The sequence below is a fragment of the Pituophis catenifer genome, unplaced genomic scaffold (assembly GCF_029215685.1).
Source record: "Pituophis catenifer annectens isolate HBS135680 unplaced genomic scaffold, rPitCat1.0.hap2 SCAF_4, whole genome shotgun sequence".
NCBI lineage: Eukaryota > Metazoa > Chordata > Lepidosauria > Squamata > Colubridae > Pituophis > Pituophis catenifer.
Window position 1 is genome coordinate 11,545,687 of NW_027256884.1, and position 288,358 is coordinate 11,834,044.

Genomic DNA, 288,358 nt, shown 5'->3' on the forward strand with positions numbered 1-288,358 from the left:
ATTCTTTGGCTTTGTGGACTTATTTTGGTTTATCAGACGGAGGAGAAAAACCTCCCTTTGTGAGTAAAGTTTTTGGCAGGCAGCTACTGTGTTGCTGCCAATTCTGTTATCTCAAAGGAATTCCTGACTGCTGGTTTTATTAACGCCTGGCTGTGTGCGTGTGTGAGATGGGGACAGAACAGCACCAAAGAATTGAGGCCTTTGAACTCTGGTGCTGGAGAAGACTCCTGCGAGTCCCTTGGACTGCAAGGTGATCAAACTGGTCAGTCCTAATGGTGGCCAACCCTGACTGCTCTTTAGAAGGTCAGATCCTGAAGATGAAACTCAAATATTTTGGCCACCTAATGAAAATTCACCTTGTTGAATATGCAAGTAGGAATGAGTCTTACATCAGCCATCACTCATTGGGAGGGAGACGAAGGACACACAGTGCCTGTACACAGACAGAATCAGACCAGGCCCTGATAACTAGAAATACTAATTCACAATTAACTCACTTCCCCACACTATACTCAAGCCAGGAGGATGAACACAATAACTTTGATGAGGAAACAAGAGTCCAGCGAAGGGTCTCCGAGGAACTGGGAGTCTGACCAGCAAATAATCCAAACTGCAGAACCAGTCAGGCCTCTGGAAAGGTTCGAGGTGGTTCCACAGGCGGAGGTGGGAGCAACAGAAGGTTTGCCTGCTCAGACCGCCGCCGCCGAGTCGAATGAGCTGCGCAGATCAGGGCACACCCACATACTTATGTGACTACGTCTCGTAACACATTTTGATGGAATAACTCTCATCCAGAAGGGAGGGGTGTTGAATATGCAAGTAGGAGTGAGTCTTATATCAGCCATCACTCATTGGTTCATTTTCCCCAGCAGGAAAATGAACGAGCATCAGTGGTTGACAGGCTGGACAGCCCCCGGTAAAAGGAGCTGCAGCCTCGGGCAGCCCTCAGTTCGTAGTTATTTTGTTGTTGTTCCTGTTGCCTGAAATAAACGGTTGTTTTACTTCACTACAATTGTCCTGCCTCTCTGTTCATGTCCAGACTTAACATTGGGGAAGACTGAGGGAAAAAAAAGAAGGGGACGACAGAGAATGAGGTGGCTGGATGGAGTCACTGAAGCAGTAGGCGTGAGCTTAAATGGACTCCAGAGGATGGTAGAGAACAGGAAGGCCTGGAGGAACATTGTCCATGGGGTCGCGATGGGTCGGACATGACTTCGCAACTAACAACAACAATGGCCTTCAGCTCAGTTGTTAAAGCAATGAAGAAGGAAGATAGAAGTCCCTTCTTTTTCTTCAATATGGAAGTCCTAATGGCCTTGGTAAGAGGAGAGGAAAACTGTCCAAAGCTCTAGTTGCTAATTGTTTCTTTTCTTCTTCTTCAGGTGGTAATTGATGATGATGATGATGATGATAACAGAGGGCAAAAGTGCAAAAATGAACCAAATTTGAATTGAATAGCACAGAGCTGGTGGCATTCTTCTATTTTCCAAGAGTAATATTTGATTGGGCCATACTTAATAGAATCACAAGTCAAGCATCTGAGTTGTTGGAGCGTGATGCAAACGTACCTTAGTAGCTAAGCAGGCAAGGCAATGCTGAACTGACATTTAGTGAAAATCGTAGATTTATCTACTCTTGTTATCATTTTAATTAAGCAAGTTTCAGCTGAGTGAATATGAATGGGGAGAAAATTGAGTAAATCTTTTGTCAAAGGACAGATTTACTACCAGGAAAAAAGCAGATATGAATAATCAGGATAACAAGAAGGTAGTTAAAATCCTGTTTGATGAGTTATTTAATAGCCATTGACTCCATGGCATTAGTCATCAAGAATTCTACTCATTTCATAAGAGGGAGGGGGAAATATCCTTTAGGAGCACATGCCTTTATAAGGATTGTGTATGGACTATTAAGTCTTATATTGAAGTACTTCAGGATCCACCACTTCCTACCTTGCCTCAAGAAAAAAAAAACCCTGTTGCAATGGAAAAGTGTTCATGAGTTCTCTTCTAAGAAATTAAGAAAGATAAACTGGGAAAAGAACAAGAAAGTACTATAGTTATGTTCTCCGTGTGCTCAAAGAAGAAGAAGAAAAATCTACCTTACCCAGCTAGCTACTTACCAACCAATCAAACTTCTAATTCTTCTGGCTTTGATTCTGGAACTTCCTTTCCAGAATTCATTGCCATCACCCTGAGAGTCTATAAAACCATAGACAATGGGTGGACTTTTTTTACAAGGCAATTATATGTGTTTTTAATTCAGGGTAGTTTTGCTGAATTGCCATTAAAATTCACCTTCTGAAACCTCCCCAAAAAAAGCATGATAAGAAATGGCACATGTTCCAGATATAATAGACATGACATTGATTGATTCATATGCTTAATATATAATCTGAGTTTGAATTTTTATACAGACAAGAAATGCTTTGAAAAGTTCTGGACTGAGCTCAGATTATTTTATTCATTCTCTCTCTCTCTCTCTCTCTCTCTCTCTCTCTCTCTCTCTCTCTCTCACACACACACACACACACACACACACAAATATAGAGAAAGGAGGGAGGAAGGAAGGAAGGAAGGAGTGAGTTTCGGTCATTCAAAGCACGAGAGAGTACCGCTGCTATCTGCACATAAAGGGGAAAAAATGTTATGTTTGAATGGAGTACAATTAACTCCAGTATCATTCTTCTTGTTCTTATTAGTGCACCACAAAAGTGCACCACATAATAAATCCTTGTCATAATTTATTGAAGCAGATGGCACACACATTTTAGGCAGCCACACACTAATGACCGTGCCACTTTTTTTTCATTCTTCTGGTGTCTTAAGATCATATAATTGTAATACATTTTCTTTAAACTATGAGCCTGAAAATTAAAGCACCTACTCCATCAGCTTGGCTGAAAGATTTAATGTACAATAGTTGTAAATTCTGGATAGGTTCATCATTTCTCTAAAACATTGGCATATTTTTTTTTCGCCTGGAGGTTCTGTCCAGTTCCTTCTGTAGTGTCAGAGGCAAACTCAAAAGATTGCAATAATTATTCCTCATTATTCTTCTTATCAATGATGGTCCTAGTCTCTCTTGTCTTTTTCTCCCCCTCTTCCTTGATTGATTGATTGATATTGATTTATTGATTTATTTATTTAAATTTATTCTTTTATTTAAATTTTGTTATCATCTGCTTCAAACCACACACTAATGACTGTGTCACTTTTTGTTTCATTCCTCTGGTGTTTTCAGATCATACTGTATAACTCTAATACATTTTCTTTAAACGATGAATCTGAAAATTAAGGCATCGACTCAATCAGATTGTTTGAAAGATTTAATGTACAATAGCTATAAATCCTGGGTAGGTTCATCATTTCTCTAAATCATAAACAAGACATATTATTTCCTGAAGTTTCTGTCCAGTTCCTTCTGTGGTGTCAGAAGCAAATGCAAAGGATTGCAACAATTATTCCTCATTATTCCTCTTATCAATAGTGTTTCTAGTTTCTTCTGTCTTTTCCCCCTCTTCCTTGTCTTCTTTCTTTCTTTCTTTCTTTCTTTCTTTCTTTCTTTCTTTCTTTCTTTCTTTCTTTCTTCCTTCCTTCCTTCTTTCCTTCCATCCTTTCTTCCTCCCTCCCTCCCTCCCAACTTATTTTTTAATCAAAGGCTTATTTTTTAATCAAACTGGATCTAATATTTAATGTGTTGCCTGTCCTCCAGAAACAATTTGCAAATACCGAAATGGAATGAAATGCATTTAAAATGCAAAACTTTTTTTTACTTACCTGTTAAAACTGAAGAAAGTGAATTTCACTAGGGGAAAAAAAAAGCCTTAACATTATAGAATCAGCAGGCAAGAAAGACAACAGATTCTGCCAGCTCTCATTAAAACAAGAATAGCAGAAATGCTTTAGAAAATATTATGCTTTTCACTTGCTGGCAGAATTCAGCAGTGCATTCCAAATGAGAATATTATAACCATTCCGAGTAAGAAAAAGGTTTCTAATCTTTTACCTAACAGAATAAAATTGGTAATGAAGCAGAACCAGATGTTAAATACATGGTAGACAAGGAGATTTGGGCTGGAATCTGCCTGCAGGAAGACCTGCTGGGGGAGGGAGGAAATGAGAGGATTAAAAATTCAAAATGGTGGCCCAGAACCATGCAACTGAAATGGCCATGTTGACATTTTTGTCTCTTCTCTGCAGACCACCCATGTCTTCATCCAAACTATTTAAGAGCTGTGGTGGCACAGTGGTTAGAGTGCAATATTACAGGCTACTTCTGCTGACTGCCGGCTGTCTGGAATTTGGCTGTTTGAATCTCACCAGGCTCAAGGTTGACTCAGCCGTCCATCCTTCCGAGGTCGGTAAAATGAGGACCCAGATTGTTGGGGGGCAATAGGCTGACTCTGTAAGCCACTTAGAGAGGTCTGTAAAGCACTGTAAAGTGGTAAATAAGTATACCACTTACATAAGTGGTATATAAGTGGTATATAAGTGCTATTGCTATTAAGACAAAAAAAGACACTTATAATATTTATAAAGGAGGTCCTGATTTCATGAAGTATGGTCATATATGATGATGGAACCTCTTGAGATACCATAATGCAAGATATTATATGGCGAGAAGGAAGGGGAACCCCTAGGGGTGGAGTAAAAAGGGGGAATCAGCCTAGAATCCCTGTGTAGCCACATATGAAATAAGACCAACAATTCAGTGATGCAGTGGATGTAATGTGCTGGTGCCTGGAGGCTGTGAGGGTCTGGATGGGAGTCAACAGGCTCAGACTTAACTCAGACAAGACCGAGTGGCTGTGGGTATTGCCTCCTAAAGACTATGTTGATTGTCCATCCTTGGTTCTGGGGGGGGGGAGAAATTGTCCCCCTCAGAATGGGCTCGCAATTTGGGTGTCCTCCTAGACTCACGGCTAAGATTAGAGCAACATCTGACAGCTGTGGCTAGGGGTACCTTTGCACAAGTTCGCCTGGTGCACCAATTGCGACCCTACTTGGATCGGGAAGCTCTTCTCACAGTCACTCGCGCCCTTGTCACCTCACGGTTAGATTATTGCAACATGCTCTACATGGGGCTACCCTTGAAAAGTGTTCGGAGACTACAGTTGGTCCAGAATGTAGCCACGCGAGCTATCGTGGGTGCACCTAGATACACCCACATTGCACCAATTCTCCGCGAGCTGCACTGGCTCCCTATTGGTCTCCGGTCACAATTCAAAGTGTTGGTTATTACCTTTAAAGCCCTACATGGCTCAGGGCCAGGGACAGGTTATCTTTGAGACCGCCTTCTATCACATAGCTCCCAGTGACCGGTAAGATCCCACAGAGTTGGTCTCCTCCAACTCGGGTCCTGTCAGCTAAACAATGCCGGCTGGCAGGCCTGAGGGGGAGGGCCCGCCAGCCTCTTTGGCTGTCCCAGTTCTCTGGAACCTGTTACCTCCTGAGGTCTGTACCACTCCCACCCTATTGGCCTTCCAAAAAGTGGTGAAGACCTGGCTTTTCCGGCAGGCCTGGGGCTGTTGATCTCGCTGTTGCGATCTTGTGAGATCCGGCCATAAATGGTGTTAATGGGTTTTAATGTTTTAATTTTTAAATGTTTTTATAATGATTTTTTTAAAATGTATTGTAAGCCGCCTTGAGTCTCTGGAGAAAGGCGGCATATAAATTAAACTAATAAATAATCAATAATAAAAACTATTCCCTCTCTTTCTTTTAAAGAATAGCAATTAAAGTATAAAGCGGGCAAGAGATGATGGATGGATGTTTCCTTTCTTCTGTCGCTGCTTTGAGTTGTCGTTCCTTCACTCTCCCACTCTACTCTTTTTTTTTCTTTTCTCTCTTTTTTAGGAAGGTGACAGGATTAGCAGTTAGATAGGAAAGAAAGAAAAAGCCTTTTAATATAGGGTGACATGATTAAAAGCTAGAATAAGTGATAGAAATAAAGGGAATATTAACATATACATTTGTATTTGATAAAGAGAAAGTAATAGTGAGAAATAGGTGGAATACTTGAATAAGGATAGATTGTAATCTAACATAGATGTGTATGGCTATTAGAGATACATAGGTTGATTGAATGTAATAATGATGTTTGATTTGATCAATTTCATTCGTATTGGAATGTATGGTGCCCAGGTGCCACTCTGTTCACGCATTGATTTGACATTTTTATCAGTGGTGGTATTCAGCCGGTTCTATCAGGTTCGAGCGAACCTGTAGCGGCAGCTGTGGGAGGCTCTGCCCACCCGCCTGGACGTCATCACGCCCTGTTTTTGATGCTCTGCGCATGCACGGAAGGCATACACACTCACATTTGTGAACTGGTAGTGAAGGTAAGTGAATACCACCCCTGATTTTTATTTTAATTTTTTTTTAAAAAAGACCAACTATTCTTGAGTGCTGTTGACCTTTATTTAACCCGAACCAGAAGCTTACCCTTAGTTGAGAATGTTCTTGCGCACAGGCTTTTAGCAATAAATCAGCTTGAAGGCGCATGCGCTACTGGTTGGCTGAGGAAAAGATCGCACAGGTGAATTGACTGCTTTTGAACTCGGCTGGGGTCAGAGTGCCAGGGTATCTGGCACATATCTCACAAGAAGTTGAGGACGGAAAGAATCTATTTAACAATGATGAATGCGGATATGGATGCTGTTGAGACTGAAAATCAAGTAGAATTAGAAGAAAAAACATGACTGATCAATCAGGTTTTGGAAGTGCAGCATACACTTGAAGATCTGTCTGCAAAAGTAGACGTCGTTAAAGAAGAAAATTTGAAATTGAAATCAGAAAATCATATTCTTGGACAATATATAGAAAACCTCATGTCTGCCTCTAGTGTTTTTCAGACTACTGACACAAAAGGCAAAAGAAAGTAAGGCGCTGCTCGCCAAGCAATACCATTGTACTGATGCTGCTTTTGTTTGATTTTAAATTACATAAGGCTACATCATACTCTAGTTTGTATCATCATTGAAGTTATGAAAATTTAATGTTAGTTCTAGACATTTTGATTTTTTTTAATGAATTGGACAGTACAAGTCTGTAATGTCAGCTTTCAACAACATAGGATAGAGAAAATATATTTATTACTACCACAGTCTGAATATAAGTGCTTTTGAAAATCAGTTCTGCTTTTATGGTTAGTATCATACATGGCCAAGTACTGTAATTATCATGGTTTTTATAGTATTACTATTTGCTAGCAACATAATACAGTGTTGTGCAGAGTGATATGAAAATACTTATTTGGAATGAATTATTTGCATGACTTCTGTTAGTTTTCAAAAAAGTTGTACATTCTCCATCTCTTCTGCATCCTCCGGGAAAATCTATGCTAATTCTTCCAGATGAAGACATTGTCACTGCATTCTTTTTATTTACCAGCTGAGCTCTCATTTCTGGACTATCAGACTTTCCGTAGCTTGCCAAGAATCCTTATCAGTAAGCTAAACTGCGCATGTCATCCACCCACATTCCTTCACACCACTTTCCTTTCTTCTCCTGCCAAGAAAAGGTCCGGCTGAGAAATAGCCAGCACAAACTTTTGCAAAAATGTAACAATTTTTTTAGATAGTTAGATTTTTTATTTTCTTTATAACAAATAAATGAGTTTTCTTAGAAGATATATCTTTGGGTTTTGTTTTCTTAAAGTATGCTGGCAAGGAAAAGTCTTGATCCACTCCTCTTAATCAAGGTGCGATTATCCCAAAGCAGAATGGGATTAATCAGCGCCCTGACAGACATAATTTAGCTTGTTGAGTGGTGGAAGTTAATTCTTTTAAATGAGAGTGTATAATGTATTGCTTGCAAAATTGTAAAGAGGAAAAAGAGCACTCTATAGCTTGATATACCACTCTGGAATTAATAAATTATAATTTTAAAAATGTCAAAAAAGAAAAAGAAAAGAAGAAGCAATAAATCAGCTTAATTGAACCTTCACATGTGGACCTTGTCTTTTGCTCCTGACACATATTCAACCATGCAAGGTATACTTAAGATCCAAAATATACTCCTTAGTTCTCTTTAATTCTCCTAGTTAAATGATGTTGTATGATGTTAGGTAGTTGTTATTATCCCACAATCTTGACTTTCTGGTGTTTTTCTTTTGATTTCCCATTTAATGTTCCAAAATTGGTCATGTTGCTATGTTTGTACGCCACCCAGAGTCATGCTACATGAGATGGGTGGCCACATCCACTGGCAAACAAATTAATTAGATAGTTAATTAATCACCCTAAGTTGCTTTCACAGTGTGCATTACTATAAATGTCCATGACTTTATTTAGCTCTATTGCTACATTATGAGAGTCGAGAAGTAATAAGCTATGATAAAAGATAAAGTTCTGGATCTCTGCATTCTCCTATATCCTGTTGAGAGTGGTCTCTTGCTGATTTTATAGCTGTATTCACAGAAAACAAATAGAACTTCCCACAAGGAGGAATGAAACCCACTGAGTTTTTATGAGCAAAGCTCCCTTTGTGAAATTATACAATCTTTTAGCAGGTAGGAAGACTAAATGAGGAAGGACAACCTCATAGTTCACAGGAACTGAAGTCACATCCATGTTTCCCTGGTTAGAAGGTTGATAGCTGAATATCAAATGAGAAAAGCAATATTTGTTTGGTACTTCAACACTTTTTTTCCCCTTAATGTTTTCAAAACAAGAGAGGTTTCTACTCATCCAATTCTTCTTCTTCTTCTTCTTCTTCTTCTTCTTCTTCTTCTTCTTCTTCTTCTTCTTCTTCTTCTTCTTCTTCTTCTTCTTCTTCTTCTTCTTCTTCTTCTTCTTCTTCTTTTTTTTTTTGCAACAGGACAGGACACTTATGTCCAAAGTGTTTGGAAAAGGTAAAGGGTAAAGGTAGAGGTTCCCCTTGCACATATGTCTTAGTCGTTCCCGACTCTAGGGGGCGGTGCTCATCTCCATTTCAAAGCCAAGCAGACAGTGCTGTCCGAAGACGTCTCCATGGTCATGTGGCTGGCATGACTAATTGCCAAAGGTGCACAGAACGCTGTTACCTTCCTATCAAAGGTGGTCCCTATTTTTCTACTTGCATTTTTACATGCTTTTGAATGTAGGTTGGCAGAAGCTGGGACAAGTAACAGGGGCTCACCCCATTATGTGGCACTAGGGATTTGAACCGCTGAACTGCCGACCTTTCGTTTTGAAAGAGTGGGACTTTAAAAGCACCAATGCACTAGAACTCATATAAACTCCCTTTTTACCACCCAGTAATCCCTTAATTTGGGGGTAGAGTCTGGGCGACTGGATGGAGCCGAGCATTTACTGGCCAGATGCCCTTCCTGACACCACAGTGGGGTTCACAGCCATTTTTTTTGTATGAGGAGAGAAAAATCTACTGCTATCTAGAATTGAACTCTCAACTTTCCTAGTGAGAGGAGAGCATCTTCACCACTAGACCACAAGGACTCACATCGACACAACATACCCAGATGCAGTTCCCCATCCCCTTGCTTAATAATCACTCATAGGCATAATCATACATATAATGTTTGCATCATAACAAGGTGATAAGATGTAAGAAATATAACATTGCTCCCGAGCAGACCTTCTGTTGTGATTCTGACCCCCGAGCCCGTCTTATCGGAGGGAGAAGACTCCGAAGGTGAAGGAGAGGAGTTGGCCAGGCCTCCCTCTCCAGAACTCTCCTCTCTGGCAATGCCTCAGGTGTCTCCCGAGGGAGAAGAAATTGGCCAGGAGCCAGGTATCTCCAAACAGTTGCAGTCGGACAGTGACAGAGATAAACCTTGGCCAGCATCGGAGAGACAAGTGCACGCAGCAGAAAAGGAGGCATGCCAGAGATTAAGCTGAGTCACTGGACCACACCCCACAGGGGATAAAAGGGGGTGTGGTGGCCATTCAGGCTCTGTGGAGGACAAAACTAAACAACTAGTGAGTCGCATGGTATCTCTGAAACTACGTTATCTGCCTGCCTTGGATTTAATACGGACTGGACTTGACAATTCTTTGACTTTGTGTATTTGTTTTGGTTTATCTGACGGAGGAGGAACACCTCCCTCTGTGAGTAAAGTTCTTGGCAAGCAGCTACTGGGTTGCTGCCAATCCTGTTATCGAAGGAATTTATTGTCTGCAAGTTTTATTTAACCCCTGGCTGACTGTTTGTGTCCGTGTGTGAGATGGGGACAGAACACCTTCTTTTAACTCAGAATAATTTTGCCATTACAAGATAAACAATCTGCTCCTGTCCATAAGGAAAGCCTCTCCTTCCCCGTTTCCTGCTTTCCTTTTTCCCAGATGGTCTTTGATGGGTCCATGTAGTCTTGTCCATCTGGCAACACATGTAATGATTACCTTCAATGGGCTCTGCCTTTTCATACCAAGGCACATCCGGATTCTGCATGCAAAACTTACTCTGATTCAAAGGGAACGAATGGCTCTAGCTTAGCTGCTAAACTGACAGCTGAATTAAACGCTGCTTCATTTGGTCATATTAGTTATATTGTTCTACAGGCAATAACCATTTGTTACTCTCTAGAGCATACATTCAAGTTTTCACTGTGAAACAGCCTTTCATGGTTTTTTGGAAAGTTATGTGAGAAACTATTTTCGCCTCCTCTTCTTTCTCCTCTTTTCATCTCTCTTCTGCTGCCTCCTCCTCTTTTTTTTTTCCTCTAAAGTTGAAGGCTATCTTTAGAATACATTAAGAATTCACTTAGGAACTAACAAAGCCAAAACCTGAATTACAGCTGAGCCTCTAGAATTACATTTTAGTAAAGTATTTTTCAATGTAATCAATGTTAATCGGTACTTGTAATAAAGAAAGCAGAGTTAAAATGATATCTGTCTGTCTATTATCTATCTGTCTGTCTGTCTATTTTCTATCATCTAACTATATCTATCTATCATCTATCTATCATCTATCATCTATCTATCTATCTCTATCATCTATCTATCTGTCATCTACCTACCTACCTATCTCTATCTATCTATCTATTTATCTATCTGTCTTCCTATCTATCATCTATCTATCTATCTATCTATCTATCTATCTATCTATCTATCCATCTATCTATCTCTATCATCTATCTATCTGTCATCTACCTACCTATCTCTATCTATCTATCTATCTATCTTCCTATCTATCATCAATCTATCTATCTATCTATCTATCTATCTATCTATCTATCTATCCATCCATCCATCCATCCATCCATCTATCTATCGATCATCTATCTATTATCTATCTATCTATCTATCTATCTATCTATCTATCTATCTATCTATCATCTATCTATCTATCATCTACCTACCTACCTATCATCTATCATCTATCATCTATCATCTGTCTGTCTGTCTATCATCTATCTATCTATCTATCTATCTATCTATCTATCTATCTATCTATCTATCATCTATCTATCTATCATCTACCTACCTACCATCTACCATCTGTCTATCTGTCTATCTATCTATCTATCTATCTATCTATCTATCTATTATCTATCTATTATCTATCTATCTGTCTATCTGACTGTCTGACTGTCTGACTGTCTGTCTATCATCTATCATCTATCATCTATCATTTATCATCTATCTGTCTGTCTGTCTATCATCTATCATCTGTCTATCATCTATCTATCATCTATCTGTCTGTCTATCTGTCTGTCTAGCTATCATCTATCTAACTATCATCTATCTATCTATCTATCTATCTATCTATCTATCTATCTATCTACCTACCTACCTACCTACCTACCTACCTACCTACCTACCTACCTACCATCTCAATGTGTGTATATGTATCTCCATCTCTAGTTGGAGAATATTCCTTCAGTAAAGATAACTGTAAATCCTTTGGTCATAAAAATCCTGCTGCAAAGAAGTTAACGAGGCCTGCCCAACTTATGTGCCTTCAAGTTGAACATAGTTCACCATCCGTGTATGATAACCTGAGAGGTCCTGACATCTTTGTTATCTTAGCAGTTGATTTGATGCCAGACCATCAGATGTCCTGCAAAAGAAGGGCTTTTTGAGGAGAAAATTTCAATATTATTTATAAACCTCAATCTTAGATTTAGCAGACCTTCTATTGCTAAATAGAACAATTTATTGCTGAATAGAACAATTTAACAGACCTTCTTCTATTGCTAAATAGAACAACCCACCCCAAGGAATTCTACCAAGCTTTTTAAAAATAATCTCTTTCAAAATATTTTGCATGTACAAAAATCTCTCTCTCGACTTTCATTTTCATTTATTTAAATTCACTAATTTACTATACCTGGACTCTTATTTAAAGATCTCTCTCCCTCCCTCCCTCTCTCTCTCTCTCTCTCTCTCTCTCTCTCTCTCTCTCTCTCTCTCTCCCTCCCTCCCTCCCTCCCTCTCCCTCTCCCTCTCCCTCTCCCTCTCCCTCTCCCTCTCCCTCTCCCTCTCCCTCCCTCTCTCTCTCTCTCTCTCTCTCTCTTCTATCTATCTCTTTAAATGAGATATATGCTTGAGCATCTGAAATTAGATTCAGTTCAAAGAGTAACAGAATGATCTGACTGGAATACCATATAAGACTTTGCAAATTATACATTGCTTCTGCTCTAGTAATATGCTATTTTCCATGCAGTATTGCTAATTTCTAGCAATACAAAGGGAGGAAAGGAGAAAACTGACTCTTTCTTATAACTAACCATGCATCTGTACTGAACACAGAAACACACACTGTATATCTCTATATTTTTAAATTTGGGGGCACTCCCAAAAATGCTTCCTATCTGCTTCTTCATAGGATTGGGTTGTACTGTAATTACTTGACTCAGCCCAGCAGTAAGACGTTCCCAAATTAAAAAAAGCAGTAAGACGTTCCCAAATTAAAAAAAATCGAAGAAGTCTCATTTCTGTTCTTGAGATTCATCTGCCATGCTAAGAATAATCCGATGATAGGCAGAATCTCTGTGGGGGTTTTTTTTAGAACAAACTAAAGAATAGAACACTGACTTCAAGAAATCAGTGATAAATCATGAGGATGGAAAATGTGCTTTTGTGGATGACAGTCTATATTTTTCCATCCTGTTAATATTATGCATTCATGGAATTGTTCAGAGGGGATGGAGAGAGAGACAGGGATGGAAGGAAGGGAGGGAAAGAAGGAGAGAGGGAAGGAAGGAAGGAAGGAAGGAAGGAGGGAGGGAGGGAGGGAGGGAGGGAAGGAAGGAAGGAGGGAAGGAAGGAGGGAAGGAAGGAAGGAGGGAGGGAAAGAAGGAGGGAAGGAGGGAAGGAGGGAAGGAGGGAAGGAAGGAAGGAAGGAAGGGGGGGAGGGAGGGAAGGAAGGAAGGAGGGAGGGAGGGAGGGAGGGAGGGAAGGAAGGAGGGAGGGAGGGAGGAAGGGAGGGAAGGAAGGAAGGCCAAAATAAAATTGGTAAAACATTGTTTTTTTTCCCCTAATGAAGGAAGATCCTTAGGTAAGAGCTAGTTCAAAGAACATGTCTCTACCCCCCCCACCTCTCTAGAAGCTACCCCCCTCCTAGAAGTATGAAACATTTTGAGAAATATTTAAAAAAGGCAGGATAAAATATTTCCCCTAAAAAAGAAATAAAAATCTTAAGAGAAACAGAAACTCAAAGCCTCAGATCCCAGCCCCTCCCAAATGAAACTGAGCTGGGGCAGCTTTAGAAATACAGATTTGGTAACCCACTACTCCCTGCAGCAAGGTAGGATTAACCCACTACCATCTAGCAGCAGAGCTCACCACATGGCACAATCTCCTAAGGACATTGCATCACCCTCCAAACTTCAACCAAACTTAGCTCAGACAACCTACAGAGCCAGCTATGACCCCCTACAACAGCCAATAGAACACATGTTCTTGCACAGGAACAGGAAGCTCAAGTGCAAAGCCCAAGAGAAGGTATAAAAGCCACCCATTCTCAACTCCATGTGGTCAGCTACCCAGAACCCATGTGGTTCTGCTTCATCATTAAACCATCTTTCCAATCAGCCTTCACGTTTTCAGTGTCTTCCACCCAGCTTGGAACTGAACCAGATGGATATTTCTTCCAACACTCTGAAGAATACTAAATGAGTCCTAACTTTTAACTATTCAATCTTCATCTTGCAGAAAGTAAAAACTCTGAGTAGACCTTCCCAATATGAAAAGCCCAATCAGGACAGTACTTAAGTTTCACCAAGGCCAGATGTCATGTTATCTTCGGACTGTACAATCATAATTAGTATGCAAAAAAAAAAAAGAAGTAGATGCTGAGATAGATTTATCTCAGTAAAGCACATCATGAAGGATGTTGCAAATAACAACCAAAAGATTTATATTTCCAAATTGATTTGCCCCGATTGGTTTAAAGCACCACCAAAGGCTAACATCCCAAATACCAAGGCATCCTCTATTCCTTTTTTATCACGGTCCCAAAAGGGGAGGGGGAAATAGGAAATTTCATAGAACTCATTCAGGTTATCTTGCAGGATTATTGCATTAAGCAGTTGTTTGGGTAGGTTATGCATAATATATGCCACTATGCATTTTCCATTCAGAGTATTTGTTTAAAACCATAGATCATTACTAAGACTTTCAAGGTTGCTTTCATAGGCATTTCTATAAAAGTGCAATAAAAATGTAAATAAACCTGCTTGTTCAGCAACACATTTCAATTAAAAAATACAGCATCATAAAAGTCCACCTCCAGACTTCTAAAATAGATAGTAATGGTGGCAAAGGACAGAAGTTGATTGCCCATTCTTTTCCCATTCTGCAGGAACTACTTTTTTATAACCGGTGTTTTCATCTTGATTTCAAGGGACATAAATCTTTACATGATCAGGAGACAGTAATAAAATGCCTACTCCTCAACCTCCACCCTCAATTATTCTATCAAAGATATTAATTTTCGGCTTTGATTTTTTTTATAGACCAAAATCCGCACAGGCATCATTCTTCTTGTCCTTGTTTATATACAGTTGAATATTCAATCAGTTAAGAATTTTTTTAAAAAAAATGCAGACCAAAAAGTTATGGAAGTTATGGATGTTGCTTGACTATGAGGAACCATGAAGGAGAATATCAGGCTAAGAAGCCTTTGAGGACAAGGACATTGAGAAGAAGATGATGATGTTATCCATTCAGTCATGTCCAACTCTTAGTGATTCTATGGGCCAGATATCTCCACATCTTCCGATCTTGATTTCTTCATTGAGTTGTTTTGTGTCCTCTCAATTCCTGGCAAATAGATGGAGGTAGTGACAGATTTTATTTTCCTGGGCTCCAAGATGGGGACCGCACATGGGGACTACATCCAAGAAATTAAAAGACACTTGCTCCTGGGGAGGAAAGCTATGGCAAATCTAGACAGCATTCTAAAAAGCAGAGACATCACCCTGCCAACAAAAGTGTGTATAGTCAAGGCTATGGTTTTCCCAGTTGCAATGTATGGCTGTGAAAGCTGGACCATAAGGAAGGCTGAGAGTCAAAGAATTGAGGCCTTTGAACTCTGGTGCTGGAGAAGACTCCTGCGAGTCCCTTGGACTGCAAGGTGATCAAACCGGTCAGTCCTAGAGGAGAACAACCGTGACTGCTCATTAGAAGGTCAGATCCAGAAGAAGAAACTCAAATATTTTGGCCACCTGATGAGAAGGAAGGACTCCCTGGAGAAGAGCCTAATGCTGGGAACGATTGAGGGCAAAAGAAGAAGAGGATGACAGAGAACGAGGTGGCTGGATGGAGTCACTGAAGCAGTAGGCGTGAGCTTAAATGGACTCCAGAGGATGGTAGAGGACAGGAAGCCCTGGAGTAATGTTGTCCATGGAGTCGCGATGGGTCGGACACGACTTCGCAACTAACAACAACAAAGTTGGCTGGTGTCAGATTTGATAGCATCCAGCTACCATGTTATTTGGCAGCCTTGTTTCCTTTTACTGGTTACTCTTCCAAACATAATTGCTTTCTCCATGGAATCCCCCTTCATGACATGGCCAAAGTAAGGGAGACACAGTTTCATAATTTTGCCTTCTAGTGGCACATCTAATGTCATGTGCTCCAGCATTGCTTGTTAGTCAACTTTGCTGTCCAAAGGATATGTAGGAGACTTCTCCAGAACCACAGCTCAAATGAGTTGAATTTCTTCCAGTCTTGCTTTTTTAAGGTCCAACTTTCACAAGGTAGCTATGGAGAACACAATAGAGCAAACTAACATACATTTGCTTGCCAATGATGATGTCTTTGCTTTTCCATATTTGGTTCACGTTCATCATTGCTGAATGACTCAGTGCAATCTAATGTTTTATTTCTGTGCTGTATTCATCCTTTGAGCTATCTGCGATCCTAATTCAGAAAATAATGCTCTCCAACAGATATTGATAGTCACATAGATTGTGGTTAAAGCAGAAATGATTAAGATGCTGGTTGAAGAGATATAAATATACATGTTTGATAAAATAACTGAAAATTAGAGATGAGATTTAGGGATTTATCATGTATGGTAGAGAATAATTTGGTTTATTATTTTTATAAGAAATGAATGATTGTAACATTGTAAAATTAATTGATTTGTATTAAGATGTTGGATATTGAAACAGTTGATAAGGGAAAATGTTAGTGATTATATTAAGGGAATATAAGGAAATACTAGGAATTATACTATATGAGATTTTAAAGGGGGTTAACATAGAGATGAAGGGAAAAATTGAATTTGGTTAAGATTAGAGGCTAGGACAAAGGGTAATATTGGTTTAAAAAAAATAGAGAGAACAAACACTATGGCAAAAGGAGAATATATAAACTGTAAATTTAATTGAAATGACTAAAAATAGTCTAAATTTGTGACCGGCCAATACTCTGTTCAGAAAAAATACATTATATGTTTGTTTGTCTGTTTGTGTTAAAAAATAAAATAAAAAAAAAAACTTCTTTTTTTAAAAAAAGATATTGATAGTCACATAGATAGGCATGATCTTCAAATATGAGGGCCAAAGGTTCTAATCATTAGGGGTTTAATGATTAACACCAACTTTACTTTGAAGGCAGTTGACAATCAATATAAATCTTTCAAGATAGGCAATATATGGTCCATGAACGTTGAGTTCATTAATTGCCTACACATTGCTTGCACCAATAGTATCTTCCAGTACTTTTTTTTATTGGTAAATCCACATACCATAAGGACTGAAGATGATGATGCCAGAATTGATACAGCCATTATGTAGCCATTATGTTGATGTAGTGAAATTTCTACTGTTATTAACATGGGGTTGTTTTCTGAAGAGTTAATATGGTTTGTCAAGTTGGACCCAGAGATGGACACATTGCAGGATGGTAAGTTGCTGATTTTTGGGGGGTTTGTTTTAATGTAACGGAAAGCCATTTCTTTAAATAGTCTTTATTCTTTGCATTTTTTCTTGTTATCTTTTTCTTAGCTTATATTATTTTTTTTTTAATCATTGGATTTATAACTTTCATAAAAATTATTAAAGAGTGGGTCTGGACACTATTCCTACAAAAAAAAAAAAAAAAAAACTTCATTTCTCAAGTTCTCCCTCTTCCTGAAGAATGAAAACAAGGGCTGATGCCCAACAAATATTATTTTAGATGATAATATTATATTGATGCAATCTTGCATTCTTTTCCTCATCGGTTGCTGTGAGTAACTTTCAAACTGGCCCTATAGACCTAGTCATGCAACAACACTGGGTTGTTGTTTTTTTTGCTGAAACCAGTGAAAAATCAAAGCTCCTTTGAGGTTACCTAATGTTCAATTTGTCCGCCACACTGAAATAAAGGTATTAAATAAACGAACAGTCTATAGCCGTGATGGCGAACCTATGGCACGTGTGCCACAGGTGGCACACGGAGCCATATCTGTGGGCACGCGAGTATTGCCCTAGCTCAGCTCCAGCACACATGCACGCACTGGCCAGCTGATTTTTGGGCCTTCCGGAAGTCGGGAAACGGTCTGTTTCCAGTCTCTGGAGGGCCTCCGGGGAGGGAAGGCCGTTTTTGGCCTCCCCAGGCTCCTAGAAAGCCTCTTGAGCCTGGGGAGGGCGAAAAACAGGCCTACTGGGCCCACCATGCCATCATGTGCCAAAAGCAGGGGAAGTCGTGTGCGCATGCATGGTGGGGCAAGACGCATTAAATTATGGGTGTGAGCACGCACGCACACGACCCCTCCCCTGCTCTCCCCCCCCACTTTTGGCATGCGATGGCAAAAAGGTTAGCCATCACTGATCTATAGACTGGTGATAATCTCATGCCCACATCTTTCTAAATGCCTCACATTCTAACATAATATAAATAGCATTGCAGCCATGGGAAAGGAATTCATAGCAGAGGAGAACAACCATCTCTCCATAATATGAGCCACGGTGGTGCAGTGGTTAGAGTGCAGTACTGCAGGCCACTTCTGCTGATTGATGGCTGCCTGCAATTTGGCAGTTCAAATCTCACCAGGCTCAAGGTTGACTCAGCCTTCCATCCTTCCAAGGTGGGTAAAATGAGGAGCCAGATTGTTTGGGGCAATACACTGTCAGCTTAGGGAGGACTGTAAAGCCCTGTGAAGCATATATAAGTCTAAGTTATTGCTACATAGTACATTGCTAAATGTTTATGGAGATTATCAGTCATCTAGGTCATGTTTGTCCCAAAGGCGCTTTTTCAAGAGGCAAATGGACTTTCTGAAGAATCTTCTTGGAGAACTGAAACGTCTTCAAAGAAAAACCAGAAAGTTCAGTTGCCTCTTGAAAAAGCACTTCTCTCCATATAGGTTGTCCGGAAAGACATGAAAGGAGAAGCAGGTAGAATTAAGCCAATGACAGGGAAGGCAGCCCTGAAGACTACAGAAATGTCCAGGTACTTGGAACGCATACAAAAGCTGTGATGTATTGAGAAATGTATCGGAGAAAAACGTTTGGAGAAAATGTATCGGAGAAATGTATCGGAGAAAAGCCTGAAGTTTGGCTAATGGGATTTAATCCACATACATTAGCCTGGGAATTTGTTTGTTTGTTTCTAAATTGAGGATAACTGAAGATGACTGAGACACAAGACAGAGTCTTGAATATATTTCTCATTGTATTTCCCTGTATTAGGATTAAAACGGAATATTTTTGCTTTGAGCTTCTCTAACAGTTTAAGCTCTCGAGTCTCTTTTTGACTTCTGCTGAGACACCTACTCTTCAGAGTATATCCGGTGGAGCAGATCGTGCTGACAAAGCTAATGTACACCACATCATTGATTTTAGATGCCACTTCAGAGAAACCTAATTTTAACAAATGATTTCTAGTGTAAAAAAAAAAGAGTGTGCAAGTTCCACCATCCCGTTGACACATTTCTCTTGATAAATTGATCACAGCCTCACCCAACAAAACATACACGAGCTCAAGAACCGAAACTACAGTATGTCCTCTAGGGATCATTTTGGGAATCACTCCGTAGCAGCATTCATAGTTTTTCGACATACATGGACCCCTTCAATTCCAAAATATGTTGTTATGCTAGTCCTGAACCATAATTTCTTTCACCCACCATTGCTCAGATCTACCGCTTTTAGAGGACCAAATCCAAGCCTTCTCAAGGTCCTCCAGCTATCTGGAATACCTGTGTAGAATTTGGCCATGGTTATGTTGAGCACTTAATTTCCACAGTACAGTCTTATGTCGAAGTATATTACCCATATAGTATGGCTATATTACTTTTATCCTTATCATCAATTGCACTACGTTCTCTATTGGTATCATTATGATCATTTTTATTACCCTTTGTTATTGTGATTATTATTATTATTTTCTTCTTTTCAATGTACACTAAGAGTGTATGTACCGGAGACAAATTCCTTGTGTGTCTAATCACACTTAGCCAATAAATATTCTATTCTATTCTATTCTATTCTATTCTATTCTATTCTATTCTATTCTATTCTATTCTATTCTATTCTATTCTATTCTATTCTATTCTATTCTATTCCATCCCATCCCATCCCATCCCATCCCATCCCATCCCATCCCATCCCATCCTGTTCTATTTCATTCTATGCTCTGCTCTGCTCTGCTCCGCTCCATTCCATTCTGTGATTATGCATCATCAGAAAAAATGTGGGTCTGAGAACTAATCCTAAAGGGACCATAGTTTGTAATCTCATGCCTACTGTAAAGTCAACAACTTGATGCAAGCCAGTAAGAATAACTCAACTGAGTCAAGAATGGAACTGAGACACTTATTTTTCCTTTCTTTTTCTTGTAAGACCACATATGCCAGAATCCCTGGCAGGTCAATTATAGCATCATTTGAGCATTATAGCTGGCGTGAGTTAGAAGTGATGCTTAAGGATCAGGCACTACCCAACGTTTGGCATCAAGAATAATTGAGATGTGGCTCAGAGGTGGGATCCACATAATTTACCTACCGGTTTGGCCAGCACCAAAAATGTGAGCGTGTGTGTGCGCCCGGCCGAAAAAAATGTGCCTAAATAGGGCAGCATAGAGCTGGAGTGGGGGGGCGGGGGGTGGGGGGCACGGGGGCACAGGGGTGTGGGTGCGGGGGGCAGGGGGGCAGGCCCTCCCATGATTTCCGCTACCGATTCCTCTGAACAGATCCAAACCGGCTGAATACCACCTCTGATGTGGCTTCATAAAACCCATCTAATAACAAAGTAGGATAGCCAGAGGGGAACAGAAGATACTTTGAAATCTACAAAGAAATCTCTGAATCAGTTGCAACTGATAGGCAAGGATTTCTGACTCTTCCCCCCCCAAAAAAAAAACAAACAAACAATAAAAATAGTTATGAATCATGTTCAAATCTATGGGAAATTGCTTTGAGCCATATATTGTAGCAGTAAATGGCTCTGCAGGGCCTAACTGCTATGAATATAACAGTATAGAATCCGACACCAAATAAGGGTTTCATTCAAATTTGGTCTCTATTTTATTTTATTGATCAAATTTAGATGCCTGCCATCTCATTCACAATGACTTTAATTCAAGGAACCCTATTTTCCTTTGACTTTCTTTAAACAAATCTTTCTATGGGTAGAAATTGCAAACATTGAATGTTTGCTTTTTCAGTATCACAGACATATTCATGTACAAATAACCTTGGATTCTGTATTTGCTCTTGTTTGCATAAAGCAAATATATTATTATTATAATAAGTAGCAGGAGTAGAATTATTTTTCTATGCATGTAAAAAGAAATGGAAGTATTATTATTTTTTTAATGCGTAGTAGAATACACAGGAGTTTTCTTTACATTCTTAAAATCAATTCCAAGGCTGGATAATATTTTAATCTGAGTGTTTGACTTTCAAATGCACTTTAGTTAATGTTACCTGCAAAAAACAAAAACAAAATTTTTAAAAAAATCCTATTTGGTCTCTTTGTTGTGGATTTCAGTGTACACTGAATAGCTCTGAAGCAGCTCTTTGGCTTATATTATTGTATTTTCACAGTAGCCCTTTTGCAAAATCTTTACCATTGACCCCAAAAGATACTGTTGTCTATTATGCAGCGTGCTTCTTTCCATCATATTTTTCTTCTGGTTTGCAAAAAAAAAAAAAAAAAAAACCCACCTGTTTTTCATCACCACCTTCTCTGCATAATTCTACCATCTGGATTTTGGATTCCAGAAAGAGCCTTTGTTTCTGGATTCTATGCTCAGACTTCATGCTCTCTGATTCTGATGTGATGTCTCTTCTCGCCCTCTGACTGCCATTCATCTGACTTGCTTCCAAAAGGTTTGTGTTGTGTTCCTAGAACAGAGGTGGGCAACTATGGCTCTTTTATGACTTGTGGACTTCAATTCCCAGAATTCCTGAGCTAACATGGCTCAGGAATTCTGGGAGTTGAAGTCCACAAGTCATAAAAGGGCTGTAATTGCCCACCCCTGTCCTAGAAGGATGGGGTGGAAGGGAAAAAGCAAACATCTAACACCGTGATGGTGAACCTATGGCACGCGGGTCAGAGGTGGCGCACAGAGCCCTCTCTCTGGGCACGTGCGCCGTCACCAGTTGCTCTTCTGGTTTCCAGCACTGGCCAGCTGGTCTTCACGGGCGCCGGAGTACCAGAAAATGGCCAAAAATATGGCCAAAAAACAGGCCATTTTGGGGCCAAAAACTGCCTGAAAACTGCCCGAAAAAATGACCTGAAAATGGTCTGAAAAACAGCTTGAAAACAGCCAAATAACAGGCATGCACACCGGCTAGCTGGTCTTCAGGTTTCCAGGGCACTGGCACGCAGAGATCAAATGTGGGTTTCAGCAGGTTCTGACAGTTCTGGCGAACCGGTAGTGGAAATTTTGAGTAGTTCGGAGAACCGGTAGTAAAAATTCTGACTGGCTCCACCCCCATCTATTCTCTGCCTTCTGAGTCCCAACTGATCCGGAGGAAATGGGGATTTTGCAGTAACCTTCCCCTGCCATGCCCACCAAGCCACACCCACCAAGCCATGCCACGCCCACCAAGCCACACCCACAGAACCAGTAGTAAAAAAATTTGAAACCCACCACTGGCACACATGCACACACATGCACGTGCATTCCAGTTTGGGCACTTGGTGCCGAAAAGGTTCGCCATCACTGATCTAACAGATTCGTATCCTGGATATTTCTGTCAAAATCTGTTTTTTCCCCCCTTTTTTTTCTTACCACTCAGAGCCCCTTTTGTGAGAGCCAAAATTCCTTTTTTTATGACCTTGTAATTCCTTGATTTGGGCTAGAGTTGGGGGTGACTGGATGGAACTGAGCATTTACTGCCAGGATGCCCTTCCTGACACCAAAGCAGAGTTCACAGCAGATTTGTTTTCTCTTTGTCCCCTGAAAGGAAAATATTTGCAGCACTCTAGGATTGAAATCTCAACTTTCCATATGAGAGGTGAGCACCTTCAACATTAGGTCACCACGCTGCTCCTAAATTATATTAATAAATGAATGTTGTTGTTGTTGTTGTTAGTTGCGAAGTCATATCCGACCCATCACGGCCCCATGGACAATGTTCCTCCAGGTCTTCCTGTTTTCCACCATCCTCTGGAGTCTATTTAAGCTCATGCATACTGCTTCAGTGACTCCATCCAGCCACCTCATTCTCTGTCGTCTCATTCTTGTTTATTGTTTATCATAGCAATCCTTCCTAACATTGATAAATGTAGTTTTAACTGGGATTAGAATTTTTGTTTTATGAGCTTTTGGACTCATGCTGGAGCCCATCTTCAGGGAACTTCTCTCTAGCTTTTTGTGTTGTGGCCTGACAGAGATCAGCGGAGCTGGTGGCAGACTCAGACAGTGAGGAGGTTGGGGAGGAACATGGGCCAGTTCTGGAGTCTGGGAAAGGCTCTGATGAATGCTCTGTGTCAGAGGCAGAGATGGGACTTGGACCGTCCAACAGTTATCAGCTTCCTTCGGAGTTGGATATCAGTGGGGCAGAAGAACAGCTGGAGCCTGTTCCCGATGTGCGCATGTGCAGAGCTGCCAGGAAAAGAGAACAGCTAAAGAACAAGGGCCGACTCAGGAGTAAAGGAACAGTTGGACAGTGAATGGCCCCTCCTGTAGGGAATAAAGAGCAGCAAAAGGGGAGGGGAATTTGCAGGAGAAAATTAGTTCAATTAATTAGGGTGAAGATCTGCTCCTGACTTCTTGCCAAGTAATTGTTGCTCCAGCGTGGCGTTTGGAAGATATCAGCCTGGCAGCTCTCCAAGCCTGATAAAGGTCTGTAGTTGTGAAATCTCATGAAAGACTGTTTGCTGGGACTTTTCTGGAGAGGAATTTTCCTTTAACCTAAATAAAAGATGTTTTATCGGGACGAGGAGTTGGCTTCATGCTCTTGGGAAGCCTAGGTCAGAACATTCTGGCTAGAGAGAATTTCCTTGAAGATGGGCTCCAGCATGTGTCCAAAAGCTCAGAAGACAAAACCTCTGGTCCCAGATTGGATCCTGCAACAAGAATTATGCCAGTGCCACATGGGAAAATACTGTGGGATTATTTTACTTCTTTTAATGCATTTAGTGAATATAATGCATTTCATTTTAAAATATTTTTTAAAGTCTAATTTAATTCTTGGCCTTTTCTAATTTTAGAACAACCCTTAAAGGACGATGTAGGAATGGTAATTTTGTTCTATGCAAACCTACAAAAATGAGGACATCTTACTTGCGAGTAGGAACTGAACGTATATTGAACTAAATCACCAATGATGACTCTACATGTCAAGTTGCTCTATGCTTTTCTACATATGTTCTTTGCAGTTTCCTTAATTTGTTTTTGTTTTGAATTTCAAAGAAAAAAATAAAAAAAACTTCTAAGCAGTAAAGATATCCCTACAATCACAGATGATTCATTGGTGTGGAATTAGATTGATGGTTTTATCATGCAAGTTTATGTTCTCCTTACAATGACTAAAACATTTATTTTTGTCCTGAAACCCAGGGCCAATCAACAGCCCGCTTCCCTGAGCCCTAAAATGCAAGTTTATTTCCCATTTGCTTTTCATTAATTTATGGCATTCAAATTATGGATAGATCACAGAATTCACACCAAGCTACCAATTATAACTGAGGACAAAATGAAAAGGCTGAAAGATCCAAACCATTTGGACACGAATGTTTTATTTAATTAGCAAATTAGTCTGGATGGGGAAAGACAAGCCAAAAAAGGACTTCACATTAGCCAAAATTTTATTCCTGCTCCAGTTGAAAATACCCTTGAAATCAGATTCTCCCCCCCCCCAAAGTAGCAGTGGAAATCAACATCATTTTGGTACCTTAATAAGAAAGTTCAACCATGCTTAGGATATAATACAGCCAAGAGTTACACCCATTTATGATCCAGGGCATTGAGTGACCACAAAGATGATTTCTGCCTCTCATTCGTATACAAAGCAGAATTTTACAAAGGCAACATGACTCATTGACATATATTTTTTTTTTCATACATGCAAAGCAGATGCTCTGCTGGCAGGGCACATCATTCTGGCAAAACATCTGGGCTTCCGTCCTCTTGTATATGAATGTTTCATTCCTTACAGCCAAAACAGATATCACATAGCAGCCTTACGCAATAGCTCCCCAAAGTTGTTTTTTAATTTATTTTTAAATTAAAGATCAGATATAAAAAAAGCTATCAACTCAATCAGAAGAGAGATGGGCTTCTAAAAACTTTTCTTACATGCTAATTCTTGCCACTGCAAGCCTTTTTCTTGCTTTCAATCTGTCCACATTTTGCCACTGGTGGAGAAAGCAATTTGGAAGTGTGTATCTTAAACCATGTTAGACATTCTTTCTCCAAATATTCAAGCCAATCCCTTTGAGTGGCACTTATTTTTTTTTTTAAAAAAAGCAAGATGGCTGGTTCTCCCATTGAAAAATTGGGTCAGTCTTTAGGTTCAATCATCATCAGCAATCGGAGAGTAATTCAAATTAAATTGAATCACAGCACAGTAAAGATGGCTTCTGAAAACACAAAAGGCATTAGAACCTCCGTATCTCTCTTACTGCACACTAGTGGTGGGTTGTTACTGGTTCGCCTCAGTTTGGGCGAACCGGTAGCTCTGCCCACCCGCCTGGACGTCATCAAATACAATCTGCACGCGCGAGAGAAATGGTAGCAAAGGTAAGTGAAACCCATCCCTGCTGCACATCTAGGTCCCAGTGAGTCTCTTCCTTGAAATTGCTCAATGATATCTCTTAGATAATGCAACGGTGGACAAACTGCCATTTTTTCCATCTTCTACATAAATCTCACATGCAGGAGAAGTTCAAAAGCTTTGAAAGAAAGAAGGTTTCACATGCTTGAGCAGGGTAGATTTGGGGTCGTATTCCTTTGGCTCTCCTTTATGGCATCGAACCTCAATTGTCTGAAGGTTCACTCTTCAGTCTGAACCAAATTTGCTCTGCAACACTCGATAGAAACACAATTCCATCCAAGCCATTTAGTGGAAGGACCAGTCATTGATTAGGAAAACAACCATGGTTTAATATGTCGAATTGTTTTCAATGACGAAAAAGAACTGTGCCTTTGTACTTTCTTACAAGAGGAAACAAAACTAGGATTTTGTCCCATCTCATCATTGTCTGTGTCAGTAGCAAAGTGCTAAAATGTTTGAAGATAAGGCTTTAAGCGAAAAAGAATGCAAATAAATAAAATACAACTTTTTAAGAAAAAAGCTATGTTTTTACAAAGTGACAGTGTGCTATGATGGAGTTAAAATATCTAGTGCTATGAAAACCACCCATTTCTTAAGAAAATTTGGTCTTTTGCTTGGTTTCTTTTGAATAGCCAATAGATCAGTAACTGAATTTCTTCCTTTTCACATACACAGATTGGCTACTAAAACAAATTTCCCCCCCTTGTTATACCATAAAGCAGTATCTACTGATAGGAAAAGGCATTGAATCCTCATTTCGTTCTCTTCATTTTAATGTCTGTGAGTTGTGATCAACAGAAGACTGAGGGTATCTATTGACCTTGTTGCTTGACAAAATTTTCTTTCTTGTTTGGCAGAAAAATCCTGCTTAGAAGTCAATAAAATCCATTACAGATCGTGTCATGGCTGCTTTATGACTACGACGCAGGCCCCAGCTCTTCCAATATTTAGAGATGCCATCTGCAGAGAAGAAATAAATGTTAAGTTTAAGTTCCAAAGTGAAGATGAAATGCTAATGGTTTGTGATCCTGTATGTACTTCTGAGGAGTTTGAATTGACCATTCATAATTCAGGAACTTTGTAAAAGTTGATAAAATATTAGCACAATTCATAAGCAGTAGTCAAATTTATCATATCCAGAATTTCCACATGGATATTAAAGCATGACAAGCTTATTTAAACCAACCTTCCTTCCTTCCTTCCTTCCTTCCTTCCTTCCTTCCTTCCTTCCTTCCTTCCTTCCTTCCTTCCCTCCCTCCCTCCCTCCCTCCCTCCCTCCCTCCCTCCCTCCCTCCCTCCTTCCTTCCTTCCTTCCTTCCTTCCTTCCTTCCTTCCTTCCTTCCTTCCTTCTGTTCTGCCCCAGCTACGGACCCCAAAGAACGCAGCACACACAAAGTCTGTACAAACCTTAGTTTGCTAAATTAAATCAGTCTTTTTCAAACAAAGGCTGTTAATTAACTTTCTTAACAGCCTACAAGAATACAAAGAATAAATAATCATAATCGTACTATGGTTGGCAGAAGCAATTTGCAGGAAACTGATAGGAGAATTAAGATCAAGACGTGAATGAAAGTGAATGAAGTTGTTCCCTGCAAATTACCTCAGTTGTCGTTCTTCCTTAAATAAGCTAAGGGAGTGGCCAATTAGCCCCAAGCCTTACTCTCGAGGAGATCTCCTCCTGAGGAGCCATTCCTGCCTTTTGGCAGCTCTGTGCGCCCGTGCATCGAGAAGAGGCTCCTCCTCTTCTTCCTCTTCACTTATAGGAGTTTCTGGAGGTTCTGAAGGCCCTGGCTGAATCCCCGCCTCTGGCACCACATCTTCTCCAGCCTCCTCATTGTCTGACTCAAGTGCCAGGCTGCTGGCACAGTACCACACCAGCCTCCTTGCTGTCGGAATCAGCTACTAGCTGCACAGGCTGCTGATGGGCCACAATACCTTCCTTCCTTCCTTCCTTCCTTCCTTCCTTCCTTCCTTCCTTCCTTCCTTCCTTCCTTCCTTCCTTCCTTCCTCCCTCCCTCCCTCCCTCCCTCCCTCCCTGCATTACTATTACTATTAATCTTCTCATCATTGCTATCACCCATCTCCTCCCACTTATGACTGCATGACTGCAACTTGTTGCTGTATCCTTACGATTTATATTGATTGTTTCCTAGTATGATTTGATTGCTTATTTGTACCCTATGACTATCATCAAGTGCTGTACCTTATGATTCTTAACAAATGTATCTTTTCTTTTCATGTACACTGACAGCATATGCACCAAAGACAAATTCCTTGTGTGTCCAATCCCACTTGGCCAATAAATAAATAATTCTAATTCTAATTAAGAAGGAACTCTGAGCTTCATCAACTCTTTTTCTATAAAACTAGACAAGAGCTGGAATTTTAAGTAAGAGAGATGAGAAAAGTCACCATTGTACCTGACAAAAGTTCAACACAAACTAAAAAGAACAACACAAGTTTCCAACCAAAGATCTGATAACAATAATAGGGTTCCACGACTGGGAAGATCAATGACTAACCCATTATTTCATAAAATGTTTTCTTGATCATCTAGGAACAAAATATTGGCTTTTGTTTAATATGACGTTTAAGAAGTTGTAGAGCAGGGGTGTCAAGCTCGAATTCATTGAGGGCCGCATCAGGGTTGTGTTTGACCTCGGGGGCCAAGTTAGTGTGGCCGGAGTGGGTGTGGTCAGCTCGACATCACTCATGTCAGGGGTACTCCTCCCAGACTCTGTTTTCGCTGTCAGAGCGCTGAAGGAGGCCACCATGACCAAACATGGAGCCTGGGCGGGATGTGCTCGGCCCTCCCAAGTTCTGTTTTTGCTGGCAAGGGTACCATGGGCCGGTCCTTCACTGTTTCCAGAGTGGCCCTCTGGGCCAGATCCAGTGGTGGGATTCAGCCAGTTCGCACAACTTCGGGAGAACCGGTTGCTAACTTTCTGAGCAGTTTGGCAAACTGGTTGTTGGAAGAAATCATTAGGGCAGAGAACCGGTTGTTAAATTCCTTGAATCCCACCACTGGCCAGATCTAAGCACATCGCGGCCCGAATCCAGCCCACGGGCTTTGAGTTTGACACCCTTGTTGTAGAGTAAATCATTGCTATAATTGCAGTGCTATGAAGCCTCAGCTATCCATGATCTCTCCAAACCTGCTATCAGTTGCATGCAAAGCACACAGTGAGGGATACCTGTGTCCATTCGTTGGTCTGTGGATCATAGGACTCCATTGTATTTAGGTACGTCTGGCCATCATAGCCACCCACCGCATACAGCTTATCGCCAAGGATGCAAACGCCCACAGCATCACGAGGCATGCTCAACGGGGCCACCATTGTCCAGGTATCAGTTTTGGGGTCATACCTACGCAACAAAAGACAAAGTATACCAGATGAGAACACATTTAGGAATCAAGATGACTTTTAACACCGTACATCTTTCTGTCCTAGAGGTCCAATAGTTTCCTTGGGGACATATTTCCAAAATCAGCCTGTTTTGCCATAGAAGGTAAATGGATGATAGTGCAGTGTTCCAGTATCTCATAGGCTGTGACAAAGAAGAGGGAATCAACCTATTTTCAAAACACCAGAAGGCAAGACAAGAAGCAATGGGTGGAAACTAACCAAGGAGAGAAGCAACTTAGAGCTAAGGAGAAATTCCCTGACAGTTGGAACAATTAATCAGTGGAACAACTTGCCTGCAGAAGTTGTGAATGCTCCAACGCTCCAACAATTTTTAAGAAGACGTTGCATAACCTTTTGTCTGAAGTGGTGTAGGGTTTCCTGCCTAAGCAGGAGGTTGGAGTAGAAGACCTCCAAGGTCCCTTCCAACTCTCTAATTAATTCTAATTCTGATTCTGATTCTGATTCTGATTCTGATTCTGATTCTGATTCTGATTCTGATTCTAATTCTAATTCTAATTCTAATTCTAATAATTCTAATTCTAATTCTAATTCTAATTCTAATAATTCTAATTCTATATCATGATCTAATTATTTTCTTCACTAAAATACTGTTATTGCCTTCAGAGAATTCTTTTCATTCATTTGGGTGCTTAATAATGTGGCTATTTTCTTCTTAGACCAAGCTGAAATATGCTTTGAGTATTCAGATACCTTGCAGTGTGAAGTCGAAACATATATTTGAAGCATTAATGCTGGAGCGATGTAATGCATAAATGTTAAGATATGTGTGTATACCTTAACTGCTTAGTTGGTTTCTTGGTCCATTCTGAACAATGTGATTAGAATATAAGGCAATTGTCGGCATTCCAGAAAATCCCCAACTCCAAGTAAAGACTCTGAAGCAAGCATTTTTCAAAGTTCTATTTACTAGAATAGGTAAACTGGCACATCTGGGAAAACCCGAATCTGAGAGGTCCAGGTTTTCCCTCAGTAAATCAAAACCCCAAAAACCATCCCCTCACTCCTCAGTTGATCACATGGTCCAATCAACCACCATCCCATCTCGAGACCTCACTCCGACCACTCCTTCTCCAGATGCAGGATCGCCCTGACCTTGACCGACAGGAAGAATGCTATTATGTCTACCCCTCTACCAAATCCCTCCTTCTACTGTCCCACACATGAGAAGGTGGCAGCATGGAAGCTTCCGGCCTAATATGGCTTCCAAAGCTGACAGCAATAGTTAATAGTGTAACCATTTCAGTTTTCCGTTAGGTAAAATATCTTTTTTAAAAAACAAAAAAACGATTGGGGTTGGATTTAATTTTATTAGTTAAAGCCAAGTAAAACATCCCTTCCTTCTTAATTGTATTATATCTTAAGAGAATATTGAACAGGGTTGCAAAACTGTCAATATATTTCAATTCAAAATACATATTTTTCTTACACTTCGCAGCAATTATTATACTCCGGCTGAGGTTAAAAGGCTTTAGGCGATGGAAAGCCGAAAAGCTTTTTTTCCTACCTTCAGCTCAGCACTAGCAAATTGATTTCTTTTTGTATGCAAAAACTTTATGGTATCCCCTGTTTCACCTTGGGGCACATCATGTTATTACGAAGATTAAGTACAGGGCCATTTTTTTTTTAAGGAGATGAAATAAAGCTATAAAATGAAGGCAGCTTTTCAGTGTGCATGCTCATTTCTTTCTAGGTCTGTCTGGGGTAGTTTTAAGTATTCTATTACTCCCCTGCTACTCCTTTAGAAAACAAAAACAAAGAAAAACGAAATACAATTTCTATTCATTATGGCCGTGTTTTGTTTTCTGTGCAGTGATGGGCATTCATCCAGATTCTTTGAGTGGAAAAAAAAAAGAAGACAATTCTGCAGCGAATACTATACTGAAGTTTATTGTCATAAAGCCTGTAAAAATAAAGCTTACGCTTGCTAGGTATGCTTGTAAAATAAAACACATTTATCCACACAAATCCATCATCCACAGGCCCTCAATTGTCTTGAATCTATGATTTTTCCCCAGGTTTGAAGATAATAAGTGCTTATGTAGAGTCATGGGGAAGCAGATTAAGGTTGAATCTATGTAGTACTTGATAGTACTTACCAAGTATTATTTAGCACTTGGTAACTTCAAGGATTGATTGGGAAGTCAGACAAATATCCCAGATGAAGACAATGCAAGCTACTCTGTTGTCTTTGCCCAAGCACCAGTGGTGGGTTGCTACCAGTTCGCCCCAGTTTGGGCAAACCAGTAGCGGCAGTGGTGGGAAGCTCCGCCCACCCACCTAGACATCATAAAAAATGCTCTGTGCATGCCAATAGTGAACTGGTAGCACCGGGATTTGAAACCCACTACTGCCAAGCACCTACCCATGATGTAATCAAGAATTCAGTTCAAGGGAGATTGAAACATTGCAACATTTTTTTAATTCGGAATATAAGACAACAAAGACAGAGAAAAGAAGTGAGTTGAGGAGAGAGAAGGAGAGAAAATACCCAATTTTTATCATTTAATCTTGAACTCCCAAACTGAATTGAAAATCAATTTCTCTATCTCCAAAACCCATGATTTTTTTGTGGTGATAAGAACATTTCAAATCAATGGCTTTGTTTGCCTTCAGACCCATTGAAAGTAAACTCATAGAAGATGGGATACCTCTCAACATAATCCAAGAGTCTGGAGCAATGGTTAGAGGCAGGGGCATCATGGCCTCCGACAGCATAGAGAAAACCATCACAGGTGGCCACTCCAACTCCTCCTCTTCTTTTGCACATTGGAGCACACATGTTCCATTTATTGGTGTGAGGATCGTAATACTCCATAGAACTCAAGCAAGAACTTCCGTCTCGGCCACCAACTGAGTATAACCTAAAATAAACAGCATAGAATTGTTAAGCATGAAAAAAACCTCTCAGTCTTAGTCTTCTCCTACATTACCCTGATTGTATTCAGATCTGTATTCTGGAAAGGTCAGTGTATAGTGTACAGACACTCTTTAATATATTTTGGACACTAAAGCACATAATCTGCTGACGGATCTCTCCATAGAAAGTATGTAGTCTCATTTTTATACCCAATTTATATAGCCACCCATTGTGCATGTGAGTATACACACATAAAAATATATACATATATATATTTAAATTGTATCTCATATGTCATCAACTTCATGTTGTAAATGCCGAGGCATGTTTGGCATATCATATGTCATTAAAATTGTTGAACTTTTTTTCATTCTCCTTCAAATTTTATTTAAAAACTGAATTTCATTCAAGGCATCAAATACTTTATTTATTGCAGTTCTCCTAGGTGATATTTGAGTTTTTGCGATTATTTTATTATTTTTTTTTAAAAAAATAGTTTTTATTGAACATTTTCCAAGTTTAAAAATCACAAGTAAAACAACAATAAGAAAAATAAAAAAATAAAAAATACAAATACAAATACAAACAAATAAAATAGACAAACAATGCAACAATACAGTATAATTCTACAGCTTTTCATATCAGCATGTAAGTTCTCTCTTTATAATTCACTATTCAATATTGGTCTTCTCATAAAATACAATTATATATTTGATGACGAATGCGATTTCATTGAAACGTCGCTACTACCCTTTTAAGGATATGTTTACAATTACACGGGAAGAAACCCGAGATATTAACTGTACACACACACACATATATATACATATTCGTCATCTTCAGGCTGGTGTTTTCGGCTTCGTGCTTCTAGGAGCATTGCTCCTAGAAGGACATTGCTCCTAGAAGCACGAAGCCGAAAACACCAGCCTGAAGATGACTAATGAGACTTCGTCAAAACGTTGCCAAGACACCTCCAATTTTACGCAGGAGAAAACCCGAATAACCAAAGACCTACATACAAATACCCGCGAAAACCTGAGAAAACATATATATATATATATATATATATATATATATATATATATATATATATATATATATATATATATATATATATATATATATATATATATATTATCTTTCCATTATAGTTATTGGTTTTGAACATTTATTTATTATTTGGACTTCTATTCTCTACACTTGTACAGTCTACTCCAAATTTTATAATAATCCAACTCTTCTCTTTCTTTTAACTCCATTGTCATCCTGTCCATGTCAGCACATTCAAGTATCTTCTTAATTAGCATTTCATCTGAGGGGGTAGTTTTTTGTTTCTAGTTTTGTGCGAAAACGATCCTAGCAATGATTATTTTAATTATAAGGAGTTTGTGAATGTTTCCAAACTTGCAAATATCTCTTCATATTGGAGAGTATCTTTGATTCCTGTTCTTCAGTCAAATCTAAATGAAAATATCTTGAGACACACTCTCTCATCATCTCATCCTCTTTTAATGATCCCATAATCCCTTGCAGGGTGGAGTCTGGGCAACTGAATGAAGCTGAGTGTTTACTGGCCGGATATCTTTCCTGTCGCCTACATGGAGTTTTTTTTTTTCCAGCAGATATATTCTCAGTGTGACAAGAGAGAGAAATATCAGCCTCTACCTAGGATCGAACCCACAGCCTCCGGATTGTGAGGCGAGAGCTCCACCTCTAGGCCACCACACCACTCTTGAGACACACTCTCTAATGGGGCTTTTTCAAATCAAGATCAGGTTAAAGTCCAGGAAGATTGAAGGACAGTGGTAAGATATTTACAGGAGAGAATTGTAACCACACTATCTATCAACTTTAAAAAAATACAATACATTCAGAAACAACACATAGCTAAGGTTGCAGATGTATAATTGGCTTCATCCTCCTTGACCAAATTGATTTCTCTAAGAAGAAGAAAAATACCCTTGATTTAGCCTCTGGTAGATTCTTGGCTGATGTTTTGATAAGCTCAAGGTCTGAAAGTATTTACAAAAGGTGAAGGAACTTGTCCAGGATTTACACTGACAGAAGGACAGGACCAGAATTTTCCCTGAGCTATTACTTCAACCTTTGAAACTGACCTTTCTCTTTTCCCTAGTCGTACTATAACATATTCACTATTCATCACTGATGGGTATTTACAGTAATCTGGCTAATCTTGATGTTCTACCAACAACAGTTAATGAAGGGCCTTCCTATTCAAGATGAGATCAGCCTGGTGCAGAAGCTGTAACGTAATCAGCAGAGATTGTCATTGGGAGCTGTCCATGGTACCAAACCTGGCACCAAAAATTAGCCCATCCCTCCTTATTTCTATGCCTAGCAGAGAAATATTTGGAAATTTAGGTGGGGGGGAAAATGAACCAAAAAGATCACAAAATATTATCCAGTCATGACAATTTTTTTTTTAAATTGGCAATACTTAAAACATAATAGAATGTTCCCATGCTACAGAGCAATTAACTTTATATTTCAAATGTTGATAGTTTAATTTGATAGTTGATAGTTACCTGGCCCTATCTTTTATTGCAGAGTTAAAATTTTAAACATTAAAATAAAATTAAGGGGAAAAAAGCAGAGCAAAGCAAAACATAATATTATATTACAGTTAGTGGTGAGGTCATCAATGGGCGACCAGAATTTTACAGACAGCGTAACAGAATTTTGCTCTATTCCATCAGCCAAGTTATGTTGGCTGGCGACACCCAGGGGGAGGGCCTTCTCTGTGGGAGCCCCAGCCCTGTGGAATGAACTGCCCCCGGAAGTGCGTAAGATCTCCGACCTCCAGGTATTTCGCTGTGCACTCAAGACCCTGTTGTTCCGCCAGGCCGGGCTATCAACATAATAATTTTAAATTGGGTGTTTTAAATTTCTGGGGTTTTAAATTGAGCTGAATTATTTAATAATTTTAAATTATTTTAATTGATGTTTGTCTTGTGCTTTTAATAGGCCGTACACCGCCCTGAGTCCTTCGGGAGAAGGGTGGTATAGAAATAAAATTATTCTATTCTATTCTATTCTATTCTATTCTATTCTATTCTATTCTATTCTATTCTATTCTATTCTATTCTATTCTATTCTATTCTATTCTATTCTATTCTATTCTATTCTATTTCATTCCATTCCATTCCATTCCATTCCATTCCATTCCATTCCATTCCATTCCATTTTATTCTATTCTATTCTATTCTATTCTATTCTATTCTATTCTATTCTATTCTATTCTAAGAAATTGTATCATACTGATCTGACAGAAACAGCTGTATGTAAAAGAGATCAAAATTTCCTGGATATTTTATCAGGTAAGGAGTCATATAATGAGTTCGTCAATCCCGATAGAAGGAACAATATAAGAGGACACAAGCTGGGGCTTCAGGGGGCCCTGGTCTACAGCGATAAAAACCTCACTCATTTTATATATTGACTCTCTAGAACTGTTATAAGAAATTTAATTGCTTGTTTTATATTGTCGTTTATATAGGAAATATGATGTTAAATAAATCAATCTGATATACCCCAAGCACAGGAAAAAAAAATGAAATAATATCTATAGTAGTTCTTATTGTACAAGATATGTTGGTGTAAGAAAGTGGAATACTTTAATTCACAATGCATTTATTTATATAAGTTAATTTATGATATATTGTAACTGTTCAGTCTCTTAGAATGCTAAAATAATTGATATATTTCAACTATCAAGGAACATCATGTTCACCTCTGCAGAGTTAGACCTAATGCAAGAATAGCCACACCATAAATATTGTGTCACCAAAAGAGAGTTAATGAAAAATGCATCTGTTTTAGGTAATATAACTATTGAAGCATGGCATTCTAAATGCAGCTAACAAATTATATTATCTTTGCTGGCCACAAATTATGCAAACTGGCATTCCAATATACTGATAGAAGTAGATATATAAGATGATTTATGTGGGATTTGTTTAAGAGATATATGAACTGTCATCCAGAACTTTAAGATAAGAAAACAATAGTAAAATGGAGTTATATGTGGCTATTAGATGTGATTCAGTTCTTTCTAAGCATATATAGTAGTGGCCAAAATTGTGGAAACCTTTTGAGAAAAGTGTATTTTTGAGGTTTGATGGCTAATAACACCATTATTATTATTTTTTTTGGAGTTTCAAGATAATCATATTCCTCTGCTGGAATGGCCTGGGAATAGTCCAGACCTTAACCCAATTGAAAATCTATGGAGCTGACTCAAGAAACTTGTTAGTCAGAAGTGACCCAGCAATAAAACCCAGTTAAAGAAGCAATCATTCAATCTTGGTTTCACATTATAATAGCCGCAGAACTAAAAGACTTGGTTCACTCCATGGGAAGACATTGTAAGGCCATAATTTATGCTAAAGGTTACTCAACTAAGGATTAACTGACATGGTGATAATTTTTGTATATCTCGTTTTTTCTATGGTGATAATTTTTGTATATCTCGTTTTTTCTAGTGTTTCACTTTTCTTCTTTATACTGTAACTGCTATTCTAATAGCAAACCGTTCATAAAAATGATTGCATTACATTCTTGATTAAATTATCTTTCCATTGATATATAATTTTATGGTACTACTCCAAAACAAAGTGGTCTTATTAGCTAGTTTTAGAAAATACACTTTTCCCAAGGTTTCCACAATTTTGGCCACTACTGTATGTATGTTGTCAGGATAATGACAATCAGCAAGAGGTGTAAATCATTACTGTAAATGATGACTACATTTGCCTTCACAATGGTGGGCTCTTAAAAATATGCACTTAGTAATAAATATTTCTGTACCTAAAAAACTTTACTTCATAAACAGAGCCACTTTGGTCTAATGGTTAAGGCACCAGTCTAGAAACTGGGAGACTGTGAGTTCTAGTCCCACCTTGGCATGAAACTCATCTGGATGACCTTGGGTCGGTCACTCTCTCTCACCCCAGCTCATTTCACAGGATTGTTGTTGTGGGGAAAACAAGATGTTGAAGGGATTACTAGATATGTTCGCCATCTTGGGTTGTTTATAAAAAACAATAACAATAAAGGCAGGATATAAATAAAGCAGCAAATAAATAAATAATCAGAGGGAGAGAGGAATACCAGCGTGACGCATAAAATGATGGTGAATGCAGAGGATCAAAAGATCAATCCTTTTCCTTCGGTTCTGGAACTGTCTCTTTGCAGGAGGAACCAAAGCAACTGGAGATAGATCCAATGAAGTATTTTATTTTATTGGTCTATAGTATACAAACTGCATTATGGGGCTCTTACATTATACTGATTATGGGGCTCCTTGCCAAAAAAAAAAAAAAAAAAACCCTGAAAAAAAAAGCTCCAATAAACCAAGGTTACAAGTTTTATGCCTACAATTTGTTTTTGTTACATAGTAAAGAGGAAGAAAACATTTTAAATCACGGTATGACCTCCAAACCTGAATGGCTTTGACAAAACAATTGGGGGTGACCTTACAAAATCCTCCCGCATACATTCCATATAATTTCTTTCCTGCGAGATGCTAAAAATCAGTTCTATAAACAAGAGCAGTTCTTTTATCCATATATTTCCTCCTTTTACACCATCCTGTTCACATGCTAAAGAAGGACAAAGATCTTTTTTCCCCCTATTCCTGAATCTATTCCAAGGTTGTGTATATGTGATTTTACTACAGTCCTGCTTTCACCCAAGGTATAAACCATCTCCAAGCAGGGAATAAAATTCTAGTTACAATAAATGAAGCCTCAGCAAATGAAATCTCCACCCTGTAAAGATTCCTTTAGCAAAATTCTGGTCTTATTACACAACCTATGCAGCCAAGAAATTAAAAGATGCTTGCTCCTGGGGAGAAAATCTATGGCAAATCTAGACAGCATGCTAAAAAGCAGAGACATCACCCTGCCAACAATAGTGCATATAGTCAAGGTTATGGTTTTCCCAGTTGCAATGTATGGCTGTGAAAGTTGAACCATAAGAAAGGCTGAGCGCCAAAGAATTGAGGCCTTTGAACTCTGGTGCTGGAGAAGGCTCCTGCGAGTCCCTTGGATTGAAAGGCAATCAAACTGGCCAGTCTTAGAGGAGATCAACCCTGATTGCTCTTTAGAAGGCCAGATCCTGAAGATGAAACTCAAATACTTTGGCCACCTAATGAGAAGAAGGACTCACTGGAGAAGAACCTAATGGTGGGAAAGATTGAGGGCAAAAGAAGAAGGGGACGGCAGAGAATGAGGTGGCTGGATGGAATCATTGAAGAAGTCGGTGTAAGTTTAAGTGGACTCCAGAGGATGGTAGAGGACAGGAAGGCCTGGAGGAACGTTGTCCATGGGGTTGCTATGGGATTCATGGGGTTACTATGGGGTCCATGAGGTCAGACGTGACTTCGCAACTAACAACAATAATTTGTGTAATAACCGTGCAGCGAGCATACCAAAAGGTAAATGGCTCAACGGATTATTTTCTTACCTCACTCAGATAGGCGTACTTATTCGCGGCATTTTTGTCCGTCTCGTTTCACGAGACATAATTAATTAACTGAGGACATTGTATGTGATTTTCATTATATCCTCACCATATTGATCATTAAGGGAAAAAAATAGTATCCTCTATGTTCATTCAGGAATTATTAATCAACGGTTTTCTTCAGAAACTCTAAGCATACACTTCTCTGGAAACTGCAGCAGCCTTTGAATTAATTTTCCTTGAATGTTTCTTTCTTTCTTTTTTTTTTTTATCATTCCATTGAAATAGTGGAACACAGGTCTATAACGTGGCGAGGCATATCCATAATGAATTTCAGGACTTATCTTTGCTTTTCGAAGAATCGGAGTTGGACAAACAAAAACTTTTACCTACTTTAATATCTATCTGGTTTAATATTTGTTACATTTAAGTGCAAGTCTCTGTAGTGTTCTGAATATATTCAGTCTTCAATTAATTATTTCTGGTTGGGGGGGGAATGGCCAAACTGGCACATTTTGAGAGAAAAAAATGGAACATTTTTCTCATTCGTTCATCTCATTTTATACACAATTAATCACGGTGACATCTTGACAGGATGAAAGGATACAACAGACCTAGCCATGTTGACTTAGATTCTATTGAACACAATGTGATTTATTTCCTGGACCCTACAATGATGACAACTTAGCTAAGAAAAGATTTTATGCTGATGGATAAAGGGAATATTAAAATATGATAGATTAAAGATATTTCTCATTCTGTAAAACAAACGACCAGCCCCCCAAAAAACCAGTATTTAAAACAACCCAAAAACAGATTTCCAATTATTTTATTTATTGTTGTTATTGCTATGTAAGAAGCTCTATGTACAATGATTTGCAAGTTTTACTTCTACACAGAATGTTTAGACCTTCCTTCTTTCTTCCTCCCTCCCTCCTTCCATCCCTCCTTCCTTCCTCTTTCTTTTTTTCCTTCCTTCCTTCCTCCCTCCCTCCCCCTTCCTTCCTTCCTTTCTCTTTCTTTCTTCCTTCCTTCCTTCTTCTTTCTTTCTTTCTTTCTTTCTTTCTTTCTTTCTTTCTTTCTTTCTTTCTTTCTTTCTTTCTTTCTTTCTTTCTTTCTTTCTTTCTTTCTTTCTTTCTTTCTTTCTTTCTTTCTTTGCTAAATATACACAGACCAATGTCTGTGCTCCTATACAGATCACCAATAAAGCTTTTTGGGAGCTTTACAATTACGAGAATAGGTGTCGAAAGATCAGGCTCACATACTGAATTATGAATGAAGTCCAGATGACTCAGTGGGAAATAAATGTCAACTCAACTTTCAGCACGTTATGTATTTAAACCTCACATTTAAAGAAAAAGGCAAGTCTTCAGGAAGCCAAATTCATCCAGGAGCAATGAATGAGGGCCATATGTGTTTTTTAAAATATACCCGATAGCTGGTTTTCTTAGTACAGCTAAAAAATCTACAGTGATTTCTGCTTATGGTTTTTGACCACAGGGTAACCATATGTGGCTGCATGTGATCTCTGATAAAAAAAAAACCTGAAATGGGAGGAGTTCAAACTTACGCGCATGCTCGAAGATGGCGGTGCTGGGTGAGCTCCCGATCTGATGATGGGGGCTATTTGGCCTTTTCGAGGGGTGTAGGGGCGCTAAATCCTCTTGCGACCCCGAGCCCCAGTGAGGAGAGCCCCTGCCCAACCTGGGGAGGATTTTTGCTCCCCTTTTGACATCATGGTTGGAGCGAGGGGCTAGCGGTTTGGGAGAGGCCCTGAAGGGTGCTTGGGACGCCGAGGACGCCGCGGAGCGCCGCAGGGTTGGTAGCGGCGGCGGCGGCGGCGGCGGCGACGCTGTGAGACCTTCCTGGGCGCTGTGGGACTGCCTGGAGCCCCGCGAGGTTGTGGCGGCGGTGAGGGCGCCGTAAACAACTGAGGGCGCCGAAGAACAGCTGAGGGCGCCGAGAAAGCATCGGCGGTGATGGCGGCGGCAGCAGCAGCAGCGGGAATGGCGGTAGCAGCGATGGTGGGAGCAGCTTGGCGTGGCCGCAAAGAGTCATCTAGCTGCGGTCCTTGTTTTTTCCATCATTTTTTCCATCGGAGAAGAGGGGCTGGAGGGGGCGGTGGCTCCGGCGGTGGTATGAACTGCCGTGGGGCGATGCCCCCCCCCTCCTCCCCCCTCCCCCCCCCACTCAAAGCAGCAGAACCAAGGCGGTGCTGGCGGTGGAGGCCAGTTGGCGGCGCTGGTTCCCCCCCCCCATGCATCTGTTATGGTGCTGGGGTGGGGGGTGACACTGGCTCCGGTGCGACGTCTGCCACAGAATGCTGCAGTGGTGGCTTGCTGAGAGTGGAGAGGAGAAGCCGAAGTGAGGGGGCCTGGACTTACAGATCGGCAGAGGAGGAGATGTTACCCTCCTCTGGGGATATTGTTTCCCCCCCCCCTCCTTCCCCCTGCCTTCCCCCCCCCCTTTTTCATGGGGGGTGGGGCTTACGAACTACTATGCTCTGGACATCCTGGCCCCCCCCCCCCCACTATGTTCCACTCATGCCCTCGCTGGTAGGAGAGACTGAACACCATTTGAAAGAACTGAGGGATTTTTGTATCCCAACGGGGAGGATAGAACATTGTTCCCGTTAACCCTTGTAACGGGACCGGCCATCGTGAGAGGATGGTTGGCTATTAGCCTCTGTTGGAGAAAAAGAACATTGGACCTTCTCCCTGTCGTGAGAGGACAGTGGAGTCCAGCTCTACAAATGGACATTTTTGTGATCTGTATGTTCAGTCACCCCTTTGGACTATGATAGACCCCCGGACTGGCCTTTTTCCCATCTTGGTTCGGTTGATGCTCCAAAAAGCCGACCTTCTTGCGCTGCGAGACTCCCCCCTCTCGCAGGCCTGGCCCTCCACATTATCGAGGGCCTATCTTGATGACGGGCTTTGGAACCCCGAGAGATGGCATGTAGCGAAGAGGGGGTTGAGGGGTTTTTTAGGAAAATTTTTTAAAAAAATTTTAAGGGGACCCGGGAGGGAGGGGGGGGGTTGTAAAAGCGGACCTGGGGGGGTCCAGATAGCAACCGAGCGGGATGATGGGTCGATTAGTTGCAGCAGGAGGGTCGTGAAAGGAAATTCAACCGGGAAGCAGGGGGATGACAGGAAGGGCTGTGAAATTGAAATAATGAGTGGGAGGGGCAGGTATGACGGACGCAGGGGGCCATATCAAGTGTCGGGGGTGCGCATACGCTGTTTACGAGCGATTGCGCACTCCGGCCCCCGATGCGTGACTCGTGTCCTGGGTTGTGTAGAGTCTCAGGCCCTGGGTCCGCGGCTGATGTTGTGTAATGCCAGGTCGGTGGTTAATAAAGCCCCCCTCATTTGTGACCTTATTTCGGAGGGGGGTGCGGACCTGGCAGGTATCACGGAGACCTGGTTGGGCCAGGAGGGGGGGGTCCCCCTCGTTGAGATGTGCCCGCCAGGTTTCCGTGCATTTCATCAGCCAAGGGCCCAGGGGAGGGGTGGGGGAGTGGCGGTGATTATTAGGGAAAGTCTTTGTCCGAGGGAGACCACTGTTCCTCAGATAGCCGGATGTGAGTCCCTCTGTGTAAAGTGGGGCCGTGGGGTGCAGATGGGCTTGCTGACTACGTACCTGGCTCCCTGCCACGTGGCAGCGACCCTGCCCGAGCTACTCGACGTCATTGCCGGGGTGGCGGTTGATACCCCCAGACTTATTGTCATGGGGGATTTCAACCTTCCATCCGCGGGTGAGGCGTCAGAGGTGGCTCGGGAGTTCATGGCTTCCATGACGGCCATGGACCTGACCCAGTTAGTTCAAGGCCCCACTCACATAGGGGGACACACTCTGGACCTGATTTTTGTCTCTGGTCAGTGGTTGAATGATCTTGGTAGAGGGGACCTAGATATTAAACCCTTGTCATGGACAGATCATTCGCTCCTCCAACTAGACTTTCCTACCGCCGCCCCCCGCCGCAGGGAGACGGAGCCAACTAGATGGTTCCGTCCCAGGCGCCTGATGGAACCCGAAAGGTTCCTGACGGAGCTTGGGCCGTGTCCTGAGACCCTAGCACACGACTCGACTGAAGAGCTGGTGGCCGCCTGGGAAAGGGCGGCCGCTGGAGCTTTGGACCGCGTCGTGCCTTTGCGGCCTCTGACCCGATGCCGATCTCAACTGGCTCCTTGGTTTTCTGAGGAGCTGAGAGAGATGAAGCGTCGGAAAAGACGCCTAGAGAGCATTTGGAGGACTAGCCAATCCGATTCCGACCGGACACAGGTGAGGTCTTATATCAAGACCTACCTAGTGGCGATAAAAGCGGCAAAGTCTAACCACTTTTCCGCTCTTATCGCATCTGCAGAGAACCGCCCAGCCGCCTTGTTCAGGGTGACCCACTCCCTCCTCCGGGGGGGAGTGCGGGAAGATCCCTTGCAGGGTCGTGCTGAGGATTTTGTGCAATTCCTGCACGATAAAGTCGCTCGGATTCGGGATGGCTTGGACTCCGACTGGATGAGTCCACGGGAGGAGACGAGGGCAGGTCTTGAGAATGTTATCTGGGAGGAGTTTGATCCTGTGACTCCCGAGGATGTGGACAGGGTTCTGGGTAAGATTAGTGCCGCCACGTGTTTATTGGACCCGTGTCCCTCCTGGTTGGTGCTGGCCTCCCGGGAGGTTACACGAGGCTGGCTCCAGGGGATTATAAGTGCTTCTCTGAGTGAGGGTGCCTTTCCTGCCGCCTTGAAAGAGGCGGTAGTGAGGCCCCTCCTCAAGAAGCCTTCCCTGGACCCGGCTGAATTAGCCAACTATCGTCCAGTCTCCAACCTTCGTTTTGTGGCGAAGGTTGTTGAGAGCGTGGTGGCACGACAACTTCCCCGGCACCTGGATGAAGCTATCTATCTAGACCCGTACCAGTCGGGCTTCAGGCAGGGGTACAGCACTGAAACGGCATTGGTCGCGTTGGTGGATGATCTCTGGAGGGCTCGGGACAGGGGCTGCTCCTCTGTCCTAGTCCTATTAGACCTCTCGGCGGCTTTTGATACCATCGACCATGGTATCATGCTGCAGCGGTTGAGGGGGTTAGGAATAGGGGGCACCGTTTTGCGGTGGTTCTCCTCCTTCCTCTCCGACCGCTCGCAGTTTGTGTTGGCAGGGGGACAGAGGTCGACCTCGAGGCATCTCGCATGGGGAGTGCCACAAGGGTCGGTCCTCTCGCCTCTCCTGTTCAACATTTATGTGAAGCCGCTGGGTGAGATCATCCGTGGTTTCGGGGTGAAGTGTCATCTGTACGCTGACGATACTCAGCTGTACATCTCCACCCCAGACCACCCCAACGATGCCCTTGATGTGATGTCCCGCTGCCTGGAGGCCGTGCGGGCCTGGATGGGGAGGAACAGGCTCAGACTCAACCCCTCCAAGACCGAGTGGCTGTGGCTTCCGGCGCCCCGATATGGTCAGCAGGTGCCATCGCTGACTATTGGGGGTGAATCTTTGCCCCCCACAGAGAGGGCTCGCAATCTGGGTGTCCTCCTGGATGCACGGCTGTCTTTAGAAGAGCATATGACGGCCGTGGCCAGGGGGGCCTTTTATCAGGTTCGCCTGATTCGCCAGTTGCAGCCCTTTCTGGATCGGGACGCCTTGCGCACGGTCACTCACGCCCTTGTCACCTCCCGGTTGGACTATTGTAATGCTCTCTACATGGGGCTCCCCTTGAAGAGCACTCGGAGGCTCCAACTGGTCCAGAATGCGGCCGCGCGGGTGGTTATGGGTGCAACCCGTTGTGCCCATGTGACACCCCTCCTGCGCGAGCTGCACTGGCTCCCAGTGGTCTTCCGGGTGCGATTCAAGGTGTTGGTTACCACCTTTAAAGCGCTCCGTGGCATAGGACCCGGGTACCTTCGAGACCGACTTCTGCCACCAATAGCCTCCCACCGACCAGTTCGCTCCCACAGAGAGGGTCTCCTCCGGGTGCCATCAGCCAAGTTATGTCGGCTGGCGACACCCAGGGGGAGGGCCTTCTCTGTGGGAGCTCCAGCCCTGTGGAATGAATTGCCCCCCGAAATACGAAAGATTTCCGACCTCCGGGTGTTTCGCTGCGCTCTGAAGACCCTGTTGTTCCGCCAGGCAGGGCTATTAACATAATGTTTTAAATTGGGGTATTTTAAATTTCTGGGATTTTAATTGGAGCCTAATTATTTAATGATTTTAAATTTTAATTGTTGTCGTGTTTTTTGTGTTTTTAAATAGGCTGTACACCGCCCTGAGTCCTTCGGGAGAAGGGCGGTATAGAAATAAAATTATTATTATTATTATTATTATTATTAATAAATAAAATAAAAAATAAAATAAATTAAAAAGTAAAATAAGATAAGATGATGATAATATAATATAATATAGGATAGGATGGGATGGGATGGGATGGGATGGGATAAGATAAGATAAGATAAGATGATAAGATAAGATAAGATAAGATAAGATAAGATAAGATAAGATAAGATAAGATAAAATAAGATAAGATAATAATAAAATAATAAAATAATAAAAATAAAATAAAATAATAAAACTCTTGTTTTCAGGAGCAAAGACTCCAGAAAGGAAAAAAAAAAATGGAACCACTTCAAATACTTTGAAGTATTTAACTTTATTGTTTGAGAAAAAGAAAGCAGGATTTGATTTTACATCTACAATTACTATAACTGGATCGGATAGAAGAGAATACTCATAGCTCAGGGCAAGCCACTAGTATATAAGCCACAAAGAGGGCAAGCCATTAATATATAAAAAGAAAGCAGACCTTACTCCTGTCTCAGTGAAACATCTGCAAGATCAGCACCAAGGATGCCATAATTAGAACATTTCCATCATATCAATGTCCCCTTCAGGATTTTGATGGAAATGGTATCAAAATGAAAAGGCCATCATGCACAGGTAGCCAGCGACAACTTTTAAGACAATTCTATGGAGCTATGCCAACAGGACCAATGCTTCAGGGCTTTGACGAAGAGGCTTCATTTAGACTGTGCCTTGAAATGCACCCAAAATACTATCACATGAGCCGAGGTGGAGCAGTGGTTAGAGTGCAGTACTGCAGCTACTTCAGCTGACTGCTAGTTCAGCAGATCAGTGGATTAAATCTCACCGGCTCAAGGTTGACTCAGCCTTCCATCCTTCCGAGGTGGATAAAATGAGGACCCAGATTGTTAAGGGCAATATGCTATTTAGTATGCTGTCTTTGGTGTAAGCCGCCCAGAGTCCTCGGAGAGTGGGCGGCATAGAAATAATAATAATAATAATAATAATAATAATAATAATAATAATAATAATAATAATAATAATAATAATAATAATAAAACAACAACAACAACATGACTACGATATGTGTGTATTCCTCTGTGTGTGCGTGTGTGTGTCAGGCATAACTTTGAGGATAGGCCATAAGTAACTTTTTTTTGAGTCTGTAACTGGGCCAGCTGTTAAGCAAGATATATATATATATATATATATATATATATATATGTATGTATGTATGTATGTATGTATCTATGTATGCATGTATGCATGTATGTATATGTGTATATATATATAAAATTACCAAGAAAGAAAGAATGAGAGAGGGAGAAAGAAAGAAAGAAAGAAAGAGAGAAAGAAAGAAAGGAAGGAAGGAAGGAAGGAAGGAAGGAAGGAAGGAAGGAAGGAAGGAAGGAAAGGAAAGAAACTAAGAAAGAAAGATATGTATCTTGTCATTCTACTAAGTAGATGCACGGCTATTGAATCATGGAAAAATAGGAATATATAACATATGAAAAGTAAAAAAATAAAGTTTATTTTGATATAAACTAGACTGCTAACGATTTTCACAGATGCCACCAAGCTAGGCAAAATACCTAACATATACAAAAATACTAAAAATGAGTTTATTGCTGAGATTATTCATGACATTCTGACAATAAATGTATGCATATATGCAGACATAAACAAGAATGTTTAAGCAGTATAAAAATTAACAGCTTGATTCTAGCATACATCACAATAAATCTGTCCTCCATGTGCTAAAGGCTCATTTTTATAGCTTACATTTTCTGTATAAATGAGGGTCAAACCTAGGTTACATTAAATATGTAGCACGCAGCTGAACCTTGAAGGAGATCCTGTAGTTATAAGAGAAAAGATGTATAACAATAATAATCATAATACATGAAATATTAAGTAATACTGAGAAAAATAGAAATAGAAATGACATTCCATTGGTTGGAAATATTGGGAAGATTTTAAGTAGTACAAAAGAGAAGGAAAATATTGGTGAAATAAGCTTGACAGCCAAAGATCTGAATAATTCAGAAGGGAGCAATGAGTCATTGGCCAAAGAATAAATCCCAATGGACCATGTAGTACCATCTTCAGAATCAGGATTGGGAGAGAGCTTGAGAATGGAATTTATCTTTGTTGGCACAGCTTTGTCTTTGTGTTATCAGTTAGCATAGCACGAAGAAAAATGAATAGCTTCAGTTAAATCAGTTGTCTAGGTGGGTGACCTTTGCTTGAATAAATCAAATTGCATTGTAATTTTAATTTGAGATTGAGTACAAGGATGAAGAATTGGACAACTCATCAGAAATGTAGCCGTTTCTGGTTGGTCAGCTACTGGGACAGGCATTCTGAGATTATAATCATGGACACTGGAAATCCTCCATTTGGAATAAGTTTTAAATTTTAATTATAACTATTTGCAGATCCTTTATGTAAAGGGAGGGGAATATATTAGTGTTTTGATGTATCTTTCAGCATTCAGCCATTTTTTTAAAAGAAACGCTTAATGTTGGATATATTTGGTATTCGGGTTGGGTTTTTTTTTCTCGTACAGATGGTTTTCCTCTTTTTTGTTGTTAGTATTGGATGTTTCTTAGTCTGCTTCCCCCCCCCTTTCCTATGTTTTATTTGCTGATAAAAATAAATAAATAAACATGTTTGAAAAGATGGAACGAGTTTCAAATTGCAGTCACTAAATCTTTCCTTTTCTGTATTTATCTGTGTAATCTCTCTCTCTCTCCCCCCCTCTCCTATCTATCTATCATCTATGTACCTATTACTAATCCCCCTCTCTCTCATCTATCTATCTATCTATCTATCTATCTATCTATCTATCTATCTATCTATCTATCTATCTCTATCTATCTATCTATCTATCTATCTATCTATCTATCTATCTATCTATCATCTGTCTGTTTATCTATTATCTATCTGTCTGTCTGTCTGTCTATCATCTGTCTGTCTGTCTGTCTGTCTTTCTGTCTGTCTATCTATCTATCTATCATCTATCTATCATCTATCTATCTATCATCTATCTATCTAGGATATTTAAGAAAATGTTAAGATATAACATTTTCACCCTTGTTTTTATTCAGAGATAAATCTAACATTTCTGCACAATTGTAGAATTGCTACCCATGTTAGGCTCCTGTTCAGATGTTCTTTGCATTTATTAACTCAATAATAAATAAAGAAACATTCAAATGCCAAAGGAAGTTCTCTCTCTCTATGTCACTTAAACACACACACACACACACACACACACACACACACACACACTCCTACACACACCACATCTACACACTTCATCCACAAAGCTACTTCTCCACATTCCGTACCATCTGTCAAGGGCTAATGAGTTTCTGCATAATAGTGGCACTTTGCAATGTGGTTATCTTTAGAAACATCATAAAGAGATTTCTTTTTCAAAAGTGACAAAAGGTTGGTTTCACAATCCTAAAATATCTGTAATAGAATATTAGTCTGCTATGCTGGAATAATGTTCCCAGAACTGTCATATAACAGCTCAGTTTGCGGTATTACATTCCATGCAAGAGTTGGTGTGCACAGTAGTCTTGGTATTTAAAGAGTGTTAAAGCCTCTTTCCAGTGAACAATTTCTACCAAGGCGAGCCAAATGGATGTTCCCAAGACTCAACTGAAAACTATGAAAGATACCAAGATCTGCTGTGTGATTTCTCAAGACGATGGACAATGTGGAACTATGTTGCTCTAACAACTCCCCGTGTGCAGATAATATTAGTTCTTCCAAAGAAAAGAAAGAAAACTGACAAAATTTTATAACATTCTCCTTTGCAGCCACATGGTTATCACCGCAACTAGCAAACAGATGTTACATTACAGGGCCAAAATTCTCTGTGATCAGTTGGACAGGAATATCAGTCCTCAAATATCTGTTAAGAAAATAAGCCAATGAACAGCAATGCTAAATTCAGGTTTGTTTTTAGTGGCTTAGCTCTTCATGCTAGACCTTAAACCAGGGGTGAAATCCAGCAGGTTCTGACAGGTTCTGGAAAACTGGTAATGGAAATTTTGCGTAGTTTGGAGAACCGGCAAATACCACCTCTGGCTGGCCCTAGGGTCGGGTGGGAATGGAGATTTTGCAATATCCTTCCCCCAGGAGTGGGGAGGGAATGGGGATTTTGCAGTATCCTTCCCCTGGAGTGGAGAGGGAATGGAGATTTTTGCAGTATCCTTCCCCTGCCACGCCTACCAAGCCACACCCACCAAGCCACACCACATCCACCAAGCCACACCCAGAGAACCAGTAGTAAAAAAAATTGGATTTCACCACTGCCCTAAACCATGCTTTACAAGTCATATACAATGGTGACAAGAACATTGAACATAATGTTCAAGCATAACATAGCATAATGAATATTCAGAATTTTTAAATTGGATTTGTGGGTGAGTTTAAACAGATTAATTTGTATTTTTTAAAAAAGTACCATAAACATATGCCTAACTGTACCCAGAAAGTGAATTACAGGGCTGAACTGATGCTTACTAATTTAGAAACATTTTCCCCCTAACATAAGTTTGACTTCAGAGGACGTTTGCTTAAAATGCTTGCTTTTATTTCAAATTCCTCTAAATTCTGCTTGCAGCCTTGAATTGGTTTGGCAGTTAAAAATACAAAATGGTTACTTCAATGCTTTATCGTTTGTAGGCCCTCATTTTCTATTTTTACTCTATTTCATCCAAAGGACTAATAAATAAATTAATAACTAGGTATATTATCTATGAGCCATGGTGGTGCAGTGATTATAGTGCAATATTAGAGTCTGACTCCGCCCACAGTTTGGAGTTTGATCCTGATTGGCTCAAGGTTGACTCAGCCTTCCATCTTTCTGAGATTGGTAAAATGAAGACCCAGATTGTTGGGGGCAACATGCTGATATTTGTATATTACTCAGAGAGGGCTGCAAAGAACTATCAAGTGGTAAAGGTAAAGGTTTCCCTCGCCACATATGTGCTAGTCATTCCCAGCTCTAGGGGGCGGTGCTCATCTCCATTTCAAAGCCGAAGAGCCAGCGGTGTGCAAAGAAATCTCCGTGGTCATGTGGCCGACATGACTAAACGCCAAAGGCACACGGAACACTGTTACCGTCCCACCAAAGGTGGTATCTATTTCTCTACTTGCATTTTTTTATGTGCTTTCGAACTGCTAGGTTGGCAGAAGCTAGGACAAGTAATGGGAGCTCACCCTGTTACGCGGCACCAGGGATTCGAACCGCTGAACTGCCGACCTTTCGATCAACAAGCTCAGCTATTGTTATTGCTATTGCTATATCATAGAATATAAAAGCAGTCATCATTGGGCATTTACTAGCCAAAAGTTTTTAATCAATTTAATCTTCAAATTAAATTATGCAGCTCCCCATGCCTGACTGCAATCTGAAATCGGTAGCAATAATAGAAAGGAAAGAGAAGAATTTGAAAGAAAAATAGGTCTAAAAATTGTAAGGAGAAAACCATTGGGGAAAATAATAATAATAATAGCCCATCACTTGCCTTTCTCATTGATGTTTAAACTACTTGGGAGGAAAAGTTACATGGGACATGTAGAGTGTTCTTGCAGACAGCCATTCTAGCATGCTGATGCCCAAATCTCTATCTCTCTCCCAGTTGCTATTCTCAATTCTCCCCTACTCACTTGCCATTTAAAGCTGCCACCCCAACGGTGCTTCTGGCAATGGACATATTGGCCACAAAGGTCCACTGTTGACTTTGTGGATCCCACCTCTCGACTGTATTCAAATAGCTCCAGCCATCATGACCTCCTACTGCATAAATGGGCCCTTCAAGAACAGTAACTCCTAAAAAGAAGAGGCAGAGAAAGAACGTGAGAACACAACCAGCAACGGAAGGAAAGACTTCTAAAGGCTTAACGAGAGGTCCTTGGTGCTCTCTGAGCTTGGTTGTTTTCTTGCAGATGTTTCATGACCCAAATGAGGTAACATCGTGAAGGCTAATGAGAAATGCAAAATATATCATGGGCCAATGTAGGGGGACATGAAGTACTGGCCAGGTCCTATTGACCTGGAGGTCCTAATGAAGGGACATCTTAATTCCATAGGTTGCTTAGGTAGCTTAGAAACATATAACTTTAGGCTAGGGGTGGGAAATCTTTCTCTTTGGGGGGGGGGTTATTTATTAATGCGGTTTATTTTCCTACTGGGAGCTATGGGGACATGGCCAGGGGTGGGCTGCTGGGGGTTTGTAGTGGTTTGGGAGAACCTGTAGCTAAAATTCTGTGCAGTTTGGAGAATCCTGAAATCCCACTCCTGGCTGGCCCCGCCCATCCCACCCCTCCCAGGAGTCTCCACGCGGCTTGCTGTGGATGCAGGTAAGTGCAGGGTGTGCATAGAGGTTCAGGGAGGGTGAAAAATGGGCCTACTGGAAATTCGGGGACCTGTTTCCGGCCTCCAGAGGGCCTTTGGAGCCTGGGGAGGCTGTTTTTGCCCTCCCAGAGGCTCAAAAAAAGCCTCCAGAGCCCGAGGACTGCAAAAACACTCCCCCACCATGGTGCAGGAGGCTGACTAGGCCACGCCCACCCAGCAACCAGGCAGAGAACCCCTTGCTAAAATTTTGGAAGCCCACCCCTGGACATGGCAGTGATGTAGTATGATTGGTGAAATGAATATTGGGGGCTTTTACTCCACTAGTTATAATTGACTTTAGGGGATGCCACTCATCTTCGATTCTAGACCATTGAGCCACAGCTGTCTGAAGACATTTCTGTGGTCATGTGGCCAGTATGACATCACACCACAGCACAAAGTGTACAGCAAAACATGGAACACTGTTACCTTCCTACCAAAATGGTACCTATTTATCTATTTGCATTTACATGCTTCGTAATTGCTAAGTGGGCGGGAGTTGAGGCAGGTGACAGGAATTCGCTCTATCACATGGTAGTAGGATTCGAACCACTGGAGTACAGACCTTCTCCAGCATCTTTTACACCACTGAGCCACCCTGCCTTTTTTTTTTTTTTAAAAAAAAAATGATTTATATGCCACCCTTCTCCAGAGACTCAGGGCGTCTTACAGTGTGTTAAGCAATAGCCTTCATACTTTTGTATATTTTATACAAAGTCAGCTTATTGCCCCCACAAACTGGGTCCTCAATTTACCCACCTTAGAAAGGATAGAAGGCTGAGTCAACCTTGAGCCTGGCGAGATTCGAACTTACTTTAATTGCAGACAGCTGGTGTTAAATTACAGCGCCTTTGTCTGCAGAGCTATCCAAGCTCTTTTTAATATGATAGGGGACAGGGTAAATACTCTGAATGGGGCTAGGATTCTTTTTACTTTTATTTACATTTTGTTACTTCTCCCTTTAAAAAACAAAACAAAACATGAGGCTTGATATGCCCAACATGTGCAATTTTCACTATTTTTTTTTTTTTAAAGAAAAGTGATTCTGAAAATACCAGTTTGAACTGAATTTTGGCTCAGCAATCTGGAGATGCGGCCAAGGTCACAAATCAGGGCTGGCAAAACCATTCAGTCCTGCTGGTGAGAAGATTGCCCACAGAGAGTCATGAAAAAATAACTCAGGGTTTTTTGTTTTGTTTTTGGATATTCTTGTATACTTTAGATATCTTGTTTGCTAGTTACTTTTATTAATGGCTTGCTTTGTTCTTTAGAATTTGACAGAGACCCCAGAGAAGGCTTCACGTGCGTGAAGCAGATCTCCTTATTCCCAAGACTGAGATACTTGACCCAACATTTTGGAGCTTGAGTTAAATATATTTTTTCGCCCTTCCTGAAAGTTCTCCAATATGCCTATAATAGCTTTATCCAAGAGCAGAATAGCTCCAATACTTCTTATATGCCAAGGCTATATAAAAATACTAGGTAATGAATCTTGCTGATCTTTTCTTCTAAGGTTTTGAAATTTTTGAAAGAAGAAGGCTTCCCAACGACCCAGAGCTTTAAAGAAGGAAGAAGTTAAACATTAAATCTTTCCTTCCTGAAATTTTGCCATTAAGCCAGCAGTGGGGCAGAAGGATGGGTGGAAGGAAAGGGAGTGCTAAAGTTGTGTAGTCACAACTGGGGCACAAAGCCGGATCATTTTCTTCTGCTGTGCATTTCCAACATCTGGATGTTGAACATAGAAAATACATTCAACTCTCTTGGCTCCTAACATTGGGATGGTTTATCCTGCTTTTTCAGGCTAACAAAATCAAGCTCAATGGAATAGCTGTAAAGCCAGATAGCATCTCCCATGCAGCTCCTCTGTCACAGTAGACCACCTGTCTGGTAAATGACAGCTTTTCATTCTTCTTTAATACTCACATGGGGACCATTAAATCTGCAGACAAAATGAATCCTGAAACTATATGGCTTATTTTCAGACTTCCGATTTCTTAATCATCTTAAGGAATTCTAAACTTTATGCCGTGTTAATGGGACACGTCGTTTTAAGGGGCTCTTATATCTTATTGAGATAACTGAAGATGGATACTTCTCAGGCAGAACAGAAGGATAAAAGAGATATGTAAAAGTAAAGGTAAAGGTTCCCCTCGCACATATGTGCTAGTTGTTCCCGACTCTAGGGGGAGGTGTTCATCTCCGTTTCAAAGCTGAAGAGCCAGCACTGTCTGAAGACATCTCCGTGGTCATGTGGCCAGCATGATTAAATGCCAAAGGCACATGGATTGCTGTTACCTTCCCACCAAAGGTGGTCCCTATTTTTCTTACATTTTTATGTGCTTTTGAACTGCTAGGTTGGCAGAAGCTGAGATAAGTAGCAGGAGCTCACCCTGTTACGTGGCACTAGGGATTTGAACTGCTGAACTGCCGACCTTTTGATTGACAAGCTCAGCATCTTAGCCACTGAGTCACCATGTCCCTTTTATTCCAAATGTACCTAAAGCTAAAATAATTTTTCCTCCAGTGATGATTTAACTTCCTTCTTTTAAACTTTGTTTAATTCAAGCAATATCTTTCAGTCTCTCTCCCTCCCTCTCTCTCTTTCATCTAACTCTCTTTCATTCATGCAGGCAAAGCACAGAAGATGGCTTCGCTCACATTGGGGCTGAAAAACAGCTTTAAAAGCACAGCTGATCCTCGGAGGGAGCTCCAGTGAGTAAAGCAGGCAAAGCGCGGAAGGGGTAAGAGAAGGCAGCAGCTGTTCCGGGAAGCCATTTTGGGCACTATGCGGGGTTACATTCGGAGTATAAGATGCACCAGGGGTGGAATGCTCCCGGTTCAGACCGGATCGCCCGATCCAGTAGCAATGGTGGCAGGTGGTTCGGAGAACCGGTAGCAAAAATCCCTACGCCCCCCTCCACCATGCCCAGCTGAGCCGCATGATCATCAGAGGCTTTTTTTTTTTACTTTTAAAAGCATTTTTTCTACAACCTCTTCCGACGAAAAAATGCTTTTAAAAGTAAAAAAAAGAAAAAAAACCTCTGATGATCCCGCGGCTCAGCTGGGATCGTCAGAGGCTTTTCAAAGCATTTTTTTTTGCAACCTCTTGGATGAAGAGGTGGTAAAAAAAATGCTTTGAAAAGCCTCTGACGATCCCAGCTGAGTTGCCTGATCGGCAGAGACTTTTCAAAGCATTAGAAAAAATGCTTTGAAAAGTTAAAAAAAAAAGTTGGCCACGCCCATCCTGTCACATTACCCCACCCACCCACCAAGCCACACCCACAGAACCAGTAGTAACAAATTTTCCATTTCACCCCTGAGATGCACCCAAATTTTCAGCCTCTTTTAGAAGGGAAAAAAGTGTGTCTTATACCTTGAAAAATACGGTAGGCAACTTCCAGGATAAGATGATGTCAGAATTAACTGAACTTTCTTCTTCTGTCCAGAAAGAAAATTTATTGTTTGTTTCCAACCTAATTCTGCCAATCTATGCACAGATATCCAATACTAGGCCCAATAAAGAGACAGTGTGAATCTATTTGATGCTTTTTACAGTCTGGATGTGCAGAGAATATAATATAAGACACCACAAAGGCCTTTTGTTGAAAAGAAATAATAAACAGGAGAATCATGTTTATTTCTTTAGCCAAGGAGTCTCATTATAGGAGAATCTCCAAAAATCTTACTTTCCATCAGTTCCTTTGAATCCGTTTTCTAAAGGGTTGCATTTGTATTACTAGCATGTATAAAGGAATATTTGATTTTTAGCATCCTGTTTAACTTAAAAGAAATGAATCTCAGGTAAAAATGTAAATGTGTTTTGATTGTCAATAGAAATACATTAGAACTACATTATTGATCTTTTCTTCTTTCTTTCTTTCTCTCTCTCTCTCTCTCCCTCCCTCTCTCTCTCTCTCTCCCTTTCCTTCTCTCCCTCTCTCTCTCTCTTCTTTTCCTTCTCTCCCTCTCTCTCTCTCTCCCTCCCTCCCTCCTTCTCTCTCTCTCTCTCTCTCTTTCCTTCTCTCCCTCTCTCTCTCCATCTCTCCCTCTCTCTCTCTCCCTTTCCTTCTCTCCCTCCCTCTCTCTCTCCCTTTCCTTCTCTCCCTCTCCCTCTCTCATACACACAAAGACACACAGACACACATACTCAGGAAAACTTCATTAATGGTACCTGAATGTATCTGAGAATTGGGAAAAGGAGTATTTTTTAAAAAAAAAATAAATATGGGACCCTCAGGGCCCTGAAAATAAATTGAAAAAGTACCACCGTTACTTAGAAAGTAATAAAACTGTATGGAAGGTGTACATAAAAACCATAAACTCTTTCAAATATACTAACTGATTTTTTTTTTTTTTTTTACACATCCTTGGAGCTGATCAATTGGACATTTAGCTTTATGGCTCTGTTTTTATATAAGATATAAAATCTAGAAATTGAAGGGGTACTTAGGACGTGTGTCTATAATCTCTGACAAATTGTTCCCGGGATCCAACAAGAGAAGCCTCTTGCAAATCTCTGCTTTTGGGTGGAGAAATACTGTCTCAAGGGTGATCTTTTTAATGCCACATTTTAATGGTTATTATCTCTTTGATATAAAGATTTCACATGGTTAGAGCTAAAAGAGAGAGAAGGTGTCATATATGCTTAGTCAACAGAATCCAAAACTACTTCTGAAAATATTGCAAGGGCACTCTATTTAACTATTACTATTTAACTCAGAGGTCTTCAAACTTGGCAGCTTTAAGACTTGTGGACTTCAGCTCCCAGAATTCTCCAGCCAGCTATGTTGGCTGGAGAATTCTGGGAGTTGAGGTCCACAAGTCTTAAAGCTGCCAAGTTTGGGGACCTCTGGTTTACCTGTTAACTGTAAACTAAACTATTTAATTTATTCAGAGACCAAAGACAAATTAAATGTAGCCTTTTAAAGTTATCTAACTGAGGGGTGCTTGGTGCTCTATGATCTTGGTTGTTTTCTTCCAGACATTTCATTACTTAAACTAAGAGCAACTAAGACAGTTAAAGGCCTGGAGACTAAAACATGTCAATAACAGTTGCAGGATTTGAATTTGACTAAGGGGGACATCATTGCTTAGGCCCGGGGTACTTGCAGGACCATCTCCAGCCACTCTCCCACCGTCCTGTGCGCTCTCACAGAGTCGGCCTCCTCAGGGTGCTATCGGCCAAACAATGTCGGCTGATGGCCCCCAGGAGGAGGGCATTCTCTGTGGGAGCCCCGATCTCTGGAATGGATTGCCCACCGAGCTCAGGACAGCCCCCGACCTTCTTTCCTTCCATCGCGAGTTGAAGACGTGGCTCTTTCGTCAACTCAACTGATCCGTTTGGGGGTACACTGTCATAATTTTAAACTGTTTTTAATAGGGTTGCTGATTTTAATTTTATTTCATTGTGATTTGTATTGTAATTTGTCATTTTGTAAGCCGCCTTGAGTCCCCAGGGAGAAAGGCGGCATATAAATCGCAATAATAAATAAATAATAAATAAAATAAATAGCAGTATTTTACTGCTTTACTGCTTTGAGAGGCTGCCACAAAGAGAAGGGGGGATCAAATTTTCCAAAGCACCAGAGGACAGGACAAGAAACAATGGATGGAAACTAATCAAGGAGATAAGCAACCTGGAATTAAGAACAAACTTCCTAACAGTGAGGACAATTAACCAGTGGAACAGCTTTGCCTTCAGAAGTTGTGGGTGATTCATCACTGGAGGATTTAAGAAGAGACTGGACGTCTGAAATGGTATAGGGTCTCCTCAGTGATGGGATTCAAAATTTTTTTACTACCGGTTCTGTGGATGTGGCTTGGTGAGTGTAGGAGGGGAAGGTTACTGCAAAATCCCCATTTCTTCCTGATCAGCTGGGACTTGGGGGGCCAGAGAATAGATGGAGGTGGGGCCAGTCAGAGGTGGTATTTATTGGTTCTCCGAACTACTCAAAATTTCCACTACTGGTTCTCCAGAACTGGTCAGAACCTGATGAATACCACCTCTGGGTCTCCTGCTTGAGCAGGGAGGTGGACTAGAATGCCTCCAAGGTCCCTTCCATCTCTATTCTGGTATGATCATCAATGCTAGTGCTAGGTGAACATCACTACTACTGATGAAGTTGTAATTTGTGTGTTGAAATGTCTCGAAAACAACCAAACTGAAAGAGCACCAAGGATCTCTCACTTCAACCCTGAGCTACAGATATTCTCCTTTATTGGTTATTTAATTATTACCTTCCTAAATAGAAAGATCTTTAACAGCTTCTGGAAGGCTACAAGTGAAACAACCAAGGCAGAAACAAGATTCTGATTTTGGTTCTACCACCAAAAAGGCTTTCATGGGGATGCAACTCAAGATGTTGTGATATAAGCCTAGATCTTCATGTGTAAGAAGACATTGCTTCAGATACCTTGGATTCAGAATCCAGAACCAGAAACAATTTGGGACACATCTCATCTGGACAATAAGGACACTGCATTCTGGAATAATTAAAATTTCTAATTCAGATGTGTTATAATTATACGATCTACCATTGTGGCTAAATCTGCATTCTCTAACAATAGATATAATTGGCACATCAACCTGCATTATGAAAAGACCCTCCTGGGCACAGTAAAAAGGAGGAATTCAAGTTCAACATTGAGTATCCAATCACTTTAAGATTTTGTATTTACTAGTGTCTAATTTCACTTACCAATAGGACTAGATTTGATGTATTGATCTTCCCATTCCCCCCTTCCCAAAATGATTCTATTTATAAATAGTTATTGAAAACCTGCACAACTTTTCTGGAATTGCCTATGAGGGCAGATAGAGCTTAATTTTATAGATGTTAGCAGTGTTCCAATATCTCAGGGGTTGCCACAAAGAAGAGGGAGTCAAACTATTCTCCAAAGCACATGAGGGTAGGACAAGAAGCAATGGGTGGAAACTAATCAAGGAGAGAAGCAACTTAGAACTAAAGAGAAATTTCCTGACTGTTAGAACAATTAATAAGTGGAACAACTTGCCTGCAGAAGTTGTGAATGCTCCAACACTGGAAATTTTTTAAGAAGATGTTGGATAACCATTTGTCTGAGGTGGTGTAGAGTTTCCTGCCTAAGCAGGGGGTTGGACTAGAAGACCTCCAAGGTCCCTTCCAACTCTGTTATTCTGTGTTCTATGTTAGTGGCACCAAATTCCAACACTCAAATTACCTCCTATAATTGTTGCCTGTTGATGTTGAATGTCATGAGGATGGAACCATAAAACAAGCAAGCATCCAATCATCGAGAAAGCACTGAAATCATCACTATTGTATGTGCATGAATTGAGAAGAGAGGGGGAAGAGAGAGATGACATAAGAATAGTTTCCATGGTGCACTCAAGCCAGATCTTTGCATTAAATAAGACCCTGCAAATTAATTCAAAGTAAGAAAGAAAGAACTTGAGATTCTGTCTATGGAGATTCTCAATCATTCAGGTCATGGTTGTCCCAAAGGTGCTTTTCCAAAAAGGCAACTGGACTCTTTTGTTTTCTTTTGCCTTGAAAATGTTTTGCTTCTCATCCAAGAAGCTGTTTCAGTTCATCTTTTTTTTTTTAATTTGATTTATATGCCGCCCTTCTCCGGAGACTCAGGGCGGCTTACAATGCATTAAGCAATAGCCTTCATACTTTTGTATATTTCTACAAAGTCAGCTTATTGCCCCCACAAACTGGGTCCTCAATTTACCTACCTTAGAAAGGATGGAAGGCTGAGTCAACCTTGAGCCTGGGGAGAATTGAACTTGCAGTAATTGCAGGCAGCTGGATGTTAAATGCTGCCTTAGGAGGCATTAGCCTCCTACGCCACTCAGGCTCTATGGATAAGAAGGGAAACATATTCAAGGAAAAAAAACAACAAGAAAATCCAGTTTCCTTTTGGAAAAGCACTTTTGGGTTGAGGTTAATGTCTGCTAAAAATAAGAATTTGATGAAAACCATGCACTCTATCCTATAGCAAAAGGCCTCAAACCAGTGTTGAAATCCAAATTTTTTTTACTACCAGTTCTGTGGGTGTGGCTTGGTGGGCGTGGCTGGTGGGCATGGCGGGGGAATGATACTGCAAAATCTCCATTCCCTCCCCACTCCTGGGGGAAGGATATTGCAAAATCTCCATTCCCTCTGGGGCCAGTCAGACCATTTGCTGGTTCTCCGAACTACTCAAAATTTCCGCTACCGGTTCTCCGAACTACTCAAAATTTCCTCTACTGGTTCTCCAGAACCTGTCAGAACCTGCTGGATTTCACCCCTGCCTTCTTGCATTGAATCACACTGCCATTTTCATCATAGTCAGGATATTTATTTATTTATTTTGCCCCTTTTGGAACTCCTCACTTTTATTTTCATTGCTTCCTTTTGTTTTCTTTTGAAATGATTTGATTTTTAATCAAATCCTACTGGTTCTGTGGGTGTGGCTTGGTGGGTGTGACTTGGTAGGCGTGGCAGGGGAAGGATACTGCAAAATCTCCATTCCCTCCCCACTCCAGGGGAAGGATACTGCAAAATCTCCATTCCCACCTCACCCTGGGGCCAGCCAGAGGTGGTATTTGCCGGTTCTACAAACTACTCAAAATTTCCATTACCGGTTCTCCAGAATCTGCTGGATTTCACCCCTGCCTCAAACCCATTGCAAGAATTTAAACCTTGCCTGCAACATAAATAGGGCTTGTGTTTGATACATGGCAGTTCCTGGAATTCTTTCATAATGGCTTCTTTCTGTATTTTTGTACCGTAGAAAAATTCAAATCTATGATAGCTTTATGCCTTTTCATCTATGCTTCCAGACTAGCATTAGCCAGAGAAATCTGACAGGCAGATTTGATGAAAGCAATTTTGTCCAAGTTCTGTCTCTATTCCAGAAGTCCTTATCAAGATTATAATGATTTTGCTTCAAAGCAATAAAAAAATCAGATCTTCCATGTGACTATAAATTTCTTCAATAGAATCTAAGATTTTCAGTGCAGAAAAGTGCAGTGCAGAAAAATGTCCATCAAGTCCATTAGGAAGTTGGCGTTTGCTTCTTTACAATTCAATTTGTAGCAAAAAAAATAATTCCTTTTATTCTAGCCTTAAATTTAACGTGACATAAATTTCTAACTCCTAAAAGGGCAAATCATGCTTGCACATATCAGGATATATAAGAACAGCCAAAATTCTGGTGAAGACAAATTTGGAATTCTAAAACATGAACTTTTAGTAGCACTTCAAACAAATTCACAAGCTTTATTCTTTTCCCCATATAAAAATAAAACTTCTGCTTTCATCATTTTAATTAAGATTTTTCAAGCCTCCACTATGGAAAGGCATGTTTCGATCAAGGTAAGCAGAGTGATTGACATTAATAAGAAAACCTATTAGGCACTTAACAATTTGTGCAAGTTGCGGAAACACGTGTGAAAATGTTCTATTATACAGGATTAACAATAACATTGTGTTTGATTTGTGTGTGTGTGATTTCAACAAAGAAAAAAAAAGATAGAAAAATGGCCAGTTTAGGATCCTGCCTTAATAAATCCATTAGCAAAGTAGGCATTCATTCATTCATTCATTCATTCATTCATTCATTCATTCATTCATTCATTCATGCCAGGTATAAATCCCTAACTCACAATGAAATATCAACTACTAATAAATAGATTTTGTAAGCCACCCAGGGAGTAAATAGCCATAACAGCAGCAGCAATAATGTATGTCCACTTCAGTAAATATCTTTGGTAGCACTACAATTCTGTATATATCAAATCAAAACTAGGTTCTGTTAGGTTAAGTGGGGCTCAAATTCACACAAGTGAAGTTGGATTGAATACTCACTTAAGATACAACACTTACGCAGCACAAGACTTAAGTAGCACCCTTCTCTCTGCAATGATGGGTGATAAATACTATCAGACAACTTTTGAACTATCCCTCCTATTAGAAGATATCCCTGTCTCCCTTAGAATATGTCTTCTTGAAATCTAGATTTTACAAGAAATGCAATCCTTAATGGACAGACTATCCAGCCATTCATACCAATGGTATTTAGATTTTTTCCTAAAATATAAGCATCACACCAATGACTGCATCTCAAAAGATCCCTCTGTTAAAATACTGAAGTTTGTAGATGATACAACAGTGATTGGTCTCATTCAAGACAACGATGAATCTGCATACAGACAAGATGTTGAACAACTAGCCTTGTGGTGCAACCAAAACAATCTTGAACTAAATACACTCAAAACTGTAGAAATGGTGGTGGATTTTAGAAGAAAACCTCCTACACTACCACCTCTTACAATACTAGAGAACACCGTTTCAAGACTAGAGTCCTTCAAGTTTCTAGGTTCTATCATATCTCAAGACTTAAAATGGACACCTAACATCAAAAACATCATCAAAAAAGCTCAACAAAGAATGTTCTTTCTGCACCAACTCAGAAAGCTCAAACTGCCCAAAGAGCTGCTGATCCAGTTCTACAGAGGAATTATTGAGACTGTCATCTGCACCTCTATAACTGTCTGGTTTGGCTCTGCAACCAAAAAAACAAACACAGACTTCAGAGGATAATTAGAACTGAAGAAAAAACAATTGCTACCAACCTGCCTTCCATTGAGGACCTGTATACTGCACGAGTCAAAAAGAGGGCTATGAAAATATCTACAGACTCCTCACATCCTGGACATAAATTGTTTCAACTTCTACCCTCAAAACGACACTATAGGACGCTGCACACCAGAACAACTAGACACAAGAACAGTTTTTTCCCAAATGCCATCACTCTGCTTCACAACTAATTCCCACAACACTGTCAAATAATTTACTAAGACTGTATTACTATTATTCTTCTCTTCCTTACTAGAATTTATCTTTTCCCACTTATTACTATAACCATGATGCTTGTATCTTTCAATTTATATTGTTTTTATTTGTTTCCTAGTATGATTTGATAACTTATTAGTAACCTTGACTATCACTAAGTGTTGTATCTTTTTATTCTTGATGAATGTATTTTATTCCCCTTATATACACTGAAAGCATATACACCATAGACAAATTCCTTGTGTGTCCAATCACACTTGGCCAATAAAGAATTCTATTTCTATTTCTATCTTGAAATCACCAATACAAGAACTAAATTCTGTGCCCGAGCAATAAGGCTTCCTTATGTCAGATCCAGCATACAGACTAGGTTGTTTATTGAACTGATAAAATTCGATCACATTTTAAAATTGCATTACTGGTAGATTGTTTAAACTTTTCTGATAGACCTTAAATAATAAATATTTGTTGGTATGTTTCTGTATTCATTCTAACTTCCAGTCCAAAGACTCCCTTAACAAATAGTTTTAAATTATTGTTATGGGAAGTTGGAAAATACCTTCCTGTCTCTAGATATAAAACAGTGGAAACCTTCTCTCTATTCTTTTTTAAAGTACCTATCTCATATTTATCATTTGGGGGTACACACCGTAATCCAAAATCCAATTTTCTCTATCATATATATTCTTATGTTCTAGCTGGTACAAAATAATTGGTCTCATGAAATCACTAAGATATGCGTTTCAGTGCTGTTCTTTTATTTTTCTTGGTTAAAGTTGACAGTCTGTAATAGTTGAGTCAGTCTAATGAACAAGGATTATGCTCACGCTTCTATCGGAGAACACTGCTGAACTTTAAAGAAATTGCTGAAGAAAATAGGAAAGATTAGATTTTGTACCACTGCACTGTAATTTAATCCCCTGCAAACATTGACAGTCCCCTTGTTAAACTGCTCTAGACAATGAACAAAAGAATATAAAGAAAAGAAATAAGAGTGCTGGTATAATGAAAATTACACCTTGAATTTAAAATGCAATGAAAATCCATCTGCCACAATACAAAGGTAATCCATTGCTATTTTCATTGAAGTAGATTTACAATGGGAAGAAATTGATGAGATAGAAAAATAATTTTGTTCCGCAGTTATTCCGGAAGACTTCAATCAGCTCTAACTCTTTATCGAATGTAGCTTAAACTCGTATGACTGCTGAGAAAACGGTGCAAAACTATTAAATACTGTGCCTTTTAAAGTTGTATTTATTAAAAAATACCGCACAGTGAATTGGTTACAGTCCAATGTATAGTCCTTCAGATCTGTCACTAAGGTAAAGGTAAAGGTTCCCCTTGCACATATGTGCTAGTTGTTCCTGACTCTAGGGGGCGGTGCTCATCTCCGTTTCAAAGCCAAAGAGCCAGCGCTGTCCAAAGATGTGTTCGTAGTCATGTGGCCGGCATGACTAAATGCCAAAGGCGCACGGAACACTGTTACCTTCCCGCCAAAGGTGGTCCCTATTTTTCTACTTGCATTTTTTATGTGCTTTTGAACTGCTAGATTGGCAGAAGCTGGGACAAGTAACCGGAACTCACCCCATTGCGCGGCACTAGGGATTCGAACCACTGAACAGCCGACCTTTTGATTGACAACCTCAGCGTCTTAGCCACTGAGCCACCGTGTCCCTATAGTCTGTCACTATCATCTAGCAAAACCTTTCAAATCTGAACCGCTAAAAAACAGCTGCCATGCATTCAAACTGAGCTGCCTTGTAATTACATCTCAAAAGTTTCTGAGCTTGAAAAATCTCCCCTTGGCATGTGAAACATTGTGTTTCAAGCACAAAGCAATTCCAACATCATTGAAACAGCATGTTCCAAATTCAGGACAGAGCATTTCAAATTTTAAACATTTGCTCTGTCTCTCCAACCAGGCAATCTCTCTGTTTAGAAGATCTCTAACATCCATGTAAATCGAAAAGAAACCATCTGTCATTATTACCTTGAAGTTCTTCTTATTAAGGATACATCAAGCTCCCTACATTTCTCTTGGCTCATCAGTTCTGACATCTACTACGTGACAAGAGTAAAGTGTCATCCATAGAGAAGCAACTATTGTGCTCTACTGAAACAAAAATCTATTCTCATTTAAGAATGGAATCCAGAAAAGCTAGGAAGAATAATCCTGCTACCACCATCTTTTTAATTCTAATGTTAGCTACTTTTAAGGAAAAGATGCAAATGCATTATAGTACAGAAGGCATAAAAACCTGGGAGAGGAGCACAGAGGTTTAATGGCTTTTAAACATTAAAGATAAAGGTAAAGGTTCACCTCGCACATATGTGCTAGTCGTTCCCGACTCTAGGGGGCGGTGCTCATCTCCGTTTCAAAGCTGAAGAGCCAGCGCTGTCTGAAGACGTCTCCATGGTCATGTGGCCAGCATGACAAAACACCAAAGGCACACAGAACGCTGTTATCTTTCCACCAAAGGTGGTTCCTATTTTTCTACTTGCATTTTTTACATGCTTTCGAACTGCTAGGTTGGCAGAAGCTGGGACAAGTAACAGGAACTCACTCCATTACGTGGCACTAGGGATTTGAACCGCTGAACTGCCGACCTTTCAATCGACAAGCTCAGCTTTTACCTTTTACCTTTTAAACATTACTTTGCGTTATAAAAGCAGCTGCTAAATTCATTTTGGGGCTAAGGAGTTATGACAAAATACTGATCAAATCTTGATGAAAAACAATTTTGTCTTCAATTTCTTTCTCTTTTAGCTTACCATTTCATTTAAAAGTAGAAAAATTTTGTTGTTGTTTTATGCTTTAAAGTCAGTGTTAATTACTTAGCTCTCAGGTTAGAAAAATGTTAGAATGGCTACCTTCCAAATATTCTTTAAACTACCTAAAGGCCCATCTGAGGAACTGGAATGCAACAACTTGCAATGGCCAACTTGACATGGCCAACTCATTGCAGCCAAGTTGCCATGGGACAACTCACAGTGGCCAACTCACCATGGGATAACTCTGCTCAGGACAATTCAACAAATAGAAAAGTTAAATTAATTTCAACAGGAACATGGTCAATCATAGTTCAATAAAGGAAGTCAATCCAGAATTACAAGAGTTACAATAATTTTTGACAAAAATGTGTCACCAGTAATAAAAGTAACTGAATGAAACAATTAATACAGCATTGAATTGTCCAGCAGCAAGTTGTTCTGTGGGAAGTTGGCTGTAGTAAGTTGTCCTGTGGTGAGTTGGCCATCATGTGTTGGCCATGGCAAGTTGCCCTAGACCCCGGAAGAAAAGATCAGGATTTATCTATAAGGTCACTACTCTATCCTAAATACTACTAACCTTCAGAAAACAAAGCTGGAGTTCACTTCAAACATTTTCTGTTATGATAAACTGCGGAGCTACTTGCAATCTGAAGACTGAAATGATGATGTCTCTATACGAGTGGGTTCAGTCACTAAATTATAACTACAAGTACATTTCTTGGGGGGGGGGGAAATGTGATGTGTTTGTTGTGAATTGAAAATGAAAGAAGTGTATTCTGAAGTTTATTTACAAATCATGTGATATGTTACATGGTGGTGCAGTGGTTAGAATGCAGTACTGCAGGCTATTTCTGCTGACTGCCAGCTTCCTGCAATTTGGCAGTTCGAATCTCACCAGGCTCTAGTTTGATTCAACCTTCCATCCTTCTAAGCTTGATAAGTGGTATATACTCAGGGGTGGGCTGCTGGGGGTTTGGGAGAATCTCTAGCTAAGATTTTGTGCAGTGCAGAGAACCCCCAAATCCTACTCCTGGCTGGCCCTGCCCACCCCACCCCTCCCAGGAGTCTCCACATGGCCCATTTTGAATGCAGGTAAGTGCAGGGCATGTGCGGAGGCTCGGGGAGGGCAAAAAATGGGCCTAATGGATATTTGGGAAGGCAGAGCCTGGAGAAGCCATTTTTGCCCTCCCGGAGGCTCGAGGAAAACCTCCAGAGCCTGGAGGGCAAAAATGCCCGCCCCCCGCCGTGGTGCAGGAGGCTGATTAGTCCACGCCCACCATGGCCACGCCCACTCAGCAACTGGGCAGAGTACCCCTTGCTAAGATTTTTGAAGCCCATCCCTGTCTATACTGTAAGTCTAAGTGCTATTGCTATTCTAAAATCATAATAAAGTACAGATTTTCAATCTCTCTTTGTGCCCTGTTGATATTTCCTACCACTATCAATAAAGTAATGGTACGTTGACTCAATTTACTCTTAACTTATCATTTGCTCTAAGTTACATTAGACATGGAAGCTGCTCTAAGTTTCAACATCTTTTTGTTGATGGGCCAGTTTAAGAATAGAGAATTATTTTCATTTTTTGGCACTGGCTTGATCTCGCGGACTTGTGGTTAGTGACACAAAATCACCCGCGATCCATTTTTTTTCCATCGCATTTGATACAGACATCTTTCATAAAGGAAACTCTTACCTAAGCCATGTCTGTGAGTAGACATTGGAGGCAAGACCGTCCAAGCCTTGGTCTTTGGATTATAACATTCGACCGTGTTTAATGTCTTTAAGCCATCTCGCCCTCCAATAACAAAGAGCTTGTCATCAATAACAGCCACGCCAAACTGTAGCCGTCTTCCATTCATTACTCCAGCTTGGATCCATATATTGGTCCTAAGATCGTACTTCTCAATGGTTGTAGCACCTGCTGAGAAACATCAATAATGAAATTAGTGAGCGCACAGAAGGACTTGCATGATTTACAGCATATATATATAACTGAGGTTAATTCAATTGCCTAACATGCAGGAAGCCCAAGTTCAAATCTGAGTAAGGGTATGGCTAGCTGATGAGAGCTAAATAGCTTGAAACAGATCTATACTAGTCTCCCTTTATTTCTTTATCAGCAAAATATAAATTTGGTATAAAATGGTTTGTCGTGAATGCGACTGCTTGAGGGCTCCTGGATTGGAGCTGAAAGGCGAAAGGGAGCAGAATGCCCCCTCCCACATGTTGGGGTAGACCAACATTTCTTTCCTGTTGTAGTTAAAACAAAAGCCCAGCAACCTTGGCAAATGCACAGATCCTTGAATCCAGTTATTAAGACAGAGTATATCTGTGTTAATTCTCACAGTTCCTAAGCAGCCGTTTCAGGTTTTACTTCCCTGTTATTTTGGCAGCTGATCATACAGTAAGCCCCCAGGGGAACAAATTAATTATTTTAAAATTCAGATGAGAGAATTCACACCTCATTAAAGCTCTCGGTTACTACACGTTGTGTGCGTTTGGGTTGGAATTTCTCCTACTGCTAGTTGGATCCACATATTGTGAGGTTTAGATTTAACGATTACTCTTCCTATATTTTCCATCAGGTTTTGTATGTTTCTGTCTTTCTTTATCGTTTCTTACCAATATGATGCAGAATGAAAACTACGCCAAGTCCAACTTCTTTTCAATGTAGGAATCCAAGTTAAAGCATCCTGGCTAGAACCTTTAACAACCTACTACAAAGGGGTGATCTGCCTATCTGAATTAATGATCCTGTTGAAGTGGTGTTTTTCTTAAAATAGAAGATTGTAGGAAGTGACCCACGCAAATTTATAACCTTAACCAACTTAATACAAAACAGTGCAGTTCTGTTTTGTTTTTAGAAAATTTTTCTAAATGAGAAGAGATTCAAAATCAGGGAGAAAGAAAATTTGTAATTGCTTACCATTAAATATTTTTAATTTATTTCTCTACAGTTATGCTGTTTCTGTAAAACAGTGTTTCAAAATAAAAGGTTTTATAGAAATGAAATAGCTACTCTCCTAACTGAAAACAAACAAACAAAAGAGCCATTAAATTTGGTTGAAATGTTTAATAATAAAATGTTATAATAAAAATAAAGTGTTTAATAATAAAAGTCATGGTGTAATTTGAATTCTATTTGAATCTCAGTGTAACAGAATAATTATAATTAATGCAACCGTAGATATTAAAATTTCTTCTAATTTGCTCCTTAGTACAAGAAATATGAGCTAATGCCTGCATTCAATTATATTTAAATGTTTTTTTTTCCCGTAGTTGTTAATTCAGAACAACAATTTATACAAATGAATTAACCCTCTAATTAGAATGAGTTAAATTCAACATTCTACCCATCAAATTACCAAGCATATTACTTGAAAATATCACAGATTTTGCCAATTTATAGAAGTGGCTGTTGGGATTGTGGTATTCCAAAGCAGAACCAATACCTTGTAGTTGTAATTTAGCTAATGTGTTTAAAAAGCTTTGGAATTAATTTTGCAATAAGAATCTTTTAGAAATTGATTTATAACTGCAGGATCCAATCGCTAGAAAGGAATTCCCTGAAGATGGGCTCTAGCATGAGTCCGAAAACTTTGAAGACAAAAACCTCTGATCCCAGTAACCAAAACAGATTGGATCCTGCAACATTATCCTGGGATACATATTTTGTTGTTGTTAGTTGCGAAGTTGTGTCCGACCCATCGCAACCCCATGGACAACATTCCTCCAGGCCTTCCTGTTCTTTCTTTCTTTCTTTATTTTTTAATTTGATTTATATGCCGCCCTTCTCCGAAGACTCAGGGCGGCTTACAATGTGCTCAGCAATAGCCTTCATCCTTTTGTATATTTATACAAAGTCAGCTTATTGCCCCCACAAACTGGGTCCTCATTTCACCTACCTTAGAAAGGATGGAAGGCTGAGTCAACCTTGAGCCTTGACGAGATTCGAACCCTGCAGTAATTGCAGGCAGCTGGTCTTAATAACCAGCTTAATAACAGGGTGACTGAAACCCCTGTACTACCATCTTCTGGAGTCCATTTAAGCTCACGCCTACTGCTTCAGTGACTCCATTCAGCCATCTCATTCTCTGCCGTCCCCTTCTTCTTTTGCCCTCAGTCATTCCCAGCATTAGGCTCTTCTCCAGGGAGTCCTTCCTTCTCATTAGGTGGCCAAAGTATTTGAGTTTCATCTTCAGGATCTGGCCTTCTAAAGAGCATTCAGGGTTGATCTCCTCTAGGACTGACCGGTTGGATCGCCTTGCAGTCCAAGGGATCTCAGGAGTCTTCTCCAGTACCATAGTTCAACAGCCTCAATTCTTTGGCACTCAGCCTTTCTTATGGTCCAACTTTCACAGCCATACACTGCAACTGGGAAAATCATAGCCTTGACTATATGCACTTTTGTTGGCAGGGTGATGTCTCTGCTTTTTAGTAAGCTATCTAGATTTGCCATAGCTTTCCTCCCTAGGAGCAAGCGTCTTTTAATTTCTTGGCTGCAGTCCCCATCTGCAGTGATCTTGGAGCCCAGGAAAATAAAATCTGTCACTACCTCCATTTCTTCCCCATCTATTTGCCAGGAATTGAGAGGGCCAGATGCCATGGTCTTAGTTTTCTTAATGTTGGGTTTTAAGCCAACTTTTGCATATATGCATAAACGGAAGCATATATTCGCCTTCGTTTATGATTTATAACTATTTATAGATCATAAGACATGTTGCTTCCAACTCACTGTATTAGAAGAGAGAAGTTTTGTTTTTCTAAGAGTAAACAATGAAAGCCTTAAACTTAGACAGTGGATTCTTTGGTACCCAAAAGCTATCTTTGGATATTTGGATATTCATTTCTTAATTTGTATTTGGCAAGAGGTTATTATTTTTATTGGACACATGATTTCAGGCAAGCAGTTGGGTCTGTTCAACATGGTTTAATGCTGTCTCTCACACATTTTCCTGTAAACTATTTTTAATGTAAATCTATAAGCATTACTCTAACTGAACATTGTAGAAATGAGAGCTGCCATTCAAATTTTAGGTATGTTCCAAGGGAACTAGAAATTTCTGTTGTAGAAGCATTGGGTTAAATAAAGGATTCCTAAAATAATATTTTGTAAAAGTAGATAGGATTAGAAAATATGTCTCTATGGAATTCTGTAATTAAGCGTACGCTTCTGTGCTAGAGATAAACAGTTTATGAGATTTTACATATTTACTAGTGAGTTTGGTCTTAACTCTTTGCATAGATGTCACCAAATTACCAACTGTTTTCCTAAGGTAGAACCCTATCAATTAGAAAATCCATAATATAAACTATTATATTTGATTGACTGATATTTGGCCATAGAATAAACCCCATGCATGTTTATTTTCAATGAAAATGTTAAATAAGAATCAACTGCTACATGTTTGAACATCTCTGGGTGGAAAAATGTCAGATAAATATTCTTATTCTTTCTGCTGCCCAGGTTATTTTCTGTCTTCTAATGGAATTCTCCTTGATATCTGTGTCAATAACTCAGTTCAATAACATTTGTTCCACTACAATAGATTCATATTTTTTTTTTTTACTTCAATACATACAGTTGCAGGCCAAGGTCATTAGCTTACACCTACTTGAAGCAACATTAGTAAATTTTGAGCAAGTGGTCAAGGTGTATGTCAGCAGCAGTTTTAACAGGAGCAGAATCAGCCAAAAGAGCTTCCCAGGAAAAGTGATTAGCAGGCTTACTGCAATAACAAGATAACCTCAAAGAGGATTTAACGTTAACATATTTCTATAACTTTGGGTTCAGACTTAGTCATACTAAGTTAATCAGGTCCGGTTTTAAGTCCCATTGATGAATATACATCTATCTCATAGGTCCTTCATTCCGTATAGTAAAATATGGCAGCATTAATTGATGACTAACATAGTAAACTTATATATTCTAATAAAGGTAAAGGAAAAGGTTTCCTTTGCTCATACAGTATGTGCTAGTTGTTCCCGACTCTAGGGGGAACGACTAGCTCATTTCTGTTTCAAAGCTGAAGAGCCAGTGCTCAGTGTCAAAGACGTCTCCATGGTCATATGGCCGGCATGACTAAACGCCAAAGGTGCACAGAACACTGTTACCTTCCCACCAGTGGTGGGTTCCAACCGGCGTTACCACCAGTTCTCTTCGTGCACACGCTTTGCGTGTGATCACCGCACCTATCAGCTGGGCTAAAAAAAGAAGAAATAAAGGTAGGAATAACCCGGGGGCAGGCAGAAGGGCCCAGCTCCCAAACAAAGAGAAACGGTTCGGTGATGTCACATCGTCACCGCTACCGGCTTGGCCGAACCGGGCCGAACCGGGAGCAATCCACCACTACTTCCCACCAAAGGTGGTCCCTATTTTTCTACTTGCCTTTTTTACGTGCTTTCAAACTGCTAGGTCGGCAGAAGCTGGGACAAGTAACGGGAACTCACCCCGTTACGCGGCACTAGGGATTCGAACCGTTGAACTGCCGACCTTTCGATCAACAAGCTCAGCGTCTTAGCCACTGAGCCACCGCGTCCCTTATATTCTAATAATATATGCATTTAAATGCAAACTATATATATAGTAATGTAAGTAATGTAAGTATACATATATACTAGTATAGGCAATATACTTATTATATATAAGTAATACAGGTAGTCCTTGGCTTACAAAAGTTCATTTAGTGACCATTCAAAATTACAACGGCATTGAGAAATGTGATTTATGGCCGTTTCTCACAGTTAAAATCTTTGCAGCATCCCCATGATCATGTGATCAAAATTCAGATGTTTGGCACCTGGTTCATCTTTATGACCGTTGCAGTGTCCCGGGGTCATGTGATCCCCTTTTATGACCTTCTGACAAATAAAGTCCACGGGGAACCCAGATTCACTTAACAACCGGGTGACTAACTTATCAACTGCAATGATTCACTTAACAACAGTGGCAAGAATAGTTGCAAAATGGAGCAAAACTCACTTAACAAATGTCTCACTCAACAAGAAAAATTTTCATAATAATAACAATCATCATATTGTTTACATCTCTAACTTATGATATTTTCTGCTCTTCGTTAATCGCCTTCTTTTATTTCCAACTTCCATTTTTATTCTCTAACCATGGATAAAATTATTATTAGGATTATTAGGATTATTATGCTTAATATTATTATTATATTCTTATTAGAAGATATGTTAAGAGGGAAAAATGAATAGGCTTACTATGTTCAATACTACAATTGTAAGATCAGAGAATTAATATCAATGTAATGAATGCTGTTGTAAATCCTGATGGTGATTGCACAGAGATATTTGTACCCAGACGACACACTGTTTAAGGGAAGATCATTCCATCTTTATATTAAAAAAATAATTAAAAAAGAAATTGTGATTGTAAATCGAGGATTACCTGTACATATACATTATTTTTTCGGGGCGTGGGGGGGAAATTATATGTCAATGGTTAAAGTCATCAAAGCTGACAAGTCATCAAAGCTGGGAGACTTGAGTGCTGCATGATAGAGTGAATTCCCATCCTTGGCCCATCTCCTGCTCACCTAGCAATTCAAAAGCATGCAAATGCGAGTAGATCAATAGGTACCATTTCAGTGGGAAGATAACAGCATTCTGTGCCCCTCGGCATACAGTCATGTTGACCACATGTCCACAGAAATGTCTTTGGACAACACTGGCTCCTTTGGCTAAGAAATGGAGATGAGCACCCCCCCGCCCCAGACTCAGACACAACTACCTTTATATATCATGTGGCTAGGTATTTAAAACTGCAATCAATATCCTGATTGGCATTTAAGAAATGTAATAATATTAATTAGCATTATAACAGTATTTTACACAGGATATATTTCTTTTAGTAACCTGTCAATGAATTTTGTTATGAATATTGGTTTAAAATAAATCAACCCTTCAACCAGTGGTGAAATCTGAACCGGTTTGCTACTGGATCGCTGGCTGCGCATGCGCACTGCATGCCAAAAGGAGGTTTGGTAAGGTAAGTAGAACAGCGAGGGGGGAATCAGCTGTGCTGCGCGGTTTAGCTTCGCTAGAAAGCAGAATTTCCTGCTTTCTAGCAAAGCTAATCCGTGCGGCACAGCTGATCATTGGAAATGCCGGTTCGGAGGAATCAGTAGCTTTTTTAAAGTACCAATTCAATCGAACCGGTAGCTTTTTTTTTACTACTGGTTCGCCTGAACCAGTAGTTTTTATCACCACCGGTTTTCCCGAACCGGAGCAAACTGGTAGCATTTCACCCCTGCCTTCAACTATAGGCAGCCTTCTCAACAGCTCTGTTTTATTCTATATTAGAGGTATGTGATTTAGGTCAATAGCATCCTGTTCTGTGCTTATTAATCCTATTCCCAAATAGCACCTAAGCTGCAAATGCTTATAAAGTCTTGTTATAAAGCCTTCAAATTCTACAGCAAAATATCTCCTAGGAAACATATATAGATATTGGTCATGTTGTTCCCAAAGTTTAAGAATGGGGCTTGACATCGCATGTTTTTAAAAAAAAAACAAAAAAAAAAAACAGAAAGCTTATTCGGGGCCTTATTTCCATAATGGAATAAAGCGTCGTTTTCTAAATAATAAAATGGAATAGCTGACAGTCTTAAATTAAAATGGAATGGAATGTTATTCCTAATTTAAAGGTTTTTTCCCCTGCAAATAAGCTCTCAATAGTTGTTACGCTGAAAATATTTTTACAGGCTGCTATGGGCTATTCAGCATTTCCCCCCTTTTTTCTCCACTTCTTCTTTTCCTGCTTCTGTGATGATTTATTTTCAGGGTTTTGAAGGGTCTTGCTGAGACACCCTTTGCTCAATCTTTTTTTCATGAAACCTGAGTATTGATGATGATTAAGCCAACTTAGATTGGAAGGAATATTTTTCTAGGGGTTCCTAAAGAACAAAAGCATGACCAGAATTATTAGAGTGTAGAAGTTGGCTGCACCTACTTATTAATTTAGCCAAGTAGTTGTGCGACTAACTCTGCAAAGCAAAGTCTTACATTCCCGTTTCTTCTGAACATATGTTTTTTTGTTTTTTTTTTTAGTCTAAGACCCTATAAAGAAGGGTCACCAACCTTTCGGACCCCAGGGACCACTAAACTCATAATTTTAAATCCCACGGACCACTAATATGATCTGCCTAATGAATGGCTGAGTGGGCATGGCAAGGTGGTCATGTGACTGGGTGGGCGTGGCCAACTTGATGTCACTCACATTGAGGGGCGCCTTGCCAGTCTCTACTCGCCACTCCTTACCTGCCCACCCGGGCTCCTTAGGGCCCCAACAGGAAGCATTTGCTGGAGCTAAGCAGCCATCATGAGAAAGAGTTGGCAAAACATCTGGCTCAGTTCAAATTGGATCTGACTGAGAAAGAGGCTCAGCAGAAGCACCTCACTACGAGCATAGGCTTTCCAAGCAAAGGGAAACCCTGCGGGAGTGCAAGGCCAGGTACCGGCGCCTTGCTGGTACCTGGCCTTGGATCAGCGGGCTGAGATGGTCAGCCAGTTCCAGGCCATGAGGCAGTTCCACTGGAACAAGGCCCTACAGCTCTTCGCCACCAGTGCTTCTCTCCAGCCTTCGCCCAAAGCTCTACACCAGGAGTCTGAAGCAGATCCCAAGTTGGAATTTTGGTCCCCCTCTGACCTGCACAAAATGACACCAAAGGGGGAGACTCTCTGCAGCAACACATACATTCATTACACATATCTGGCCCAGGGGCTATAGTTTGAGGACTCCTGATTCAGTGCAATATAAAAAATGCAAATAATTTTTCTGTGGACCACCAAAATTTTCTCGTGGACCACCAGTGGTCCACGCATCACCAGTTGGTGACCACTGCTATAAAGACTACAATTAGTGTAGGAATTTGTTTTCTCCATATTCCAGCTCTGCACAACTTTGGATGTATGTGGGGAGTTGGTGCAAAGGATGGTGAGCACTGCTGAGGTTGGCCCTAAGTCTGCTTTGACGTAAGTGATATCAGTTAGATCGGGGGTGTCAAACTCAAGGCCAGGGGGCCAGATCTGGCCTGCAGGGTGCTTAGATCTGTCCCATGAGGCTGCCCTGGAAACAGTGGTGCCTCTGCCAGCAAAAACAGAGCTCGGGAGTGTCTCAGGCACCTTCCTTAGCTCCATTTTCACTGGCAGAGAGTTGCAGGAAGCCGTTGCAGCCAAAAATGGAGCTTGGGAGCCTCTTTTTGCTAGCAGAGTACTTGGGCCACCACAAGCGCCACCAACACGAGTGATGTCGAGCAGGCTATACCCATTTTGGCCACACCCATCCCAGTCCCATGAGATCAAACACAACCCTGATGCAGCCCTCAATTAAATTGAGTTTGACACCCCTAAGTTAGATGATACCTAGGCTTAAGACGTTGTAACTGTGCACCCCCTGTCTTTATTAAAATTGTAAATATATCCCGAAGGCTCTTGCTTTTATTGTTGTATAATTTTAATTGCTATTTAACTTTTATTATTATTATTATTATTCTTTATGGTGGCCAGACTATCCCCCAAAGGAGAGTGTGTTATAAACAAATGGTTTGTTGTGTTGAAAAGAAAATTAAAATTTCCTGAATTATGTGTGCCACACTGTTCTTTATCCAGAAGACATGCACTTATTTATCAAAGCAATAAAGAAAACCCTAATCCAAACACAATTATTATTATTTTTTTGGATAGGTCAGCATTTTGATTGTATGTTCCCCTTCCAAATTTTCTCTTGCTTTTTGTTCATAAAAGCTACTAGTTCTGGTCCAGATTTTTTTTTATTATCTCCAGCAAGTTTTATCCAAGTTCAAAGCTCTGCCTTTTTCTGAACTCTCTTCTCTGGGGAGAAATTTGGGATTATCGCTAACGTTCCTGGTGAAATTTTGCAAAACTCTAATGTTTAGTACTTTGTCAGGAAAATATATATGTTTTTATTACTTACTAGCTGAATACCCGTGCTCTGCTACGAAACTATGTGATCGGGCTTGATAAGTCAACACTTACAGCTTGAAAATTAGTTATGATTGGCCTCTCCTCTCCCTTTCTCTCCCTCAGCCTTGCCCCACAGAAACATCTCCTATCCTATCCCCTTCTCCCTCTCGGCCTTGCCCCACAGAAGCCTCCCCTATCCTATCCCCATCTATCCCTCAGCCTTGCCCCACAGAAGCCTCTCCTGTCCTAGCCCCTATCTCTCTCAGGGTTGCCGCACAGAAGACTCTCCTATCCTATCCCCTTCTCTCCCTCAGGCTTGCCCCACAGAAGCCTCTCCTGTCCTAGCTCCTACTCTCCCTCAGGGTTGCCACCCAAAAGCCTCTCCTGTCCTAGCTCCTACTCTCCCTCAGGGTTGCCCCACAGAAGCCTCTCCTGTCCTAGCTCCTACTCTCCCTCAGGGTTGCCACACGGAAGCCTCTCCTGTCCTAGCTCCTACTCTCCCTCAGGGTTGCCACCCAAAAGCCTCTCCTGTCCTAGCTCCTACTCTCCCTCAGGGTTGCCCCACAGAAGCCTCTCCTGTCCTAGCTCCTACTCTCCCTCAGGGTTGCCCCACAGAAGCCTCTCCTGTCCTAGCTCCTACTCTCCCTCAGGGTTGCCACACAAAAGCCTCTCCTATCCTATCCTGTTCTCTCCAGAGTTATTTTCAGGTTGGGAGGGGGAATAGAATGTCTAATTAGCATCAAATAATAATAATATAAGAAATACTAATGATCTGATGGTCATTTTGAAAAATCCTTTCTTAGCGAGCACATAGAAGCCAAGAGGAACATACGTGCAAATTTTCAAGTTTGTAAGCTTTACAGTTCTGGAAATTTTGTGATCTATCTATCTATCATCTATCATCTATCTATCTATCTATCTATCTATCTATCTATCTATCTATCTATCTATCTATCTATCTATCTATCTATCTATCTTTATCTATCTATCTATCTATCTATCTATCTATCTATCTATCTATCTATCTATCTTTATCTATCTATATAGATTTTTATTATGAGCTGGTTCAGAGGCTCAGAAAAACTTTAGAGTTTTCTTCTTTTTCTTTTTAATTCTTTCATGCCTGTGAAACACCATACTGTAATTTCTTTTGGTCTTGGTTTTTCAAACAGCGAGCATATCAGGATGTGATTCCAAGAAGTTTTAAAAAGGATACCCGATTTAAAAAGCAAAGTAGTGTCTTAAATTAAATCAACATTTTTTTCTGTCAGATCATCACTTTTGATCCACGAGGGGCAGATTGTCTTCAAAAATGTCACTAGCCTTACCTACTTTGCCTGGAAAACTTCCCAAGATTATATTTAGCTAAACCTCAAGGTGAGTTTGTTCTCGGTGTCCATAAACACTAGTGCATTATTAATGTTTATGTAACTGTTAATTTTATATCGTCATGAAAGCAGATTGTTGATTTCTTTCTGTAGAGGAAGAATTATTGGTCTAATAATAAAAACTGGAAATACATTAGCAACTATTACTTGGCAGTTTTCCCAGCTCATCATCAGATTCAAAAGATCATACGGGTTCATGAAAATATTTATTTCACAACTACATAAAGAAGTTTTTTTAATTTTGATAGGACACAATATAAAAGAACAGGTCAAACCTTCCAAAATGTAAACCACATGCACACTTAAAGGAAAAAGAAGTAAATTAACCGAAGGAGTTAACAGTGCCATAAACATCAAACGCCGTTCATTTTTTCTTGTCCAATGGACTGTAGTTTTTCCCCGATCAGGCTTAGAAGAATACACTTGAAAAATGTCAATTTTAATTATTGTAGAGAAAATCTAATATATGTAAACTACAGTGCAATTATAAATTCAAGGCCGCTGGCTAGAAAAGCTAGCAGTTTTGAAAGTGTTTTGTCTAACATTCAAAAGAAAGAATACAATTATGCCTCTGAAAATTGTTTAGCAATCTATATATGATCGTGAAGCTGGTTTGTTATATACTTTTAATTTAAATATTCCATGCAGTAGCATTTTCTACAGAACAGAAACCCAGAACAGCTCCAGCTTGGATTACTATCCAAACAAGAGTATCACAAGAGCAGGGGTAAAATCTAGCCAGTTATATCCGGTTTGGGCAAACCGGTAGCAGTGGCTGGGGTAGGCTCTGCCCACCCGCATGGATGTCATGACGTCACTTTCTTGCGACATTTTAAGCCTCTGTGCATGGGCAGTAAAGCACGCGCATTGGCGAACTGTTAGGGAAGGTAAGTAAATTTCACCCCTGCACAAGAGGATTTGGTTTTTACTATGTTCTTTCCGATCTTCTGACCAAGAATGATTCCTGGTTTCAAAATGGCAGGTGGGGCTGGAAAATCAAAGTCCTGCCCCTTTTTACACGCATGTATTGTGTGCAACACACATTGCAAAGGAGCAGGGCTTCGTATAGATACATAGCCATTTTCGGATGCTTGTAGCTGTCACCGCAGATGTCACTAGTAAACACTTTAGATTTCTGTGGTTCAACAAATGGCCTATGGGATATTTATTCAGCTTTGTTTCAGGGTTCCACTTGCCAGAAACTATTTCCGACAATCTAGATGAGACAAGATTACCGAACAAATAAGCTGAAGATTTTGGTCAAAAGGAACATTTTGTTAAAAAAAACAACAACCAGAGAGACCTAAGAGAAAGCAATAGGAGATGAGTAGATATATTTTCCCTTCCATCAACTTGCTACAACTGTCAAAAAAGGTAAAGCACCACAAGATATTTAAACCATTATCCACTCAGCACATTGCAGTCAACTTGGAGCTTTTTCTTTTTTATTACTTTATGTAGTTTTTAATCGCTCAAAAACTGATGATGGTAATTTACAATATAAGCTTGAAGACACCATGGCTAGTCATACCAGAGAAGTTTAAAAAGAATAGATATATACAGTAGTGGCCAAAATTGTGGAAACCCTTTGGGAAAAGTGTATTTTCTAAAACTAGCTAATAACACCACTTTTTTTTTTTTTTTTGAGTAGCACCATAAAATTATATATCAATGGAAAGATAATTTAATCAAGAATGTAATGCAATAACTTTTAGGAAGGATTTGCTATTAGAATGGCAGTTACAGTATAAAGAAGAAAAGTGAAACGCTAGAAAAAATGAGATATACAAAAATTATCATCATAGAAAAATGAGATATACAAAAATTATCACCATGTCAGTTAATACTTAGTTGGGTAACTTTTAGCATGAATTACGGTCTTACAACATCTTCCCATGGAGTGAACCAAGTCTTTTAGTTCTGCAGCTGTTACAATGTGAAACCAAGATTGAATGATGGCTTCTATTAACTGGGTTTTATTGCTGGGTCGCTTCTGACTAACTAGTTTCTTTAATCGGCTCCATAGATTTTCAATTGGGTTAAGGTCTGGGCTATTCCCAGGCCATTCCAGCAGTGGAATATGATTAATCTTGAAACTCCAAAAAAAAAAAAAAAAAAAAAAAAGTGGTGTTATTAGCCATCAAACCTCAAAAATTAGTAGTGGCCACAATTTTGGCCATTACTGTAGCTAGTACATGAAGGAAAAGTAATCCTTTTCCATGTCTGTCTGGAAAACAACTATTAACTGGTACCTTTATTGTTGTCCATTCCTCCCACAGCATACAGGGTCCCAACAGTAGATTTCCTTGGCTTTGTTCTTGGACTTTGCATAAGTGTTCGTCTTTCTGGTAAAAGATGGTATTTCATGGCTTCCAGAATCAGCTTCTGACATTCCAAGTCATCTTTAAAAAGTGCATGGTTTTCTAGATCGGCTAAAATCTGTAAATTATACGAGTTATGATTTAATAGTGATATTCTACTTTTTAACAGCCTGATCCTCAGATCTCCTTGCACAAGCTTCCGTGATGTAGAAGGCTTGGACGTACAAAGGATATTGAGGAGGCCTCTTGTTTCAGTAAATAAAAAGTCATAAATAAATCCACAAGAATGACAATCCAGATGAACAGATAACAAGATGGCCACAGTCTTCTTTGGAGCAGTAATCGGTGAAATAATTACATGTCGTTTTACAATGTTATCAGCATCAGAGGTGGTATTCAGCAGGTTCTGGAGAACCGGTAGCAGAAATTTTGAGTAGTTTGGAGAACCGGTAAATACCACCTCTGACTGGCCCTGCTCCCGTCTATTCTCTGTCTCCCGAGTCCCAGATGATTGGGAGGAAATGGGGATTTTGCAGTAATCTTCCCCTGGAGTGGGGTGGGAATGGAGATTTTACATTATCCTTCCCCTGCCATGCCCACCAAACCACCTCCACCAAGCCATATCATGCCCACCAAGCCACGCCCAGAGAACCAGTATTAAAAATGTTTGAATCCCATCACTGATCAGCATAGCAATTGAGAAGCTAAGCTGTTAGTCGTCCTACTTCTCAAAGAAAGTGGTACATTACCATGAAATTGTGAGAATAGGAGACAGACCAACACTTCTGTGCATGGGTGAACATTCTTTTCAACTGAGATCTTAATTCCCATTTTATTTTTTCTCAAGAAATCCCAGCATTTCAACAATTGATGTTCCCCTCTTTTCCTTATGGAAACATCTTTTTCCCCCCTATGAAAAGATCCCTAAATCAGAAATGATACCTATTTTTTCTTCCCCAATTTCATGGAAAGGAATGTCTAAATCCTAAATCTCCCTAATTTTTTTTTTTCCCGGAGGGAAAAGGATCATGTTTTTATATGAAGTTCTCATTCTTTATTCCCCACAACATCTGCAGGACAAACCCAGGATTAGAGATCTGTAACAATTGGGAAATATGATTTCTTTTAAAACAATGCTATATTGACAAGGACACGTATACAGGTAGCCTGCTTAATATAATTAATTAATATAATTAATATAATATAATTGTGTCTCCACACAGTGGTTGACATTCAAATGGACATAATCAACTCCAGCCAGTACTCAGCTTGGTCAATACAAGACCAAGGAAACTTTGAGACTTGCAAAGAACCCTGTCTGGGAATAAGAGAATTAACATTGGCGAAAAGACCGTAAGTTATTATGCAATCACATACAAATGGTGATGGCCATTTATTAAACTTGAAAATGGGTAATGGAAAAAGACTTTCTTAAAGATCAGGAATCAAAATGACACTTGCTAAGGTTTCTTTGATCATTACATTCTGAAACATCTGTTCGCTTTATAAGTAACTCCACAAAGAAGAAGAAGAAACTGTGACAGATGCAAACAGATGCTTCTGGCCACCTTCTAAAAGATGATAGAGAGAACACCTCAAGGGAAATGTTTTGGGAGGATGAGTCCCAGAGATAATGATCACATTCATAAAAGTGAAAAAGGGAAGATTAGTTGGGAACTACATTCTTAAGGTTTCCACGATGGGAACGCCTTTGTACATAAGAGAGAAAATGGTGGCATGCGATGAGATGCTAATAACTCCAATAGAAATAAGTTTATCTTTGAGTGAACAGGAAACAAAAAGTGAAACCAAGGAGACTTGGTAGTCATGCTACAATAAGGAATAGTACAAATCAACCAAATATTCTGTAGATATTTGAGCAAAGATGAAAGACATGGATAAAAAGATAGCCTATACAATAACCAATTTAAGAAATTGCAAGTTACAGATAAAATATTAATTTTTAGAGTGTATCTTGCAGTTTAAAGTCTCCCTTTAGAACGATATTTTATGTTACATTTTGTTTATCTTGTCTTTTGTCTATAGCTTTTTCAGGAACTTTAAGATCATAGACTCTACGCCAACCCAGTGAATTTAAATTTGAAAGAAACCCACGAGATGCTAAAACTGAGACAAAAGCAAACTAGATTCTTACTTTTCGGGGTAAACTGAATGCTCTATCTGATGTATCAAAGTCCTCGAATGACCCAAAAGAATTAACGATTGCACCAAAATCAGAAATTCTATCTCTTAAGTTCACATCCAGCTTTGATTAAACTGGTATAAATAATGTCACTCGATATATCCCAGAGATTTATCTGGGAACTAATGTCTAATGTCAGCTTAAACAACAATAATAGCAATAAAAAAGCTTAAATATATTCTTGGATAACAGTCAAAATATATAACTAGTTTTACTGTCTAACGGGGATGAATTTAGAAATTATGGCGGTTGCTGATGCTGTAAAAATCTCCCATATAGTAAATTAACCCATAACATTGGTTCAATAAGTCTGCAAAGCAAACATTAGGCTTTTGTCCCTATGCATTTCATCTTCCCAAAGTGTTACACAGAATAACTAAAATTTAATTAGCTGCTGCCCTTGTGCTATCATAAACCTTACTTCCCTGCCATGCATCCGCAGGGGAATTGTACCGGGGTTTGTTCAGAAATAAATAATGCATCTTATGTATCTGTGACAGTTTCTCCATCAAGGGACAGGCAATATTTTCCACTCCTCTCTCTTGTAACATCTAAGCAACATATGCATGGCCTGACATCACAATTTTATGCGTTTGCCAACACAAGCTGCGCGTGGAGCAGGGGTGAAATCCAACAGGTTCTGACAGGTTCTGGAGAACCAGTAGCGGAATTTTTGAGCAGTTCAGAGAACCGGTAGCAGAAATTTTGAGTAGTTTGGAGAATCGGCAAATACCACCTCTGGCTGGCCCCAGAGTGGGGTGGGAATGGAGATTTTGCAATATCCTTCCCCTGCCATGCCCACCAAGCCACACCACACCCACCAAGCCATGCCCATAGAACCGTAAAAAAACAGTAAAAAAAATTGGATTTCACCACTGGCATGGAGCCAATCCGTACGCTAGGAAAACTCCCCATAAAAATGTTAAGGACATTGGGAAGTTGTTGCGAAAGTAGCAAAGAAGAGAAGAGAAGAGAAGGCTGCCTTTGATACTCCAACCCAAGCTTCAGTTTGTAGTTCAGTCTCAGCAAGCATTATTTCATCACTATTATTTTTAATAGGAGATGCAGGTACCTGATTTTAGTACTAAGTGAAAGAGATGCATAGGAAAAGACAGAGATGCATCTGGGGGAAAAATCGATTTGCTGAGATCCAGGAATGAATTTTAGAGGGTTAAGATTGACTGAAAGAGAAGGTCGACTTCATACAAGCCCAAATTCAGAATTAAAAAGCAGGGTCCACAACTGTGGTGGGTTGCTCCTGGTTCTGTCCAGTTCTTTAGAACCGGTAGTAAAAGTGGTGGGAGGCTCTACCCACCTGCCTGGACATCATAATTGATGATATGACATTTGCAGAAGCGCACGCATGCACTCCCATTGCAAACCAGTAGTAAAGGTAAGTAGAACCCACCCTGGTCCACAACAACATGATGAGGTGAGTGAGACCAGCTGGCCCAAAGTCACCCAGTTTTTGTGGCCAAGGCAGAACTACAACTCACAGTTTCCTTGTTTCTAGCCTGGTGCCTTACCACTAGACCTTGTGGCTCTCAAGCCCAGAAAACACAAATGTTTTCTTCTAATCTTCTTCTTGATTACACTAATACTCAGTCTTCTGTCTTTCTGGATCTTGAAGAATGACCATTGTTTTAAAAGGATACTAGCTTATGCTCTTACTGGGACATTTTGCCTGGTATAACCAGAGGGTAATTTAATTGCAAATTCTCAAGTTGACCGTGGAATTAACTTTAAGAATAACTTCCGGCCAGTCTCTCTGTTCAGTCCAACTTACCTCAAGCTGTGGAAATACACAGGTAGTTAGGCTGAAAGAGAGGGACTGGCCCAAAAGTCACCTACTGAACATCTGCAGATGAGGGTGAACTTGAACCCGTCTCTCCCCAGTCCTAGTCCACTGCCACATTGATGATGATGATGAAGATGGAGATGATGATTCTGAATCAACCTAATGCAAGAAAGGGAGAATTGATTAACCTAAGCAAGTAAGGCTCCAATAACCTTTGAACTAAAAAAAAAAAAAAATCATTATGCAGGTTACTTCAACAAATTGGAAGCACGCGTGCAACCACTCTCAGGTAGAAAATTAACCATCTTTTATTGCTTTCAGAACCAACAACAATCTCTCCATACAGTGGTGGGATTCAAATAATTTAACAACCGGTTCCCTGCCCTAATGCTGGGTGGGCATGGCCATGGTGGGTGTGGCCAGGGGGTGTGACAGGCAGCACTCGGCCTCCTGCACCCCCCAGGACCAAAAACGGGTTGTGGGGGGATGCACCACCCCCCTGCACCCCGTTTTGGGCCTAGGAGGCCTCCTTGAAACCTCCTGGGAGTGAAAACGGGCCGTGGGGGTGGGGGCACGCCACATTCCCTGCATCCCATTTTGTGCCTAGTAGGCCTCTCTGCAGCCTCCTGGGAGTGAAGATGGGTCATGGGGGGGCCTGTGCCCCTAAGAAGCCTCCCTGCACTTACTTGGGATCCAAAATGGGGCACATGGGGACTCCTGGAAGGGGCGGTACAGGAAGGGGTGGGGCCACCCAGAAATTTAACTACCAGTTCGCCCGAACTGCCCGAACCGGCTGAATCCCACCACTGCCTCCATATCTGCTTCTACTCAAAAAGTCCCATAATGTGATCTAATTCATTCCCTATAATCCTCTTGATGATATATAAAACCAACATATAGAAGAAGAAAGACATTTTATGTCTTTTTATGGGTATATGTTATTTTAGTATGGCTGTACACCGCCCTGAGTCCTTCGGGAGAAGGGCGGTATAAAAATTTAAATAAACAAATAAACAAATAAACAAATAAACAAATAAACAAATAAACAAATAAACAAATAAACAAATAAACAAATAAACAAATAAACAAATAAACAAATAAACAAATAAACAAATAAACAAACAAATTTCCATTAGAAGGACATAACCAAATGTCAACATCATAGCCACAATCAAAAGACTAAGAGGATGAAAAGTTTTGCCTCAGTCCAATCTTAATTTTTAACCTGAATTCCAAAAATCAAGGCATTTGGGTTGAATTGTTTCTATGTATTGGGTTGCAAATAATCTACAGTGAATTCACCTGAAGGCATTTTGCTCACAGCGAGGACAAAAGGTTATCCTACTCAAATATACACAGATTCAACAAGATCACAGTTGTTCAAAATGTCTGAATAGAGGCAACACTATTACACACAAAGCATTTTTGTGGTTTTGGATGTTGCACCTTGATGTGAATAAATAATATTTTAGGTTTCTTACTGCTTAATATATGAAACATTTCATAAAGTTTAGCCTTTCACAGACTGACCTTATCTACAACTCATCATCAAATAAACAGAGGTACTCAGGGGGTAGGATATCAAGATCAATCCCACAGAAATTCAGTAAATCATAAAAAAAAAATGAAGATATTGAACTGTCTCTGGGTTCTATCATCATTTCTCTGTAGCTTTAGAAGGTCCACAGAAGTATTTCTTAACCTTGGCAATCTTAAAACGAGTGGACTTCAATGCCAAGAATCCCCAAACCAGCCATTTTGGCTGGAGAATTCTGAAGTCCATCCATTTTAGAGTTGCCAAAGTAGAAAAATACTGGTCTATAGTCACTGGATCCTTTCCCATCTAAACAGCAGGGTACAGATTTTGACAGTAGAAAAAACAATGTTTATTATAGATAGTGCAGCACCAAACACTACTGATATTTTAAGGATGTAGAATCACCTTCTGTGTATAGATTATCCCGACTTCAAAACTGTCCTTTTTATATTCAAGTTCCAAAATTTAATAAAGGGGTTCCATTTAAAAAAAAAACTGAAGACAGATGTCATGCTTTCCTTTCCCTAGGGTCCCATCCTATGCTGTAAAGTCGTTTCTTCAATTTAAACAGCTAAATGTCTTTGCAATGAAATCTTGATTACCATTTTATGCATTCTCATCCTCATTCTCATCCTCAGACCAATATAGATGTTTGGTCTCTGCTAAATAGGAATTTAACCAGCTTTATGCTTCTGAAAAAGAATTTTATTACACGGCACAAGCAATGATATTAGAGAGAGGGTGAGAAATTAAGTTATTAGTTTCTAAACTCAAACGAGTCTATATGAGAATGCATATAGAGATTTCAGCTTATAAATATGCACACACAAACACACATATGTAAAAACTTATTAAATTAAAATACAGTTTTAGCAGCCGAAGACACTTAATGAATAAAGAATCTGCAGTTATAGAATAATTGCTGGTTCATTGACCACGAAAGCTTTCTACTATTTGAGGTGGAAGGCATTTTCTTCGGCTTCAGTCTGGATATTATACCTTTCAAACATTTTTCAAATTGTGTGAAGGGTGTATCTCTGTATCTTAATTCAGCATATATGCAGATTCTGAAACCAGGAGATTGTGGTGAGCATAGGTCATTAGCTTAGGCCATTGAGTCTCTTCTGAAGTGTGGTTATTGAAATAATTATATAATTATTATTTGACTCGTAACCTCACTGTAAGGCATGCATTACAGTAGATATATTTTTGAATACTTCAAAGAAAGATCAGAGTATATCTATCTCTTTAGGCCAAATTATTAAAACCATGAGAAGTAAAAAATGACACCAATTCATATTGATCAGGTATTTCAAATTTAAATAATTCACTCTGTAATCATTTTGCTAAGTCTTTAACCAAATTCAACCACTTGCAGACATAAAATGTAATTATCCTGTCTTATTTAACTTCCCTCCATGACAGAGGTAGTCCTGAATATATCAAACTATCGAAAAATGATAGCTACGCTCTTAGCACATTCTACAGTTTAGTAACAGATAATTATCCTGTTAAGAAAATATCCTCTATTATTTTATTAATTGCAATGCAGTTTGGAAAGGCAGAATATTAATTCAACAGTGGAATGTGATTTAATCTTTTGGAGTAAAAAAATAAATAAAATGATAATCCTTATTTTCATTGTATAATGTTTTAAAAGATTTTTGTTTTACTTCTCTCTATCAAAGGCTAAGACTCTGAGCTTGTCGATCGAAAGGTTGGCAGTTCAGTGGTTCGAATCACTGCGTAATTGCGTAATGGGGTGAGTTCCCATTATTTGTCTCAGCTTCTGCCAACCTAGCAGTTCGAAAGCACATAAAAAATGCAAGTAGAAAAATAGGGACCACCTTTGGTGGGAAGGTGAGGACCCAGATTGTGGGGGCAATAAGCTGACTTTGTATAAATATACAAAAGTATGAAGGCTATTGCTTAACACATTGTATGCCGCCCTGAGTCTTCGGAGAAGGGCGGCATATAAATCAAATTTTAAAAAAAGGTAACAGCGTTCCGTGCACCTTTGGTGTTTAGTCATGCCTGCCACATGACCATGGAGACATCTTAGAACAGTGCTTTGACTTAGAAACAGAGATGAGCATCACCCCCTAGAGTCGGGAACAACTAGCACATATGTGCAAGGGGAACCTTTACCTTTATCACAGATTAGCTTCCTAGCTTCCACTCCTCCGGGTGCCGTCAGCCAAACAATGCCGACTGGCGGCCCCCAGGGGGAGAGCCTTCTCTGTGGGGGCACCTACTATCTGGAACGTATCTCCCCCCAGAGATACGGAGGATCCCGGATCTGCGCACCTTCCACCGCGCTTTAAAGACCTTACTATTTCACCAGGCCGGCCTAGACTAATTTTCCCCCTCTTTTATAAAAGATTTTTAATTTTTAAATATCTTTTAGTATTTTATACATTCAATTTTAAATTGGTTTTAAAAGTTTGGGGTTTTAAATTTGTCGGGGCCAAAATTATTTAATTTGATTTTATTCTACTTTTAAATTTTGTATGTATGTGTTTTATTGTTTGGCTGTGCACCGCCCTGAGTCCTTCGGGAGTAAGGCGGTATAGAAATCAAATCAAATAAAAAACAAATAAATAAATAAAATAAAATAAATTAAAGAACAGGGACTATTAATAGGCTTAACAACCCATAGTGCTAGTAATGGATAGTTTTGATTTAAAAACTTGAATGATGATATGTTCCTAATTTGATCCTTTAGGTCTTCCAATCATCATTGCAGCTAAATCCGTCTACCTTGCTGCTGGCAGTCTTCTTCTCTTTCTTTCCATCAGCACCAAAGCCTTCACCTGAGAGCTGTTTTAGGTCCTAAGTAGGATCAACTGAGGCCAGTCATTTGTACCTCAAGGGGAAACTCTGGACTAATTGGTGCTCTTCCAAAAGGCAACTGGACATTGAAGACGTTTCGCTTCTCATCCAAGAAGGTTCTTCAGATCTGACTGAATGGTGGAGGATGGAAAGATTTATCTTCTTTGCAGTCATCTGGTTGTTAGCACTCTTTCTGAGAATCATTGAGGCCACCTAGAGGTTTGTCTGTGCCCTCAGGGTCACCTGAATAGTGCAAATGGGTGTAGAATCTTCTTGGAACTGCTGAAAAAACTGTTGTAAACAGGAGATAGATGCTACCTATCTGTTGGGGAGGGACTGTGTTGCAAACACGAGATAGATGGTGAATATAACTCCTTCCATTTTCCACTAGTCCAGTTGCCTTTTGAAAAAGCACCTTTGGAACAATCATGCCCTAGATGATTGAAAATCTCTGTAGACATCTAATTGCTAATTTGTTTCCATTGGTTTAGTTTTCTTGGCTGTCCGCTCAGGACTCTTCTCCAACACCAGGTTTCAAAAGCATCAGTTGTGTTCCTATTGCAGAATCCCAAATTTGGACAGATTTGAGAGTTCCCGCAGAAGCCACTAATCCGTTTCTGACAGATGATCACCATGCCTCTATTTTAAAAACTTCAAAGAAGAAGAATTCATAACTTCATGCTTTCTTTCCTCATCCTTTGGCCTTCTTCTATGATCAAATGACAGTCAAATTTGGAAGCATTATTAACATCGAATGGATTTTATTCTAACTTATTTATTTATTTGGTGCTTTGGGGATCAGTTTATGCCATTAACTGAGATGGAATGGATCAGCAATTTGCATCATTGATCATTCCCTTAAAACCAAACTAATCACTTTTATGCATACGTACTTAAAATAACTTCCAGAATTACTTTCAGGCAAGTGAATATAGGAGTGCATATTATTCATGTAGAATACATGTACCTATTTGTTCTATAGTCCCACAGCTTTCATGAAATGCAGATGATTCTCCCACAACCAATGTCAGGGGTGGGATTCTACCGGTTCGGGTGAACTGGAAGCGCCGCCAATCAGCTGGGAGCAAACCGGGCCTGTCCGCTCGCCCCTGCACTTTACTTACCTTTATCTTCACAGCAGATTAGTGTGGTAGAGTGGATTGCTGCACCTCAGCTGTTTTAATTCCCTAGCACTAACACAGAAGGTGATTTTTTGTTGAACTGCGCTGCGCGATCACCGAACCGGTTGTTAAACTGGAAGGATCCCACCACTGACCAATGTAATTGGTGGAACTTTGTAGATTTAGCAACAATTTCAACAAACATGGAAAGGACCTCCCCAAGACCTTTGCTTTATGTTCTTGAACTTGGTTTGCAAACCTGTAATCTCTGATTTTAAGGAAGTTCTTTAAATTCCTTCCAGAATTGTGCTGCCATATTGTTATTTCTTATTTAAAACTTCTGTTCTGTTTTTTTTTAAAGTGCCAGTCAATTTTGCTTTTAAGAAGTTGGACGTGAATTGTCCCAAGAGGACATAGCCATGACAGATTTACTTTGAAACTGCTGCTTTTTGGGTTTTTTCCAAGGCAGCATATTATTTAAAAAAAAAGCCTTTTAGAATTTTTAAATTCACAATAATGCCAGTCTCGTGAGACCTTCTATTCCAGACAAGTTTAAAGATTCATACAAGCCAATCTTTGCACAATGATTAGACATGCATTAGAAATGCAAATTACCTTTACTATCCTAATTGATCCAGTCTTACCTTAACCAATATTCTGATTTAGTTTGCTAGCTGTAAAATAAATCCAGTGTAATTATTCTTAAACCCTGCCTGAATCTATTTTAATTAAAACCTGGCACTTTTCCACTGAAAGCTTTAAGCGGTTTTATCTTGGATAAGGTTTTAAAATGTAACACTTTACATACGTAATCTCACATAAAAGTAAATCTGTTAAAATTAGAACAATAATTTATCTGGCTTAGCTTTAGGGTTTTCATTTCCACTGATCTGTTTTGCATTCTGGTTCCTTGCTTGTAAACAAAATATATCAAGGGAAGCCACTCCAAGTCACAAAGCAGGAGTCATCAGAAAAGAAAGGAGAGAAATTAATTCCACTTTGCTCATCAACAACTGATGTCAGGAGGGTAATGAGCTGATTAGGGCTCGGCTGTATGGAGCACTTTGCAATGTGCCCTGGTTTGGACAAAGCACATCTACTATGTGTAAAGGTAAAGGCATCTTCTGGCCAGTTGTTTCGGCCTGGTCAGCTGCCAGCAGAGCTAGCTGCAGAGTCAGATGAGGAGGAGGTGGAGGGAGAGCCTGGGCCGACTTCAGAACCTTTGGGAGGCACCGATAAGAAAACAGCATCAGAGACAGAGGCAGAACTGGGGCCTTCCATCCTCCCCCAGTGGAGAGGCAGCTGTCTTCAGGTCCTGAGCTGAGTGAGGTGGAGGAACAGATGGGGCCCATCCCAGATGCGCGTATGTGCAGAGAGGAGAGGAGAACAATGGAAATCAATAAGCTGGCTCTCAGGGAGAGGCAGAAGCAGACGATAGCCAGCCCCTCCATGGCTGGGAAATAAATAGGAGAGGTTTGGGAGTGGTCGGTTGTTGCAGACAACCGTTCGTTTCTAGTATACGGCAAACAATTCGGATTTTTTAGCTAAACCCAGGTTTGTTGGGACTAATTACTTTTGAGTTTTTTGTTTATCCACATGAATAAAAGACTGTTACTTCCCAGTTACAAAAAGGGGTTTGTTTTACTCGTGAGTAAATGTCTTATCACTACTTGTGACGGTTGGGTGTGAACACCAGTCATGTCCAACTCTAAGGGGGGTGCTCATCTCTGTTTCTCAGCCGAGGGAACCATTATTGTCCAAAGTCACTTCCTTGGTCATGTGGCCAGAATGACTATATATCAAGGTGTACGGAAACTGTTACCTTCCCACCAAAGTAGTGCCTATTTATCTATTCGCATTTGCATGATTTTGAACTGCTAGGTGGGCAGGAGCTGGATCAAAGAACAGGAGCTCACTCCGTTGTGCCGTGCTTGGATCTCGAACACCCGGCTGTCGGGTTTCCAGCTGACGAGCTCAGCATCTTTAACCGCTGAGCCATCATCGCCTTCCCATTCCACTATATGTGTAAAAATAATCAAATTCTCCAGAAGGCTGTGTGTGTAGGACTCAGCTGGACTAACTCACCAAACCACACATAAACTAGATCCTGGCTGTTGCTCCCAATCCTACCTTTTATGGTCCCATGCTTTCCCAGCGTTTCCCAGCTGTATTGTTTTCTGCAATTTGTGTACTGCTTTTAACTTTTCAAACATCATGCCACTATAACGCTTGCTTCTCATGTTACCTTTTATCGTGAGCCCCATTTTAAATTCTACATCAAAAAAATGGCATTTCACAACTATAGGTAACCCTCGACTTATGACCATGCTTGAGCCCAAAGCTTCTGTTGTAAAGCGAGACTGTTGTTAAGTGAATTTTACCCCATTCTGCAACCTTGTTCTTTTCAGGGAGTGCCCTCTCAGCTGAAGTCCAGATTCAATTATAAGTGAGCTTCAGTTCTCTGATTCCCAGATATTATTGTGAATACACCATAATTAATATCTCTTTTGCAAAATGCTTCAACACCACCATTTTCCATGTTTTCTATCACTGTCTGAATCCACCAACTAAGATTGAAGCTAGGAAGTTCCAAGGAAAAGTGGTGATTTATTTTCCCACCCTTCTAATGGTTGTGTGGCTGTGAATTAGACTGGTTTTGAAAAGAAACTTCATAAATATTTTTTTCTGCATATTAAAAAAACATAGACATGTTATCCCAAAGGTGCTTTTTCAAGAGGCAATTGGATGCTCTGGTTTTTCTTTGAAGATGTTTCGCTTCTCATCCAAGAAGCTTCTTCAGCTCTGACTGGATGGTGGGGAATGGAAAGATTTACACTCCTTGCAGACAGCTGGTCATTTGCATTCTTTCAACAGTTCCAAGAATGTTCCACCTACCCATTTTCATCACTCAGATGACTCTGAGGACACAGAGCCTTAACGACCCGCTAAAAGAATGCAAACAACAACAAGAAAGTCTCCTCCTAAAAAAGTACCTTTGGGACAACCATGACCTGGATGACTGAGAATCTCTACGGACTTTTAGCTATACAATTTGGGATGAACACCCTTTGAATGGTGGGGAATTAGGAATGGATTTCCAGAGGAAAAAATGCAGACTACAGGAATAATTAGAACTACTCAGGTAATCCTGAGGACACAGATAAACTTCCAACTGCTTCAATGTCCCTCTAAAAGAATGCAAATGACCAGCTGTCTGCAAGGAATATACATTCTTCCATTCCCCACCATCCAATCAGAGCTGAAGAAGCTTCTTGATTGAGAAGCAAAACGTCTTCAAAGAAAAACCAGAAAGTTCCATTGCCTCTTGAAAAAGCACTTTTGGGACAGACATGACCTGCATGACAGAAAATCTCCATAGACAGACATGTTAGGTTTCTAATTATTCTTTTTTTTAATTAGGGAGTGAGGTTTTCTAATGCTTATTTATTTTCTTATAGGCATATTGATGATATGCTAAGAATGGTAATCAATGAGCTTATTTATTCATTTGGTAAGTTTATGATTAGGCGGGCTAACATTTTTACTTTCTTATTTGTATGTTTAATCATATTTTGAAGAGAAAAATCTATGAAAAAGATTCACAGGAAGGGAAAATAAAATTTTATTTCTTTTCTATATTATGCCAAACCATCTTTTGGTGGTGGGGAAGAGACGCCCAGAAGTTTTTCAACGGATAGTCCTCCAAATCAGAAGCAGATCATGATGTTCTAGATACTGCCCTGCTCCAAAACAGAACTAAAGCACCACAAAATGTTTCTTGTTCAGAGATTTACCATATTTTTTGCACTATAAGACGCACCAGAGTATAAGATGCACCAAGATTTTGAAGAGGAAAACAAGAAAAAAAATAGTTTTTGGCCTCCGTGTGTCTGGTTTTTGCCCTCCCCAGTCCCCAGGAGCACTCTGCAGGCCTCCTAAATCCTCTGCACATCCTGTTTTTGTGAAAAATGGGTCTGTTTTTGCAAAAAACGGGCCCATTTGGAGGGAAAACGGAACACACGGGGTGGAATTTTGGGAGACCAAAAATGGCTGTTTTCGGTATATAAGATGCACGAACATTTCCACCCTTTTCAGGGGGGGAAAAGTGCATCTTATACTCTGAAAAGTACGGTAACATCCAAAAACCTGCAGGTCCATCTCCAGAATAGCTGGATTATGTGCTGGAAAAGATGCAACACACTCTTTAGGAACTCTTTTTTTTTTTTTTGTTCTTTAAGTTCTATAATTTTGTACATGCCACCTAAAATCTCTTGTTCCAAAATTTTGTACATGCCACTTAAAATGCATATTTGATAGTTGAGGAAGATATTGACTTTGAAATCCAAACACAAACACGGAGAGTGTGTGAGAGAGACATATCCAGAGGTAACTAAACATTTACCTGGGGTGGAAGAAGTGGTAGTCGGATGTAGGCAAGTAACATACTCAAATCATTACATCTCCTTTGAAGGTCATATTTGACCCACTTCATTAAGGCATGGAAAATGGTTTCTTCATCAGGAACATTCACATCATCACTGGCAAGAAGTTTGTGCAGTTCCTCTGCTGGCAGCAGCAAAAATTCTTGATTTCTAATCACCTCCATGATGTTCTCCTATGGGGAAAAAAAACAAAACAAAAAAAACAACACCACCAAAACAAATCATTTAGGCTGTTTTCAAGTGTAAAAAGTAAACTGTCAGTCAAATGAGCAAATCTAGAACAAATATACAGTATACTAGCTGGACGCCCATGCTTCACTATGAAACTAGGTGATCGGGCATGATAAATTGACACTTAAAGCCTGAAACTTAATGTAGAATGTGTAACTCCGTAGCATCAGGGCATGTTAATATAAGGCAACTGACCGTTGGAACAGAGGGGGAGGGGGAGTAGAATGTCCCAGCCCACAGGCCAGATGAGTCACATGCTGGCCACACCCATGCCCAGTTTAGCAAAGGGGTAGCATCAGAGCATGTTAATATAAGGCAACTGGCAGTTGGGACAGAGTTCCTTTCAGGTGGGGAGGGGGAGTAGAATGTTTAACTCCTTAGCATTACAGCATATGAATATAATACTGTATATGAAATACTAATGAACTGATGGTCATTTCGAAAAACTCTTTCTTAGCGAGCACCTAGGAGCCAAGAGGAATATATGTGCCAAATCTCAAGTTTGTAGGCTTTACTGTTCTGGAGATTTCATGATGAGCGAGTGGTATTTGGCTTTTATATATATAGATTGCTCTACACAGAAGCCTGTAAAATCCATCCATTCCCAAGAGAGAGAAGAATGGCATAAAAGTCTTCTTAAGTGTCTGCCTGAATGTATGAGAGTTTGAGTAGAGGACATATCACTGTCTCACCTGCTCTGTCTCTCATCTTTTTGATGTAAATTTAAGGGTGAGCTCTTCTTGTGTTCAATTGCAAGCATTACAATTCTCAACCTCATCTGGAACTCAATTCTGTAATAGTTCCAGATCAGAGGAGATACATTCCTGTTCAAGTCAAATCTTCTTAAGGCAACCCAACTGAATGTATGAAGAACAAAGGTGGGGTCTTCTTCTCTATTCACTTGGAAAACTGTCTGCATCCAGACAGTGAACTGTAGATGGCTATTGTTGATGTCTAAAGTTATGCAATCCATACTTCTTCTAAGACCATTGCAATTTGAAATGCAGCAGTGGCATCAGGATCACACACCCCAAATTCAGTCTGACCTAAGCGTAGTACATAAAATTATCTGCTACAATGTCCTACCTGTCAATTACTACTTCGGCTTCAGCCACAACAATACACGAGCACACAATAGATACAAACTTAAGGTAAACCGCTCCAAACTCAATTGCAGAAAATACGACTTCAGCAACAGAGTGGTCAATGCCTGGAATGCACTACCTGACTCTGTGGTTTCTTCTCCAAACCACCATAACTTTAACCTTAGACTGTCTACTGTTGACCTCACCCCATTCCTAAGAGATCTGTAAGGGGTGTGCATAAGAACACCAACCATAAGTCCCTGTCCTAATGTCCCATTTTTTTGGCATCCATCTCATGTATTCATAATCATGTTTATACTTATATCTGTTGTCTAATACATGCTTGACAAAACAAACAAACAAACAAACAAACAAATAAATATTTATCATGGTAGAAACAGAATGCTGGAATTAACCCTCTTTAGAATTAGGGGACTATAGTTTATAGATTACTCCAGCTATTGTAAAATTTTTATTACAGTCATAGACCAGAGACCAGAACAAATGAGAAAAAAACAACCACACAATAAATGTACCATTAAAAATTCTAGAATAAAATAATAAATAACAGATAAAATCGATGATAAAATCCAGTCTGTCAATTATACATGGTCTAACTATACTAAAATCACAATCCATAAATTGTGAGGCCTATAGTCAGTTCATTACAAAAAGGGAAAGGAATAAGCAGTGCAAAGGGTTTGCCACATTTGTTGTATAAAATAGTTATGGTGGGTTTGACACATGTCTCCAACGAATCCTCAGTGATGCTGCACAGAATCCAGCCACCTGCACTGTAATTTCGGACTGTTCGTCCTTAAGCAGCCACTGGAGATAAGCAGTGTGGGAAAGGCCAGGATACCTAGCTGTTGTGGCCCATCAGCAGCCTCTGCAGCTAGTAGCTGATTCAGGTAGCGAGGAGGCTGATGTGGTGCTGCGCCAGCAGCCTGTGCAGCTGGCACTCGAGTCAGACAATGAGGAGGCTGGAGAAAATGTGATGCCAGAGGCGGGGATTCAGCCAGGGCCTTCAGAACCTCCAGAAGCTCCCTTAAGTGAAGAGGACGAAGAGGAGGAGCCTCTTCTCGATGCACGGGTGCGCAGAGCTGCCAAAAGGCAAGAGTGGCTCCTCAGGAGGAGGTCTCCTCGAGAGTAGGGCTTGGGGCTAATTGGCCACTCCCTTAGCCTATTTAAGGAGGAATGCCGACTGAAGCAATTTGCAGGGAACAACTTAGTTCACATACCTTTGTGTCTTGTCTTGCTTATCTTATCAGCTTTCTGCAAATTGCTTCTGGGCATTCTGCCAACTATAGTAAGCTTTCAGTTATTATTCTTTGAATTCTTGGCGGCTGTTAATGCAATTAATTAACAGCGGTTGTTGTAAAAGACTGGTTTATTCAGTAAACTGAGGTTTGAACGGACTTTGTGTGTGCTGCGTTCTTTGGGGTCCGTAGCTGGGACAGAACACTTGCAGTTATTGGAAAGATGTGGATTCCTCCCCACCTCCCACCAAATCATTCTGTAAAAGGAACATCGCAGGAGTATGTTACCCGTAGTCTCCATCTCTCCTGAGCCATCCAGCTATTGTAATGATGTAATGTTTGACTTTTTCTTAGGCCAAGAGGTTGAAGAAATGGGTATAATAAAAATGCAGTTTTTGTTTGGCTCTCTTTTGGAAAATTCTGTTTCAAAACATCCCATGAAATGTTGCTGTGCATCAACTCAAAAGTTTAAACTTTTGAGAGTTTATGACGTGAGATTAGAGATTACCAACACATGAAAATCTCCTTCGAGTTGGGATTGATCCTGGAACTTCAGACATATTTCTAGGTACTACTTGAAGAAAAAAAAAATCAGTTTAGAAGATATCCTCTTTTTCATTAATTCTTTTGATTTGCCCTCCAATCTGGGTATAGCTTTTCAGTGCTATTCTATAAAGCTATATCAAAGTCAACAAGCCAGGGTAAATAATTTTATGTAATTTTCTACCAATCCGAAAGGGAGAATAGCCCTTGCTCATCTTAAAAATGCACATTAAACTACTGTATTATTTAAAATGCCAATTAAAATAGACAGAGGCTGATTCAGCACTGAGGGGCTGGATAAGGTCATTTTTGTATATGATTAAAAAAAGAAAACCTTTTGTGCATATATTACGGTGTGTGCCTTTTATTATGCAATTCTGAGTTAGATGAAGCAGTGATTACTCCTTGTCACTATGCTGTTAAGCACATATACTGTGACAGAATTATAGACAGAATAATACCTTTTTAAAGATATTTAAATGAGATGTGTAGGATTTGTTTGTTTGCTTGTTTCAAATAGCCAACTTGGTAGGAAGTAAAGGTAAAGGTTCCCCTCGGACATATGTGCTAGTCGTTCCTCTCTCTAGGGGGCGGTGCTCATCTCTGTTTCAAAGCCAAAGAGCCAGCGCTGTCCGAAGACGTCTCCGTGGTCATGTGGCCGGCATGACTCAATGCCAAAGGCGCACGTAACGCTGTTACCTTCCCACCAAAGGTGGTCCCTATTTTTCCACTTGCATTTTTTACGTGCTTTCGAACTGTTAGGTTGGCAGAAGCTGGGACAAGTAACGGGAGCTCACCCCGTTATGCGGCACTAGGGGTTCAAACCGCTGAACTGCCGACTTTTCGATTGACAAGCTCAGCATCTTACCACTGAACCACTGCATCCCTTAGGTAGAAAGAGTTAGAAATGGTACATAGAAAGTACCAAGACATAATTAAAGAAGATGAATTAGGATCAACATATCTGGGCTAAAATCTGGGTGACCGCTAGATGACAGATTTCTGTGTCTCTTTGTTGTCATCTAGTGACGAGCAGCATGGTGACCTAGTGGTGAAGACTCTCGCCTCCCACTCGGAAGGTTGAGAGTTCAATCCTAGGTAGCAGCAGATGTTTCTCTCCCAGTGTGCAAAGATTTTTTTTTTTTTGCTGTGAACTCTGTGTGTCATCAGGAAGGGCATCCGGCCAGTAAATGCTCAGCTCCACCCAGTCACCCCAACTCTACCCTGAATTAACAGATTACAGGGTCGTAAAAAGGGTTTGTTGTCATCTAGTGGTTATCTGGAGTACTGCAGTCCAGGTTTTGTAACATTAGATGACTGGACAAGAACCATTTTGTTTTTGCCAGAACGATGGACTATCAAAAACCACAGGCTGGAGTCTGAGAAAATATAATAGCCATGGCAAAGCAAGGTTCCTCTTTATTAAGTTTTCTATCATTAAATGCTTGGCACAGAAAAAAAAAAGGAGAATTGGATTTTGTGAACTATCAGCAGATGGCCAACAGTTTTTCTGACCTAGCAGATGTACTGTTGAAATAAGCTTAAATATATTCAAAATTATCATAATGTGTCACAGTTAGGAAGCAGAGGTGAAATGTTCCCAGTTCGGATCGGATCGCCGGATCCGGTAGCGATGGAGGCAGGTGGTTCGGAGAACCGGTAGCAAAAATCCCTGCCTCCCCCCATGCCCAGCTGAGCCGCACAATCATCAAAGTCTTTTTTTTTTACTTTTAAAAGCATTTTTTCTACAACCTCTTCAGCCAAAAAAATGCTTTTAAAAGTAAAAAAAAAAAAGCCTCTGATGATCATGCGGCTCAGCTGGGATCGTCAAAGGCTTTTAAAAGAAAAAAGCCTTTTTTTTTCTTTTAAATGCCTCTGCCGATCCAAGCTGAGTTGCCTGATTGGTAGAGGCTTTTTAAAAAAGCCTCTGCTGATCAGGCAACTCAGCTGGGATCGTCAGAGCCTTTTAAAAGCATTTGTTTACAACCGCTTCGCCGAAGAGGTTGTAGAAAAAATGGTTTTAAAAGTAAAAAAAAAAATGGCCACGCCCACCCAGTTATATTACCCCCCCACCAAGCCACGCCCACAGAACCGGTAGTAACAAATTTTAGATTTCACCACTGTTAGGAAGGCACCAAGTTAGTACTTAATAACGATTTTTTTAAATCGTTTTTAATTGGGTTACTGATTTTAATTTGGTATTGTATTGTGATTTGTATTGAAGTTGTCATTGTGTAAGCCGCCTTGAGTCCCTAGGGAGAAAGGCGGCATATAAATCGCAATAAATAAATAAATAAAATAAATAATAAGGGGATATAATATGGGTTGCAAATTTGATTAAAAAAAATAGAATAATGAAATATCTGCATTTTTATTATTACAAACAATAACACAATCTATTTTGTTCAACCTCAGCCTGATTTATACTTTTTTTTTTTTTGCTTGTACTACTCTTACTTTGACCTTGCTGGCTTTACATCTATGACTGTTAGTTGTGTGTTATAATTTCAAGTACTGGGGGAAAATAGTATATTATTTTATTTCTCAGCTTTAGTGTGGTGTACAACTCAAGTTGCACAATAATTTCTCAGCCCTAGAATCAAACAATCAATATATCTTCAAATTATCTCCACGTTCCTGCTATAGGCCCAGTGTGGTTTTTCTTTTAAGTTTAGAAACAGAGGTATGACTCAATACTTTCAAATGTCTGTTAAGGATAATTCCTTCTCATCCTTCTCCACCACCAGCACCAATTTCATGGACCTTGAAGCTGCAATGTTATCTCAGAAAGCTTTGCTAATTATGGGACATTGAAAGGCAATCAGATATTCCAGATGTCTAAAAAATGTCTTTATTGGGAGCAACATTTATGACATTAGTGTTCCTAGATGAAATTATAATCCCTACCTATAGAAGGCTTCATTACTAATTTGATTCAATGTGCTCCTTTGTAAGGGAAATTTAAGAAAATGCTGTATAGAATCAAGGAGAATGTCCCCAAAGTGCTTTTTTTCAAGAGGCACTGGACTTTCTTATTTTTCTTTGAAGATACTGTATTTTTTGGAGTATAAAATGCTCCAGAGTATAAGACGCACCTTAGCTTTTGGGGAGGAAAATAAATTTTAAAAAATTCTGCCTTTGCCTACCAGCATCCATTGGTATTCATCTGGCTATCATCCTGTCAGAGTTTGAGAGAGTTGAGGACTGTTTGGAAACTGAAAGAGCATTTGCTGTGTGAGCAACAAGGGCAGCAAGGAGCCTGGGTATGGCTTAGCTTGCATGCTGTGCTGAGCTCTGAAACTAAAACTGAAACTGAAACTCCTCTCCTCTGCTTGTGTTTTGCTTGTATTTACTACCACGTTGGAAAACCTGCTTTTGGTATTGTATATTTACTTCATGTGTTATATTATACAGTATATAAAGAGAAGTTATTGATTCCTGCTGTTACTTGTGTGTGCTTTCTGGATGTGATTGCTGCTGCAAACTCTGACATTCCTTGCAGCAAATAGTGAACAGCCAGGTCAGCTTCAGCATATTATTGCAGCCAGATTCAGCAGGAGCAACTGATTGGTGGGTGGATCGACCTCCTGGAATATCCCCAATCAGCTGTTCCAGGCTGTAGGGATTGCCACAGACATCACTTTTTTGGCCTCGTGGGTGGGGCTACATTCGGTGTATACGACACACCCAAATTCTCATCCTTTTTTAGGAGAGGGAAGTGTGTATTATACTCCGAAAAATATGGTTAAATCCTTCTATTCCCCATCATCCAGTCAGATGGAAGAAGCTTCTTGGATGAGAAGTGAAACATCTTCAAAGAAAAACTAAAAACAAGAAAGTCCAGTTGCCTCTTGAAAAAGCACCTTTGGGACAACCATGACCTGGATGACTGAGAATCTCCATAGACAAATCAAGGAGAATTTTTGTAGCTCAGGGTTGAAATGAATGGTCCTGGGTGCTCTCTGAGCGTCATTCTTTTCTTGAACATGTTCCATTACTCAAACTAGATAGCATCATTAGAATATGCAAGAAACGTCTGCAAGAAAACAACCAAGTTCAGAGAGCACCCAGGACCACTCATTTCAACCCTGAGCTACAAAAATTCTCCTTGATTTGTCTATGGAGATTCTCAGTCATCCGGGTCATGGTTGTCCCAAAGGTGCTTTTTCAAGAGGCAACTGGACTTTCTTGTCAATCCTATATACAGATCAGATTGACCCAAAAGGAGTTGGTCACCAAATCCACAGCTCTTTCCTCTCTACATTTTGTAAGGACATTTAAATGTCCCATTCAATCATTTAAAATGTCCCATTCAAGTTCTGTTGCCACCTGATATATTTTATCTCATTATTTTTTTTTTTTAATTTGATTTATATGCTGCCCTTCTCCGGAGACTCAGGGCGGCTTACAGTGCGTTAAGCAATAGCCTTCATACTTTTGTATATTTTATACAAAGTCAGCTTATTGCCCCCACAAACTGGGTCCTCATTTCACCTACCTTAGAAAGGATGGAAGGCTGAGTCAACCTTGAGCCTTGGAGAGATTCGAGCCAGCAGAAATTACAGGCAGCTGTGTTAATAACAGGGTGCGTATACCACTGTACTATCAAGGCTCTATTGACTGACTCATCAAAATAATATAGTCTGTTCAAAAGTTTACTCTGAATTATTCTGCTTAATTTGAAATTCAAGTGTCCACCTTTTGCATCATGACATAGTTTGCCCATCATTGGGCCTAATTGCAGACAATCCTTCCAGCGTCTTAATGCAGCTCAGATCCAATGTCTCTATCTCAAATCTCAGCTTGTAAACTAAACCGATCTTAACATTCCACTCTGAATAAAATTAGACCTGATTTGTATATAGCCCTATAAACTGCACTCCCAGTGTGTAGTAACAACACTGTTTAGGAGCTCATGTGATGCACTAGTAATTTTGACATTTTAATTAGACATAAATTAGGAGGGCTAAACAAAGATTTGAGATCCTGTTCTGTAAATATTACAGCAAATTTTGATACGAATGGTGTTAGAACTCAAGAATGGTGTTAGAATTCAAGAATAAAAAAGATGTTGAGACTCTAGAAAGAGTGCAGAGAAGAGCAACAAAGATGATTAGGGGACTGGGGCTAAAATATATGAAGAATGGTTGCAGGAACTGGGTATGTCTAGTTTAATGAAAAGAAGGACTAGGGGAGACATGATAGCAGTCTTCCAATATCTCAGGGGCTGCCCCAAAGAAGAGGGAGTCAAGCTATTCTACAAAGCACCTGAAGGCAGGACAAGAAGCAATGGGTGGAAACTAATCAAGGAGAAAAGCAACTTAGAACTAAGGAGAAATTTCCTGACAGTTAGAACAATTAATGAGTGGAACACCTTGCCTCCAGAAGTTGTGAATTCTCCAACACTGGCAGTTTTTAAGAAGATATTGGATAACCATTTGTCTGAAATGGTGTAGGGTTTCCTGCCTAAGCAGGGGGTTGGACTAGAAGACCTCCAAGGTCCCTTCCAACTCTTCTATTCTATTCTATTCTATTCTATTCTATTCTATTCTATTCTATTCTATTCTATTCTATTCTATTCTATTCTATTCTATTCTATTCTATTCTACTCTACTCTACTCTACTCTACTCTACTCTAAGAATGACACCAAAAATACTTTTGTCCATAGAATGATCCTGACATTTAAAAGGGAGAAAATGGGTTTTTTTCCCCCAGTTCCAATACCAATTTGACATTAGAAACTGAGTGATCCCTTTGAAAAGATCCTGGGAAAATTTGAGGAGATGAAGAAATGGGGAAAATAGATCTCTTGTTCCATTGTTAGAATCAGCCATTGCTAGATACAGTCTTGAAAAACTGTTCTCTGCCCAGAGACAAACAACAGAACCAAAAGATATAAGAAAGCAATATAAACATCTTTCTACATTCAATATTTAATACAGCAAGTTTCCGTTTTGCTCAAAAGGGAACAGAATGTAACTTTTGTACTTTAGATTTAAAATATTTTATTTCCACTGAAGGTTGCTAAGCACGTAAGTAGACACAATATGGTTCCATGGTGAAGAAATAAAAATAAAGCCAGAGAGAGGAGAAATTGTTTTTTGTTATTAACTGTGAAAAGAAAAAGAAAAACATTGGATATTTCATAAGCAACAAAGTATTCATCTGGTGTAGAGGATATGCTTAAGACCATATTGTCTAAATAAATATTTTGAAACATTTACTAATGGCAATTATAGTTTACTCTTGGAGTTAATTTTGGTAAGTCCAAGAAACCAGAATCTTGATATGTGTTTCTGAATTTTATCTAGACAACATAGTTTGCTAATTTAATATTTACTCTCTTAATCTTGTTTTGGCTATCTCTCCCCCATCTCTCTTTCTCTCTCTCCCCCATCTCTCTTTCTTTCCCTCTTGCCTCTCCCCTCTCTTGTTCTCTCCTCTCTCTATCTCTCCCTGTCATCTTTCTTCTCTCTCTCTTCTATCCATTCCATAATTTATAAAATACATATGCCCAAGGATAAGACAATATGTCAGTTATGCTTTTTTCCATGTGCCACACAGTGTAGAAACATTTGCATACTTCATAATTCATTTCAACTAACCTTGGATTCTCGGGAAATTTTCTATCTAGGCACCCATTAAGAGAGTACCTGCTTAAGCATGACGCGCTGAACAAATGCATCATGCATCCTTTGCACAGCACGTATAGGAACACAGACCATATCTGCATGCTGGGATGTGATTTACTGACACTTATGAGCTGCATTTTGGTGCACAACCAGTGGCCGAAGGCTTTTATCGTTTTTAGCATATTGAAATTTGGAAAGGAAATTAATGAAAAAGAAAATAAGCTTTCAACTTTATTGGTTCTCGTACTGTAAAAGAAGGGACACATTGGCTCAGTGGCTAAGATGCCAAGCTTGTTGATCGAAAGATCGGCAGTTCAGCGGTTCAAATCCCTAGTGCTGCGTAACGGAGTGAGCTCCTGTTACTTGTCCCAGCTTCTGCCAACCTAGCAGTTTGAAAGCACGTAAAAAATGCAAGTAGAAAAATAGGGACAACCTTTGGTGGGAAGGTAACAGCGTTCCATGCGCCTTTGGCATTGAGTCATGCTGGCCACATGACCACAGAGACGTCATTGTTCAGCGCTGGCTCTTCGGCTTTGAAATGGAGATGATCACCACCCACTAGAGTCGGGAACAACTAGAACATATGTGCGAGGGGAACCTTTACCTTTACCTTACTGTAAAAAAGAGTTCAGGATGTCCACACCCATGGTGTTTGCAGTTTTGGTAGAGTGATTCCATTCAACTATTTATTTTTTTTTACTTTGGATTTAATAACTGCACAGTAATGTGCATTATACAGGGAAGTTACCATCCTGCATTTTTTATACCAGTTCTCACAAATGTGATGGAAGAGGATGTGCTTCCGAAATGCTTTTGAAATAGATGATAAGGTCAGATCTGTGATAGCAATAGCACTTAGACTTATATACCACTTTGCAGTGATTTACAACCCTCTCTAAGTGGTTTACAGAGTCAGCATATTGCCCACCAACAATCTGGGTCCTCATTTTACCAACCTCGGAAGGATGGAAGGCTGAGTCAACCTTGAGCCTGGTGAGATTTGAACTGCCAGATTGCAGGCAGCCAGCAGGCAGCAGAAGTAGCCTGCAGTACTGCACTCTAACCACTGTGCCACCGCAGTTCATATGATGATGTACATTATACATGTTCCTTGAGCATTATAAGGTAATTTCAAAGTTACGCGTGTCCCAGCTACTTCTCTACCCTGGAATTCATCCCACTGAGCTTTCAGGAAATCAGATTAGTGTCACATTAAAATGGAGAGAAATTTTTCAATTTCTGATGGAGAATATCTCCTTTTTACCTATTTTTCTCTGCCCATAAGGATCTTTGGTTCCTAGCTCTAATCATGGTCAATGTATATAGGCTTCAGTAGGATTTTAGTTCTGATTCTAAAATATCTGTGAACAGGAATGGATAGGAAATTATTCACATATTTAATGTTCTTCTGCCACCGTTCCCAGTTCAAATTTATGGTGTTTTACACATCTTAAGACATCCTAACAGAATAAGAGTTGGAAGAGATCTTGCAAGTCTTCTAGTCCAACCTCCTACTCAAACAGAAGACCCTATACCCAGTGGTGGGCTGCAAATTTTTTAAAAACCAGTTTTCTGCCTTAATGACTGGCTGGTTGGGCGTGGCAGGATGGGCATGGACAGGGGCGTGGCCAGGGGATGTAACACCACTCAGTCTTCTGCAGCAGTCTGTCAGTCAACTCTGTTGCCTGAACCAGTGCGAACCAGCTGCAGCCCACCACTGCCTATATCATGTCAGGCAAATGGTTGTCCAGTCTCTTCTTAAAATTTCTGAAGACATGAAAGTCATTATCTGTGAGGGGAAAAAAATCATAATCATATCCAGAGGATGGGTTCTTTAGTCCATAGATAATTGTGGGAGTTTAAAAAGGAATAGATGGAAAGGCACTAAATGGATTAAACAATAAGAATGCGCATGAAACAGAAAATAAATATAACCTAACTTAAGTTTAAGAGGGATGCGGTGGCTCAGAGGCTAAGACGCTGAGCTTGTCGATCGAAAGGTCAGCAGTTCAGCGGTTCGAATCCCTAGCTGCGTAATGGGGTGAGCTCCCGTTACTTGTCCCAGCTTCTGCCAACCTAGCAGTTCGGAAGCACGTAAAAAAGGCAAGTAGAAAAATAAGGACCACCTTTGGTGGGAAGGATAAGGACCACCTTTGGTGGGAAGGTAACAGCGTTCCATGCACCTTTGGCATTTAGTCATGCCAGCCACATGACCACGGAGATGTCTTCGGACAGCGCTGGCTCTTCAGCTTTGAAATGGAGATGAGCACTGCCTCCTAGAGTCAGGAACGACTAGCACATATGTGCCAGGGGAATCTTTACCTTTACCTTTTTAACTTAAGCTTATTTCTGATATTTAAACCAAAATGGTTCAAGTCAAAGGTTACCACCTTTAAAGTGCTCCATGGCTTAGGGCCTGGATACTTAGAGGACCACCTGCTGCCACTGACAGCCTCCCACCGACCGATACGCTCCCACAGAGAGGGCCTCCTCAGGGTGCCATAGGCCAAACAATATCGACTGGCGACTCCCAGGGGAAGAGCCTTCTCTGTGGGGGCTCCTGCCCTATGGAACGAATTGCCCCCGGACATATGAAGGATCCCCAACCTCCGTGCCTTCCGTCGTGCACTGAAGACCCTGTTATTCCAGCAAGCCGGTCTGATGGGACAATAATTTTAATCAGGTTTTAAATATGGGTTTTTAATATGGTTTTAGAAGGGTTTTAGAATGGGAATTTTAAATTCGGCCAAAATTTAATTATTTTAATATGGTTTTTAAATTTGTCTTGCATATTGTTTTATTATGGCTGTTCACCGCCCTGAATCCTTCGGGAGAAGGGCGGTATAAAAATATAATAAAATAAATAAAATAAATAAATAAATAAGTGAGCTCTGTTCTTACAGAATAAAATTCAAAACATTTAAAGGGTTTCGGACACAAATAACACAAAATGAACTTTCCTTTCCTTTATGATCTTAGGGCCTGAAAAATAATCTATACAGACTGCTATTTTTTGCCTAGCCTATGGAAAACTGACCAAAATCTAATTTTAAATCATTTTTAAGATTCTTTAAAAAATCCTGATTTAATTTTGCCTTCAATCCCCTTTATCTCTTTTGCAGAAGAAGGTGGCTTAAACCCCAGATAACTAGACTAAGTCATAGGTCAGGAATTTCAAAAAAAACAAAACAACAACCCCATAACATATCAAGTAGACTAGCACTCCTTTCCTAGAAAGAAATACAGAGAGCTTAGAAAGATGCACTTATTCCTTTTTTTATCTGAATGAATTTAAATGATTATTTAGACATTTAGTAATTTCTTTTTCACAATCCATACTGTCAGTGGTGCATCAACTTCTTTCCATTAGATAATAAAGCTATTTTTTTCCCCATAAAAGTGAATATGACCTATTCTTGTGAGGGAATAAGCCTCTTCTGCTATATAATGAGAGTGAATGAATAGATTCCCCCCTCCCCACAAAGTAATCTAAATTGAATTTTATGGCACTTTTTGATGGGGTTGCATCTCATTTCCATCTTAAATGTAAAATCACTCAGTTTGAGCAGCAGGCTGACTGATGCTTGTATAGTAATTTAGCCTTATTTTATAGAGTTTTTTTTTTTCAAAAAAAAAAGGAAATAAGGATGCAAATCCTTAGGGTTAAATTAGGCATTAGATGGCAGACTAATTAACCACGGACTATTTACTTAACTACTTTTCGGATAGGATCTGAAGCATTTCACTCTCCTCAGTTGTCTTCCTTTACATGCCTTCCAATTTGACTGGCTGCACCTCTGTGGGTGCATAAATGTTCACCTTAGCTCTTCCTTCCCGCCGAGCCTTGATAATGCGCTACGGAAGGAGTGTTCCAAATGGCAAAGCTTGTTACAAAACAGTTCCACCTTGGGATAAGTATTCTAAGCACACCCATTGATTTCCAAGAAGCAATGCCAGATAGCAAAAAAATCACAAAGCAATGATTGTATGAAGAACAGCTGTTTACAGCAAATACGTGAGTGGAGAAAAAGCAACTTCTAAGTGTTATCGGAGTACCGAAAACACCATTTTGGCTACTGCCTTTAGCACAAAGGAGGTATCTTTCCAGGAGTGAAATCCAGCAGGTTCTGACAGATTATGGAGAACCGGTAGCGGAAAATTTGAGTAGTTCAGAGAACCGGCAAATACCACCTCTGGTTGACCCCAGAGTGGGGTGGAAATCTTGAAATATCCTTCCCCCAGAAGTGGGGATGGGAATGGGAATGGAGGTTTTGCAATATCCTTCCCCCAGGAGTGGGGTGGGAATGGAGATTTTGCAATATCCTTCCCCTAGAAGTGGGGAGGGAATGGGGATTTTGCAGTATCCTTCCCCTGGAGTGGGGTGGGAATGGAGATTTTGCAGTACCCTTCCCCTGGAGTGGGGTGGGAATGGAGATTTTGCAGTACCCTTCCCCTGGAGTGGGAAGGGAATGGAGATTTTGCAGTACCCTTCCCCTGGAGTGGGGTGGGAATGGAGATTTTGCAGTACCCTTCCCCTGGAGTGGGGTGGGAATGGAGATTTTGCAGTATCCTTCCCCTGGAGTGGGGAGGGAATGGAGATTTTGCAGTGTCCTTCCCCTGCCACACCCACCAAGCCATGCCCACAGAACCAGTAGTAAAACAATATTGGATTTCACCACTGTATCTTTCCATTGCTTTGTGAAGCCTTTCTCCACCCTACAGAGGTTGACCTCCTCTCTTGCTTTGTGTTGTGGCCGGCCGACAGCCAGCAGAGCTGGCAGCAAAGTCGGACAGTGAGGAGGTTGGGGAGTAACTTGGGCCAGTCCTGTGGGCTGGGGAAAGCTCAGAAGAGGGGTCTGCATTGGAGGCAGAGAGGGAGATAGACAGCAGCAAGGCAGAGGAACAGCTGGAGCCCGATCCCAGTGTGCGCATGCGCAGAGTTGCCAGAAGACAAGAACAGTTAAGAAAGCAGAGTCAGCTCGGGAGTAAAAGCCACACCTTGGAGATGTGAAAATAAAAGAGGTGCAAACAGGGAGTGGGCTTTTGCAGAAAACAATTCATTCATTCTGTGACTCTGAGAGACTCTGTTAAAAGTTTTGCCTTGTACTGCGGTTGGAAACAATTTACATGGCAGCTTGCCAAACGAGATAAGGTGTTTGTTTGTTTGTTTTTAATTTGATTTATATGCCGTCCTTCTCCGGAGACTCAGGGCGGCTTACAATGTGCTCAGCAACAGCCTTCATACTTTTGTATATTTATACAAAGTCAGCTTATTGCCCCCACAATCTGGGTCCTCAATTTACCTACCTTAGAAAGGATGGAAGGCTGAGTCAACCTTGAGCCTGGCGAGATTCGAACCTGCAGTAATTGCAGGCAGCTGGTCTTAATAACCAGCTTAATAACAGGGTGCCTTAGACCACTGTACTACCAAGGCTCTTGGTTTCTCGTGTTGAGAAATATTCCTTTGAAAAACTCTTTGGACAATCCTTGCTGACTGTGAACGAACGTAATTCACAGTCGTGTAAATAAAAGAGTAATTTCTGCCTCCTGCTTGTTAAGAGAGCCTAAGTCAGAACACTTTGTTAATTGAAAGTTGAGAGTCACCTTGTAGGGGAGATAGGAGTATTAAAAATTTAATAAGCAAACAAAGCAAGCAAGCAAATAAATATTTAGAGTTTAAAAACTAATTATAGTGGCAGTTAGGGTTAAGGTTAGTGCTCTCTGAGCTTGGTTATTTTCTTACAGACAATGTATTTCATTACCCAGATTAGGTAACATCATCAATGCTAATCCAGTCTAGCACTGATGATGTTACCTACTCAGGTATTGCAACATCTGCAAGAAAACAATTAAGCTGAAAGAACACCAAGGACCCTTCACTTCAACCCTGAGCTACAAATATTCTGCTTAATGGATACTAATTTACAGTTCTTACAATGGAGATACTACAAGGTCAGACAGACTTTTGTTGTCAAAATCACGGAGGGCAATGGAAGTCATTGTTTATTGGCCATTAGTGATACTTACAGAACATGGAATGTTATGACTTGACATCTAGCAAGAATCAATGCTCATGAACATGAATGGAATGGATTTGTGTGCCTGTGAAACTAAGAGAGCAAAACCATTGAAATTCAATGGTGACTTAAGTAAGGTTCTACATTTAGGCAAGAAAAACCAAATGCACAGGTACAGTATAGGTCAGTGATGGCTAACCTTTTTGCCATCGTGTGCCAAAAATGGGGGGCGGTTGCACGCACACGTGCCCACACCCATAATTCTATGCGCCCTGCCCTGCCATGCATGCACGCGCAACCCCCTCACGCGACCCCTGCTTTTGCCACGTGAGGGAATGGTGGGCCTATTTTTCACCCTCCCCAGACTCCAGAGGCTTTCTAGGAGCCTTGGGAGGGCAAAAATGGCCTTCCCCATCCCCCGGAGGCCCTCCGGAGGCCAGAAATGGCCTGTTTGCTGACTTCCGGTGGGCTTAGAAGGCCCAAAAATCAGGTGGCCGGCACGCACATGCACACCTTTGCTGAGCTCACGTGCCCACCGATAAGGCTCCATGTGCCACTTGTGGCACGTGTGCCATAGGTTCGCCATCACGGGTATAGGTGGTACCTTACTCAATAATAGTGAGAGAGATCTTGGAGTCCTAGTGGACAACTACTTAAATATGAGCCAGCAGTATGCTGCAGCTGCCAAAAAAAGCCAACACAATTCTAGTCTGCATTAACAGAGGGATAGAATCAAGATCACATGAAGTGTTAATACCACCTTATAATGCCTTGGTAAGGCCACACTTGGAATACTGCATCCAGTTTTAGTCGCCACAATGTAAAAAAGATGTTGAGACTCTAGAAAGAGCGCAGAGAAGAGCAACAAAGATGATTAGGGGACTGGAGGCTAAAACTTATGAAGAACGGTTGCTGGAATTGGGTATGTCTAATTTGATGAAAAGAAGGATTAGGGGAGACATGATAGCAGTGTTCCAATATCTCAGGGGTCGCCACAAAGAAGAGAGGATCAAGCTATTCTACAATGCACCTGAAGGCAGGAGAAGAAGCAATGGGTGGAAACTAATCAAGGAGAGAAGCAAACTAGAACTAAGAAGAAATTTCCTGACAGTTAGAACAATTAACCAGTGGAACAACTTGCCTCCAGAAGTTGTGGATACTCCAACATTGGAAGTTTTTTCAGAAGAGATTGGACAACCATTTGTCTGAAATGATATAGGGTTTCCTGCCTGAGCAGGGGGTTGGACTAGAAGACCTCCAAGGTCCCTTCCAACTCTGTTATTCTATTCTAGAAGAGTGTACTAAATCTGAAGGAAAGTGGAATAGATGAAAACATGCTTGGATGTGAGGATGCAGGTTGAATTATGAATTTAAAATATATATTTTTTTTAAAAAAAAGGAAAAGCAGTTTGCTTAAGGAAGGTGGTGAGAATTATTTAACGAGGGCAGAGACTGCGACTGTGTCTAATGACTGTGGTCCTATTGTTACTGCTCTCCTCTACCAAAGGAAAAATTGCAAGGAGGAATATAACATCACCAGGAGGGTTTAGGTTGTTAATTAGGCTGCCCAGGATTTCGACTGAAAGAGAATAAGAAGTGAAAATGAGAAAAATTGGGAAAATGAAGTACAACTGTGTACTGGCAATCTTTCCATATGAGATTTTCAGCAGATGATTGAGAAATACATGTTCTTGGTATAGAGCAGGGGGTGTCAAAGTCGATTTCATTGAGGGCCGCATCAGGGTTTTGTTTGACCTCGTGGGGCCAGGGTGGGCATGGCCAGCTCGACATGACTTGTGTTGGGGGCCTGAGTACTCTGCTAGAGAAAAGGGGCTCCTGATCTCCGTTTTTGGCTGTGACGACTTCCTGCAACCCTCTGGCAGTGAAAATGGAGCTAAGAAAGGCTGCCTGTGGCCCTCCTGAGCTCTTTTTTCACTGGCAGAGGCACCATGGGCCAATCCTTCACTGTTCCAGGGCAGCCCCATGGTGTTGTGGATGTACGCGGCCTGTGCGGCTGGTGGCTGATTCGGACAGCGAGGAGGCTGGTGTGGTGCTGCGCCAGCAGCCTGTGCAGCTAGCACTCAAGTCGGACAATGAGGTTGGAGAAGATGTGCTGCCAGAGGCAGGGACTCAGCCAGGGCCTTCAGAACCTCCAAAAGCTCCCTTAAGTGAAGAGGACGAAGAGGAGGAGCCTCTTCTCGATGCACGGGCGCACAGAGCTGCCAAAAGGCAGGAGTAGCTCCTCAGGAGGAGGTCTCCTCGAGAGTAAGACTTGTGGCTAATTGGCCACTCCCTTAGCTTATTTAAGGAGGAACGCCGACTGAAGCAATTTGTAGGGAACAACTTGTTCACTCTCCTTCGTGCCTTGATCTTAGTTCTTTGCAAATTGCTTCTGGGCTTTCTGCCAATCATAGTAAGATTAAGATTATTTATTCTTTGGATTTTTGTAGGCTGTTAAGAAAGTTAATTAACAGCCTTTGTTTGGAAAAAAAACTTATTTAATTTAGTAAACTAAGGTTTGTACGGACTTTGTGTGTGCTGCGTTCTTTGGGGTCCGTAGCTGGGGAAGAACACATGGTCTAGATTTAAGCATTCCACGGACTGGATCCGGCCTGTGGGCCTTGAGTTCGACACCCCTGATATAGAACAATCTTTAAGATGTATGGATTTCAACCTCCAGAATTCTGAGAGTTGAAGTCCCCACATCTCAACATTGCTGAGGTTGAGAAACACGGATATAGAGGAAGAGTGGAGAAAAGCAAAACCTCTTAAATTATGGAATCTCTCGTGTGGATATGGTGCTGAAGATGTGCAAAGGTTTGGTATGATAGAAATAAAGAACATTGCGCAAGAATCATTTGATAGGAGGTAAGAGTGCATAATGTCCCCTTTTGTCATTTAGTGTCTTTTGGAAGAAAAAAATCTTGGCTCTGTTTGTGGCAAAAGGATGTCGGATTGGGGGACATGGAAGTGTGTGTTTCTGTATGCAGATGAAGCTGGGTTGCTGATGGAGAACCTGAATGATTTTCAACAAACCATGCCAGGAAATGGATCCGAAAAGTAATGCATCAAAGATGAAGGTATTTTCTACCAGCCCCAAGGTGTTTCTGTTTGAAAAGGAAAATGGAATATTGCAAGCAAAACATATATAGTGAAAAGCTGGAGCAAATAGACGGATGTGTGTGCCTTGCTAGAATGTTTATAACGCTGGAAAAAGAAATATTTAGATGTTCAAATTCTGGCAGAAAGCTTGTGGCGGAGATGTGGTCAGCTACATAAATATTTGCTCCATTTATAGAAAAGTGGTTGGTTGGAGAAGTTATAAAGAAGGGAGAATTGGAAGTACAGTGGAAAACAATCAGAACAGGGAGCTTCCAACGTTTCGCCGTCAAATGACAAAATAAATTGTTAGGAATGTATATTGAAGCAGGTAAGAGGCGGGTTGTTGATAGAGGGAGGAAGAAGGGAGATGGAATTGCAAAACAAATATTTGAAAGAAGAGCGAACACAGAGGAAGGAGAAGGGAAGTCATGGTTATGTGATGTTGATGAGATCCTGATAAACAGAGAGGCGAGAAGTTTAACGAACAAAAAGGAATAGTAGGCGCTTTCATTGTGCAAGAAAAAATAGTACAGAAAGGCACAGGGAATGTCATTTACATAAGTCTACTTCATTATTTTCTCCTGATGGTGCAGTGGTTAAGTGAAGTACTGCAGACAAACTCTGCCTACAGCCTGAAGTTCAATCCTGGTGGGGCTCAAGGTCAACTCAGCCTTCCATCCTTCCAAAGTTGATAAAATGAGGAGGTTGATTCTCTCCTTGATTAGTTTCTATCCATTGCTTCTTGTCCTACCCTCAGGTGCTTTGGAGAAAACCTTGACTCCCTCTTCTTTGTGGCAACCCCTGAATTTGTCGTCTTCTTCTTCTTCTTCTTCTTCTTCTTCTTCTTCTTCTTCTTCTTCTTCTTCTTCTTCTTCTTCTTCTTCTTCTTCTTCTTCTTCTTCCTCCTCCTCCTCCTCCTCCTCCTCCTCCTCTTCCTCTTTCTTCCTATTGTTATTGTTATTTTGTACTCTACATATTTTTAAGTAACTATAAAAATCTGCTCTGGACATCTTTGCCACTTGTGGATGGGCCTATTAATATTTCCTATGGAATTACAAATTCTCATTTTTTAAAAAAAGGACAGCTTCTATTATCCTAAATTGGTTTGGATGAAACATCTGGAGCCATCTTCAAAGTAGATGTTAACCAGGAAATGGATCAAGCCTCAATCCTGGGCTCAACACTCAGGCCATATGCAGACAGGAATACAAATATATACCGTATTTTTCAGAGTATAAGACACACCGGATAATAAGATACAGCTACCTTTTTTGATGAGGAAAAGAAGAAAAAGAAATCTCCCTCTGCCTCTGTCTCTGAGCAATTTTGTTGCAGCAAACAGCAAACTGCCTGCTTTACTTTCATTTTCGTTTTCAACATAGCTTGATTAGTACAAGGAAAAAAAAAATCTGCTCCAGTAATTTACCTCTTTGCAGCAAGCAGCAGAGCGCAAAACAGCTGAGAGGAAATCAGCTGAAAGTCAGGAGGCCGATCTAATCAACTTGTGCTAATTAAACTGTGCTGAAGCTGAAAAGAGCTGTTTTTTCTTGCTGTTTGCTTGCAAGGAGGTAACTGCTGCAAGGCAGAGGCGAAAGGGTGGGGGACAGTGGATGGGCGTGGCTACATTCAGTGTATAAGACACACCTAATTTTTCACCCCCTTTTAGGGGGAAAAAGGTACGCCTTATACTCCAAAAAATATGGTAATTTCCATTCAATATTTCTTGTCAGTGTCTCATTAATCTTCCTGAAATTTAAAATTTGTACAAAGTGCTGCTTAATATTCCAATGAAGCTTAGTTTCTTGAACCATGAGTGAAAAACATTTATTCTAGAAGGATGTATCTGTCAGGAGAAAACACTATCTTAATAGCCAACTGAGAATGCCATTTTGTGCTAATAGAAACCTGGCCAAGCCAAAGTACAGCAGCTGCGTTTAAGACACAGCTCATTACTAAAGGAATAATTTCAATCTAGACCAGAACAGCCAGATATCTCTCTAATCATGCAGTGTCTATCAGCCAAATATTGTAATAGTATATTCAACCATACAGATCAAATTGAGTGCAACAAGCGTTGAATATGTTTTATCTGGGAAATCATTGTTTTGTTCTTTCTCTCTTTTCATTTACTTGTTAGGAAATGACTTTTGATTCCTTATGCTTAAATGTTATGCAAGCATATAAGATACATCTGTTTCTTATACACAATCCAGAAACCCTATTAAGATAGGAAGGAACTTGATTCCAAGTCTGAAATGGAATCCCTTGATCAGTGGTGGTATTTAGCCAGTTCTATCCGGTTCAGGAGAATCGGTAGTGGCTTTGGGAGGCTCCGCCCACCCGCCCAGCCATCATCACATCCCATTTTTGATACTCTATGCATGTGCGGAGGTGGTGCATGCAATCACGTTTGCGAACTGGTAGCGAAGGTAAGTGAATACCACCCTGCCCTTAACTATACAGTCTACATTCCTAGAAATCTGAATTCTACTTTTGGGGGCCATTCATTACATTATGTTACACTCTGCTGTCAAGGAATATATAAGCCTTCCTTTCTAATTGGATTTATTTTATTTTACAGTATATTCTACTCAATGTACTGAATATCTGTATGAAACAAAATACCAATAGGTATTGTTGTGGCTCCGTTACCTGAGCCTGTGTCATCGGCAGGAGAGGACTCCGAGAGTGAAGGAGGGGAGTTGGCAAGGCCTCCCTCTCCAGGACCCTCCTCTTTGGCAATGCCTTCGGTGTCCGCCGAAGGGTAAGAGATAGGGCCGGGGCAGCCACAGGTGGACAGTAATGAGGGAGATGAGTCTTGGCTGGATCCATGCCAGCGTCACAGAGATAAGCACACACAATAGAAAAAAAGCCCGAGATAAGGCTGAGTCACTGGACCACACTCCACAGGGTATAAAAGGGAGCGTGGTGGCCAGTCAAGCCTTGTGACGAACAAAGCTGAAAGCTTCCACGCCATTCTGCATTGCCTGACTTTTGCTATAGACTTTGCTGGATTATATTTGGACTTAAGTTACTCTGTAATTATTGAACATTTTACTTTGATGTACCAGAAGCGGAGAGAAGTTATCTCTTCCCTTTGTGAATAATAAACTCTTGGCAGGCAACCACTAGGTTGCTGCCAAGTTCCGTTATCATAAGGAAAAGGATTTTGTCGGCTGGTTTGGTTTTTAACTCTTGGACGTCTTTTTTTTTTTTTTAATTTGATTTATATGCCGCCCTTCTCCGAAGACTCAGGGCGGCTTACAATGTGCTCAGCAATAGCCTTCATCCTTTTGTACATTTATACAAAGTCAGCTTATTGCCCCCACAACTGGGTCCTCAATTTACCTACCTTAGAAAGGATGGAAGGCTGAGTCAGCCTTGAGCCTTGGCGAGATTCGAACCCTGCAGTAATTGCAGGCAGCTGGTCTTAATAACCAGCTTAATAACAGGGTGCCTTAAACCCCTGTACTACCAAGGGATAGTGAAATTGTCATAAATACGAGTCCATTGCCAGGCATTTGAATTTGGATTACGTGACCATGGGGGGATGCTGCAATGGTCTTAAATGTGAAAAAAAGGTCATGTCATTTTTTTTCAGTGCCGTTGTAACTTTGAATGAACTGTTGTAAGTCGAGGACCATAAGTGTGTTTCTCACTATGCTGGATGATAACTCAAATCAGAAAGTTATGGAATAACTGATCAAATTAAACAGTAAAATTTAACTGATAAAATTAAACAGTAATGGTACCCCAAATGTAAATTTTCTCACACATTTCCTAACCAAAATTTATTTGGTTAGATGTCCTAATGCATATCTTTATGTGGGACTCCTAACACAAAAGTGTATATTTCTATAAGAAGGCAGAAGAATCTCCTGTAGGATATTGGGTTGAACTCCTTTTGAAGTTTGCAATACACAACAGCTTGAATCATTTGGCAATTTATTTTTCTACCAGATGTTGTAATATTTATGCTTGATTGATGTAACAGCTGGTCCTGAAGTAACACCTGTTTCCATCTGCCAAATTGTTTTCATTCTCAAACCAATCTGTTAAGTTTTCATGTAAATGTCTGGCATAGATACGTTGCGTGCATTTATTCAAATAAGAGTCTCTCAATAGCCAATAGATTAGTACTTATACTATGATTTCATAATTACCCTATCTTAACATACATGCTTAATAGCTTCTGCAACACAAAAACGTAAGGGAAGTTTTGAAATGTTATCAGAATGCATGGGTAGTAGCCAGTTCAATCCTTTTATTCATAATATTGCTTTCTCAACAGTGAAAACTCTTGGTACCTTCGTACGAAGCTTTCAAGCATTATAGGAACCAAGCTGCCAAAAAGGGAAACCAACTGTTTCATTAAAAGGTTTTATCCCTTGATAATACACTGTATCGTATCAGAATTCTTTATATAACTGTGAACTCCTTTTGTAAACTTCTGTGCATTCTACATATCTTTGGATGTCATGCTGTGACTTGCACTTGATTCAGAAGCACCGAGGGGCTTCTGGGTTGAAAGGATTAGCCGGTGACATCACCGTTACCCTGGGGACATCCAGTTGGGGGCTCCTTTCATGTCCCCAGCAGGAGCTGGAGTGAAGGACGAGAGCTCAACCCCGCCCCCACATCACCTCTTGGGTCTCGAATGGGGGCTTGGTAACCTCCTGCCATGGGTTCCAACCACTCAAGCTACGTTGCTCCTATGCTGTGATGATGGCATATTAGGATTCCTTATCACTGGATATCTGTGACTATGGAGATTTTCAGTCATCCAAGTCATGGTTGTCCCAAAGGCACTTTTTCCTGAGCCAACTGGACTTCCTAATTTTTCTTTGAAGACATTTCACTTCTCATCCCAGAGCTGAAGAAGCTTCTTGGAGGAGAAGCAGTGGTGGGATTCAGCTGGTTCTGTCCAGTAGCGGCAACTGCGGTAGGCCCAGCCCACCTGCTCAGATATAATGCCGTCCTATTTCACCATGTTTTGGGGGCTGTGTGCACAAGCAAAGAGCATGTGCAGAAAGCCGAGCATGCGTGGATGGTGGCGTGTGCAAGCTCACATTTGTGAACCAGTAGGTAAGTAGGTAAGTGAATCCCACCTCTGATGAAAAGCGAAACGTCTTCGAAGAAAAACCAGAAAGTCCAGTCGCCTCTTGAAAAAGCACCTTTGGGATATCCGTGAGCAACCTTCATAGCTTCTGTGCACTCTACATTATCTTTGGATTCCATGCCGTGACCATAAGGCATATCAGCACTTCCTTACCATGGTGTAACTGTGAGCCACCTTCATAAGTTCTGTGCATCCTTGAGCATCCGCAAAAGCCCGGATTCCCAAACAGTTGGACGGATGTAAAAGCTTCATGAGGAAATGACAACAGACTTCAACCACTTGAGGGAGTTGAAGGAGACACGCAGCTGCTAGGAGGTTTTCAATGGTATCTTCCTTAAGTTCCAAACAACCTGGATAAGAGATGAAGCAACACGATCAGTTTGCCACCCATAAATTTGTACATACCTTAGTAATTTAGAGCCAAGTATTAAGCCTTAACCACAGACGTAGTATTTCGGCTACGCTATTACAGACATGCAGTCATAATGACCGCTCTAGCTACTGGCCGTAGTCCAAGTAATTGCACTACAATATTGTGACTAGTGGTTCTGGATCTATTGCTTCCAAAAGGTGCAGAAGACCATTTGAATTTGTTCCTGCCATATAAATTATTGCACGACGTAGATTGTACCTGGTCATCAATTTCATCAGGAGTGTCATTATCGCTCATATCAGAATTGGCGATGGGGGCGGGTTCCTCCTCGTCCATTACAAAATTTTCATTGCAATCTGATTCCACTTCACTCAGATCACGCTCTGCTTCTTCATACCATGTTTGAACAGTTTCTTTGAAGTTTGGGTAGAAATTTTTTGGCAGAAAATGTGGCCCCGACGTTATAAAAAACATATACGTTAACAAAGATCTGCGGTCAAAATGACCACAATTCAAATTCAAACGCCACTACAGAAAACACCAAATAACTTACATAAGCGCGATGCTGCATACACCCTTATTGGTGGGAAAACAAAACCTGTTCGCAACCAGAATGGTCCATTTCTAAAAATAGGGGTGTTCCAAACATTTTGAAAAACTGTTGCGGTCACCATGACCGCAGGTCTGTGGTTATGGGTTAAAATCATGAAATACGTAACGAAATTCTCAGCCATCATGATACTAGTGGAAACTCAACTTTGTGCAATATTTTAATTTGGGAACTAAATAGCCCTGTTTTTGCTTTCTCTGTAGGCTTCACTGGGTTCTCCTTTCTTAAGTATCAGCAGGTTATTCCCAGCAGTTGAGGAAAATCTGGCATACATTATTACCTCATGTTGTTTGCATTGCACTATTAAACAAATTAAATATTTGAAGTTTGGAAAGATACATTCCTTTGAGATCTGCACTGCAACGTTTTCTTTTCCTCATGGGATAAAACTAAGGGGAAACTGGGACTAACTGTACCTGTGTTTTAATGTTCACGTTTTAGAAGTTTTAATTAAAGGACTGAAAAGCATATAGTTCATAAATCCTTTTGCAATCTTCAACTTTACAATCTAGCTGAAAGATACCAATACATCTGATTACAATTTTGCTTTTTGTTTACAATCAATGCATTTAGCTTCATTAGTTGTATTGCTGAAAACTGACGTGCAGATTTAAGACTAGATAAAGTGGGAAAAAATAATTGTATACAAATTAATTCAATTTGCACCCTCACCAGGATGCTAATCAGTTTCAGACAAACAAATCTCGAAAGCAAAATATGAATGTTTACTCTAGCTCTTTGTCATAGTTGAAATGGCCAATTTTAATTTTTAAAATGGCATATCTCCCTTTTCCAAATAATAGGCTTCATGTAACCATATTATATGCTGTAATGCCAAATGTTTAATGTCTTTAAGCCGCCCAGTCACATGTAGCTGAGATGGATGGCATACGAGTCAAACAAACAAACAAAAATAAAATAAAATAACTGTTTTAGTCTATAAGGACAAATTTCCTAATGGTGAGAGCAATTAACCAATGGAATGGCTTGCCTTCAGAAGTTGTGAGTGCCCCATCACTAGATGCTTTTGAGAAGAGACTGGATAAGCCACTTGTCTGAAATGGTATAGGACCGTAATGGCGAACCTATGGCACACGTGCCACAGATGGTACGCGGAGTCATATTAGTGGGCACGCCAGCTCAACTCTAGGGGCATGCGCGAGCTGGCCAGCTGATTTTCGGGCCCACTTCCCAGAAGTAGGGAAACAGGCTGTTTTCTGCCTCTGGAGGGCCTGGGGGCGGGGTGGGGAAGGCCCGTTTTTCTTTCTTATCTGGCTCCAGATCCTCTCTGTGTATCTGGGAAGGGCAAAAACAGCCTTTCCCACTCCCTTGGAGGCCCTACGGAGGCTGAAAGGGCCCATTTCCCGACTCCCGGTGGGACAGGAAGTGACATTTTTTCCTGTCCCCAGTCTCCAGAGACTCCTAGAGAGGCTCCTAGAGACTCCTAGAGAAGTTCTGGAGGCTGGGGACAGCAAAAAATGTCACTTCCTGTCCCACTGAGAGTTGGGAAATGGGCCCTTTCAGCCTCCGTAGGGCCTCCAAGGGAGTGGGAAAGGCTGTTTTCGCCCTTCCCAGATACACAAAGAGGATCTGGAACCAGGTAAGAAAGAAAAATGGGCCTACCAGGCCATCATGTGCCAGGAGTGGGGGGGAGGGGGTTGCGCACGCATGTGCATGGGCATGTGCACGTGCGACCCTCCCCCGCCCCCCTCTCTCCTGCCACGCAATGGCAAAAAGATTAGCCATCACTGGTATAGGTTTTCCTGCTCAAGCAGAGGGCTGGATGAGAAGACCTCCAAGGGAATTTCCAACTCTGCTATTCTATGTTATAAAGCATACACTTCTTTTTTGTGGGTAAGGAGTGGGAATTAATTCAGAGCCCAGATAGATGGAATCTTAGTGGAGAATCACTTAAATATGAGCCAACAGTGTATGGCAACAGACAAAAAAGCTAACATAATCCTAGGCTGCAGTAATAGAGAGATAGAATCAAGATCATTGTAGATTTTAGTACAACTTTACAAAGTCTTAATAAGGCCATACCTGGAATACTGCATCCAGTTCTGGCCACCACAATATAAAAAAGATGTTGAGACTTTGGAAAGAGTGCAAAGAAGAGCAACAAGGATGATTAGGGGACTGGAGGCTAAAACATACGATGAACGGTTGCAGGAATTGGGTATGTCTAGCGTGGTGAAAAGAAGAGGAGACATGATAGCAGTGTGTCAATATTTGAGGGGCTCATACAAAGATCAAACAGGGTCACACTGTTTTCCAAAGCACAAAAAGGCAAGATGAAGAACAATGGATAGAAACTAACCAAGGAGAGAAGCAACCTAGAACTAAGGAGAAATTTTCTAACAGTGAGAGCAATCAACCGATGGAATGGCTTGCCTTCAGAAGTTGTGGGTACTCAACCCTGGAAGCTTTCAAAAAGAGACTGGACAATATTTGTCTGAAATGCTATAGGGTCTCCTGCTCAAGCAGGGGTTTGGATTAGAAGACCTCCGAGGTCCATTTCAACTCTATTGTTCTATGTTCTATTTTCCTTTTTTTTTTTTACCCCCGCTTTCAGTCTCTAATAAATTATGACTTTGCTTGTTTTTGTTCAATTAATCTAAGTCTAAAAAGGAAAGACATTCCAAAGTCACAATAGAATAACTAAACAGACATTTTGTGTGAATTGGATTGTACAGAATTCAGAGGTGGTATTCAGCTGGTTCACACCGGTTCACACGAATTGTTGGTGGAAATTTGGCCAGGGTCGCCAAACTGGTACTGATGGCCGGCTGGCCACACCCCCAAACTGGTCCCCTGGTCGCCGCTCTCTCACACTGCCCACCATGTTCATCACCGCCATGTTCTTTGCGCACGTGCATTCCATTGCCTTGCAAGTCCAATGGGATGCGCATGCGTGAAGAACATGTTGGCGACAGCAGCTTTTTCCGCGACCTCCAGTACTTTTTGATGGCCTGCAGCCAGCCGCTGCAGCCGCAAAGCTTGGGAGGCTTCTTTGCCAGCCGCTTTCCAGCAACGGCAGCTGGATGTGGGCAGCTGAAAACTCCAGCCAGCTTGCCTTCCAGAATCTGTACCAGTTGCTGCGGAAGGTAAGCAGCCCGAACAAAGAGGCGGTGGGGGGGGGAGGAAGTGGGGCTAGGGCCCGGGGCCACTAAAGGAGGAGAAATGAGAGTGACTGACAAAGGGAGGGGGGTAGATAGGTGGAAATCCCAAAACTTTTCCTACCTTTTCCTGTAGCTGTGACTAGGTGGGGGGGGGTGTCATGTAACTGAGTGGATGTGGGCATGAGTGATGTCAAGTTGGCCACACCTACTCATTCACATGCCACACCCACCTAGCCACACCCACCAAACCGGTAGCAAAAAATTTTATAACCCACCACTGACAGAATTGCTTTGCTATTTCCAGCTGCTTTTACCTTCCAGTCTTCCAATCAATTCTAAGGTCCTTTGCTAACTTGGTTCTATCTTGCTGAGCTTCCAAACTCAGATGAGAATGTCACTGCGTTTTTTTATTTACCAGATGAGCTCATTATTTCTGGACTATCAGACTTTCCGTAGCTTGCCAAGAATTGTTATCAGTAAGCAAAACTGCGCATGTCCACCTCACATTCCTTCATACTCCTTCCTTTGTTCTCTTGCCAGAAAGGTCCAGCTGAGAAATAGCCGGCATGAACTATTTCAAAATGTAACTCTTAGATTAGTGAGATGTTTTATTATTTTCTTTATAACAAATAAATGAGTTTTCTTAGAAGATATGTTCTTCGGGTTTGTTTTCTTAAAGTATACTCGCAGGGAAAGGTCTCGATCCATCTCCTCTAATCAGGGTGATTATCCCAAAAGCAGAATGGGATTAATCAACGCCCTGACAGAGAAGAGCCAGCTCCTGTGACCTACTGAAACTAAACAAGGTTGGACTTCCTGCATTTCTGAGAAATCAACCTCACTGGATTAGATTAGAACGAACAGAACTGAAATGTAACCAGTGTTAAACTAGTCTCATTGAATTTGGGTGGATTTAAATCATAATCAACTTAAACCCCCTAATTCACAATATCTAATATACTTGTAAGTATTATTAGTTTGGATTGAGCTCAAAATCAATAAGTAAGAATGAGATGTTAAATCCCAAGGCTTCCAAGTTTGAAGCAGGCATTGATTAAAGTGAGAACGAGAAAAATGCATTAAGTAAGGTGAGAAGATTTATTGGACGTAATATGAAAATAAAGGCTATTGAGTACTTGCAGATGTTAATAAATTTGCTTCAATTTTTGTCTATCTCTGAGTAAACATTTTAATTTAAACTGGTCACCAAAGCATAAATTAAGTTAATAATCAGAGTGATAAATATTTCAGATGTTTGCCTCTTTATTTAAAACTAATCGCGTAGGATAATTTTAGGATAAATTGGCCACTAGGAGAAAAAAAAATAAAGCGGTGAGATTTAAAATTGTTATGATATTCCAGTCCTTAAAGGCCAATTGCTAACTGAGATTATACTTGACATTGATACTGTGGCATCTATCATATTAATTTTTATATTTTGGTGTAGAATGACATCCAACCTCAGGGAAGAATGAAGTAGAAGAGATTCCATTTATAAGCATCTGAGAAAAAGACTAATATTCTTCACAAACCAGAGGGGGAAAAAAGTAAAGGTAACATACTCTAAGTTCATAGAAGTCTCAAATGTGCTTTTTCAAAATGCAACTGGACTTTGTTTTTCCTTAAAGAGGTTTTGCTTCTTATCCAAGAAGCTTCTTCCGTTCTGATTGAATAGTGGAGAAAAAAGGATTTATATTCCTTGCAGTCAGCTCTGGTTGTTAGCACTCTCTCTGAGAGTTGTTGCAGCCACTTGGAGATTTATTAGTGGCTTCAGGGTCATCTGAATAGTGCAAATGGGTGTGGAACTGTTGAAAAGACTGTGTTGTAAAAGGAGATTCCATTATTCAGGTCACCCTGAGGGCAGAGATAAACCTCCAAGTGGCTTCAAGAACTCTCAAAAAGAGTCAGGGGTGGGTTCTAATTTTTTTTACTACCGGTTCTGTGGGCGTGACTTATTTTGTGGGCGTGGCTTGATGGTCATGTGACAATTATTTAGGATTTAGCAGAGGTACTGGTCTACCAGGCTTTTAACTGCTTGCAGAGCTGTATCGATCTACCCATTTATTTTTTGCAGGCACTGCTCTACCCATTTATTTTTTCAGGCACTGATCTACTCATGTATTTTTGCAGGCACTGGTTTATCCATTTATTTTTCCAGGCACTGATCTACTCATGTATTTTTGCAGGCACTGATCTACTCATGTATTTTTGCAGGCACTGGTTTATCCATTTATTTTTGCAGGCACTGATCTACTCATGTATTTTTGCAGGCACTGATCTACTCATGTATTTTTGCAGGCACTGGTTTATCCATTTATTTTTGCAGGCACTGATCTACTCCTGTATTTTTGCAGGCAGCAGTCTACTCATTTGTTTTCTTTTAACACTGATCAGCTGTAGGGTGGCCCTTTGAAGCCCTGCAGCAAGAGTTTAAACAGTTTTTTTTCCCTCTAGCCATCAGATGGGACTCAGGAGGCAGCAATAGATTGGGGGTGGGGCCAAATAAAAGGTAAGAATAATGCGGGGGGTGGATGGGTGGAGTGCGGGAGTGGGTGGGTGGTGCGGGGGGCGGGGGGGCAGAACCGGTTCAGTGACATCATATCGTCACCGCTATTGGCTTGAGACCTGCAATTTGGTCTATCTTGCCAAAGGTAAAATCTTTTAAAATGTTTGCCTGTAAGTATCCTTCAGCTCAAAGTGGCAATCTTTCTTTCTTTTTGCCATGCATACAGTATTTGTCTGTTAAAGGAACCTTGAGAAACCGCAGAAATTGTTAAAATGATGGCACTGAAAATGCAGATAGAAAAGATTGACCAGAAATGACTTCTATGCAAACTTCTTTTCCTTTTATTATTCTCATGTAACTTCTAGGTTTTTTTTATACTGCATGTCAATAATAATAATAATAATAATAATAATAATAATAATAATAATAATAATAATAATAATAATAATAATAGAGTTGGAATACGATTGTGAGCTTTTCTTACATTTTGCAAACACTCTTTAGCCGCCCTGAGTCTTCGGAGAGGGGGGGCATATAAATTGAATTAATTAAATTAAATTTATCTTATGCCTATACAGGTAGTCCTCGACTTATGATCATGATGAAGCCCCAAATTAAGTTAAGTGAAACATTTGTTAAGTGAGCTTTGCCCCATTTTACGACCTTTCTTGCCACCGTAAAGTGAATCACTGCAATTGGTCAGTTAGTAACCTGGTTGTTAAGTGATTCCCCATTGACTTTGCTTATCAGAAAGTGGCAAAAGGGAATCACACGATTTTGGGACCCAGCAATGGTCATAACTATGAGCCAATTATCACGCATCTGAATTTGGATCATATGATCACGGGAATGCTGCAAAGTTCTATGAAAAAGGGTCATAAGTCAACTTTTTTCAGTGCTGTTGCAATTTTGAAGAATCGCTAAATGAACTGTTGTAAGTCAGGAACTATCTGAATAAATTGCATTTACCTAATTCAGCCCTGCACACACCCTTATGATTGTGTAAAAAAATGGCAGGTGCTCTGTGTACAGATTGATACATGATTTTGCTTTGCAACGCATGTTCTCAGAACTAACTTTAAAGGTAAAGGTTCCCCTCGCACATATGTGCTAGTCGTTCCCGACTCTAGGGGGCGGTGCTCATCTCCATTTCAAAGCCGAAGAGCCAGCGCTGTCCGAAGAGGTCTCTGTGGTTATGTGGCCGGCATGACTAAACACCAAAGGCGCACGGAACGCTGTTACCTTCCCACCAAAGGTGGTCCCTATTTTTCTACTTGCATTTTTTACGTGCTTTCGAACTGCTAGGTTGGCAGAAGCTGGGACAAGTAACCGGAGCTCACCCCGTTACGCGGCACTAGGGATTCGAACCGCTGAACTGCCGACCTTTCGATCGACAAGCTCAGTGTCTTAGCAACTGAGTCACCGCGTCCCTGAACTAACTTTAGTAGTAAATAAATCAGATCACTCCTTTGGAAGTATCCCTAATAAAAAAAAAACCACCGTGCTTTTGGATAAAAACAAGTGGATTTTTTTTTTCCACTTGTAAGCTTTAAAGTTCTCCATTTCAAATAATGGATATACTTCTGTTACAGCCCAAGGTCAACTGTTTTGATGAAACAGAAACAAATGACAACAGCATTAAGTGTCTGTCCATATACAAACAATGAAAAATAAACTCTTGTAAATCTTGACTCTATTTAATTGATAAGACCTATCTTTCAAATGCTGGCTCCATTTCTACCACACTCTCATGTAAATCGGTGTAGTCTTCTACAAAGCTACCGCAGTACCTTTCAACTATTCAACTATAACCGTCATGGTGGCACAGTGGTGAGAATGCAGTACTGCCGCTATTTCTTCTGACTGCTGGCTGTCGGCAGTTTGGCAGTTCGATTCTCACCGGCTCAAGGTTGACTCAACTTTCCATCCTTCCGACATTGGTAAAATGAGAACCCAGATTGTTGGGGGAAGTTTGCTGACTCTGTAAACCACTTAGAGAGGGCTGGAAAGCATTGTGAAGCGATATACACTGCTCAAAAAAAAAATAAAGGGAACACAAGCAGAAGACATCCGAGATCTGAATGAATGAAATAGCCTTATTAAATACTTTGTTCATTACATACAGTAGTTTTGTGTTCCATTTAGTTGCTTGAGCAGTGTATAAATTACTTTATGTAAAGAACAAAGTATTTAATAAGGCTATTTCATTCATTCAGATCTCAGATGTCTTCTGCTTGTGTTCCCTTTATTTTTTTGAGCAGTATATATCTTCCTTCCTTCCTTCCTTCCTTCCTTCCTTCCTTCCTTCCTTCCTTCCTTCCTCCCTCCCTCCCTCCCTCCATCCCCCTCCCTCCCTGTGGTTAGAATGCGGTATTGCAGGCTAACTCTGCCCACTGCCAGCAATTGGATCCTGACCAACTGGCTCAAGGTTGCCTCAGCCTTCCATCCTTCCGAGGTTGGTAAAATGAGGACCCAGATTGTTGGGGGCAAGATGCTGACTTAAAATGTAAAATGCTTAGAGAGGGCTGGAAAGCACTGTGAAGCAGTATATCAGTCTAAGTGCTATTGCTATTGATACTGTCAAATGACTTGAGGAAACTTTCTCTTCCTATCAGCTGCTCTTTCAAGTTTTGTGATAGGGCTGCTTGAAGTAGATGAAAACTTAAACTAAAGGCTTAGCAATTATGTACTGACTGTCAGCCTCAGCATTTCTGCTTCAGCTGCCATAAGAAACGGGAGGGGATTAGGTATGGAGCAAAGGGGGGGAAGAGAGCAGGAGGGGTTTTGTCTTTGTAGGAGGGGACTTCGTGGGAATCGAAACTGGATTTCAGAAGGGGATGGCTGACCAACTGTCTCGACATTCCTGATGGATGATGCTGCCAGACGTGCTGCCACCTGACCTTTTGAAGACCTTTAGATTGGCTGAGAAAATATTAACACGAGGGGGGGAAGCTTTTCCTGGGTTGTTAATCTTTTCATATTCAGTAAAAGTACCAAATTCTTCAAAATGCTTGAGGTTGGGGTTTTCTTTCCTGGATACTGAAGGAAGCATACCTGACATTAAGCTGGAAGTCACACCAGTCATCCCGGACAAAAACCGAGGGGACTGTAAATCCAAAATATGTCAGATCGAGGGAGTGATGGAGAAGAGAAGCTGGGGGCAGCCAGTTCAACCGCCCTCCAGTCGGAGAAGGAGACTGCAGATTGGTTGGAAAGACTCCGTTTGGAGACGGAGGAGGCTAGATGGTCGAAGGGAGTGGGGAGACTGCCTGACTGGGGAGAGGAACCCCGGGGAGTGACAATTTCCAGACCCCGGAAAAAGGAGGCAGTGTGGATGCAAGAAACAAAAGAACGCCTCATGATAGACCAAGCCTTGCAGCTTATCCGTGATGTAGAAGAAAGCAGAAGAAACCGTGAGTCTTTTGGAATTCCTGGGGAGAAAGGGGGGGCAAGCCCCAGGGGGGAGCCAGAAGAAACAGCCTGCGGGGGAGAGGAAGAGCTTGAGGAGGGAACATCCCAGGCTTCGGCAGCTCGAGGGAGAGATGCAGCCGGCCAGAGAACCCCAGCCTTGCAGGCCCCCCCCCGCAGACGTAAAAAGCCAAAAATCCCCCCCCTTCCTGGGAAGTTTGATGGGAATCCAAAGACCCTGGGATTTTTCCTGACCCAAGTGTGGAACCACATGCAGGACTGGGGGGAGGACTACGAAACAGAAGCGGCTAAAGTCAGAAGCGTCGCAAATGCCCTAGAGGGAGTAGCTGCTGAGTGGATGGTGGTTCTCCACAATAACACCTCCCCCCTGCTGAGAGATTACAACCAGTTCATGAGGGCCCTTAGAAGGCGTTTTGAAGACCATTTGGCTGAACGAAAGGCCAGACTCAGAATGAAGAGCATTCAGCAGGGCCGGAGGCCAGTGGCAGAGTATATCCAAGAGTTTCGTGAACTGGCACCCTATATGACAGGCTGGTCAGAAATGGCGCTTTTGGAGAGTTTCAAGGATGGCTTGAATGAAGAGATATATCGAGACTGCAGGAGCATGGGGGTCCCCGATGATTTGGATAGATGGTACATAGTAGCTGAGGATGTGGAGATCGAGCTGAAATGGAGCGAACTCCGAGGAAGGCGGATGGGGGACCAGTCATCCTCTTTCTACCATAAGGGGCCACCCAAGATGACTGGCGGGAAGACCGAATCCAAACCCAAGTCAAAGCCCTTCACCTGTTTCAAATGCGGGAAAGAGGGTCACCGGGCGGCCGAATGCTTCTCCAAACCACCGCCAAAAGCCACCGGGGCCGGCCAAAAGAAAGGCGATAAAATACCCGCCAAAACCCGTGGCACCGTCCTGAAAGGAGAAGTCGTTGAGTTCACTCCCCGGAACCAGTGTGAGTTGGGAACTCCGACCAACGATGACGACAGCGAGACGGACTCCGACTCCGACACCGACGAAAGGGTGAGTCACACGGAAGAACCCTTACTCATCCCCGTAGAAATAAGGGTGCCCTCCACAGGGACTCACGCGCAATTGTTAGCCCTGTTGGACTCGGGGTGCACTAGGTGCATCATTAGCCCCAAAGTAGTGGAGCCATTAGCCCCAAAATTTCATGGCGGACGCACTTTCCAGATTGCCACAGTACAACAGCATAAAAAAGGAAGTGGTTCAACCAATGATCCCCTTGACGCAATTGGCAACACCTGTCACTACCAGAGCGCAGAGTAAAACCAAAACAGAACTCTCTGGGGATTTGCTCGAAAAATTACGAGAAGCACTAAAAACTGACGAGTGGTTTAAGGCCCACTCGAATGAATGCACACTTCGCGATGGACTACCTTGGGTTGGGTCGAAATTGTACGTTCCAGCCACATTAAGAACAACCGTATTGAAATATTCTCATGATGCCAAGGCCGCAGGACACTTTGCGTTTGTCAAGACTCTACATCTTGTTAAGAGACAATTTTGGTGGCCTGCGCTCAAAAAGGACATAGAGGCATATGTGGCTAGCTGTCCAGTATGTGCCTCGGCTAAAAGACCTCCAGGAAAAACCCCTGGATTACTGCAAAGTGTGGCTAGGCCGAACGCCCCTTGGAAAGAAATATCTATGGATTTTATCGTGGACTTACCAGACAGTGAAGGCTGCACTGTTATTTGGGTAGTAACTGATTTGTTTTCCAAACAAGTACATTTCATCCCTTGCTCAAAGATCCCTTCAGCAAAAACCCTCGCAAAACTGTTTATTCGGCAGATTTACCGACTACATGGATCTCCGAAAAGAATAATTTCTGACAGGGGTGTGCAATTTACTTCTAGTTTCTGGAAGGAGTTTTTGAAATTGATAGGCTCCGCACAGGGGTTAAGTTCCAGTCACCACCCTCAGACAAATGGGGCCTGTGAAAGAACCAATGGGGTGCTCGAACAATACCTTAGGTGTTACGTAAATTACCAGCAAGACAATTGGGTAGACTTGTTGCCATTTGCAGAAGTGGCATATAACAATTCTGTACACAGTAGCACCGGATTCACCCCTTTTAAGGTCGCATCGGGCCAGGATTTTGTACCCATTCCCGAGCTACCACAAGATGATCCCCAAAATCCCTCCTTGATGGATTGGATTGAACAATTAAAGAGCACCTGGGCAGTGACTCGGAAGGCATTAGATGAGGCTCACCGGGCTCATAAGGCGCAAGCCGATAAGAAAAGGTCCCCAGCTCACATCTATAAAGTGGGGGACAAAGTCTATTTGTCTACCAAATACTTACAAACTACCCAGAAGTCCAAAAAGCTGGGGCCTAAGTATGTAGGACCATTCCGGGTGGTTAGACTGATTAATCCAGTAACAGTTGAATTGGAATTGCCAAAAACCTTGAGACGAATACATCCTGTATTTCATGTTAGTCTATTGAAACCTGAGCACTCGTCTCCCCTAAGGGCTGATCAAAGCACCCCTCCAATTCCCATCCTCATAGAGGGGGAGCAACATTTTGAAGTTAAGGAAATCTTGGACTCTAGGAAACACCATGGTAAAGTCCAATATCTGATTGCCTGGAAGCATTTTCCTTTATCTCAGGCTGAATGGGTGAATAAACGAGATGTCCGAGCTCCCAAAAAAGTTCAACAATTTTATACCAAATACCCAGATAAACCCTAAATATTGTATATATTATGTTTCTCTCTCTTCTTTCCTTTTATTTAGGACTAATGTCTCTTCTGCAAGGGGGGCCGAATGTCAGCCTCAGCATTTCTGCTTCAGCTGCCATAAGAAACAGGAGGGGATTAGGTATGGAGCAAAGGGGGGGAAGAGAGCAGGAGGGGTTTTGTCTTTGTAGGAGGGGACTTCGTGGGAATCGAAACTGGATTTCAGAAGGGGATGGCTGACCAACTGTCTCGACATTCCTGATGGATGATGCTGCCAGACGTGCTGCCACCTGACCTTTTGAAGACCTTTAGATTGGCTGAGAAAATATTAACACGAGGGGGGGAAGAAGCTTAGTAGAGGCATTTCGCGCGTTTTGATCACACCCAGCTTTTCCTGGGTTGTTAATCTTTTCATATTCAGTAAAAGTACCAAATTCTTCAAAATGCTTGAGGTTGGGGTTTTCTTTCCTGGATACTGAAGGAAGCATACCTGACAATGACATGTGAAAACTATCCATTTTCATCCCAGTAAGGTTAAAACATTCTGCTGTTTCTATCATATGACTCATTTGATGTTGTATAACAGTGTACCTCGGGTTTACAGAGGATAATAGCTTGACACGATGCTTTGATAACTACACCGTGCTTTGGAATAATTGATTTAGAACTGAAAATTGCTGAAGACACATGATACAGCAACAGTAAGGAGATTCTTGAAAGAGTGATTTGTTTTAATGACTGCATAGATAGATGGAAGATACCCGAGTTTAAATGTTTGAACAAATACTGCTAAATCCAAAGACAAAGAGTTTTTTGTTTTGTTTTGTTTTTTAAAGCAGAACTAAAATCAAGGACAAACCGAAAAGGCATATATTGCCTTTGCAATATTTCCTTAGTTCCTGAACCAAGATTGATTTCTGTTCTTGAAAAAAGTTTAGTAATATCCTGCTTTTGGCCTGATGTAGAAGAAAAAATAGACTAAAATCAGAAGCAGAGGTGGGTTTCACATACCGTATTTTTCGGACTATAAGATGCACCTTTCCCCCTCTAAAAGGGGGTGAAAATTTAGGTGTGTCTTATACACTGAATGTAGCCCCGCCCACCCACTGGCCCCCACCCTTTGGCCTCTGCCTTGCAGCAGTTACCTCTTTGCAAGCAAAGAGCAAGAAAAAACAGCTCCTTTCAGCTTCAACACAGCCTATTTAGCACAAGTTGATTGGATCGGCCTCCCGACTCTCAGCTGTTTTGCTCTCAGCTGTTTTACGCAGGGCTCTGCTACTTGCTGCAAAGAGGTGAATTGCTGGAGCAGATTTTTTTTTTCCTTGGGCTAATCAAGCTATGCTGAAAACGAAAATGAAAGTAAAGCAGGCTGTTTGCTGTTTGCTGCAACGAGGCAAAATTGCTCAGAGGCAGAGGGAGATTTCTTTTTCTTCTTTTCCTCACCAAAACAGGTAGTCTTATACTCCGGTGCATCTTATACTCCGAAAAATACGGTAATTTACCACCGGTTCGCCGCGCACCGAAAATGTGAGCATGCGTCTTCCGCACATGAACTCAGCCTTTCGCATATGCGCTTTGCTCGTGTGCGCAGCTTGCATGCATGCACATGGCTTAGAAAAAGTGGCTAAATAGGACGGCATAGCACTGAAGCGGGTGAGCCGGTCCACCCGCAGGTCACCATTATCGGTTCACTCGAACCGGCTGAATACCACCACTGATCAGAAGCAGACTTTATGAATGATTCCGTTCCTTCCAAGAACCAAAACGAAAACAAAAAAGCAAAATTGCATTATTATTTTTTTTGCATCCCTCTAGAAATTAAAATTATGTGAAACCTACTCATTTCAACAACTAAACATTATTTGCTGAAAGATGATTCTTTTTTCTCTGTCTAGTGTTCACTTTAGGGCTCTTTCGCAGCCAGAAAAAGATTTTAAAATAACTAAAATTTTAGTTATTCTGTTTGTTTTTTTTTTTTTAATGCCGGCTGAGTTCCTTCAATTGCTAGATATTGTTAGTGTTGTGTTTTTATGTTAAATTGTTTTTGCTAAAGTTGGGTGTTTTCTTTATTGTAGTGCAGAGATGGTGTAACTTACCTTGGATGGTACAAAAGATTATTTCAATAAAAATAAGCTCTAATCGATGCTATGATGAGAGGGGGGGGTCTTTGTATAATTTTTTAGGCATTTGAGAGGCATTGAGCAAGTTAGATATTTACAGAATATATTTGAGAACTCTGAAGGGTGCCTATAGACTCCCTTGGATGTAACCTTAAATTTTTCACCCCAGGTGTTAAAACAAACAAAGCAAAATGCAATGAAATATGAAGCCCTTCGAGACCTTTTATCATAATTCTGGCTGATTGCTCTGTTTATGAGGAGATTTAAGAGCACAGATTATTTGTGTTTCATATTTCTATCTAAATTTCCAAACAAGATACTTTCCTTTTTGGAGTGTGTGTGTGTGTGTGTGTGTGTGTGTGTGTGTGTGTGTGTGAGAGAGAGAGAGAGAGAGAGAGAGAGAGAGAGAGAGAGGGATAGGGAGAGAGAAATAAGGAGAGAGAGAGAGAAGGATAGGGAGAGAGAGAGAAGGATAGAGAGAGAGAGAAAAATAAGGAGAGAGAGAGAGAGAAGGAGAGAGAGAAGGATAGGGAGGGAGGGAGAGAAATAAGGAGAGAGAGAGAAGGAGAGAGAGAGAGAAGGAGAGAGAGAAGGATAGGGAGGGAGGGAGAGAAATGAGAGAGAGAGAGAAGGAGAGAGAGAAGGATAGGGAGGGAGGGAGAGAAATAAGGAGAGAGAGAGCGAAGGAGAGAAAGAGATAAGGAGAGAGAGAAGGATAGGGAGGGAGAGAGAGAAATAAGGAGAGAGAGAGAAGGAGAGAGAGAGAGAGAGAAGGAGAGAGAGAAGGATAGGGAGGGAGGGAGAGAAATAAGGAGAGAGAGAGAGAAGGAGAGAGAGAGAGAAGGAGAGAGAGATAAGGAGAGAGAGAAGGATAGGGCGGGAGAGAGAGAGAGAAGGAGAGAGAGAGAGAAGGAGAGAGAGAGAGAGAAGGAGAGAGAGAAGGATAGGGAGGGAGGGAGAGAAATAAGGAGAGAGAGAGAGAAGGAGAGAGAGAGAGAAGGAGAGAGAGAGAGAAGGATAGGGAGAGAGATTAGCCATTGTTCATAACTATCTCTGTTTGGTCGGTTTATTGTTCGTGTGAAACAAACATCAAATGGGAATGAAAGGAGTTCTCTCATGTTTCTATACCAACCCTTTAACAAAATGAAACAAAACACAACTGTACAATGTTCATTTCCCCCCCCACCTTTGTCAATCTATGATGACAAAAATCAAGTGGAGATTTCTCTCTCCTCAAACAATGTGAAAACCAACCAAAAGCCAACAGTTAACAACCTTGATGAGTTAGTGTGTGGGTGGATGTTTGTAATATGCAAAAAAATAATAAGAAAATAGGCAGGGAATGTCAATTCCTGCATATACACTTGAAGGACTTCAGATGTCTCAATCCACATATGTAATCTTGTTTGAATGTTCAGATAATATACAATCAAACTCAGAAAGTTTTGCTTCCTATTACATATAGAATTCCCTTTTCTAAACCAACAGAGAAAAAAAAAACCGTCTAGGTCTAATGATATGGAAGGTTATAAAATTAATACTCTGGCCAAAACTTGCATAAATTGCAGCAATGTGTTACTTGTACATTTGCATAATGCATACCATTTGAATTAAACAAGTCCTAATGAAACAGTAATTTCATTTTTGCTGTAATGAAACCATGTATTGAGTTCATATAACCACATTACGTCTAGCATTCCCATTCATGTTTTCATGTTTCTTAATACTCAATTAAGAGATTTAATAAAAAGGAAATACAGAGAGAAGAGAGATGGAGAGAGAGAAGGAGGGAGAGAGAGAGACAGAGAGAGAAGGAGAGGGAGAGGGAGAGGGAGAGGGAGAGGGAGAAGGAGAAGGAGAAGGAGAAGGAGAAGGAGAAGGAGAAGGAGAAGGAGAAGGAGAAGGAGAAGGAGAAGGAGAAGGAGAACGAGAGAGATATTTTAGACTGAATCAATCCTCTACAGCAGGGGTGTCAAACTGGATTTCTTTGAGGACCAGATCAGCATTGTAGTTCTCCTCTGCGGGTGGGGGTGGATGGGTGTTGTGGGTCCGTTGCCTAAGCCTGGGCTATCGACAGATGCATACTCTGAGAGTGAGGGAGAGGAGTTGGCAAGGCCTCCCTCTCCAGGACCCTCCTCTCTGGCAATGCCTCCGGAGGACACCGAAGGCCAAAAGATAGGCTCAGAGCCAAGCACGTCCCCGCAGCCACAGGTGGACAGCGACGAAGAAGATAAGTGCTGGCTGGACCCGCGGCAGAGGCGCAGGGAGAAGCGTGCGCAGCAGAGAGGAAGGCGTGCCAGAGATTAGCTGAGTCACTGGACCACACCCCACAGGATATAAACGTGGGTGTGGTGGCCGGTTCAGTTTGTGACGAGCAAAAGCTAGAAATAATCCATGATCTCTGCGTTACTGGACTTTGCCTGCTTTATCGGACTGCATTTGGATTAATCCTTGTATTGTTGAAACTCTGCCTGTTTTATCGGAATGCTTGCAGTCTAATCTTTGTTTTGTGTGAGTAAAGTCTGAATTGGCAGCTAGCCACTGGGTTGCTGCCAGCTTTTTCTTCAAAGAGTTTTGTCCTGTGGCTTATTAACTCCGGGCCATCTGTGGGGGTGCATGTGTGGTACAGGGACAGAACAATGGGACCGTCACCTCCTGTAGCACCCTGCCAGCCAAAACAGGGTGCGGAGGCCCCCATTTTGGCTGGCAAAGTGCTGCAGGAGGCCGTCTAGGCCAAAAATGGGCTGCACAGGGACCAAACGCAGCCCCCTCATGCCCTATTTTGGCTGCCAGAGGCACTGTGGGCTGGTCCTTTGCTATTTCCAGGCCGGCCCCGCAGGCCACATTTAAGCACCCCTGAGTTCATCCCTGCTCTACAGAAAGAATCCTGCTTCTATAAAGTTTATGGATCTAATTAACCATGCAAGTCCATTGCTGGTTGGTAGAAATTTTTGATCGATCGATTGATCAATTTCTTACTTTCTAGTCTGGGGCTGAATGATTGGCAATGTTACTTTCTCCTCTTTCATTTCCCCGCCCCCCCAGATACAACATGTTGTAGTTTAAGATATTCCTACCTACCAGCTAAAGGCATTCTTCTGAGAATACTGCATTGCCAAAGAAACATTATTGCTTCTTGAGACATATTTACAATTTTACAGTTTCATGTTTTATTCTTCCTCTTATACTACCTATCCTGTAAAACTAATTTGCTTCGCCTGATAGAGTTTTAAATCAAAACCTCCGAGTTTCAGTATTGGGTTTGCTATTCTACAAATAAGACTGGAAGTTTATAAAGCTAGGTTTAATCTACATTTTTCATTTAACAAACTGCCTTCGCTGGATCGTTCGGCAATATCCATGATTAAATATCTAGATATAAAATGTAACTCTAGCTATCTAGGTACAAATTCACACATACACATTCGAACAGGTTGAATGTGTATGTGTGAAATATCTGCTTTGTGAAAAGTTTTAGTTTCCCCATTAGTTGCCTTACCTATTGCATAATATCTGTATTGTATCAAGATATTATTGTAATAGGAAACCTATGCATTGTGTATAAGGCAGATACTTATCCATAGAATAAATACGGTCTATGATTATACAGTAGATGCATATCCATATACTTCTGTAGGTACGCGGTGGCTCAGTGGCTAAGACGCTGAGCTTGTCGATCGAAAGGTCGGCAGTTCAGCGGTTTGAATCCCTAGTGCCACGTAACGGGGTGAGCTCCCGTTACTTGTCCCAGCTTCTGCCAACCTATCAGTTTGAAAGCACATAAAAAAGGCAAGTAAAAAAATAGGGACCACCTTTGGTGGGAAGGTAACAGCGTTCTGTGTGCCTTTGGCATTTAATCATGCTGGCCACATGATTATGGAGACATCTTCGGACAGTGCTAGCTCTTCGGCTTTGAAACGGAGCTGAGCACCGCCCCCAAGAGTCAGGAATGACTAGCACATATGTGTGAGGGGAACCTTTACCTTTACCTTTATGATTATACAGTAGATGCATATCTATTGTATCCTAAGGATACTTCTGTATCCTTAGGATAAGGAAAAATATTGGCAATCCACTGTGTAACTCCAGGAATGTTTAGTGAAACACAGATGAGAAAGAAACTGGCTAAACCTTTCTGAACTATACTTGAGGTCAATTTCCAAATCATCACATATTTGCTCTCATATTTGAAAGGGAAATCTTCCACATGGAGAGAAAGTACAGGTAGTCTTCAACTTATTATCACTATTGAGCCCAAAATGTCAATTGTTAAGTGAGACATTGGTTAAGTGAGTTTTGCCCCATTTTATGACTTTCCTTGCCACAGTTGCTAAGTGAATCACTGCAGTTGATAAGTGAGTAGCCCAGTTGTTAAGTGAATCTATCTTCCCCATTGACTTTGCTTGTCAGAAGGTCATAAAAGGAGATCCCATGACATTGGGACCCAGCAATGGTCATAAGTATGAAGCAGTGGCCATGCATCTGAATTTGGATCACACAATCAGGGGGCTGCTACAAAGGTCATAAGTGTGAAAAAGGGTCATCAGTTGTCACTAAATGAACTGTTGTAAATCGAGAAATAATCTTTTAGAAGAGATCATTCAAAGGAAAATGGTCGTAGCTGTGAAAAACGATCATAAGTCCCCTTTTCCAATGCTGTTGTAACTTTGAATGGTCATTAAATGAACTATTGTAAGTTGAGGACTACCTGTAATTGTTAGGGATGTCATGGGTGTGGTGAAGATTAGATATTGGAGATAAGATGCAACATATTGAAGTTCACCTGTGGTTTCCTTTGGAGAGACCAAATATACTCAGCATATACCTTTGTGGAAAATCATAAAACTGTTTCTAACTTATTTTGGCCATGTCATGCTCGGAAATTCACTTATGTTTGGAAGAGTTAGGATAAAAGAAAACCAGGCCATCACAGAACATGGTGGATGGATACCATCAAAGTTTACCTCAGTCAGAGAACAGAACAACGCAAAGAAGCTGTGATGACCCAGGGCATGGCACGAAGGCAACACAGCCAGAGAACTGGTATGAGTCCCTTTATTGGCATCAACTTTGCCCCAACGTCCCTTTTACTCTTTTAATTTTAATTTTGGCCAAAGATTGAATTGTTTTAATATGTTTTTTAAAATTTTGTCTTGTATGTTGTTTTATCATTGCTGTTCACCACCCTGAGTCTTTCGGGAGAAGGGTGGTATACAAATATAATAAAAACTAAAACTAAAAACTAAAACTACTCTCCAGCCTGAAGAAAAGCTCTCCCACAAACCTTTAGAGTAGGACAAGAAGCAATGGGTGGAAACTAATCAAGGAGAGAAGCAACTTAGAACTAAGGAGAAATTTCCTGACAATTAGAACAATTAATCAGTGGAACAACTTGCGTCCAGAAATTGTGAATGCTCCAACACTGGAAGTTTTTAAGAAGATGTTGGATAACATTTGTCTGAAGTGGTGTAGGGTTTCCTTCCTAAGCAGGGGGTTGGACTAGAAGACCTCCAAGGTCCCTTCCAACTCTGTTATTCTATGCTAAACCTGCAGATATTCCAGTCAAAATTGCTGTAAAGAGAATGACTGCACTCAACCACTCCAGCAGGGCAAGATAATGAGTCCCAGATGGGAAGAAAAATTCCAGCAAGACATGATAGGTACATAGTAGCATGGCAATAATTCCAATAATCAGGAGGAATGCCGGGAATGCAGGCCACAACTCTCAATGCCAGATTAATTCAGCGTTTGTTCCCAATAAATGCCTCTCCCAACTGCCTCTCCTTTAAACTCCATCCCCAGGTGTGCCTTGTGAAGGGAATCAGGGCCCTTTCCTTCCTCATAAACTATGCAACTCATGTTGTTCTCTTCTGCATTCTTCCCTGTGTGCCCTAGGATGAGGAGGGGGTGGGTCTTGGTCTTCATCTGAACCCCCTCTCCCCTGCTCTGCTCAGTCTGAATTTGCCCTTCTCCAGTTTCCTCCACAGTCAACAGAGCCACTCTCCTGCTCTCTGTCAGCTGTTCATCTTCCATCTCAGATTCAGACTCTGATGGGGGCATGACAGAAGCAGTGCAAGATCACAAGATGCGGAGAGACCTGACCCATAGAATCACCAAGAGATTGAATGGATAACATCATCATATCTCTGTATATCAGCAATGGCTCAAAAAAAACCATACTGCCAATTTTTGACCAGAAAACTGATGATTGATGATTTGCCTCCTTGCAGAAGCCACTAGACACGACAGAGAAGAAGTCAGAAAATAAGGAGGAAAAAAAAAGGAACTCTAAATATTCGTAATGTCTTTGTTTCGTTTCCTTTAATGGAGTTTTGTCTTCCCGCAGGCAATCTGAACATTAACAACTGCTTGCCACGTTTCCCGAAGTTCAAATTAAAACATAAATATTGCATGTTCACCTGGCTGAATAGCTTTGGTTAAAGCTAAAACAAAACAATCGGAAGTAAACACTAAGTTAAATGGAGCTTACATGTGCAAGTAATTTATGCATTGGATTGCGGTCGCAAGCTGAAATATTAATTTAAAACGTTCTTATTTAATGTTCCTTTAGTTTTGAAGCATCTGTAGTATTTTAATCAATACGTTAGTTCTTTGAAGGAAAGAAGAGAAAAGCTGAAAGGCAAATATAGAATATTTGTTTTGGTCATGGACTCTCTTGGAGAGATGGCTGTAGGAATGATTAGTATAAACTTTTGGCCTTAAAAATTTATCAATAGGACACTGATTAACTTTTTCTTTTTCAAAGATCAATACTAGTGTGTACAGAGGTATTAGTCTGAGTTTCCAAGATATTGTGTGCAATGTTTTCTTAAATTATCCAATGTTCTAGAAATGAGGAATAGTATTTTAAATTTATGATCACAGTCGAGAATTGGATCCTAGGAATATATATATATTCTTCTGGCTTCAGCATCACAAGAATAACACAAGAAACGAATTTTAGTACTTTTAAGCCCAACAGCATTTTAAAACCACAGAAGAGGCAGGAAATGGTCTTTATTGATCAACAGGATGAAATAATACAGAATAGGGTAAAAAAAAGAAAAAAGAAGTCAAGATGATGACTAGAATATTGCAGTCAAAGATCTGCCTGTATTTTTATGTGTCATCATCTTGTCTTTTTAATTGCACCCTGAGGACACTCTGCATTAATGCATTCCCATTTACAGTCTGTTCCTTAACCACCGAGCTATATTAGTCATAACTATGAACTTCAATTGTTTTTCATTTTAAATAATCGTTCTTGCTAAAAGCACAAATTTAAGATAAATGAAATACAGAACTGTCTATTTTTATAGATGGGGGGTGGAGGAAATAATGAATAGAGTGGAGTGGAGTGAAGTGGAGTGGAGTGGAGTGGAACGGAACGGAACGGAACGGAACAGAACAGAACAGAATAGAATTCTTTATTGGCCTAGTGCAGGGGTGGGTTCTAAATTTTTTTACTACCGGTTCTGTGGGTGTGGCTTATTTTGTGGGCATGGCTTGATAGTCATGTGACAATTATTTAGGATTTAGCAGAGGTACCGGTCTACCAGGTTGTACCGATCTAACCATTTATTTTTGCAGGCACTGATCTACTCATATATTTTTGCAGGCACTGGTCTACTCATGTATTTTTGCAGGCACTGATCTACTCATGTATTTTTGCAGGCACCAGTCTATTCATTAGTTTTCTTTTAACACAAGGGATTTGTCTCCAGTGCATAAACTCACAGCATACATACAAACAGCAAATAATAGGTTATAGATCATAAATCACAGTTATAATCATTAATCAGAAGTTACAAACTGGTACATATTCTCTTGTTTTCCTAATAGCAATGGAATGGAATGCTACTTTTTCCTTATTAACATTGATAAAGGTAGCTCCAGTTTGGAGTATGAAAAACTATGGATACCAGATAAACAACTTTGGGAAAAAATCTATACAAATAATCCAACTTTAGAAGAGCAATGATGAGCTTTTGTCTAAATTTCATGAGTTTAAGCATTATATCTTTGCCAGTTCCTACCATTGTTAAAACAGATTATATAAACTGCTGATCTATTCATATTCTATGGTTGTTAAAAAATGATGAACACAAGAATCAGAGTTTATTCCTGAAAGGAGAATTCAACGCACGAGGGTTACCTGTATATGCAAACTGAACGAGATCCCAAAGTGCACCAGGATCAATCCCTTCCATTTTGATTTCTTCTTGCTTGGCTTCACAAACATCATTCGTAAACATGGCAGCAAAGTAATCCGAAACAGAGCTGAGTACAAGCCTGGGGTGGTATGAGGAGAGAGAAGGGTATGAGGAGAAAGAGAAGGAACATATCTATTTGTTAACGTACTACGTTTCAGTGTAGTCTATTTCTGAGAATACTCAACCCACAACAAGTGTTGTAAATTTTCAAAAGTCATTAAAACCTAGAAAATGGCAACCTTATAAACATTTGTTTAGAAACAGGTTCTACTGAATCGCATTCTCGAAAAAGTACAGAGCAGAGTCTTAATCTGCTGGCATTTAATAAAATTCAGGAAACAAACTCACACAAACATTGTGCATTGAAGCATCAAGAAAGTGGCCAAATATTCATTTTGATGGAAGGTTCCTTTTGGAAAAATAAATAAATAAACGAGGTCACATACAATAGTGGCCAAAATTGTGGAAACCTTTTGGGAACAGTGGATTTTCCCAAACTAGCTAATAACACCACTTTTTTGGGGAGTAGTACCATAAAATTATATATCAATGGAAAGATAATTTAATCAAGAATGTAATGCAATAACTTTTATGAATGATTTGCTATTAGAATAGCAGTTACAGTATAAAGAAGAAAAGCGACACACGAGATATACAAAAATTATCACCATGTCAGTTAATACTTAGTTGGGTAACCTTTAGCATGAATTATGGACTTACAACATATTTCCATGGAGTGAACCAAGCCTTTTAGTTCTGCTGCTGTTGTAATGTGAAACCAAGATTGAATGATTGCTTCTATTAACTGGGTTTTATTGCTGGGTCGCTTCTAACAAACAAGTTTCTTTTGTCGGCTCCATAGATTTTCAATTGGGTTAAGGTCTGGGCTATTCCCAGGCCATTCCAGCAGTGGAATAGGATTATCTCGAAACTCCAAAAAAAGTGGTGTTATTAGCCATCAAACCTCAAAAATACATTTTTCCCAAAAGATTTCCACAATTTTGACCACTCCTGTATTTATATACAGTACCTTGTTGGAAAATAATTTTCTTCTCTGCTGCTTCTTCTGCCCTTCGGTACCGTGGTATCATCTGGTTTGACTTCTGCCTATACTTAAATCCATATACAAGCCTCTCTCATCCATGTCTAAGTGCCTAAATTAAATTCCTTGGTGGTATGTCTCTATTGGATAGATCTGTCCAGATATGGTGGTCTTCAAGGAGTTGATTATATAGATCATGGGTGTCAAACTCAAGGCTTGGTGCCCAGATCTGGCCCACAGGGTGCTTAGATCTGGTCCACAGGGCTGCCCTGGAAACACCAAAAGACCGGGCCGTGGTGCCTTTGCCAGTGAAAACGGAGGCCATTGCAGCTGAAAACGGAGCTTGCGAGGCTCTGTGCGGCCCTCCTGGGATCCATTTTCACTGGAAGAGGGTTGCAGGAGGCCGCCACAGCCAGAAACAGAGCTCGGGAGCCTGTTTTTGCTGGCAGGGTGCTCGGGCCACCAAAGATGCCCCCAATATGAGTGATGTCACCTGGCCAGGCCCACTCTGGCCACGCCCCCCGGCCCCCCAAGGTCAAACACAACCCTGATGCAGCCCTCAATGAAATTGAGTATGACAAGCCTGATATAGATAATGGACTGTTGGCACTTTCCACACAGATACTCAAGTAGAACCATGTGGTTTTATAGGAGTTTTATATATGTCCACTGAGTTATTTTCATGAACATCTGTTTACATGGTATAGAAACAGTTTCCTGGATATAGGCAGGATATCAAATTGTTTATAAGAATTGTATCCTGCTTTCCTGCCACAAGGTAGCTTACAAAATCAGCCATATAATAAAATAACATAATAAAATCATGCTATCTACATTAATGAAGCCACACTAACAGCAGATGAATAAAGCAGAAGAGCTATGAGGAAGATCCACCAAGAGCAAAATGAAACTCTTTGAAGAGATAGATTATAATGATAAAAAATGTCTGGTTAAAAAAGAAAATTTTGCCTATATGCATAAAATTAAAAGTCAGGAAATCAAGAAAGTTCCTTAAAGTCAATTTCTAATATACTTCTACTCCATTTTTTTCCTCAGTTCTGCCTTGGGGAAAAAAAAAGAAAAATAAAGACGCAGCTGTCATTGGCAAAAATGAAAGGTAGCCTAAGTGCCTTTCTCTACAAAATAGACTCAGCCATTAAGGCTAGTGGAAAAAAAACCCCTAAAATCCCCTTTCATTACGATCCATAATGGAATCGGTCCCAATGGAAAAAGTCTCCAGATTTTTCTTTTGCGTTCTGATCATGCCTCTTATCCAATATACCTGAAAGCAGGTAAATGCCTGAACATTTCAAAATATGTATTTTATAACTTTATCTCTTTTTTAACAAGTGAAGCTACAATCATCAGGCAGCGTTACTTCTTAATGTGTGCATTGTTCTCTCTCTTTTTCTTATTATTTAATCAAATAGTGCCTCGTAATCAGTGGTAGTATTCAGCTGGTTATATCCGGTTCGGGCAAAATGGTAGCGGCGGCGGCGGCTGTCATCACATCCTGTTTTTGACGCTCTGTGCATGCACAGAGGTGGTGTGTGCCAGCGAAGTAAGCACGTGTGCGCTCACATTTGCCACATTTGTGAAGGTAAGTGAATACCAGTCCTGCTCATAATTAATCTCATTCTGGAAATCTTCCTGAATTCATCATGTGCTATTGAATTCAGAACTTCCAAGGGCCGGAGGGAATAGTCAGTTTTGGTTAAGAACCCTAGGTCCATGATGGCGAACCTATGGCACGCGTGCCACAGGTGGCATGTGGAGCCATATTAGTGGGCACGCCAGCTAGCTCTGGGGCACATGCGCGCACCGGCCAGCTGATTTTCGGGCCTTCTGGGCCCACCAGCAGTAGGGAAACAGGCTGTTTCCTGTCTCTGGAGGGCCTGGGGGGGTGGGGAAGGCCCGTTTTTCTTTCTTACCTGGTTCCAGATCCTCTCTATTTATCTGGGAAGGGCGAAAACAGCCTTTCCCACTCCCTTGGAGGCCCTATGGAGGCTGAAAGGGCCCATTTCCTGACTCCCAGTGGGACAGGAAGTGACGTTTTTTTGCTGCCCCAGCCTCCAGAGACTCCTAGAGAGGCTCCTAGAGATTCCTAGAGAGGCTCCTAGAGACTCCTAGAGAGGTTCTGGAGGTTGGGGATAGCAAAAGCGGCTGGGTTGCGCGCGCATGCGCGTGGGCACGTGTGCGCACGTCCCTACCCCATCCCTCGTCTCCTGGCACGCGATGGCAAAAAGGTTAGCCATCACTGCCCTAGGTCAATAGTCCCAAAGGTGCTTTTTCAGGAGGCAACTGGACTTTCTTGTTTTTTTCTTTTGAAGACGTTTCGCTTCTCATCCAAGAAGCTTCTTCAGCTCTGACAGGACGGTGGGGAGTGGAAGAATTTATATTCCTTGCAGACAGCTGGTCGTTTGCATCCTTTTAGAGGGTCGTTGAAGCATTTGAAGTCTTCTATAAAGAGTATGAATCCTTCCATTCCCCACCATCCAGTCAAAGCTGAAGAAGCTTCTTGGATGAGAAGCGAAATGTTTTCAAAAGGAAAAAAAAGAAAGTCCAGTTGCTTCTTGAAAAAACACTTCTTTGGGATAACCATGACCTGGATGACTGACAATCTCTACAGACTACGTCAATTGTATTTTAAATATCATTTTCCCCATTTAATTACTGCTACTTCACAAGACTAAATTCTACAAGAAATAAACTCACGAACCCTGCTTCTCTCATGGATTGCTGCATAATATGTGGAGTCCAAGGTTTTTGACTCCACAATTTAATGGGATATAAATATAACCGGTTTTAACTTTTCCAGATCACGTTTAATCAAACCTTCTGCTTCCACAGATGTTCCTTGATTAGTTCCCAAACTGAAGTGATTTGTGCCCAAATTGGAACAATATGAAAACCATAATTCCTTCCTACACTCAAAAGTATTTAATGCATCGATTGGCACGATAACAGATCTAGATACAGGTAGTTCTTAATTTACAATAATTCATTTAGTGACTGTGCAGAGTTATAATAGCACTGAAAAAAGTGACTTATGACCTTTTTTCACACTTATGACCGATGCAGCATCACGTGATCAAAATTCGGATGCTTGGCACTTGGTCCATACTTATGACATTTGCAGTGTCCGGGGGCGGGGGGGGGTGTCATAGAATCAGCTTTTGTGACCTTCCTGAAAAGCAAAGTCAACGAGGAACCCAAATTCACTTAACAACAGTGTTATTAACTTAAGAACTGCAATGACTCGCTTAACAACCGTGAAAAGAAAGTGGGACAAAAATGGGGCCAAACGCACTTAACAAATGTTTCATTCAGCAAGATAAATTATGGGCTCAATTGTGGTTGTAAGTCGAGGACTACCGGTACTGGCCCTGTTTTCTTACATTCTGCAACATATCAGCCAGCCGATCCTTAAGAGTAAATGTACATGTTGTGCGGGGAACAATACATTCATCTTCCTGCTCTTCGATGTAAGCTTGTGATCTAATTGTTTCTAAATTCAGGCGGTATTTAAGAAATGTTGATGCTGTAAACCAGTGTTGGCGAACCTTTTTGGCACCAAGTGCTGAAATGGAAGCTCGCATGCCGGAAACCAGAAGAGCAGCCACCCGGTGCGCATGTGTGCACCAGGAAGACCATCTTCCGGTTTCCCGCATGCACATGTGCACCGGCCAGCTGGCCTTCTTGTGTGCATGCTTGCCAGAAACTGTAAGACCAGGTGGGTGGTGCACATGTGCATGCCGTAAACTGGAAGATTGTTTTCCCGGCACGCACATGCACCCCGGGCGGCTACTCTTCCAGTTTCCGGTGCTCCTGCATGTGTGAAGGCCAGCTGGCCAACACCCCAGAACCTGGAAGTGCAACAGGTGACGGCTCAAGTGCCAGAAGTGCAACAGATTCACCATCATGGCTATAAACGATTCTTACCTTCTAAACTTGCTGTAGTAGATCAGGAATAGAGAACAGGTGGCAAGAATGGATGTCTCTCCCCCTCCATTAAAAAACCTGGTTGTTGTTGTTGTTGTTGTTGTTGTTGTTGTTGTTATTATTATTATTATTATTATTATTATTATTATTATTATTTATTTATTTTTATATGCCGCCCTTCTCTGGAGACTCAGGATGGCTTACAATGCGTTAAGCAATAGCCTTCATACTTTGTATATTTTATACTAAGTCAGCTTATTGCCCACCCCCCACAAACCGGGTCCTCAATTTACCCACCTTAGAAAGGATGGAAGGCTGAGTCGACCTTGAGCCTGGTGAGAATTGAACTCGCAGTAATTGCAGGCAGCTGGATGTTAAATGCTTAATAGGAGGCATTAGCCTCCTACGCCACTCAGGCTCATATTACAAGTGGAGCCAGAGAAAAGGTAAAATTCACCAGCCATTGGAGAGCCCCTGTTGAGACTTTCATATATCATTAAATGTTTGTTTTTTTTTAATTTGTACTACCTAAGCCCATAAGGGTGAACCTATGGCACGTGTGCCACAGGTGGCACCCAGAACCATATCTGTGGGCACACGAGGGTTGCCCTAGCTCAGCTCCAGCACACATACGTGCCTTGGCCAGCTGATTTTTGGGCATTCCGGGCCCACCGGAAGTTGGGAAATGGACTGTATATGGCCTTTGGAGGGCCTCCAGAGGGGTGGGGAAGGTCATTTTTCCCCTCCCCCTAGAAAGCCTCTGGAGCCTGGGGAGAGCAAAAAACAGGCCTTCCTGTCCCACCATAAGACAGAAAACGGGCCATTTCCAACCTCCGGAGGGTCTCTGGGGGGGTGGGGTAGGGAAGGCTGTTTTCGGCCTCCCCAGACTCCTAGAAAGCCTCTGGAGCCTAGGGAGGGCAAAAAAAATGGCCCTATTGGGCCCGCTGGACCATCATGTGCCAAAAGTGTGGGGAGCGTGCACATGCATGGGGGGGGGCGCAGGGACATTGAATTATGGGTGTGGGCACACACGCGTGATACCCCCCAAGCTCCCCATGCTTTTGGCATGCGACGGCAAAAAGGTTAGCCATCACTGATCTAAGCATTTCCCTTATGCATGATATGGAAATGTATTATATACTACAGGGGTCCCCAAACCCTGGGCCATGGCCAGCTATTGGGCCATGGCCTATTCAGAACCAGGCTTTGTAGGCGGTGGGCCGGCATGAATGCGCAGCTCCACTCGCATGAACAGCACCCCAAAGGCTTCTCTTCTTTTTTGTGTGAGCTGCACATATGTTTACATGCCAGCCCACCGCTTGCACAGGCCAGTTCCCCTCTGCCCTTTCCAGCTGGGCCACCAAGCCACCCGCTCCCAATGCTCCAAAAGCGGAGCACTGAGTGGAAAAGCTAATTGTCAACTCTGAAGCAAACCTGGCTGAAGTTATCTTTTGCTGCCTTGTAGTTGCCACAAACTCTGAGAGGGGAAAGGGAGGGGGGAGTAGATAGACCGGCTATCAGTCAAAACAAAAAGTTTTCTTGTGGGAACCAAGGTCATCCCAGCAGGTGGCAGTTGAATGAGGAGAGTAGTGACCAAGCAGCCTGTCAGCTATTTTCATTGGACAATGTGACCAGTGACATCTGGGGAGGGAATTATTTGCTCTTTTAATTAGGGGAATAACAGCAGGAACTTTTAGAGTAGGTTTTCACTAGCTGTGCCGATATGATGTATCCAATAAACCTGTCCTTTGAGGAATCTACCTGCCTCGGAGTTCTGCTTTCGATGGGCGCGTAATCAGTGGTGGAATTCAAATTCTTTTACTACTGGTTCTGTGGGCATGGCTTGGTGGGCGTGGCAGGGGAAGGATACTGCAAAATCCCAATTCCCTCCCCACTCCTGGGGGAAGGATATTGCAAAATCTCCATCCCCACCCCATTCTGGGGCCAGCCAGAGGTGGTATTTGCCGGTTCTCTGAACTACTCAAAATTTCTGCTACCGGTTCTCCAGAACCTGCTGAATAGCACCCCTGGTTGCATTAGCCAGAATGCTGACACTGAGTTTAACAAGCGCACCATGTTCAGTTTCACTGACTCATCAAGGCTTCCTGCGCAGGATACCAGATCTGCTTTTGGAACATTGGGAAGTCTCAGTGAGACTGAAGGAGCATGAGACTGTGCCCCCAAAGGCTTCTCTTCTCTGTGCTAAAAGCTTTTGCAAATGGACGAAAGACTTCAAGGGAGCGATCTCATGCCACTTCAGGCCTTCATTCATTTTGCAAAAGCTTTTGGTGCATAGAAGCCTGAAGGAGCGTAAAACTGTACCCCAAAGTCTTTTCTCTCGTGTGAGTGGAGCTGCATGCACTCTCGCACTCACATGGCTTAGTTCCCTCTACACCCCCTCCCCAGGGGTGGGCTTCAAAAATTTTAGCAAGGGGTTCTCTGCCTGGTTGCTAGGTGGGCATGGCCATGGTAGGTGTGGCATAATCGGCCTCCTGCGCTACAGTGGTGGTGGGGGACATTTTTGCCCTCCCCAGGCTCAGAAGGCTTTCCTTGAGCCTTCAGGAGGGTGAAAATGGCCTCCCCAGGCTCTGGAGGCTGTCTGGAGGCCAGAAATGGGCCCACTTCCAGAACTTCTGGTAAGCCCATTTTTCACCCTCCCCGAGTGTCCGTGCGTGCCCTGCACTTACTTGCATCCAAAATGGGCCATGTGGAGACTCCTGGGAGGGGAGGGACGGGGTATGGTGGACAGGGCCAGCCAGGAATGGGAGTCTGCACAAAATCTTAGCTAAGTTTCTCCTGAACACCTGCGAACCCCCAGCAGCCCAACCCTGTCCTTCCTCCCCAGCAGGGCCACCAAACCCAAAGATTGGGGACCGCTGATATAACTATATATGTGTCAGCTATTCCAAAAGGAAAACATGGTTTCAAATAGCCTGGAAATCTGAAACAGACTATCCATACATTTGCATCTTTAACTGTGGCGATGAACTGTGATTCAGCTTTATTTCAGAGGCAAGCTTACGACCCTTATCATTTATTGGTCCCAAACATTCTGATTGCTACTGAACTGCAATAGCTGTTCAATCAAATTCAGTCAAGGTACAGATGAAAATCCATCTTCCCATTAAATACCAACTTTGCGCTAAAAGAACAGAATGTGCATTTTTCATATAGAACTTATTTGGCCAAATAAATACTTGATTACAAAGTGTGTATGATGCAATTTAAACTCTAGGGTGTGTGTTTTGTTTTGTTTTGTTTTTTAAAAAATCTGATATATAGAGATGGGATGAAAGAGGTACAGGAAAAAAAAATAAGCCTCCTTTGCTTGTGTGCAAAGGTGACAATCAGTGTGGCTTTAAATCTGTTCAGTTTTTTTTTTTTAAAAAAAAAAGGTAGAAAATGTTACATAAATTCTATTACATAGTTTAAATTTCTCTCTCTCCAATTTTTATCTTAGCCAAAATATTGTCCTCTACCAATCAAGCAAAATTCTTGTTGTGCTTATAATAACATTTAACCTTAATAACATTTAACATATAATAACATATAATAACATTTAACCTTAATAACATTTAACCTTAGTTACAAAAACACAAGTAGTTAAATAAAATGTCAAGGTAGGAACTAAAACTAGCATATCAACAATCAAACCATCACACTTCTTAATCATAAACTTACACCATTATATGCTTGTTAAGAGGGAGATGTTCTTGAAGAATTGAACATTATTATTATTATTATTATTATTATTATTATTATTATTATTATTATTGGTTAATCTTTAGTGAGATTCACAGCTTTGAGGCTGGTTAATAGCTCAGCAGCTCGAGTCTTAACCAAGGATATTTTATTATTATTATATTATTATTATATAATTAATTATATAATTATTATAATATTATTATATTATTTTATTATTATAATAATTATTATTTAATTATATAATTATATAATTAATTATAATAATATAATTAATTATATTATTAATAATTATATATGTAATTGGAGCCCTTGGAGCAATACCCAAAGGGCTACCCCGCTATTTAGAAATTCTAAATTTGCCAGACTTGAACATTTTGACTCTACAAAAAACCACCTTACTCGGAACAGCTTACATCCTCCGATGATACCTTAACAGTTCCTAGGTCCTTGGTTAGGACTCGAGCTGCTGAGCTATTAACCAGCCTCAAAGGCTGTGAATCTCACTAAAGATTAACTAATAAAATAATAATAAGAAGAAGAAGAAGAAGAGGAGGAGGAGGAGGAGGAGGAGGAGGAGGAGGAGGAGGAGGAGGAGGAGGAGGAGGAGGAGGAGGAGAAGGAGAAGGAGAAGGAGAAGGAGAAGGAAGAAGAAGAAGAAGAAGAAGAAGAAGAAGAAGAAGAAGAAGAAGAAGAAGAAGAAGAAGAAGAAGAAGAAGAAGAAGAAGAAGGTGGTAGTATTACAATTAAGTACTTGGTTGATAGGTAGGAAGCTGGCAACAACCCGTATCAACCATTAGCGCCAGTCAATGGTATTTGTGATGCATTTTTGAATGTTCAGTTGACTGAGTTTCATGTTTAATGAATAAAGTAAATAATAATAATAATAATAATAATAACAACAACAACAACAACAACAACAACAACAACAACAACAACAACAACAACATACTTTCAAGAATGAGGTGCGATTGCAGTTGGTGTTTTTCCACTCCTGCCTAACAAATGGTTCTTGTAACTCTTTTACTTTAATACATACCTGTGTGCAGGTATCTTACGGTTCCCAGCGATCAAAATAACATCACAGAGTTGCTGTTGCTTCAAGTAGCTTTCCATCTTTCTGAAGGTCTGCTCAGCATGGTGGACAGCTTGGTAGAATTCTTCAGAACTACTAAGGTCCATATCGCACTGAGGAGTCAAAGGATGATTGGTTGCTGAGAGCCTATAAATCATGAAAGGAAGGGAGGGAGGGAGGGAGGGAGGGAGGGAGGGAGGAAGGAAGGAAGGAAGGAAGGAAGGAAGGAAGGAAGGAAGGAAGGAAGGAAGGAAGGAAGGAAGGAAGGAAATGATGAATATTTTTCCAGACTAAATAGTAATGACTAAATCAAAAGCATTTCAAAGCTGATAAGAATTCAATTTGCCTCTCCTCCCCTCATTACGTAAAATCTTAATAGACAGAAGTCTTCGTTATCTAAATTAGGTACAAAATCAGTATATCATTACTGAGAAATGTATCCTCATTTACACAGGATTATATTCCACCGGGGGAAAAAACACAACATTTAAGCATAGCTAGCTTATTCATTCTATTACCTGTATAACTTGTACCCTGGTTGTTATTCAGTTATAATTTTTGTTCACAAAACATTTGCCCTAATTTTTCAGAGAAAATTGCATATAATGCACCGGGCTAGTTTTGAAGATTTAATAGTACACAACCATACCTCTGTCCTAACCAAACAGATAAGAAGATGCCAGGAGACCTTTTTCTGATAGTCTGCTCTTGTATGTTTCTGGCAATAAACTCGCATTGACTCACTTAATGACTGTGGCATTCACTTCATGGTTGCCACAAAAGAAGAGCATAAAATTGGGTCAGTCCATTGGAAGCCTTTACTTAGAACAATCATTACTTACAATGGAAATTCCAGGCTCCATTACAGTGATGTTGAAGAATTGTCTATGGAGATGCTCAGTCATGGTTGGAGTTTTGGGTCATGGTTGACCCAAAAGTGTTTTTTCAAGAGGCAACTGGACTTTCTGGTTTTTCTTTGAAGACGTTTCGCTTCTCATCCAAGAAGCTTCTTCAGCTCATTCCCCACCATTCAGTCAGAGCTGAAGAAGCTTCTTGGATGAGAAGCGAAATGTCTTCAAAGAAAAACCAGAAAGTCCAGTTGACTCTTGAAAAAGCACCTTTGGGACAAGTTGAAGAACTGTACCTGTCTAAGGAACTGTTTATGGGGTTACTCTATGCAAGGGCCAACCCTGATCAACCAAAATAACTGGCCAATGGAATGGAAATGGTCAATGAAAAGCATTGAGAATCCACAAACTTACCGAAAACAACCAATTTTGGAACAATTGTTTCTCATTGTCCCCTGAAATACATCACTATTCAGAATATGGGATTTATTGCTAAATATCTGTTGTGACCTAGAATCAATTAGGCATTACCAGACATAATTAGTCTTAAATAAACCTATTTTATTATAATAGCTGGGAATTACTTCATTCCCAGCTTAGTCCAAATTAATTCCAAAACAAGTCCTTTAGAAAAAGTCCTTCGGGCTTATCACAAACCTTTATCTTCTTTGGCACCCTGCCAAAGGACTTTCTTGGCAAAGTCCCACAAAATTCAGAAACAAGAGACGCCGACTGGAAAATAGATGTAGCAACGTTGCTTTCCTACAAAGAGCCCAAGAGCCTTTGTTGCTCTTTTAAGCCTTACGGGAGGGGCCAATCACCTCCTGTCCTTACTCCCAAGTCATCCCTTTTGCTTTAGCTGCTCTTGCCTTCTGGCAGCTCTGCATATGCATGCACTAGGAACAGGCTCCTCCTGTTCCTCTGCCTCTCTGCTGTCTGACTCTGGAGGCTCCGGAGTCCGTGCATCGCTCCCAGATGGCCCTGGCTCCATCTCTGCCTCCGATGCAGAGCCCTCATCTGGGCCTTCCCCTGATTCCAGGACTGGCCCATGGTCTTCCCCAGCCTCCTCACTCTGCTGCTAGCTCCACGGGCTGCTGGCGGACCACAACAATATCTTTTGATTCAGAGCTGAAGATAACATATGGCTGAACTTGCTTATTTCGAATAAAGTCACAAGTTTCCTGGGCAACTACATGAATTCTATTTAGAGGGCGAAAGAAGTGGAAATTCAATTGGATCTTTATTGGATAGAAATTGATAAAATAAAGTATGATTTAATCTAAACAGGATTAAAATTAGAAAAAAACAAGCAGCTCTGTGAGTGTTTTTTTTTCTTTTCTTTTTTAGTGTGAGGTTTATTTTTAAAAATGTAGTTCAATGTCTTCTGGAGATAAGGCAGCTCTCTTAGAAAGGTGTTGACAACTCTTTTTATTTCTTCCGAATTCTTTCCCCCACCCCTTTGATCATATGGTGAGCCAGAACTTGCCAAAACTGTATTGAAAGTTAGTGAGAATGTAATAAAACACTGAATTTATTTACTTTTCAGAACCCTCCTGGGTATTGTTCAGGAAATGATGTCCATTTTTTTTGCCCCAATTTGGCTACTGTAGAATAATTTTTATTTTAAATTCTGTTGTGTTTTTCTTAATTTATACAAGGAAAAGAAGGAGGAGGAGGAGAGGAGGAGAAGGAGAGGAGGAGAAGGAGAAGGAGAAGAGGAGGATGAGGAGAAAAAGAAGGAGAAGAGAAGAAGGAGAAAGAGAAGAAGAGGAGGAGGAGGAGGAGGAGGAGGAGGAGGAGGAGGAGGAGAAGGAGGAGAAGAAGAGGGGGAGGAGAAGGAGAAGGGAGGAGAAGAGGAAGAGGAGGAGGAGGAGGAGGAGGAGAAGGAGGAGAAGAAGAGGAGGAGGAGAAGGAGGAGAGGAGGAGGAGAAGGAGAAGGAGAAGAGGAAGAGGAGGAGGAGGAGGAGAAGAGGAGGAGGAGAAGAAGGAGAAGAAGGAAGAGGAGGAGGAAAAGAGGAGGAGGAGGAGAAAGAGAAGGAGGAGGAGGAGAAGAAGGAGAAGGAGAGGGAGAAGAAGAGGAGGATGAGGAGAAAAAGAAGGAGAAGAGGAAAAGGAGAAAGAGAAGAGGAGGAGGAGGAGGAGAAGGGAGGAGAAGGAGAAGAAGAAGAGGAAGAGGAGGAGGAGAAGGAGGAGAAGAGGAGGAGGAGAAGGAGAAGGGAGGAGAAGGAGAAGAGGAGGAGGAGAAGGAGAAGGAGGAGAAGAGGAGGAGGAGGAGGAGGAGAAAAAGAAACTGAAATTAAATGTTTTACCTATACACGATTCTTTAAAAAAAAACAAAAAGAAAAAAAAGACAAGACAAAAACACAAACACAATGCTGCTTGGTGAGCTGCCAAGTAGGATTATTAGAGGCATGATGAAGTCAACTATCCTTTAAATATTTGATCAGCTGTTGCACAAATAGTCTCAACTCCACGGTGTCGTGCCTGGCTGCAGAGAATATTTTTGGAAGTAACAAATTCAAACAGTGAGACCCCAGTGACAAGGTGAATTAGGATTCCATGTGAAGCATCCCGTCTTTTGAAGACCACGCATATAAAATCATATCCTAAATGCCAACTCCATTTTTCAAGATCCGGTATATTTTAAATATATATCTGGACTTTTTTTTTTTTTTTTTTTTTTTTTGATACTAAATAAGTAATGATGAAGAAACTTCTTTGGTTAAAGAAAATCCGTTTTAGATTTAGAATGAAGGGATTGGTATTTTCCTTCTTCAGCAAGTTTTCATCCATAGACAGCTGTACAATTGATTCTTTTCTGGCATTAGGATATTTCTAGTAGATTTTGCCATAATTTTGACTCCATCTACCGATAAGCTATACTTGGAGTGTGAAATGATTTACCGTATTTTTCAGAGTATAAGACGCACCTTTTTCTCCCCTAAAAGGGGGTGAAAATTTAGGTGTGTCTTATACACCAAATGTAGCCCTGCCCACCCACTGGCCCCCACCCTTTGGCCTCTACCTCGCAGCAGTTACCTCCTTGCAAGCAAACAGCAAGAAAAAACAGCTCCTTTCAGCTTCAGCACAGCCTAATTAGCACAAGTTGATTAGATCGGCCTCCCGACTCTCAGCTGATTTGCTCCCAGCTGTTTTGCGCAGGGCTCTGCTGTTTGCTGCAAAGAGGTAAATTGCTGGAGCAGATTTTTTTTTTCCTTGTGCTAATGAAGCTATGCTGAAAACGAAAATGAAAGTAAAGCAGGCTGTTTGCTGTTTGCTGCAACGAGGCAAAATTGCTCAGAGACACAGGCAGAGGGAAATTTCTTTTTCTTTTTTTCGTCACCAAAAAAGGTAGGTGCATCTTATACTCCGGTACATCTTATACTCTGAAAAATACGGTAAGTTTCTATTAGCAAATTCATTATGGTTTTCTTTTTCTATCTTCCTTCTGTTCGAGCAATTTCAACCAAACTTGGTACACAGATGACTTACCCTCTGGAAACGAATACTGGGGTGGTTAAGACACCCCTGGGTGTGTGTCTGTGTATATGTGTTCCAGCATAAATGTGGAACACCTGGGCCGATAAGGAGAGCGAGTCCTAGAGCGACAATTGTTTGTGATGTCAGTTCTTTTTCAGCTTTCTCTGGAAAGGCAGCCGTGACACTCTCCTTCCAGTGGAGCAATGGGGAAGCACCTGATGGATTTGGGGCAAAGTGCCAGGATTGTAGACAGGGTGGGAAAGAGGAATGCATGGGAGGGGGAAGGGAGAGGGCAGGGATGATGGGCATGGGAGTAGGGAGAAGAAAGGCCCCTCTCAATGGCTTCCTGTCAGACAAAGTTTTCTACATCTATAAATACCCGGGCAATGCCAGATTACCAGCTAATAGCCTGTATAATTCAGATACTTCTGCCTTGACTTTTTCATTCATTTGAATAGCCATTTCAGCATTACGAAGGTATGAAATAGCAACAGCACTTAGACTTATATACTGCCCCATAGCACCTTACAGCACTCCCTGGGCTGTTAACAAGGTAGAAGCATTAGTTGCCTATTGCCCCACCCGCAAAATCTGGATCCTCGGAAGGATGGAAGGCTGAGTCAACCTTGAGCCCTGTCAAGATCAAACTCCTGACTGGGGTCAAGCAATGATATATAGGGTTAGATAAATCTCTACCATCAAAATAAATCAAGAAAGGTTTTTTTTTTGTTGTTGTTGTTGTTTTTAGTATGACTGCAAGGCACAGCTGGAGGGCTTTGCTAGCGTTTTCTTTTCAGACTGAAACATTTTATACACAGGCATAACCTTTCACAAGTTTTTTGCAGGAAGAAATGAAAGAAAGAAAAGACAGAAAATGAGATAATCAGGCTCCTGATTCCCCCGTCCCTTTATTTAGGAGCATTACTCATAAATATTAGAGAATCCCTTCTAAGTCTTGAATTGAGTGTGCAAGAAACAGCTCCTCCTTTTTTTCAATTACAGAGGGTTTCAATTACTCAAGGCTTCACCAAGCTCACCCATGCTTTCCTATGAGCTGAAATGGTAATCTGGATTTGAAGCATGTGGATCAAATACATTGAGGGTAGTAGTCATGTTCATTGGTCTTTTAGGTTTTCTGTTGTTGGAAGAAATCTCCTTCTGGGTTCAATTCCAAGTGGGGAGAAAGACACTGAAAATATGGTGGCTGTTTGGAAATACGGTTTTAATGGTGGACACGATCCCATGCCTTGATGGTGTGGGGTGAAGAAGAAAAAGGGCCGAGATGCTGAGACTCCCTGGGTTTTATGCCCTCTGTTGGGCTTTGAATTTGAGCTCATATTCTGATTGGTTGTCAGACTCCCATGGGGTCATCCAGGGGCAACTCTGTAGGCTGTCTTGAGTCCCAAGCTTGGCTGAGACTTGCTGGGTGATGTAATCATCCCATGTGATGAGTTCTGTTGCTAGATGGGTAGAGGGAGTGGCTAGATTCAGCCAGGTCGCACCACTTCGGGAGAACCGGTTGTTAACTTTCTGAGCAGTTTGGTGAACTGGTTGTTGGAAGAAATCATTAGGGCAGAGAACCGGTTGTTAAATTATTTGAATCCCACCACTGGGTAGAGAGCTAATCCTACCTTTGTTGGATCTTGGGTGAGGGTATTTGCCTAGGAATAGACCTAGCTATCTCTTTTTCTCTTAAGTGCTGACATTTGCTGTGGGCTATTGAGGATGGTGGGAGCTATTAAGAGTGAGTCTGTTTCTTGCCTAAAAAAACATGTTTCTCCATTTCTCATCCAGGGAAATATAATATTCTTCCCAAGGTGGATAAAAATCAATGATTTTTTAAAAAAAATAAAAAAAAACCCAGATTTTTTTATTTAAATTGGATTTTTTTGATTTAAATCGGATTTTTTTGATTTTTATCGAATTTATTTTAATAAAAAACTTTTGGAGTAAAAATCTATCATAAGATAGTTTTCTATTTAAGATACATACATAATTTAGTTTATTCAGCATGAAATGGAGCTTAGTTATGTAGCATGAGGCTGTATATTCTGCAACACTGGGACTATCGGTGCGTCAACAGTGGGTCAAAGGAGTAGCAGAGATGACAGTTGTTCTTTAAAAATTATGATTTAAATCGAGTTGATTTAAATCAAGCCTTTTTACTAGTGATTTAAATCATGATTTAAATTGTGATTTAAATCAACTCGATTTAAATCAAATCCACCCTGATTCTGCCTTTTTAATATTTCCTCGGATATTTCATTTTTCTAGGAGAGGGGTGGGTGCTAACTTCCTACACTGTAGAGATTGCAACCAGGATGGTTGCATAGAAAGTGGAATGGGCCAACTTGCCGCAGCCAACTCACTGTGGCCAACTCATCACAGCCAACTCGTCGGAGCCCACTCACTCTGGGACAACTCATCACAGCCAAGTCTCTGTGGGACACCTTGCCCACAGAGGACAATTTAACAATTTGATTTAATTATTGAAAATAACTTTTAAAATATTTTATTTTTTGTCATTCACATCTCATCCTGTCCCTCCTTTTTATATCCTTTCTTTAATGATTTTATTCCACCAATTCTTTGATATTAATGCAACTCTTGTCCCACAATGAGTTTTCCCATGATGAGTTGGCCTGTGGCAAGTTGGCCATGGCAAGTTGGCTGTGGCAAGCTGACTATGGGGAGTTGGCTGGGGGGAATTGGCCACAATGAGTTGGCTGTGGTGAATTGTAATAGACCAACTATTCACTAAGTCTGCATTACTATTAATCTTCTCATCATTCCTATCACCCATCTCCTCCCACTGATGACTGTATGACTGTAACCTGTTGCTGTATCCTTACGATTTATATTGATTGTTTCCTAGTATGATTCGGTTGCTTATTTGTGCCCTATGACTATCATTAAGTGTTGTACTTTATGATTCTTGATGAATGTATCTTTTCTTTAGATGTACACTGAGAGCTTATGCACCAAAAACAGTGTCCAATCACACTTGGCCAATAAAGAATTCAATTCAATTCAATTTTTTAAAAAAAGAAAGAAAGAACAGGAAAAGAACATAGACACCAAATTCTGAAGGCCTGAATGAATTATAATGCCAGCAACAAGTAAAAGAAAGACATTGAATGTCTCCCGAATCAGCATCGAGACTGTCTCTCTGAGAAAAAGGGAAGGAAAGAAATAAAAACTCAACTTCAAGAAGGAGAAAAGAGGTATTAAAGGAAAAAAGGACATTAACAATAATGTTCCAGAGCCAGCTGCTAGCCAAGGGAGAAGCTATATTTGATTACAACCTAAAAATTTAATCTTAGTTCAATTGTAGAACTTTTACAAGCACCATCGATCAAATGCTCTTGTTTTAATCAAGATGCTCTTTCTTCCGTTACTCATTTAAGTATTCATAACTTGCAGTAAGTTTACATTTAGAATATGTCTATGTTTATAGTAAATTATTATATAATATTGGAATGTGCATTTTGATGAGAATCTGGGGCAAAATGTCTTGCTGAATCCTGCTCAACATGACTGTCTCTTAAATTTAAATCAAAGAACAGAAAACATATCCTAAACAAGAGCGCTTCCATTTTCTCTTTAGGGCAACTAATAGCCATAGAACTCAGACTTATATATCTCTTCACAGTGCTTTACAGGCCTCTCTAAGTGGTTTACAAAGTCAGCCTATTGCCCCCAACAATCTGGGACCTCAGTTTACTACTTCCAAGGTTAGTAGAAGGGTGAGTCAACCCTGAGCCGGTCAGAATCAAACTCCTGGCAGTGAGCAGAGTTGGTCTGCAATACTGAATTCTAACCACTGCACCACCACGGCAACTAAACTAAACTAAACTAAACTAAACTAAACTAAACTAAACTAAACTAAACTAAACTAAACTAAACTAAACTAAACTAAACTAAACTAAACTGATGCATAGCCTAGATTCATTTACTATAAAAGCAACTCCAAGGTTGCTCCCAGTCCTCACAGCTGCTTGGAACAATATTTGATGATTTTCTCATTAGAGACAAGCCTGACCAAGTAATGTCCAATCAGTCTTCAACTCACAAAGTAGGACAATTCACATTATGTTCACAGAGTGCAGAGAAGAGCAACAAAGATGATTAGGAAGAGGCTAAAACGTATGAAGAACGGTTGCAGGAACTGGGTATGTCTAGTTTAATGAAAAGAAGGACTTAGGGGAGACATGATGGCAGTGTTCCAATATCTCAGGGGCTGCCACAAAGAAGAGGGAGTCAAGCTATTTTCCAAAGCACCTGAGGGCAGGACAAGAAGCAATGGATGGAAACTAATCAAGGAGAGAAGCAACTTAGAACTAAGGAGAAATTTCCTGACAGTGAGATCAATTAATCAGTGGAACAACTTGCCTCCAGAAATTGTGAATGCTCCAACACTGGAAGTTTTTAAGAAGAGATTGAATAACCATTTGTCTGAGGCGGTATAGGGTTTCCTGCCTAAGCAGGGGGTTGGACTAGAAGACCTCCGAGGTCCCTTCCAACTCTGTTATTATTTTATATTATATTATATTATTATATTATATTATATTATATTATATTATATTATATTATATTATATTATATTATATTATATTGTATTATTATATTATATTATTATATTATATTATATTATATTATATTATATTATATTATATTATATTATATTATATTATATTATATTATATTATATTATATTATATTATATTATATTATTATATTATATTATATTATATTATATTATATTATATTATATTATATTATATTATATTATATTATATTATATTATATTATTATGTTCCCCTGAAGTTTCTCTGGGATCAGCATGGGAAAACTCTAATCAGCAACTCTTCACTCTTTCCGGTTTAGTACCTGAGGAGGATGTAGAAGGCTGGCTTTTGTTAGGTTGAAGAGGATCCTATATAATTACTAGAACATAATGTGACCTTGTTAAAACTTCTATTTGACTATTAATTAGTCTTCCCAACAATTATCTCTTCGCTTCAGCCCTGTCTGAAATGGAAATAATGACTTCTCTCATGGCTGCTACAAGCCTGGATGAGATAAATGTTCTAAATAATATCGCTAAACACCTTTTTAAGTTGCATATTAATTATAAACTAATAAGTCTGTGTTTCGTTTTTCATGGTTGCTGAATTCTTTTGTTACTCAATATGTTATTCCAAAGGTCGGAAATTTACTGCTTTCTGATACAAGACCTTTACAAGGTGAGAAATTCCCACTCCCATATTTTTGCCGGAACGAAGGGGTCTCCTATATCTCCAGGTTTCTTTGTGGTTTGATCATTTGATATTTGAAATTTGAAAAGAGAGTTGTCCAGTAATACACACCATGTTGTTGTGCAAAGACTTGTGACTTCCAGAAGACACCCATGGCTATCTTGAGTGAAGCACAGGTAATCCTCGATTTATGACCACAATTGAGCCCCAAATTTCTGTTGCTATGTGAGACATTTGTTAAGTGAATTTTGCCCCATTTTACCACCTTTCTTAAGGGACGCAGTGGCTCAGCAGCTAAGAGGCTGAGCTTGTCGATCGAAAGGTCAGCAGTTCAGCGGTTCGAATCCCTAGTGCCGCGTAACAGGGTGAGCTCCCGTTACTTGTCCCAGCTTCTGCCAACCTAGCACTTCAAAAGCAGGTAAAAAATGCAAGTAGAAAATAGGGACCACCTTTGGTGGGAAGGTAACAGCATTTGGGGCACCTTTGGCGTTGAATCATGCCGGCCACATGACCACGGAGACGTCTTTGGACAGCGCTGGCTCTTCAGCTTTGAAACAGAGATGAGCACTGCCCCCTAGAGTCAGGAACGACTGGCACATATGTGCAAGGGGAACCTTTACCTTTACCTTTACCACCTTTCTTGCCACAGTTGTTAAGTGAAACACGGAAATTGTTAAGTTAGTGGGTTAAGTGATTCTGGCTTCCCCATTGACTTTGCTTGTCAGAAGGTCATAAAAGGCGATCACACGAATTGTCGTAAATATGAGTCAATTGCCAAGCGCGTGAATTTTAATAATATGGCCATTGGGATGTCGCAATGATCATAAGGGTGAAAAACAGCCAGAAGTCACTTTTGATAGTTGTAACTTAGAACAGTCACTAAAGAAACTGTTGTAAGTTGAGGACTATGTCCATTGTAGAAAAATGCTCCATAGACCAGGGATTCCCAACCTGTGGGCCACAGCCCACTACTGGCTGGCAGTCTATTCACAACCAGGTCACGTGACAAGTGTTATAGGCACTTAGGATCTCACTTGCAAGAGCATTGCAGCAGTAGTGGGTTTCAAAACCCATCACTATCAGTTTGCTCGTGGGTGCACATGTGCTTGTAGATGCATGCACAGAGACATCAGGGCAGGTGGACAGAGACTCCCGCCGGTGCCGCTACCAGTTCGGCCCGGATTGGGTGAACCAGTAGCAACCTACCACAGCATTGCAGGCACTTGCAGCCCCATTCGTGCAAGCAACAGATGCTCGCATGTTTGCACATACACATACATACTTCTCCCACAAAACCATCCTCTCTTTCTCCCCTATCCCTCCCCTACCCTGCTCCAGGCTACCAACATAGAAAGTTTGGGGAACTCTGCCATACACCACGAACAGTTTGGTATACTTCACGCTTAATATTTATCAAATGAATGGATTTAGAACGCAAAAAGGAATGAAAAATGCTAGCAAATTGGCAATATGTCTGTTTTATGAAGCCACAGCAGACAGGACGAAAGAAATAACGCACGTATACATCACACTTACACACATAAACATTTATAAATGTGAAGTGATTTTTGAAAAGAACTTATTTCCAATCTGTTCACTCACCCCAATTGTTTGATTGTTATCCATAATACGAACAATTTTAATACTTGGTGAAAATTTCAGATAGTTGTTTTTTTTTTTTTAGAGAGAGAGAGAGGATAGCTTGAGTGGGCAAATTAAATTTTTATTCCAGATTTTAAATTTTTCATAAGGTTTAAAGTTATAAAATGTTAATTTGGAAATGAAGGTTCTGAAACATTCGGCTGAAAAAGACATCAATCATCCAAATGAAGCATGCACATTTATTCATGAGTCTTGATTTATTAGAAGCCTCTCATTCTTTTTCTTCTCCTAATTTATGACTTGCAGAAACTTTGCTAAAAATCTAGCAACAGAAAATGAAACATGAGATTTCATCAAAATATTCCTCTATGGCCATTAAAATGATAAAATATCACTAATCAATATTTATACAGACAGGAAATTCAACAGGGCATGGAACATGATAATTCTTGTACTTTTCTTTCCCCAGTCCCAGGTCTCTATCTCATAATATGTAATTTCCTGATAAGTGTCAACTCTTTCTGAATTTCTTTACATTTATATATACCTTTATAATAGCTTTATGTTAAGAATTTCATTACATTCACAGATCTCTATGCTTTTACTGTATTTTTCGGAGTATAAAACGCTCTACACTATAAGACGTGCCTACCTTTTTGGGGGTGGAAAACAAGAAAAAAAAATCTGCCATTGCCTCCAAGCAGCCATTCGGTATTTATCTGGCCTTTTCACCATGGCCCATTAAGCATTGCCGCCATCCATTCGCCACCACCCGTTTGCCGCCGCCACAGAATGTTTGGCGTGGCCTATTCACCACTGCCGTAGTCCATTTGTCATGGCCCATTCACCGCCAGTGCGGCCCGTTCAGCATGGCCCATTCACCGCCACCCATTTGCCGCCGCTAATCCCTGCCGCCTGGAACCAGCCGAAAATGTGGGTGTGTGTTTGTGTAAGTGTGTGTTTATGGGTGTGTAAAATGAGCACCTGGATTTTTTTTCTTTATACTTAGCATACTATAGACTGAGTCAAAAAAATTCTGTTTTGGTGACTTGTTTCTGATGTAGTTTGTATTGAAAAGCAAAGAACGTAATGGCATTTTTACTATCAATAATATTCAAAATGAAGAGAAAAGGTATGCTTACCAAGCCACCTGTTTTAAAGATGCTGAGCTTGTTGATCGAAAGGTCAGCAGTTCAGCGGTTCAAATCCCTAGTGACGCATAATGTGGTGAGCTCCCGTTACTTGTCCCAGTTTCTACCAACCTAGCAGTTCGAAAGCACATAAAAAATGCAAGTAGAAAAATAGGGACCACCTTTGGTGGGAAGATAACAGCGTTCCGTGCGGCTTTGGCGTTTAGTCATGCTGGCCACATGACCACGGAAATGTCTTTGGACAGCACTGGCTCTTCGGTTTTGGAATGGAGATGAGCACTGCCCCCTAGAGTCAGGAACGACTAGCACATATGTGCGAGGGGAACCTTTACCTTTACCTTATGGCCTTTTAGTGTTATTACATGAAGGAGGAATTGAATTCCTTCTTCATGAAGTTTCATTCAAGAACTGAATGAAGAAACCTCTTGGATGAGAAGCAAAATGTCTTCAAGGAAAAACAAAGCCCAGCTGCCTTTTGAAAAAGCACTTTTGGGACAACCATGACCTGGATGACTGAGAATCTCCGTAGACATCCTTCAAATAAATCCTCATCCCTGTGGTAATTGTCAGTTTTCCACCAGGACTTATCATCTACCAAGGAAAATCTCTGTGCCTTCACAGCATGGCAAAGGACAGTTCCCCCAAAACCAGTTTTCTTTGAAGCTTTTAAAAATATTCTCAATCTGTGGCTAACATGATTTGAGCACTTCTCTAAATTCCCTTCCTTTTAATTCCTAATTTCCTTGTAATATTCTGGCAGTTGATACAGATGTCTGAAGCATTCACATCTTTTCTTAGAAGAACATACTGTAGCTGTTTGTGTAACTTCTTGTACATTCTATTCTTGTAAGGCATTAAAAAAAAATACAAAAAGGAAACAGGAAAATCATAAGTTTAAAATGCAATTTCATTGAAAAGGTCAAACAGTAGTGGTAGTGCTTGGCAGATAAGAAGATATTTAATGCCAGATACAAGCTGCTTTTCAAAGTCTGCTTTATATTGAAATTCTTATAACACCCTTTCAAACATAAACATGCTGTACTGTGAGTCTCCGTGGCATTAAATCCTATTAAACATGGATCAACAGAAAAAGTGTAACAAGGTTAAATTGTGTTCATGGAAGAGCCCTAATATGTTCATTCAGAAATAATTATGTACTTGGAAATCAGGTCAACAGCTACAGTTTATTTACCCATCTAAGGTTAAATCATGTTGAAATCCTCAGCAGCTTTTAGAGAGAATTGTAAAGCTACAAGCATCGTGCAACTCGTGCTATTGTACAGAATGACAAGTACAAATTAAGTAAGCCAGTGTTTATACAAAACCAAAATTACGCGCTGTCAAATAACATGCATTGTTTTGTTTGTTTTGTTTGTTTTGTTTTGTTTTGTTTTGTTTGTTTTGTTAGTTAGTTAGTTAGATAAGTCAATCCAACTTTTTTGGCTGCCCATCTATCTCAGGAACTATTGGTGGACGGCAACCAAAAACAGAATGGAAAAGAAACAGAACATCATCAGAGTTGGGAGGGACCTTGGAGGTCTTCTACTCCAACCCCCTGTTTAAGGAGATCCTATACTATTCCAGACGAGTAGCTATCCAGTCTCTTCTTAAAAGACTCATCCACAATTTCTGAAGGCAAGCCATTCCACTGTTTAATTGTTATCAACTGTTGGGAAATTTCTCCCAGGTTGTTTCTCTTGTTGATTAGTTTCCATCCATTGTTTCTTGTAGTGCCTTCTGGTGCTTTGGAAAATAGCAATTTTGATAAAACCAACACCAACGAAACTTGGATCAAAGCTCAGTAAAAACAAACTATTCCACAGATGTCCTCGTTATAGAATTCCCACCTGAGGTTGTGACCCCAATGTCTGGGAAGAGAGCCAGATTTTCATGGCCTTGAGAAAAGCTAATAGAGTAAGGAGATGAAGATTCACAGTCCTCCAGGTAGAATTGTCTGGAAGTTGAGTTATAGTGACTGGACTTATTTTTTGATTGGTTTGAGATGTTCCGTTGCTTATTTCCAAGCACCTTCTTCAGTCTAAACAAGTTGGTTAGAGGAATCTGAGTAGGCAGAAGGTCATTGGAAGAAGAAGGTGCTTGGATGGGCAGCAAAATATCTCAAATCAACAAGTATATGTCCAGTTGCCATGACTCAACTTCCAGACAATTCTACCTGGAGGACTGAGAATATTCATTGACATATTATTTACTTTATTCATTAAACATGAAACTCAGTCAGCTGAACCTTTAAAAATGGGTCACAAATACGAGTGACTGGTGCTAATGGTTATATGGGTTGCTGCCAGCATCCTAGGTATCAACCAAGTACCTTCTTAAGATATACGATGTTCCAAGTAACACAGTTTTTTGCAGTTCCGCTGGTGTTATTGCAGGAAGCTGCAATTTGTTGATGTATTTTATAAAATTCTTGGACATGGTACCAAGTGCCCCGATGACAATGGGTATCACGGTTACATGTTTCATCCATAGCTGTGTAGTTTCGATGGCCAGGTCGCGATATTTCATGATTTTTTTCACTTCTTTTTCTTCGACTCTGGCATCTCCTGGTATTACGATGTCAATAAATTGTACGTTTCGGTTTTTGATAACTGTGATATCTGGCGTGTTGTGTTCCAAGTGACGATCCGTCTGTATTTGAAAGTCCCACAAGATCTTCACCTTCTCATTTTCTATAACTTTTTTCACTTTATGTTCCCATGACTTTTTGGATACAGGTAAATCGTATTTTTTACATAATGACCAGTGGATTAATTTAGCAACTATTAAATTATTAGTATTATTAGACATATTATTATCTTTATTCATTAAATATGAAACTCAATCAACTGAACATTCAAAAATGCATCACAAATACCATTGACTGGTGCTAACGGTTGATACGGGTTGCTGCCAGCATCCTAGGTATCAACCAAGTACCTTCTTAAGATGTACAATGTTCCAAGTAGCGCAGTTTTTTGCAGTTCTGCTGGTGTTATTGCAGGAAGCTGCAATTTCTTGATGTATTTTGTAAAATTCTTAGACATGGTACCAAGTGCCCCGATGACAATGGGTATCACAGTTATATGTTTCATCCATAGCCATGTAGTTTCGATGGCCAGGTCGCAATATTTCATGATTTTTTCCAGTCCTTTTTCTTCAACTCTGGCATCTCCTGGTACAGCAATATGAATAAACTGTATGCTTTGGCCATTATTATTATTATTATTATTATTATTATTATTATTATTATTATTATTATTATTATTATTATTATTATTATTATTATTATTATTATTATTTTGCCACCTATTCACCCATGGAGACTCAAGGCAGCTTACAGAATACAAAAACCACATTTAGAAAGAGTAAAACCAATTTTAAAAGAATTAAATAAATTAACGTAATAAAATCACCCCCATCCCCCACCTCCTGCCCCAGCAACAGCCAATCACATGAGCCATTGAATGGGCTCCATCCCGCTCTGGATTCCCCAGCCCCGCTGGCAGGACCAGGTCTTCGGCGCCTTCCGGAAGAGAATTAGAGTGGGGGCCATTCTAATCTCTGGGGGAATGATGTTCCAGAGAGAGGGAGCCACCACTGAGAAGGCCCTTCTTCTGGGTCCCACCAGGTGTATCTCCCTCAGGGATGGGACCCACAGCATTCCCTGCCTCCCTGCTCTGATGGTTCAGGTAGATGTGACCGGCAAGAGACGGTCCCTCAGATAACCTGGTCCCAAGCCATATACTTGCCATATACTGGCCGTGGGAAAGAAACCCTGCTGTTGGTGCAGACTATTCTTGAGAATTTTAGGAGTTGGGCACATTCTAACAATCTCTGCCTACTCAGATTGCCCTCATCAACTTGTTTCAGACTGAAGAAGCTGCTTGGATGGGTAGTGAAACATCTCAAACCAACAAGAAAATAAGTCCAGTTTCATGAAGTACTAGCCTAATGCACTGCTAGAAAAAATATGCAAATGTGTTACTTGAGAAGTCATTTATATCAGTGGTGGGTTCCTCCTGGTTCGGTCCGGTTTGGCCGAGCCGGTAGCGGTAATGATATGATGATATGACTATTTTTTTTACTACCGGTTCTGTGGGCGTGGCTTATTTTGTGGGTGTGGCTTGGAGGTCATGTGACTAGGTGGGCGTGGCTAGCTGGTCAGAGTCATTTTTGGAAGGTCCTCGCACTTACGACCAGTCCTCGCACTTACGACCCGACTCATTTGTTTGCTTTTAACACTGATCAGCTGTAGGATGGCCCTTTGAAGCCCCGCGGCAAGAGTTTAAACAGTTTTTTTCCCTCTAGTCATCAGCTGGGACTCAGGAGGCAGCAATAGATTGGGGGTGGGACCAAATAAAAGGTAAGAATAACGTGAGTGGAGGGGGTGGGAGGGCAGGGGGGAGAACCGGTTCGGTGACGTCATATCGTCACCGCTACCAGCTCGGCCGAACCGGACCGAACCAGGAGGAACCCACCACTGTTCCAGGCCCACCAGAAGTCAGGAAATGGAGGGGGTGTTGTGAAGGCTGTTTTCACCCTCCCCAGGCTCCTAGAAAGCCTCTGGTGCCTGGGGAGAGTGAAAAATGAGTCTTCCCCACCTCCCCGGATGCCCTTCGGAGGCCAGAAACAGCCAGTTTCCTGACTTCTGGTGGGCCTGGAAGGCCCGAAAATCAGCTGGCCAGCACACGCATATGCACTGGAGCTGAACTAGGGCAATGCTCGCGTGCCCACCAATATGGCTCCATGTGCCACCTGTGGCACGCGTGCCATAGGTTCGCCATCACGGCTCTATAGTATTTTTTCAATCATTGTGAAGTACTGTATTGTAGGCTTCAGGCTATATTTATGTTCAGGATGATTCTGTATATTTATACCCGATCACTCTGTCAAATTTGTTAAGGGTACACGTAGCAACTTTATACTGCAAGACAGATGGAGAGTGAAGAGTTCATTGTGTGATGATCTTATCAACCTGTTCCGATGCATGAATTCTGGACATGTAAGCCATTTCTGTATCTCTTGGCTACTTTTAGGAGACCCTGCCCTTGTGTTTGGCACTCTAAAATTCTGTGCAACAGCATGTAGAACATGTCGGACATGAAAAGACTCAGTTTGACTATTTACATCTATGCAGCCCGTAATTAATCCTGTGCCAACTTCAAGATGTTGATAGAATCTTAGTTTTATAGCCCTCCATATTTAACCAATGCCTAGAACGGTGTTATGCATACATGAGCCTCCCACCGGTGTGTCTATGCCCAGGCTCATAAACATTTCAAGTCATGTAATCTGAAACAGTTTTTTTTTATCTCCCCAGACTTTTAACCCTAAATTTAACTTCTGCTTTCTAATTAGATAGCTCTTAATGTTTGTTAGTTATCCCCTCCCTTAGATTTAGGCTTAATTTAGACTATTTTATAGCGCAGGGTTATACATGTGCGATTGTTTTTAGTATTTTTTTCCTTCTATATAGCTTTGCATTGTTCACTTCTGCTACTTCTGCTTCTGCTTCACTCTGCACTGGACCTCCCCTATGATTCGTTTAGTTTCTTTCTTTCTTTCTTTCTTTCTTTCTTTCTTTCTTTCTTTCTTTCTTTCTTTCTTTCTTTCTTTCTTTCTTTCTTTTTCTCCCTCCATCCATCCATCCATCCTTGCTTCCTTCCTTCCTTCCTTTCCTCCTCCCTCCCTCCATCCATCCATCCATCCATCCATCCATCCATCCTTCCTTCCTTCCTTCCTTCCTTCCTTCCTTCCTTCCTTCCTTCCTTTCCTTTCCTTTCTTCCTTCCTTCCTTCCTTCCTTCCTTCCTTCCTTCCTTCCTTCCTTCCTTCTTTCTTTCTTTCTTTCTTTCTTTCTTTCTTTCTTTCTTTCTTTCTTTTTCTTTCTTGAAGAGTATATATGAATGAAGGCAAATATGTGTGTCCCAGGATAATGTTGCAGGATCCAATCTGGATCAGTCCCTAGGACCAGAGGTTTTGTCTTCCAACTTTCAGACTCATGCTAGGCTACAGAGAAGTTCCCTGAGGATGGGCTCCAGCACAAGTCTGAAAGTTCGGAAGACAAAACTTCTGGTCCCATTGACCAACCCAGATTTGATCTTGCAAGAGTATATGTGAATGCATACTGGTCTTGGACCACAAAAATTAAACATCCTATTTGATGCAGCATAGTAATTTGTCCAAACCAAAGACAAATGGCTAAATCATTTACGGGACATGACATCCCAACATAATCATCACCATTGGACACAAGGGAACTGGATAGATGCCAGTCGATCCAATGCTAAAGGACCAGGGGTAGGACTGACTTTGATTCTAGTCTGGTCTGGAACTGAATAAGATACATGTTTACATGGACCCAGCCCATGTATACATGTTACTTATAGGACAGCAACCCAAAAAGCATAGATATAAAGTTCTAGTTTGGAGGCTTTGGACTGGATGATCTTTTCAGAAGTAACCTTTAGGTCAAAGGTACTCTCCTTCTACAGACGAGCTCTCATCTGGGCTTCAAACATCCAGAGGACCACTTGATAAAGCAAAGAGAAACAGAAATGCAGAGCCTTAGCCACCTTCTAGTGGAGTAAAGTCAGAGCTAACAAGCAGTTTCATTGCCTGTATGGAGACAGGGAGCTTCAAGTATTGAAAGCTATGAACCGAGTCCGATACTGGACTAAATTCCATTGAAGCCAACCACGGGTAGGCTTCAAAAATTTTAGCAAGGGGTTCTCTGCCCAGTTGCTGGGTGGGCATGGCTAGTTGGCCTCCTGCATCACGGTGGGAGGGAGCAATTTTGCCCTCCCCAGGCTCCGGAGGTTTTCCTCAAGAGTCCGGGAGGGTGGAAATGGCCTTCCAGGCTCTGGAGACCCTCTGGAAGCTAGAAACAGACCCATTTCTGGCCTCCCCAAACTTCCAGTAAGCCTGTTTTTCCTCCCTGAGCCTCCACACACATCCTGCACTTACCTGCATCCAAAACGGGCCGCGTAGGGACTCCTGGGAGGGGCAGGGAGGGGATGAGTGAAGCCAGCAAGGAGTGGGATTTGGGGGTTCTCTGAACTGCACAGAATCTTAGCTAGATTCTCTCAAACCCCTGCAAACCCCCAGCAGCCCACCCCGAAGCCAATCCAATCGGCTTATCTCTGGGAATCCTTGATCTTTCTCTCTGGGCAGACAACTGCTTTTCCCTTCTGTACAAAATCTTTGCTGTTTTTAAATTTGGACTGCTTTCTGAGTTCAGTCTCAAGGCCCTCTGCAATTTCCAGTCTTGAACTATTAAGAAACCTGTTAAACCTTTGGAGAACAGAGCATAGTTACCGTATTTTTCGGAGTATATGACTCACCGGAGTATAAGACACACCTTAGTTTTTGGGGAGGAAAATAAGAAAAAAGCTGATTGGCAGGTGGATCGGCCTCCTGGAATACCCCCCCCCCAACCAGCTGTTCCCAGAGGTGAATTTTAGCAACAGGTTCCTTGGTTGTGAGCTCTGTGCCTTGCTTTTTTTTTTTTTTTTTGCCTTTTCCTCTGCCTCTGAAAGCCTCCAAAACAGAGCTTCAGAAAAAAAGCCTCTGAAGCTCTGTTTGGGGGCTTCTTTTCTGAAGCTCTGTTTGGGTTTTTTTTTTTTCCTGAAGCTTTGTTTCTGATGCTTTTTTCAGCCTCTGAAACCTCCATTTGAGAAACTTGTCAGGGCTACATTCAGAGTATAAGATGCACCTAGATTTTCACCCTCTTTTTTTGGGGGAAATACTCTGTCTTATACTCCGAAAAATACGGTACTCTAAAGACACTAATGCAAAGCCCCTTCTGCTATATGTTCTGTATTTGCATGTTCTGTTTCTAAGACCACAATATTCCCCATTTTCTTTCTTTGGGGGAAGCCAGTGAAATTCTATAAGCACTCTAGTCTCTTCTCTCTTTTTATTTAGATATTCAGTATTAGGATAGATTTTTAAAAAAAAAAACAAAAAAACAACACAAATGGTTGGAAGGAAAAAAAAATCAGGTCCAGTTCCAAGCCGGGAGAAAGAGACTGGAAATAAAATGGAGGCAGGCTTCAGGAAAGAAGGTGTCAGGCGTGCCTCCTTTCAGTACTCAAGAAAGAAAAACCCCGACTCCATTTTCACAGAGAAAGATACTTTTACTGAATATGAACTGAATGAAACGAAAGAAAAGCAAGGTCTGAGGCAATAGACGCAAAAATCACATATAGAAAATATCCCTAAAACTTCCCCCCAATCGTCCAGTCAGGATTATCCAATCCACATCCACCTCAGGGATCACGTGGGGTGCAGCTTCCGATGGTGCCATCCTCCTGGTATTCCAGGATGGTTGACCTTGAGTGGTTATCAGTGCTCTTCCCAGCTGCAGAGAAAACACTGAGGAAAACTTTCTCCCCTCTTCTCCACCAGCTCATTCAAACAGCTCCCCTCTCCCCCCGTTACAATGGCAGCCGACCAATCAAGCAATAAAAAGGTGGAGGCTGACAGAAGGTTTCTATTTATTTGGCAGCCAGAAACTTCAGTGACAACAGTGTCTGACAAAATGGGGTTGAGATAGATGGGCTTTTATACATTCTTTGGGGCTTTGGGATTTGAGGTGCCTGTCCATTGTGAAATGTATTTTGACCTGTGCTTGAGGGTGCCCTTTTAGTATTCTAATCATTGTTGTCTGATTCCCATTGTGGCTGGGAGGACATACCCTGTCCTTGGAGCTGGATGAGGGAATGTAGATTTTAGGAGTCTTATTGTTTTCCTACTTTTCTAATCCCATCAGCTCCAGCCTTCTGTGGGAGCTGTGGCTGAAGGCATTTTGTCTATGAATAGGGTGGCCTGGCTTCCTTAATGGATATGAAATATCCATCTCTAAAGACTTCAGGTTTCTGCTTGAGGCTGTTTTCCTATTGCAGGAAGACTGGAGCTATTTTCTGCCTTTAAGAACATGTTTTTTTTTCCTCTCTTTTCCTTTAGGGGAAATATACTATTCTGCCACTTTTAATATTCCCCAAAATATTTCATTCTTTGGAGGGGGGGGGTTTCCCACAAAATGTACTCCCATCAAATGTGGTCTGTGATTTTACTAATCCCCAGAAGAGCTCAACTAACTCAACTCACTTTTGCTAACTCTGGGACTGCAAAGAGAGAGGGAGAAATTATACTTCTTTGTAACCACTTTATTTTACGATTTATGCTGGTTTTGTCCTGACTCATCAGTCAAAATTATTTATAAAGATCTCATCCAGCTCTCTGCCTTTCCTTTATCTGACTCCAAACTGAGAGAAGCCTGGAGCTTCCCTCTGCACTCATCCACAATGAATTTCTATATATTTTTATAGCTGTAAACCCACCTTCAGAGTAAACCTCAATTACTTATATGGCTCTCAGAATGAATGTTTGAGCATTTGCTTTCTTACTGAAAAAGGCATAATAAAAGGCTGCACACTGTTCTAAACTCAAGATTAAAAATGTATGGATAGAATCATGGTTATGAGTCAGGTTCACTTCAATGGAATGGAAAACTTGGAGGCTGAACTGAAATGCCAGATACATCATTTTCATGCTCGTCTGCCTGGAATCCACACTGTATATCGGACATTAATACGATTGAGCGGGTCCAGAGATATTTCACGAAAGAGTACTCCACTCCTCTACTCACAATAGAATCCTTTATGCCACCAGACTTGAAATTTTGGGCTTGGACAATCTGGAACTGCCGTGCTTGCAGTCTGATCTAAGTATAGTACACAAAATTGTCTGCTACAACTTCTTACCTGTCAACGACTACTTCAGCTTCAACTGCAATAATACACGGGCAAACAATCAATACAAACTCAAGGTAAACCACTCCAAACTTGATTGCAGAAAATACGACTTCAGCAACAGAGTGGTCAACACCTGGAATGCTCTACCCGACTCTGTTGTTACATCTTCAAACCCTCACAGCTTCAACCTTAAACTGTCTACCATGGACCTCACCCCATTCCTAAGAGGTCCATAAAGGGGGTGTGCATAAGCGCACCAGTGTGCCTACCGTCCCTGTCCTACTGTCCCCATTTATCTGTATTTACTTCCTTTTTTCATGCTTATGTTCATACTTATACTTGCTACCTTGTACATGTTTGACAAACAAATAAAATTAAATTAAATAAATAAAAAACAAAAATGAGGACTCTTCCCTGAAATCTAGTGGGATCTAGCAAGCAATTTTGCAAGCCCCCAACTCTTTTTGCCAAGGAAGACTAAATAAAATCCCTCACCTGGTGGAAAACCAGGAGCTGAATCACACTTGCACCTAGCCTAGGAATGAGTATTTTTCAGTTTTACCCTTGTGATGTTGCCTTCTTCTTCACCTCAACCATTAGGTGAACAGGATGAAGCTATCCTATCTTTATTGTATTAATATTAGGGCTTCTGTCTTTATGTTGGCATCTTTCAACGTTGGCATCAAGGCTTATAAAAAATGTATGGCTTTGTCAACAGTTTCCTTGGCAGGAAGGAAGATATTGGGAACAGAGGTATCAGAGGCAGGTGGGTGATGAGCAAGGCTTTTTGAGAGAGGCCAATTTCAGTTCAGCAATGATCAGAGGTGATATTTAGCCAGTTCAGGCGAACTGGTAGGATAAAGATGGTAGAAATAATCCATGCTCTAGAATAGGGATCTCCAACTTTAGCAACGTTACGACTTGTGTACTTCAACTCCCAGAATTCCTCAATCAACCATGCTGGCTGAGGAATTGTGGAAGTTGAAGTCCACAAGTCATAGCATTGCCAAAGTTGGAGATCCCTGTTCAGAGCATAGATTATTTAAACCATCTTTTTTTTCCCCATCTTATCCCACCACCTTGTCTGGATATCCTTTGCATTCCTCGTTTCTCAGACTTTCATCATTGCTGAACTGAAATCTTTCTACCCATCCTTGACTCTGCTCTAGAACAATGTTTCTCAACCTCAGCAGCTTGAAGATGTGTGGACATCCTCTCCCAGAATTCCCCAGCCCAGCAGAATTTTTAGGAGTTGAAATCCACACATTTTCAAGCTGCCAAGTTATGAAACACCGCTCTAGAACCCAAACAGACAGCACATAACATAATATGCTTCCAAATGTATAAAATTCTTCTTCTTCTTCTTCTTCTTCTTCTTCTTCTTCTTCTTCTTCTTCTTCTTCTTCTTCTTCTTCTTCTTCTTCTTCTTCTTCTTCTTCTTCTTCTTTCCCTCCTCCTCCTCCTCCTCCTCCTCCTCCTCCTCCTCCTCCTCCTCCTCCTCCTCCTCCTTCTTCTTCTTCTGCATTTTCTAAACTCAAATGATGGAAAACTAGTCTCAAGTTATTCTTAAAGTTGCTAATAAAAACATGGAAATTATCAGTGGTATACTACAGGGGGGAAAAATACCTCTTTCTCATGAAATAGTGTTAGCAGTGGAAATTCCTTATTTTTAAAATGACACCTGTGTAGAGGCTGACTTAGTAACTCAGCAGGTAATTAGGCAGATGGTATATAAGAAACATGCCTTTATATTTTTTCCTTAAATTATTTCTTTATTCATTGAAGGATTCAAAGGAGACATTTACAGTCTTATTTCTAAGCATCTTTTCTTAGAAACAAATTAAAGGAAAAGGTTATAATGGCTGAGATAGCACTATAAATAATGTCACAGAAATAGTATAGTTGCATTGATTTAAAGAAATGGATAATACTCAACATGGAGAAAATTTACTTGGGGGAAACAATGATAATGTACAATGAAAGTATCTTGTCAAAGAAAAGATAGCAATAAAAAGCCAATTTTGGCTCAGATATGAAAAACAGTCAGACTTCAATGCAAAATGATCATTCGTATTGATTTATAGCCATTCTAGGCAATAAATGAAAATAATGATCCTGTTTGCCATTGTGTATCAGTGTCTTCTTTTCCTACTCTGTAACAAAAAGCCAATTTTCATTGGCCTGATTATGGTTTCCAAATTGTTATATTATTACATACTTTGTTAACTGATCCCTCAGCAAGTGGGGAATATCTCACTAATATGATCAAATTCTAGGCAGGGGATGATATGTCTTTAATTACATACCAAATGATTTACAATAGCAAAACTGTATATTTTTTTCAGGGATTTATGTTTGCATACCTGATTTTGTGAAGGTAGTGACACTGAAGGTAGTGACAGATTTTATTTTCCTGTTCTCCAAGATCACCACAGATGGGGACTGCAGCCAAGAAATTAAAAGACGCTTGCTCCTGGGGAGAAAAGCTATGGCAAATCTAGACAGCTTAATAAAAAGCAGAGACATCACCCTGCCAACAAAAGTGCATATAGTCAAGGCTATGGTTTTCCCAGTTGCATGTGAAAGTTGGACCATAAGAAAGGCTGAGCGCCAAAGAAGAGGCCTTTGAAGTATGGTGCTGGAGAAGGTTCCGGCGAGTCCCTTGGACTGCAAGGTGATCAAACCGGTCAGTCCTAGAGGAGATCAACCCTGACTGCTCTTTAAAAGGCCAGATCCTGAAGATGAAACTCAAATACTTTGGCCACTTAATGAGAAGGAAAGACTCACTGGAGAAGAGCCTGATGCTGAGAAAGATTGAGGGCAAAAGAAGAAGGGGACGGCAGAGAACGAGGTGGCTGGATGGAGTCACTGAAGCATAGGAGTGAGCTTAAATGGACTCCAGAGGATGGTGGAGGACAGGAAGGCCTGATGGAATGTTGTCCATGGGGTTGCAATGGGTCGGACATGACTTCATAACTAACAATAACAACAACCTGATTTTTGGAAGTTTGGGTCTTTGAAAACCATGAAGCTAAATTGTAGCATAAAAGCTCCTGTTATGTTTGGGAAATCTTTTAAATTATCACCATTCCCTTTCACAAATTTTCTTCCAAACCATCCATGAAATCAAATAAAACCAAAAATTATTTTGTATTATTTCATTTCTCTGACCGAATATTGTAAATAATTCTGCTCATGGGTCTACTTTGTCTTTTATTATGAACTTCCGTGCTAGAATCTGAAAGCAAGTTTCACAACAAAAAATGGGTATGTCTGTAAGCTCTCATTGGACTGGTCTATCTCCAGAGGTTCAGAATTATTCAGAATTAGTTTGTAACTAATGGCATTAAATGAAGATTCATACCTTTGGATGTAATATTTGTTGGTTTCAAATCATCTCTTTTATCTGAACAGCTTTGAGTGAGTTTTCTTCCCCCCACAACAAAGATTGAAAAGAGAGGATGTAAAAGATGGCTGATAATAGACAGACGGACATACAGGTGGACAGGTAGGTAGTAGGTAGGTAGGTAGGTATGTGGATGGATGGATGGATGGATGGGAAGGAGGGAGGGAGGGAGAGAGGGAGGAAGAAAGGAAGGATGGAAGGAAGGAAGGAAGGAAGGAAGGAAGGAAGGAAGGAAGGAAGGAAGGAAGGAAGGAATCATTTTAACTCTCTTCCAGTGGTCTTCCGGGTGCGCTTCAAGGTGTTGGTTACCACCTTTAAAGCGCTCCATGGCTTAGGACCTGGGTACTTGCGGGACCGCCTTCTGCCGCCGATAGCCTCCCACCGTCCAGTACGCTCCCACAGAGAGGGACTCCTCAGGGTGCCGTCGGCCAGGCAATGTCGGCTGGCGACCCCCAGGGGGAGGGCCTTCTCTGTGGCAGCCCCCGCCCTCTGGAACGATTTGCCCCCAGAGATAAGAAGGATATCGGATCTTCGGGTCTTTAGCCGAGCCCTGAAAACTCTTCTTTTCCAGCAAGCAGGGCTGGCGTGAACCCCGCCCCCCTTTTTTAGTTTTTAATGGTTATTAATTGTTTAGTTTTAATCTGTTAATGGGTTTTAATTCGCACTGTTTTAATTCGGGCCAAAGTATATAATTCTTTTAATTAATTTTAAATTTTGTATTGTTATGTATTTTAGTTTTGGCTGTGCACCGCCCTGAGTCCACTAGGAGAAGGGCGGTATATAAATTGAATAAATAAATAAAATAAATAAAATAATAAAACTCTGCTTTATGTATTACAAGTACTGATTAGCATTGATCACATTGAAAAATGTTTTACTAAAAATGTAGTTTTAGAATAGATAGACAGACAGTTGGACGGACGGATGGACAGATACATGGATTGGTAGGTAGGTAGGTGGGTGGGTGGGTGGGTGGGTGGATGGAAGGAAGGCAGGAAGGAAGGAAGGAAGGAAGGAAGAAAGAAAGAAAGAAAGAAAGAAAGAAAGAAAGAAAGAAAGAAAGAAAGAAAGAAAGAATTTTAACTCTGCTTTCTGTATTACAAGTGCCGATTAACATTGATCACATTGAAGAATGTTTTACTAAAAATGTAGTTCTAGACAGACAGACTGACAGACAGATAGACAAATAGAGAGACAAATAAAGAGACAGACAATATCTAATAGTAATTAAAGTCTGCAGCTGAAATGTTAGCAAAGTGACCTTTTAACCCAAGTTCAAGGTCTGTTGAAAACATTAGTCTCCTGCCAGACCCTTTTGACCCAAGGACCATCCACAGCTGTGTGAAACACATTTTCTTGGTGTGTCATCCCTTGCCACTTCAAATGGACATACAACAAAGCACCGTTCTAGTTCACATTCCTTTTCCCCTTTGCTTTCTCCACCAGTGAAATGGGAAATGAGCTCCCACCCTTTCTGATGCTAAGAATTTGGTCTGCCCATCCATCCATCCATCCATCCATCCATCCATCCATCCATCCATCCATCTATCTTGTATGTCGCCCAATTCACAAACTGACTCTGAAAGGTTTTTATAGCTTTTTTTCTTTACACATTGGACAGAGTTGGAGAGCAGAATTGGGAGAACAATCACATTTTCTCCATATAGCTGACACTTTGCAAAAGAGCTGTTCCTACAGAGCAGGGGTGCTTAAATCTGTCCCATGGGGCTGGTCTGGAAATAGCAAAGGACCAGCCCGTGATGCCTCTGGCAGACAAAATGGGTGCAGGGGGGAGATGTGCATGGCCCCCACAGACCCTGTTTTTGGCCTGGATGGGCTCCTGCAGCACTCTGCCGGCCAAAATGGAGCAGTGGGACTACACAAGGCCCTCCTCCCCATGCCCTGTTTTGGCTGGCAGGGTGCTGCAGGAGGTAGTCCAGGCCAAAAACGGGGCACAGGGGAACTGCACAATCCCCCCTCATGCCCCATTTTGGCCGACAGGGTGCTGCAGGAGGTGTCCGTCCCGTCTTCCCTCTACCCACCCACTGGCTGGCCCATGGAGGAGAACTACAATGCTGATCTGGCCCTCGATGAAATCCAGTTTGACACCCCTGCTACGGCGATATGCCAGATGAAGTCGGGCATGGAATGAGCCTTAGGCCAAATCCTTTACTTGCGCTCCAAAGCTAGTGCCATACAAATTAAAAGACACTTCTGAACAATCCAGGGGAATCAGATATATAGGCCAAAGGATTGGGTCTCTGTTGTCCAAATCTTAATTCCTTGTTCTAAAAGGTAGTTTGAAAACATTACTTTGAACCGGCAATTTTCTTTTTTCTTTCAGGTGTTGCCCATTTCTATTGTTTATGTAGCTCAGATCCTGGGAAATGAAGCGAGCTCATTGATAAACACCATGAAAGCTTATTTCAAGTAGATTAAACATTATGTTCTTTCCACAGCTGAAAACATTACAAAATTTGAAAATAGTTTCTGCCAGGCTAATTCTCATCTAATGGCATTCCTGTCTCAGGCTGGATCTATGGCGATACTGAAATATTTATCATAATGTACCTTATTTATAAAACAAATAAGGATTAGACACCCGTACAAAAGAGTAATTGTACTTGCTTTTATTTACAAATTCTATTTTAGATACACCAACAAGGAAAAATGATGAAGAAGCGGTAATTATATTTTATTCAAGGACTGAATTAAAGCCAGGAAAGATTCTAAAAGTTCTCTCTTCGGTACCTATAAAAACATCTTAAATTTAATCAATATTAGTTGCATTCCAATGCTTATACAATTATTTAAAAAGTCTGATTTCATTAATTATCTTCTGAAAATTAAGAACAGGGCCACTGATAATTGCTGTGGGTGACATAGAGTACTTTAAAAAGTGTGTGCTACACACACACAAACACACACACACACACACACACACAGAGAGAGAGAGAGAGAGAGAGAGAGAGAGAGAGAGAAATAGATGACATATTTCAATATAAATAATTAAATGAAAAAAAAAAGGCAAAGTTATAGCATAACAGCTACAAATGCAGCTACAAGATGTATCTACAAATCTACAAATTCAATTCCAGGTTATATACCATGATGATATTACAATCTATGTGGTTGATTGGGGTAACATTACCTTATTTCAGATATATTATGGAAAAAACTAGATCTCTGAAGATCGCTTTGATGGTATGAAAGGTGGAAGGAAAGAAAAAAAAAGAATGACCATGAGTAAGGTAGATAGACTCAGTGACTGTGCATCTTTGGATGAAACATACGAAGAACAGCTGCAGGAATTCAGTATGTCTAGTCTAGTGAAAAGAAGTACCAGAGGTGGCATGGAAGCAGTGTTCCAATATTTGAGGGGCTGCCACGAAGAAGAGGGGAGTCAACCTGTTCTCCAAAACACCTGTGGGCAGGACAAAAAGCAATGGATGGAAACGTATCAAGAAGAGAAGCAACTTAGAACAAAGAAGAAATTTCCTTAACTCCAGAGGGTTAACATCATTGCCCAGAGGATAATTGATTGCCCTCTTCCCTCTTTGGAAGAGCTTTATTAGCTCCCGCTGCCTTAAGAAAGTTCAAAACATCCTTAAAGATCCATCTCATCCTGGGTACCCTTTTTTTTTTCAACTATTACCATTAGGCAGATGGTACAGGCCAATAAAAACAAGGACAAATAGGCTGAAAAACAGCTTCTATCTCAGAGCAGTAACTCTATTGAACTCTACTGTATAGTATAATATTAATGCAGTATCAGGGTTTTTTAATTCAATTGTGTAGAATGTGAAGGATGTGTGTTTTGTTTTATTTTTATAGTTTTCTTATGTATGATGTAAGGGGTGTGGTGGCTCAGTGGCTAAGATACCGAGCTTGTCAATCAAAAGGTCGACAGTTCAGCGGTTCGAATCTCTAGTGCCGCGTAACGGGGTGAGCTCCTGTTACTTGTCCCAGCTTCTGCCAACCTATCAGTTTGAAAGCATGTAAAAAAGGCAAGTAGAAAAATAGGGACCACCTTTGGTGGGAAGGTAATAGTGTTCCATGCACCTTTGCCATTTAGTCACGCCAGCCACATGACCATGGAGACATCTTCGGACAGTGGTGGCTCTTCGGCTTTGAAACAGAGATGAGCACCGGCCCCTAGAGTCAGGAATGACTAGCACATATGTGCGAGGGGAACCTTTATCTTTACCTTTATCTTTACCTATGTATGATGTACACTGAAGATGGCATTGTACGAGATGCAATGACAATAAAAGAAACTAACTAACAGTGAGAACAATTAGCCTGTAGAATGGCTTTCCTTTGGAAGTTGTGGATGCTCTCCTACTGGAAGTTTTTAAGAAGAGATTGGACAACCATTTGTTTGAAATAGTATAGTGTTTCCTGCTTAAGCAAAGGGTTGGACAAGGTCCCTTTGAACTCTCTTATTCTGTTAAGTTGTGGATAGATGATGATGGAGAAAAGCTATCTATGGGATCTCTAATAGCTGACATTGATTTGATGGCACATCATTAATCAATCAACCAACTGTAAGATACTGATTGGTTAAGGCAAATCTTCAAGCATCTCTCACATCCCCTCCCCACTTTAAAAAGACAAACACGAAGCACATGTTGTATACAGCAAAGCAACAGCTTGAAGCATTTTTATTTATAGAAAAGACTTTGACTTCATAAATCTTATGCTGGGGTGCATGTTGACCCTTGGATAATCTTCCAGTTAAGGAGGCATTTTGTGACTTGCCATGGCAAAACCTCTTGCCAGACAGTTTTTTTTTTTTAAAAAAAAAAAAGACTTCCCACCACATTTCTCAAAACTGCAAATGCATCCCCAGATGGTCCTTCCTTCTAAGATAAGTCAGAAAAAAAAAAAGAAATATGTGAATTCTAGGGAAGCAGGGAAGGAAAAATATTTCTTTCCTTTTTTTCCCCCATTGCAATATTATAGGGGGGAAAGTAACATTTTATTCCTTGTTTATAACTGGAAATTATAATTCGTGATATTAAAACTTATTTTGTAACTCAATGTGGATTTGGGTTAGGCAAAAACCTCCCAATTATCTTAAATCAGGGGTCTGCAACGTTAAACACTCAAAGAGCCATTTGGAGCTGTTTTCCACAGAAAAGAAAACACCGGGAGCCACAAAACCTCGATGGGCGTGGCCAACTTGATGTCACTCACTTTCACCAGTCACATGACCCCCCCCCAGCCACGCCTACCCAGCTGGTCATTAGGGCAGAGAACCGGTTGTTAAAAAACAATGGGAACTACAAAACCCTTTCGACATCTCTCTCTCTCTCCCTCCCTCCCCCTCCCTCTCTCTCCCCCTCTCTCTGTATCTCTCTGCCCCGGCCGCTTCTCCATCCCCCGCCGTCGCCCTTACCTTCTCAGGCCAGGTGAGGAGTGACGGGGAGGGGAGGGCGAGGGGTGAGGCCATCCAACAGGGAGCCACAGCAGAGGGCCCAAACAGACACCTGTCTTAAGAGTATGTTATTTATGGAAGGTTTACAGTTATTCTAAAGGCTGTTAAATTGAGATCTGTTTTGAGATGGTGGAAGATAAACATGAATCAATAATAATAACAGAGCATTATTGAATTTTAACAGCACAGACATTGCATAGCGTTCCATTGGCTCTTAAGTGTGTGTAATGATTGAATGTAGCTTAGCTGATATTTGTATACTTAAACCAGCACACAATCTACCAGGTCCTGCTCCAGGTACTGGTGGAAGCAAAGGGGATTTATATCCATTTAACACAAGCTGTTTTCAAGGTTTATAGTAGTTGGGACACATTTTAAGTTGAGACAAAGTGCAAGTGATTCCTAGCATATAATGAAGCTGTAGCACGGAAGATGGATTCCATTTTCTTCCCCCTGCTTCAATGTCTTTATTGATACAACCACACAGAGAGAGAGAGAGAGACACCCAAAGACACACACACATACCTCTTTGCTCTATCAAAAGACCAAAGAAGTTGGATCTTTTCGAAACATTTCTAAGGAAAGAGATAAGCAGTCATACGAAGTCAGGAGCAGAAAACTCTTGAAACAGAATCGGCGCCGGTTCTAAAACATGACATAACGTGATCCTTTGAATCTTGCAGCCCAGCCCAGTGCTATCCCACCTCAAACAGATCTGGTTGTTTTTGAAGGAGCATCAACAGTTGTTCAGCCAGGAACAGAAAAATGTGCAAAGCTACAAGTGCCTCTAGTCTTTTTGTATCACGTTGAGGACTTTAAAAAGCCTACCAAATGTAGCAGCCATGTTCTTGGAGACATTCTCAGGAAGTGAATGAAATAGAACTGAATCATCCTGAGGTTTCCCTATGCTTTCAAGCATCTTACTGACCCCAGGGATGCCTGAAGCAAACTTACAACACATAATTCTGCATGTTTACTTGAAAGAATCAAGTTTCCTGGTAAACCGTTTTTTCCTATCCAGATTTCCCCCCCCCCAGAAAAATAGAATAGAATAGAATAGAATAGAATAGAATAGAATGGAATGGAATGGAATGGAATGGAATGGAATGGAGTGGAGTGGAGTGGAGTGGAGTGGAGTGGAGTGGAATGGAATGGAATGGAATGGAATGGAATGGAATGGAATGGAGTGGAATGGAATGGAATGGAATGGAGTGGAGTGGAGTGGAGTGGAGTGGAGTGGAGTGGAGTGGAATGGAATGGAATAGAATAGAATAGAATAGAATAGAATAGAATAGAATAGAATAGAATAGAATAGAATAGAATAGAATAGAATAGAATAGAATAGAACAGAACAGAACAGAACAGAACAGAACAGAATTTTTTATTGGCCGAGAGTGATTGGACACACAAGGAATTTGTCTTTGGTGCATATGCTCTCAGTGTACATAAGGAGAATAATATACACTCATCAAGAATAAAAAGATACAACACTTAGTGATAGTCAAGGTTACGAATAAGCTATCAAATCGTACTATCAAATCGTACTGAAATATTCAGATGATTTTTCTTTTTACTTTGATATTTTAGTACCTATGGCAGAGTTAAAGAGTAAGGGGAAGTTAAGAGTTTATAGTTAGTTTGCTTATGTTAGATTATGTTTGTTAAATGCAATACCCTGTATTTTGCTCTGGGAAGTCGGGGGTGAGGGGGAGCGAGAGGGGAAGGGGTGGGGGAAGGGGGGAATTTGTTTGTAAAACATTTTAAAACTTTTCAATAAAAAAAATAGAATAGAATAGAATAGAATAGAATAGAATAGAGTAGAGTAGAGTAGAGTAGAGTAGAATAGAATAGAATAGAATAGAATAGAATAGAATAGAATAGAATAGAATAGAATAGAATAGAACAGAACAGAACAGAACAGAACAGAACAGAACAGAACAGAATAGAATTTTTTATTGGCCAAGAGTGATTGGACACACAAGGAATTTGTCTTTGGTGCATATGCTCTCAATGTACATAAGGATAATAATATCAAGAATAAAAAGATACAACACTTAGTGATAGTCAAGGTTACTAATAAGCTATCAAATCGTATTAGGAAACAAATAAAAACAATATAAATTGAAAAATACAAGCAACATGGCTATAGTAATAAGTGGGAAGAGATAGATACTAGTAAGGAAGGGAAGAATAATAGTAATACAGTCTTAGTAAATTATTTGACAGTGTGGTGGGAATTAGTTGTTAAGGTGAAACACACTCACAGATCTATGCCTGTGATGTCAAGATATCGGAGCCTTTGGGCCATCCTAGCCTACTGATCTTGTGAAGGAATATCAAGTCACGTTCTATCATATTTTTAATTGAAAATCTGTGTTTTTTAAAAAAATGCAACTGAACCAACCCATCCTAGAAGGCTTTAATTTCATGACTGTCATTCTATAGACTCACCCAACATGCTTATGAATGCTCGGATGCTCCCCCCGATTTGGAAAAAAAAAATAATAATGAATACCTGCAAAATTTTTCAAATAAAAGAAGTCCAAAGAAGTATGAAAAAAAAATCAGCTTCTCAGCTTCACTGCCTTGAAATTGATTCATGTATCATTATATGCATGAAAAATTGCTCAAAGAAGACTCCTCGCTTGCATAGCTTGGCAAAGGAGCTGAGGTTTTTTTTCCCCACGGACTCGCATGGGGCCATTCTACTCGGCTCAACAAAATAAGCCATTCTTTTCTGTTTTCCGAACTGAAAAGTTGATCAAACCGGAACAGCTAGCATAATAGACAGGATCATTTATACATTTTTTTTCTTTTAAATAACTTTCACTTGCTACATTTCATAGTCCAGGAAGCAATGAAAGAGTTAATCTCCCATCCAAGACCATTCTTTTTAGACTATTCTGCATAAGCGAACAGCATCTTGAGAGTTAAGCCATAAGCTTGTAGTGTTACAAGCTACAGTAGTGGCCAAAATTGTGGAAACCTTTTGGGAAAAGGGTATTTTCTAAAACTACCATATTTTTTGATGCACCTTTTTCCCCCCAAAAAGAGGGTGAAAATCTGGGTGCATCTTATACTCTGAATGTAGCCCCGTCCAGCTTCTCAAATGGAGGTTTCAGAGGCTGAAAATAGCATCAGAAACAAAGCTTCAGAAAAAAAAAGCCCCCAAACAGAGCTTCAGAGGCTTTTTTTTCTGAAGCTCTGTTTCGGAGGCTTTCAGAGGCAGGAAAAAACGTTTTTTCTGAAATGGAGTTTCAGAAGTTTCAGAGGCAGGGAAAAAAAAAAAAAAAGCAAGGCACAGAGCTCACAACCAAGGAACCTGTTGCTAAAATTCACCTCTGGGAACAGCTGATTGGGGGTATTCCGGGAGGTCGATCCACCTGCCAATCAGCTTTTTTCTCATCTTCCTCCCCAAAAACTAAGGTGTGTTTTATACTCTGGTGCGTCTTATACTCCCAAAAATACGGTAGCTAATAACACTGCTTTTTGGGGGGAATCGTACCATAAAATTATATATCAATGGAAAGATAATTTAATCAAGAATGTAATGCAATAACTTTTAGGAAGGATTTACTATTAGAATAGCAGTTACAGTATAAAGAAGGAAAGTGAAACATGTAGAAAAACCGAGATATACAAAAATGATCACCATAGAAAAGATGAGATATACAAAAATTATCACCATCAGTTAATACTTAGTTGGGTAACCTTTAGCATGAATTATGGCCTTACAACGTCTTCCCATGGAGTGAACCAAGTCTTTTAGTTCTGCAGCTGTTCTAATATGAAACCAAGATTGAATGATGGCTTCTATTAACTGGGTTTTATTGCTGGGTTTCTTCTGACTAACAAGTCAGCTCTGTAAATTTTCAATTGGGTTAAGGTCTGGGCTATTCCCAGGCCATTCCAGCAGTGGAATAAGATTATCTTGAAACTCCAAAAAAAAAATGTGGTGTTATTATCCACCAAACCTCAAAAATACACTTTTCCCAAAAGGTTTCCACAATTTTGGCCACTACTGTATGTGCACTATACATTAGAGGGAACATATTGTAGCCGTAAATTTGGTATGGGAACTTGGAAATTTGCGTTATAATATTGAAAATAAGGAATCCATAAATGACCTAAATTTCATAGCCTAGTTTTCATTAAAATGAAGCACTTGGGAAAGTGGAAGGAAACTTTTCCATAACTTTGTCCCACTGTTGTTCTGTTTTGTTTACCTTTTGGTCTATTTATATTAATTTCTGTTTGATGTTTTTAAAATATTCATTAAGTTTCTTCAAAATGTTTAAGTATTGCATGTACTCTGAGTGAAGGGGTCAAGCAGTGAATAAGAAAGACAAATGAAGTGACACAGATTTTTTTTTCTTTTGTATTCATTTGGAACACTGCCATAAATGTTTTTAAAAAATTAAGCGGCTCTCAGTCAGTTGAACATAACTGAACTTGAGGGTAACCTTCTCACTTGAGTGTTTTGAGAAACGGTTGCTTTTATACATCTAAAGTCATTGAAAAGTAGCTAAATTTCTAATTATTAGAAAGTTCACTAGGCAATTTAGAAAATATGTTTCAACACTCTCCAAAGCTTAATACTGGATCAGGAAGGAAGGAAGGAAGGAAGGAAGGAAGGAAGGAAGGAAGGAAGGAAGGAAGGAAGGAGGGAGGGAGGGAGGGAGGGAGGGAGGGAGGGAGGGAGGGAAGGGAGGGAGGGAGGGAGGGAGGGAGGAAGGAAGGAAGGAAGGAAGGAAGGAAGGAAGGAAGGAAGGAAGGAAGGAAGAAAAAGAAAGAAAGAAAGGGAAGGAAGGAGGGAAGGAGGGAAGGAAAAGAGAAGGAAGGAAGGAAAGAAGAAAGGAAGAGAAAGGAAGAAAGGGAGGGAGGGAGGAAGAAAAAGAAAGAAGGAAAGAAAGGAAGGAAGGAAGGAAGGAAGGAAGGAAGGAAGGAAGGAAGGAAGGAAGGAAGGGAAGGAAGTAGGGAGGGAGGGAGGGAAGAAAAAGAGAAGGAAGGAAGGAAGGAAGGAAGGAAGGAAGGAAGGAAGGAAAGAAAGAAAGAAAGAAGGAAGGAAGGAAGGAAGGAAGGAAGGAAGGAAGGAAGGAAGGAAGGAAGGATTTTAACCCTGTGGATATAGACATAATGGTGAAACAAATTCAATGCACCTGAAATGTCATAATTCTAAATAAAATATTTCAGGATATCAACAATCATTTAAACACCTGAATAAACACCACTGACAACTCTGCCAGGGTTTGGTTAGCTGTATGACAGGTGCTAGAAACATTTCGGCTACAAAGTACATACATCAGCAAATCCTAATGGCATGGCCTAAAATTCCTTTATTTCTAGCAACATAAAATATTGTTCCCGCTATGCTTGGCTGGTTTTTCTTTTGATATTAGCTCTAGTCAAGGATCTTTAAATCTCCTGGCTTTTAATAGGTGAGATTGCATATCAATATTCGCTGAAGCAAACAGGTTTCAATATGCTTAACTTTGATCAAATCAACTGGTGGGAATCTGACAAACAGAAGTGCTTTCTAACTCTAATTTGAAATTCAAGTCATCCCAGGAGTAGAATGAATGGAAGAGCATTAAAATAAATAGCCTCCCCCCCCCAAAAAAAGAAAGAAACCAGATTTTCAATTCTCTTCAGTGTTATCAGGAAAAAAAGGAAGATATTCCTTTTAAAGTAATGTTTTAAACTAATATATATATATATATATATATAGTATCTATCGATTGATAGATAGATAGATAGATAGATAGATAGATAGATAGATAGATATATCTTGGCTCTTAGCCAAGAAACCTCCAATTTTACGTGGGAGAAAACCCGAATAACCAAAGACCTACATACAAACACCCGTGAAAACCTCAGAAAAAAAAAACACACACACACACACACGTGTGTGTGTGTGTGTGTGTGTGTGTGTGTGTGTGTGTACAGTTAATATCTCGGGTTTCTTCCCGTGTAATGGCAAACATATCCCTAGAAGGGTAGCAGCGACGTTTCGACAAAATCACATTTGTCATCTTCTGGCTGAAGTTCTTGGTTTGGTTCTTATGGGCAAACTTATATATATGCACAGTCCAAATGGAAACTTTTTAGGCAAATACATATGAAACTCTATACCAGCATATTTATTCAGAAACTTTTAATGAAGCTTTTACTCCAACTTTTTGGGAGTAACAAAAGGTCTCCAAATAATTTGTTTAAAACCGTACTGGAATGGTTCCAAGTGAACCAGGCTATTCAAATCGGTAAACTTGTTTTTTCTTTCTTCCCTTCTGTTTTAAATGACCTTCCGTTAGTTTTATCTCGTTCCTAAATCCATTCAATTCATCAATAAAATAAATTGGATACAGAAATCATAGGCACTTCCATGCATAATTCTTATAAGACAAACAACTTCGCACAGTTTCCTTGTTATGCGTTTTTCATCGGCAACTTTGGACTACTAATAGGGAGTTTTCCATTTTGTATCAATATCTTGAGTACATAGACGTATGAATGTCCATGTACAATAGCAGTCCAACTTATATAAAAGTTTTACTTATTTTAGTTCTTTAAATTTTGACTAGAAACAGAAGCCACGATGAGAGGATCATTAGTTTCAAAGCTGCAACTAATTAATAATATTATTGGGTTCTTTGTAAGAGAGCTTGGGAGACAAGATGTTAATAACTTTCTGGAAAAAAGTAGTGTATAGACACAGTCACAAGAATTAAGAACACTCCCTTTTTTGGATACAATAAATCTCTAAATAGTGTCTGTGGCAATTTAGGATAATTAAAGTAGGTGCATAAGGATAATTAATGTATGTGCTTAAGTAAGGAAAGCCACGTGCAATCTTACAAAGTTGACATTTTGGGTCATGCAATCCTTTGATTTCCATCAGTTTACAACACAATCTGCACAAAAATCCAACTTAAACCCAAGGCTCACTCCCCAGAAACTGGATCCAGAAAAAAAAAAAATCTTAGCTAAGTACTAATATACACTATCAAAGCAGAATTCGGTTGAGGATTTATTTTAGACAGGGAACATCAACTTGTGATGAAAAAAAGTTAGACCATGGAGTGCTTTCTCACAAGAAGCCCAGCTCTCTCGCAGCCTTAAGAAAACAGAGACAAATCTGTTGACTCTCTAGAACTCCCAAAGAGAATTAAGGCATTCCCTGAGCATCAGATCAACTCTGGTACAACTCAAGCAAAGTTTGAGTTTTGAAATGTTGTAGGTGCCAATGAGAATGATTGAAACGGGACTTAACTGTCCCTTGGAGCGATTGAAAAGAGAGCTTCAAGCTCCGCTAAATGACTGCCTCTATCTATCAGCTTGGTGGTCAATTCGCTACGGAATAACCTAGGAAGTGCTTTTAATACCTGCGCAACAGCAACTGGACATAACATTGCTAGTATCTGCTTAGATAGCACTCTTGCAAAACCCAACTACTGTATTCTTGGTGTGTCTGAGCGATTGGCTTCCCCACCAGATGGGCAGGCGTCCGTGCGATTCTTCTCCAGGGACAAAAAGACTCCGAAGTTCGGTCGCTACCGAGGCACGGTCGGACCGAAGGGACGCCTTCTTAAACGCTCTTTAATCCCCGGAGGAGAAGGAGGAGAAGAGGAGGAGGAGGAGAAGCCAAGTTGCTTCTTTGCGCAGTTTACTCAAAAGTCAACGTGGAGGGAAGGAACTGGCAGGCAGTTGGGGGGAGAGGGGCGCTTCTCACCTGATGCCAGAGAAACGACTGGCTTAACCGACCATAAGAAGCCCAGCTCGGAGGGTCTCCGGTTTCCTAAAGGGCGACCCAACCACCCATCTTCGTGCCAAGTCCCGGGTCAAGCTGGCTCCCAAATTGGCCGAGCTCGGAGGGTTTTCTCCCCACAACTGAGCAAAACAGGGCAACGCAAGGCGGGGAGCGTGGCTGGGGAGCTGAGCGAGGTTGGGCTTTCCTTGGCCGGCCAGGGGCGCTCCTCCGGCCGGGCAACGCTCTCTCACTCGCTCGCTTGGGTAGCTTACCTGTGCGCGGCGCCTTCACCTGTTGCCCGGCCGCCTCCATCGGCGAAGGGCAGCGGCTCCCCCTTGACTTCGCGCAGCACCAGCGCCTTCTCCTCCGGGCGGGGGAACTCAGCGAAGTCCCCCCCGCTGCTTCCTCCTCCTCCTCCTCCTCCTCCACCTGGCCTTTCGTCCAGAGACTCGACGTAGAAGATGGTGCGAGGGGCCGGCGGGGGGCCTTGCGGCTCGGCCAGCCCATGGAGCCGGGTAGCCGGCAGCGACGTCCCGTTGAGGGGCAAGGAAGAGACGGCGCAGGGCGGCGGGCAGGCGGCTGCCGAGGACTGCGAGGGCGAGGCGGAGGAGGCTTTCTTCCAGAAGGCGCCTCCTCCTCCGCTTCGCTCCTGGCTCTTCAGCAGCCTGCTCTGGCTCGGGCCCCAGTGCTCGAAGCTGCCGTCCGGTTGCAAACAGCCGCCCGCGGGCGCCGCCGGGTGACTGAACAGTTTCCAGCGGAGGCGCAAGATGTGCTTCACGTCAAAGTCCTTCCTGCTCGAGTTCGACATCCTGCAGCGGCGGAGGCGAGGCTGGCTCGGGTGCTGTTTCTCCGGCTCGGCCGGAGCAGCGCCCTTGCGCGTCCCGGCCGAGCTGAACCGAAGCGAGCCCGGAGGGGGACAAGGCGAACCGGTAGCGGCTGGCTGGCTGGCTGGCTGGCTGGCTGGCAGGGCCTCCCAGCGCCGGAGAGTCCGCAGCGCCCGAGGCGCAGGAAGCAGCCGGGCTGCCGCCGAGCGACTGAAAGGGGAAGGAAAGCACGCTACGCGAAGTAGTAGCCCACCCCCCTCCTCCTCCTAGCTTTCCCGCCTCCCCCCACCCACCCCACCCTCAACCACCACCGTTCGTTTCAGCCAGCAACGGCGGAGGCTGCACCTGGAGCGCCCCGGTATTTTGCGCTCCGATGGGGAGGAGGAGCCGAGGAACCGCGCGGAAAGTTGCCGGGCTTTTAAGCTCTGGATTAGTAGCCGGGGAAGACGGGAGTAGAGGGAGAGAGAGAGGGGGTGGGCGGGCGAGCGAGGGTCTTTTCTGAGCAAGGGGAGGGGGTGTTAGGGGCTCCCTGGCGCCCCCAACCGGGCTGGCTTCTCCTGCGTTTGGTCTTGACTTTCTTTCCAAGCGCTGTCCAGCGCTCTCCGAGCATCTCTGAAAGATGTTTCCTGGGGAAGGGGAGGCTCTTTGGCAGCCTCCTTAGGATTCCCCATTGCCTGCCCCAGTTTCCCCTCGTGTTTTCCCCCACTTCACACCCCCTCCCGCCCCCGGTTGCAAAGGAGGTCCTTGGAAGTCAGCCTGGAGAGACCACCACCCAAGCCCGAACCCTTCAAAGAACACCGAAGCTTGCTTTTCCTGACCTGGGTGCTGAATCAAGATCTTGAAAACTCGCTGGAGCCGGAGTTCATTTCTCATCTTCTTCACCCAAGCGAGCCTTTGGTCCGAGCGAGCATTTTAGGCTGCCCCGGAGCTCCTGGGCTGAGTGGCCAAGATCTGCCAAGACAAAGTCTTCTCGTTCAGAACTCTTTCGTCCCTGGAAAGCCACTTCCTGAAGGGGATGTTGTGAGTTGGGCTGGTTCCCACCTCCTCGATCTTCAGCTCGGGAACATTTTACCCATCCAAACTCAACCGGTGAGATAATTCTAGGCATCCATTCTAGGTCCCTTTCTCTGACTCCGTGCAAAAGTTTGGTCAGCTGAGGATCATGCTAACTTTCTCTTCCTTTTCATCGTCCCAATTTTGATCCAAGGTTGTTTAAACACGAATCGAAAAATGAAACTACGTTCCACAGTTAATTGTAAGAGAACTCACGTGTGAACTGTAGAGCTTTTTTCAGTGGTGAAATCCAATTTTTTTTTTACAACCGGTTCTGTGAGCCTGGCTTAGTGGGGCGTGGCTTGGTGGGTGTGGCAGGGGAAGGATACTGCAAAGTCCCCATTCCCTCCCAACTCCTGAGGGATGGATATTGCAAAATCCCCATTCCCTCCCCACTCCTGAGGGAAGGATATTGTAAAATCCCCATTCCCTCCCCACTCCTGGGGGAAGGATATTGCAAAATCCCCATTCCCACCCCCCACTCCTGGGGGAAGGATACTGCAAAATCTCCATTCCCATCCCACTCTGGGGCCAGCCAGAGGTGATATTTGCTGGTTCTCCGAACTACTCAAAATTTCCGCTACTAGTTCTCCAGAACCTGTCAGAACCTGCTGGATTTCACCCCAGCTTTTATCTCATCTCATGTAGAGACAATGTTGTGACATGGCTACTAACTAACATCTTCTCTTTTTGGGATTTACCTCCATGTGATTATTTCTCAGGTCACCCAGAAACTGGAAGAAAACTTTATTTCAGGAATAGTTAATTTAACAAAACCGGAGAAATCACCTGTAACTCTCTTTAATTCCTGCAGAAGCCGTGACTGCCACTTTCAAGCAGTGTTTTGTATAGTGCTAATCCCCAAATCAAGGAGGTTAGGCAAAAAGAACCTCCACAGATTCCCAGAATGATAGGTTAAATTGAGAAATTCGGGTAACATCTAAGGAAAAGGGAATAGTAAACCAAGAAGACTACAGCAGTGGCCAAAATTGTGGAAAACTTTTGGGAAATGTGTATTTTCCCAAATTAGCTTAATTTTTTTATAGTACCTTAAAATTATATATCAATGGAAAGATAAGGTTGACTCAGCCTTCCATCCTTTCTAAGGTAGGTAAATTGAGGACCCAGTTTGTGGGGGCAATAAGCTGACTTTGTATAAAACATACAAAAGTATGAAGGCTATTGCTTAACGTATTGTAAGCCGCCCTGAGTCTCCGGAGAAGGGCGGCATATAAATCTAATTAAAAAAAATAATAATCAAGAATGTAATGCAATAACTTTTTAGGAAGGATTTGCTATTAGAATAGCAGTTACAGTATAAAGAAGAAAAGTGAAACACACAGAAAAAATGAGATATACAAAAATTATCACCATAGAAAACATGAGATATACAAAATTATCACCATGTCAGTTAATCCTTAGTTGGGTAACCTTTAGCATGAATTACGGCCTTACAATATCTTCCCATGGAGTGAACCAAGTCTTTTAGTTCTTCAGCTGTTATAATGTGAAACCAAGATTGAAGGATTGCTTCTATTAACTGGGTTTTATTGCTGGGTCGCTTCTGACTAACAAGTTTCTTTAGCCCACTCTGTAGATTTTTAATTGGGTTAAGGTCTGGGCTATTCCCAGGCCATTCCAGCAGTAGAATATGATTATCTTGAAACTCCAAAAAAAAGTGGTGTTATCAAACCTCAAAAATATACTTTTCCCAAAAGGTTTCCACAATTTTGGCCACTAGTGGAAAGTGTGTGGGTATGTCAATGCTGATGCACCAAGAACTGGGTTCAACTAGAAGAAAACTTTAATCATTTCTCTGGAGATCCCACTTTTCTGACTAATAGAAAAAGGTGCTTGAATTCAGGGTGGAATTCCACTTTCAAGAGTTTGGAGGATTCATTGGTATTGTAATCAGTTGACTATCTGTTGCCTATCTAGCTAGCGGTACCTGAACACACTTGTAAATGGATCATAAGCTTCCTAACAGACAGGAAGCAGCAGGTGAAGCTAAGCAGAATCACATCAGATATCTGTACAATTAGCACAGGGGTGCCCCCAAAGCTGTGTGCTCTCTCCACTTCTCTCTCTATACCAATGACTGCATCTCAAACGATCCATCTGTTAAACTACTGAAGTTCACAGATGACACAACAGTGATCGGTCTCATTCGAAACAATGATGAATCCTCATACAGATGGGAGGTTGAACAACTAGCCTCGTGGTGCGACCGGAACAATCTGGAACTGAACACACTCAAAACCGTAGAAATAGTGGTGGACTTTAGGAGAAACTCTTCCATACTTCCACCTCTCACAATACTAGACAACACAGTATCAACAGTAGAGACCTTCAAATTTCTAGGTTCTACCATATCTCACGACCTAAAATGGACACCCAACATCAAAAACGTCATCAAAAAAGCACAACAAAGAATGTTCTTCCTGTGCCAACTCAGAAAGCTCAAACTGCCCAATGAGCTGCTGATACCACTCTACACAGGAATTATTGAATCTGTCATTTGCACCTCTATAACTGTCTGGTTTGGTCTGCAACCCAACAAGACAGACACAGCCTTCAGAAGATAATTAGAACTGCAGAAAAAACAATGGCTACCAACTTGCCTTCCATTGAGGACCTGTATACTGCACGAGTCAAAAAGGGGGCTGTGAAAATATTTATAGACCCCTCGCATCCTGGACATAAACTGTTTCAACTCCTACCCTCAAAACAACGCTATAGGGCACTGCACACCAGAACAACTAGACACAGGAACAGTTTTTTCCCGAATGCCATCACTCTGCTTAACAACTAATCCCCTCAACACTGTCAAACTAGTTACTAAGTCTGCATTACTACAAATCTTCTCATCATTCCCATCACCCATCTCCTCCCACTTATGACTGTATGACTGTAAGCTGTTATCCTTAAGATTTATATTGACTGTTTCCCTATGACTATCATTAAGTGTTGTACCTTATGATTCTTGACGAATGTGTATTTTCTTTTATGTACTCCGAGAGCATATGCACCAAGACAAATTCCTTGTGTGTCCAATCACACTTGGCCAATAAAGAATTCTATTCTATTCTATTCTATTCTATTCTATTCTATTCTATTCTATTCTATTCTATTCTATTCTATTCTACCCCACCCCACCCCACCCCACCCTACTCTACTCTACTCTACTCTATTCTATTCTATTCTGTCCAGGAGCCAAGAGGATCTTTAAGAATTAGAGGTTCTAAAGGTGAGATTCTAAAAAAAGAACATTAATTGAATAGATACTTGGACTTACAGAAAAAGAAAGCTCAACCAGGCCAGATCCTTCAGCTTGCTTGGAACCTCAGGGATGGCAGCAGATGGAAACTTTATAGCCAGCATCTGCCCAACATTCTCCTAGCACCTTAGGAGTCGACACCAAGGTTCAAAACCTCTGTGGGATTTGGCAGCCCTTTGCACTAAGAAGAGTAGTATAAATATCCCAAGCATACTTTTAGTGAAGGCAAAGTCTTCTGCAGGCAGCAGCCGAGATGCTGTGATGGCATGGCTGGCCAATAATTTTGGAGCCTAGAAAAATAACATTTTGTTAAGAATGTGTTTATGGGGACAGGATACAGCCATCACTCCTGCTCCCCTTAGCTGTTGTTAAATTAGGGAACCGATGTTTATCTTAATTGTTACAAGGAGAAATACAGGCAGGAGGCTTCCAAGCAAGAATGATGAACAACACTATGGTGTCGACCCACAAAGCCTGCTGAATATCTGCTAAGTGCACACATGGGGAAACACGCCATATAAAGCTTGCATCAGCTGGCTACTTCACACAGCCGTCTCTTTATATATAATCAAAGGAAAAACAAGTTTGTTGGTGACACTTGTTCCTCACCAAGCTTCCATGGTTCCAAGACATTGCTTTTAACTCCTCAAAACCCTCTGCTCAGGCTTCGGTTTCATTTTTTGCCACTCTGGAATTCTGCAACTAAGCAACAATTAAGCAGGATTTGGGTATGGCTCGTCTAGAGAAAAGAAGGACTAAGGCAGTGGTGGAATTCATTTTTTTTTTTACTACCAGTTCTGTGGGTGTGGCTTGGTGGGCGTGGCTTGGTGGGCATGGCAGGGGAAGGATACTGCAAAATCTCCATTTCCTCCCCACTCCAGGGGAAGGATATTGCAAAATCTCCATTCCCTCCCCACTATGGGCCCAGCCAGAGGTGGTATTTGCCGGTTTATTTATTGGTTCAATTTATATGCCGCCCTTTTCCGGAGACTCAGGGCGGCTTACAATGCGTTAAGCAATAGCCTTCATACTTTTGTATATACCTGCTTAGTAGGGCTTTGTCCCCCCCCCAAAGCGGTGTTCTTTTTTATACAAAGTCAGCTTATTGCCCCCACAATCCGGGTCCTCATTTTACCTACCTCGGAAGGATGGAAGGCTGAGTCAACCTTGAGCCTGGTGAGTTTTGAACTTGCAGTAATTGCAGGCAGCTGGTGTTACTTAACACCAGCTGCCTTAGTCTGCTGTGCCACCAAGGTTCTCCGAACTACTCAAAATTTCCACTACCGGTTCTCCATAACCTGTCAAAACCTGCTGAATAGCACCCTTGGACTAGGGGTGACTTGCTAGCAGTGTTCTGGTATTAGAGGGGCTGCCACAAAGAAGAGGTGGGGGAGTCAACTTATTTTCCAAAGCACCAGAAGGCAAGAGAAATGAAGCAATGGATGGAAACAAAGCAAGGAGAGAAGCAACCTGGAATTCAGGAGAAACATCCTAACAGTGAGATCAATTAACCAGTGGAACAGTTTGTCTTTAGAAGTTGTGGGTGCTTCATCACTGGAGGTTTTTAAGAAGCGACTGGACAGTCACTTGTCTGAAATGGTATGTAGCAGTGATGGTTAACCTTTTTGTCGCTGCGTGCCAAAAGCGGGGAGAGCGCGTGGGGGTGGCGTGCGTGCTTGCCCACACCCATAATGCAATGCCCCCCCCGCATACCCTGCCCCCGTGTATGCATGCATGACCCCCTCTATGCTCCCCCGCACATGCACGAGCAACCCCCCACTCCCCACACATGTGTGCATGACACCCCACGCTCCCCTGTGCATGCACATGCAATCCCCTGCACTCCCCCACCCCCAGTACATACATGTGCAACCCCCCACGGCCCATTTTGGGCCTGGCGGTCCTCCCTGAAGCCTCCTGGGACCAAAAATGGGTTGCAGGGGGGTGCTCCCCCCACCCCCCACACATATGCACAAGACCCCCTCCTGCCCCATGCATGTGTGTGAGACCTCCCTGCAGGCGCACACATCTCCCACATGCTCCCTGCCCCCACACCAGAGACCCGAAAATCAGCTGGCCGGCAGGAGGCACACGTGCCATAGGTTCACCAACATGGGTATATACTGTAGGGTCTCCTGCTTGAGCAGGGGGTTGGACTAGAAGACATCCAAGGTCTCTTCAAACTATTAAATTCTATTCTGTTCTGTTCTGTTCTGTTCTGTTCTGTTCTGTTCTGTTCTGTTCCGTCCCGTCCCATTCCATTCCATTCCATTCCATTCCATTCCATTCCATTCCATTCTATTCTATTCTATTCTATTCTATTCTATTCTATTCTATTCTATTCTATTCTATTCTATTCTATTCTATTCTATTCCATTCCATTCTGTTCCATTCCATTCTTTGGTGCAACACAAATAGTAGTGGGGAAAAAAAACCATCACATTCTCCCTCCTCTCAAAACAATTCACCAGCGGCAAAACAATAAGCAACTGTATCAATCATATTCAAACAACTTGGATTTGAATACAGGTTGCCTGAACCGTTTTAAGCAGTCTTCTGTTTCTAACAGGGGAAAATATGAAATGCTTTACATTGAAAATGCAGAGCAATCTTAGGGCTGCCCTTCCACTACACAGACAATAGAGCACATTATATTCAATTCCGATATCGTCAGCAGCCTAGGGATATTTATCTACCTGGTGAGTGAGAGGAGTGCAAAGATTGCACTGTGCGGTTGGAATGTTATTACGGGAGGAATGGCTTTGTGGTTAAATGCTAGGAGAGAACTGGTGAAACCGTGTTACAGTGCATTGGCTTCTAGCTCATAAATCATCATCTAAAATGCATGAATGACTAGAGGCAATAAAATGATAAACAGGGTAACAGCAAACCAGTTTTCTTACTGTGTTTGAAGGCGGGGAATATTTTGGATGAATGATAAATGAATGAATGAATGAATGAATGAATGAATGAATGAATGAATGATGAATGAATGAATGAATGAATGAATGAATGAATCAATCAATCAATCAATCAATCAATCAATTCATTGATACAGTAAATATAAAGGTGTTTCATTCTCCTTCTAAAATGCAGTCCAATTAAACACCATTATAAGTTGCAGTCGATGCAATTGATGGAAAGTACAGAATAGCTTTCCAAACTCAGAGTGGGATATTTTTGATCCATTCCTAAAAAACAAAACAAAACAAAAAAAACCCTCCATCATATACAAAAATGATACTTGATGAACAGTTCCAGTTCTGTTTGATTTAGTACCAAGCTAAATTAACTCAGTTAGAAGCTTTAGTTGAGGTTGGTTTATTTCTCAGTTGTTTGTTTCTAGAAAGGCTACATGTGTTTTAGCATAATAAAAACTCAGGACATTCTTATTCCACAGAAGAAAATGCACCATTCCCACATTTTAAATGTTAGTGTATGATAACAGCTGATCAATAATTCTCCATCCTCAAATTTTTCAAGGCAATGCATGACCAAAGGTACTTAGAAATTAATACTTTTTTCAGTCAGTTTCTTTCAAGACATCAATCAGCTGTTAAGGGCAAATACATAAGGCCTATTAAAATGAATGACAGCTTGAAAAAAAACAAATGATCGCAGCCCATTTCATTTGAATAGCAGAAGTGAGGAAAGTTGTTGATTTAGAAAACTGAAGTCTCAGAAAAATGCAATGCAAAAATAGTTCTATACCGTTGCTAAGAAAAACAGTGTAAGTATGTTTGTATTCTCACCAAGAATCAATGTAACTATTTCCACCTATATTAACTTAAATATTTTTCCATTAATGGAAGGTTTAAATTGTGAGCACTATCATAGGATACTAGCTAAAAGTGTAGAAAGAAAGAAAATGCTTTCAGCTCCAGCAGCAGAATTAATATCGTGCAAGAAAAAAATTCTAGACTGAATTTATACATTGGGGAAAATGCAATAAACTCTCTTCACACAACAATGAAAATCCAAAAAAGGAATATGTTAGAAAGACTGCACTTTTCTATTTTAAATCTTACATAGTCCTACTTTATGTATATAGAGAAAGTAACCATGAGTTCAAAAGCCAGTACTACTGAGAAAATGTATGCATATGCTTTGCGGTATTAAATTAAGTGCTGAGAAGGACTTCTCATGGACTACGAATGTTAACATGCCTGTGAAGAAGGCACAGAAGAGGCTGTACTTCCTGAGAATGCTCAGGAAGATCAATCTATCTCAGCATCTACTTCTGTCCTACTATCGCAGTACCATTGAGAGTGTCCTGACCTATGGCATTCTTGCATGGTATGGGAGCAGCTCTGTAGCGGACAAAAAAGCTCTACAGAGAATCATTAAAACTGCCCAGAATATCATCAGACTCCAGCTACCAGCCCTGGACGACATCTTCGAATCTTGCCGTTTGAGAAAGTTGCATAACATTCTCAGAGATTCTTCCTATCCTGCTTACAATCTTTTTGGACTGTTGCCTTCTGACAGAAGATACAGAACAATTAAAACTCGGACCATACACTTTCTGAACAGTTTTTATCCCAGAGCTATAATTGCACTCAACAATTAACTAAAGGGCCACCATCGGTGAGCTGTTAGACAGCATTACTTAGTCTCTTGTGTGGATGTTTGGGTGGTTTAGGGGTGGGGAATTGTGGTGAGTGGGAGGATGTTTGAGGATTGTTATGTGTGTTGGACCTGGTCTTTGGGTGTTAAGTGAATTTCGTTGTATGGGTATACTGTGTGTACATGTACAATGACAATAAAGTTGTTGTTGTTGTTGTTGTTGTTGTTGTTGTTGTTATTTACAAGCCTACAGTCTGGCTATTTCCCAGTGACACTTCTAAATCAGAGATGCACAAAGCAGTACAGTGCTAGATCATTTGAATGTGGTGTTATTTAATATAAATAAACTAAAGAGTTGCAATCTTTTTTTTTTTTAATTTGATTTATATGCCGCCTTTCTCCGGAGACTCAGGGCGGCTTACAGTGCATTAAGCAATAGCCTTCATACTTTTTGTATATTTTATACAAAGTCAGCTTATTGCCCCCACAAACTGGGTCCTCAATTTACCTACCTTAGAAAGGATGGAAGACTGAGTCAACCTTGAGCCTGGCAAGATTCGAACTTACTTTAATTGCAGACAGCTGGTGTTAAATTACAGTGCTTTGTCTGCAGAGCTATCCAGGCTCTTAATCTTATAAGAGCTACGGCATTTGTGTCCTGTAGCTCTTGGGGTCTACAGAACATTTTGGGGTCATTTTGATAGACATCTGCAAAAATTTAAATGGTAATATAAGCCTAAGCAACAGTGACATAATGCTGTGCTCGGTAAAGGTTTCCCTGTCCATTCATATCTGACTCTAGGGCATAGTGCTTATCTCAGTGGTGAAATCTGAACAGATTTGCCACCGGTTCGCTGGCTGTGCATGCACGCTGTGCACGGGCATGTGCAGCATGTGCCAAAAGCACACTGCATGCGTATGCACAATGCGTGCCAATCGTGCATTTTGCATGGAAAAAGAAGACTTCTCTAGGTAAGTAGAAAAGGGGGGAACAGCTGTGCTGTGTGATTTAGCTTTACTAGAAAGCAGGATTTCCTGCTTTCTAGGGAATATAAACCGCACAGCACAGCTGATCATCGGAAATACCAGTTCGGATGAACCAGTAGCTTTTTTTAACTACCAGTTTGACCGAACTGGTAGTTTTTATCACTATCGGTTTTCTCAAACCGGGATGAACCGGTAGCATTTCACCCCTGGCTTATCTCCATTTCTTAGCTGAGAGAGCCAGCGTTGTCCAAAGACATTTTTCATGATCATGTAGTCATTGTTTTAACCTTCCTACTGAAATGGTACCTATTAATCTACTCACATTTGCATGCTTTCAAACTGCTAGGTGGGCAAGAGTTGAGGCATGGAACAGGAGCTCACCCTGTTGCTTAGTGCTTGGGTCTTGAACCCGGGCTGTCAGCTTTCCAGCGGACAAGTTCAGCCTCTTTAACCGCAGAGTCATTGTGCCCCCTCAAAATATAATGTAACTGTATTCAATATTTCTCCTTAAACCTCTGGGACAGGAAACAATAATCTGGAAAAATAATAAAGCATTGTTTAAATTTCTGACTCTTATTTCCGGTTAATCAATTTAAAAGCAGCTTTGATTTTGATTTTTATGGTTGGACTTTCAGATTTCTGTCTTTTTTTCTAAAAAAAAATAAAAAATCAGGGAAATGAATTCATGCTAATAATCCATTTGCCTAGCTCTTTTATTTTGAGCTCACTCAATTATAAAGTTTCTGGAATTATTTCTTATCTAATTATATGCTTCACCCGCCATTATTTTGCTTAGAGGGTTCATTTGGAACCAGCGTATATTTGTCCTTTGGAGCAAAAATAGGTTGAGCAATAGAGTCCGTAATCCTATTTAAAACATTTACATATGTCCATTGGAAACACTGGATATTTGTAATAAACATTGTAATAAATTGGATTTGTAATTGTCTTATTTCTCTGGATGATGAGGTGGGGGAGATATTATTTAAAATCTACTGGCTATTCAGAAAACTTTTAATGAAGAAAAGTTTAGAGGGCAATGCCTCCGTAAAGCACCGAGTAAAAAACTTTACTGTAGTAAAGAACTACAGTAGTTCTTGGCTAGAAAAATTAAACCAGAGCTATCGTCCGAACCGGTATTTCCAATGATCAGCTGTGCTGCGTGGTTTATATTCTCTAGAAAGCAGGAAATCCTGCTCTCTAGCAAAGCTAAATCACACAGCACAGCTGTTCCTACCCCTTGCTTTTCTATTGTTGTTACAAGGAACAACAACAACAAAAATCCTACTAGCCATTTCCTATCTTATGCCTCAAAAGATTACTTGCGCTCAGTTCTGCAAATGCCCACAACAATTTAAAACATGAAATACTTTCCAATATTATGCTTTTAAGCCAGGTCTATCAAACAAGAATCCCTCCTAGGCCTAGCACTCTTGCTTGCATTAAATATCTGAATGAAGAGGGGGAGAGAATGTGTATCGGATTTATTGTTGACATGAAATTAGATAGGACGGCTAATAGGCTAGAAGATGTAAATAAAACTAAGCTTGATTGCTTAGAGAACCGGCTGAAAATGAGAAGAGGAGAGGCACAAAAGTTATTTGCTTAAAAAACAGAAACCAGTATCAAATATATAGGATTAGGGGAAGGGTAAATCTGATTTAATAATAATCCTTGCCCCCACTCCAAAAAAAGAGAGGGAGTATGGAATAATGGTTGACTACAAATTGCAAATGTGATGTGTCTGCAGAAAATGTGCATCAAATCACAGGCTGCATCAACAGGAGGGTAGCTCCCCCATGACATACGTAACACCATTACTTTAACATCAGCCTTTATAATGGATTTTCCCCTCTCTCCCTACGCATTACTCTAATATTTTCTGGGCTTTTCACAGATTAGCATTTAATCTGGCTAATCTTGATGTTCTAGCAACAACAGTTAATGAAAGGGGGCAAAAGATTTCCCTGTTCAAGATGAGATCAACCTGGTGCAGAAACTGTAATTGAATCGGTATTGATTGTCCTCTGGAGCTGTCCATGGTACCAAACTTGGCACTAGGAATTACCCTCCTGCTTTATTTGAGAGAAGAGATGGTGTTTTCCTATAAGCAGATCAATTTCCAAAAAATAAAAAAATAAAAAAAAATCCTCTAACCCTAATAACTTAACCTTAATGTCTCTAAGGATACTTTTGGTGTAAATAAAGTTTGATGCATTATTTTCCACTTTATAACACACTTAGCTGTATATTTTACCTTTCAGCTCTCTGGTTTGGTTCTGCAACCCAACAAGACAAACGCAGACTTCAGAGGATAATTAGAACTGCAGAAAAAAACAATGGCTACCAACCTGCCTTCCATTGAGGACCTGTATACTGCATGAGTCAAAAAGAGGGCTGTGAAAATATTTACAGACCCCTCACATCCTGGACATCAATTGTTCTAACTTCTACCCTCAAAACGACGTTATAGAGCACTGCACACCAGAACAACTAGACACAAGAACAGTTTTTTCCCAAATGCCATCACTCTGCTAAACAAATAATCCCCTCAACACTGTCAAACTATTCACTAAGTCTGCATTACTATTACTATTAATCTTCTCATCGTTCCTATCACCCATCTCCTCCCACTTATGACTTTATGACTGTAACTTGTTGCTGTATCCTTATGATTTATATTTATTGTTTCCTAGTATGATTTGATTGTTTATTTGTAGCCTATGACTATCATTAAGTGTTGTACCTTATGATTCTTAACGAATGTATCTTTTCTTTTGATGTACACTGAGAGCATATGCACCAAAGACAAATTCCTTGTGTGTCCAAATATACTTGGCCAATAAAGAATTCTAATCTAATCTAATCTAGTCTAAGCTAATCAGTATTTTAGTTTTGTTTCTTGAGTATGTTTTATTATTTGTGGTCATGTAAGAAATTTTGGTGTATGATTGTAATCTATTTTTTTTTCACTCTATTTTACATTGGTCAGAACCAATTATTGTCTCCAGTTCTGGATGCCACTTTTTAAGAAGGACCCAGACAAACAAATTCCGAGAAGTAGTTATGAACCTAATCCTTAGTAATCCTTAGTAATTAGGAGCTAATAAAAAAAAATCCAGAAACTGCATCCTACAAAGGGTTATGAAGAGATATTTAGCTTTGGAAGGATTGAGGGAGGGCATGAAAATATTTTTTTTTTCATTTTTAAATTGAGATACCTTTGTTCTAATTTATACTAAAATTCAAATTTCACCAACTCCACATAATTTTTAAAATATAGGAAAAAGAAGCCGTATTGAATAAAGTGAAGATTTCTTTCCTCTGTTGTTTCAGATGGCAGGACACCAAGTACTGAATTCAAGATACCGGAAAAAAGATTCTGATTGATTTTTTTTTAAAAAAAAAATGCCACCAATGGATAGTCAATTATAGTGGGGTATAAATCTAACCAATCAAGCCAGTCAGCCAGCCATTCATCAATCAAGCCAATTACTCAAGGAAACGACGGGCTCTTGTTCATTTATAATAGGTTGTATTTGATGACCCACATAGCACTTTCGGCACTAGATTTTTTTATGAACGCCCCATCTGAGATAAATTATGGGAATGAATATTGCCAGCAATTATCTACCAGGGAGTCTAAACAAAAGGAAACACTACAACAGTGTTTCCCAAACTTGACCCTTTGAAGATGTATGGACTTCAACTCCCAGAATTCCTCAACCAGGCATACTGGCTGGGGAATTCTGGGAGTTGAAGTCCATGCATCTTAAAATAGCCAAGTTTGGGAAACACTGCACTACAATGAATGTCCAGAACCATCTTGTCCAAGTAGCTGCCATGGTTCCTTATGAGATCCACATTTTCATGTTTATGTATGTATGTATGTATGTATGTATGTATGTATGTATGTATTCATTCATTCATTCATTCATTCATTCATTCATTCATTCATTCATTTATTTATTTATTTATTTATTTATTTATTTATTTATTTATTTATTAAACTTCTCTACCGCCCTTCTCCCAAAGGACCCAGGGTGGTGTACAGCCGTATTAAAACAAACACATACTCACAAAACTTAAAAACAATTTAAAATAAATATATAAATTTGGCCCTTAAGTTAAAAACTACAAACACCCAATTTAAAATTCATTTTCTAGGCCAGCCCGGCCTGTTGGAACAAAAGAATCTTAAGGGCACGGCAAAAGGTATGTAGGTTGGGGATCATGCGAATCTCCAGGGGCAGGTCATTCCAGAGGGCTGGTGCCCCCACAGAGAAGGCTCTTCCCCTGGGTGTCGCCAGTCAACATTGTTTGGCCGACGGCACCCTGAGGAGTCCCTCTCTGTGGGAACGTATTGGCCGGTGGGAGGCTATCGGTGGCAGCAGGCGATCTCATATATACCCAGGTCCTAAGCCATGGAGCGCTTTAAAGTGGTGACCAGCACCTTGAATCGCACCCGGAAGACCACTGGGAGCCAGTGCAGCTCGCGCAGGAGAGGTGTTACATGGGTGTGCTGTGTCGCCTCCATACTCACCCGCGCGGCCACATTCTGGACCAGTTGGAGCCTCCGAGTGCTCTTCAAGGGGAGCCCCATGTAGAGAGTATTACAGTAGTCCTGTACTGTACAGTACAGTGTTGCTTTGTCTTGTGTGTTTCTTCCTTCCTTTGTTTTAACTTTATCTCTATCTGTACTAATAATGAAGTTTCAGCCTGACAGCCAAAAAGAGGTGCGGGGATCCACATGCAGCCCCCTCTGCCCTATTTTCAGCCTGAACGGCCTCCTGAGGTACTTTACTGACCAAAATGGGGCACCGGGGGGGAGGGGCTAGGTTTGGCCCCTCCACACACACACCTCATTTTCGCTCTCCATGGCCTCCTGCAGCACTCTGCCAGCTGAAAATGGGCCAAAAACGTGGAGAACATGTGCATGTTCACACTGAAAAATAAATTAAATTAATTTATTGAATTAATAAAAAAGAAACAAAAGTGATTTCAGAAAGAATGAGTTGTTCATTTGGATGAATGAAAAAGTTTAGATTTTACAACAGGAAAAATCAGCTCTGGAAGAAAAACATGCAGAGTCCATGCAAGCATTGTTCTTAATCAAACTCCTGGACCGCAGGATGCTTAAATCGAGCCTGTAGGGCCAGCCTGGAAATATCAAAGGACCTCTGCCGGCTAAAACGGGCTGCGTGCTAAAACGGCCCTGTGCCCCGTTTTTGGCCTCCCAAGCCTCCAGCAGCACTCTGTCGCCAAAAATGGGCTGTGCGGATGCCTCCCAAGGCCCCCACATGGCCCATTTCCAGCCTCTCCAGCCTCCAGAAACACTCTGCTGGCCATAAATGGGCCGCATGGAGGCCTCCTAAGCCCCCCCCCCATGCTCCATTTTGGGCCTTCCCGACCTCCAGTAACTCACTGCCAGCCAAAAACAGGCTGCACAGAGGCCTCCCGAGTTTCCCTTTTTTGGCTGGCAAAGTGCTGCAGGAGGCCATGGAGCCTGAAAACAGGCCATGGGGAGGGGGCCACACATGGGCCATTTTAGCCGGCAGAGGCACCATGGGCTGGTCCTTCATATTTCCAGGCCGGTCCCATGGGTTGGATTTATGCACTCCACAGGCTGGATCCGGCCCGTGAACCTTTTTTTTTTAATTTGATTTATATGCCGCCCTTCTCCGAAGACTCAGGGCGGCTTACAATGTGCTCAGCAATAGCCTTCATCCTTTTGTATATTTATACAAAGTCAGCTTATTGCCCCCACAAACTGGGTCCTCATTTCACCTACCTTAGAAAGGATGGAAGGCTGAGTCAACCTTGAGCCTTGGCAAGATTCGAACCCTGCAGTAATTGCAAGCAGCTGGTCTTAATAACCAGCTTAATAACAGGGTGCCTTAAACCCCTGTACTACCAAGGCTCTTGAGTTTGAGACCCCTGGTTTAGGATTAAGAACATGGATTCTGCATGTTTTTCTTCCAGAGCTGATTTTGCCTGTTGTAAAATCTAAACTTTTTCATCAGTCTAAATGAACAACTCATTCTTTCTGAAATCACTTTTTTTTTAATTAATTCCTACTTTTCAGTGTGAACAATAATGCACATGTTCTCCACTGAGAAAATGTTATTTCCTTTAAATATTATGTTATATATATATTTTTTATCATTCTCTCCACAGTAGCCTGCCTGGTTGTCAGTAGGCAACAATTTTCTCCCTACGCTTAAGTATGGTTCTGTCCTTTGATATTTAATGCCAGTGAATAAGATTGAACTAATGGATAATTTGACAGAATACTCTATATCTCCCACTGCCTTTTTTTCCCCCCATCGGGCGCACATTAAAACATTTAAAAGTAACTAGAGTCACGGAAAACAGTTTATGGGGTTGTAAAGTTGCAGAAGATAAGGCACATTGTTGAACTTTCCAGGCAAATCTGATGCTTCTCATAAATCAGGGAAGAAAAAAAAATAATCCTTAGAAAGAGGTCAAAGCATGACTTTGAAGAAGTAATGAAAAATACGAAGCTCTGCAAAGATCGGTGTTTCAACATATGCAATGTTTGAAAATGTATTAAATGCATTGTAAAAATCAATGAGGGGAGTGATAGCTCAGGGGTTAAAGGCGCTAAGCTTGTCAGCCTGAAAGCTGGCAGTCTGGGTTCGAGAGCCAAGCACTGCGCAATGGGGTGAGTTCCCATTACTTGCCCCAGCTCCTGCCTGCCTACTAGTTTGAAAGCATGCAAATGCAAGTAGATTAATAGGTACCACATGTGCCGTGGTGAAGTACTGCAGGCTACTTCTGCTGGCTGCTGGTTGCCTGCAGTTCAGCAATTCGATTCTCACCAGCTCAAGGTTGACTTAGCCTACTATCCTTCCGAGGTCAGTAAAAAAAAAACCCAGATTGCTGAAACCCAAAATGTCTTTGGACAATACTGGCTCCCTTGGCCAAGAAACAGAAATGAGTACTGTGCCCAAGAATCAGACACAACTGGACAGGAAAATCTTCACCATAGCTCAGAAAGCAATAATTTAATTTAATTTAATTTAATTTAATATTTAAATTTATATACCGCCTTTCTCCCGAAGGACTCAGGGCGGTGAACAGCCAGAAGTAAAAAACATCAAATACAAAATTTAAAAACAATTTAAAAAAAAAAATTAAACATTTTGGCCCGACAGTTAAAATCCCCCATTAAAAATCCAAATTAAAATACACAATTGGAGAGATTAGGCCAGCCTGACTTGATGAAATAAAAAGATTTTAAGGGCCCGACGGAAAGTACGTAAGTCCGGAATCATCCGTATCTCCGGGGGGAGCTCGTTCCAGAGGGCAGGTGCTCCCACAGAGAAAGCTCTCTCCCTGGGGGCCGCCAGTCGCATTGTTTGGCCGACGGCACCTGAAGGAGCACCTCTCTGTGGGAGCATACTGACCGGTGGGAGGCTCTCGGTGGCAGAAGGCAGTCCCGTAAATATCCAGGCCCTAAGCCATGGAGCGCTCTAAAGGTGGTCACCAACACCTTGAATTGCACCCGGGGGATCACTGGGAGCAGTGCAGCTCATGCTGGAGAGGTGTTACAAGGGAGCGCCATGACGCTCCCATAATCACCCACACAGCCACATTCTGGACCAGTTGGAGCCTCTGGGTGCTCTTCAAGGGGAGCCCCATGTAGAGAGCATTGCAGTAGTATTCTGCAATAACCAGAAGCATAAGCCTTCTCTCTTTTTGAAAACCCTTGAGAATGTTTGGGTTACTATTAGGCTCATAATCTGATGCTAATATTTAGGGATGTCATTGTATTGGACTGCTGAACTGATACACAATGCCCAAGGAGGAGGAGGATGGTTGTTGTTGTTGTTGTTGTTGTTGTTGGTGGTGGTGGTGGTGGTGGTGGTGGTCACAAAGTCAGCTAGATATTTAGACTGGATTTGGCATTTTTATCCACCTATTATCCACCTTTATCCTTCCCAAGGACCTGGGATAGCTAGTTGCTGTTTAATAACATTTAAAGATATTATCACAGAATGTAAGCCGTTCCAAAGAAAGCTGCCTTCCACAATTGACTGATTAGTTTGGTCCAGGGGTGAAATGCTCCCGGTTCGGACTGGATCGCCCAATCCATTAGCGATGGTGGCGGGTGGTTTGGAGAACCGGTAGCAAAAATCCCTGCACCCCACCCCCCCATGCCCAGCTGAGCTGCGCAATCATCAGAGGCTGGTTTTTGTACTTTTAAAAGCATTTTTTCTACAACCTCTTCACCTGAAAAAATGCTTTTAAAAGTTAAAAAAAAAAGCCTCTGATGATTTCAAAGCATTTTTTTCTGCAACCCCTTCCGCCGAAGAGGTTGTAGGAAAAAAAATGCCTTTAAAAGCCTCTGGCAATCCCAGCTGACTTGCCTGATCATCAGAGGCTTCTAAAAGCATTTTTTTTCTGCAACCTCTTAAGGTTGTAGAAAAAAATGCTTTTAAAAGTAAAAAAAAAAAAAGTTGGCCACGCCCACCCAGTCACATTACACCACCACCACTAAGCCACGCCCACAGAACTGGTAGTAACAAATTTTAGATTTCACCCCTGGTTTGGTCAATGCAGAAGATATTCAAGTGGTGCTCCAGTTGTTTGGGGATTTATTACTATAATTAGCTTGCTTCCCATTTCAACCTTTTATAAAAGATTTTTAAAATTTTAAATATCTTTTAGTATTTATATATTCAATTTTAAATTGGTTTTAAAAGTTTGGGGTTTTAAATTTGTCAGGGCCAAAATTATTTAATTTGATTTTATTCTATTTTTTAAATTTTGTATTGCATGTGTTTTTATTGTTTGGCTGTGCACCGCCCTGAGTCCTTCGGGAGTAGGGCGGTATAGAAATCTAATAAATAAATAATAAATAAATAAATAAAACCTTCTCTGGCCCATTTGCGTTCTGCCCCTATGTCTCTTTAATTCCATGACAGATGCTGTGGCTTTAATTTCTGAAGTAGCCTTCAATGTTCCAATATCTTGACTCAGTCCACATTCCTTAATGTCGTAGGGAAGGAATCTGCAACCTTAAATTCTCAAAGAGCCATTTGGACCCGTTTCCCACAGAAAAGAAAACACCGGGAGCCACAAAACCTGGGTGGGCGTGGCCAACTCGATGTCACTCACTTCCACCAGTCACATGACCTGCCCCCTAGCCACGCCTACCCAGCCGGTCATTAGGGCAGAGAACCAGTTGTTAAAAAACACTGGGAACCATGAAACCATGTTTAACATCTCTCTCTCTCTTCCTCCCCCCTCTCTCTCTGTATCTCTCTATGTCTCCCCCTCTCTCTCTCTCCCTCTCTCTGTATCTCTCTGTCTCTGCCCTGTCCGCTTCTCCATCCCCCGCCATCGCTCTTACCTTCTCAGGCCAGGCGAGGAGTGACTGGGAAGGGAGGGTGAGGGGCGGGGCCAGCCAATGGTGAGATTACCTGACAGAGAGCCACAGAAGAGGGCCCAAAGAGCCGCACGAGGCTCCAGAGCCACAGATTGCTGACCCCTGTCATAGAGCATGGAGACATTTGGTTTTAATCTTGCATCCTTGATAACTGTTATTATTAGACCGAATCTGGGTTAGAAAATAAGTGCATTTTGAAAGGACTTTTTTTTCCCAGAATAAATAAGATCAGGACTCTTAAAACAGGTTCCCCCATAATTGAAAGGATCAAACACAAGTGTACGTTTTGTAATAGTTACCAACTGCAATCAAGTGCTTCTCATACTATCCTTTCTGAATGTGCTTCGTGACTTCAGTGGATTTAAGTAAATCCACACTTTTAACTTTCATATCTTTAACTGAAACGGTAAATCTTTTTAATCTCCCTAAATTCATAATCTGATCCCACATTTAACACCTAAGCTTAGGAAAAGTCAGAAAAGACTAGAAATAAATCACACACCTTTTACAGGTGATTAAACAAAAAGAAGCTTCAAAATGTCAGTGTTTCCCAAGGGTCAGTGTTAGAAAGTTAGTGCACATAAGTATGAATACATTATGATCCTTGAAACCTTGCAGAAACGATGGTGAAACTTGTCTATAAATATATAATGCAATGTGTAAACTGCATGCAAAACTTGAGGCCCCTTGGTCAAATTGTATCTTTCAGTAAATCAGTAAAATGGTAGATCTTGATGCACTCTCTGTGTGCATACATTTTAGCCGGCATATTTATCTAAAAATTCTGAAATCTGAATGTGCAGCTAGTATTTATGTTGCTCAAGATAAGAAAACCCTCGGTGTAGTAGAAGCCATGAGAAATCCTTCTGTAAGTAGAAGAATCAGCGTCTCTCCACCCCATTTAAAGAAATAGACATGTTTCCAAAAATTCCATATCCATGCTTACTTATGATTTCCCGATGTTTTACGTGGATAGTTTCATTCCTTTTGAAAAACCTTCCCTATCAAAGATGTGGATGATCCCTGAACTAAATGTTTAGTTGATACTCTGTAATGATCTCTAGCAAAACTAGAGGATAAGAATGTGTGAAGTGTAGATAAGCTTGTTGTTGTTGTTAGTTGAGAAGTCATGTCCAACCCATCATGACCCCATGGACAACGTTCCTCCAGGCCTTCCTGTCCTCTACCATCCTCTGGAGTCCATTTAAGATCACACCAACTGCTTCAGTGACTCCATTCAGCCACCTCGTTCTCTGCCATCTCCTTCTTCTTTTTCCCTCAATCTTTCCCAGCATTAGGCTCTTCTCCAGTGAGTCCTTCCTTCTCATTAGGTGGCCAAAGTATTTGAGCTTCATCTTTAGGATCTGGCCTTCTAAAGAGCAGTCAGGGTTTATTTATTTATTTATTTATTTATTTATTTATTTATTTATTTATTTATTTCAATTTATATGCCGCCTTTCTCCCTAGGGACTCAAGGCGGCTTACAAAATGACAACTTCAATACAAATCACAATACAATACCAAATTAAAATCAGTAACCCAATTAAAAACGATTTAAAATTATACCAGTGTACCCCCAAACGGATCAGTTTAATTGTGATCTCCCCTAGGACTGACCAATTTGATCGCCTTACAGTCCAGATTAGCTAGTGAACCTTAAATACATATTATATGAAATGAAGTGTATATAAGCTGCGGTCAAGAGCTGCTGTGGAGCAGTGGTTAGAGTGCAGTACTGCAGGATACTTCTGCTGACTGATGGCTGCCTGTAATTTGGCAGATCAAATGTCACCAGTCTCAAAGTTGACTCAGCCTTCCATCCTTCCAAGGTTGGTAAAATGAGGGAATATGCTGACTCTGGAAACCACTTAGAGAGGGCTGTAAAAGTACTGTGAAGCAGTATATAAGTCTAAGTGCTATTGCTATTGCTACTGTAGTAATTGTAAATCGGTAATATTTATTTTATTTATTTGTATCCTGCATTTATTATTTTTACTATAACTCAAAGTGGCAAACATACCCAACACACTCTGTTCCTTCTATTTCTTCCACCACGACAACCTTGTGGGTTGGGTTGGGTTGAGAGATAGTGACTATCCCAAAGTAACCTCGACAGCTTTCTAGTCCTAAGGCAGAACTAGAACTCACAATCTTCTGGAGATTGGTCCAAAGTCAGCCAGCTGGCTTTCATACTTAAATCAGGGCTAGAATTTGTCATTTCCTGGTGATTGGCCCAAAGTTGGCTAAGCCAGGACTTGAACTCACGGTCTCCTGATTTGTAGCCTGGTGCCTTAACCACTAGACCAAACTGGCTGTTATGTAAGCCAGTAGACCAAACTGCCATTATATGAAAGACTAACTATTGGATGTCAAGGGGAGGGGAATTGTTAGTGAGTTTGTTTTGAATCCTTTAAGCCTCCCACTTGCATGAGATGGATGGCTATATAAATAAATAACTCCCCCCAGTCTTGCATCTTGCAATCAAGATATCTTACTGTAGGTTTGGGTCACAATTATTGGATACATAATGATAGTTCCAAGTGTGGGTTTTTTCACATGAGTGCTGAAAACAATCCTTGTCTTAATAAAGCTCAAGATATTTGCACCTGGGCTGTAATCAACCACGCATAATTTATTTTCCGTGCCATAGGTTAAAATTCTTAGTGCTACAATTGGCTGTCAATAAAGGACAACCACAAGCTGCAGGAAAATAATAATTATTGTCGGATGGTTCAGATTTTTACTGCACAGAACTCAGAGCCCTGGAGATACCTGATGTTCATGTTTGTTTTCTTCATTTCTTAAAAAAAAAAACAAGGAACTTATTCAGGAACTTATGCACCGAAAATGTGAGTGCGCGCCAGGGGTGAAATCCAGCAGGTTCTGATAGGTTCTGGAGAACCGGTAGCAGAAATTTTGAGTAGTTCAGAGAACTGGCAAATACCACCTCTGGCTGGCTCCAGAGTGGGGTGGGAATGGAGATTTTGAAGTCTCCTTCCCCCAGGAGTGGGGATGGAATAGGGATTTTGCAATATCCTTCCCCTGCCATGCCCACCAAGCCACGCCCACAGAACCGGTAGTAAAGAAAAAAATGGATTTCACCTCTGGCGCATGCTTAGATCTGGCCCCCTGGAAACAGCGAGGGGACCAGCCCGTGATGCCTCCCATCAGGAGGACTCTCCTGAGCTCCATTTTTGCTGGCAGAGAGTTGCAGGAGGCTGTCACAGCCAAAAACGGAGCTCAGGAGCCCATTTTTTTCTGGCAGAGTGCTTAGGCCACCACAGGTACCCCCGACACAAGTGATGTCAAGCTGGCCACACCCACCCCAGCTCTCTGAGATCAAACACAACCCTGGTGCAGCCCTCAATGAAATTGAGTTTGACACCCCTGCCATAGGTGAACCAGGGACATAGCTGTTCTGACCTAGGCTCCCTTAAAAAGCAGGAAGCAGAGTCTTGGTCCCAGCAAAACCTCTTTTATTTACACGACTGTGAATTCCTGTCATTCTCAGTCAGCAAGGCCTGTTCAAACAGTTTTTCAAAGGAATATTTATCAACACACCTTATCTTGCTTGGCAAGCTGCCAGATAACTAGTTTCCAAATGCAGTGTAAGGCAAAACGTGGCACAGAGTTACTAACAGAACTTTCCATTCTTGAAATGACTGACCGAACGAACGAATTGTTTCCTGCAAAAGCCCACTCCCCGTTCACTACTCTTTTGTTTCCTATGGGAGGGGCCAATCATCTCCAAGGTGTGGCTTTAGTCCCAAGTCGACCCTGCTTTCTTAGTTGTTCTTATCTTCTGACAGCTCTGTGCATGCACACCCTGGGAACCGGCTCCAGCTGATCCTCTGCCTCACTGCTATCTAGCTCCCTCCCTGCCTTCGATGCAGAGCCCTCATCTGAGCTTTCCTCATCCCCCAGGACTGGCCCATGTTCCTCCCCAACCTCCTCACTGTCCGACTCTGCTGCCACTCCGCTGGCCACCGGCGGGCCACAACAATAGCTCATCCTTCCTCAAAACTGCATTGGTGACATCAGTGAAGTTGCGGCAGGAAGATGTTCTTGCATACACGTGCAAACTTGTACATGAGCTAGAAAGCTGAGATTGCAAATTTTAGTACAGGTAGTCCTTGACTTTCAACAGTTCATTTAGTGACCATTCACCAATGGCACTGAAAAAACTGATTTAAAACAATTTTTCACAGTTACAACCTTTGAAGCATCCCCATGATCATGTGATCAAAATTCAGATGCTTGGCAACTGATTCATACTTGTGACCGTTGCCAGGGTCATGTGATTCCCCTTCTGACAAGCAAAGTCCATGGGGAAACCAGGTTTAGTTAAGAACCAGGTTACTCACATAACAAATGCAGTGATTAACTTAACAACTGTGGCAAGAAAGATTGTAAAATGGGGCCAAACTCACTTAACAAATGTCTCACTTAACAAATTTATAAATTTTGGGCTCAATTGTGGCTGTAATTTGAGGACTACCTGTATCGTGGAGAATCCATGTCACGTACGGTGTGTGTACAGGAAAACAAATAGCACTTGTTCTTGCTAAGGAGCTTCCAAAAAGATAACGTTTTCCATGTAGAATGTAAAATGTGGAACGTTTTACATGTAAATAATTGATCTTTGCCCAGAAGAGCAATCAATATGATTAGAGGACTGGAGCAGTGATGGGTTCCTCCCGGTTCGGCCTGGTTCGGCTGAGCCGGTAGCGGTGACAATATGACGTCACCGAACCAGTTCTCTTTGTTCGGGAGCTGGGCCCTTTGTTCAGGAGCTGGACTGGAGGCTAAAACATATGAAGAACGGTTGCAGGGCTAGTCTAGTGAAGAGAAGGACCAGGGGAGACATGATAGCAATCTTCCAATATTTGAGGGGCTGTCACAGAGAGAAGAGGGTCAAGCTATTTTCCAATGCATCCGAAGGCCAGACAAGGAATAATGGATGGAAACTGATCAAGGAGAGGTTCAACCTAAAAATAAGGAGAAATTTTTTGACAGTGAGAACAATCAATCCATGGAACAGCTTTGCCTTCAAAAGCTGTGGGAGTTTCATCACTGGAAGTTTCCAAGAAGAGCCTGGACTGCCATCTGTCAGAAATGGTGTAGGGTCTCCTGCTTGAGTGGAGGGCTGGACTAGGTAACCTATAAGATCCCTTCCAACTCTGTTATTCAGTTTTGTTTCTCAAAGTTTCTAATGTAATAGTTACTGTCTATCCCTCATTCTTCTGCCTACCAAGGTCCTTTGGAGACGAGCTTCTGCAGAACTAAGTTAAGGATCTACGATAAGTTTGCAAAAATATGCATTAGAAACCAAGGTTGCGTGAGGCTGAAATATTAGTCCCCCATTCCTAGTTCATAATTTTTCCTGTCACCTCTTTTGGTCTAGAGCAAATGAGATCACTTGCTGAACACAATAATGAATAAAATTTTGGCAGCAGCCCACATTTGTAATTGTAAGATCGTTGATATGGTGCAGAATAATGCCATCACTTGGGGGAAATGAAAATGAGCTGCTGTGAACTTGAGAAAGTGAGGTTTTCTTAATTTGTATTCAATACAGGTAGCCCTCGACTTACAACAGTTCACTTAATGACCGTTTGAAGTTACCACGGCGCTGAAAAATGTGACGCGTGACCAGTGGTGGGATTCAAATAATTTAACAACTGGTTCGCCCAGGGTAAGGTTGGCTGTTGTGGGAGGTGTGGCCCATCCCCATCCTCTAACTCCGCTGCACATGCGGGATGAGTCTCCCGCGATGGCCAACCCGACTTTGGGCAAACTAGTTGTTATTTATTTATTTATTTATTTATTTATTTATTTATTTATTTATTTTATCATATTTGTATACCGCCCTACTCCCGGAGGACTCAGGGTGGTGAACAGCCAGGATAAAAATACAAAGAACTTACAAAAGTTAAAAACTATTAAAAATAAATTAAATAATTTGGGCTCAAAAAACAAATTTAAGACATCCAATTTATGTAAAACATTTAAAACCCAATTTAAAACCCAATTTAAAACCCAATTTAAAAGGGAGAGTTAGGCCAGACCAGCCTGTTGGAATAAAAACGTTTTTAGGGCGCGGCGGAAGATGCGTAGGTCTTGAATCCTCCGTATCTCCGGGGGCAGCTTGTTCCAGATGGCAGGTGCCCCCACAGAGAAGGCTCTCCCCCTGGGGGCTACCAGTCGACATTGTTTGGCCGACGGCACCCTGAGGAGCCCCTCTCTATGGGAGCGAACTGGTCGGTGAGAGGCTACTGGTGGCAGAAGGCGGTCTCGTAAGTACCCTGGTCCTGAGCCATGGAGCGCTCTAAAAGTGGTAACCAAAACCTTGAAGCGCACCCGGAAGACCATTGGGAGCCAGTGCAGCTCGCGCAGGAGGGGCGTCACAAATAACCCCCCACCCAGTGGTAGTATTCACTTATCTTTGCTACCGCTTCGCAAATGTGAGCCACCTCCGCGCGTGCACAGGGCTTTCTGCGCATGCGTAGAGCATCAAAAATGGGATTTTTATGATGTCTGGGTGGGTGGGTGGAGCCTCCTGCAGCCACCACTAGCAGTCTTCCTGAACCAGATAGAACTGGCTGAATACCACCACTGGCCCCACCGCTATCAAATCCTGAGCGCTGCATATAATGAAGAAACGGGCAACAGAGCGACTGGCGCGAGGGAAGGAGAAGGCCGCTTTCCCTCTTTCTTCTCCCTGCTCCTCCTCCTTCCCTCGTGCTAGCCACTCCGTTTTCCATTTCTCCATTGCAGCACAGCGCCCAGGATCCACTTTGATAGTGGGAGGGTGGTGGGTAATTTAACAATCGGTTTGCCCAAACCGGTGTGAACCATCTGAGTCCCACCACTGCTTATGACCCTTTTTCACACTTATGACTGTTGCTGCATTCCCCCCCAGTCATGTGATTTTCATTCGGATGCTTGAGAAGTGGTTCATATTTATGACGGTTGCAGTGTCCTGGGGTTACGTGATCCCCTTTGGCGACCTTCAATGGAATGGAAGCCAGATTCACTTAACAACCACATCAACTTAACAAGCGCCATGATTCACTTAACAAATGTGGCGTGAAAGGTGGTAAAAGGGGCAAAACTCACTTAACAAGTGAGTTCTCATTGAGCAACATAAATTCTGGGCTCCATCGTGGTCGTAAATCAAGGACTACCTGTACAGTTTTAAAATTAGAGGACTATATTTTTCCCCCCCCAGGTTAGATGAGGGCAGGGATGTCAAATTGGTGGCCCTGGGCTGGATGGGTCACACACAGGCCACGCCCATCCCATCTCCATGAATGGAAATGTCATGTGGAGGGGAGGAAGGAAGGGAGGGGAAATAAGAGTAGGAGAGAAGGTTAGATAGGAAGAAAGAGAGGAGAAGGGGAGAAAGGAAGGGAAGTAGGGAAAGAGGAGGAGAGGAGGAAAGAAGAAAGTAGGAAGGATAAAAGAAGGGAGGGAGATGGAAGAGAATGAGAAGAAAGATTGCAGTGCAATAAAAAAGATGAAATAGAAGAAAGGCAACCCCGAACATGTATAAATGTATTAGGATAAAGAGTGAATTATTAAAAAGTAAAAAAAAATATATGGATACTTGTTAGAGGTAAAATTGGAAGAAGACAAGTTAAAGAGTCAATGATAGCATGGGGGGAAAACTTTGGTTATGGTATTGATTTAGAGAAATGGCAAAAATTGTGGTTGCAGAATTGGTCGTAAAATGACAATATCTACAGCATATAAGGAGAATTTGTATAAGATGTTTTACAGGTGGCACCTACCCCCAACAAGGATAGCCAGAACGTTCAAGAATAAATCGGAGAAATGTTGGAAGTGTCATCAGACTCCAGGATCATATTACCATATGTGGTGGACATGTGTAGAAGCTAAAAGATATTGGACTAAGATACACACGTGGTTGGAAAAAATGACAAAGAAACATATTGACTTTAAACCAGAGATATTTTTATTGGGGATTTTACCAGAAACATATAACAGAGAATTGCAATATTTAATTGTGAATATTTTAACAGCGACTAGAATCGTATTTGCTAAAAATTGGAAAGGAGAGAAGTGACCTACTGATGATGAGATTATTAAGAAAATTATGGAATGTGCTAAAATGAGTAAATTGACATTTGAAATTAGAGAACAGGAAGATAAAAAATATTATTTGATATGGGATTTGTTTTATCAATGGATAGATAATAAATTATGGAATTGAAGTATGAAATATGGGGTTGATGTAAAGATAAAATATCTGATGTTTTTTTTTTCTATAAAAGATATAAGTTGCTGTTATAAATTGGTATTTTAGAAATGGATTTATGCACAAGAGAATATGAACCGTTCGACTCACTGTCTGTAAATGTTTGGAATGATCATGGTTTTATGTCTTGTTTTTGTTTTAAAATAAAAATATTTCTCCAAAAAAAAGTAAAAAAAAAATAAATATGAGTAAAAATAGAGAAATTAGAATTTGAGGGTGAAGGAAGATGTTGTTTATATAAATAAACATAGAAATATTAAGATATAATTAAAAAATATGGAAAAAGATGATCTTGGCAGAAATTGTAACTAAATTTACTTACTAAATTGTAAGTAAAATGTATTTGTATGTATGTATACGATAAGTTGTATAAGATATGATATTCATATAATATGCGGCTGAATGGCGGGGGGAGAGAGAGGGAAATCAATAAAACTTGATTTAAAAAAAAGGAAATGTCATGTGATGGCAACATGACATGGCACGTTTGACACGCGTGGACTAGGGTATTGACTAATGGATATAAGCACATTTTTTGTGGTTGTTTTGGCATTAGACAGAGACCACACAGGGACACAATTGCCTGTTGTACGTTTTTTAATTACTGCCATAAATAGGCACTAACCCAGGAGAGAAAGTGAATATTATACAATTACTGATAATCCAGGAACCGATTAAGAGTGACTTTTGAGTACAAAGCCAATATAAATATGCTAAAACTTCAATAAGAATGGTTACTGATCAATGATACATTCATTAAAAATGAATCTCAGCTAATTATATATTATCTTTATAACGCAGCAGCAGTTAAGTATCCAATTAATAAAATATGACAGCAATGGCAGCTCTCCCTTTGAAATCATCAAAAGCACACTGGTCCTTAAGTTGTAGATTTATAAATAATGCTTTTAGATGTCTTTATAATTTATAAAACAAAGATAAGAGGGCATCCATTAGAATGCAATTATGTCCAATAAGTCATTATTATCATTGCTTTGGGGTTACAAAGAAAACACCCTCAGCTGAATTAGATTAGGTAAAGTTGAAACAGAATTAGAATTCCATAAATAGTCAACAAAAGTTATACTAACTACTAAGAGAAATAAAACACATACAACTTTCCTGTCAGTGCAATCAAATCATGGTGAGATATAACTCACCGTTTTAAACAATAAAAGAGAACTTATCTAAAGCATAATCAGATTTAAAATTCATTATCTGACTCAGACTGACAGCAAATCTCCAAAGTCTTAAGAACTTTCAGCTACATATAGATCCTTGAAAACTATCCATCCGTCCAACCATCCATCCATCCATCCATCCATCCAGCTATTTAGCTATCCATCCATCCATCCACCCATCCACCCATCCATCCATCCATCATCCATCCATCCAGCTATCTCTTATCTATCTATCTATCTATCTATCTATCTATCTATCTATCTATCTATCTATCCATCCATCATCTATCTATTTATTACCTTATCTAATCTATATTTATCTATTATCTAATCTATCTATCTATCTATCTATCTATCTATCTATCTATCAATCATCTATCCATCCATCCATCCATCATCTGTTTATCTATTATCTCTCTCTCTTTCTCTCTCTCCCCATCTCTCCATCATCTATTTATCAATTATCTATCTATCTATCTATCTATCTATCTATCTATCTATCTATCTATCTATCTATCTATCTATCATCTATCTATCTATCTATCTATCAGAAGGAGAAGGAGAACAATATTTTAAGCTATGATTCAGGATGCATTAATAGAAATGTAGAGGCAAAGGGAGAATTGATTACTAACTCTTTTACAAAAATGAAAATCTAGATGTAGTTGAAAGGGCACAAAGATTGTATCCTTACTGTATTTTCTTTCTTGCTGTTCACTAATTGATCACTATGAAAATAACGTTGAAATCATCCATGAGGTATTCTCCTCACTCTGCCCTTAATAGATCACTTAACCATATCAGAGATTATATGTAAACAAATAGACTTCTGGTTTATAGAACTTTTTTTTTTTTAAAGGATATATGAGTCACCCAAACTGCATAAAGATACCCAGTGTGAGTGATGGTAATGATGCTTTTCAAATGAAATTTTCATCCACAAACTGAATTAGTTGAGCATAAACTTTTTTTTTTTTTTGGTAGCCAGTGATTTGAGATATCTGCTGTTTTTTTTCTTTTCAATTCCCTTTTCAAGACTGTAGCATTTATCAGACAATTATGCATAATTCACTCCCTATTTTGTCTCACATGCCATAGGTTCAGAATTCCTATTTGCCAGCTGTTTCAGAAACTGAGATTGTCTCTTTCTTCCAGGACTTCTTAGGACAACAAAGCTCCAGTTTTCAAACAATCAGATTTCCCAGTCAGCAGTTCAAGGAGCAGTTGGATTAGGAACAGGCAAAAATACTGTTCTTCAGGACCGGTGACTTCAGCCATGTTTGCACTTCAGTTTTTGCTGAAACTGATCAGACTTCAGTAGAAAGATGGTAAGTCAGATAGATGTAGAGCTGGAGAAAGAAAGAAAGAAAGAAAGGAAGGAAGGAAGGAAGGAAGGAAGGAAGGAAGGAAGGAAGGAAGGAAGAAGGAAGGAAAGAAAGAAAAAAGAAAGAAAGAAAGAAAGAAAGAAAGAAAGAAAGGAAGGAAGGAAGGAAGGAAGGAAGGAAGGAAGGAAGGAAGGAAGGAAGGAAGGAAGAAAGAAAGAAAGAAAGAAAGAAAGAAAGAAAGAAAGAAAGAAAGAGATGATAGGATGATATAGGCAGGTAGGCAGGCAGGCAGGTAGATAGATATAGATACAGTAGTGGCCAACATTGTGGAAACCTTTTGGGAAAAGTGTATTTTTGAGGTTTAATGGCTAATAACACCACTTTTTTTTTTTTTGAAGTTTCAAGATAATCATATTCCACTGTTGGAATGGCCTGGGAATAGCCCAGACCTTAACCCAATTGAAAATCTATGGAGCCGACTAAAGAAACTTGTTAGTCAGAAGCGACCCAGCAATAAAACCAAGTTAATAGAAGCAATCATTCAATCTTGGTTTCACATTAGAACAGCTGCAGAACTAAAAGACTTGGTTCACTCCATGGGAAGATGTTGTAAGGACATAATTCATGCTAAAGGTTACCCAACTAAGTATTAACTGACATGGTGATCATTTTCGTATATCTCATTTTTTCTATGGTGATCATTTTTGTACATCTCGTTTTTTCTACGTGTTTCACTTTTCTTCTTTATACTGTAACTGCTATTCTAATAGCAAATCTTTCATAAAAGTTATTGCATTACATTCCTGATTAAATTATCTTTCCGTTGATATATAATTTTATGGTACTACTCCAAAAAAAGGTGGTGTTATTAGCTATTAGTTATTAGAAAATACACTTTTCCCAAAAGGTTTCCACACTGTAGATTGCTTTAAGAGCTATTTCTTCCACATTCCTTTAAGAAGTAAGGCTAAAAGACATCTGATCCCCGTACCTCTCATTGGGTTTTGTGGTAAGTCACAAGTTGTGAAGATTTATCAGACAAACACAGCACACTACCAATATATATATATTAGATTTTACAAGGTGTGTGACAACTCCCTTGTTAAACCGTCTCAGGCACTCAGCCAAAGAAAGATGATAATTGATTTTGGAACAAAACATGACAAACACATACTTCACTGATGATTGTGGACTTTTTTTTTTCTTATATGGACTGACTTCGGGGAGGTTATCATGAGGTTCCTAAAGGAAAGCTGAATCACTTGAAAAGGAACATGAATTGCAAATGTCTTGTGTCTCCAGAAGGGATCTGCCATTAGCTTGAATCTCCTGTTATTTGCTAAACATGTTGCTGATTCCTTTAGACAGGAAAGCGAAAGCCTTAGTCACAAATGGCAAGATAGCCCTGCTCATCTGACAGACACCAGATTTTTGCAATTCAACGGTAAACACGACAACCCGTAAATTTTGTACAACGGGGATATGGGATTTCACCTCTCAGAAGGGAAGAAAGAAGCTACTAGTTAACCAGATTCCTGTTTTCTACCTGCCCAGCATGCTTTGCTGTCTTGTCTTTTCTCCTGTCTGATTTGCATCTTTCCCCAGGTGATGGAACATTTATGGTAATTGGAATTTCAAAGTCGAACTTGACTGCAGCTAAAATGAACTCTGGCAGGTGGCATGCATTTTCATGGGCAATTCCTCGACTCCAATTAAGCCAGGAGAATAATTTTCTTTATAAATACCCGTCAAAAGATTGCCATGGCATCAGACCCAAGTTAGATTTGGTTGATCTTTAGGCCACACAGAAACCGATGACCTCCTTTTACCGGTCCACAATAGAAAGCGTCCTCACTTACTGCATCACAGTATGGCATGCCGGCCTGACAGCCGTGGATAGAAAAACATTACGAGGGTGGTGAGCACAGCACAAAACATTGTGGGCTGCCCCCTTCGAGACCGACTTCTGCCACCAATAGCCTCCCACCGGCCAGTTCGCTCCCACAGAGAGGGTCTCCTCAGGGTGCCATCGGCCAAGTTATGTCGGCTGGCGACACCCAGGGGGAGGGCCTTCTCTGTGGGAGCCCCAGCCCTGTGGAATGAACTGCTCTCGGAAATACGTAAGATCTCCGACCTCCAGGTATTTCCCTGTGCACTGAAGACCCTGTAGTTCCGCCAGGCCGGGCTATCAACATAATAATTTTAAATTGGGGTATTTTAAATTTCTGGAGTTTTAAACTGAGCCGAATTTATTTAATAATTTTAAATTTTTAATTGATGTTTGTCTTGTGTTTTTAAATAGGCTGTACACCCTGAGTCCTTCGGGAGAAGGGCGGTATAGAAATAAAATTATACTATACTATACTACTATACTGATACCACTAGATGAGATCATATGGACCCGCTGCCTTAGAAGAGTGAGGAAAATCCTCAGGGACGACTCTCACCCTGGTCATCACTTCTTTACCCTCCTACCATCAGGAAGGAGATATAGAAGTATAGCCAGCCGCACAAACAGGCTGAAGAACAGTTTTTATCCATGGGCTGTCAGACTCCTGAATGAGAAATAACATCATAACTACGTAGTATGATGGACAGCAGGGCTGGCGCAATGTGTAACATGTTCACACCAGTGCAATAGGACTGAGTGTTTTGTTAATATGATTTATTGGGTTAGAGATTTTTTGTCTTCACTGTGATTTGTATTGTGTTGTGGGGGGTGGTGCACTCAACCAATCTCATTGTACATATGTTGTGCACCAACAATAAAGATTTGAAATTTGAAACTGGAGGGCTGTTGTTTATCTTCTATTATTACCCACAATAATTAAACAAATAATAGTATCTCAACATTGCAGTCTTCAGAATATAGAATTCTACCTATGCTACGGGTGCCACATCTTGTCTGAAAAAAATAGTCTAAGAAATACTTTGGTCTTTTTTAAAAAAAGAAATTGATTCCCTGGAAAAACCTCTTAAAATCACTGAGGAACAAAAACTTCACTTTGTATTTTATGTAACTTTATTTTGGCAAAGGCAATAATATTTCCAGAACAACTGCCTGCCTTTAACATATCTACAGTCCATTTCTAAGTATGTGATTAATTCTGACTAGATTATATAAGCACAAAGGAGATATTAAAAATACATCTTCACAGCCTTTAAATGTTTTCGTTTAACTAATTTAGAAGTCTAATAAACTAGTGTCCCAAAAGTAATTAAATTCCATATTTTCCTGTGCATAACTATAAAATGAGTGTAAAAATGCATCTTCCCTACGTGGGGCTATTTTACTCACTCGGTTATTAACTACTTATGACTAACTGCATATGAATAACAATAGATGTCAGTTGAACATTGTTTTCCAAGTTGTTCTGAAAGAAAATGTAAAGTTCATTAATTTTTTTAAAAATTAATTAAACACTCTTTACCTATGACTGAAGCCTTCAGGATATCAAGGATATATGGGAGTCATTAACGTGGCTGGGACTCACACAATAATCCTTGTGAGCAAGGGTAACATGACCTAATGTTGCAATTTTCTTGTTCCTCTTCTTGTTTTTGTTTTGCTATTCAGCTATCAGTGAAAAAGTAATAACCGTGGTTACTCCAAATCAATTGTGGCATCAGTTGTGGGTTCTTCCAAATCAGTTGTGGCACAGATATTTACATCGCCACAAAACTTTGCCAAGAAAAGGATGGTGAAGGAGAAAATGTGATTCCTGTCCCCCCATCCAAAAAAAAAAAAATCAATCACAGGATACTTAACAGAGTTAACTACACCTGGCTAAATGTCAAATGCTGAGGAAATCAGGAGATTTAGGCAGTTCAAATGCGTATAAAGATTTATTGGCCGATTAAGAGCCGTGGTGGCACAGTGGTTAGAATGCAGTATTGCAGGTTAACTCTGCCCACTGCCAGGAGTTCGCTCCTGACCAGCTCAAGTTGACTTCTATCAGCCTTCCATCCTTTTGAGGTCGGTAAAGTGAGGACCCAGATTGTTGAGGGCAATAGGCTGACTTTGTAAACCACTTAGATCAGGGGTGGGTTCTACTTACCTTTACTACTGGTTCGCAATGGGAGTGCACGTGTGTCTTTGGCTCATGCCGAACACATCATGATGATGTTGTGGCAGGTGGGCGGGGACTCCCGCTGGTTTTACTACCAGTTCTATAGAACCGGACAGAACCGGGAGCAGCCCACCACTGACTTAGATCAGGCTGTAAAGCACTGTGAAGTGGTATATAAGTCTAAGTGCTATTGCTATGGATATTAAGCTCTCTACAAGAATCTTATCTACTACTGATCAATGGAAATGAGCGGGAGATAAGAGAGGCATTCATGGTGGGCTGGATCTCTTGTAGACATGCAGGGACTCATGATTTATGACACGTTTGACCCCTCCCTTGGACTCAGCCTGCTCCTCCTAATAAAAACTCTTAGATTGAGCAATCAACCTATGGAACAGAAGTTGCCTTCAGAAGTTTTGGGTGCTTCCTCACTGGAAGCTTTCAAGAAGAGACTGGACTGTCAGAAATGGTCTGCTTGGGCAGCGGCGGGGGTGGGGGGGGGCTTGGACTAGATGACCTACAATGTCCCTTCCAACTCTGTTAATCTGTAAGTAAAGATGTTTTGCTTAAAATGTTTCTCACTGTTTAGTCCCGAGGCATAATGCACCTGTCTCTTTAAAGACCTATAGGGGTCTATTCGGTTGATATCCAACAAGCAAAATAACAATGTTAACAGTCCCAATCGGAATGAAAATGGCATTTTCTTTATGCACAAGGGCCATTTATCTCAGCTGAGATTTTTCTCTAAGAGGATTCTGCTGCAGGTGTTCATTCTTTTTTTTTAAAAAAAAAACACGGGTACCACCTGCTAAATTAAACAGTGTGAAATTGCATCTCTTCTTCCCTACATGCAAGCAAATGTATCATTTGCATGTATTCAAAACCAAGCCAAAGACGGGCGTGTGATTATCAGCAGCCTCCTGCTTTAACACTGGGGTAGGTAGCATTAGAGAGCTTTGGAGTAACATTTACTCTCTCCGTGGTTGCAATCTGACCCGAGAACGGGGGGAAAAAATTGCACACTTAATTGACGAGTGGCCTGCTGTTCATCTTATGTACCAGAGTTTATGGCCTCTTTTGGATAGGAATATCTTACCCTAAAGATCCCTCTTGTGCTTTCAGAAAGAACAACCTGTGTGTCTAATTTTTGTTGACTCAGGTTTAATAAAAATAAGCAGCCTTCTCTGCTTTTTTTTTTTTTGATAGCATCGGTTACCGTTTTTTTACAGGCAGTAAAAATGGGAAAGCACAAAGAAACACATAAGGGGAAACGAGGACATCCTTTGTAACATAACTCACTGGCACTCACCTAATTTTAGAAGTTTGGAAGTCTGTAGGCTTCTTTTTAACTGGTTCATCATTGGCTCTTTGCAGAGGGAGAGCGGCTGATACTTATAAATAGACCCATCAACATAGGAACAAAGATTTTACAGGTAAGCATTTTTTACTCTCTACGTCAGAACAAGTGTCAGCATTGTTGTAATTTCCAGCTTGATCCATAACAGCCTTTCCAATTGCTCTTGCTTGTACTACACAGAGTACAAGCACAGAGTCTGTCAAAGAAAGGAACGGTAATTTTTTGGAATTTATTGTTTTGTATTCTATTAGTAATAGATGCAAGCTTTCTCGATTCTTTGTTGTTGTTTTTAAAAAAGGCACCCACTCATTGAAGAAGTGGTAGGTTTCATTCCTTGTCCTGTTTGGCCTGCCAAGCTGGTTACTCTCATGAGTAACCCTCCCAGGTCCCTTCCAACTCCTATCCTATCCTATCCTATCCTATCCTATCCTATCCTATCCTATCCTATCCTATCCTATTCCATTCGATTCGATTCGATTCGATTCTACCCTATTCTACTCTACTCTACTCTACTCTACTCTACTCTACTCTACTCTACTCTACCCTACCCTACCCTACCCTACCCTACCCTACCCTACCCTACCCTACTCTACCCTACTCTACTCTACTCTATTTTAGTTACATTTTCGGAATTATAGCAATAGCACTTAGACTTATACTGTATACAGCTTCATAGTACTTTACAGCCCTCTCTAAACGATTTACAGAGTCAGCATATTGTCCCCAGCAATTTGGGTCTTCATTTTACTGACCTCAGAAGAATGGAGGCCCAATACTTGGAATCAATTTTAATCAATCAACCAATCCATCAACCCCATCTGATTTTGTTTTCAAAGCAATGCTACCAGTGGCCAAAACAGACACTTACCTGGAATTTCATAGAAGTATTTGGAGGGATTTGCTAGCCAAAGTATTAAAGAAGCAGATGAATATGTCTCAGTGAATACAGCAGGACAGTCTACTCCCTTTTTAGAAAGAATAGAATAGAATAGAATAGAATAGAATAGAATAGTTGGAAGGGACCTTGGAGGTCTTCTAGTCCAACCCCCTGCTTAGGCAGGAAACCCTACACCACTTCAGACAAATGGTTATCCAACATCTTCTTAAAAACTTCCAGTGTTGGAGCATTCACAACTTCTGGAGTCAAGTTGTTCCACTGATTAATTGTTCTCACTGTCAGGAAATTTCTCCTTAGTTCTAGGTTGCTTCTCTCCTTGACTGATCTCTCCCTCCAATGCTGCGGGGACAAAGTGGTGACATTTGCCCCTATTTCCCATTTTACTTTGCAGTAGAACATGTCTAGAGATAAATTTGCACATGTAACGGAGGATAATTCTCTGCGTCCTTTCTTTTCATCAGAGGAGAAACAATTCAAGTATCTCTGCTCGCACCATTTTTAATTAAAATGTTCCATTACTAACCTGTCCCACCCTGTTAGGAATATTTACTGCAGTTTTCAGAAGAAACTGAATTAATCTTTACGGGCACCGTCTGTGGGGTCATCCAGTACCAGCAATGGAAGAACTGCTAACGAAGATTTATAAACAAGATGGATACAGAGTGCAAGCATCGCTTGATGCTCCTGCAAAGTTGTGGGAAAGAGCAGAAGTCACATTTTGCAAGAAAGCATAGATGTTGCTTCATTAAATACTTACATGTGCTTCAGTGGTGGGATTCAAAAAATTTTACTACTGGTTCTGTGGGCGTGGCTGGGGAAGGATAAATGCAAAATCCCATTCCCTCCATACCCCACTAACCTGCTTTCCAGCTTCGTTCTCCTGTGCAGGGCAACAAAAGAAGACCCAGCCAATCAGCTGGGACTCGGGAGGAAGCAAATAGATGGCGGCGTGGCCAGCCCGAGGTTGTAATTGCTGGTTCTCTGAACTACTCAAAATATTCGCTACCAGTTTGCCAGAACCGATCAGAACCAGCTGAATACCACCTCTGATGTGCTTCAAAATTATGTAATGATGCCATGGAAACTAAGCCCTGTATATATGCAACATAGTTTTCTCAAAATTTAGAAAGAGTACAGAGAAGAGCAACAAAGATGATTGGGGGAATGGAGGCTAAAACATATAAAGAATGGTTGGAGGAATTGGGTATGTCTAGTCTAGTGAAAAGAAGGACTAGAGGGGGACACGATAGCAGTGTTTCAATATCTATGAGGTGCAGTGGCACAGTGGTTAGAGTGCAGTACTGCAGGCTATTTCTGCTGACTGCCAGCTGCCTGCAATTTGTCAGTTCAAATCTCACCCGGCTCAAGGTTGACTCAGCCTTCCATCCTTCTGAGGTGGGTAAAATGAAGACCCAAATTGTTGGAGGCAATACGTTGACTCTGTAAACCACCTAGAGAGGCCTGTAAAGCACTGTAAAGTGATATATACTGTATAACATAACTGAATGTGCACATCTTGTGTCAAACCATGGATCATCTAAAACCTGTTTAGAAAAGTTATAGATTGCTCCAGAGGAATGGCAAAAGACTAAACATTTTTTGTGTGTGTCTCTGAAGATTGTCCGCTTTTTCTCCTTCAATCTATTTTGGAGGAAGAAAAAATTATATCCTTACCATTTTAATGATAGGTATTTCAATCTCTCCTTTTCATTAGATTTGATTGATTGCTAATTATATATACATTTCCTCTTGAGTAAACTAATGACTCTATATGCCCATCACTCAAATAAAAGGAGATTGTTTTAGTCCCCGAAATTGTGATTGTTATTAAAATACAGTGTTGTTACTATATAAAGACAAATTTCCATCTCTCCTGACTAGCTTCCATTGTTCTCACTGAAAACAATATATAATTCCAGCAGATTTTTTTTAAAAAAACCCTACCCGCATGAGTCATTTGTCTTTATGAGAACTAATGCAATAGGGAAATAGTATGCTACCAATTAAATGGAAGTTTTTCTTTCTTTTTGGTAAGTTGGTCTAGGTCACAATGTATATTGTGTCACTTGGCTGAATGCTGCAGCTAGTTTCTTTATGGGTCTTTGACGGTCTTTGAGAGACCAAAATAGTGCAGATATTAGCATGGCAGTTATGTCCAGAACAAGCTACTGTAATTCTTCTTTTAATGATCCCATAATCCCTTGCGGGGTGGAGTCTGGGCAACTGAATGGAGCTAGCAGAGATTTTAATGGCCGGATGCCATTCCTGTCGCCAATGCGGAGTTCTGTTCAGCAGATATATTCTCATTGATATCTGCCTCTACCTAGGATTGAACTCACAGCCTCCTGATTGTGAGGCGAGAGCTCCATCTCTAGGCCACTGCACCACTCCTAACAAACAACTGTAATTACAGAAAGAAAATGGCAAAATGGTTTTAGATGAAGCTTCTCTCGTTCAGTTTCTCCAGTCTCAGTCCTAGTCTAAATTAACAGAGGGATAGAATCAAGTTCACATGAAGTGTTAGTACCACTTTATAATGCCTTGGTAAGACCACACTTGGAATATTGCATTCAGTTTTGGTCACCACAATAGATAGATAGATAGAAAAATAGATAGATATGTCAGATGTAAATGCCTTATTCTCTATTGTGTAAATAATGTATATATGGGACATCAGGGGTTAACTTATTCTTTGGATTTTAATGTATTCATAATTTACCACTCCCATTCCTGGCTCCACCCCTTGTATATATAAGGAGCCACCCTCACCATTTTCTTTGCTTCTATCTTGAATATTCAGCGAATATAGAATGCCTATTATTATTAAAGAGAAATATATTTAAATCTCTAATTCTTATTATCTTTATTGAGTCTGATCCTGAAAATATTGCAACAAGCTGGTAGCAGAGGATGGTTAATTGACTCAATAAATAATTAAAAATGTCTAAGAAAGATAGGCCCAACACCAGGGCCTACAGCAAGGAAATAGAAACTGAACAAGAGATGATCAACGAATCCACTAACGCGATTTCGAGAGAATCCGAAGAATACACCACTGAAGAAGAAGAACTGATAAATGAAAATAATGACCAGGAAGAAACCGAAATAGAAAATAACGAACTCAGGTCAGAGATATTGAAGATACTAAAAAGCCAGAAGAACGATGAAAGCCTCATCGCGAACCTCCAAGAAATGCTGAAGAACAACGGAGCAGCGAGAGAGAAAAACGTCGTTAAAGAAAAACCCAAAGATCAAAAAACTGTGAGTGAAATGAATACTGAGAAAGTCGTTGTAAAAAAGAAAAGATGTGATCCCGCGCGAAATTTTGAATGGCAGCCATCTTGGTTTCAACGAACTTCAAAAGAGAATGGAGCAGAGCCAATCAAAACGCTCAGTTCAAAATTTCTGGCGCGAAAAACGCTATCAGACGACGAAAGTGAAAAAGAAGACTCAAACTCTTCAGAAGAACCAGAATCAGAAAGTGAAGACGATTTAACAAAGTCTCAAGTAAAGTCAGCAATGAAAACGCTTTTTGCTGCTTTTGGGCCAAGATTGAAAATTTCCAAGGCACCAACGAAGAAGCAAGAGATCAAACCGACAACTCGAGACCTGCACGCTCCCATCCTGACTTCGAAGGCGACGACACCTGAGCCCAGAGAGCCATGCCGATTCCGTCCTACACCGCAGACCGGATCAAGTGCCAACGCACACGAAAGAAAGAGAAGAGCTGTCGCCACCACCAGAACCCCTAAAACCGAACCAGAGACCGACTCATCTGAAGAGGAGCGGAACGAGAGAGCTGAAATGGAGAGAACCTTCCACGACGACGCCAAGGAAGAAATGAGCAACGCACATGTGCAAAGCTACGTAGACGGCCCCGAAAGACTTGAACTGGCCAGAGAACCGCGCAGACTCGTTGCGAGCATCCCCATGCCGTTCTGTAATTTCCTGCACTTGCGAGACCACGGACTGCCTCAGGTTGTAAGTAATGGACAAAATAATGTGGGGAACTTACCCAGTGACTTCCCAAAACTTAGAATTGATGGCATTAATTTACAAGAGTGGTATCAACAGCTTCAGGTTGTCTTTATGAAAGAAAATTTACTATTCTTTATAACTAGTCCTCCAAGAAGACCTTGGACTTTAAAAATAGATTGTTTACATCATAGAGCATTTTTCATAATAATATCTAGCGTATCTCCTGCAATGTATCATAGCATCAAATCAAACCTAACTGTGTCAGAAATAATTCAATGCATGTTTAATCTATTTCACAGCGATAGCGTAGCTACAACTACAAGAATGTCTAAGGATTTCTTTTCTTCTAGAGTGAAACCAGGGGTTTCTATAAGTGAGCATTTGATATCTCTAAACAAAATAAGAGCTGAGCTGCAATTGAGGGGGGAAGTGATTTCAGATCAAACAATGAAAAGTGTTATTATCAATTCACTTGATCCATCATGGGATAGCTTTATGTCACACTTAGATACTATTAATTTAGGATATTTAACCATAGAAAGTCTATCTAACAAATTGATAGCAGAAGACAATTCAAGAAAAAATCGTTCCAGTAATCAAACAGAACACAAATCTTTTAGGAAAGTAGCTTTCCAAGAAAAATATAATGAAGCCTTTAGATGCCACAATTGTGGGTCCAGGGAACACAGTAGAAGAGACTGTCCCAAAGTCTCAAGGGAGAGACATAGGCCAGAATATAGGAGCAAATACAATTATAGACAGTCTTCCACAGATAGACACAAATATAGAAGCCCACCAAATTACAGAGAAAGTAGAGGGGGTAGAGAAAATTCAAAAGAGAGAAAATCTGGGTCACTAAATGGACTAAACAAACAAGAAAACACCAAAACACAACAAAATGAGAACAATAATTGGCTTATTGATTCTGGTGCAACCAATCACACCACTAACAACAAAAGTATATTATCTTCATTTACAGAAGATAAGTTTGTGATAAAGGTAGCTAATCAAGAAAAGGTTCAAGTATTAGGCAGAGGAAATGTGACCTTGCCTGGTTTAGGTAAAATAGAGGGGGTATTATTAATCCCAGAAATACCTCATAACATACTAAGTGCTATAAAACTAAGCAGAGATTCTGACATCAATATAGTTTTCTCAAAGGGGAAAGCAACTTTAGAGAAGGACAAAACAAATATAGGCACTGTGATGATAAAAGGAGGTCTACCCTATCTGATAACGAAAGAAAGATGGTTACATAACATTGATTCAAATATGGAAGATTGTATTGAAGCAGATGATGAAAATGTTAGTAACAGTGACAATGATGAATGTAAAATACCTCATGATCACAAAAATACACACAATGAGAAGAAACCAAAAATAGGTAAACCAATTCATGATGAGTGTGCTCACATCTTACATAGGAAGTTAGGACATGCAAGCTTTCCTGTAGTTCAAAAAATGACTGAACACGCAGAAGGTGTCAAAATAAAAAATTGTGAAAATTATTTAGAATGCTCAGTATGTAAATCCACCAAACTAAAAACCAGTCCCAGACCAAAAAAATCTAACAGATCAACTAACAATATTTTTGACTTAGTACATATGGATTTAGTTGGTCCATTAACTCCATCAATTACCTATAGAAAACGTTACTTTCTAACAATAGTGGATGATTATAGTCGCTATGGTTTTGTTTACACATTAAAGCACAAGGATGAAACCTTTCAGAAATTTAAGGAATTCTACAAACGCATAGAAACACAACATAATATCAGAATAAAACAAATTATGACAGACAGGGGATGTGAATTCATGTCTAAAGAATTCTCCCAATGGTTAAAGGATAGGGGAATGCTACATTTCACGTCCAATCCATTTTCTGCGTTTCAAAACGGGATTGCAGAGAGAAAGAATTCCACACTACAAACCATGATTAGATGCACATTAGAGGATGCTGGTTTAGGCAAACAATTCTGGTCAGAAGCCCTACATTATTCAAATTACACTCAAAATAGAACCTGGTCCAGTATTGTGAATAAGACACCGTATGAGGTGATGTACAATAGGAAACCTAAATTAGCACACATGCACATATTTGGAGTCACTGCAGATGTGCACATACCTAAGCAGTTGAGGAGAAAGGGAGAAAACGTATCCAGAAGATTAAGATTTATGGGATATGAAACTGGAACCAAAGGGTACAGATTCATTGATAATAATAACAAATTTATAGTCTCCAGAACAGCTGTGTTTCATGAGCAAGCCAATTGGTCTAAACTGCACCTTAATGAAATATTTCCAAATAAATGCAAAGATGCGATATCTTGCGAGGAAGGGACAATAGAAAATCAAAACATTAACAAAAATAAGAACAAAACCAAAACTTGGACAAATAGTCAGCATAAAATAAAGACAGACACATTAACAAAAAAGGAAGCTAGATATTTGCACGACAACCATAGCAAACCTGAAAGAGCTATTAGAAACAATAGAAATCAAATACCAAGTAAATACAAAGATTACATAATGCATATGAATGGAGAACAAATAACACCTAATACATATGAGGAAGTATTAAAACTCCCTCGTGAAGAAAGAGAAAAATGGGAACTAGCTATGAAAAAAGAGATGGAAAGTTTGCAAGGATTAAATGTATTCACTCCTACGATCGCACCTAAGGATAAAACAATTATAGGTACCAGGTGGATTTATAAAATTAAGAACCTAGAAGGAGGCAATACTTTATACAAGGCTAGACTAGTTGCACAAGGTTATGCACAAAAATATCCAGAAGATTATACTGACACATACTCCCCCACGGTGAGGACAGAGAGTGTTAAAACAGCTCTAGTAGTAGCATCTGCACTCAATCTGGACGTATTTCAATATGACATACAGACTGCGTATTTACACGCAAAACTAGATAAGGAAATATATGTAAGAGCACCACATAGTCAATACACTAATAAGAATGAAATTTGGTTATTAAACAAGAGTCTATACGGATTAAAGCAATCTGGCAAGAGATGGTACGATTGCTTGGTAAAAGTACTAAAGACCATGGATTTCAACGCTACCACTGCTGATAACTGTTTCTTTGTAAAAAAGAGTGATGATCACGTTGAATTTGTATTAATTTATGTGGATGATATTTTATATATAGGAAAACACAAAGAGAGCAGAGAAATCTTTGTAAATAAGTTAAACGAACATTTCTCGTTGAAATCTCTAGGTAAAGTGAATAAATACCTTGGTGTACAAATTAACAAAACTAGAAGGGGATTCAAACTTACTCAGAAAGATAAGATCATTGAACTTCTAAACAAATGTAATTTAAACAATGCCAAAACCTGTGACACTCCTATGCAAACTGATTTCCTTAGAAACACTGATGAGTCTTCCCCTGAATTTAAAGATAATACATTTTACAGATCAGTTATAGGCTCACTCCTTTATATATCTAATTGGACCAGACCAGATATTGCATTACCTCTCAATTTATTGTCAAGATATGTTAGCAAACCAACCATGTATCATTGGGAAGCTGTCAAAAGAATTCTAAGATATTTGAAAAGTACATTAGATTTTTGTTTAGTATTAGAACCTAATAATGACAAAGAACCAAAAATTACCTGTTATGCGGATGCAGATTGGGCTGGTGATACATCATGCAGAAAGAGTACTTCTGGTTATATTTTTCTATTGAATGATTGTCCAGTTTACTGGTACACTGGTAAACAAGAACTGGTAGCCACTTCAACCACAGAAGCGGAATATGTTTGTTTATCCAAAGCTGCAAATAACCTTGTATGGTTCAATGACTTGATCTCAGATGTTTGGAAAAAACCTGCATTACCTTTTGTTGTGCATGAAGATAATAAAGCAGCCATTGAAATATCCAGATCCGATGCCATTGGACAAAGGTCCAGGCATATTGATATAAAATTTAAGCACGTGAGACAATTATCTCAAGATGGATTCATCAAAGCAATACATTGTGATACTTCTGAACAATTAGCTGACATATTAACGAAGCCTTTACCTTCTAAACAGCACAAATATTTAACTTCTAAATTGTATGTATTATATTGTCCTGAATCTGAATGTAATTGGTGTTGTATAGCGAACCGGCATTTAGAGGGGGATTTGTCAGATGTAAATGCCTTATTCTCTATTGTGTAAATAATGTATATATGGGACATCAGGGGTTAACTTATTCTTTGGATTTTAATGTATTCATAATTTACCACTCCCATTCCTGGCTCCACCCCTTGTATATATAAGGAGCCACCCTCACCATTTTCTTTGCTTCTATCTTGAATATTCAGCGAATATAGAATGCCTATTATTATTAAAGAGAAATATATTTAAATCTCTAATTCTTATTATCTTTATTGAGTCTGATCCTGAAAATATTGCAACAAGATAGATAGATAGATAGATAGATAGATAGATAGATAGATAGATACATACATACATACATACATACATACATACATACATACATACAGATAAAGATGTAGAAAGAGTGCAGAGAAGAGCAACAAAGATGATTAGGAGCCTGGAGGCTAAAACGTATGAAGAACAGTTGCAGGAATTGGGTATGTGTAGTTTAATGAAAAGAAGGACTAAGGATAACATGATAGTAGTCTTCCAATATCTAAAGGGTTGTCACAAAGAAGAGAGGGTTAATCTATTGTACAAAGCACCTGAAGGTAGAATAAGATGGAGACTAATCAAGAAGAGACCCAACCTAGAGCTGTCAGGAGAAATTTCCTGACAGCTAGGACAATTAATCAGTGGAATGACTTGCCTCTAGAAGTTATGGATGCTCCTTGTAAAGGTTTTTAAGAAGAGATTGGACAACCATTTGTCTGAAATGGTATAGGGTTTCCTGTTTGTTTGTTTTTTCTTTAATTTATATGCCACCCTTCTCTGGAGATTCAGGGTGGCTTACAATGCGTTAAGCAATAGCCTTCATACTTTTGTATATTTATACAAAGTCAGCTTATTGCCACCACAGTCTGGGTCCTCATTTCACCTACCTTTGAAAGGATGGAAGGCTGAGTCAGCCTTGAGCCTGGTGAGATTTGAACTTGCAGTAATTGCAAGCAGCAGATGTTAATCTGTTAATAACAGTGCTTTAGTCCACTGTACTACAGGCTCTTACTGCTTGAGCAGGGGGTTGGATTAGAAGACCTCCAGGGTTTCTTCCGAGCCTGTTTTTCTGTTAAAAGGCCCAAAGAGGTGTTGAGTCTCTATAAAAATGTGTTGTTGTTAGTTGTGAAGTCGTGCCCGACCCATCATGACCCCATGGACAACATTCTTCTAGGCCTTCCACTCCTCTACCATCCTCTGGAGTCCAGTTAAGCTCACATCGACTGCTTCAGTGACTCCATCCAGCCACCTCATTCTCTATATTCCGCTTTTTCTTTTGCTCTCAATCGTTCCCAGCATTAGGCTCTTCTCCAGTGAGTCCTTCCTTCTCATGAGGTGGCCAAAGTATTTGAGTTTCATCTTCAGGATCTGGCCTTCTAAAGCGCAGTCAGAGTTGATCTCCTCTAGGACTGACCTGTTTGATCACCTTGTAGTCCAAGGGACTCGCAGGAGTCTTCTCCAGCACCATAGTTCAAAGGCCTCAATTCTTTGGTGCTCAGTTTTTCTTATGCGCCAACTTTCACAGCCATACATTACAACTGGGAAAAATGTAAATAATAAAAATAAAATAAATAAAAATAAAAATGTATAATGAAAATCAAAGGCAAACTTATGCTACCTCTTTTCCTCCCTTCAGCATATGTTCTTCACCTTTCCCATTTTCTTGGTCAAGGCACGAAGACTGTCTTTTCAAAGCAGCTCAGCCGTAATATATCACATTTAAGTCTTTACAATCCTAGCACACTGTAGCTAAGTTGAAGATAAATCCTTTCCAGTCTCTTAAACCTTCAGCCATGTCTTGCCACTCAAACAAAAATCATAACTATTCGCTCTCACTCTCTCCCAGATGTCCAGCATCCAAACAGTAAATTAAAAAGCTTTCCCATTTATATATATTTCCCCCTTCCTCAATGTAATGGTTTGATTCATAGAAGAAGAAACCTCATTCTTGGAGGACAAATCAGTCTCTACGGTATTTAAAGTACAGGGAGTTAAAAGCCTCAACCTTTCTCCCTGGTGAACCTGAAGGTCTGATCTCATATTGATATTGATTACCAGATAAAGGGGGTGCCATCATTTTCTGGATGATCTTAATCCCATACCTTTCTCTAACATTACTCTAATCTTGATGCTCACTTTTTCCCCTGACAAAGATGGTTTTATGGACTGGTCCTTCAATGGTAGGACTTGTCCTTGAAAAGCAAAATGTTGAAGAGGACATGCAAGAGATGCCCCACTATGGATCCCTTGGAAGAATCTTCTACTGACTGAGGTTCAGAAATTTTTTCCCATGTCCCTTCCAGACAGTTGAGCTCGAAATATAAAGCTTTTCTTGATACCTTTGCAATATCGTACGGCTTAGGATGGGAAGTTAAGCAGAAACAATGGAAAAGATATAAATAACATAAACTTATGCACTGTAATAAAGGCATTTTCCCAAGCAAGTAGACCTCAAATACCTCAAAGTTCAATGCTTTTTTTTAATGATATGTGCACAATAGTGTTTTAAATTTAATTCCTAAAATAGATGCATGTACCCTAAAGGTTAGGTATAAATGCCAGAGTCTCAAATCTCCAGGTGGTAGCACTAGTAATTAGCGGTTCATCCAAACAGAGCAAATTAAAATGTGATACTGAAGATGTAATGTCTTAATATAACCATCGAATTTCCTCTTTGGCAATGGCAATCACTAAGTGAAACTGGCAATCATAAGACACCAGGGCCTGTTTAAATCCCATTGACGTCATGCATAACTTGGTGCAGACTCTCATCCTAAAGACACTGTGATTTTTTTTCTTGCAGTATCTTTCTGTATTTTAGTAACATGAATTCTGAAGTTACTGAGCATTTTGGCTAAGTGATGCAGACAGTTCTGGGTAAAACTTCTTACATCTATCTGTCTCCACTATTCCATAAGTTGTACTATCTTGGTGTAGCTTTCCAGGTTCAATACAATGAATTTTATATCATTTTTAAAACCCTATATCAGGGGTGAAATCCAGCAGGTTCTGACAGGTTCTGGAGAACCGGTAGCAGAAATTTTGAGTAGTTTGGAAAACTGGTGCTGGAAAGTTTGAGCAGTTTGGAGAATCAGCAAATATCACCTCTGGCTGGCCCCAGAGTGGGGTGGGAATGGAGATTTTGCAGTATCGTTCCCCTGCCATACCCACCAAGCCACATGCACCAAGCCACACAATGCCCACCAAGTCATGGCCACAGAACCAGTAGTAAAAAAAATTGAATTTCACCGCTGCCCTATATGGCATAGAATGCCTGATTTACCAAAGAAAAGAAAGATATAAATATTGATGCCTCTAAATCTGAAAATAATTCCCTCATCTATCCAAGTTTTATTTTCCATTAACAAGGATTCAAAGCCCTGTTTTTTTTAAGGCTGGGCTCCATTGTATCCGATGTTAATAAAGCTGATTATTAGTGACATTACATTGTCTAATGATTTTGATTCAACGGCTTGTTGATACATTTGAATTTTTTTTTAATGCTACTGTTGTTAGATGCAGAGGTGGAATTCAGCAGGTTCGGACCAGTTCGGGCAAACCAGTAGCGCCGACGATCAATTGGCCCCGCCCACCCACCCCCACTCTATCCTGTCCTTTATTTCCTGCTTTGTAGCTCATCTCAATCTCGTGGCACATCTGATTCCCCACCTCTCACTGTTCTACTTATCATTGCTGACTTGGAAGATAAGCAAAGCACATGTGTGTGCGCAAAGCACATGCTCACCGAATCGGTTGTTAAACCAGCAGCATTCCACCACTGGTTAGATGCCAAGAGAGTTCACCAAGTCCTAATAGCTATTCAATAAATGATGCATCTAGAATGGAAAAGTTATCCCAAGGAAGGAGAAAGGTGGATCTGCAATGTAGTAGGTTCCCAACAGCATTGTGTCATCAAGGCTTACAACAGTTTGTATCTGAATTTGATCCTGGAAACAGAGAGAATGTACATCTTGATAGTGTGATAACTCTTCTATAACAGAATGGCTCTGGTTTTCTAACACTGTGTCTGGTTCCATAGATCCCTATCGCGACACTGCCATCCTGGGTGCATTCGTTAGTTTATAGCCTTTTTCCTGGTGCCTATCTATCCTGTACTTTGATTTACCTTCTTGGGAATGTAAGGGGAGAGGTCCATCTGTTTTGTCTCAACTCTGGAGCCTCCAGCAAGCGATGCCTGAGAATAACTTCTTATCACCTTCTCAGCCTGCGATTCTCAAAACATTTTTTTTTTAAGTTTGATTTATATGCTGCCCTTCTCCGGAGACTCAGGGCGGCTTACAATGCGTTAAGCATTGTACCTGTGGATTGGCCTATTCAACGCCGGACTGAAGGGAGGGGTTTGTAACTGCTTTAACCTAACGGGATTGCATGGGAATCCTCAGATCCTGCTTTCTTTGTCTTGCTATCACCTTCCTTTCGATAAAAGTTTCCTTTTGAAATGCTAAGCGCTTCAAGAGTTTCTACTTTCTTGAGCAGAGGGGAGAGGCAAGTCCTTACACACTGTTCTCTACTTCCTCTTGCTGAATGAGAAATAACATCATAACTATGTCAGGGGTGAAATCCAGCAGGTTCTGACAGGTTCTGGAGAACCAGTAGCGGAAATTTTGAGCAGTTCGGAGAACTGGTAGCAGAAATTTTGAATAGTTCAGAAAACTGGCAAATACCACCTCTGGCTGGCCCCAGAGTGGGGTGGAAATGGAGATTTTGCAATATCCTTCCTCTGGAGTGGGGTGGAATGGAGATTTTGCAGTATCCTTCCCCTGGAGTAGGGTGGGAATGGAGATTTTGCAGTATCTTTCCTCTGCCATGCCCACCAAGCCATGCCCACCGAGCCACACCCACAGAACCGGTAGTAAAAAAAATGGATTTCACCACTAAACTACGTAGTATGATGGACCGCAGGGCCAGCGCAATGGGTAACATGTTCACACTGGTGCAATAGGATTGAGTGTTTTGTTAATATGATTTATTGGGTTAGGGATTTTCTGTCTTCACTGTGAGTTGTATTGTGCACTGAGGGAGCTCAATCAATCTCATTGTACATATGTTGTGCACTGACAATAAAGATTTGAATTGAATTGAGTTGCCTTATTCTGGTGTTGGTGCTCCTTTCAGCCACATTATGATTGGATGTTGATCTCCGCTGGTGAGATTCCGTTTATTTTTATGAGAAGTGCTCAAAGTTCCCAATCTAGTTGCAAAGGTCACTAATTCATATACCGCAGCCTGTAAAACTGTTACGCAACAACAGGAAGAAATCGGTGCGGCTGGTTCAGTTGCAAATGTCAACTTTGGGGAATGAAAAAAGGATCACTGTAATTGAGCATCCTTGCATAGTATTATAAGGAAGCAATTAGATTTTTTTTTTTAACCTAGAAAAAGCATAAATTGGATCTGTGGTATGCTACTGTAGCCAATAACGCATATGTACAAATAACACTAACTTTCCAAATCTTCCACTGATATTTTTACACATGCATGAAGACAATAGCTTCTGAAACTCTTGTTGTTCCCAATATATGGATATTTGGGATCAGATTGTTTCCCATCTAGGAAGAAGAGATTAGAGATTAACAGAGTTGGAAGGGACCTTGTAAATCGTCTAGTCCAACCCCCCACCTAAGCAGGGGACCCTACACCATTTCTGACAAATGGCAGTCCAATCTCTTCTCGAAAGTCTCCAGTGATGAAGCTCCCACAACTTCCAAAGGCAACTTCTGTTCCATGGGTTGATTGTTCTCACTGTCAGAAAGTTCCTCCTTATTTTCATGTTGAATCTCTCCTTGGTCAGTTTCCATCCATTATTCCTTGTCTGGCCTTCAGGTGCCTTGGAAAACAGTTTGACCCCCTCCTCTCTGTGGCAGCCCCTCAAATATTGGAACACTGCTATCATGTCTCCCCTGGTCCTTCTCTTCACTAGACCGGTGAAGAACTGTAGGGTGATTTAATTGTTTTATTGGTAGTTCTTGACGTATGACCACAATTCAGCCAAAATGTCTGTTGCTAAGTGAGACATTGGTTAAGTGAATTTTGCCTCATTTAACAACCTGTCTTGTCACAGTTGTTAAATGAATCACTCCAGTTGTTAAGCTAGCCACATGGTTATTAAGAGAATCTGGCTTCCCCTTAGAGTTTGCTCATCAGAAGGTCACAAAAGGCAATTATCTGACCCCAGGACATTGCAACGGTCATAAATATGAGTCAGTTACCAAGCATCTGAAGTTTGTTCATGTGACCATGGAGATGCGGCAATGGTCGTAAGTGTGAAAAATGGTCATAAGTCACTTTTTCAGTGCCATTGTAATTTTGAATGGTCACTAAACAAACTCTTGTAAGTATACAAGAGATATACAAGGGGTTTGTCTGAGTTATAAGCCCGATGAACGATACCTTTGATATCACTACAGATAGAGACTAAGTTTCTACTTACATTAGCTTATTTACAAATTTCTCCCTATTATATCCATAATTTTATACATCTTTGTTGTACTGACATTCATAAACTTCCCTCTCATTTCTGCCTCTTGTCTCTATCCATTCATAAAATTTATTCCATGTCCTGTAATATTTTGAGTCTTCTTTATCTTTAATTTTTAAAGTTGATCTGTCCATTTCTGCACAATCCCAAATTTTCCTAATTATGTCATCATCCAGTGGAAAGAGAAATCTTTCTGTTTTGGCTGATGTGGTTCACTGAGCAACCCCTTTGCAAATTGATTGTGAAAATGGTGTCCATTTGACTCCACAGTAATGGGTTAAATGGACTACTTCTCTGTGCAAACCCTTTCAACCAAATAGCACTTTCACACCCGCTGTTGACTGTCCTTGCTGGGGACTTCACCATGTGAGATCATCACATATTAATGTTGCTGATTTATTGTTGTTGTAGTTAATTGCTCAAAAAGCAGCACATATGAGTGGATGGAGCCACGTGGCGGCTTAGCCACGTGAGCCCAGGGACGGGTGGGGGGGGGGAGGAAGCAAGCTAGGCTGCAGCCAGTGGGGCCTGGAATGGAGCCACACGGTGACATTTTATTTTATTTTATTTTATTTTATTTTATTTTATTTTATTTTATTTTATTTTATTTTATTTTATTTTATTTTATTTTATTTTATTTTATTTTATTTTATTTTATTTTATTATTTTTTTAATTTGATTTATATGCCGCCCTTCTCCGGAGACTCAGGGCGGCTTACAATGCGTTAAGCAATAGCCTTCATACTTTTGTATATTTATACAAAGTCAGCTTATTGCCCCCACAAACTGGGTCATCATTTCACCTACCTTAGAAAGGATGGAAGGCTGAGTCAACCTTGAGCCTTGGAGAGATTCGAACCAGCAGAAATTGCAGGCAGCTGTGTTAATAACAGGGTGCATTAAACCACTGTACTATCAAGGCTCCTTAGCCAAACACGCGACCCCGGGGATGGTGGGGGGAGATAGTGCAACTCGCAGGCTTACCAGTAGGTAGGAGGAGGCAGATCAGGGCCACTCAGTTTGGGTGCAGGCACCGCGTGGGAAGGCAGCTGAGTTTAGGCAGGCAAGCTGCAAAGCAGAGACTGTGCGCATGCACAAGTGTGCTGTGCCGCTGGGGATGTGAGGAGTGACTGGGTTGGGCAGGGCTGAGCAGGGCAGGAAGGGCAAGCGGGTGGGCGGGATGAGTGAGCAGGCATGGTGGAGCGACAACCAGGTGAGTGGGGACGACTGGTGACCGGGAGGGTGGGGGTGGGGCCAGAGGTGGTATTTGCCGGTTCAGCGAACTAGTTAAAATTTCCGCTACCAGTTAGCCTGAACCGGCTGAATACCACCTCTGATACTAAGAGACAGAAATCTTATCCTCTCAGGTTGAACTGAGAGAGGGGCATACAAGTCATACAATGAGTTTTATGCTTAAACAAGGGACTTAGTCTCTCCAGTCTAAGTCCAGATTCCTTGACCACTAGACTACCAATGTATGCAATCCATGCTATATTAATGACATGCTTTTTCCTCCTGTAATAGGTCTTGTACAATAGACAACATATTTATTGAAGCATGCTCTTCAGATGTAGCACTTGGGAAGCCTTAGGTGTGACTGTGCCTCAATCCTGCTTTTTCCAAGCAGATCTAAAATCTAAAACAAAAAACAAAAAAAAAACATGCAATTAATTAAGCATGGATACTCTAATAGGCCTAAGAGTTGAGTGGCCATCAAAATCAATGATTTTGTATAAATGTATAAATGTACACATTTATAAACCAACAAATGAAACAAAGCATCTCAAAGAATACATTCTTAAAGTAAATAATTCAGGTCTTGGAATAATGTGCCCTGGGAATAACCGAACTGATTTTAAAGCAGAGTTGAATGAGCTTTTTTTTTTTTTTTTAAAGAAAATAAAAACAAAAACAAGGAAAAATATTTATCTGATCTTTCGTGCCTCTGTTGTTTTCAGCCATAATTCTGCAGCCTAATCAAATCCACCAAGGCATTTTCCTGTTGACTTGAAATAAGAATTCTTTTATAGCCAGAGAAATTCATTGATTCCATTTAATTATTTACTCTGCACATTTTTTTTTTTTGCAGGGAATGCTGGGAGAGCTGGCTTGACAATGCATTTCAGCACAGCATGGAAGGAAACACCGCTGGGTACAAAGCAGCCCTGTTTGGTGCAAATAACCTCAATGAGATTTCAACCAAGCAACGCTAACAGTTCCAAATCCTTAGAATCCAATCCATGCTTTTAGAACTCAGCAGTTCAGAAAATGCTGTGAAGTATGATTTATTCACACACACACACACACACACACACAGAGAGAGAGAGAGAGAGAGAGAGAGAGAGAGAGAGAGAGAGAGAGAGAGAGAGAGAGAGAGAGAGAGGGGCACACGTATGCATGGACCCAAAATAATGTGCCATATGGAGGAGAGGAAAAACATCAAGCGCCATTGACAGGCAACTTATTCTCTTTGTTGACATCTCAATCGGAAAGCATAATTAGGCATTTTATAAAGTGGAGAAGGTACCAGGAGCCAAACTGAGATGAAAAGCAATGTCCAGTGTGAAAACAATAACAACAACAACAACAACAAAAAAGGACATTTCTTTTTCAAGTGGGGAAGGCAACGCAAAAATGAAGAGAAACATATGGTGTTAGTGAGGATGCACACATGTTTGGGTATTAAAAGTTTCCAAACAAATTGAAAACTGTTAATAAAAACTCAATTGTATTCTATCTATCTATCTATCTATCTATCTATCTATCTATCTATCTATCTATCATCTCTCTCTCTCTTTCTCTCTCTATCCATCCATCTATCATCTATCCTTCCTTCCTTCCTTCCTTCCTTCCTTCCTTCCTTCCTTCCTTCCTTCCTTCCATATGTCCTTCCTATCTACCTATCTACCTACTTACCTATCCTCCCTCCCTCCCATCTTTCTATCTATCTATCTATCTATCTATCTATCTATCTATCTATCTATCTATCTATCATCTATCTATCTATCTATTATCTATCTATCTATCTATCTATCTATCTATCTATCTATCTATCTACCTATCTATCTATCTATCCCTATCTCTCTATCTCTCTATCCATCCATCCATCATCTATCCTTTTTTCCTTCCTTCCTTCCTTCCTTCCTTCCTTCCTTCCTTCCTTCCTTCCTTCCTTCCTATCTACCTATCTACATACCTACCTATCATCCCTCCCTCCTATCTATCTATCTATCTATCTATCTATCTATCTATCTATCTATCTATCTATCTATCTATCTATCTATCTATCTATCTATCTCCTCTTTCTCTCTCTCTTTCTGTCTGTCTAATCTATTTGTCATCTAACTCATGGTTCAGACATCTCCGTGCATATGAAGATATTTGGATAAAACCTTTGTCCCATTTCAGATTATGTCCCCTTTCTTCTAAAAGCCCATATGGCACAGCTATTACTGTTGAGCAAGAGAGAGATCTGTTGAGCAAAACGTCAGATGGGTGGCTGCTATCATGTAATCACTTAATCGGCCCTCTTGACATTTCTTGACACACAGACACACAAACACACAGAGCGATGAACTGCCTTCTGCTCATACTGTTTTTGAAGTACTATTGAGGCAGAAACTGCCTAGCTTGGAGAACGAAACAGAAGAGGAAAAATGATTTATCATTGAAGAAAATCTCTCTTTGGTAACTACACATTCCCATTAAAATAAAGAAAAAGTAATTTAAAGAAATTGAGCATAATATCCTCAGGCTATCCTTGTTCATTAAATAGAATAACTGGTGGGTTATGTTGATAGTTACAATTTACCAATGAAGAACCTGCCAAGATTTTATTTTATTTTTTTGTTTTTTAATCAAAGCAATATAAATATTCTTTCCCAAGAAGAAAAATTATTTTCCCATATTCTCAAGGAATGAGAACAATATAACGAGTAAATCATGACCTGAATGCAATTAACCCACATGATTTAATTCAGTTCATTTTAATGAAATATATAGAATCCAATTTTCTTATAAAAATGCTTAAATAGGGAAAATTTTATATCCCAAGCTCAAGGAATTTTAAACATGCGTAACTCAGACATTGCAAATCAATATTGTGAATTCAACTCATTTCACACAAACTGATAGTTTTTCCTATAAATCTCCTCAGGGAAAATCAAATATTTTTTATTCTTAAATAAGACATTTTAAAATTTAATTTTATTGTTTATCTGACAGAGATGTTTTTTTTTTCCAGAACTATAGTAGCAATAGCAATAGCAATTTTAGTTACATTTTCGGAATTATAGCAATAGCACTTAGATTTATATACCGCTTCACAGTGCTTTACAGCCCTCTCTAAGCGGTTTACAGAGTCAGCATATTTGCCCCCAACATTCTGGATCCTCATTTTACCCACCTCAGAAGGATGGAAGGCTGAGTCAGCCTTGAGCCTGGTGAGATTCGAACTGCCAAATTGCAGGCAGCTGGCAGGCAGCCGAAGTAGCCCACAATGCTGCATTCTAACCATTGCGCCACCATTCTCTACTACAGAGAGAATAGAATAGAATAGAATAGAATAGAATAGAATAGAATAGAATAGAATAGAATAGAATAGAATAGAATAGGATGGGATGGGATGGGATGGGATGGGATGGGATGGGATGGGATGGGATGGGATGGGATGGGATGGGATGGGATGGGACGGGATGAGACAGGAGAGGATCCCTTTCATTGGGGAAAAACACTGCCTACTCATTCTTAAAGCCAGTGCAAAATAAAAATGCTACCTTTGCTACAATTATAACTGGAAACAATTTCTCCAAAATGGCTGATGCCATGGAGGAAAATAATTCTGGGTTATTTTCAATCCGGTGAAGGTTTTTTGGATGGAAATGCCCTCACATGTTCTCCAATCAAATTTAGAAACCCATCAAACTTTCTTTCCCCCCCCCCTTCAACCAGATCTGTTCAACCTTAGAGCCACCCAAATTCCTCAATAATAGATAGTGAGGGCTCCTTCAAAAATGGTTTTCCTGCATCACTGATTTTTTTAAAAAATGGAAAGAACTTGTAATGATTTGTAAGATAAAGTCCATTCTTGGTGATTTGACAGAGGTAATATTGCCTCCTTTCATTTTAAAAGATTTGGCAAAAATGTCTCACCTTATCTGTCTTTTCTATGCCTTTATGCCTTTATGTCTGTCTGTCTGTCTGTCTGTCTGTCTGTCTGTCTGTCTGTCTGTCTGTCTATATCTATCATCTATCTATCTATCATCTATCTATCTGTCTGTCTGTCTGTCTAGCTAGCTATCATCTATCTATCTGTCTGTCTGTCTGTCTATCTATCTATCTTGCACAGAATTAATGGGGCCATTACATATATTTGATTCTTTATTATTAATTTAAAACTTTAAGACAGATAATGGTTCATTATGTACTGTGTTGTGAAGCAGATAATAATGTGCAATTTTTAAAAAAATATTATCATTTTAAGACATCAGAGATAATGATGGAGTGAGATTACATTTTTTAAAAAAGGAAAAGTGATCATGAATAAATATTTTTTGTATGTATTCTACATTCTTGGTGCTTCAGCAGTTGTCAAAATGCTAAGGATTCATTAGTTGTTTGGTTTTGGAGAAGCACTTCAGCTAACACGAATCCAACGCGATATGAATAAAATTAATTAAAATTTTAATTAATTATCGCATCATTATCATATAAGCAAGATACAGAAGAGCGAATCTCATACAATTATAGGCAAACTGAGTGATGATAATACTTTTCAAATACCAATAGCACAGCAAATATCTATTTACTGCAAAACATGGAAGGGCACAATTCATTTACCCTCAGAAATTTTGCAGCTGTGGTGGATGTTGACTTGTTGTCTTCAGGAGCTGGTAGTGCATGTAACAGGAAAATACTGTATTGATCACAGCAGTGAGGATTTTTTAGATATTCTGTTCTTAAAAAGTTAGGACTTTGCAGATCAAAACCATAATCTGAATTCCAGAAACAAAGTATAAGACACTGAGGTTGTCACACAAATGCATTGTGTAAACCACAAAGGTTTTTCCTGAGTTGTCTCAGTTAGGAATAAATATTCCTAGCTGAAAAGCTGAAAAAGTTTTATACCTCTGTTAAAAGGAGGAAGAGAGACATAACTAGGCAACCAGCCACTATCTAGATTGGACAATGTGTTTGATTGTTTTGAGAAAACAGGAAACTTTTACTTTTTAATGTAGTGGAAAGCGCAGGATCGTTCAGAGTTGGCTTTCCATCAGTTTGTGCTGAGATGATATCTCTAAATAAAACTGTCCTTTGAGGAACTGACTTGCCTCAGAGTTATGTTTGAAATGGGTGTATTACTTGGAACTCCGACAGCTGTACACTGAAGGAATGCCAAAGATCCAGGTCTGGACTTTTCTGTAACATTTGCTCGTGTTGACCATTCTCTCTCTCTCTCTTTTTTTTTAAAAAAAATAATCTTTATTTACATTTTCCATTAAAAACAAAAAGAGAACGACACATTATATAAATAACAAACAAAACATAAAAGACAACACAACAAAACCCAACAAAACTAGCATATCTATAAACAGTACCTTGATAACCTAGTATTCGGTACTGTATATCTATATTATAATCCAGAGAAGACAGAACATCTTACATATCTTTATAAAACAATTAGGTCTATCCGACCTCACTTTACTTGTATAATATAAATTTCTCAGTACATATAATTCCTCTTCTAATTTATTTTCCTTTTCTCTAGCCACCTATAGAATTTTTTCCAAGTTAAACATATTTGTGTTTGATCTGTATTTTTTAATTTTTTGGTCAATTTATCTGCTTTCGCACAGTCTAAAATCTTTTTTATAATAGCTTCCTCTGATGGGATATTTTGATTTTTCCAGAGTTGAGCATACGCCAATCTCGCCGCTGTGATAATATGTAGTGCAAGATACCATACGTGTTGACCATTCTCTAAGAACAAAGATAGACTTCCAGCAGCATCTTTCGATGATCTCTCTATATACAGAGTAGAAAAATCAATCTGATTGAAAAGTTTTTGCTTTTGCTTGAACTATGTCCATTAAAAGAAGGGTTACATTCATACATCAATGATTTGGATGAGGGCATAGATGGAGAACTCATCAAATTTGCAGACAACACCAAGCTAGCACGAATAGCCAACACAAGATACAGAAGGATCTTCACAGACTTGATATCTAACAAAATGCAATCCAATGGTGGAAAAAAATAAGGTTCTATATTTAGGTGAGAAAAACAAAATGCACAGGTTCAGAAATATATAAATATTCCTAGCGGAAAAGCGGAAAAAGTTTTATACCTCTGTTAAAAGGACCAATTATGGATTTACATGCATGAAATACACTGGGGAGGCCTTTGGACAAACATTATCCCTCAACTACCTCCACATTGCAAAACTCTTGAAGCAGCAACATTTTGTTCTGCCCCAGATCTGGATTCCCGAGGATATTGACACACACCAACGGTCCTTATCAAATTTATTAAGTAGCAAGAATAAACCAAAAGTTTGGCAAAGGTTGGCAACCAGCCCAGAAAACAAGATATGATAAGACTTTTCCAAAAATGCTCTGATGATAATTACAAGTTGTTTCCAGCAAGAAAATTACTAACATCATTAGTAAATAGGCTAAGGGAGTGGCCAATTATCCTCAAATCTTACTCTCGAGTAGACCTCCTCCTCCTGAGTAGCCACTCCTGCCTTTTGGCAGCCTTGTGTGCTTGAGCATTGAGGAGAGGCTCGTCCACTTTGCTCTCGCCACTTGAAGGAGCCTCTGGAGGTTCTGAAGGCCCTGGCTGAATCTCTGCCTCTGGCACCATCTCCTCTTCAGCCTCCTTGCTGTCTGACACGAGCGCCGGCTGCACAGGCTGCTGGCGCAACACCACACCAGCCTCCTCGTCGTTGGAATCAGCCACAATCCACGCAAGCCACTGGCGGGCCACAACACATCTCCCCTCACATCCATAAGACGTAGCCTTGAACTCCTAGAGAAAAGATGAGATAAATGTTGCTGGTTTTGCTACTTGTGTTATAACTTTGGGGCACAAATGTGGGAAAACAGACCTTTGCAGCCCAGTGAACATACAGACTTTCAGGATTTCTCTGTGCAATAAAAAAGTACACACTCAAACCAAATAAAAATCATTTTCTGGTTTCAGACCTTGCTAAGACTCAATATATCAGTCCCCCTCGACTTTTGATTTTCCAGGAAAAAGGCAGCTCAACAGCTAAAGCAATAAACTAGATTTACTGACTACCTTGGACATCAGTAAATCCTTGGTGGGTCATAACGTTGGTACACAACGTTGTGCAACTTCCTACTGCAGCTGCCTTTGCCAATACTAAGCTCATTTCAAATGCTTTCCCTTTCCTGACTCAGAAGGAAAAGAAGAAATGGACATTGACTGGAAACTGACAGATCTATGGCACAAGACGCATGTTTCAAAAGCCTCAGAAAGAAACAGAAAAGAGAACTGTTGCAGTGGTCAGGACTGACAAGTAGGAAGCGAATGAAAGGCAGAACAATTGCTTACTTATTTCTATTCCTTTGGGATGAACTAGTATAACTCATCAATAGAGTAACAAGAGTTGGAAGGAACCATGGAGGTCTTCCTTAGGCAGGAAACCTTATACCATTTCAGACAAATGGTTGTCCAATCTCTTCTTAAAAACTTCCAGTGTTGGAGCATTTACAACTGTTGGAGCATTTACAACTCCAGAAGATAGGCTTAAGATACAGAAGGATCTTGGCAGACTTGAACATTGAGGACTACCTAACAAAATGAAATTCAATGGGGGGAAAAGTAAGGTTCTACATTTAGGCAAGAAAAACAAAATGCACAGGTACAGTATACAGTACCTTGCTCAATAGTAGTAACTGTGAGAGGGATCTTGGAGTCCTAGTGGACAACCATTTAAATATGAGCCAGCCATGTGCAGCAGCTGCCAAAAAAGCCAACACAGTTCTAGGCTGCATAAATAGATAGAATCAAGATCACATGAAGTGTTAATATCACTTTATAATGCCTTGGTAAGGCCACACTTGGAATACTGCATCCAGTTTTGGTCGCCATGATGTAAAAAAGATGTGGAGACTCTAGAAAGAGTGCAGAGAAGAGCAACAAAGACGATTAGGGGACTGGAGGCTAAAACATATGAAGAACGGTTGCAGGAACTGGGTGTGTCTAGTTTAATGAAAAGAAGGACTAGGGGAGACATGATAGCAGTGTTGCAATATTTGAGGGGTTGCTACAAAGAAGAGAGAGTCAAACTATTCTCCAAAGCACCTGAAGGCAGGACAAAAAGCAATGGGTGGAAACTAATCAAGGAGAGAAGCAACTTAGAACCAAGGAGAAATTTCCTGACAGTGAGAAGAATTCATCAGTGGAACAACTTGCCTCCAGAAATTGTGAATGCTCCAACACTGGAAGTTTTTTTTTTTTTTAAGCTTTTTTTTTCCTCCAATTTTTATTTATAAGTACAAACTAAACAGAACAATGAAACGTACAAAACATAAAAACATATAAACATCCATTTCAATACATGTCCAGTTTGTCGCAACTATAATATACATTTCTCTTTGTATTTTGACTCTTCTTTTTTTGGTCATTCCCTTTTGTCTATCTAATATTGATCTTTGTTGACCTATGTCTGTTCTTTGTTTCCATCATATTATATTTGGTCATTTTATTTACTTCCTATTGCTTCATCTCTTTCCTATCTTTCAACCAACTATACCACTTTTCCCATACTAAGTAAAAGTCATGTTCTTCCCTATTTTGTAATTCCTTTGTGAGTCTATCTAATTCCAAACATTCCATAATTTTATTAATTACTTTATCTGGAAGTAATTACTTCCAACACTGGAAGTTTTTAAGAAGATGTTGGATAACCATTTGTCTGAAGTGGTGTAGGGTTTCCTGCCTAAGCAGGGGGTTGGACTAGAAGACCTCCAAGGTCCCTTCCAACTCTGTTATTCTATTCTATTCTATTCTGGTGGCAAGTCAGACCCCTAATCAACTTTGTCGTTCTTCTCTGCACTCTTTTTAGAGTCTTGACATATTTTTTTTTTACATTGTGGCGACTAAAACTGGATGCAGTATTCCAAGTGTGGCCTTACCAAGGCATTATAAAGTGGTATTAACACTTCACGTGATCTTGATTCTATCCCTCTGTTTATGCAGCCTAGAACTGTGTTGGCTTTTTTGGCAGCTTCTGCACACTGCTGGCTCATATCTAAATGGTTGTCCACTAGGACTCCAAGATCCCTCTCATAGTTACTACTATTGAGCAAGGTACCACATATACTGTACCTGCACATTTTGTTTTTCTTGCCTAAATGTAGAACCTTATGTTTTTCACCATTGAATTTCATTTTGTTAGATAGCACCCAATGTTCAAGTCTGTCGAGATCCTTCTGTATCTTAAGCTTATCCTGTTCATTTGGGAACCATCTGCTCTGGTTATCAAAGAAGAATCTCAGAGAGCAAACCAAGATATTGGTTTTTTTAAAAAAAGTAACTTTACAAGGGAATAGTTGAAAGTCAATATATTTTAGCTCCCCTAGCAAGAAAATTTATGTTAGAAACCCCTCCTGACCCGAAATAGAATAAGAAAAAAATAAAAACGAAAACAATATTTTGGAATTTTCTGGCCTTTCCCAATACTTCTGATATGTCTTTGTTGTTGTTGTTTTTTGTAAGACCATACACCTTACCTACTAAGAGAGCTGTAATCGTCCTCAGCAAATGGATGCATTTCAAACCCTATTTGACCTCCGTCTTTCTACACCTCAAACTGGTTATATAAAAATGTGTCACTACTAGAAGGATGTGCCTTTGGCACACCCAAGAGAGGCATTAGAAAAGTCAGTCAAGTCATTAAGCAAGGAAATGGGGTTACTTTTCTAGGAGAATATTGTGGCATACAACCTCAGATGCAGAAGAAATAATATTCATGGTTTTGGAGCCAATTAGCAGTCCATTACTCCATGGAAGGCTTCAGACATGACTCATTAATATGACAGGGCTAAAATGACATGCTTCAGCATAGAGTATCTGCAATAAGAACTGTCAGCATTTGACTGGTCGTTTCCAAGCATGACATCTGCCTAGAAACCAGAGGAAATGTAATACTAAAGTGATGATTGATTAAAACAAACAGTGCAGAGACGCGATGCAAAAGCTTGAGTTCCTGATCTCTCCATGGAGGAGAACCAGAACAAATGAAAATGGATACAGATGGTCTTCAAGTTCTGAACATAATGGAGCCTGCTTATCACGATCATAACTCAGGGCAGTCCGACATTATCTCACTGATCATCACATTTATATGGTCTCCCAAATGAACTGAAATGAGTGTGGGTGGCTTATACAAAATCAGAGTCAGGGAGGAGGGAGGGAAGGGAGGGAGGGAGGGAAGAAGTTAGGAAGGAAGGAAGGAAGGAAGGAAGGAAGGAAGGAAGGAAGGAAAGAAAGAAGGAAGGAAGGAAGGAAGGAAGGAAGGAAGGAAGGAAGGAAGGAAGGAAGGGGGAGGGAAAGGGGAGGAAAGAAAGAAAGAAAAAATAAAGAAAGAAAGAGAAATATAGAAATATAGAAAGAAGGAAGGAAAGAAAGAAAGAAAGAAAGAAAGAAAGAAAGAAAGAAAGAAAGAGGAAGGAAGGAAGGAAGGAAGGAAGGAAGGAAGGAAGGGGGAGGGAAAGGGGAGGAAAGAAAGAAAGAAAAAGAAAGAAAGAAATATAGAAATATAGAAAGAAAGAGGAAAGAAGAAAAGAAAGAAAAAGGGAAAAAGGAAGGAAGGAAAGAAAAAGAAAAAGAAAAAGAAAGAAGAGAGGAAGGAAGGAAGGAAGGAAGGAGGGAAGGGGAGGAAGAAAGAAAGAAAGAAAGAAAGAAAGAAAGAAAGAAAGAAAGAAAGAAAGAAAGAAGGAAGGAAGGAAGGAAGGAAGGAAGGAAGGAAGGAAGGAAGGAAGGAAGGAAGGAAGAACTACAATAGATAATTAATAAACAATCATAATAAAACGATGGTCCAATTTAAAGTAAAACCATTATGAGGTGATTCCTGCAATGTAAAAGCAAAATGGAGAGAAACACGGTATTATCTCTCCTTCTCTCTACCATCTAATTGTTTCTCTTTCTCTTCCATCAATTTTATGAATAAGAACCTCAAACATTGTCTGAATATATCCCCAGAGAGGAAAGAAATGCTGGATGTAGCTGCTGCGAATCAGACTGGTCACAGCTGGTGGCACTTTATCTTACCAGGCACAGAAAGTTTAGCAGGGTGAGCCCTGGTTAGTGTTTTAGATGGAGGAACATCTGAGGCGCCCAGGGCTGCAGAATGGACTGTGGCATTAGGGTTGGAAGAAGCAGAGACAAAACCCCTTCTGTAGGATGGCAAGAGAACTGCCAAGCTCAACTTCATGGAGATTATTATTATTTTTTATTATTATGTCTTTCTCATACCAGTCCAAATAAACTACTCTGAAGCTTTAATGGGTACCCAAATGGAAAGCAGAAATTGAGTGACTGAACCCTGGATTACAAAAAATATAGAATCCTTTCATTGGCAGTGAAATTGACCAAATGGATAGAATAGAGTGTTTATGGATAACGGGAAGCTTTTTCAAGTTTCTGGAACTGAGATGTAGCCAAAATGACTTTATGGATACATTCTTCCATTAATGTTATTTCCCTCCCTGCCCCCAGCTCTAATGAACAATATTAACATATCCCTAATATTTCATTAAGGGATGTGGTGGTTTAGTGGCTAAGATGCTGAGCTTGTCAATCAGAAGGTCGGCAGTTCAGTGGTTTGAATCCCTAGTGCCATGTGATGGAGTGAGCTCCCGTTACTTGTCCCAGTTTCTGCCAACCTAGCAGTTCGAAAGCACGTAAAAAATTCAAGTAGAAAAAATAGGGACCACCTTTGGTGGGAAGGTAACAGCATTCCGTGCGCCTTTGGTGTTTAGTCATGCCGACCACGGAGACATCTATGGACGTCTCTTCAGCTTTGAAACAGAGATGAGCACCACCCCCTAGAGTCAGGAACAACTAGCACGCATGTGCAGGGGAACCTTTATCAAATATTTTATTATTATATATTTTCCATTTCCATTGGGGCTTATGATTACCATGAAAAATGAAACGGAAGTATGTTCTGAAACATACAACTCCCTCGTTTTAAAAAAGCAGTTCCTATTGGTGGAGATGCTTAGCTAGAGGTGGGACTTCCTCCAAAATTTCAAGGAAGTGAACATAAAGAGAAAACCAACTTCTGGGTGGAATACTTAGGTATGGAATCACCTTCAAAGCACTCAATGAAATTCCAGTTAGAGGCTATTTATATGTTAAGGTCAGATTTCACTGAAAGCATGGGCTTATTTTGAAGAATTATAGCTCTGAGTCCACGCCACTTTCTTATTAAACCTGTACTAAATTGTATTTTAATTCTATAAGTAGCACCTGTAAAGGCTTGGTGATACACTGCTAGTTCTGTTCATAAATTTTGAAAGTTCAGTATACTAGCTAATATAATTCTTCATCAACTATCACCTTCTCCGGAGGTACTTTTTAGAATGATATAACAATAAATCACAATCAAGATGATGAAGGAGCATTATCACTCTCTAATGCCCATTCACTCAACCTTAAAGAACTAGGTACCATTCTGTCACTGTACATTGTGTGAATATTGTGTAACAAAATGAGATTTTGTTCTTAGCGTAAATCATGGCCACCATTTGTTGAAGGGTTCACCAACCTTTTGGCAGATTCAGTTTATAATTGAAATTTAGGATACTATGTTATTCTGACTTCTGCCTTGTGAATGAAATTAAAAAGACTTTTCACTCTGTTTTCTGCTTTACTTTCTTACGATCTACAACAGACATCCTTAATTGGGGAATGGGGCTGAAAAACACATTTCACAGATATGCTTGGAATCGTGTTCGAATCAAACAAAGCCAGGGAGGAAAAAAATTCACATGAAATTTAAATAAGACATAGCTTTATATTGCATTCAACTTTGTTAATATAAATTACATCCAAAACTTAGCCTAGTTTAATCATGGATACCTGCAGGAGCAGCACAAGGGCGGAACAGAGTTATATGTACATTTCAACTTCGTAATACAAACTTCTGCCTCTTAATTCTTTGCGTGTAATGTCACAATACAAGTAAGAATAGCCTGACAATACATAAATTTGGCATTATGGTAGCTAGCTGTTGACAACTGTGGCTTCAGTCAATTCCAAAGTGAACAGAAGCTGTCATGATTTCTACACGGTACAAATATAAACACAACATCTTTTTTTCCAACTTTGAAAACACACTTTCTATTTTTTTTAATTCATTTTTTTAACAATTTAAAATAAGAGAACAAGTCATTTCAATGGTATTTTTTTCCCTCTAAAATTTGACTATAAGATAAAAGATTTTAGAATGGCCTTTGCAGTCCCTAGACTTCAGGAATATTGAGAATTTTTAGTGAGAGTTCATATAGGCAGTGGGTGCAAAGATATCAAAGAATATTTCCGAGTGAAGAAGAGTTCTGCAAAGAAGACTTTGGAAAAAAATTCAAAAGATGATCTTGTTTGGATAGAGCAAACATGTACAAGTTATTACTTTTGCCCAAGGGTTAGTGGTACAAATGGTTAACTAAAAAGGCACTCCACCAAATGTTTAAAAACATGTCCACCAAATGTTGGAAATGTAATCAAATACTGGGCACGTATTATCACATGTGGTGGACTTGCCCAAAAACAAAACAAAAAAAAATTGGACGGAAGTGCACATGTGGTTGGAAAAAATGTTAAGGCAGCATATAGATTACAAGCCAGAACTATTTTTGTTAGGCATAATACCAGAAAAACGTGATAAAGGAAATGTATATTTTATATTGCATGTTTTGACAGCAGCAAGAATTGTATTTGCACAATACTGGAAAAATGAGGAATCACCTACAGAAAAAAGATATAATTAAAAAATATTAGACTGTACAGAAATGGACTGATTAACACTGAAGAAAAAAGAAAAAAAGAAGACACAGAGTATTTTTGGATTTGGGACTTATTTTATCAATGGTTGGATAACAGAGGTAGAAACTATGATGTTAAAAAATATTATTATGTAAGCAAATTGACTAAGACAGTACACTATTCACCAAGCACTTATTGCATGTAAAGAGAATATATAAAAATAAATTAGGAAAACAAAATGAAATGGCACCTTTCTTCCTGTCATATCTGCTTTCTTATCTTGAATCTATAAACAATTGCCCATAAAGAGTAAGCATACAGTCAAAGTTGCAAAAAGCTGTCTTGACTAATGATCCTAATGATAAGAGATATTTCTCGAGAAGAGTACTCCACTCCTCTACTCACATTAGAATTCCCTATTCCTCCAGGCTTGAAATTTTGGGCTTGGACAATCTGGAACTGCGCCGCCTGCGGTCCGATCTAAGTATAGTACACAAAATTTTCTGCTACAACATCTTGCCTGTCAACGACTTCTTCAGCTTCAACCACAATAATACACGGGCAAACAATCGATACAAACTCAAGGTAAACCACTACAAACTCGACTGCAGAAAATACAACTTCAGCAACTGAGTGGTCAACGCCTGGAATACTCTAACTGACTCCATTGTTTACAGCCTCGAACCCTCATAGCTTCAATCTCAAACTGTCTACCGTGGATCTCACCCCATTCCTAAGAGGTCCGTAAAGGGGGCGTGCATAAGCGCACCAGCGTGCCTACCATCCCTGCCTTACTTCCCCATTTATCTGTATTTACTTCCTTTGTTCATGTTTATGTTCATACCTATACTTGTTATCTTGTACATGTTTGACAAATAAAATAAAATCAATCAATCAATCAATCAACGATCTATCCTTCAAAGATTGTACCAACTTCTGGTCACTTCGCAATTCATTGAGATATAAACTTGAGCAAAGGGACCTAGCATTTTGCATGCAGTTGTAGGAAGACACTAATGTATTGAATCTTGTTTCTGACATCTAAAAAAACCCTGCAGTTCAGTATATGGGAAAGGAGGCTTCTGGGTATTATGTAAAATTTTAAGCCTGCAAGTTATGGGGCTTGCTTTACAGTTATAAAAATGTCATTTATAATAGGATATATTTGGTTGGAATGTTGATGGAGAACATTAGCATATATTTGCAATCAGTATAGGTACTAAATGCAAGTCCCTTGAAGCACACACATTTTTCAAATGTTGATATTCCTTTTAGTTCTGAATCTAATATACATTGGAGGCTGATTAAAGCCATCTGGAAATATTAGGAAACTTATGCTGAAGAATTTCTCTGTGAGAAGAGAAAGAGAGGGGGAAAAATGGAGTCCAAAGAGACCTGAGCAAAGCTTTCGAATAACTAATTTAGAGATTCTCCTAACTTCTTTGGGTAAATAGGCATATTATGAATATTTAAAGTGTGTTGTGGGTATTTCTACAAAAGGCACATTGGGGGAACACGCTGCTTACAAAATCACTGCCAGACACCAGCAACCTTGAACAGAAACCTGCTGAGATGGTACTTATTTGAGGTACATTGAGTATGTTTACAAGTTCTGGTTTGCAACAGAGTATCAGTTTTATTTTATTTTACTTTATTTAACCAAGAAACATTCCCAAACAAACAGAGGTGGAATTCAGCTGGTTCGGACCGGTTTGGGCAAGCCAGTAGCACGGATGATCAGTTGGCCCCGCCCACCTGCTCCCGCTCTATCCTGTCCTTTATTTCCTGCTTTGTAGCTCATCTCAATTGTGCGGGACAGCGGATTCCCCCCCCCCAAGTCTGTTCTACTTACCACTTGGAAGGTAAGCAGCTGAGCTTCTAAATGCTCCATTTTCAGCGCTGCATGCAAGCACCTTAGGTGCAAAGCATGCGTTCACTGAACCGGTTGTTAAACTGGCAGCATTTCACCACTGCAAACAAAGCACAAGCTCATGAATAGCATTGCCACATTACTTTCCTGGCTATTTTTTTTAAAAAAAATATCCTTTCTCTTTTAAAAAAAGATAGTCAGTGAAGAAAGTCTACATACCAAAAGAGCAAATTAAAGTTGTCTGCTCACCTGGAGGGGATGCCTTGAGCTTCCATAGTGATAGGAAATGTTTATTACCTAACTTGTTGGGTTGGCAATATATAAACCATCAATATAGCTTTAAGATTGCTGTATTGCATCATACTGTGTCCTGATTGGTTAGCTCTGTAGCCAATGTCCTTAAGAGGGAGCTAGAAACATGGTTTGTTTCTCTTTGCTGTTCTTGCTCTCTGATATCTCTGTATGTTACTGTTTGCAAATCCAGAAGAACTGCTTATTGTGAATGACTACGACAACTGGTAAGAAGACTTTGTTATTGGATTATCCCTGGACTGTCGTTTTGCTATCTCCTGCTTTATATGTGTATGACCTGGACTGTTTATTGGACTGCGCCTTACTATTTCCTGAAAGTACATACAACTCAGTGTATCTGTGTGTTGACTGTGTGTATTTGTAACTACTTACAATCGCTTTCATGTGCACACCCTTGCTATTCAAAGATTACTTTGCAAATTCCTTAACACATAGCATACAAGACATGCATACAAAAAGAGGAGAAAGTCAAAGAATGTGAGGCAGACCCAGAAGAAGTTGGAGAGACAACAAAGACCAGACCCAAATAGTATCAATTAACAATGGTTCAGATCAGAGGTGGTATTCAGCTGGTTTGTACTCATATGGGTGAACCGGTAGCAGAGATCGCAGGTGCGCCCACCCACCCATCCTGGCTCTATGACATCCTAATTTAGGCACGTTTTCAAGGCCGGGCACCTGCATGGAAGGTGAGTGAGCAAAGTGCATGCATGGAAGTCCGGGCACATGTGGAGAAGGGCACACGTGTGTGAAGCGAACCAGTGGTAAGAATATTGGAAACCCACCCCTGGTTCAGACTGATCGAAGAGCAAGAACCAGAATTTTGTATCTCTCTCTCAACTCCTGAAGCAGAGAAGAAGGAGGAGGAAGAGGAAGAGGAGGAAGAAGAGGAGGGGGAAGAAGAGGAAGAGGAAGAAAATGTGATGGCAATGATGACGATGACGATGACGATGACGATGACGATGATGATGATGATGATGACGATGACGATGACGATGACGACGATGATGATGATGTGGTAGGCATCACATAGGTGCAGATAAAAACTGGTCCCACAGGTCAGCTCTCTGAGCTCCATAGAAACAGCCTTTTAATTACTTACTTTTTGTGCGAAGTTATAATGGGATATGACCCAACACATGCACTACTTATTTTAAATATGTAACAGAATCAGGGTTAGCTAGGTAGAGTTGGTTAATTTTGCAAAATAAAAAATAAAAACACCCAAAAACGATAATGTAAGCATATACTGGCAAAAAAAACCCACCCCCAAAAGCTTATTGTTACTCCAGTCCTTTGTAGACTTCTACTTGAAAAAGGTTCTTTTAAATCTACCTAAAAAGAATGCAGACTAATCTTGGAAAAAAAGACCCATGTGGATTCATCTTAAGATGCAAAGAAAGGAAGAAGATGATTTTGAGTTCACCCAATTTAGGGAGCAAAACTATTGTCTCGGATTAAGCTAGAAATAAGACGTACAAAATTCATCGTCCATCCATCCTCATAAGCTCGCCTGTTTTTAAGCAAAAAGGTAACAAGCTCATTTCAAGAGTCGATCTAGTTTGTTCCCTGTTAGGACGAGGATCTAACATTTGTTTGTGATGGGGGAATGGAAGCAAAGCTTAAAATATCCCTTTTTGTGACGATGCAGATGCACCAATCCTCGGTCATATGCCTTAGCTAAGGAAACAACAGGGATCAGAAGCTGCAGACTTCTGTTTTGTCCTCTCTGGCTTTGCTTTGTGTTAAGAAAAAAAAATTCCTTCAAAGACCTTCAGCATACGAATGAAGGGAGCAAGTTTACAGGGCAAGCCTTATTTCAAGACGACCGTGATCTTTTGAGCATTTTTCTTTTTGTTTTGCTTTTGGTTACCAGCTACTAACTCTCAAGAAAAAGAAAAGATTTCTCTGCTTTTTTTTAATAAGCATTTCAAACGTATCATTCTTGCCTAATGCTTACTGCATGCGTTTCAAGCATAGAGTTCTTTTTCCTACTTCTGCCTCGTCCATTTGCTATTTATAATTGGCATCTTTCTTTTCTTAGCGGCGATCCTGCCACCCCACCTGTATTTCTGCTCTTTCTCCTTCCACTGATGACCTTCTGTCTTTTAGAATCAGCACATGTCGGAAACAGAGCCTTCTGAGAGCCCAGGACGAAACAGTCCTTCTCTTTGTATCCTGTTCCCCTTGGTTACTGGACCACTAATAAGCTTTTATTGGTAGCACGTCACCTTGTTGGAACCATCTAATTTCAATGAATTATTACTAGTTTGGACTTGGTTTATTCTCAGGGGAGACATCCTGTTGTTAACGATCACTTTAATATCCTACAGGCTTCTCGGGGATAGCTTAAACATCTGAATTTGGAAGGATTTGAAGAGGGTTGCTAAACCTGTGCGTGATCCGTTGTGTAGCTTAATTTTCAGTCCTGGAAATGATCCAACGAGTAGTTCATCCAAACTCAATTCTTATTCTGGAAAATCAGGGGAACCAATTTTCATTCTCTTACATGAGAAACAGCATCTACCGCTTTGAGGGTTTGCCCAAATCTGTCCATAATTTGTAGGAAAGTTAGACTACCCTGAGGAGAGTACAGATTAACAGAGTTGGAAGGGATCTTGTAGGTCATCTGATCCAACCCCCCACTCAAGCAGGAGACCCTACACCATTTCTGACAAATGGCAATCCAATCTCTTCTTGAAAGCCTCCAGTGATGAAGCTCCCACAACTTCCGAAGGCAAGCTGTTCCATTGCTTGATTGCTCTCACTGCCATAAAATTTCTCTTTATTTCTAGGTTGAATCTCTCCTTGGTCAGTTTCCATCCATTATTCCTTATCTGGCCTTCAGGTGCTGTGGAAAATAGCTTGACCCCCTCCTTCTGTGACAGCCCCTCAAATATTGGAACACTGCTATCATGTCTTCCTTGGTCCTTCTCTTCACTAGACTAGCCATGCCCAGTTCCTATAACCATTCTTCATATGTTTTAGTCTCCAGTCCCCTAATCATCCTGGTTGCTCTTGATGATGAATAATGCAATTGTTTTAATACCCCCAAAGTGCTTCCCCCCCCCAAAGGCAGCTGGACTTTGCTTTTTCCTTGAAGATGTTTTGCTTCTCATCCAAAAAGCTTCTTCTTCCAATACTTTTGGGACAACCATGACTTTGGATGATTGAGACTCTCCATAGACAATGGTTTTAATATCCATCCAGGAGTTTCTAAGTTTTATGCTATTTTGACTGCAGACACTGATTGCCCAGATAGGTTCCACAGCTATCAGTGATTCTTTTCCAGAACAGCCTAGTACTTTCCAATCACAATTTTTCTAGTGACCCAACCTAACATGCTAACCTACTGAACTATCAGAGTGGCTATTGCTTACAACAGGGGTGTCAGATCAGGCCTCTGGGGGTGCTTAGTTCTGGCCTGCAGGGCTACTCTGGAAGCAGTGAAGGACCAGCCTGCAGTACCTCTGCCAGTGAAAACTGAGCTCAGGGGGCCACACAGAGGACTGCTGGAAGCCATTGCAGTCAAAAACAGAGCTCAGGAGGACCATGCACAGCCTCCTCCCTCCCCTGAGCTCCATTTTTGCTGTCAGAGGGCTGCAGGAGGCCGTCGCAGCTGAAAACAGAAGTCAAGATGGCCACGCCCACCCTGGCCATGCCCACCCAGCCCCCTGGGATCAAACACAACCCTGATGTGGCCCTCAATGAAATTGAGTTTGACACCCCTGGCTTGCAAGGACAAAGCACAAGAAAGACATGGCTCTTAAAGACCGTGAGGAAATGATTTATTATGAAACATGGAATAGATGGTATAGCTGGCTGGAAAAAGAATCTAAAATCAATGTATAAAGCAGTCTCCCTTATGTTGGAGATGTGAATGTAATGATGCAACCTATTATCATATATGTGGACTTGTAAGAAAATCAAGGCATTTTGGATAAAAATTTGGTGGGTGATGCAGAACATTTTGAAAAGAAGGCTGAAATTTACTCCTCAATTGTTTCTATTGGGCATAACTATGGATTGTACAGTATCAGAGACTAAATTGATTTTGAACTTAATATCAGCAGCTAGGCTGTTGGTAGCTCAGTATTGGAAGAAGGACTCTTTGCCTACTATTGAAGAGTGGATATTGAAAGTAACAAACCTAGCAGAAATGGCGAAAATCTCAGCGTATTTGAAGGACTACACGCAAGAAAGATACGTATCGGAATGGAGAAGATGGATTGAATATATTCAAAATAAGTATCAGACAAGAAAATATCAAATAGCTTATGAATGAATGTTAGTATTAGAAGTATTAGGTTATCTATAGTGGAGTTAAGGTTTCAGGGGGGGAGTCAGTACTTTGAGGATAAGTAGATTAATCTATTTTATGATTGATTAAAGGAAATACTTTGTATTTTGCTCTGGGAAGTCTGGGGGGAGGGTGGAATCAGGGGGGGAGAGGGTGGGGGGAACATGGGGGGGAAATTTTCTGTAATTTTTTTTTGTAAAACTTTTCAATAAAAAAAAATAAAGTAAAATCAATGTATAAATGTATAAACGTAAGAGAAGATATTATAAAGGAATGAAATAGTTAATGTGTAATAGATATGTATATATTGTAGTGAATATACGAATTAGTAAGTAATATATGAAATGTATGTGTATAAAGTTGTTCAAAAGTTAAAATAGATATTACCAAAGAGGCCGGTATCGGAAAGCTGTAAAAATGTAACAAAGATGTTAAAGATATAAATGCTGAATAAAAATTATTTTATATATATATATAAAAGAAAGAGATGGCTCAAACAGCCTTGTATTGTCTTCCTGAAAGAATTCTACGCGAGAAAAGAAAAAAAGAAAAAGAAAAAGAAGCTCATGAATGGATGATTTGCGAGAAGCAAAAAATGGACTGAAAAACAAAAACTAAGCAAAAATTAGCATAAGCGAAAATATATTGTCATTAATTAAGTTGAACACAGAGAGATTTGGTTATTCATCAGTGGCTGCTACATATCAGAAGAATTCTGATACAAGGTGGTATGGGGGATTTTATTTTATTCTCTCTCTCTTTTTTTTCCCCTGATACAGCAGTCAAATTTTACAACCTAGTAAATTAGCAACATGTGAAATATTTACTAACACAATTAACCTTTAAAACAGACATCTCTGCCCACCCCCAAATATCAAGCTTTACAGCCCCTATTATGATGACAAATTGTTTGTTTGTTTGTCATTGTTGCTGCTGAGGCTGTATTCCTGGAGTTCGAGAAAGCAGAATATTTCGACCTAAATGCTGGGCTGTCTGAAGATTTACAGCCATGAAGAATATCCTCTACTTGTCTCACACTTGAAATTCTGCTAATTAAAATAACACTTTGGCACACTCATCAGTTTTGGCCTCTTGTTTACCGTAGATTGTTCCCGTTCCCTCAACATGTAAGCAATTGTGTGTGGTGTTTTTTTTTTCCCAGGTTTAATTAATAGTGCCCTTGTAATGTTGATGTGCCATCCTTAGAGGATTTCTTTTCTTCTCTTTCTTCTCTCAGCCTCACTGTATTGTCATCTGACTTGATTGGCAATTTTTATGCTTAGCCATCTGTCTTTTCTTACTGCCAGAAAGAGTTTACCCTAAAAAGTGATTTCAGAGATAAAGGAGTAATACTAGGAATTATGCTAAATACAGGCTGCGAATTGCCCCGACCATGGATTATTTGTTTCCATAGAGCATAACAATAATGGAAATATAACTAAGATGGATTTAGCAAATACTTGGTAATCATACACCTGAGACTTCGAGCCGAAATAGAATGTACTCTATAAGTATTCTATCCATTAAGGCAGCTTGCCAAAAAAAGAAAACCACCCCAAACTCCATCAATTAGAATTGTCAGCTAAATCTACAAAACCTGGACATTGTTCTCCAAGGATTTTGGAAATTTGTATTTTATGGCTCCATCTTGCATTAGGAACTTGACCAAAAAGTACACAGAAATGTATACAAGCAGAATATTTAAGGGACTGCTATAGCAAGAGCAAGAGCTCTTAGACTTATATACTCACAATGCTTTACAGCCCTCTCTAAGCGGTTTACAGAGTCAGCATATTGACCTCAACAATCTGGGTCCTCATTTTACCCTTCCATCTTTCCATTGGAAAGATGGAAGGCTGAGTCAATCTTGAGCCTGGTGAGACTTGAACTGCCAAATTGCAGTCAGCCGACAGTCAGCAGAAGTAGCCTGCAGTACTGCACTCTAACCACTGCGCAACTGTAGCTCTTAATATCTGGAGAGCTACTTTGCATCCATTCTGTCCCATCATTAATTCATTCAGTCACTCAGGCTCCTGGTGACTATCTAGACTACCCTCTGGAGATTGGCAAGGCCATTGCCTCCTTCTTAGGGCTGAAAGACAGGCTCCTGTTAGCCTTATTAATGTGACTACCATTTTCTTGACCTCAGCTGTTGGAAGAAAAATCTGATCCAGTTCCAAGCCGAGAGAAAGATTCTGGAAATAAAATGGAGGCCGATTGGAAAGAAGGACTCTGTTTATTGATGAATGGAACCAACAACAGCATGTAGTTCTGGGACAGCTGACAAATTGGTTTGATGAGTACCTGGATTTTTATAGGGTTCTGAGATGCTCCAGGGGGTTGTGTAAAGTTGCTGCAGGGGGTTGTGGAATGTAGTGAGCCTGGTGCCTTTTGCTATTCTAATGATGGTGGGTTAATCCTATTACATCTTAATAGGATTTGTTAAGAGAACTTTGCCCCATTTTAGGACCTTTCTTGCCACATTTGTTCAATGAACCACTGCTAAGTTGTTAAGTTAGTAACGTGGCTGTTAAGTGAATATGGCTTCCCCATTGACTTGGCTTGTCAGAAGGTCGCCATAGCAACCGTGCTAAATGTGGGTCAGTTGTCAAGCATCTGAATTTTGATGTGGTGACCATGGGAATCGCACAAAGGTCATAAGCATGAAAAATGGTCATAAGTCACTTTTTTTCACTGCCATTGTAACTTTGAATGGCCACTAAATGAGCTGTTGTAAGTACTTGTACTTATTTTAAATTTTTGCCATTTGAAATGCAAAGAAGCATAAGAAAACAGAACCCTACACAAAAGAGCTTACACAAAAACCCAATAAAAGTTGCCACAGGAAAAGTCGGAGCCAAACTAGATATGACCTTTTAAAAGGTTGTCTGTCTTACTACTCCATAATCAGAATGATAAGCTTATTATGAGACACATTCAGAAAAGCATATGGCGTTGATGTTTTTAGATGCACAGAAAGCTTTTGATAATGTGAATTGGCAATTTATGATAAACCAGCTACAGAGAATGGGCTTCGGGGAGAGATTTATAAATACCATAAAAACCATATATGAAAAACAATTTGCCAAAATAATGATGAATGGAGAAATGACAGGGAAAATTAATATAATGAAAGGGACTAGACAAGGATGCCCTCTTTCACCGTTGTTGTTGATTCTGACTTTAGAAGTTCTAAACAGAAATGTTAGACAAAATGATAAAATAAAAGGGATGAAAATTTAAAAAAGAGGAGTATAAACTGCAAGCATTTGCAGATGATTTGGTTTTTATCATAGAAGAACCGCAATTAACAGGCCCTAGATTACTAGAGCGGATAGAAGGATATGGAAAAGTCTCGGGTCTGAAAATAAATAAAGACAAAACAAAAATTTTGGTGAAAAACACAACAGAAAAACAAAATAGAGAGATAAAAGAAAATTTAGACATACAAGTGGTGAAAATACAAGTTTGGAAATCCCGATTTTGGGGGTAGGGTCAACATTGCATTGCATGCATTTTGCTCAACACCCTCCATAATGTTCAGAAGTTTGGCTCCAAAAAACCCTCACCTTTATGGAAGTTGGAAAGCCTCAAATGCCTTTGTGATGGCTGATATTTGTTCCAGCAGCTTTTTCAGCCATTTTTGCCTGGAACAGATGTTAAGCAAATTGGCTCTTAGTTCTCTTTACTGACCTCTCATCCCTTTTTTAAAAAAAAAAATGGGGTCACCCTGGCCCTCGTCCACTTGTGGGGAACAGATGCCAATCTTCAAGAGGGGTTGCAGTATCCATTTCATGTGGTTTTTTTTTTTTAAAGAACTTTGGAGTGGAAACCATCTGGATCCAGGGAGTTTGTTATTTTTACCTTGTCTCTTTGGCTTACAGAGACTAAGGGCTGAAAGATTGCAAGGAAAGTAGGGAAAAAAAGAGGTGGACCATATACTTTTATGGAATATTTATTGTTATAAACCTAAGGTCAGCAACTGTAAACAGGAGGGGACCATCAGATGACAAGTAGGTGCCTACACAAATCCATATCCACAAATATGTCATGTTTACAACCCCTTCTCGTGTTACTCTTTCGGTAAGTTTTTCTAAATTGCAGCACTTCTGCTGCTAACAGTCAAACAGCAGAGATCTATAAGGAAGCCTGAAACTCGGAGGGAAGAGTGAGGCTTCCTTCTTGCTCTCTTCTTTTTGGTATTCATGCTGTGTTTGGACCCCAGACCCCCTAGTCATCTGCCAAATGTTTCACATGCTTCTAAGAACTACAATTGCCCAATTATATCATGTTCGCCATCAGCCAAGAGAATATTGTGTGATGTAGATGGCTTAGAGAGGTTGATTGGAAAGTCTAAAAACTGTTACTATACAAGGTGGCAGAGAACAAACGTAATTTCAACATTCTCAGCAAATATATATTAAAAAAGCTAAAAGTGCCAGTACGAATGTAGAAATTAAAAAGATCAGCTCCTGATATAGAATATATCAGGGTAGAGTGGGCTAGGCTAGGGAAGGATGGGATAGGAAAAGATAGGGATGGGATGGGATGGAATGGAATGGGATGGAAGAATAGAATAGAATAGAATAGAATAGAATAGAATAGAATAGAATAGAATAGAATAGAATAGAATAGAATAGAATAGAATAACAACAAGAAAGAATGGAATATAATAAAATAGAACGGAACGGAACGGAACGGAACAGAATTGGAACAACAAGCTTTCCTTTTACACATTTAGCCATTCATAAATATTAGAGACATGTCACCTTTTCTGTAATCCTTGAATTATTATAGATAATAGACAGATAGATAGATAGATAGATAGATAGATAGATAGATAGATAGATAGATAGATGATAGACAGACAGACAGAGAGATAATAGATAGATAGATGATAGATAGATAATGGATTTATCTATAGATGATAGATGATAGATGATAGATGAGATAGAGATAGAGATGATAGATAGATAGATAGATAGATAGATAGATAGATAGATAGATGATAGATAGATGATAGATAGATGATAGACAGACAGATAGACACAGACAGATTATAGACAGACAGATAATAGATAGATAATAGAAGATAGATAGATGTATAGATGATAGATATATGATAGATAGATAGATAGATAGATAGATAGATAGATAGATAGATAGACAGACAGACAGACAGACAGACAGACAGATAGATAGATAGATAGATAGATAGATAGATAGATAGATAGATAATGGATGTATGTATAGATGATAGATGATAGATAGATAGATAGATTATAGATATAGATGATAGATAGATAAATAGATAGAATGAATGAAAGAAAGAAAGAAAAAGAGAGAGAGATGATGGGTGGATAGATGATAAATGGATGGATGGATGGATGGATGGATGGATGGATGGATAGATAGATAGATAGATAGATAGATAGATAGATAGATAGATAGATAGATAGATGATAGGTAGGTAGGTAGGTAGGTAGGTAGATATTCTTAATGCATTGTTTAAAATGTCCTCTCTTATTTCGTTCTCTTTTTTTTTCCTTGTGCTTGGAAATTTTGATATGAACATTTGGTTGGATTTTTGTTGCTGCTGTTGTTAATTTAAAAGTGAAAGTGTGTTTAAAGAACACAAGTTAGTTGGGAAACTGTCACAATGAAAAGAACTTTATCAGCCACCCATCACAATATCCATTTATTATGCATGCTAAGAATATATAGCTGGGTCTGAGCAGTAATACGAAAAGTCAAATCAAATTGCACAGTGCCTACATATATGGTATAGCTCCACTTCCATTGATTATATGTACTTTGTATAGCAGACATTGACATAGCAGTATAGCGAAAAGAGAAATTAGTGATCAGTGTTTCTCCCCGTCTTCCTATTTCTGCTTCCTTTGTGCTTTAACCCTTGTGTATTGAAAATAGGAACACACACAATTCATTCCTTTTGTTGTGATCTGTAAATCTGCAAAGATTGCAGATTGTAGGAATAGCCAATATGTGGAAGATAAAATAGAATTTGACTCTAGTCCTACCATTCATCTTCAACCATTGATTAGTGCTTCTGCACAATGTTTCTAAGAGATGGTGAGATGTAAGTCCGAATGGCATTCATTGATGTTTACTAATCCCACTGGAATTCTTTTCACTTCCATGGATTTCTTCTGCATTTCTGTGTACTTAAACCCTGCCATGCATCACATGTCCAAAATATTCTAACTTTTGCTTTTTTATGGTTTTGATGATTTCCCTTGGCTTTCCCAGGCAGCTTATCACCTCTCAATTTTGATTTTGTCAAGCCAACTTTTTTTTTTTTAATTTGATTTATATGCCGCCCTTCTCCGGAGACTCAGGGCAGCTTACAATGCGTTAAGCAATAGCCTTCATACTTTTGTATATTTTATACAAAGTCAGCTTATTGCCCCCACAAACTGGGTCCTCAATTTACCTACCTTAGAAAGGATGGAAGGCTGAGTCAACCTTGAGCCTGGTGAGATTTGAACTTACAATAATTGCAGACAGCTGGTGTTAATCACAATGCTATCAGTCTGCTGAGCCACCAAGCCCTTATACATAACAGCCACCTGTAAATCCACATTTCAAATGCTTCTAGTCTCTTCAAGTGGCTTTCTGTCAGAGACCAACTCTCCACTCCGTAGAGCAGGGTAGAAAAGATGTAACGTCTGACAAGCCCGATTTTCAATCTTAGGCTTATGTCGTGACTGCAGAAGACCTTTTTCATTTTGAAGAATGCTGTTCGAACTTTCTCTATCCAGCTTTCATGTAAATTAGAACAAAGGTATGTGGTTCCTTTCAACTTTTTCTAGTGGTATTCCTTCCGAAGTTATCGGTGGTAAATTAATGGGTTGTTTGCTGACGACCATGATCTTGGTTTTTGAGGTGTTAAGCTTCAAGCTGTATTTTTCAGATATTTCTGTGATTCTATTGATGAGGAACTGAAGGTCTTCATTCTTACTGGCAAGCAGAGCTGTGTCATCAGCATATCTTAAATTGATCCAAACCAATGGTGAAATCCAATTTTTTTTTACTACCGGTTCTGTGGGCGTGGCTTGGTGGGTGTGCCTTGGTTGGCGTGGCAGGGGAAGGATACTGCAAAATCTCCATTCCCACCTCACTCCAGAGAAAGGCTACTGCAGAATTCCTGTTCCCTCCCCACTCTGGGGCCGGCCAGAGGTGGTATTTGATGGTTCTCCAAACTACTCAAAATTTCCACTGCTGGTTCTCCGAACTGCTCAAAATTTCCACTACCATTCTCCAGAACCTGTCAGAACCTGCTGGATTTCATCCCTGATGCAAACACTATTTACTTTCAGGCCAGCATCAATGTTTTCTAATGCTTCATTGAAAATTGATTCAGAGTAAACATTAAAGAATATTGGAGACAGAATACAGCCCTGTCTCACCCCACTTTGTATTTCAAGTCATATCTTGAAAAGGGCCATGTTGGGTTGCATTTGGCTGTCAATGCTGTGGTTTCTTTTAATTGGGAGTTAAGACCACCCATCCCTGTGTTTGAGATTAACAAGATTAAATGAAAGATTAAAGAGGCCAGTTCAGTTGCCCTAGAATCAGGTCCCATTTAGGGAGACGGGAGCTTTATGTAAAACATAGTAAATGTTTAATCAAATTAATGAAATTAAAACCATAGCAGGAAACATAAATTAGTGGATTATTCAGCTGCCACAGGAACATATCATTAATAATGGAAACAATTACAGTCTTCTAATGGAAAGACATTCACTGACATGGCTTCTAAAGTGGTAATTGGGAATCAATTAATATTAAAGTTTAGAGCATAAATCAGTTTCTCTCTGATTACTTGCAAATCCCATCTCAAATGAAATTGAGAGAGACATAATAAACTTTATTTATGTTGCTAACTTTCTTTCAGGAAGTTGACTTAAGGTTATGATGCCGTAGCTGCATTCATATTAAATTTAATAAAGATTAAATTTCACACCACACGGACATGCCTTTGCAAACTGAAATAAAGTTTGGGATTCATGTTTATTCTCCCTTCATGTTTATTTTCCCTCCCTCTCCCAGACGCAAACAATTTTCTTCTTTTTCTAGGTCTGGAAGAATATTTTAATTGCTACTCAGTTTCAATTTCCAGAGTCTTAACTTTAACTTCCAAAGGACTAATCAAAATCTCCTGGAGCAGGTTTTTTTTTTTTTTTAAGTATATCCAATTATTGGAAGAGCTGAAGGATCAAGTGAAAGAAAGGAGAAAATCCATCTATATGGTCACCAAAAGTTGCTGCTGGTTGGATGGCACATAATCAATCAATCAATCAATCAATCAATCAATCAATGAATCTGACTCTGTAAAGAAAAATCCAATAACTGCTAAACCAATTAAAATAAATATGGAGACCCTCATGCTACTTTCAGCTTAAATGGAACAATACTCACCAAAGACTCTCTGGAAAGATGTCACCAGTATTCTTTTGTAAGTGTTAGGAGTGTGGAAGCCATCTTAAGCCTGAAGGAAAGATCACCAGTACTGTTTTGTAAGTGTTAGCAGCGTGGAAACCATCTTAAGCTTGAAGGGAAGATGTGAAGGGAAGTTAGAGAAAGCAAAATACTCCTTTATGCCCTGTAGCTTTGCTCCAACTCTCTCCTGATTAACAAGTCAGGCAGATGTGTCCTGGAGTAGGACAGATAATGAAGATCTGAACCACAGACAATCCTTAACAATACTGTGTCCAGAGATCTGCCAACAACCAAGCAGACAGAAACACTGTAATTTAACACCAGCTGTCTGCAATTAAAGTAAGATCGAATCTCGCCAGGCTCAAGGTTGACTCAGCCTTCCATCCTTTCTAAGGTAGGTAAATTGAGGACCCAGTTTGTGGGGGCAATAAGCTGACTTTGTATAAAATATACAAAAGTATGAAGGCTATTGCTTAATGCATTGTAAGCTGCCCTGAGTCTCCGGAGAAGGGTGGCATATAAATCAAATAAAAATAAAAATAAAAATGAGGTAATCACCAGTCAACTATGGATAAACTTCATTTTGCATTAATTGTACCTTCCAGGTCATCTCCAGGTGAAGCACCACAGAGAATTAATTGTAGTAAACGCTCTGGTAAATATCAAGAATGGAAATCACTATCTTCAGTGCATCACGGTCTAAGAAAATTGCCCACTAGAACAGGGATGTCAAACTCGATTTCATTGAGGGTTGCCTCAGGGTTGTGTTTGACTTTGTGGGGCAGAGTGTGAGTATGGATGGGATGGAGTGGGATGGCCCATGGTGAAGGACTGGCCCACAGTGCCTCTGCAGTGAAAATGGAGCTTGATGGCACCACATGTGGTCCTCCCGGGCCCCGATTTTAGCCAGGACCACCTCCTGCAGCCCTCTGCCGGTGAAAATGGAACTCGGGGGGCCACACACTCCCATCTAGGCCCCATTTATGGCCAGGACAGCCTCCTGCAGTTCTCTGCCAGTGGAAATGGAACTCTGGGGGAACGCACGTGGCCGTCCTGAGCTCCGGTTTTACTGGCAGAGGCATTGTGGGCCAGACCTTCACTGTTTTCAGGGCAGCCCTACGGGCCAGATCTAAGCACCCTGTGGGCTGGATCTGGCCCGCGGGCCCCTGCATTAGAAGCCTAGATAAAAATGACCCAAATGATTTCCAACTGCTGGTTTAGTGGAACCAAGAAACCTCAGGAAATGAGTCCCAGGTTATGTCTTTCTTCTTTCAAGGCAAGTAAAGGATAGGAAAAGCTACAGATGTATCGTACAGGTAGTGTTGTGGTTCATCAGTGGCCTGTGTGGATTGTAGCTGATTCAGACAGTGAGGAGGCTGGTGTGGTGCTGCGCCCGGCCAGTGCAGCTGGCACTCGAGTCAGACAATGAGCAGGCTGGAGAAGATGTGGTGCCAGAGGCAGGGATTCAGCCAGGGCCTTCAGAACCTCCAGAAGCTCCTTTAAGTGAAGAGGACGAAGAGGAGGAGCCTCTTCTTGATGCACGGGTGCGCAGAGCTGCCAAAAGGCAGGAGTGGCTCCTCAGGAGGAGGTCTCCTCGAGAGTAAGGCTTGGGGCTAATTGGCCACTCCCTTAGCCTATTTAAGGAGGAACGCCGACTGAAGCAAGTTGTAGGGAACAACTTTAGTTCATTCTCCTTCGCGTCTGCAAATTGCTTCTGTGCTTTCTGTCAACTCTAGTAAGACTGTGATTACCTTATCTTAGAATTCTGGTAGGCTGTTGAGAAAGTTTATTAACAGCCTTTGTTTTGAAAAAGACTGAGTTATTTTAGTAAATTAAGTTTTGTACAAACTTTGTGTGTGCTGTGTTCTTTGGGATCTGTAGCTGGGGCAGAAGAGGTAGTTCTCGACTTACAACAGTTTGTTTAGTGACCGTTCGAAGTTACAATGGCACTGAAAGTAGTGACTTATGACCATTGTTCACCCTTAAGGACCATTGTAGCATCCCCATGGTCACGTGATGAAAATTCTGACACTTGGCTAACCAGCCTGGACTTATGAGAGTTGCAGTGTCCCAGGGCCATGGGATCCCTGTTTTTTGACCTTCTGACAAGTAAAGTCAATGGGGGAAATGAGATTCACTTAGTGACCATGTTACTAATTTAACACCTGCAGTGTTAACAAATGTGGAAAGAAAAGTCGTAAAACGGGGCAAAATTCACTTAACAAATGTCTCCCTTAGCCACAAAGGTTTGGGGAGGGGTGTCAATTGTGGTCGTAACTCAAGGACTACCTGTACTTGGTATTTGAATACCTCTACATGATCCATCTTGCTGGGATTCAATCTTTGTTTGTTCCTCCCCTTCCAGCCCAGTCCCAACTGAAAGAGTCTCAGCATACTGATGATGCCTCACCCAAAACTGACAGATGGCTTTATATTGATGTTCAAAAGAATAACGGAGATGGCCATGTCCTGAGACACCCTATTCTCAGCCTTTCTCCCTCATTAAAGTGATTAGGAAAGAGTACAGCACTCTTGATGGCCCGAAAACATACCATCATCACTGCTGAGAAGTCTAACAGAATAAGGATTAGAGACAGAAGAGAAGGAAAGGAAAAGAAAGAGAAGGGAGGGGAGGGAGAGGAGGAAGGAAAGCACTAGAAGACCTCCAAGGTCCCTTCCAACTCTTCCCTTCCCTTCCCTTCCCTTCCCTTCTCTTCTCTTCTCTTCTCGAAAGGAGGGAGCAAGGGGGGAGGGAGGGGAGGGAAGGAAGAATGGAAGGAAGGAGGGAGGGAGGGAGAGAAGGAAGGGAGGAAGGCGGGAATGAAGGGAGGGAGGGGAGGGAGGGAAGGAAGAATGGAAGGAAGGAAGGAGGGAGAGAAGAAAGGAGGAAGGGAGGGAGAGAAGGAAGGAAGGAAAAAAGGAGGGGAGGGAAGAGAGAGAAGGGAAGGAGGGAGGGAGGAGGAAAAGGGAGGGAGGGAGGGAGGGAGGGAGGGAGGAAGGAAGGAAGGAAGGAAGGAAGGAAGGAAGGAAGGAAGGAAGGAAGGAAGGAAGGAAGGAAGGACTAAATGCATTCATTAAAGCTTTGCTGATCTCAGAAAAGCCTTTATTGATTTTTTTTTCTGTGTAAAATATTGGAGAATGTGTGTCTTCATTTTTTATTTTTACCTAACACTGTTTATTATATATATACATATAAATATATGTGCACGTGTACATGTGTGTGTGTGTGTGTGTGTGTGTATTAGATGTTTACATATATATATATATATATATATATATATATATATATATATATATATATATATATATATATATATATTTCTTTTGATTCATAGGTATAAATGTGAGATATTTTTGCAATCAGGGTTTTTTTCCTATGTTGAAAGATGTTAAAATGGCCATGGTGGGATGAAATCTCTATTCATCGCTTTCAGGCTTGTCAGACATTTTATGTTGTTTCTTCTGTGACTTATGGGAGACTGGGATAGCACTATTTCGGCCTTTTTAGACCTCAACCTTTAGACTATTTGAATATTTGACCTCTACAGGGAGGAGTCACAAAATATGGGTGTGTCTGGCTGAAGAGGTCTAAAAAGGCCGAAATAGTGCTATCCCAGTCTCCCATAAGTCACAGAAGAAACAACATAAAATGTCTGACAAGCCTGAAAGCGATGAATAGAGATTTCATCCCACCATGGCCATTTTAACATCTTTCAACATAGGGAAAAAACCCTGATTGCAAAAATATCGCACATATATATATGTTTTCTCAGGTTTTCGCGGGTGTTTGTATGTAGGTCTTTGGTTATTCGGGTCTTCTCCCACGTAAAATTGGTAGTGTCTTGGCGACGTTTCGACGAAGTCTCATTCGTCATCAATTGCTCCTGGAAGCACGAAGCCGAGAACACCAGCCTGAAGATGACGAATGAGACTTCGTCGAAACGTTGCCAAGACACTTCCAATTTTACGTGGGAGAAGACCCGAATAACCAAAGACCTACATAGATAGATAGATAGATAGATAGATAGATAGATAGATAGATAGCTATATCTATATATCTATATATCTATATCTATATCTATATCTATATCTATATATATCTATATCTATATCTATATATCTATATCTATATCTATATCTATATCTATATCTATATCTATATCTATATCTATCTATCTATCTATCTATCTATCTATCTATCTATCTATCTCTCTCTCTCTCTCTCTATATATATATATATATATATATATATATATATATATATATATATATATATATATATATATATATATATATATATATAAACTTACATAGACAAATATATACACACACATATAAATCTGCCACGGATCTATTTTTGTAAAGTAGGTATTTAGAATTAAATATTCTTACCCAAAGTCCAGTGCAGCTTTGATGGCAGAAATGAGCTCCAGGGAGCAGGAGTCAATCTAAGACTCAGCCTTAGAATCCTAGACCGAGAGTTGCAGGGTAAAAACAGTGGGAGATAGTAAAAGATTCCATCCTCCTGATCGGCACGTTGGCTGTCCTGCTAAAACATCGAACAGAGAAATTGAGTTACCAAGGAATGAATTAGGCAAGAAACCAAGGATGAATCAAACCTTCCCCCAAACATGGTGACATTTAACACAGGAACTGCTTTTTATCCCTGAAAGGCAAGCAAGCAAGAATAAGTCTCAGCCAGAAGAAGTCAGAAAGTCACAACATATTTTCCCCTTCGGGGAGCACAACAGGAAAACCTGTCAAGACCTTGGCTTTGGTCTTGTGAATGGGTTCATTACAACTTTTACAATATATTCTTTCGCTCCAAGCTGTCATGGGTCCCACCTCATTAGATGTTTATGAGCGTGTGGCTGGCGTACTAAGCTTGCTATTTCCAAGAGAGGGAAAAAAAAATAAAAAAAACAGCATTGAACTGGACAGCAGAAAAACAAAGTTAATTTATGGTGGTTTTCTCTTATGCAGGAATTATAATATGTGCTGTAGTGGAAGCTAAGCAGCAGATAACAAGATATTTTTATTTTATTTTTTTTAGGGTTTTTTTTTTTTGCAAAACAATGCCTCCATTCAAAGCACAAGGGAGGCATATTTTGAAAGCAGAAAATATTTCCAAATGCATTAGGCAAATCTTAGTTTTGCATGGCTTTCTAGAAGAAGGTTGCCGCCGCAGATTACCCCGGGGAACTGAATAAATTCAAGAAAGTGAGAATAGGATTCAGAAAGATCCAGGTACTCACTCTTAGATATATGCAGTGCTCTGCCACACACACAAAACCCCCCCAATAATTTTAAAGAATATTCTTTTCTTTTTAATATTTCATCATTGCAACAAACAGTATTATTAACCATGGAGAAAGAGGGGAAGAGACGTTTTATAATGTAATTGTTAACAATGGACTATTTTTTAATTTGCTGATGACATCATCGTTGCCTGGGGGATGTCCAGCTGGGGCGTCCATGTCCCCATGAAGTTGCCCACCGAAGTGGTACCCATTCATCTACTCACGGTTGCCCACTTTTGAACTGCTGGGTTGGCAGGAGCCGAAGCATGTGATGGGAGCTCACCCCGTTGCGCTGCAGCAACGGGTCTCAAACCCAAACCTGCCAATCATCAGCCCAGTGTTCTAACCTTGGGAACCACCATGTTCCAACCCAAACAAGCTACATGATGTCTAATTGGTCCCAACTGTCTTACCCCACAGGTAAGAGTGGTTAAAATAAGCAGCTGGTGTTAGAGTAGAACAGGATAAGGTTACAATCCATGCTTCCAACTCATCTGTAAATAGCCAGAAGCACATGTTAAGGTTGGTGTTTGGAATATAGAACAAATTTGATTTATGGATCATGATTTATTAGAAGAAGACTAAACTGGGCACAGGTTGAGGCATAATTTTCAGTCTTATTGTCTGATAATTTCTTTCTTACTCTTGGAACCCTCCATGGACAAAACAGTCAAGCAAATCAGAAAGGTTGTGACAGCATTCTTACTTATTAACCAATCTGAAGAATTCTGCTGAGTAGTATAACCACGGAGTTTTAGGAATTAAATTGGGCAGAAAAAGAATAGAAATAGAATTGTAGTCTCTCTCTCTCTCTCTCTCTCTCTCATCTATCTATCTATCTATCTATCTATCTATCTATCTATCTATCATCTATTTTTCATGTTTTAAAAATAACTTTTATAAGAAGGAATTAGAACATTGTCTCCTACATATTTATGTTTGAAGGAACAAGGTGCTTTCATTATACCAAAATTGCTGGAAGGAAAGAAGGAAGGAAGGAAGGAAGGAAGGAAGGAAGGAAGAGTATAATGTAAATTTTAAAAAATCTGACCTAGGGTATGCTCTTCTTTCCAGGGAAGAAGATGTCTTATTTTCAATTCTTCGTCTGCACAGATTATTTTAATTCACTCATCTGGGAAGCAGTGCAGCTAAGTGTCAAGATTTATTTCATCATATCTATCTGGCACTAAAATTAATGTCCTGTTCAAAATGCATTGTCATGGATTGGTTTTTATAGACCGAATATTTAGGGTCAGATTTTTCTACCCAAAAGTCAAATAACAAGTTTAAAAGGAAGGGAGCAGGATATGATGGACATCAAAGTCAAATTATATTTAATGTTTCTCATTTTCTTTCTTTCTTTCTTTCTTTCTTTCTTTCTTTCTTTCTTTCTTTCTTTCTTTCTTTCTTTCTTTCTTTTTTTCTTCCTTCCTTCCTTTCTCTCTCTCTCTCTCTCTCTCTTATCTATCTATCTATCTGTCTGTCTGTCTGTTCGTCCGTCCGTCTATCTCTATCTGTCTGTCTGTCGTCTGTCTGCTGTCTGTCTATCTGTCTATCTGTCTGTCTATCTATCTATCTATCTATCTATCTATCCATCCATCCATCCATCCATCCATCTATCTATCTATTGATCTGAAAATGATCTGAAAGAGACATAAATAGATATAAATAAACTTATAGTAGATATTTGGGGAAACCAGTGTATTTTGCATCTATATTTTTATCATTGCAAACCAATACTAAAATTTAGTTTGGAAGATGACATATGAAATCTCGCAACCTCCCTTGCTCACACACAAGGGGAAAAAATCCCCCCCCTTTTTTTTTCTTTTTTCTGTCATATGTTTTCTCACCCTTGGCAAAAGAGTGCCAACAAATTAGTCTTGGATCTAACTTTCTCCCAGTTCACTACTGATGAAGAAATAGCTGTCAATTGTTCTCTAACTGGTGTTGCAGTGAGGATATGAGTTGCTTTGCTTTTCCAAATTCATCTGGAATCTTCTGGCAGTGTGGGTGAATTAAAGAAAAGGGGTTTGGAGCAGTGGTGAAATCCAATTTTTTTTTACTATTTTTTCTACAATTTTTTACTATTTATTCTACAATTTTTTTCTGTGGGCGTGGCTTGGTGGGCATGGCTTGGTGGGCATGGCAGGGGCAGGATAATGCAAATTCTCCATTCCCACCCCACTCTGGAGCCAGCCAGAGGTGGTATTTGCCAGTTCTCCAAACTACTCAAAATTTCCGCTACTGGTTCTCCAAACTACTCAAAATTTCCGCTACCAGTTCTCCAGAACCTGTCAGAACCTGCTGTATTTCACCCCTGGTTTGGAGCTTGCAGTTATTTGGAAGAGAATCTAAGCATGGCATCACATGTTATGAGATTTGAACTAACCCCAACCAGGTTGGCCTTCAAGAAGGCCTTAAAGCACCAGATGTTTCCTCAACATTGAGGCCAGGATGGGTTACTCCATAGACATAACCATATGTCTATGGAGATTCTTAGTCATTCAGGCCATGGTTGTCTCAGTGTTGTGGTCTGCCAGCAGCCTGCAGAGCTGGCAGAGGAGTCGGACAGTGAGGAGGCTGGGGAGGAACATGGGCCAGTCTGGGAAAGGCCCGGACAAGGGCTCTGCGTTGGTGGCAGAGATGGGACCAGGGCCATCTGGGAGTTATGCATGGACTCCGGAGCCTCTAGAGTCAGATATCAGAGAGGCAGAGGAAGAGGAGGAGCATGTTCCTAGCATGTGCATGCACAGAGCTGCCAGAAGGCAAGAACAGTTAAAACTAAAGGGACAACTCGGGAGTAAGGCCTGGAGATGATTGGCCCCTCCTATAAGGCTTAAAAGAGGAGCAAAGGCACATGGGCCCTTTGCAGGAAAGCAAAGTTGTTAATTCTGTTCCCAGTTGGCATCTCTGTTTGATTCTGGACTCCGTGTGGCTTTGCCAAGTAGGTCTTTGGCAGTGTGTCAAGGGAGATAAAGGTTGGTGATTATCCCAAAGGACTTTTTACAACTAATTGGGACTCAGCTGTGAATGAACGTAATTCACAGCTGTTGCAATAAAAAAGATTTTTGGGACTACTCGTGTGTTTTAATGACTCAGGAAGCCTAGGTCACAACACAAAGATGCTTTTTTCAAAAGACAATTGGACAATGGTTTTGGACCCTTTTGCAATTGAAATCAGAACTGAAGAAGCTTCTTAGATGAAAAGTGAAACATCTTCATCAAAGGAAAAAACAATGTCCAGTTGACTTTTTTTTTAAAAAAAAAACACCTTTGAGACATATGAGGGTTTATGCTCCAATTGCGTGTTTTATTTGCTATTTTTTTTTTGTGGGTGGGTTGTGGGTCATTAGAATGTTATGACATGTTGCAGGTTGTAACACTTTTTGCTCTTCAATATCATTAGGCAACTAATTTTTGTGTGTTTGTCTAGCGGTTTGTAGGTGTGTGTGAGAGAGAGGGAGGGAGGGAGAGAGAGAGAGAGAAGAGAGAGAGAGAGAGAGAGAGAGAGAGAGAGAGAGAGAGAGAGAGAGAGAGAGAGAATCCTAAAGTCCCAGCTCATTTTTCAGAGTCCCCTTGAAATCACCAATTATTGGTAAAAAACTGCCAATAAGTGGAGACATTTTCTCACTGATTTTCAGAGGGATAACGATGATAGAATACACTCTGTATTTCAAACCCTCTCCCCCAAATTCAAGAAAAACCTAGTTCCACCACTGGCATGAGTATAATTAGCCTAATGGTTTCTTTTTAACTCTGGCAAAGTATTAAAATATTAGACAACATGAACAAGTGTTAAAATTTCAGCTCACGTCACACCCAAAAAACAAAGCAAAACAAATCATTTCTGATCCCCGATCCAATCAGCTGAAAATCTGGATCAATCTGATAAGCAAACAAATAAGGTAGCGAAGGAAGATCAAATATTTCACTGACTGGGAATAAATAACCAATTCCCTAGCATATTGTCTGTCATAACTGGCTGAACTAATGAGATGTTATGGAATATTTATGAATAGGCCTTCATCTGAGGGAAATTTTTGGGTAGCAGAGGTTACCAAAGTGGATGGAGGAAGAAGAATGCTGCAAGAAATTATGCCATGGAGGAAAGGAGTGAAAAAGAAAGAAAAAATAGTCGTTTGCTTTAAAATCACTCCAGTCTAAGAAAAAATATTCTGTGAAACATGGCAAGTACAGTTGAATTGTAAGTATTAAATTGAATTGGTGAAAATTAGACAGTGATAAAGGATGTAACCTAATGAAAATACACTACAGATCTGCTTGAAGGAGACATAGATCATTTAATACATGGGTGTCAAACTCAAGGCTGGATTCGGCCCACGGGGTACTTAGATCTGGCGCATGGGGCCGCCCTGGAAACAGTGAAGGACCGACCCGCTTCTGCGAATGAAAATGGGCTCCCAAGCTCTGTTTTCAGCTGCCACAGTCTCCTGCAACACTCTGTCAGTGAAAACGGAGCTCAGGAGGGCCGTACGAGCTCCGTTTTCACTGGCAGAGGGTTGCAGGAGGCCATGACAACTGAAAGCAGAACTCGGGAGCCAATTTTCTTTTTTTAAAATATATATATATATATATATATATATTATTAGTTTTAAAAGCAAAACAATGGACATTGCTCAACGTCTCTGGTTTCTAACATTTGCGTCAAATTCAAGTTAATAAGTAATATATTCCTTAATCTATATATACAAATTTACATATCTCCTATTTCATTATATATCATGTATACTTGCATTGGCTTGCATTGGTTACCGGTTGCCCTCCGGGTGAGATTCAAGGTGCTGGTGATGACCTATAAAGCCCTACATGGCTTAGGTCCAGGATATTTGGCGGACCACCTACAGCCAGCAACAACATCCCATTGCCCGGTTCGCGCCCATGGAGAGGGCCTGCTCAGGGTGTCGTTGGCTAGACAGTGTCGGCTGGCGGCCCCCAGGGGTACAGCCTTCTCTGTGTGCCCACCCTCTGGAATCAACTCTCCTTGGAGCTCCAATTAGCGCCTGACCTTCGCACCTTCCGCCGTGAATTAAAAACTTGGCTTTTCAAATCCCTTGACCTGGACTGATGGGGGTTTAAGGGTTAAATTTTAAATTTTTTAGATTTTAGGTTTTATTTTGTATTGTGGCTTCTGTTTTTAGTATTGTGAGCCGTCCATTTGGAGATAGGGCGGCATATAAGCCGAATAATTTTTTTTAAAAAAAAAGTATACAGTATTTTACTTCCTAAACAGCTATACATATATTTAATAAACCTATATTACATTCACAAATTCAATATACATTGATATATTGATATACATTGATGTATACATTTCCAGACATTTGTTACGAGGGAATGGGGGAGCCCATTTTCATTAGCAGAGCACTTGGGCCACCACAGGCACCCCGACAGGAGTGACGTCAAGCTGGCCATGCCCACCCTGGCCACTCCCACCCTGACCCCCCGAGGTCAAACACAATCCTGATGCGGCCCTCAATGAAATCGAGTTTGACACCCCTGACTTAATAAGTCTTCTTCATAGTTCCCGCCTTGAGTAATTTCTAATGGAATAGAATAACACAGCTGGAAGAGACCTTATAGATGATCTAGTCCTAACCCTAACCCTAACCCTAACCCTAACCCTAACCCTAACCCTAACCCTAACCCTAACCCTAACCCTAACCCTAACCCTAACCCTAACCGTAACCGTAACCGTAACCGTAACCCTGGCCAGACAGGAGACCCTATACCATTTCTGACAGATGGCAGTCCAGTCACTTCTTGAAAGCTTCCAATGATGAAGCTCCCCCAACTTCTAAAGGCAAGGTGTTCCATTGCTTGATTGTTCTGACTATCAGAAAATTTCTCCTTATTTCCAGGTTGAATCTCTCTTTGTTCAGTTTCCATCCATTATTCCTTGCCTGGCCTTCGGGTGCCTTGGAAAATAACTTGACCTCTTCCTCTCTGTGACAGTCCCTCAAATATTGGAACACTGTTATCATGTCTTCCCTGGTCCTTCTCTTCACTAGTCTAATGGGTGAAGTCTCCTTCAAGTTCTGAGGACCTCATGGAAACATCCATGTGAATTTCTTGATGTGTTTACCAGCTGTATCCCAATTTTTGGTGATCAAACATCTAAAACTAAGTAGGTCTGAGTTTTTGGGTAACAGCAAGGTCAAGGTCATCATCCCTTCTCTGGACCTCTGGATAGCTGCTGCCATCTAGTGGGTTTAATCTTCAGAACGGTTCCCAAGTATAGGGATTTGGTGGTCAGTTGGATGTATGGTATTTTCTATGTGATCTATTTTTTGTTGGGAATTAATTAATTTACTTCCAAGAAATATGATAAATATGCCTGATTTAATCCCTCGTCTAAAACCCTCTCAACAAAAATAACCAACCGTTCAACGAAGAAACAGGAAGCAAGAAAGGGCCACAATCCCTACACGCATCCCACAAAATGTAAAAATATAACAATTTCTACCTCCCATCCAGGGGTGAAATGTTACCGGTTGACACCGGTTCGGGTGAATTGGTAGTAAGAAAAAGTTACCGGTTCGTCCAAACCGATATTTCCGACGATCAGCTGTGCCATGTGATTTAAATTCGCTACTAGCGAATCTAAATTGTGCGGCACAGCTGTTTCCCCTCCTCACTGTTCTACTTACCTTCCCAAGCTTGCTTTTTCCATGTGATGCATGCATTTGGTGCGCACTGCGCATGCGTGCACTGCGTGCTTTTGGCATGCAATGTGCATGCACGCACAACATACGTTTGGCACACACTGCACATGCGTGCGCAAGCAACGCACATTTGGCATGTACCACGCATGCACAGGCAACAACCCAGTGGCAACCAAGGAGGATTTCACCACTGCTCCCGTCTGTTGTACTCATTTCTCCCTGACCTACATCCCCTCCTTCTTCTTAATCAATTTATTCTTCATTTCAGGTCCTCATTTATCAGCATAATAATTACGATTTGAATTGACCATGTAGATATATCATTGGTGTGACACCTCCTGAATTATGGACGACTTAAAAAGTGTGAACCAATTTCAATGGGCCAAAAGTAACAATATTCTTTTTTTAAAAACAACAACAACATATCACTGAAATCTTAACACGTCACATGAAAATGCAGTTTGTTGATGTCTCCTTCCCTACTGGCCATGGTTCCTTAGGACATTCATCCAAGAAGAATTTGTATTTTTTAATCAATTCTGACATGTGCAAAAAGAGAGGAATTGGGAGCTTGTCAGATCAAGGATTAAGTCATCTTCCCAGGAAAGTATGCAGGGAAACACATAAATTTTTGAAGTGGGAACTGGTTAAAGAAATTGACCTTTATATATTTATTTCTCTGGCATACATTTACCTTCACATCTGCCTAATCAGCTATTTTTTACTTAGCTGTGAAATCTTTCCCTTTGTGAGCCCAAAACTGCTGTATAAGCTGTCTTTAAATTATTTTAAATGGAGTTCCCAGCTCCCGCTCATTCGTTAAGACATTTTATAGTTATCAGCCCCAGCGCAAAACCTCCACCACTATACCATAAGGTGGGAGGGGGGAAGGAAAAGTTGTGATTTTTACGACTTGGCTACATTAATTAATTTATTAAATATTAATGATGGAAAAGCAATTCAAATGATGCTATATTAACGGTCTCTGAAACACTAACATGTTATTGCCCCATTCATCAGTGCTTGTGGTTGAAACGTACAGAGGACTATAACTGTTAGATGAGGTTTATTCAAAGCATATGTTGTTAATCTCGTTAATGGAATAACAAATATATAGCTGGGCGTATTATCTTGGAGACTTACACTTAGCCATACACATATCATCTGCTGCAGACGGAATGATTACAGCCTCTTTTTACATCAGGGGAAAATGCCTGACATAAATTAATGCATTTGATAGCCATAAATGTACTTGTAATTCCATTGCTGTCTACTTTGTAATCAATAGGAGCACAGAAGGGAACTGACATGGAATTCTCCCTTCCACCTTATTATCAGACATGAACTATGCGTCCAGCTTTAGAAGGGATCTGAAGAGGTCAGATTGAAGAGCCCCGCTTGTTCATTTAATGAGATACAGCTTCAGGTTCAAGACAAGATTCGTTGGTGAAGCTTTCCGCTGGACCATATTTTTTTTAAGAGAGAGACCAAAAAAAAAATCCCCACAACAATCTCCTGTGATAAGCTGGCAGAAATGAAACAGATAGTAAGGCTAGAAGGAGATAAGGTAGGAAGGACAAGCGAGGGATGAAGTGGCGGAGAGAACATTTTGAAGTGGTTGGAAACAACTCGTTTCGACTAGAATCAGCTCGAGGCCAAATGTGATCACCTGCAAAGGATTTTTCATTCCCAATCTTCAGGGGAAATTGCCCGTGCTTGTGTCACCACTGTGCTTGTACACACAAACGTAATGGGAAATTGGAAGAAAGAACAAGGTGGGTTGAAGTACAAAATGGCGGCAGGGGGTGAGCCCTAAAGAACAATGCAGTGAGTATGTGACGGGGGGTTGGGATGAATCAAAAAGAGGATAAAAGAGCAAGGGAGCTGGAGAGAAAAGAGAACTCTTCAGAAATAGCGGATTATCAGGATAAGCTATTCACATTTTCAGAATGCCCAGAAGCATCAGCGATCTGGAGATTTCGGTCCCTGAAATCCAACGGCTGACTTGGGAGAAGACATCATTGTGTCTGCTATCCTGAAGAAAAAGTAGCAGCTAAGAGACTAAAGCTGCTCTTTATATCCCTGATCTTATTTAATGTGAAACGTTTGAAAAGCAGTTTAGTGCCGTTTTAGCAACTGCAAGTTAGAAGGATTGTGTGCCGTCTTACGACAGTGTGGGGATGACTGTCAGTCAGGAATTAGAGAGGAGGCCATATCCAGCCTCTGCTGTGGAAAGGGAGCTCCAGATACTGCTTCAATCACCCCATTTTAGTTTGGATTAAGAGAATTTACAACAGATACCTGCCGTCTGAAGAAGGGCTGAAAGAATGGATCAGTGTAGCCCATTTTTAATACTGCAGGGAGGAATGAAGGGTGTCTAAGATTTATGATTGTACTTTTGTAGACTTCACTTGTTAGAGACTTTATTTTATTTTATTTTATTTTGTTATTTTATTTTATTTTATTTTATTATTTTATTTTATTTATTTTATTTTATTTTATTTTGTTATTTTATTTTATTTTATTTTTTGTATTGTATTATTGCATTGTATTGTATTCCCATCTCACCACAAGATGACTCTGAGCAGCTTACAATGTTAAAAAGAATAAAACAATGCAACATTATCTATACAATAAGGATAAAACACTATAGAAATACATATTATAAATACATATATAGAAATGCATATAGACTGGTGACTCCCAGGGGGAGGGCCTTCTCTGTGAGGGCTCCAACCCTTTGGAATGAACTGCCCCCGGAGATACAGAATATCCCTGATCTCCGTGCTTTCCGCCGTGCCCTCAAGACCCTGATGTTCCAACAGGCAGGGCTAAACATATGAACATGTGAATGATTTTTTTTAAATGTTATCTAATTCTGAATTTTATTTAATTGGCCAAACTAAGTAATAATTTTAATTAGCAATTTTATGATGTTTGTGTGTCTATATTTTTCTTGGCTATACACCGCCTTGAGTCCTACGGGAGAAAGGCGGTATAGAAATATAATAAATAAATAAATAAATAAATAAATAAATAAATAAATAAATAAATAAATAAATAAATAATAGTTATAAATAAAACTAAAAAGATGGGGAAGGAGAGAGTAGGATGAGCGGAACGGAGGTGGGATCTGTTATTAATTTATCAACCACCTCCAACATGATGTTCCCCCATTGGAGCCCCAGGCCAAGTGGGTCTTGAAGTCCTTGTTAAAGGATAGGAGGGTTGCCAACCTCACATTGGGGCGGGAGGGATGGCAAGATGTTCCAAAGGGCAGAAACAACAGCAGAGAAAGCTCTTCTCCTGGACCCCACCAGGCAGAATTCCCTGGCTAACAGGGCCTGCAGCATGCCTCTTTTGCTGGGACAGGTGGAATGAGACACCCCATTGGGATAAGAAGGTTCTTTAAGTACCCTAGACCCATATCATGAAGCTGATGACCTTCCTAAAAAGAGATGACCCATTCAGTTGGGTCAACAAGGGATTTTGTTCAGGGGTGGTATTCACTTACTTTCCCCACCGGTTCGCAAATATGAGTGTGTGAGCTATCTGGCCTCAAAAACATGTCTAAATAGTATGACGATTTCCACAACCGGTTCAGGTGAACCAGTTCGAACCGGCTGAATGCCACCTCTGATTTTAGAGGTGGCACTTTCTTTCTTTGCTCTCATTTAGTCATTTGATTTCATGACTAAAAGACTGGTTTTCTTTGCCACTCCCTTTCAGCTCACTTCCTGTAGAAAAATCAAGGAACGTCTGCCCCAACCTGATCTCAGAGGTCCAGGTTTCATATCAGAGCAAACTACATTTTTAAATAGAGAATGTTATCATTCTAGAACTTAACCATCTGTCTACAGGTATCCTTACTGCTTTTCTTCCACTCACAACTTACATTCAAATTCCAGTGAAGCATTTCTACCAGGGTAAAAGTTCACAGGGCCATAGAATTAGAGAGTTAGACCGGGGTGAAATGCTCCCGATTCCGGCCAGATCGCCTGATCCGGTAGCGATGGTGGCGGGTGGTTCGGAGAACTGGTAGGAAAAATCCCTGCCCCCCACCACCACCATGCCCAGCTGAGCCGCACGATCATCAGAGGCTTTTTTTTTTTACTTTTAAAAGCATTTTTTCTATAACCTCTTCTGACGAAAAAAATGCTTTTAAAAGTTAAAAAAAAAAAGCCTCTGATGATCGCGCGGCTCAGCTGGGATCGTCAGAGGCTTTTCAAAGCATTTTTTTCTGCAACCTCTTGGCCAAAGAGGTGGTTAAAAAAAATGCTTTGAAGGGTCTCTGACGATCCCAGCTGAGTTGCCTGATCGGCAGAGGCTTGTCAAAGCATTAGAAAAAATGCTTCAAAAAGTAAAAAAAAAAAAAAAAAAAAAAAGGTGACCACGCCCACCCAGTCACATTACCCCACACGCACACCAAGCCACGCCCACAGAACCGGTAGTAACAAATTTTACATTTCACCCCTGAGTTAGACCAATAATTTAATAAATTGGGTGGGGGGGGAGGGGGGAATGAAATAATATTCAGCCTGGATATGAGAGGAAAAGTGAAAAGCAGTTTGGGCTGTTGCCCTCTAAAATGGAATTCCTTTTAGAAGCCAAAAGATCAGAAGTGTCTTGCAAACTCAGCCACTAGCAGAAGTAGGAAAGTAGCAAATAGGTTTGGGGTTAAGAAGTAAGAAAAAAGCAAAAAAAAAAAAGAACCGTATAAAATAAACTCTGCATTTTCTGAAGTGCATCTTGTTATAAGGTTTCGCAGAGCCATTTGCATCAACAACAAAGCTGGTTATTGTCAAGGCTATATAGTGTTCCCAATTGTAATTCAAGGTTATGAAAAAGCTTGCACATATGAGATGGGCAGCTATAAAAATAGAATGAATGAGTAAATAAATAAATAAATATGAGAATTTTTTTGTGCCTATATACCTTTCATTTCATTTCATTTCATTTATTGGATTTGTATACCGCCCTACTCCTGAAGGACTCAGGGCAGTGAACAGCCACAAAATAAAACACATAAATATAAATCAAATTAAAAAGAAATTAAAAAAAAATAAATACAAAATTTAAAAACAGAATAAAACCAAATTAAACAATTTGACCTTTGAACTGGGGGAAATGGTTGAGAAGACAAATTATTCAGTGCTAGTTGAACTAAAACAAGATTGCTCTGAAGCTTAAATATATTGGCCCCGTAGATTGAAGAGAAGAGCTACAGGAGAAGACTCTGATGCTTGGAAAATTCAGATATGTAAGAAACAGCCTACCAAAATCATAATAATAGAATAACAGAGTTGGAAAGGCCCTTGGAGGTCTTCTAATCCAACCCCCTGCTCAACCAGGAGACTTTCTACCACTGCAGACAAATGGCTGTCAAAATCTCTTCTTAGAAGCCTCCAGTGATGGAGCATCCACAACTTCTGGAGGCAAACTGTTGCATTGCTGAATTGTTCCAACTATCAGGAAATTTCTCCTTATTTCTAGATTTGGTTCTTTCCTTGTTTAGTTTCCATCCGTTGCTTCGTGTTCTTGATTATATAAACACAAGGTTGCAAGAATTCAGAGAAACAGCTACTGACAGATGATCACGGCAAAATGACATTTCCTGTCATTCAAAAGAGCTCAAAACGACTAATAGTTGAAAGGAAGCATTTCTCTATATCTGTTTTATGAAATGCGAAGAGATGAAGTTGGACAGAAGTTCAAGAAGGTGACCAGATCTGCAATGGTAGTAATTGCCTAAG

At 40.5% G+C, this 288,358-nt stretch overlaps 1 protein-coding gene and 1 pseudogene across 2 annotated transcripts; one reads left to right on the forward strand and one right to left on the reverse strand.

The window, feature by feature from the left end:
• The first annotated feature begins 6,595 nt into the window (after positions 1-6,595).
• On the forward strand, positions 6,596-6,886 carry LOC139316595 (short coiled-coil protein pseudogene; annotated as a pseudogene).
• A 19,621-nt stretch (positions 6,887-26,507) lies between these two features.
• KLHL1 (kelch like family member 1) lies at positions 26,508-189,592 on the reverse strand. Of its 2 annotated transcripts, XM_070942779.1 has the most exons (11): positions 189,057-189,592; positions 150,060-150,242; positions 140,277-140,413; positions 117,417-117,613; positions 93,235-93,447; positions 79,273-79,459; positions 66,379-66,603; positions 50,361-50,523; positions 31,684-31,896; positions 28,802-28,973; positions 26,508-26,567 (listed from the first exon to the last, which is right to left on the reverse strand). In XM_070942779.1, exons 1-11 carry the CDS (start codon positions 189,590-189,592, stop codon positions 26,508-26,510), a joined length of 2,286 nt encoding a protein of 761 aa, XP_070798880.1. The 2 variants fall into 2 exon arrangements, with proteins under 2 accessions (XP_070798880.1, XP_070798882.1); XM_070942781.1 differs by lacking the exon at positions 150,060-150,242.
• Positions 189,593-288,358: the final 98,766 nt, after the last annotated feature.

Coding starts and splice junctions, on each gene's coding strand:
- KLHL1 (XM_070942779.1), bottom strand. CDS start 189,592: ATGTCGAACTCGAGCAGGAAGGACTTTGACGTGAAGCACATCTTGCGC. Junction 150,243..189,056: donor GGTGAAGGCGCCGCGCACAG/GTAAGCTACCCA, acceptor CATGATTTATAG/GCTCTCAGCAACCAATCATC. Junction 79,460..93,234: donor TACCACTTCTTCCACCCCAG/GTAAATGTTTAG, acceptor TATAATTTACAG/ATTTTAGCCGATCTAGAAAA.